General features: G+C 50.5%; 25 protein-coding genes, 1 long non-coding RNA gene and 3 other non-coding genes across 81 annotated transcripts; 13 read left to right on the forward strand and 16 right to left on the reverse strand.

Annotated features, from left to right (window-relative positions):
- Positions 1-6839: 6839 nt before the first annotated feature.
- Positions 6840-8972, reverse strand: LOC109260564 (uncharacterized). The gene is made up of 5 exons (XR_002077073.2): positions 8825-8972; positions 8597-8635; positions 8337-8376; positions 7240-7446; positions 6840-7062 (listed from the first exon to the last, which is right to left on the reverse strand). It is a non-coding gene; the product is annotated as an uncharacterized LOC109260564 (long non-coding RNA).
- LOC128777906 (small nucleolar RNA SNORD52) lies at positions 7543-7611 on the reverse strand. The gene has a single exon (XR_008423210.1). It is a non-coding gene; the product is annotated as a small nucleolar RNA SNORD52 (small nucleolar RNA).
- Positions 8481-8543, reverse strand: LOC128777909 (small nucleolar RNA SNORD48). Its single transcript, XR_008423213.1, has one exon. It is a non-coding gene; the product is annotated as a small nucleolar RNA SNORD48 (small nucleolar RNA).
- Positions 8973-14932: 5960 nt separating the features above from the next.
- Positions 14933-17431, reverse strand: LOC109261868 (heat shock 70 kDa protein 1). Its single transcript, XM_019440301.2, has one exon. The coding sequence runs from the start codon at positions 17216-17218 to the stop codon at positions 15293-15295; it is 1926 nt and encodes a 641-aa protein (XP_019295846.2). The 5' UTR covers positions 17219-17431; the 3' UTR covers positions 14933-15292.
- A 7919-nt stretch (positions 17432-25350) lies between these two features.
- Positions 25351-27792, reverse strand: LOC109260550 (heat shock 70 kDa protein 1). The gene has a single exon (XM_019438855.2). It carries the CDS (start codon positions 27577-27579, stop codon positions 25654-25656), a length of 1926 nt encoding a protein of 641 aa, XP_019294400.1. The 5' UTR covers positions 27580-27792; the 3' UTR covers positions 25351-25653.
- Positions 27793-28075: 283 nt separating this feature from the next.
- LOC109260541 (heat shock 70 kDa protein 1-like) lies at positions 28076-31936 on the forward strand. 2 transcript variants are annotated; one of them, XM_019438838.2, is made up of 2 exons: positions 28076-28152; positions 29694-31936. In XM_019438838.2, the coding sequence occupies exon 2, from the start codon at positions 29707-29709 to the stop codon at positions 31630-31632; it is 1926 nt and encodes a 641-aa protein (XP_019294383.2). In that variant the 5' UTR covers positions 28076-28152; positions 29694-29706; the 3' UTR covers positions 31633-31936. The 2 variants fall into 2 exon arrangements, with proteins under 2 accessions (XP_019294383.2, XP_019294382.2); XM_019438837.2 differs by lacking the exon at positions 28076-28152 and adding an exon at positions 28207-28304.
- A 1140-nt stretch (positions 31937-33076) lies between these two features.
- On the forward strand, positions 33077-39969 carry LSM2 (LSM2 homolog, U6 small nuclear RNA and mRNA degradation associated). The gene is made up of 6 exons (XM_053905343.1): positions 33077-33103; positions 33231-33551; positions 34188-34255; positions 39145-39175; positions 39293-39352; positions 39452-39969. The coding sequence occupies exons 1-6, from the start codon at positions 33077-33079 to the stop codon at positions 39575-39577; spliced, it is 633 nt and encodes a 210-aa protein (XP_053761318.1). The 3' UTR covers positions 39578-39969.
- A 768-nt stretch (positions 39970-40737) lies between these two features.
- On the forward strand, positions 40738-56303 carry VARS1 (valyl-tRNA synthetase 1). Of its 2 annotated transcripts, none has more exons than XM_019438822.2 (30): positions 40738-40991; positions 41261-41683; positions 42747-42881; positions 42977-43115; positions 43359-43483; positions 43569-43656; positions 43880-43980; positions 44117-44244; positions 49278-49442; positions 49665-49746; positions 50247-50366; positions 50452-50560; positions 50653-50747; positions 51025-51115; positions 51354-51478; positions 51564-51667; positions 51753-51911; positions 52042-52132; positions 52260-52365; positions 52456-52526; positions 52614-52739; positions 53099-53203; positions 53286-53354; positions 53441-53519; positions 53644-53771; positions 54140-54295; positions 54476-54682; positions 54755-54866; positions 54980-55305; positions 56156-56303. In XM_019438822.2, exons 2-30 carry the CDS (start codon positions 41297-41299, stop codon positions 56222-56224), a joined length of 3798 nt encoding a protein of 1265 aa, XP_019294367.2. In that variant the 5' UTR covers positions 40738-40991; positions 41261-41296; the 3' UTR covers positions 56225-56303. The 2 variants fall into 2 exon arrangements, with proteins under 2 accessions (XP_019294367.2, XP_019294368.2); XM_019438823.2 differs by having other exon boundaries at positions 40740-40991; positions 43572-43656.
- A 185-nt stretch (positions 56304-56488) lies between these two features.
- On the forward strand, positions 56489-66557 carry VWA7 (von Willebrand factor A domain containing 7). Of its 4 annotated transcripts, XM_019438824.2 has the most exons (17): positions 56491-56710; positions 57037-57288; positions 57618-57899; positions 58654-58750; positions 59315-59425; positions 59869-60064; positions 60183-60352; positions 61639-61751; positions 61984-62100; positions 62564-62749; positions 63233-63365; positions 63479-63631; positions 63746-63838; positions 64284-64585; positions 64667-64806; positions 65018-65192; positions 65299-66557. In XM_019438824.2, exons 2-17 carry the CDS (start codon positions 57052-57054, stop codon positions 65461-65463), a joined length of 2670 nt encoding a protein of 889 aa, XP_019294369.2. In that variant the 5' UTR covers positions 56491-56710; positions 57037-57051; the 3' UTR covers positions 65464-66557. The 4 variants fall into 4 exon arrangements, with proteins under 4 accessions (XP_019294372.2, XP_019294373.2, XP_019294371.2 ...); XM_019438827.2 differs by lacking the exon at positions 65299-66557 and having other exon boundaries at positions 56489-56710; positions 63715-63838; positions 65018-65129; XM_019438828.2 differs by lacking the exon at positions 65299-66557 and having other exon boundaries at positions 56489-56710; positions 63715-63838; positions 64942-65055.
- SAPCD1 (suppressor APC domain containing 1) lies at positions 66040-67663 on the reverse strand. 2 transcript variants are annotated; one of them, XM_019438840.2, is made up of 5 exons: positions 67510-67663; positions 67136-67271; positions 66546-66628; positions 66344-66433; positions 66040-66248 (listed from the first exon to the last, which is right to left on the reverse strand). In XM_019438840.2, the coding sequence occupies exons 1-5, from the start codon at positions 67621-67623 to the stop codon at positions 66156-66158; spliced, it is 516 nt and encodes a 171-aa protein (XP_019294385.2). In that variant the 5' UTR covers positions 67624-67663; the 3' UTR covers positions 66040-66155. The 2 variants fall into 2 exon arrangements, with proteins under 2 accessions (XP_019294385.2, XP_019294384.2); XM_019438839.2 differs by having other exon boundaries at positions 66546-66641; positions 67131-67271.
- Positions 67664-68119: 456 nt separating this feature from the next.
- On the reverse strand, positions 68120-92682 carry MSH5 (mutS homolog 5). 10 transcript variants are annotated; one of them, XM_019438830.2, is made up of 25 exons: positions 92423-92682; positions 91858-92014; positions 91460-91583; positions 90930-91010; positions 90684-90746; positions 89587-89708; positions 89303-89412; positions 88994-89029; positions 88374-88456; positions 87553-87598; positions 83421-83559; positions 83237-83299; positions 75931-76059; positions 75566-75638; positions 75293-75402; positions 74976-75056; positions 71672-71759; positions 71252-71441; positions 71009-71135; positions 70214-70363; positions 69537-69611; positions 69185-69328; positions 68837-69046; positions 68589-68662; positions 68120-68376 (listed from the first exon to the last, which is right to left on the reverse strand). In XM_019438830.2, exons 2-25 carry the CDS (start codon positions 91999-92001, stop codon positions 68265-68267), a joined length of 2574 nt encoding a protein of 857 aa, XP_019294375.1. In that variant the 5' UTR covers positions 92002-92014; positions 92423-92682; the 3' UTR covers positions 68120-68264. The 10 variants fall into 10 exon arrangements, with proteins under 10 accessions (XP_019294375.1, XP_019294376.1, XP_053761191.1 ...); XM_019438831.2 differs by having other exon boundaries at positions 91858-92131; XM_053905216.1 differs by lacking the exon at positions 92423-92682 and having other exon boundaries at positions 91858-92405.
- A 2788-nt stretch (positions 92683-95470) lies between these two features.
- On the forward strand, positions 95471-100713 carry CLIC1 (chloride intracellular channel 1). Its single transcript, XM_019438858.2, has 6 exons — positions 95471-95738; positions 97791-97900; positions 98117-98242; positions 98401-98507; positions 99129-99310; positions 100317-100713. Exons 1-6 carry the CDS (start codon positions 95700-95702, stop codon positions 100476-100478), a joined length of 726 nt encoding a protein of 241 aa, XP_019294403.1. The 5' UTR covers positions 95471-95699; the 3' UTR covers positions 100479-100713.
- Positions 100714-100825: 112 nt separating this feature from the next.
- DDAH2 (dimethylarginine dimethylaminohydrolase 2) lies at positions 100826-104296 on the forward strand. The gene is made up of 7 exons (XM_053905219.1): positions 100826-101260; positions 102095-102457; positions 102569-102668; positions 102792-102865; positions 103029-103148; positions 103632-103781; positions 103971-104296. Exons 2-7 carry the CDS (start codon positions 102161-102163, stop codon positions 104085-104087), a joined length of 858 nt encoding a protein of 285 aa, XP_053761194.1. The 5' UTR covers positions 100826-101260; positions 102095-102160; the 3' UTR covers positions 104088-104296.
- A 318-nt stretch (positions 104297-104614) lies between these two features.
- MPIG6B (megakaryocyte and platelet inhibitory receptor G6b) lies at positions 104615-107856 on the reverse strand. 6 transcript variants are annotated; one of them, XM_053905221.1, is made up of 6 exons: positions 107735-107856; positions 107185-107532; positions 106937-107027; positions 106569-106609; positions 106352-106431; positions 104615-106241 (listed from the first exon to the last, which is right to left on the reverse strand). In XM_053905221.1, the coding sequence occupies exons 1-6, from the start codon at positions 107793-107795 to the stop codon at positions 106137-106139; spliced, it is 726 nt and encodes a 241-aa protein (XP_053761196.1). In that variant the 5' UTR covers positions 107796-107856; the 3' UTR covers positions 104615-106136. The 6 variants fall into 6 exon arrangements, 5 of the variants coding, with proteins under 5 accessions (XP_053761196.1, XP_053761195.1, XP_053761198.1 ...); XM_053905220.1 differs by having other exon boundaries at positions 106352-106450; positions 106569-106686; XR_008423108.1 differs by having other exon boundaries at positions 106128-106241; positions 106569-106686.
- A 1414-nt stretch (positions 107857-109270) lies between these two features.
- On the forward strand, positions 109271-112149 carry LY6G6C (lymphocyte antigen 6 family member G6C). Its single transcript, XM_019438864.2, has 3 exons — positions 109271-109404; positions 110874-110984; positions 111464-112149. Exons 1-3 carry the CDS (start codon positions 109353-109355, stop codon positions 111676-111678), a joined length of 378 nt encoding a protein of 125 aa, XP_019294409.1. The 5' UTR covers positions 109271-109352; the 3' UTR covers positions 111679-112149.
- Positions 112150-112914: 765 nt separating this feature from the next.
- Positions 112915-115381, reverse strand: LY6G6D (lymphocyte antigen 6 family member G6D). Its single transcript, XM_019438863.2, has 3 exons — positions 115298-115381; positions 115072-115218; positions 112915-113245 (listed from the first exon to the last, which is right to left on the reverse strand). The coding sequence occupies exons 1-3, from the start codon at positions 115350-115352 to the stop codon at positions 113031-113033; spliced, it is 417 nt and encodes a 138-aa protein (XP_019294408.1). The 5' UTR covers positions 115353-115381; the 3' UTR covers positions 112915-113030.
- Positions 115382-116372: 991 nt separating this feature from the next.
- LOC109260553 (lymphocyte antigen 6G6e-like) lies at positions 116373-118475 on the forward strand. Of its 2 annotated transcripts, none has more exons than XM_019438860.2 (3): positions 116373-116936; positions 117492-117677; positions 117807-118475. In XM_019438860.2, exons 1-3 carry the CDS (start codon positions 116885-116887, stop codon positions 118028-118030), a joined length of 462 nt encoding a protein of 153 aa, XP_019294405.1. In that variant the 5' UTR covers positions 116373-116884; the 3' UTR covers positions 118031-118475. The 2 variants fall into 2 exon arrangements, with proteins under 2 accessions (XP_019294405.1, XP_019294406.1); XM_019438861.2 differs by having other exon boundaries at positions 116379-116936; positions 117552-117677.
- A 952-nt stretch (positions 118476-119427) lies between these two features.
- Positions 119428-122799, reverse strand: LY6G6F (lymphocyte antigen 6 family member G6F). 2 transcript variants are annotated; one of them, XM_053905225.1, is made up of 6 exons: positions 122643-122798; positions 121799-122140; positions 121454-121717; positions 120128-120283; positions 119901-119967; positions 119428-119767 (listed from the first exon to the last, which is right to left on the reverse strand). In XM_053905225.1, the coding sequence occupies exons 1-6, from the start codon at positions 122695-122697 to the stop codon at positions 119743-119745; spliced, it is 909 nt and encodes a 302-aa protein (XP_053761200.1). In that variant the 5' UTR covers positions 122698-122798; the 3' UTR covers positions 119428-119742. The 2 variants fall into 2 exon arrangements, with proteins under 2 accessions (XP_053761200.1, XP_053761201.1); XM_053905226.1 differs by lacking the exon at positions 120128-120283 and having other exon boundaries at positions 122643-122799.
- Positions 122800-124862: 2063 nt separating this feature from the next.
- ABHD16A (abhydrolase domain containing 16A, phospholipase) lies at positions 124863-139168 on the forward strand. Its single transcript, XM_053905227.1, has 20 exons — positions 124863-125068; positions 126053-126109; positions 126815-126881; positions 127091-127177; positions 130247-130332; positions 131998-132071; positions 132231-132353; positions 134504-134618; positions 134711-134812; positions 135740-135803; positions 136220-136269; positions 136592-136715; positions 137172-137276; positions 137508-137571; positions 137825-137881; positions 138028-138090; positions 138238-138314; positions 138399-138497; positions 138598-138644; positions 138837-139168. Exons 1-20 carry the CDS (start codon positions 124937-124939, stop codon positions 138918-138920), a joined length of 1677 nt encoding a protein of 558 aa, XP_053761202.1. The 5' UTR covers positions 124863-124936; the 3' UTR covers positions 138921-139168.
- Positions 139169-143439: 4271 nt separating this feature from the next.
- On the forward strand, positions 143440-148138 carry LY6G5C (lymphocyte antigen 6 family member G5C). Its single transcript, XM_053905344.1, has 3 exons — positions 143440-143524; positions 144595-144780; positions 147630-148138. The coding sequence occupies exons 1-3, from the start codon at positions 143440-143442 to the stop codon at positions 147791-147793; spliced, it is 435 nt and encodes a 144-aa protein (XP_053761319.1). The 3' UTR covers positions 147794-148138.
- A 2406-nt stretch (positions 148139-150544) lies between these two features.
- On the reverse strand, positions 150545-152971 carry LY6G5B (lymphocyte antigen 6 family member G5B). Its single transcript, XM_019438793.2, has 3 exons — positions 152190-152971; positions 151913-152041; positions 150545-151619 (listed from the first exon to the last, which is right to left on the reverse strand). The coding sequence occupies exons 1-3, from the start codon at positions 152308-152310 to the stop codon at positions 151219-151221; spliced, it is 651 nt and encodes a 216-aa protein (XP_019294338.1). The 5' UTR covers positions 152311-152971; the 3' UTR covers positions 150545-151218.
- A 122-nt stretch (positions 152972-153093) lies between these two features.
- Positions 153094-157164, reverse strand: CSNK2B (casein kinase 2 beta). The gene is made up of 7 exons (XM_019438794.2): positions 157032-157164; positions 156339-156421; positions 155520-155622; positions 154832-154947; positions 154310-154385; positions 153973-154162; positions 153094-153326 (listed from the first exon to the last, which is right to left on the reverse strand). Exons 2-7 carry the CDS (start codon positions 156408-156410, stop codon positions 153236-153238), a joined length of 648 nt encoding a protein of 215 aa, XP_019294339.1. The 5' UTR covers positions 156411-156421; positions 157032-157164; the 3' UTR covers positions 153094-153235.
- A 212-nt stretch (positions 157165-157376) lies between these two features.
- On the forward strand, positions 157377-160580 carry GPANK1 (G-patch domain and ankyrin repeats 1). 9 transcript variants are annotated; one of them, XM_019438784.2, is made up of 4 exons: positions 157377-157505; positions 158236-158455; positions 158709-159425; positions 159965-160580. In XM_019438784.2, the coding sequence occupies exons 3-4, from the start codon at positions 158815-158817 to the stop codon at positions 160407-160409; spliced, it is 1056 nt and encodes a 351-aa protein (XP_019294329.2). In that variant the 5' UTR covers positions 157377-157505; positions 158236-158455; positions 158709-158814; the 3' UTR covers positions 160410-160580. The 9 variants fall into 9 exon arrangements, with proteins under 9 accessions (XP_019294329.2, XP_019294328.2, XP_019294327.2 ...); XM_019438783.2 differs by having other exon boundaries at positions 157380-157681; XM_019438782.2 differs by having other exon boundaries at positions 157380-157625.
- Positions 160581-161606: 1026 nt separating this feature from the next.
- Positions 161607-164132, forward strand: CUNH6orf47 (chromosome unknown C6orf47 homolog). The gene is made up of 2 exons (XM_019438792.2): positions 161607-162061; positions 162250-164132. The coding sequence occupies exon 2, from the start codon at positions 162471-162473 to the stop codon at positions 163362-163364; it is 894 nt and encodes a 297-aa protein (XP_019294337.2). The 5' UTR covers positions 161607-162061; positions 162250-162470; the 3' UTR covers positions 163365-164132.
- Positions 164133-164257: 125 nt separating this feature from the next.
- On the reverse strand, positions 164258-166662 carry APOM (apolipoprotein M). Of its 2 annotated transcripts, XM_019438795.2 has the most exons (6): positions 166207-166431; positions 165659-165813; positions 165300-165373; positions 165103-165201; positions 164824-164922; positions 164258-164401 (listed from the first exon to the last, which is right to left on the reverse strand). In XM_019438795.2, the coding sequence occupies exons 1-6, from the start codon at positions 166318-166320 to the stop codon at positions 164376-164378; spliced, it is 567 nt and encodes a 188-aa protein (XP_019294340.1). In that variant the 5' UTR covers positions 166321-166431; the 3' UTR covers positions 164258-164375. The 2 variants fall into 2 exon arrangements, with proteins under 2 accessions (XP_019294340.1, XP_019294341.1); XM_019438796.2 differs by lacking the exon at positions 165103-165201 and having other exon boundaries at positions 166207-166662.
- Positions 166663-168545: 1883 nt separating this feature from the next.
- On the forward strand, positions 168546-181137 carry BAG6 (BAG cochaperone 6). 20 transcript variants are annotated; one of them, XM_053905232.1, is made up of 26 exons: positions 168547-168799; positions 169478-169604; positions 170697-170814; positions 170934-171130; positions 171366-171419; positions 171581-171655; positions 172265-172503; positions 173031-173160; positions 173621-173818; positions 174036-174288; positions 174643-174720; positions 174832-174939; positions 175062-175174; positions 175278-175365; positions 175567-175850; positions 176285-176576; positions 176734-176903; positions 177091-177144; positions 177273-177375; positions 177464-177588; positions 177760-177906; positions 178005-178064; positions 178174-178320; positions 178398-178505; positions 179034-179180; positions 179466-179645. In XM_053905232.1, the coding sequence occupies exons 2-26, from the start codon at positions 169491-169493 to the stop codon at positions 179559-179561; spliced, it is 3498 nt and encodes a 1165-aa protein (XP_053761207.1). In that variant the 5' UTR covers positions 168547-168799; positions 169478-169490; the 3' UTR covers positions 179562-179645. The 20 variants fall into 20 exon arrangements, with proteins under 20 accessions (XP_053761214.1, XP_053761216.1, XP_053761221.1 ...); XM_053905234.1 differs by having other exon boundaries at positions 175281-175365; XM_053905233.1 differs by lacking the exon at positions 168547-168799 and adding an exon at positions 168865-168987.
- A 90-nt stretch (positions 181138-181227) lies between these two features.
- On the reverse strand, positions 181228-196384 carry PRRC2A (proline rich coiled-coil 2A). 2 transcript variants are annotated; one of them, XM_053905230.1, is made up of 31 exons: positions 196216-196384; positions 194203-194377; positions 193523-193700; positions 193069-193168; positions 192901-192973; positions 192422-192565; positions 192110-192261; positions 191849-191928; positions 191331-191473; positions 190940-191030; positions 190630-190846; positions 189750-190224; positions 189182-189372; positions 188634-188931; positions 188023-188233; positions 185967-187832; positions 185327-185592; positions 184995-185125; positions 184636-184765; positions 184445-184530; positions 184017-184250; positions 183737-183877; positions 183549-183617; positions 183268-183435; positions 182995-183077; positions 182617-182827; positions 182427-182525; positions 182082-182294; positions 181873-181967; positions 181676-181766; positions 181228-181564 (listed from the first exon to the last, which is right to left on the reverse strand). In XM_053905230.1, exons 2-31 carry the CDS (start codon positions 194312-194314, stop codon positions 181424-181426), a joined length of 6489 nt encoding a protein of 2162 aa, XP_053761205.1. In that variant the 5' UTR covers positions 194315-194377; positions 196216-196384; the 3' UTR covers positions 181228-181423. The 2 variants fall into 2 exon arrangements, with proteins under 2 accessions (XP_053761205.1, XP_053761206.1); XM_053905231.1 differs by lacking the exon at positions 183549-183617.
- LOC128777912 (small nucleolar RNA SNORA38) lies at positions 193888-194018 on the reverse strand. Its single transcript, XR_008423216.1, has one exon. It is a non-coding gene; the product is annotated as a small nucleolar RNA SNORA38 (small nucleolar RNA).
- Positions 196385-201515: 5131 nt separating the features above from the next.
- On the reverse strand, positions 201516-203714 carry AIF1 (allograft inflammatory factor 1). Of its 2 annotated transcripts, XM_019438892.2 has the most exons (6): positions 203420-203706; positions 203182-203243; positions 203022-203088; positions 202613-202654; positions 202268-202430; positions 201516-201721 (listed from the first exon to the last, which is right to left on the reverse strand). In XM_019438892.2, the coding sequence occupies exons 1-6, from the start codon at positions 203442-203444 to the stop codon at positions 201637-201639; spliced, it is 444 nt and encodes a 147-aa protein (XP_019294437.1). In that variant the 5' UTR covers positions 203445-203706; the 3' UTR covers positions 201516-201636. The 2 variants fall into 2 exon arrangements, with proteins under 2 accessions (XP_019294437.1, XP_053761227.1); XM_053905252.1 differs by lacking the exon at positions 202613-202654 and having other exon boundaries at positions 203420-203714.
- Positions 203715-205288: the final 1574 nt, after the last annotated feature.

Below are 205288 nucleotides of genomic sequence, written 5' to 3' on the forward strand. Positions count from 1 at the left end.
GTGTCCCTGGAGAGTGACTTAGCTTTTGCCCTTGCTCAGCCCTTCAGGAGTCATAGGTCCCAAGCCGTGTTTTTAAGTTATTAATAATTCAGACATACAAAAATATGAAAAATTATACAATGAGCTCCCATGTACACCACTCTGACTGCATCACACTCTCTACTCACCCCCTTGTCACAGCCCAGGTAACTACTAGGTGGAATTTAGTATTTAGCAATCCTATGCATTTCTTTTACTATACTTTAAGCAATAGTTTAGCTGTAAACTTGTTTGTGTTTTAATTTTTTAATGTTTATTTATTTTTGAGACAGAGAGACACAGCTTGAGTAGCAAAGGGGCAGAGAGAGGGAGACCCAGAATTCCAAGCAGTCTCAAGGCTCTGAGCTGTCAGCACAGAGCCTGACATGGGGCTTGAACTCACAGCCGAGATCAAGACCTGAGCTGAGATGAAGAGCTGGACGCTTCACTCGCTGAGGCACCCAGGTGCCCCTAGCTGTAAATGTCTTTAAACATTACGTACTACAAATGTATTCTTTTGTGACTTGCCTTTTTTCCCTTCACATTAGTTTGTGAGAATAATCCACGCTACTATGTTAGTCATACCACTGCTGCATGTAACACATCACGCTCTGTGGTATATTGTATAAAAATACCACAATTATGGGGGCGCCTGGGTGGCGCAGTCGGTTAAGCGTCCGACTTCAGCTCAGGTCACGATCTCGCGGTCCGTGAGTTCGAGCCCCGCGTCAGGCTCTGGGCTGATGGCTCGGAGCCTGGAGCCTGCTTCCGATTCTGTGTCTCCCTCTCTCTCTGCCCCTCCCCCGTTCATGCTGTCTCTCTCTGTCCCAAAAATAAATAAAAAACGTTGAAAAAAAAAATTAAAAAAAAAAAAATACCACAATTATGTGCATTTTCCTGTTGGAGAACATTTAGGTTGTTTCCTCCCCCCACCCTGACAAACAATCACCCATTACCACCAAGGACTTTTGTGTACATAATCCTTCTATATGCATGTATGTTTTAGGGTGTATTACCAGAAGTGGAAACACTGGGTTGAAGTGAATGTGCATCATACTCAGTATGTATTGCCAAATTGTTTTCCAAATAGACTATATAAAGTCACGGTGCCACAATGTCCAAAACCGTTTTTAAGTTTCTTTCTCCGCTCTAGGATTTCCTCACAACCCAAATTATACCCACGAGCTCGTTTGGCACAAGTTTCAGTCTACCCCACAGACCAAGGCATGTGGTTGTTGACCCCAGCCAGCAAGCAAAATCTTTTCTCCCTGAACACTGACAGGAGAGTGCCCGCCACCTCCTGGCTTCATGCTATGTGGCTGGAGCAGAGTGGAGAGTAGGAAATGAGGTTAGAGACAACAGAGCTAGACTTGGGAAGACCTTGTTGGATGGTCCTTGCAAAGACTTTGGCTTTCACTCTCAGTGAAATGGGAGCCATTGCAGGATTCTGAGCAGCGGAGAGACGAGTCCCAAGTTATGGTTTGGAGGGAAACTTCTGGCTGACTGTAATGGGAAAAAATAAAATAAATAAAATTTAAAAAGGCTGTAACAGGGTAAAGGTGGAAGCCAGGAGACCAGTGAGGAAGCTGTGGCAATCATGTAGGTGAGCTGATGATAGCTCCTACCAGAGTGGAATGGTAATGGAGGTATGAGATGCAGTCAGATTTGGGTGTTATTTTTAAAGTAGTGCCAGCATGAGGTGCTGACAAATTGGATACAGCATGTAAGGATGGGAGACTATTCAAACTAACATGCATATATAAGATTAACGACACAAGTCGGTGGTGGGGGGGAGCTTGGCTGGCTCTGTCAGTAGCAACAGTAGCGTAACTAACATGCCAGCATGGGTTAATCTCACAAAGATAATGTGAAGAGAAAAGGCAAGTCACAGAATACATATACAGTATGTAATGTTTAAGACCATTTACAGCTAAACAACGTATCGTTTAGAATTATGCATAACATAAAGAAGTCAAGAGGACTCCAAGTGTTCTGGCCTGAGCAACTGGTAGGGAAGAGGTGTCACCTGGGTAGGCTAGCAGAATGGCCAGTGGCTGAGGACTCCAGAGATCAGAGGCCTGGAGAGGCTAGGCTCTGGAGGCTCACCGTCTGCAGTGGCCGAGAGAGGCCAGTCTCTGCTTAGAGTAACTGTAGAAAGCTGTGAGATCTTGCCAGTGGGTTAGGTGGAAGGACAGTTTACTTCTGAAGTTGCTTCACTTGTAGAGTAGGGTGAGGGCGAGATGAAGAAGAGTGTTTTGGGACAGAAGTCTTAACCAATCACCATCACTCCTGGAGGAACGCTGTGCGGCTCAAGGATATAGAAGGCTGGAACATGATTTCCATGACTGAAATAAAGTCGTATAACCATCTTCACCATGGCTATAGCTCCATCTTATACCCCAAACCTGGGGCTGGCACAGGAAGGAGGGTCCCAACACCCAGGGGAAGACTTGGATCACACAAATAAGGGCAAGAGGGCACTGGGTGGCTCAATCAGTTGAGCATTCGTCTCTTGATTTCAGCTCAGGTCATCTCATGCTTCTTGAGACTGAGCCCCTTGTTGGGCTTTGGGCTGACAGCATGGAGCCTGCTTGGGATGCTCTCTCCCCCTCTCTCAAAACAAACTTAAAAAAAAGATTCTTTCTCCCTGTCCCTCCCCTCCCCACCCCCTGGTTTTTAAGTTTTATAAACTTAAAAACAAGTAAGGGCAAGAGAATGTATTAGAGACCCTAGGGACAAGAAAGGAAATTGACCATCTACTTACTAGTGCCATCAGGGACTAAGGATGAGTGTGTGAGGTACCAACTAGGCTATGCACATTAATGATTAAGCTATTTCAAATAAAATTGTAGGTAATACCTAAATAAGGTTTAACATGTATGTGCCAGGCATGGTTTAAGTTCGTTTGCTTATATTTAAACCTAATAATTCTTGGGGCGACTGGGTGGCTCAGTCGGTTAAGTGCCAACTTCAGCTTAGGTTATGATCTCGTGGTTTGTGGGTTTGAGCCCCCACCCCGTGCTAACAGCTCAGAGCCTACAGCCTGTTTTGGATTTCGCGTCTCCCTCTCTCTCTGCCCCTACCTCACTTCCACTCTCTCAAAAACAGACATTTAAAAATTTTTAAATAAACCTAATAATTCTTTGTAAGGGTAGGTACTCCACTGACAAATGAGAAAATTGTGAGTGGATAAGTAACCCAGCCAAAGTTAATCAGTCTTGCTCCAGAATCTTAACCAGTCCCCTATACATCGTGATACTATTAACCTAACAAATGCACTTACAGGGGCGCCTGGGTGGTTCTGGCGGTTAAGCGGCCGACTTCGGCTCAGGTCATGATCTCGCGGTCCATGAGTTCGAGCCCCGTGTCGGGCTCTGTGCTGACAGCTCAGAGCCTGGAGCCTGTTTCAGATTCTGTGTCTCCCTCTCTCTGACCCTCCCCCGTTCATGCTCTGTCTCAAAAATAAATAAACGTCAAAAAAAAAAAAATTAAAAAAATGCACTTACAAACAGATGTCCTCATATAATACTACCAAAAACACCTGTCAACATAGTTTTTAGGGCTTTTTTTCCAAAATAAAAATGGACAGAAATGTGTATGGGAGGGTGGAATCTAAATTACAAGAAAACACATGAACAAAAAAATCAAGTTGCAGTAAAACTACATGAAGAATTATCCCATATTTATTAAGTTCAAAAAGATACAAAACCCAGTATGTCGTTTAGAGATACATTCAACGTAAAACTCTACATCAGGGAATGATACAGGCACAATTCAGCTGGGTAGTTTCCTGAGTGGCAGGGATTAAAAGCAAATTGAATCAAAGGCAGGTTTGCTTCAGTTACTGGTAATGTTCTAAAGCTGGGTGACCAGTGTAACAAACAAAGGAATTTGAATCCAGACCGATACTCTCTGGCCTTAAGCAAATTATCTAACATCCTGAGCCTTCCTTTCCTTGCCTGCGAAGTGGGGTAGATAACATCAAAGTTGCAAGGTTGAGTTTTAAGAATTCAATGAAGTGAAGCACATGAAAAGCTTAGCACACATCCAAACACTAAATATTTGCTGGCTGCGAAGATAAAACACGATGCCTGAGAGCCAAATACAATTATGTGCTTGGGACTGATCATAAAGCAGTGCATTCCTAGAGGTAATTATTCAGAAATCTGTAGAGAAAAAAGCCAAAGCCTCCTCGTACCCTCACCCCATCCCAGTCCCAATCCCCTCCACAAAAGTAACATTATCTGCTAGCAGGCTAGTTTGTTCTTGTCCTAAAAACAAAAGAGCCCAAGTGAAGGATTTTAAGAAACTTTAATCAAATATTCCCTACTTTAACCCAAGTTTTAGATAACAAGTCCCTGTTAAACAGGTCTAATCCTCAAATTCTGGGCCAAGCACCAAGGCCAAGGAACCCTTTGCCAGAGCATAGCAATGGGAGCTGCAGACTAAACTGTCCTCCAGAGAGGATCAACCAGGGCAATTTGGGGAAGAAAAAAAATAAAAATAAAGGTGATCAAGGAAAATAAAGGTTGGGAAAAACCTTTGCTAATTCCCAGGGGTGGAGGCCAAGCTGGAAACGTTCAGTAGGAAAATACAGAAGAAATGTAATTTTTTTTTATTATTATTACTTTTATTTTTGAGACAGAGAGAGATAGAGCATGAACAGGGGAAGGTCAGAGAGAGAGGGAGACACAGAATCCGAAACAGGCTCCAGGCTCTGAGCTGTCAGCACAGAGCCCGACACGGGGCTCGAACTCACAGACCGCGAGATCATGACCTGAGCGGAAGTCAGACGCCCAACCGACTGACCCACCCAGGCGCCCCTAAGAAATGTAATTTTTAAAAGATGGTTAATAGGTAGGGGCACCTAATACAGCATAAAACTCTTGATCTTGGGGTTGTGAATTCAAGCCCCACACTGGGGGTAGAGATTACTTAAAATAGTAAAAGTTAAGGTAGCAAATGTTTAAAAAAAATTTTTAACATTTATTCATTTTTGAGAGACAGAGAGAGAGCATGAGTGGGGAAGGGGCAGAGAGAGGGAGACACAGAATCCGAAGCAGGCTCCAGGCTGAGCCATCAGCCCAGAGCCCAACGCAGGGCTCGAACTCACGGACTGTGAGATCATGACCTGAGCTGGTCAGCCGCTTAACCGACTGAGCCACCCAGGCACCCCCCAATTTTTTTTTTTTTTTTTTAACATTTGTTTATTTTTGAGACAGAGAGAGACAGAGCATGAACGGGGAGGGGCAGAGAGAGAGGGAGACACAGAATCTGAAGCAGGCTCCAGGCTCTGAGCCATCAGCCCAGAGCCCGACGCGGGGCTCGAACTCATGGACCGCGAGATCGTGACCTGAGCTGGTTGGACGCTTAACTGACTGAGCCACCCAGGCGCCCCAGTAGCAAATGTTTTAAAGAGGAGTTGGGGACTCCTAGGTGGCTCAGTTGGTTAAGTGTCCGACTTTGGTACAGGTCATGATCTCGCAGTTTGCGTTTGAGCCCCACATGAGGCTCTGTGCTGACTGCTTAGAGCCTGGAGCCTGCTTCAGATTCTGTCTCCCTCTCTCTGTCCCTCACCTGCTCCCGTTCTCTCTCAAAAATAAACTTTAAACAAAAAAGAGATGCCCCTCCCTTACGCTCTCTCAAAATTAAAAAACAAAACAAAACAAAACAAAAGAATGAGGTAATAGATAGAACCAAACCCGTGCTAAAACTGTTACAACTGGGAGTAGTGATGATAGGTATAGGGTAGACAGGCAATCTTATGGACACTGAGGCCACAAGCATAAACTGGTATGAAATATACCATGCATTGTTTTGCTTATTAAACCCTTTCAAATTTTACTTTTGAAATGTATTATTCTACAACACAACTTCAAATGGGTACAAATAACAGGGTATATAGCATGACTAGAAACCTAAATGCCCTCCTCCTAGGAACTGGGTAATTTATAATATAATCTTAAAACAACACAAATTTGTACACGCTGGTGGGTAAGAAACCATCTTTGAAATAGTCCAAATATGGATCTGCTTTTTCCCCCAATTTTTACTGTGGTCGGCTACACATAAAACTTACCATCTTAACCATTTTTAAGCACACATTTCAGTAATACTAAGCAATCAACACCACCATCTACCTCCAGAATTCTTTATCTTGTAAACTGAAATTCTATATCCATTAAACTCCATTTACCCCTTTCCCCAGCCCCTGGCAACTAGCACAGGCATGGGTTTTTTTTTTTTTTTAATATTTATTTTGGAGACAGTGCAAGCAGGGGAGGGACAAAGAGAAGGGTCCAGAGGATCCAAAGTGGGCACCATGCTGACACCAGTGAGCTTGAACCCACGAACTATGAGATCATAACCCAAGGCAAAGTCAGGCACTAAACCCACTGAGCCACAGTGGTGACCATGTTTTGTTGTTTTTAACTTTAATACTTATTCTTGAAAGAGACAAAGTGGGGGGGAGGGGAGAGAGACACAGAATCTGAAGCAGGCTCCAGGTGCACAGCAAAAAGCCAGACGAAGGGTTCAAACTCACAAACTGGTGATCATGACCTGAGCTGAACGCAAGCTAAGTGCCTGTGTTAACATTTCGACATCCTAAAAATCTTCACTACTTGTTAAGTACATCTAACCCATTAGAATCCTATGGCAGACCACCTAGAAATGCTTAATGTTAGCGTCAACCTAGTTTTTTTATCTTGTATATAGCTGCGAAGAGACATAGCTAGAGGTCAACTGTGATGCTCATTCACAAAGTTACCTTTCACTTCCCTAAATCTTTTTGTACGACTTTGCTTATACAAAAACCAAACTTTTACTTTGCACTAAAGCATTTTATTAGAATCCTTTTGACAAGACCAAGTATTTGATTACAATGAAGCAAAGTGGTCTGAATGATATTTAAAGATCTCAAAACTTCTATGCAGTTTTTTTTCTCAAGTTCAAAGCTGCTCACAGGTTAATGCAGGACAGCTAGATGAAGTTCCTAGGATTTGCTCAACACCAAATAAGACACATCCTCTCGTTAGCAAAATCCTGAAATTCATAAAAGAACATCTATTAGAAACACGCACACAACTAGAATTAAAGCATGAACTTGGGTGGGTAGAGAAAGCAGGAGTGATTCGTGGTTTCAAATATCCTCAGAGAAATGTTAATGGTCCAAGAAAGTTACCATTACCATTCTGGGGCTGAAGAGAAACTGGTACTCACCATAGGAGCCAGGGAGAAAGGACATGGCTCTTCACTCCTCATTGCAGCCCAAAGATTCAAGTGGCAGGAGCCACTATCTAGGTGACCCAGAAGTCTCAACAGCACTTCTCCAAGAGGCTAAGTTCCCAACTTCAGCCCTTCAGTCACCAGATTAGACACTGATCTGTGAAAGGGCACTGCCCCAAGTAGGCTTCTAGAATAATCAGGCTAGAAAAGTAAAAAGACAACCATCGAGAAGCACAAGCAAATTTAAAGGCCCTCCTGTTGGCCCCTTCTCAGACCCAAGCATCCAGTTCTCCAAATGAGTCAGAACTTAATTTTTGACATCAAGCCCAGCATCAGAGACTCTAGTCTGAGACAATCATCATTCCCAATTTAGGGAGACCTGGATGAAGGCAGGCGATTCTGAGAAGCGATTTAATACACTGAAAGACAATGGTCTTTCATCCAATATAAATAAGGATGCAGCAAAAGAAGAGTGCAGAAATGGCAAGCGCAAAAGTTAAATTACAGTGAAAAAAAATCCAGGATTGTGTGTGTGCACACACACAGAACCAAAAAACCTCCACTGGGGAATACAGAATGTACAGTAAGGAAGCAGGTTTAACCACAATTAGGCAAATATATAAAAAGTTACCAAAATTTTTTTTTAAAAAGTTCAAGAGGGACATCTGGGTGGCTCAGTCTGGGTGGCATATCGGACTTTGGCTCAGGTCACGATCTCAGGGTTCGTGGGCTCAAGCCCCACATCAGATTCTGTGCTGGCAGCTCAGAGCCAGAAGCTTGTTTCAGATTCTGGGTCTCCCTCTCTTTCCCATCACACTCGTGCTCTCTTAAAAATTAATAAAACATTGGGATGCCTGGGTGGCTCAGTCGGTTAAGCACGGGACTTCGGCTCTGGTAGTGATCTCACAGCTCATGGGTTCGAGCTGGCCATCAATCAGGTTCTGCACCCCTTCATGCTGTCTCCCTCTCTCAGAAATAAACGTTAAAAAAAAAAAAAAAAAAAAAGACTTCACAGTGACCCCATGAAAAGAGTGTTCTGGGATCAAAACAGTCTGAGAAGCACGGAGAAGAATCTCACACCTAATACTCACCTTTATTCAAGGGTAACACATGGCGAGCACCTTAAAACACCTAGTGGAAAAATGAAACACAGAGATAGGCCACACTTGTGTTTTTTGGCCACGAGCTTCTCCCCAGCACAGGTACCAGGAAGACCCAGCCCGGGGGAGGGAGATGGTCAGCGCGCTGCGGTGACGGCGTCAGCGAGACACTCAGAATCACCTGGGTTCATCATCACCCCCGTCTTCCCCAAGGCCACCGCCAGCCATTCCATCTCGCACAATCCACTCACCCTCGTGGCGCTGCGAACCAGCCTGCGAAGACCAGGGCCCTGGGAAGAAACCCATGAGTCAGCAGGGGCCGGGGGCAACCCCAGCCGAGTACCCCCCCTGCCCTGGGCTGGGTCAGTTCCAAACGATGGCGTCACGTACACATCAGAAACTCTAGTCTGTAATGGCAGTTCATCCTGCTCAGCCCGAGGCTGCAGTCCCCTCACCCAACAGGAACCCGAGATACCTACACGAAGGAAGCTTGGCAGAGACAGCGCAGGTCGCCGGGGCCGCCGCCTCCCCCTGGCGTAGGGGATGGCGCCAGAGCAGCCCCCCCCGGCGCAACACAGCACGCGGACATTCTCCAAAAGCAAGTGCATCGCACAGAGAACTATAATGGCGGAGTCCCGGCTATTTATGGCGACGTGGGGTCGGGGGCCTGACGGGTATGGCTGTCTTCGTCGATGCCTGTTCGACCCACGGCATTTTCCCCTTCGTTCAAACAAGAATAAAGCAAGTGAAAGAGAGGCCAGGAGTGAATGTTTCACACTCTTCCGGGCAAATAATTCAGACCTATTTTGTTAATTTTGAAAAACAAAAGACAGATGACCGTCTCTCCATCGGCCGGGCCGGAGACAGTCCCTGGCGCGGCAGGAAGCCTGCGCAGCTGAAAGCCTGCGCAGCCGAGTGCTTTTCCTTATTAGCTTCCCGGGCTGACAAGTCCTCGCTGGAGTAACTCCTCCCTCGTCCTCACCAGTTCGGGGTCCTGGTCACGCTCAGAGACTGTCACCTGCTCTGTCTAGCCAGCGAAATCTGAATTCACCGCCCACTCCAGCCCGCAGACCTATCAGTCATATTAACCTTAGTGTCTTTTTTTTTTAACAGCTTTATTAAGATATAAATAACATACAATAAACAGTTTTTTAACATAGACCATTTGATAACTTAAAAAAAAAAATCTAACCTTTTAAGTGTACAGTTCAGTAGTGTTGAATGTATCACGTTGTTGTGCAACCTATCTGCAGAACTTTATCCTACTATACCCATGAAACTACTCCCAGTTCGTTTCCTGTCCTCTTTATGAGCAGTTCATGGACTGGGAGTTGGCCAGAAATGGTAGACGTGTTCAGTACACTCTAAATAGAACCATATATCTCAGGAGGGTTAGAAGCAAAACAAATAGGGGTGCTGTAGCAACAGCCAGGCCCTGTTCTCCCTTTGCTAGTTTTTCTCCCCCAGAAATCTGGTCATTTGCTCTTGGCCTCTATTAAGAGGCCATCAACTCATAAATTATCCCAAATCCCACCTTCCTGGATGGACCCTTCTATACCTCCTCATTTATAAATGTAGTTAGTATTTGGTGATGTATGTTGGCCTCTTCATCTTTTATGAGAAAGGAATATATGAGTTGGGGGTTCCACATCATACAAAATCATTTTTGTTTTTAGTAATCTCTATACCGAAGGTGGGGCTCGAACTCATGACCCCAAGATCAAGAGTCACATGCTCTACCCAGCCAGCCAGGCACTCCCAAAATCAGTCTTATTTTATTTTATTTGTATTTATTTTTGAGAGAGAGAGTGTGTCAGGGAGTAAGCAGGGAAGGGGCCTAGAGAGAGGGAAACACAGAATCTGAAGCAGGTTCCAGGCTCTGAGCTGCCGGCACAGAGTCCTACATGGGACTTGAACCCACGAACTGGGAGATCATGACCTGGCCAAAGCCAGAGGCTTAACCGACTGAGCCACCCGGGCGCCCCTTATCGTTATTTTTTTTTTTAATGTTTATTTATTTTGAGAGAGCGAGCGAGCAGGGAAGTATCAGAGACCGAGGGAGAGTGAGAATCCCAAGCAGGCTCTGCACTACCAGCGTAGAGTCTGCCATGCAGGGCTCAAACCCAGCAACTGTGAAATCACTACCTGAACTGAAAGCAAGAGTCAGATGTTTAACTGAGCCACCCAGGTGCCCCAGTCTTCTTCTTAAGTCCCATAATTAGGCACAGTGGACACAGATTAAAATGCAGAAGAAGGCCATTGTGGGTGCAGAAAATATATCCTCTTACTTCTGCAATAATCTTTCCATCTTGCCCCAAGGTTTCAGACTTCCATCAAAAAAATGTCTTCCCAGGAGCACCTGAGTGGCTCAGTCAGTTGAGTACTTCTGAGCTTTGATTTTGGCTCAGGCAGTGATCCTGGGATCGTGGTACTGAGTCCCGCATCTGGTTCCATGCTGAACGCTGAGCACGGGGTGTGCTTGAGAGTGTCTCTCTTCCTCCTTCTGTCTCTCTCCCCTGCTCACGAAAGCTCTCTCTCCTCTAACATAAAAAATACAACTGCTTAAAAAAAAAAAAAAATCTCTTCCCAGGGGCACCTGGCTGGCTCAGCTGGGAGAGCATGAGACTCTTGATCTTGGGGTCTTGAGTTTGATCTCCACATTGGCTATAAAGGGGCACCTGGGTGGCTCGGTCGGTTAAGCATCCGACTTCGACTCAGGTCATGATCTTACAGTCTGTGAGTTCGAGTCCTGCGTTCGACCCTGTGCTGACAGCCTGGAGCCTGCTTTGGATTCTGTGTCTCCCTCTCCCTCTGCTCCCCCCACCTCATGCTCTGTCTCTCTCTCTCAAAAATAAACATTTAAAAAAATTTTTTTAAATAATAAAAATAAAAAAGAAACAAAAAATCTCTTCCAAGAATCCTGCAGTATTCACTTGTTCACTTGATACATTTCTCAACTCTTAGGGGCTGAGTTTCGCCCACAGTTGATGCTGCAAAGTAGACTTTGCTTTAAGTTCCAAAATGTGTATGTGTACCAGTAGCTAATGAATTCTCATATTAAAAAAAAAAAAAAAAAAAAAAAAAAAAATTGGGGAGTCTCTTTTCTTTTTTTTAACATTTGTTTTTTAGGGGCACCTGGGTTGCTCAGTCGGTTAAGCGTCTGACTTCGGCTCAGGTCATGATCTCACACTTCGTGGGTTCAAGCCCCGCATCGGGCTCTGTGCTGACAGCTCAGAGCCTGGAGCCTGCTTCAGATTCTGTGTCTCCCTGTCTGTCTGCCCCTCCCCTGTTCACGCTCTGTCTCTGTCTCAAGAATAAATAAACATTAAAAAATTTTTGTTTTTTATTTTATTTTAGTAATTTCTACATCCAACATGGGGTTCAAACTTAGGACCCCAAGATCAAGAGTTAAATGTTCACCTTTTTATTTTTATTAAAAAAATTTTTTTTTAATGTTCATTTATTTTTGAGAGAGAGAAAGAATGCAAGTGGGGGAGGTACAGAGAGAGGGGAAAACACAGACTCTGAAGCAGGCTCCAGGCTCTGAGCTGTCAGTACAGAGCAGAGCCTGACCTCATGAACTGCGAGATCAGATGCTCAACCAACTGAGCCACCCAGCCACCCCAAGCATTACAAGCTCTCTGGACTGAGCCAGCCAGGTGCCCCTGAATTACCATATTCTGATGTTGCTTCCTAAAGAACCACTTCCCAGCCTCAGGGATTCTCTTTTTTGACCCATCAAGCTGTCCTTGGAGATTTCCCTAACCTCTATCACTGCTGCTGCCAGTGAATCAACACTTCTAGGCCTTTCAAGCCTCAGGCTCCCATTCACTGTAGAAAGCCCATTACCGCCAAGGGCTGTTCCCACTAGCAGACACCTTCCCCCCTCTTCCATGCCCCAGCCCTCTAAAAATGTAATCAGCAATAGCCTCTGATGTGATCATTTTTCTCCACTATTGGCTGCACATTAGAAACACTCAGACAGCTTTACTTCCATACAATGCCTTAGCCCACTCCCAAAGATTCTGACTCCTGGTGGAGGCCTGGCAGCAGTATTTTTTTTAGCTTCCCCCACTGATTTTAGTATACCACTAAGTTGGAGAAACATGTTTCCAATAGCTTGCAGCTACTTATTCCCTATCTTACCTGCCAGGTTACAGGAAAACAAAAAACAAACAAAAAAACCCTAACAAACCCAATTTCTGCTGCTGCTGCTGCTGCTGCTGCAGTTAAAACTACATTTACCATATTCTATGATAGGAAGCTACAGTGTTATAGTTCATCTATTTTTCTGAGTAAAACAAGCCTTTGAGAATTGGCCCAGGAACCAAAAGAACTTACTATATTCCATTTCCTTTACAAGCTTTCAAGGAGAGCTTCCTATATTTTGTAACTCCTAAAATGTTTGATTTTCCCAGAGGGTGCAGATTTATTGAAAAACAGAACTTGAGCTTCAATTTGTTTTTATTTTGGAGTAGTTATTTCCAGGCTCAGTTTTGGGGAGGTAGAGGTTGAGATTCTACCAGGCTAAAGAAAATGTTAAGGACATCTAACTGCTCTGGCAGGAAGAACCCCCTGGGGAAGAGCTTGTAATGGGAAGAAAGCCCATTTCCTTGATCTTCCCAGCTGTATCCTGTACCCAGCTTTCAGCTCCTTCTCCTTCTTAATTAAATTTGATCTTACTTTAAATTCCTCTGGTTTTGAGATTGTCCATAAAAAGGACAAAGAGGTTACTGATCGTTAAAACTGGGGTAAAACCATCACTTAGAACCGGACAGGAACCCAATGCCAATGGTGTTCAGGCAGTGTGGAAAAAAAACCAGCATTTGTTGCTAATTTTGCCCTGGATGTAGTTGAGGTGACCACTCTCACATGCTAATCTATGAAAAAACTTTAGGACACCTGATTTAGAAGATGGGGAGATAGAAATTACTGAAGATTACTGGGGGAAAGCACAGAAGTTGCCTCATTATAAAGTTATTTAGGGTGACCGTGGGGTGGTCTTGAGCCGACAACCAAGAAAGAATTCTTGAAGATGACTTTAGTGCAAAAAAGGTGATTTTATTAAACCATGCGGACAGGACCTATGGGCAGGAAGAGCTGCACTGGTGTCCTGACTGGTAACATTTTATATCCTCAGGTTGGGTGGGGGTCAGGGATAGAGCAAGTCTCTAAGAATTTTGGAAGCAAGGTTTCCAGTACCTTGAGGGACTAGCTGTTGCTAGGGAAACGCCATTTATTACCGCTTAATAAAACCCCAGTCAAGAGACCATTCAGATGTATATGGGGTGGGGGCATAAGCTTGGAATATGATTCCCAGCATATATCTTGGGGCAGTTAAGATAAAGGAAGTAGATTTACAGGATCCTTGAGGTTGGGATAATGTTAAGCTAGGGTTCTCTTTCGCCCCCAGCAAAGTGTTATCACTGAGGCAACGTAGTTCCTAGAGCCATGTCACTCTGCAAGTTCCAAGGACTTGTTAGTTTCCCACATTACCATGGCAAGCACTTTCCTTTGTTCTCAGGTATCCAGGAGTGAGGAGTATCACACGTATTCCACCTGGGGATGGAGTGTTGTGTGCCAGCCTGTATTTTGCCCTCAGTTTGCCCCAAGCTTCCTCATAAATTGTCATGCCTCCCAAATCCTCAGAATCTTGGTCTTCATGTGCTTGATAACTGCAGCAAGGGTGACCATGGCAAAAAATGTTACTGGTCTATGCCACGTTTCTGCTCAAAATGATTTAGATCTTTAAAAGTGAAGTTGTACTGGGGGTGCCTGGGTAGATCAGTCGGTTAAGTGACCGACTGCAGCTCAGGTCATGATCTCGAGGTCTGTGGGCTGGAGCCTCTCATCAGGCTCTGCACGGATAGCTCAGAGCCAGGATCCTGCTTCAGATTCTGTGTCTCCCTTTCTCTCTTTCCCTCCCCTGTTCGCACTCCATTGCTCTCTCAAAAACATTTAAGAAAAAATTTTAATTTAAAAAAAGGGAGGTCACATTAAGGAATCTACTGAAGTCATTGCTTCACTATATACTAATTTGGATGTAAATTTAAAAAAAAAGTTAAAAAAAGGGAGGTCATTCTGACAAAATATTTTAAAATGAGACGACCCAAATCGAGTTTAAATAATTTACACTTGGTCACCCAGCTGGCATTTACAACCCTAGAGTGTGAATCTGCATCTCATTTTTGCTGTTTTGCACACCTCTAAAATAATTTATAACTCAAATAAAAGACTAAGACTCACAGCTCAGAAGTGACAAATTAAGGGCTCTGCACACGTTAAGTGTGAGAGTAAAGAACCGTGAACATCTCTCAACACTGCCTTTAACCCAGAAGTTCTCCCCAAAACCATTTTTGCAGCTCCCATCCCCTTTTCCCCTAAAAAAAGTGTCACCCACAAAAATGGGCAGCTGAAATTTTGTTTTCTAGCACAGATATAATTTAAAACCTACAATTAAGTCTTAAAATAAATAGCCAAAGTCACAGCTCCTCATAGTGTACCTCTCTTCAGTACTGTATTTTTCAGCCTATGAAATTCAGACATTCCAAGAAAGGTCCGCTATCCCCCCTCAAATAAAAATAGACTTGTATTTGTAACATTTTATTTTTCATCATGAAGTATACAAATTGTTAAAAAAAAAAAAAAAAAAAGCCATTCCATGACTTCCGGTGTTTACAAAGCAAAATTGGACAGAGGGTGGCAGTGTTTGCTCATTTTACAGAGGAGGGAAAAAAAAGCACCAACTTACTTTCAAGGCAAAAACTCTACTAAAAACACTAGTATATCACAAGGAAATAATAAAGACAAACATTATCAGGTTACAACCTAACTTTAGAATAAATTGAAATAACAGAAAACTGGAAGTAGGAAAAAATACAGTGTGATAGCAAGGTCCTCAGGTCACCTCGACTTGGAAAGAAATACGAGTCAGGAAGGTAAGGATCCTAATCCACCTCCTCAATGGTGGGGCCTGACCCAGAGCCACCTCTGGGGGCCTGAGCCCCAAAGCCACCAGCCCCAGGGCCACCCGCCCCCTGGTACAGTCCGCTGATGATGGGGTTACACACCTGCTCCAGCTCCTTCCTCTTGTGCTCAAACTCGTCCTTCTCGGCCAAGGTGTTGGCGTCCAGCCAGGAAATGACCTCCTGGCACTTGTCCAGCACCTTCTTCTTGTCGGCCTCGCTGATCTTCCCCTTGAGACCCTCATCCTCCACGGCACTCTTCATGTTGAAGGCGTACGACTCCAGGGCGTTCTTGGCAGACACCCTCTCGCGCTGCACCTCGTCCTCGGCTTTGTACTTCTCCGCCTCCTGCACCATGCGCTCGATCTCCTCCTTGCTCAGCCGGCCCTTGTCGTTGGTGATGGTGATCTTGTTGGCTTTGCCCGTGCTCTTGTCCGTGGCCGTGACGTTCAGGATGCCATTGGCATCGATGTCGAAGGTCACCTCGATCTGGGGCACTCCGCGTGGGGCCGGGGGGATGCCGCTCAGCTCGAAGCGCCCCAGCAGGTTATTGTCCCGCGTCATGGCCCTCTCGCCCTCGTACACCTGGATCAGCACTCCGGGCTGGTTGTCCGAGTAGGTGGTGAAGATCTGCGTCTGCTTGGTGGGGATGGTGGAGTTGCGCTTGATCAGGGCAGTCATCACGCCGCCGGCCGTCTCCAGCCCCAGCGACAGGGGCGCCACGTCCAGCAGCAACAGGTCCTGCACGTTCTCAGACTTGTCCCCCATCAGGATGGCCGCCTGCACCGCCGCCCCGTAGGCCACTGCCTCGTCGGGGTTGATGCTCTTGTTGAGATCGCGCCCGTTGAAGAAGTCTTGCAGCAGCTTCTGCACCTTGGGGATGCGGGTGGAGCCCCCCACCAGGACCAGGTCGTGGATCTGGGCCTTGTCCAGCTTGGCGTCGCGCAGAGCCTTCTCCACCGGCTCCAGGGTGCTCCGGAACAGGTCGGAGCACAGCTCCTCGAACCGCGCCCTCGTGATGGACGTGTAGAAGTCGATGCCCTCGAACAGGGAGTCGATCTCCAGGCTGGCCTGGGTGCTGGACGACAGGGTCCTCTTGGCCCGCTCGCAGGCGGTGCGCAGCCGCCTCACGGCTCGCTTGTTCTGGCTGATGTCCTTCTTGTGCTTCCTCTTGAACTCCTCCACGAAGTGGTTCACCAGCCTGTTGTCAAAGTCCTCCCCACCCAGGTGGGTGTCCCCCGCCGTGGCCTTCACCTCGAAGATGCCGTCGTCGATCGTCAGGATGGACACGTCGAAGGTGCCCCCGCCCAGGTCAAAGATGAGCACGTTGCGCTCCCCCTTGCCCGTCCTGTCCAGGCCGTAGGCGATGGCGGCGGCCGTGGGCTCGTTGATGATCCGCAGCACGTTCAGCCCCGCGATCACCCCCGCGTCCTTGGTGGCCTGCCGCTGCGAGTCGTTGAAGTAGGCCGGCACGGTGATCACCGCGTTGGTCACCGGGTAGCCCAGGTACGCCTCGGCGATCTCCTTCATCTTGGTCAGCACCATGGACGAGATCTCCTCGGGGTAGAACGCCTTGGTCTCCCCCTTGTAGCTCACCTGCACCTTGGGCTTATCTCCGTCGTTGATCACCCGGAAAGGCCAGTGCTTCATATCCGACTGCACCACCGGGTCGCCGAACTTGCGGCCGATCAGCCGCTTCGCGTCGAACACGGTGTTCTGCGGGTTCAGCGCCACCTGGTTCTTGGCCGCATCCCCGATGAGCCGCTCGGTGTCCGTGAAGGCCACGTAGCTGGGGGTGGTGCGGTTGCCCTGGTCGTTGGCGATGATCTCTACCTTGCCGTGCTGGAACACCCCCACGCATGAGTAGGTGGTGCCCAGGTCGATGCCGATGGCTGCGGTTTTAGCCATGTCGGTGTCCTGCTCCCTTGCCCGGCGCTGAGGTTCAGCCTTTGTGAACGTCGGTCGGGATAGGCGACGAGGAACTCGGTCTGTTCCGAAGCTGCAAACTCGAACTTGCGGGGAGCCCGACTCAGCCGGTCTGCGGAAATTGCGCTAGCGGTCACCGCCTGAACCCCGAAGGTTTCTCTGCAGGCTTGCTGTTTTTCGGGACGGGGCGGCTCTGTGTTTATAACGCCTCATCGAGCCCCACCTTTTCTGTCCTCAGCCAATCACGGAGCTCTGCGGGGCTGCCAGGCCGGGAATATTCCAGCGGTTTCGCATCGCGTCCTGCCTCCAGGCTTTCTGGGACCAATCAGCGTTCTGGGTGCCGCCCCTCCCAGAACTCTCCAGACTCTTCTCGGATTCTTGGGAAGGGACCCGAGTCCTAAGGGGAGGGAGGAGAGGAGCTGGGAAGGGCGGTTGTTGGCTCCGCCCACCCAGTCTCGGTACCTCCCAGCGATGCTGTCCACCGACTTTGAAATTGACTAGAAAGACTAGCATTTATAATCGCAGGCCAGTGAGAGCCGCCTGGGGTTCAAACTAGTTTTGCGGTTTAAGATTAAGGTTAAGGAGTACACGACTCCCAGGGATACCCCAAATACGTAAAGTTCCCAAGTTTCTCGAAGTGGGTGGGGTATCGGCGGGTCAAAGAGACTCTGATTGGATTGTGGCGCTGACGGATAGGGTCGCGTTTAGGCCCGCTGGTGCATTGGTCCAAAGGCCTGAGCTGCCTGAGGATTGCCTTAGCCAGCCGTGGCGTTTTTCCCCACTTTCGATTTAAAGTAGAAATGAGAAGGAAAGAGATAATGCAATATAGTTTTGACATCGTCTCTAACCTACACGGTTGAAATACCTGGGGATGGGAGAATTTGAATTTTTAAAAGAAAAACACTTAAGTAAACAATTGGTTCTTAAACTGGAGAACGTCCCCAGTGCCCCAGAAGGAACGTGCTGGGTCAAGGGCGGGGGGGAGGGGGAAGGGTGGGGCAGGGGAAGGGGTAGGCTAGGGCTGGGATCCGCTGCTCCCCTTCGCTTTGGGCGGGGCTCGGGCCAGAGGAAGAAAAAACTTTCCGTGGGACTTCAGCTGTCTTTAAGACTTTGGGGCTTCTCCATTTCCCTCCTCTATCAAGCTGGGGGGGTCTGGGCCACCCCATTCCCAGAGGGTTTGCCTGTTAATTCCCGGTTCATACTCAGACCCCAGAATTCGATCTTCTGCCCTCTGTCCCCCGTAGGCTGGCCCTCCTTTTTAAATAAAATGCAGAGGGAGGTGAGTCGGCAAGGGAGAGGTGAGGATGTTTAGTCTTTAATAGTATAAGCCACAGCTGGTTGCAGGTGGTCCCTGTTAAGCACACTGGTCGGGATGATGCTGGAAGGTGGGAGGGGTTGGCCGGACCCAGGTTCTACTTACAGCTCCTTTAAAATTTAAGATTATTTGTCATGCATTTAATCCACCCACTTAGTTTTCTATCCTAGTTTCCAACTTTCTGCATGTTTTCCTCTCTCCTTTAAATACAAACACATTTGATCATTTTGGCCTTTAAAAAAAAGTTCTTGGGCACCTGGCTGGCTCAGTTGGTTAAACGTTGGACTTCAGCTCATGTCATGATCTTGTGGTCCTGATTTCCAGCCCCTAGTCAGGATCTGAGCTGTCAGCACAGAGCCCGGACCCTGCTTCAGATTCTGTGCCTTTCTGTCTCTACCCCTCTCCTGCTCACGCTCTCTCTCTCTCTCTCTCTCTCTCTCTCTCAAAAATGAATAAATCTTAAAAAAATAAAAATAAAAAATTCTTTGTGGATATGTAAGACCAGCAGTTGTTGGGCGCGTGAACTGGAAGTGACATTAAATAGTACCAGGTTCACAACCCACCAAAAATAGACACATTGCTGTACCCACATAGTTGAACACAGAAAACCTAACACAATGAGAGAAAACAGTGTTTGTTTATTTGTTTTTATATGAGAAGGCAGTTTTTGATGAAGTGAAGGAATCTTGCTTTTGAACATTTTTGCTCAATTGGAATTGCTTTCACAATCCTGTGTGTGTGTTTGTGCAGGCAAGTGATAACTTTTTTTACGTTCAGTTGTGGCTCCCTAATGAGTCATCTCCTAATCTGGTCAAACTGGTCAAACTTACGGAATTTTCCATTTCTTTATGCGATCTCTGGCAACTCCCCAAGCTTCCATTATAGGTGCCCAATGTGTCAACACTTCTAGGGGCCCTTAATCTCACCTCCTCCCTCTGGAAGCTTCCCTGCCATTACCTGCTACTAGCGGCAGTTCTGGATTTATTCCTTCCTTCTTTCCAGATCTGCAGTTTAAACTTTATTGGCTGGAAGCAAAGGACATCACTGTACCCACCGCCTGGCAGGTAGACATGGTGATAGGGGTTCAAATCTTGCTGCTGTTGGCACAGCAGAAAAAGATCCATTACAAATGCTGTTTTCCATGAATCAGAAACCTACACTCTATAGTTGACCTACCTTTTGAGTTAACTCTCTCTCTGTGGACTGGTCTGGAAACTGAAACATCTATATTCCTTTTCATTTCCTGGCAAGGAGAGTGTCTCCTGGATTTTGTCTTTTACACTGGATGCCTTCCAAGGCAAAAACCCAGTCACAGGTTTAACTGGTGTCTAAAGTGACTGTAAGAACCCCAAGAAATTTTCTAGAATTTTACTTTGACTAAGTTTGCAATTAGGTTTTATCGGGTTTGGCATTTGAAAGGATAGAGTATCAGGTTTCCTCAAGCTGGTGGAACTGTCAGGTACTTAACTAAGCGGGGAGTGGGGAGACAGGAGAGGGAGAGCCGAGAACGTTGACTGCTGGCGGCAGGAAGTATGGAGGAGGGGAGCCTTTATCACCCTGAAGCTGCTGCGGCTTCTTTTCTCTTCTCCTTTTTCCCTGCAGTTTCTCAAACTTTACTGTTTTCTCCTCAGTTCTTTCAGTTTTAAAAGATGGTATAATTCTAAGGTTAGCCAGAAAAAAACAAAAGAGGTAACTGCTAGGAAACCTAGAACCAGGCATTTTTAACAAGTCGGTGGCAAAAGCTGCAGTGACCTGGGAAAGCTGCAGATTTCCAGCAGCTTGGAAAAAACTGAGACATACCCAGGTTTGTATCTGACTCTATTTCCTTGTTCAGACTGTTTTGTTTTTTGGTTTTTGTTTGTTTGTTTGCTTCTTCCTCTTCTTCCTCCTTCTTCACAAGGAAATGCTTGTAAGTTACCTAAATTACAAAAGTCTCTATCTCTAAAATAGAATCAACAGAATCTATTTTATAGGATGGTAGGCATCAGTGATTAATAACATAATGCTTCTAAGGCCTTAGTTCTGTGCCTGTGACAGAGTAGTGCTCTGAAATTTGCTCCCTTCTCGCTTCTTAGCAGGGATCCCGTACTCAGGTCTGACATCTCAAGTCTTTCCTGTTGAGTTGCCTATGAGGTTGGGGACAACTGCCAGGACAATGGCATTACTTTCAGTTTGCTGGAGAAACTATCTTAAGATTTTCAGGCAGAGGCCATTCAGGCAAACCTTTTCATTTTCAGAGAGGAACACAAAGGATCAGTGGTTCACTGGCTTGGTCTGGTCACTCAGCTAATTATAGAACAGGGGATTGAACCTACAGGTCCTCATATTTCCCATTTTGAACTTCTCTCAGGGCTGGCACAGGCATCCTATCCCTTTCATTCTCTGAAGAGGAAAACAAATGGCCACAAAAGGGAGTGAAGTGAATGTCAGGGCTCTGACAGAGCACATTAGGGACACCACGGGGCTATGTGACCAGCCAGGGACTCCTCTCTCTGGGCTGCCACTTCTGACTCCTGACCATCCCAACCCCACCACCCACTCCTACCTTTCCCACCCTTCCAGCTCTCCCAGCCCTGCCTCCCCTTCCCTTCATAACAGAAGGTTCCCTCGCAAAGGGGAAAGCAGGGAGCCCTGTTACTATGGCTAGGCTGGGACAGAGTTCACAGAATTTTCTGGAAATTAAATATAGAGAGATGACTAAGCTTGATTTTCTAGGGCGGGAGTTAGCGGGGTTGAGGGTGTGGGGAGACTTGGATGAGGCAGTTTGTTGAAGAGTTTTCCTACGAGTCAGTCTCCGCCCTGGAACCCAGAAAACTCCAGAAAGTTCGGGACAGCGGTGAAAGAGAGCGTAGAGCGCCACCCGGAGAGGGCGGGGGCGCCAGCCGGCGGGGGCGGGGCCGCAGAGCGCGGAGGCCGCCGCTGGGGCCTAACTGGCGGGACTGGCCGCAGAATTGCCTGGCCGGTACCGGGGTTCTGTGATTGTTTTTTTCCAAAACGGGGTTAAAGGAGAAAAAAGGCGAGAGCTTCAGAGTATTTCTCACACTAGCTAATGTATGCGACGAAAACACTGGAAAGTCTCGTAACTCCTACGATTAGGCCGGACGAATTGGGTGGCCAGACGCCAGAAGAGAAGGTCCCCACACAGCCCGAGGCGAACGCACCCGGGGCCTGGCGAGGACGTGCGGCGGAGACGCACCCGGTGGCCTTGCCCTGTCGCCGCCTCACCTTCACCTCCTGGCTCTAGTTCCCCATTTAAAGGCCCTCGGAAGTGATTCTCGTCTTCTGGACACCTTCTTCCCCCTGCCTCAATGCTTCCCGGTTGTGCCCGATCTTCCGATCCTTGACTGGGCCCGACAGGGATGGTGGGGCGGGTTGGGTTCACCCCGATGTCCGGAATTCCCTGTGCGCCCCGACCCCTTAGGCTTTCTGTGAGCGGCTCGAGGAAAGAGGCGGGACTGGTGGTATTGATCTGTCCCAGTGCAGCGGATTCCCAAGAGGTGATCCAAGGGGACGTATTTAGGATTTCAATTAGACTGAAAGTTGATGTCAGTTACTGTTTCTTATCTCTACTATAAGGATCATCCTCTCACCTAAAATAACCCCATTTCTACCGAAAGCCCATGTTCCTGCCCGCTTCTCTCATATGTATAAAAGGTTTTTTTGTTGTTATTTTGGTATCTTTTTCATTTTTGATGACAGAATCCTGTTAAATACGAGAAATGACAGTATGTATGTTGCTAATAAAGCAGTCTTAGGCCCAAAGGTGTATTAGGGAAAGTACTAGATTTTTAAAATTCTTTCCTCACCCACAGTTCTTTTTCCTCAATGTACCTCCCCTACTCCCAAGTTTCCTCTGTTACCCAAAACACAAATTTCTTCAGCGATGACACTGCATTCTCTCTTTTTTTTTAAATTTTGAGAGAGCGAGAAAATCACCCTCCCCTCTGTCAGCCTGTCAGCACAGAGCCTGACTCTGGGCTCGAACCCAACAAACTGTGAGATCATGACCCGAGCTGAAATCAAGAGCCAGACGCTCAACCCACTAAGCCACCCAGGTGCTCTGACATTCTCTTTACTTTATTTAAATCTACAATTTCATTAGCCTTAACTCCTTGCCTTTACAAAGTGATTATTTCAGTCTGTGCAAAGGTATGCAGGCAACAACGTCTTATATTGATTTCTTAATAAAGCACCTACTTAGTAACTTGACTAGCCATAGGAACTTACTTTGTCCAGGGTTATTTCTAGAGACTTCCCTAAACTCTTATCAAAGTTGTTTGGTAGTTCCTTCCCAATCTCCACCCGTTTCCAATCTGCCCTGCCTATCCCCTGCACCTCTCCGCTAAATAGTGGTAGTGGTTGCTGAAGAGTCACTGTATTATCTGTAAATGACAGTCACAAATGCTACTGCAGCTCTAAGGGGCAGATGAGGTCCTGTAGCAAATGCGTATCCTCATCAAAATTGATTTACACTATGGCTAGAGTCCACAGCCCTACAGCTCAACTCTCCTGAAGGTTAAAAGTGCCTTTATAATATGGTCTAGAAGCCTAAGCATCTTGTAGATTTCCATTTCCATACTTCCAGGGCAAGGTCTACCATGTATGTGTCATTCTCATAACACTGATTTTCTTCAAAGGCTATTATTTACTAAAAGGTTTGATGGGCTTTGAAGAACACAGAAAATGCTTTTATGGGGTCACCTGGGTGGCTGTCTGTTAAGCATTCGACTGGATTTCGGCTCAGGTCATGATCTCAAGGTTCATGAGTTTAAGCCCCACATTGGGCTCCGACCTTATAGCAATGAGCTTGTTTGGGATTCTTTCTCTTCCTCTCTCTTGCTCTCATTCTCTCTCACTCAAAATAAATAAAACTTCAAAAAACAAAAAAGAAAATGCTTTTATGGAATGTGGAGTGAGACCTTTTCTTTGTTTTTTGTTGAAGTGAAATTCACAAACATAAAAACCATTTTAAAGTGCACAATTCAGGGGCACCTGGGTGGCTCAGTCAGTAGAATGTCCAACCTGAGCTTAGGTCATGATCTCACTGTGGGTTCAAGTTCCATGTCAGGCTTTCTGCTGACAGCTCAGAGCCTGCTTCATTCGGATTCTGTCTCAATTCTCTCTGCCCCTCCCCTGCTCACACACTCTCTCAAAAATAAACAAACACTGAAAAAAAGTTAAGTGCACAATTCAGGGGTGCTTGCAATTATCTCCACCTACCCCCTCTATCTTGTTCTAAAACAACTTTGTAACCCCCAGGTACAATCGATTTTTAAAAGGGTTCACTCATCAAGCCTGGAGAATTGTGGGCAGGCATTTTCTAACAAGGAAATTGTGGGGGAATTATTTCTAGAATGCTAGCAGTTGGGATATGAAGCATCTCAAAGGGAAGGTAGTGTGTGGGAAGGATGCCTGTAGTAAGTCTTCTTAGTACAGGGCTGCAGGGTCCTTCCTTTTCCAAGTTAACAAATACTAAACCTTTGTTATCAATCCTATTGTTTCTCTGATAGAATTGTTTAGAATTGCACAAAATAAAAGCAAATGGGTAGTGACTGAGAAACCTAGGTTAGAAATAACCCAGAACCAGCCATGTAAAAGACAAAAGCCCTGTGGACTTGGGACAGCCTGGCAACAACTAAGGAAACCAGAGGTGGAATCCAGGTTTAACACCTTTGCTGAACTGGAATTTTTTTTTTTTTTTTAATGTTTATTTTTGAGACAGAGACAGAGCATGAACAGGGGAGGGGCAGAGAGAGAGGGAGACACAGAATCTGAAACAGGCTCCAGGTTCTGAGCTGTCAGTACAGAGCCGATGAGGGGCTCCAACCCACAAACTGCGAGATCATGACTTGAGCCGAAGTCAGATGCTTAACCAACTGAGCCACCTAGGTGCCCCATAAACTGGAAATTTTTTTAACCAGTGAAGTAATTTCAGTTAAATCAGTAACTTTTAAATCTCCCTGTTATGTTCACCTGTGCAAGTCAAACACTACCTAAACTTGGTGTGGTGGAATGAGAATTAATAAACACATAGCCCCCAAAACGGTGCCTGGTACATAAGGGCACTGAACTACTGGGTCCTTCTCTTGGGGCACCAAACTCAAGGACAAACTGCTTGAAGATACCGGGTACTTAAAATGTAAATAACCAAAGCCAGAAATGTGACATTTCTATCTAAGTAACCTCTCGGAAATGAGAAGTAAAGGCTGAGGCACCAGGCAAAAACAAAAAACAAAAAACAAAAAAAAACAAAAAACCTTTCATTTTAACACATGAGAACTAGAGATCAGGGTGGCATATGCATAACTGGGCAAGCCAGTGCCTGAACTCACATTTCCTCACTACCGATTTAGGACTCACCTGTTCTTTCATGCTGAAACCAGATTATGTATCATTGCTCTGACATATCAGGTGTACTTACAGGAACAGGCAGGCATGGCCTTACTCCCTAACTGCCTCTCCTTTTTGTCAGCTTCTCCAGTAACATCCCCATTCCCCCCTCTTTTGAGGCCACCCTTACATAAGGTCAACCCCCTCACCAACTTGACACCACTATGTCAGTAGCCTGTAATTTTTTCTGCATCCACAGACCCAACCCACTCATACCAAGCACTTGTTTCAACTCTCCCAAGGATACCATTTGCTTGAAAGAAATAGATCACAAGGCAATATACAGACGTACTTCTCCAGATCCCTGACCTTTATCTAAGATACAAATTACCATTCAACTTTAGACTAACAGGACAACCTATGCAAATTCTTCTAACCTCAAAATAAAACACAGAAACAGTCAAGATAATCAAATTATTGAGTTTATTTACTCTACAGAAAACAGTTAAAACAACAAAACAAAAAGGCCCGAGTTTGGGATGAATATTACAAAAAAGAAAATGCACAAAAGATGGCAGTATAAATTCTTGCTAGGTTTAGACTCTACAAAAAAAAAAAAAGGAACTTTATCATTTCATCAAAGGAGACAGTCGAAACTTGGCAAACAAGTTGCAAAGTTGAGAGGTGATGAAATGCAGATATATAAGGCAATACAAAAGTCATGAATCCCAACCGTCTCCTCAACAAACACGAGCAATCTGGGGAAGAACTCCTAATCCACCTCCTCAATGGTGGGGCCTGACCCAGAGCCACCTCTGGGGGCCTGAGCCCCAAAGCCACCAGCCCCAGGGCCACCCGCCCCCTGGTACAGTCCGCTGATGATGGGGTTACACACCTGCTCCAGCTCCTTCCTCTTGTGCTCAAACTCGTCCTTCTCGGCCAAGGTGTTGGCGTCCAGCCAGGAAATGACCTCCTGGCACTTGTCCAGCACCTTCTTCTTGTCGGCCTCGCTGATCTTCCCCTTGAGACCCTCATCCTCCACGGCACTCTTCATGTTGAAGGCGTACGACTCCAGGGCGTTCTTGGCAGACACCCTCTCGCGCTGCACCTCGTCCTCGGCTTTGTACTTCTCCGCCTCCTGCACCATGCGCTCGATCTCCTCCTTGCTCAGCCGGCCCTTGTCGTTGGTGATGGTGATCTTGTTGGCTTTGCCCGTGCTCTTGTCCGTGGCCGTGACGTTCAGGATGCCATTGGCATCGATGTCGAAGGTCACCTCGATCTGGGGCACTCCGCGTGGGGCCGGGGGGATGCCGCTCAGCTCGAAGCGCCCCAGCAGGTTATTGTCCCGCGTCATGGCCCTCTCGCCCTCGTACACCTGGATCAGCACTCCGGGCTGGTTGTCCGAGTAGGTGGTGAAGATCTGCGTCTGCTTGGTGGGGATGGTGGAGTTGCGCTTGATCAGGGCAGTCATCACGCCGCCGGCCGTCTCCAGCCCCAGCGACAGGGGCGCCACGTCCAGCAGCAACAGGTCCTGCACGTTCTCAGACTTGTCCCCCATCAGGATGGCCGCCTGCACCGCCGCCCCGTAGGCCACTGCCTCGTCGGGGTTGATGCTCTTGTTGAGATCGCGCCCGTTGAAGAAGTCTTGCAGCAGCTTCTGCACCTTGGGGATGCGGGTGGAGCCCCCCACCAGGACCAGGTCGTGGATCTGGGCCTTGTCCAGCTTGGCGTCGCGCAGAGCCTTCTCCACCGGCTCCAGGGTGCTCCGGAACAGGTCCGAGCACAGCTCCTCGAACCGCGCCCTCGTGATGGACGTGTAGAAGTCGATGCCCTCGAACAGGGAGTCGATCTCCAGGCTGGCCTGGGTGCTGGACGACAGGGTCCTCTTGGCCCGCTCGCAGGCGGTGCGCAGCCGCCTCACGGCTCGCTTGTTCTGGCTGATGTCCTTCTTGTGCTTCCTCTTGAACTCCTCCACGAAGTGGTTCACCAGCCTGTTGTCAAAGTCCTCCCCACCCAGGTGGGTGTCCCCCGCCGTGGCCTTCACCTCGAAGATGCCGTCGTCGATCGTCAGGATGGACACGTCGAAGGTGCCCCCGCCCAGGTCAAAGATGAGCACGTTGCGCTCCCCCTTGCCCGTCCTGTCCAGGCCGTAGGCGATGGCGGCGGCCGTGGGCTCGTTGATGATCCGCAGCACGTTCAGCCCCGCGATCACCCCCGCGTCCTTGGTGGCCTGCCGCTGCGAGTCGTTGAAGTAGGCCGGCACGGTGATCACCGCGTTGGTCACCGGGTAGCCCAGGTACGCCTCGGCGATCTCCTTCATCTTGGTCAGCACCATGGACGAGATCTCCTCGGGGTAGAACGCCTTGGTCTCCCCCTTGTAGCTCACCTGCACCTTGGGCTTATCTCCGTCGTTGATCACCCGGAAAGGCCAGTGCTTCATATCCGACTGCACCACCGGGTCGCCGAACTTGCGGCCGATCAGCCGCTTCGCGTCGAACACGGTGTTCTGCGGGTTCAGCGCCACCTGGTTCTTGGCCGCATCCCCGATGAGCCGCTCGGTGTCCGTGAAGGCCACGTAGCTGGGGGTGGTGCGGTTGCCCTGGTCGTTGGCGATGATCTCTACCTTGCCGTGCTGGAACACCCCCACGCATGAGTAGGTGGTGCCCAGGTCGATGCCGATGGCTGCGGTTTTAGCCATGTCGGTGTCCTGCTCCCTTGCCCGGCGCTGAGGTTCAGCCTTTGTGAACGTCGGTCGGGATAGGCGACGAGGAACTCGGTCTGTTCCGAAGCTGCAAACTCGAACTTGCGGGGAGCCCGACTCAGCCGGTCTGCGGAAATTGCGCTAGCGGTCACCGCCTGAACCCCGAAGGTTTCTCTGCAGGCTTGCTGTTTTTCGGGACGGGGCGGCTCTGTGTTTATAACGCCTCATCGAGCCCCACCTTTTCTGTCCTCAGCCAATCACGGAGCTCTGCGGGGCTGCCAGGCCGGGAATATTCCAGCGGTTTCGCATCGCGTCCTGCCTCCAGGCTTTCTGGGACCAATCAGCGTTCTGGGTGCCGCCCCTCCCAGAACTCTCCAGACTCTTCTGGGGCTTGCTGGGCTTGCAAAGCTTCGAGGAGGGCGGGGGTGGGCGCGAGGAGGTGGGAGGGGCTGACAGGGCCGGAGGCAGGGCGGGGGCGGGAATGTTGACGCTGGCTCCCCAGACGCGTTACAATGGGGGGTGCTGCCTCTGACCTCATGAGCTATTTAGGAATCGGGATGGTAGGGGATGGTAGGTCCGGAGTCCGCTCAAAGTTGTAGGGCGGGGCGGGTGGGGGGTGGGGGAACACCGGCTGCGCCGTTTGGATGTTAAAGGAGCCCCCACGCACAGGGGCTCCGCAGTTGGAACATTATTAAACTGGATCGAAGGCGGCGGGACAATAGGTGAGCCAGGAGGGCTCTAATTGAAATGGAATGACAATAGGCAAGACTAGTAGATCCATGTTTGAGAAAGTGCTGGAAAGTTCTGTAGTTTCAATCTATGGGGTGCATTGACTAATCAGGGAAGGGGGAATCCTTTGGCAAGGAGCCAAGGTGGGTGGGATTTGTCAGAGCTGCTGGAAAGAAGTGGAGGAGCTGATCTGTTAGTGTCTTCAGATAGTTTTATTCCAGAGAAGATTGGAGAGATTGCTTGTCACGCTCTATCTCGTCTGAGAAAGTTTGTGAGGGGTAGATTAGGTTCCTAGTAGCCATTTTCAGACTAGCCCAATAGTATGCCAACTAATGCCTAATGGAGGGTAAAGGAGTTGTGGAAGGTAGCTAAACCGAAAGATAGAGATTAATGTCTGGTAAAGGGACCAGAACATAAAATAATCTTAGTTCAGCAGGAGACAGTTACAATCTCAGAATAAAATATCACAGATAAAGAAACAGGACAATGAAGTTACACTCTGTGAAAATTAAACAATATATGCCAACTGTCCTCCCACTTACTTCCAATTCGCTAAGAATACTTTAGTCCAAAAAGCACTCTCCGTGAGAGAAGAGACTGGAATACCTGTACACTAGCAAGAAACTTGTTCATGGAGTTTATGACAGCACTATTCACAATAGCCATAAGGTAGAAGCAGCCCAAGTGTCCAAGGAAGGAATGAATGTACAAAATGTGCCCCATATATAATGCCCCTATATATATATAATTAATATTATTCAGGGTTAAGTAAACTCTGACACATGCTGTAACACATACATGAACCTTTGAGGATATCTTGCTAAGTGAAAAAAAAAAACAGTTACAAAAAGAAATTACTGTATAATTGTATTATTATGAAGAACTAGAGTAATCAAATTCATAGAGACAGAAAATAGAATAGTTGTTGTCAGGGGCTGGAGAGAGAAGGGTAATGGAGGTTTGTTTAGTGAATATAGAATTTCAGTTTTGAAAGATAAAAAGATTTTTGGAGGTTGTTTGGCCAGCAATGTGAATGAACTTACTGCTAAACAGTACACTTAAAAAATGGTTAAGATGGTAAATTTCACATTATGTGTATTTTAGTACAATGGAAAGTAATAAGGGCGCCTGGATGGCTCACTCCGTTGAGCATCCAACTCTTTTTTCAGCTCAAGTCATGATCTCAGGATTGTGGGATCAATCCTGTGTTGAGTTCCATGCTGAACGTGAATCCTGTTTAAGATTCTCTCTCTGTTCCTCTGCCCCTCTCCCTTGCTCGTTCGTGTTCTCCATCTCTGTCTCTCTAAATTAAAAAAGTAATAAAGTAAAAAAAAAAAAAAAAAAGCACTCTGCCAAAACTTTATCTCATTTTTTTTTCTCAGGCCTCGGAAGACCATGGCTGCTGCTAAGGGAATGGCCATTGGCATCGACCTGGGCACCACCTACTCATGCGTGGGGGTGTTCCAGCACGGTAAGGTAGAGATCATTGCCAATGACCAGGGCAACCGCACCACCCCCAGCTATGTGGCCTTCACCGACACGGAACGGCTCATTGGGGATGCGGCCAAGAACCAGGTAGCCATGAATCCCCAGAACACTGTCTTTGATGCCAAACGTCTGATTGGCAGGAAATTTAATGATCCTGTAGTGCAGGCAGATATGAAACACTGGCCTTTTCAAGTAATCAATGAAGGAGGCAAGCCCAAGGTAACAGTGTCCTACAAAGGGGAGAAAAAAGCTTTCTATCCTGAGGAAATCTCTTCTATGGTACTGACAAAGATGAAGGAGACTGCTGAGGCCTTTTTGGGCCACCCTGTCACCAATGCTGTGATAACTGTGCCAGCTTATTTCAATGATTCTCAGCGTCAAGCCACCAAGGATGCAGGTGTGATTGCGGGTCTGAATGTGCTAAGAATTATCAATGAACCCACAGCTGCTGCCATTGCATATGGCTTAGATAAAGCAGGTCAGGGAGAGCGACATGTCTTGATCTTTGACCTGGGTGGAGGAACATTTGATGTGTCCATCCTGACCATAGATGATGGAATCTTTGAAGTAAAGGCCACAGCTGGGGACACCCACCTTGGTGGAGAGGACTTTGACAACAGGCTTGTGAGCCACTTTGTGGAGGAATTCAAGAGGAAGTACAAGAAGGACATCATCCAGAACAAGCGAGCCGTGAGGCGGCTGCGCACCGCCTGCGAGCGGGCCAAGAGGACCCTGTCGTCCAGCACCCAGGCCAACTTGGAAATTGATTCACTTTATGAAGGCGTCGACTTCTACACGTCCATCACCAGAGCCCGATTTGAAGAGTTGTGTGCAGACCTGTTTAGAGGCACGTTGGAACCTGTGGAGAAGGCTCTTCGGGATGCCAAGATGGATAAGGCTAAGATCCATGACATTGTTTTAGTAGGGGGCTCCACCCGCATCCCTAAGGTTCAGAGGCTGCTACAGGACTACTTTAATGGTCATGATCTCAATAAGAGCATCAATCCAGATGAGGCAGTGGCCTATGGGGCTGCTGTACAGGCAGCCATTTTGATGGGGGACAAATCTGAAAAGGTACAGGACCTGCTTTTGCTGGATGTGGCTCCCTTGTCCCTAGGGTTGGAAACAGCCGGGGGTGTGATGACTGTCCTGATCAAGCGCAACTCTACCATCCCCACCAAGCAGACGCAGATCTTCACCACCTATTCAGATAACCAGCCAGGGGTATTGATCCAGGTGTTTGAGGGCGAGAGGGCCATGACCCGAGACAACAACCTGCTGGGGCGCTTTGACCTGACTGGAATCCCTCCTGCACCCAGGGGAGTGCCTCAGATTGAAGTGACCTTTGACATCGATGCCAACGGTATTCTCAATGTAACAGCCATGGACAAGAGCACAGGCAAGGCCAACAAGATCACCATCACCAACGACAAGGGCCGGTTGAGCAAGGAGGAGATTGAACGCATGGTCCTGGATGCTGAGAAGTACAAAGCTGAGGATGAGGTCCAAAGAGAGAAAATCGCTGCAAAAAATGCCTTAGAATCTTATGCTTTTAACATGAAGAGTGCTGTGAGTGATGAGGGCTTGAAGGGCAAGATTAGTGAGTCTGATAAAAAGAAAATACTGGATAAATGCAATGAGGTCCTTTCGTGGCTGGAGGCCAACCAACTGGCTGAGAAAGAAGAGTTTGATCACAAGAGAAAGGAATTGGAGCAGGTGTGTAACCCAGTCATCACCAAACTCTACCAGGGAGGATGCGCTGGGCCTACCTGTGGGACAGGGTATACTCCTGGAAGGGCTGCCACAGGCCCCACCATCGAAGAAGTAGATTAATCTTATCTGGAGCTGGAGGGCTCTAGGGTGCCTCTAAGGTGATTTTGTTCCCCTCATCTTCAAACATTGTTATGATTCTTGAATTGACTGGACCTGAACCTGTTACCATCCCTTTCAGATTCTGACAAAAGAGTCTTGTATACCACCTTTTCACAATCCCTGTTTCTGACTCTTAGGAAAACTAGGCCCCTCTTTGAGCCATTTGATGAATTTGATGTCTGTTATTTATTTCCAACCTTCCCAACTTTCTTCTTCCTGTGTGGATGGTTATTTGTCATTCAGTAAATTTGTTCCTAAAACAAAATTTTTTTCTGGTATCTTTATTTTTTTATTTTTTTACCTTTTTAAAGTTTATTTTTATTTTTTAAAATATATTTAAGTGCATTTAGGTCATCTTTACCTCCAACGTGAAGCTTGAACTCATGACCCCAAGATGAAGAGTCACATGTTCTTCCTGCTGAGCTAGATAGGTGTCCCTCTTCTGGTATCTTTAGACTGTTACTGTACCTTGAAAATAGGAAAAGAAGAATCAATGAAGAGAGAGTGTGTGTGGTCTGATTGTGAGCTCATTGTGAATCATTAAACTGATAAGTGGAAAGTATTTGAATTTTCATGAGATAATTGTTTTAAGTGGGAAAATGGCTTTTTGTAAAGTTTATTTATTTATTCACTCTGAGAGTGAGCGACCACAGGGAGAGGCAGAGAGAGAGAGAAGAGAGAGAATCCCAAGTAGGCTCCACACTGTGCCATTAGCGCAGAGCCTTATGCAGGGTGCGAACCCAGGAACTGTGAGATCATGTCTTGAGCTGAAATCAAAAGTCAGATGCTTAACCAACTGAGACACCCAGGCGTCCCTGAAGCAGGAAAATAACTTTTGATCATCAGCCTCCTTTAGCTCCAGGTAGAGCAGTTGCTATGCTTGTACTCAGTGATAGAGTGGTTTAGGTGCTTAGGGTTCAGCTGGGGGGGGGGGGGGGGACACAAACTTCTGCTTGATGTCCTTATGATACTTATAGTGGGGTCAGAAGATCCAACATCTGTGTATTCAGAGTCGATTATTACATCTTTTACATGCAGAAAACATTTCTACAACGAAGTGCTGACAAATGGGTACTTTTGTGCAAGATGAGAAATGGAGGATTTGTAGTCTTATTAAAAAATATTTTCACCTATTGTGTCATATCCCATATTTATAAAACCCTTGGGGACAGGAGCATAGAAGTATGTGTAACAGCCCTTGTGTCCCTTTGTGTTTTAAGTGAAATGTTACAATGGGAATTTCTAGCCCTGAGCAAGTTTCTGTTTGGTTTTACTCAGTCCTTTACAGGCAAAAGGGTCTGAGAAATATGGACTGAGATTGGGTCCTTGGGAGAAATATGTTACTGGGAGCCTTTGATAGAATCAAAAGGAGTGCTCAGGCTCCTGATTTCGGGGATTCTGCACCATGTTATTTTCTAAAGTTTTTATCCAAGTGTGACAGATATAGAAAAGTGTACAAATCAGGAGTTTTCGCAAATTCCTCCACAGTTGTCAGCAGAATGTAAGGTGTGAGCAATCGTGCTGTGGATGGCACTGTCAGTGAAAAAAACCTCTAAGAGGCGGTGTACCTCTTCAAACAGCTGGGGCCCGCGCCTGCGTGTTTGGAAGCCCGCCACTCGGGAGGAAGTGGAAAGGCAGGAAGACCCGCCCCTTTCCCGGCTCAAGCGCCCCCTCGGCTCTCCCCTGCTAGCGCTCCCGGCGGTGCGACCCTGCCGCGTGCCGTAGTGCTTGCTCGGAGCTTCCTCCGAGCTTCTCGTGGCGCCTGCGCGACCCCGCCCATTCCCACGCGCGGGCTAGCGTCTCGGTTGCGGTCCGGCCCCAGTCCCGCGGTTCCCGGCTCTCGTTTTCCCGGCCCGGCCGGCAGCGGCTTGAGCACCATGGTAGGTACCGTGACGTCACAAGGGGCGCCCGGGCGGAGCGCGGGCGTGCCGGCGGATAGTAGTCGGGGTGGCGTCTAGGCTTTGACCGGCCGGGTCGGAGTTGGGCCCAGGGGTCTTGCCCCCATCCTTAGTTCTCACGCCTCAAATTCTGGGGTGCGGGGGAAGACACCTGGGAGCAAATGGGGATTTTCCTTCTTTTCTTTCTTTTTTTTTTTTAAACTTATGAGGGAAACAAAACAAACGCGGGAGAGAGTTGGAAACAAGGGGAGGGAAAAAGCGAGACCTCAGGAGGCTTTGGGAGGGTGCGAATGGGATACTTTGTACAATTCTGTTCACTGGGGCGAGTGGGCAGGGCCCCAGGAGAGGTGGGCGATTGAGAGACGCACCCGGAGAGCCCGAGGAGTGCAGGGCAGAGTGTCTCTCTGGGGCTTTCAGCCAGGGCCTCAGTGAAGGGTGCAGAATCTTTTGCGCTTCAGGCGGTCGTCCCTATCAGAGTATTCTTTCCCGTGAAGTTTTGAGAACTTGCCAGAGATGTGGTGGGGATCCCAATACCAGTATTTGGGGATACTGGCAAAGGAGCACTCTTCCCTACTGTGTGCCTTCCCATATGATGGTTTTCCCCCTCTCGCCCAATAGCTCTTCTATTCCTTTTTCAAGTCCCTCGTGGGCAAGGATGTGGTCGTGGAACTCAAGAATGACCTGAGGTAGGTACCCATTCTGTAGGGGGCGGAGATATGCAGGGCTCTGGAACCTCTTTGACAAGTATTTGAGGGCTGGGCACAGTGGGAGAGCTACAGAAGAAATAAATGACCAGTGCCTTAAGTTTAAAGTACTAGAAAGAGGGCAGCGCAGGCATCAATAACATTTTTTTCCTTCTTTGCGAAACGAACATAGTTTTGGTTTTTTCTGACTAAATCATAGACTCCTTTGACCCAGCTTACAGAAATGTACGAATCAGTGCCACAGGTAAAGATGTATGTGCAAAGAGGTTTGTGGTTTTACTTTCAATAGCCCCAAATTGGAAACAAATAGCTGTCTACCCGGAATGGGTTGATTGAGTTGTGGTACTTCCATACTATACAGCTGTCACAGAGGAATACGATGCATTGATATGGAGAGCTGTTGCAGAATAGTATATATGGCACAATCTTCCTTTTGTTAAAGAAAATGTAAAGGGTAAGCCAAAGACCAATGCAATCCCTTATGTCTTGCTGCTTTTACATCCTCTACCCCCTTGTATCATTAGTTCCTAATTACTGTTCAGGACTTGGAGTAAATGCTGTATCCTTGGAGACACTTTTTTCCTGGTCCGTCTAGCCATATAAAGTCTGTCATATAGTCTAATTTTCTTCCTAGTGGTGCTTCTCAAATTGTGGTTTCATCGAAATGTTTATGGTTTATGTCCTGTCCTTCCTACAGGGCCAGAACCTCAGCTCACCATTGTGTACCTAGCATAGGCCTGGTATATAGTAGGTGCTTAATAGGTGTGTGCCGAAAGAAAGAAAAATAGCTAACATTTGAGAACCTTCTATCAACTAAGCACTATTCTGAATATTCTGTATGTATGAATTTATTCTCATAACATGTCCATATGACATATACTATTGTTGCTGTCTTACACATGAGGAAACTGAAGCATAGACACACATGTTAAGAAACTTGCTCAAGTCTACACAGTTAGTGAATGACACAGTCAGAACTGAAGTCCAGTTCTGTCTGGTGTGTGCACACGTGCGTGCACGTTCCCTTAAATTAAAAACAGAGCAAGACAAATACCATATGATTTCACTCATATGTAGAATTTAAGAAACAAAACAAATGAACATAGGCGGTGGGAAAGAGGCAAACCAGAAAATAGATTCTTAACTATAGAGAATAAATTGAGGATCACTGGAGGGGAGGTGGGCAGGGAGTAGACTAGATGAGTGAGGGATATTAAGGAGGGCACTTGTGATGAACACTGTGCGTTGTATATAAGTGTTGAGCCACTAAATTCTACACCTGAAACTAATATTACACTATATGTTAACTAGAGTTTAAATAAAAACTTGAAAAAAAAAAATGGGGTCATATTCTTTATGCAGTTGTGAAACTTGCTTTTCATCTGACAGTATGTTGTGGATATTTTTCATGTCAATAAAGTTGATCTTTAACATTCTTAATGTCTGTATGGCATTTTTATTAGCTGGCTGGAACTACTTTAACCGACTTTGCTGTTGCACATTTAGGCTGTTTCCAGTCCCTTGTTTTTATTTATTTATTTATTTATTTATTTATTTATTTTTTTACCAGTTTTTTTTTTTTTTTAACATTTTTTATTTATTTTTGGGACAGAGAGAGACAGAGCATGAACGGGGGAGGGGCAGAGAGAGAGGGAGACACAGAATCAGAAACAGGCTCCAGGCTCCGAGCCATCAGCCCAGAGCCTGACGCGGGGCTCGAACTCACAGACCGCGAGATCGTGACCTGGCTGCAGTCGGCCGCTTAACCGACTGCGCCACCCAGGCGCCCCAGTCCCTTGTTTTTATAAATCATGCTGCCCTGGACATCCTCATGCATGCATCTTTGTTCCCATCTCTTTCTTTAGGAAAAAAAATCCTTTGAATGAAGTGTACATTTAAAGTATCATTACTTATTACCTGACTCTCCTTTAGAAACTTTATTTTTTTAACTTTATTTTCCAAGTTTTTATTTGAATTCCAGTTAACATACAGTGTAATATTCGCTTCAGGTGTAGAATTTAGTGATTCATCACTTAACATACAACCAGTGCTCATCACAAGTGCCCTCCTTAATACCCAACTTTTTTTTTTTTTAATACTTATTTATTTTGGGGAGAACACAAGCAGGGGAGGCACAGAGAGAGAGGGACAGAGGATCCAAAGCAGCCTCTGTGCTGACAGGCTGATAGCAGCAAGCCTGATGTGGGGCTTGAGCTCACAAACTGCGAGATCGTGACCTGAGCCGAAGTCAGACGTTCAACCAACTGAACACCCCAGGTTCCCCTCAAATTTTTTTAAGATTTTATTTTTAAGTGATCTCTACACCCAGTGTGGGACTCAACCCCACAACCCCAAGGTCAAGAGTCACACGCTCTACTGAAACAGCCAAGCGTCCCTCTTTTAGAAACTTTGAATCAGTGTATTCCCCACCCCCAACAATATCTTCCATGTTTCTTTGTGAGGTAATTTCTTAGTTGGGGAAACGTTGATGTAAGGAATGATGAAGAGAGGGACTTGCCTTTTATTTTATTTATTTTTAAGATTTTATTTTTTAAAGTAGTCTCTACACCCAATGTGGGGCTTGAATTCATAACGTCGAGATCAAGAGTTGCGTGCTCTTCCGATTGAGTGAGCTAGGCACCGTAGACTTGCCTTTTAGAGATTCCCATTTATGGCACTAGTGATGCATATGGTATTGATGGTATACAGATTGGGAACATATAGAGAGACAAGTGTGGAAGCCAAAACCACCCTAGGCAATTCTGTGAGATGATTTGTTTTTGGTTTTCCTCTTCTCTCCTTCCTGGGTCTTCTACATGGCAATAATAGCTTATGTCCCATGCCCTACAACAGGGACTTACAATATTTGAAAGTAGTCCATTGGGTTGGGGGAAGAGCTTGTTTCTCTCATGCTTGATGTCATACTATTTTTCTGCCAGATACTGTTAAAGGACTGAATGAAATGACACCACCTTACACAATTCCTGAAAGTTACTTCGCTGTTGCAGATGGTAGTAGGGTGCTCTCAAAGGCTTTTCAGCAGCCAGGGATGTGGGGAAGCCACCACTGAGGCAGTATGTCTCTGGATTTCAGAGACTTAGAATCTAACAAAAATTGGGGTCCACAGAGAACTGCCAATTTATTTTTGGCAAGGACATTTCTAAAATTACCATTTATTATAATCATTTTTATTAACAATTTCTGTTCATACCAGAAAGTAAGGGCAATTAAAGAGTTATTCTTAGGGAAGAATATTGGTAATCTTTAGCACACTACATACACACTCAACACACGCTATATTAACTTGTGTTTTGTTTTTAATGTTTATTTTTGAGAGAAAGGCAGAGCGTGAACAGGAGAGGGGCAGAGAGAGAGGGAGACACAGAATCTGAAGCAAGCTCCAGGCTTTGAGCTGTCAGCACAGAGCCTGACTCGGGGCTCGAACTCACAAGCAGTGAGATCGTGAGCTGAAGTCAGACACTTAACTGACTGAGCCACCCAGGCACCCCAACCTGTGTTTCTTTTGTCACAGACTTAAGAAACCTTTGAGCACACATCGGTGTTTGAGAACCACAGTCCTAAGGAACATAGAATTGTGATGACATGCAGGGCGGCCAGGATGGAAGCTGACCTGGATTGAAGTGTAATTAGACCTTGGTTTGTAGAAGTCAAATTGGAAAGAGAATTACGGAAATGTTAGAAAAATGTCATCAAATGATGGGGACATGGGTCATGGAGGATGGTGAAGTACTACTCAGGATTTGAGGTTGTAAGACTGTTGAAGCCATTGACAGAAATTAAAGAGGTTGGGAAAGAGAGGTAGCTCTCTTGGAGCTTGACTTGGAGTACTGGTGTTCTGATAGCATTCCTCATTCACATTTCAGAGGGCCCAGGGATTGAGGAAGGGACAGGACATCCCTGTGCCTGCATCAAGAACAATGTTAAGCTATTTTGTCTACTTTACCTATGGGGCTCTGGTTCCAAGGCAAGAAATGTTTGAAAATAGCTGATGGTTTGGGGAATCAGACCTGGACTCAAGTCCCTGTTTGTCCTAAACTTAGGCACGTTACACAGTCTCTGAGTCCCTAGAGGGTAATGGCTATCTTGCAAAGTGGCTAGAAAGACTGCAAATATGTGGAATACAGGTCTAGTGCATGACAGTTGTTTAATGGTAGCTGTTAAGAGTGAGTTGGTTTGGGGGTGCCTGGGTGGCTCAGTCGGTTAAGTGCCAACTTTGGCTCAGGTCATGATCTTGCAGTTTGTGAGTTCAAGCTCCATGTCGGGCTCTGTGCTGACAGCTTGGAGCCTAGACCCTTTTTCAGATTCTGTGTCTCCCTCTCTGTCTGCTCCTCCCCTGTTCACACTCTGTCTCTCTCTCTCAAAAATAAAAAAAAATTTTAAAAAGTGAGTTGGTTCTAGGAGAGGAGACATGAGATCTAAAATAACACATTGCATGGGTACCTGGGTGGCTCAGTTGATTAAGTGTCTGACTTTGGCTCAGGTTATGATTCCACAGTTCATGAGTTCAAGCCTCGAGTCAGGCTCTGTGCTGACAGCTCAAAGCCTGGAGCTTGCTTCAGATTATGTGTCTTCCTCTCTCTTTGCCCCTCCCCCGCTCATGTGCTCGCGCTCTCTCTCGCTCTGTCAAAAATAAATAAACATTTAAAAACTAAATAAGTAAAATAACATATTGCAGTAAAAGCATTGTCCTTCTTGCTCCTGGGTTTAGGAATGCCCCCTTTTGGTTCTACGTTTTCTGGCTTCCTTAAGTCCTTGACTTCCCCCAACCATGTTCTTATCCATGCTCTGAAGACATCTCTGTTTATTTTGGTTTAAACTGATTTGGTTCTCTCCTCCATCTCCCCCGACAGCATCTGTGGAACCCTCCATTCTGTGGATCAGGTGAGATATCGTAGGAGCCTAGAATCGGGTCTTGGGGAAGGAGAGGGGAGAGTTTCGGTGCTGGGTACTTGCATGTTTTCTCTAGAGCTGATGATGCTATTCATCTTCTTTTCTTAGTATCTCAACATCAAACTAACGGACATCAGTGTCACAGACCCTGAGAAATACCCTCACATGGTGAGTTGGTGATGGTGAAGAGGAAACAGAAGCAGGATGCTCCCGGGTGGATAGCAGATATTTTTAAGGGTGTTTTCACATTTGTCTATCTTGGTCTAGTTATCAGTGAAGAACTGCTTCATCCGGGGCTCAGTGGTCCGCTATGTGCAGTTGCCGGCAGATGAGGTCGACACACAGTTGCTACAGGACGCAGCAAGGAAGGAGGCCCTGCAGCAGAAACAGTGATGGTTCCTTCTCTTCCCTGTCCCTCTTCTATTGGTGACCTTTAACCGCAAGTCCCAGCCAGGACCCCTCCCTCCCCATATTGAGGATTTTTTGTCTTTTTTTTTTTAATAGTGGAGCCTTTTTTTTTTTCCTATTATTATTTCAGCGATGAGTGGATGAGAGGAAATAGTGTGGAGCAGCTCTCCTCTGTTGAGGAGGGGAGGATAAGTAGGCTGGGGAACTGCAAAGTCAGCCTTGTCCTCAGCATCTGTCCTTCTCACTCCTTCCCTGGAGTGGGAAGAATCTCCTAGATTCTGGTGGAAGAATCTCCTAGATTTCTCCAGGGCACCATGTGATTCGTTTTGGGGATGGAAGGAATCTGTCCCGCATCGGGAATAAACTTATGATGCACATTTGAGTTCTAGTTCTGTGTGTGTTTGGGGAAGGAGCCTGGAGGGTGGGAAAGGGATGTTGCATTCATCCAAGCCCTGCTACTCTCATCACCTCAGCCAAGAATCCAACCCAACTTCCCAGCATTGTCTGCCCCTCTTCTTGGTGTAAACCATGTAATACCTCACCTGGCTACACCATGTTTCTTGAACATGCCCCTGCCTACCGTGGTCTTCTGCTTATACCCACAACGAGTATTTGCTGCCCTTCCATCTCTGTCCTTCTGTTAACCTGACAGTAATGAGACACCAACATGCATTTGATGCTGCTCTATCATGCCGCCTCAACCCAGCCAAATCACTACACGCTTCCTGAATATCTATAGAGGTTTAACACAAGTGACAATTTTTATTGTGGAGAGTTGTAACTGGGAATTAACTGAATTCTTAACTGGCTCATTCAGCAAATAGGAGTTTTCTATACAGATGAGTTCTCAGCGCTAGAGGACCTTACGGGCCCTCCAGCTTGACTCCCTCTTCTTTGCGGAGGGAATGAGGCTCCGAGAAGAGGCGGGGCGCCCTCTCGGCCGCGGCCGGCAGGTTCCCGGACTGCCCGCTGGGCGCCGCCCTCCTCTGGCCCGCCCGAGGACCCGTGCAAGGTGCCCGCGGTGGCGCCTGACCGAAGAGCGGTTGCGGGGGCGTCCTCTGCTCCCGCGTCCGCGTCCCGCGCGGTCCCTCGTGAGCGCGGTCGGCGGCGGGTGGCGCGGCCCCGGGCCAGTGTCGGGCAGGGCCGCACCCGCACACGCAGGCGGAGCACGGCCGCCCGCGCCAGGACCCGCGGGCCCGGAAACGCTTGTTGTCACAAAGGGGGGGAACACGTGGGCACAGACGGCCCGGCGGCGGTCGCAGGGAGCTAGGATCGCCCGGAGAACCGCCCACCGTCCCTGCCCGCCGGACTTCTCGGCCCCGGCCTCCAGGCCGGTCCACCTTCGGCCGGCGCCCGGCCGTGAGGTGGCTGTCTGGCTGGGCCTGACCACCTCTCTCCAGTACGTACCGGCGGCCCGAGCCCGCGTCCTGCTGCTCGCCGAGGGGCTACCCCGAGCATCCCGCAGTCCCCGAGCACGCGCGATCCTGGGGAGTTTCCCACTGGCACTGCCACTCCGAGAGCCGGGCCCTTGGCTCTTAAGGCCCTATCAGACCTCCAGTCCTGGGGGTCTCGGGCACCTGCGGTACAGGAGTCCCCACGGGGGTACCCTCTCTCCTCCAGTAGGACGCCCCTGGGTTCCTCAGTCTTCCCGTCTTTCCTTCTCCTTAGGTTTTTATCCACCTCGTTCGGACCCCCTGCGTAACCATGTCCATCCTGTATGTCTCCCCTCATCCCGATGCCTTCCCCAGCCTCCGTGCCCTTATCGCTGCGCGTTATGGGGAGGCTGGGGAGGGACCGGGCTGGGGAGGAGCCCACCCCCGCGTCTGTCTCCAGCCACCCCCGACCAGCAGGACTCCCTTTCCCCCACCCCGCCTGCCCGCCCTGGAGCAGGGGCCCGGCGGGCTCTGGGTGTGGGGGGCCACCGCTGTGGCCCAGCTGCTGTGGCCAGCAGGCCTGGGGGGCCCTGGCGGTAGCCGGGCCGCCGTCCTGGTCCAACAGTGGGTCAGTTACGCCGACACGGAGCTAATACCAGCTGCCTGTGGAGCATCGCTGCCGGCCTTGGGACTCCGAAGCTCTGCCCAGGACCCCCAGGTGATTGGGGAGAAGAAGGGAAGAGGGAGAGGGGGAAATTTAGAAGAAAGAAGGTGGAATGGGTAGTGAAGATAGCATGTCAAATGTGGAGAAACACTGATCAAATCCCAGATTGCCCTCTGGTATGATAACCTTGGGCCGGTTTCTTAAACTCTGAAGCCTTGGTCTTCCCGTTGATGAAAAGAGAAGTTTTCATGTTGAGGAACTCGAGAAGATTAAAAGAAGTGTGCAGAGCAGTCTGGTGCCAGGTGTTTTAAAGTCTGGGCACAGAAGTTTGAGGAGTCTGAGGCTGATGAAGGCCGTGGTTACTGTGAGGTGTAGAAAATAAAGACTGGGTGAAGGAGAGATGAGAGGCAAGTGGGGTGCGAGAGGTGGCCCCTGCTGGAAGGAGATGAGGGAGAGGGAAATGAGGAAGGGCTGGGAGGGAGAGGAGAGAGAACTGTACCAGACTGTAGCCAGGAATTCTTCAAAGCAACCACCTCCTTGCAGAGTTTTGAGCACATGGTGGATACTTCGTATTTCTTGAATGAATGAATGAATGAATGAATATATGACTTAGACCCTGACTTGCTTCCTTATATCCTGCTTATTCTGTCTAAAATAGAGGTTCCCTCTCTGGAATTCCTTGTCCCCACTTCAGCCTGATTTATTTTTCTTTAGAGCACTTAGGAAGAAAAATAGGGTAATGTGTTATATATTTGCATATTTATTGTCTGTCTCCCCCACTAGAGTGTTAACTCCACCAGGCAGGGTCTGTTTTCATCTCCTCATTCTTAGAGAAGTGTCTGGCCTGTAGTAGGTACTTAATACTTCTTGAAGCAATTACTGTGCTGTCTCATGTAATCTTAACATTAACTTCTTGTGTTTGATATATTGCATCTGACACATAGTAAGTGTTCAGCAGGAATTCATTGAACAAATGGGAATATTTTTATGACCATTTGACCTCAGAGGTGGTGATTTGTGGAGTAGAAGGGGGTCACCTGGATTGGGTGGGGATAAGGGGTGGGATTGAGGTGGGCCAAGCCTTATCATATTCATAACCTCTTCCCTTTCCTGCTAGGCTGCCCTGGGGGCCCTGGGGAGGGCTCTGAGCCCCTTGGAAGAGTGGCTTCGGCTGCACACCTACCTGGCTGGGGAGGCTCCCACTCTGGCTGACCTGGCGGCTGTCACAGCCTTGCTGCTGCCTTTCCGTTACGTAAGTCACTGGGGCTTAGAGAAGAATGACGGAAGCTCCCCTCAGACCTCATTATAGGGTGACTAAGGCTATTTCATTTCTTGTCACCATCCCAGGTCCTGGACCCCTCTGCGCGCCGGATCTGGGGTAATGTGACACGCTGGTTTATCACCTGTGTCCAGCAGCCAGAATTCCGTGCAGTGCTGGGGGAGGTGGTTCTGTACTCAGGGGCCAGACTGCTCTCCCAACAGCCAGGTGAGGCAGGGTAGGGAGTAAAATGGGAGGGGTTCCTCTGGGCTTTCCGTGTAGCTCACTTTCTTTTTTTTTTTTTTTCTTATGAATGGTGGAATCACTGGGGAAGGGGCCTGAGGAAGGGTGAGATGGGAGACCAGCATGGAGGAGCACTTGGGCAGCTGGAATAGGCCATCTGAAACATAGTAGTAAGGTTCACAGAGGGTCCCCAATGGGCCAAGTTGGCATTTCTGTGCCTCTGCCTAGGCTCTGAGGTCCCTGCACCCCCAAAGACTGCTACGCAACTCAAGAAAGAGGCAAAGAAACGGGAGAAGCTAGAGAAATTCCAGCAGAAGCAGAAGAGCCAACAGCAGCAGCCACCCCCAGGGGAGGTGAGAAGCTAAGGGTAGGACTGGAAGAAAGCTGGTAGCACACATGGGTGGATGATATCTGTGCCTGTATCTCTTCCCTCCCAAGCAGAAGAAACCAAAACCAGAGAAGAGGGGAAAACGGGATCCTGGGGTCATTACCTACGACCTCCCAACCCCATCTGGGGAAAAGAAAGGTACTAGAAGGGGGTAGGGACCCCAGCGCTTCACCTCCACCCTCTTCAGCTGCTGCTGCGTGGTGTTACCCCTTCCTCCTCTGCCGTTGCTCCCACTGCTTGGCTTGTGAGGATTTGCACAGCCCCAGATCTCCCAATGCCTGTCCTGTGATGTGAGCACCAGAGGCCCATTGGCCCAGCTGCTCCCAGCCTCAGGCACTGACCCTCCCCTTCTCTCCCCCAGATGTCAGTGGCACCATGCCTGACTCCTACAGCCCTCAGTACGTGGAAGCTGCCTGGTACCCTTGGTGGGAGCAGCAGGGCTTCTTCAAGCCCGAGTATGGAGTGAGTGGGCTCCACTGCCCAGGCCTGGAGGAGATGTGGGAGGGGGACAGCAGGGCCAGAGGACAGGTTGCCTGGGAGGGGGCCGGGAGAGGTGACATGAGGCCTTAGCATGTGCCCGTCCTTCCTCCCCCATCAGCGTGCCAGCGTGTCAGCACCAAATCCCCGGGGAATCTTCATGATGTGCATCCCACCCCCCAATGTGACAGGCTCCCTGCACCTGGGCCACGCACTCACCAACGCCATCCAGGACTCCCTGACCCGATGGTGAGTTCCTGTCCTCTCCTTCAACGGGTTCCCTCTGCCTTCTCTGGCTTCTCACTCCTGTCCTCCCTTCTGTTCCCTGACAGGCCATCTGTCCTCCCTTCTTCCATATTGGCCCTCAGCTGTGCCCCCTGGTGGTGCTACACTTCTCTCGTAATCATTCCCATCGTCCTCTGCATGCTCCCCCAGTCAAGCAACCAACACCCCTCATTTGCAGATGCTGTTCTCTCCCTGCTCTTGCTATGGAAAATAACATTATTTTGAGTTAAACAAGAAATCTGTGAATATGTTTTTGTAAGAAATTTAAAGCTTCAAGTCTCTTTGCATCTCTCTAGACCTACTCCCTCCCGAAACATAGCCATTATTACCACTTTGATGTGTATCATTCCAGATCTTTCCTATCTACTTACAAATATGCATGCCCATAGAACTGTATAATTTTCCTTTTGAGTGGGTTTTTCTTTTTCTCTTCTTTAACATAAAGGGCTCACCCTAAACATGTTACTCTACGACTTTTTTTTTTTTTTACACTTAGCAATTTACTTTGGAGATCTTTCCTTGTTCTTATACATAGACTGATCTCATTCTCTTTCATTGCTCCATAGCATTCTATAATGTGGCTGTGCTGTAATAATCACTTTTTTTTTTTTAAATTTTATTTTAGAGTAAGTGCACAAGACGGGGAGAGGAGCAGAGGGGGAGAGAGAGAGAATCTTAAGCAGGCTCTTAAGAGTCAGTCATTCAACTGACTAAGCCACTTAGATGCCCTGGAATCACTTTTTTATTAATGGCTGTTTTTGATTTTTCTCTCTTGAAAACCTTGCTGGAATGCACATTCCTGTATATGCTTTCTCAAGTGCAAGTGGAAGGATTCTCTGGTATAATATCAGAAAGTGAAACTGCTGGGTCTGAGGGACATGCTTATATTAAGTTGCCCCCAAAGCAGCTTCAGTGATTTATACTTCTGTGAACTGCATGTGAGGGTATTCATTTCCCTGTTCCCTTTCCGGCCCTGGACATATCCGTGTTTGTTTGTGATTACTGAGTCTGTGCCTGTTCATGTTTGGCCGGTCAGGTTTCCTTTTATTTGAATCGTCTGTACCCATCTTTTGTCCATTTTTCTATTGATTCTTTGTTTTTTTTTTTTCTTTAATTGGTTTGTTGGAAGATTCTTTAATATTCAGATATTGATTTTTTTGGTTTGTTGTGTATGTTTTCTCCTGTTCTAGTACTTGTTCCTTCCTAATTTTTACTATTTTAATATTTTAATTAGTTAACAATTATATAATTTAATATTGCAGATGGCAAGTTTCTTTAAAAATGTACTTAATTCGGGGCGCCTGGGTGGCTCATTCGGCTAAGCATCCGACTTTGGCTCAGGTCACGATCTCACTGTCCGTGGGTTTGAGCCCCGCGTCGGGCTCTGTGCTGATGGCTCGGAGCCTGGAGCCTGTTTCGGATTCTGTGTCTCCCTCTCTCTGACCCTCCCCCGTTCATGCTCTGTCTCTTTCTGTCTCAAAAATAAATAAACGTTAAAAAAAATTTTTTTTTAAAATAAATAAAAATGTACTTAATTCAATTTATTTATTTACTTTTATTTTAGAGAGAGTGCTAGCAGGGAAGAGGGGCAGAAGGAGACAGAGAGAGAGAGAGAGAGAGAGAGAGAGAGAGAATTTTAAGCAGGCTCCACACTTAGCAAAGAGCCCAAAGCAGAGCTCGATTCCACAATCCTGGAATCATGACCTGAGTTGAAATCAAGAGTCAGATGCTCAACCGACTAAGCCACCCAGGTGCCCCTAGAAAAGTATTTTAAAACAACTTTTTATCTTTAGAAGCCAGGGTTTATTTAATTTTAATTTAAGTTCTGAGAAATTTTTCTGGAGTCTTATTTACTAACTTAATTTGGTTGGAAGTACTTATCAGGCATCACTATGTGCCGGCTGTGCTCTGGGCACTAGGGATACAACATCAGATTTAGAATTTTGTGAGGAATTGAAAGCTGAAAATACAGAGTTGTGTTAAATACATGTAACATACAACGGTCAACTTAGTAACACTAGAAAAGAATGAACACTTCTTAGAAAACTTTTTAAGGTGGGGCCCCTGGGTGGATCCAGCTCTGAGTCAGGCTCTACACTGACAGGGCAGAGCCTGCTTGGGATTCTCTCTCTGCTCCCCCGCTCACATTCTCTCTCTCTCTCAAAATAAATAAATGAACTTAAAAAAAAGAACTTTTAAGATAGCAGCCTTTTTTCTAATGAACATGGCCTAAATAAAATGTTAGAAACTCCCATTTACTTAAATGGAATAGATTTCTATCAACATTTTAGAATCAAAAATAACAGGGGTGCCTGGGTGGCTCGGTTGGTTAAGTGTCCGACTTCGGCTCAGGTCATGACCTTGTGGTTCATGGGTTTGAGCCCTGCATTGGGCTCTGTGCTGAATGCTTGCTTGCCTGGAGCCTGCTTCAGATTCTGTGTCTCCTCTCTCTGCCCCACCTCCACTCATGCTCTGTCGCATTCTGTCTCTCAAAAATAAATAAATGTAAATTAAAAAAAAATAACACGTGAAACACAACATTAAATATTTCCATCAACAAAACATTATTAATAAAAGTGAGTTGTATATCTATATTTTTTCTTTTTCTCCCCAGCAGAGAATAGGGTACTTTCATGCAAATACCTATGACATTTTACTGATTTTTTTTTTTTTTTGTCAACTTTATACAAACCCGGAGAAATGATTTTAGTAAAATATTCTTTGTGTTTTCTTTTTTTTAATGTTTATTTTATTTTTGACAGAGACAGAGCATGAACAGGGGAGGGGCAGAGAAAGAGGGAGACAGAGAATCCAAAGCAGGCTCCAGGCTCTGAGCTGTCAGCACAGAGCCCAGCATGGGGCTCGAACTCACAGACAGACCGCGAGATCATAACCTGAGCCGAGGTCGGGACGCTCAACCTACTGAGCCACCTAGGCGCCCCTGTTCTTTGTATTTTCATTTGTTATGCTTTACTTCTTTGGTAAAACCTAACAAACACCAGATTTCATAAAACATGTTTGTATCCAGTACATGTTTTTATTTTTGAGACAGAGACAGAGCATGAGCAGGAGAGGGGCAGAGAGAATGGGAGACACAGAATTTGAAGCAGGCTCCAGGCTCTGAGCTGTCAGCACAGAGCCCGATGCGGGGCTCAAACTCACAGACCGCGAGATCATGACCTGAGCTGAAGTCAGATGCTTAGCCGACTGAGCCAACCAGGCGCCCCCGTATCCAGTACATGTTTAACCAACACTTTGAGGATCGAAGAGCTCAGGAGAGTGGAGTCGCTTTAGTCCCTATTCCCAAGGACCCAAGGAGATCTAACTGTAGTGGGGATGATCAGATTATAAAGTAATGAATATAATATAGTTTGATGAGTCTTTTGAAAGTGATGTATATATAGTGTTTCTTTGTTATTTTTTTAATATCTTTATTTTATTTCATTATTATTTTTTTTTTCTTTTTTTTTTATTTTTTATTTTTATTTTAATTTTTTTTTTAAAATTTTTTTTTTTAACGTTTATTTATTTTTGAGACAGAGAGAGACAGAGCATGAACAGGGGAGGAGCAGAGAGAGAGGGAGACACAGAATCTGAAACAGGCCCCAGGCTCTGAGCTGTCAGCACAGAGCCCGACGTGGGGCTCGAACTCACGGACCGTGAGATCATGACCTGAGCCGAAGTCGGATGCCTAACCGACCGAGCCACCCAGGCGCCCCGTTTCATTATTATTTTTAAGGAGGCTCCAGGCCCAACGCAGGGCTTGAACCTGAGATCAAGAGTCAAAAGCTGAATGGGCTGAGCCACCCAGTTGCCTCTGTTTATATAATAATTTCCTCTCCCGGCTTTAATGTGCTTAGTTCGAAAAGGTCACAGAAAAGGTCATTGGAATTTAATGGCTTTATGTGCCACATCAGCAGAGAGCTTAAGCATAAGCTGCGCGAACTTGAACCAGAGCGTGGCAGATGTAGCCCTGCAATGCTACTCTATTTTCTCTAATTCACCTCCTGATTAGTTCCCTAATGTGTTACTAGCTTCTAGTCACTTCCCCCTAAGTGGCCTATCACTTGCTTTTTAACTTTACTTAGGGGTCTTATTCTGAGATTTTTACATTTTGGTCTAGTTGATTTGTCAGGGTTCTTCAGCTTTATCTTTGCGTCTCATTAACAAAGGCCTCTCTTACCTCAGAGTCACAGTCTCATCTGTGTCTTGGTCTTTTTTTTAGTTTGAAAAGTGTGTTACTTTTTTCTAATGCTTTTCTGATAGTGTTGAGTTCATCAGTCTGATTAGAATTTATCTTTGTGAGTGTTGCGAAGTAGGGAACTAATTAGCTAGCTGTCCTAAACAGACTTATTCAGTAGCTCATCCTTTCCCTACTGATAAGAAATGCGACTTTTGACAAATACTGAATGTGCTTGCATCTGTTTCTAGACAGGGTTTGGTTCCCTTTATCTGTAACTTTGTTTCTATGTAGTAACTTACTGTTTATTTTTATTTATTATTTTTTTTTTTTTAGTAACTTACCGTTTAATAATCATAACTTTCTCATACGTTTTGTTTTCTAGTTGGGCAAGAGCGTCTTTGTTTCTTTGTTCTTTTGCCAGATTGCTCTGGCTGTCCTTGCACATTGCTCCCTGACTAGAACATTTAAAAAAAAAATTTTTTTTTAACATTTATTTATTTTTGAGAGACAGAGACAGAGCATGAGTGGGGGAGGGGCAGAGAGGGAAACACAGAATCCGAAGCAGGCTCCAGGTTCTGAGTTGTCAGCATAGAGCCAAACATGGCGCTCGAACCCATGAACCATGAGATCATGACCTGAGCTGAAGTCGGACACCTAACTGACTGAGCCATCCAGGCGCCCCTCCCTGACTATAACTTTAGAATTGGGCCCCTTTCTTTCCTGAGTCCATTGACTCCTTTCCCAGGAGCCCCTTCTTCCTTTGATGCCAGGTCCACCAGCCCACTCCCCTTGGGTCCTCGTGTTTTTCCCATAGGCACCGCATGCGAGGGGAGACCACCCTGTGGAACCCTGGCTGTGACCACGCTGGCATTGCCACTCAGGTGGTCGTGGAGAAGAAACTCTGGCGCGAACGGGGGCTGAGCCGGCACCAGCTGGGCCGAGAGGCCTTCCTACGGGAGGTCTGGAAGTGGAAAGAGGAGTGAGTATGCAGCCCCCCGCACTTCTGTCCCCCTGTCCAGATAAGATCTCTGTAGCCTCCGGCCGTGGCTGCAGAGCCAGACCCTCACGGAGGCTGAGGGTCAGTGGGCTCTGGGGCCCAGGTCATTTTCAGAGGGACGGGTGAAAATACCCCATCAGCCGCTCAGTGTCTCTCTCTAGCCCAGGCCTGAGTGCTGATCCCGGCCTGTTTGTCCACTTCCAGGAAGGGTGACCGGATTTACCACCAGCTGAAGAAGCTTGGCAGCTCCTTGGACTGGAATCGAGCCTGTTTCACCATGGACCCTGTGAGTAGGAGGAGTCTTGGGGCTGAGGCAGGACAGGGAAGCTCCCTAGAGCACCCACAGAAGAGACCACCCTTCCCCTAGGAGGGGAGCCCACTGCTCATAGGAAACCACTAAGGGCTCAGCTGCAAATACCACCTCTCGCCCCTTATCATGGCCCTTTGTCACCCAGTCTGGGAGCTCACATTCTTTCAAGTGGCACACATTGGGGCCTCACTCTCCTCTGGAGCCTGAACTCCCAGGATTCTCTTCACCAGCACCTGTCCCTAGCTGAGTGGCTTCCCTGCCATCTTCAGAGTCTTCAGGCTTGTTGCCTGCCTTTGTGTTCCCATAGTTCTCTCTCCTCTTCAAGAAAAATACTTCTGCCCTCTAGCCCTCAAAGGGGTCTGTGTGCTGACAGTGGGACTCTGGACAGCCCAAGTCTCACCAGATCCCGCTGCTTTGGCAAGTCTGCCTGGGTCCCTAGGCACCTGGGCCCATGCGTGACTCCCCCTGCTCCCTAGAAACTCTCAGCAGCTGTGACAGAGGCCTTCGTCCGGCTCCATGAGGAAGGAGTCATCTACCGCAGCACCCGTCTCGTCAACTGGTCCTGCACCCTCAACTCTGCGATCTCTGACATCGAGGTGTGTCCCCACCCCCACCCCAGGCTCTCTCCATCTCCGCCCCCCCCCACTCCAGCTCCCTGGCTATTTAACACCCATCTCACAGGTGGATAAGAAGGAGCTGACAGGTCGCACTCTGCTCTCCGTGCCTGGCTACAAGGAGAAGGTGGAGTTTGGGGTCCTTGTCTCCTTTGCCTACAAGGTCCAAGGCTCAGGTAGGAGCCAGGGGCATCAGGGTCCCGGGCTGGGTGAGGTAGGAGGTGAGAAGGGGCCAGAGCTGAGACCACAAGTCCTCGTGTCACCCTAGACAGTGACGAGGAGGTGGTAGTGGCGACAACTCGGATTGAAACGATGTTGGGAGACGTGGCCGTAGCTGTGCACCCCAAAGACCCGAGATACCAGGTGTGGCAGGGGTGCTGCCCACAGCTGGGGAGGAGTGCTGGTCGGAAGGGGCTCCTACACTGTGAATGAGGGTGGGATGGGCGCTCAGCCTCTTGGCTGAGAGAAAATTGCATCAGAAACTCATTTTCAGCTCCTTTTTGGCCCTGGGTGTTGGGACAATCAGGGACCTGGGTAAGAGGAATTGGGTCCAGCCCGTTTTGAATTTTTTTTCATCTTTGAAATGATTTATTGTTTGCTTTTGCCTTCTTGAATTTTTGATGTCTCCCTCTGCCCCCAGCACCTGAAGGGGAGGAGCGTGATTCACCCATTCTCGTCTCAGAGCCTCCCCATCGTCTTTGACGATTTTGTGGACATGGAGTTTGGCACAGGTGAGCCGAGGGCTGCCTCTGGAGAGAGAAGGAGGCACCCTTTGGTCATTCATCTTCCCCCTGGAAGAAAAAGAACAAACTTTTCCTAAACCAGCAGGACTTGGACTGGGTTTCAGGGGGCTGTACTCAAGAGGTGGGAGACAAGGGTGGTCTGGGGGCCACATCTTTCAGCAAAAGAGGGTGTGTATAGAGACTCCACTGAGTCCTCGTGACCCTGGCACCCCCACGTACACCCCAGGTGCAGTGAAGATCACCCCCGCACATGACCAGAATGACTATGAAGTCGGGCAGCGGCACGGGCTGGAGGCCATCAGCATCATGGACTCCCGAGGGGCCCTCATCAACGTGCCCCCGCCTTTCCTGGTGAGACTACCTGGGGTGTGGTGGCCAGGTCGAGAGATGGTGGGGTACGTAGGCATGGCCGTGATGAGGCCTGTCTCCTACCCAGGGCCTACCGAGGTTTGAGGCCAGGAAGGCGGTGCTGGCGGCACTGAAGGAGCGGGGACTGTTCCGAGGCATTGAGGACAACCCCATGGTGGTGCCGCTTTGCAAGTGAGGACGGGGGCCTGGGAAGAGGGCAGGGGAGGGGCTCCTCAGGGTGCTCACCTCTTGATCTCCCACCCGTGTGTTCTCACAGCCGGTCCAAGGACGTGGTGGAGCCTCTCCTGCGGCCACAGTGGTACGTGCGCTGTGGGGAGATGGCCCAGGCCGCTAGTGCTGCTGTGACACGGGGTGACCTCCGCATCCTACCTGAGGCCCATCAACGGACATGGCACGCCTGGATGGACAACATCCGGTGCGTCAGGGCCCTTGATGTGGGAGGGTGATTGGGTGAGAGGCTAATCAGGGCACAGGCCGGGGCACCTCCCTCCCCTGCCTGATTCACGTCCCTTCCCCCTAATCCCCCTGCCCCCCACCATTTGCAGGGACTGGTGTATCTCCCGGCAGCTGTGGTGGGGCCATCGCATCCCAGCCTACTTCATCACAGTCAGTGACCCAGCTGTGCCTCCAGGGGAGGTGAGAACTGGGCCAGAGCTGGACACTGGCACATCTCAGGGAGTTGTGGGTCTGTGGGGTCCTTGCTGGGGGGAGGGGTCAGGGCAAGGCAGAGGGACCCCCTTGGCACTCACCCTACCTCTGGCAGGACCCTGATGGGCGGTACTGGGTGAGCGGGCGCAGCGAGGCCGAGGCCCGGGAGAAGGCAGCCAAGGAATTTGGAGTGTCCCCTGACAAGATCAGTCTCCAGCAAGGCAAGTCAGGGCCGTGGGGGTGAAGGGCAGAGCTGGGGTTCTGATCCTCATCTCTGTCCCCTCTGATCTCTGACCTTTGGCCTCCCTCAGATGAGGATGTGTTGGACACCTGGTTCTCCTCTGGCCTCTTCCCCTTCTCCATCCTGGGCTGGCCCAACCACGTATGTTCCTGGGGGACCAGCCCAGGGTGGGATGGCGGTCTTGGAGGTGGGTGCTTGGCTCCCCATCATGCCCTGCTCTGCCCCCAGTCAGAAGATCTGAATGTGTTCTACCCGGGGACGCTGCTGGAGACGGGCCATGACATCCTGTTCTTCTGGGTGGCCAGGATGGTCATGCTTGGCCTGAAGCTCACTGGCAAGCTGCCCTTCAGAGAGGTGATAAGACTGCCGAAACCCTTCCCACAGTCCCTACCATCACCCACCCTCCTGTGCCACAGCTCAGGCTCAGCACACATGGGGACACAGCACAGCCCACGGACAGCTGTGGGTGGGCCTAGCCAGGGAGGGCTTGTGGGGACTGAAAGCCAGCCCGGGTTCCACTCAGTGATTCTGTGCCATGGCTTCCTAGATGAGGGAGCGCCTCTAATTCCCATGGAGGTGCCAAATGTACTGGCAGGGGTACCGTGGGGGCCTGAGGTTCAGAATGGGGCAGACCGGATGCAGGGCCCCGGCAGGCATTGCTGCGTGGGTGAGGAGACACATTGTCATGGGCCTTCCCTGCCCTTGCTTGTCAGGTCTACCTCCACGCCATCGTGCGAGATGCCCACGGCCGAAAGATGAGCAAGTCTCTAGGCAACGTCATCGACCCCCTGGACGTCATCCACGGAGTCTCCCTGCAGGTGGGGCTGCGCCCTGGGCCGGGCCGGGAAGGGCTGTGGGGCTGTGGCCACGGCCCCCTGACTGCTCACACCTCACCCTCAGGGCCTCCACGACCAGTTACTGAACAGCAACCTGGATCCCAGTGAGGTGGAGAAGGCTAAAGAAGGGCAGGTACCGAGGACGGGCTCTGGGGCTACAGTGTGGGCTGAGGTAGGTGAAGCTGCCTCAGGACGCCCCCGACTGACTCCTCCCCACAGAAGGCAGACTTCCCGGCGGGGATTCCCGAGTGCGGCACCGATGCCCTCCGGTTTGGACTGTGTGCCTACACGTCCCAGGGTATGGCCTCCAAAACCTCTCCGCTGAGTCCCTCCTCCTTCCCTGAGCCCACCCTTCTCCTTCTTCGCCATGGGCACGAGTTGGGAGGGAGAATAGTGAGGAGTCACACTTCACACCCGCCCAGGTCGCGACATCAACCTGGATGTGAACCGGATATTGGGATACCGCCACTTCTGCAACAAGCTCTGGAACGCCACAAAGTTTGCCCTGCGTGGCCTTGGGAAGGGTTTTGTGCCGTCACCCACCTCTGAGGTGAGGGCCTGGTAGGCGGCAGGGTGGGCAGCACCCACACAGGCAGCTCGTCTGCCTCTCAGGCATCGAGCATGGTCCGTGCTGTGTCACGATTGTAGCCACTGAGTCAGGAGGCCCAGCACCTGCCCCGGAGGAGCCTTCCTGCAACAGGCGGGACAGATAGATACAGGGAAAGCCTGAGCATCGGGGTCCTCCGAGAAGAGGGTGGGGGTCCTTTTTCCTCCAGATGCTGGGCACATGGTGGTTGCTTCAGACGTATCAGGCTGCTGGAATGCCGATCTGCCTATGGTTCCTGCCGCCCATGGGCTTCTGCCTCCTTCCCCCTGAGCTTATGGTACTTCCTCGCTGATGTGTCCCTTCTTCCCAAGCCTGGAGGCCATGAGAGCCTAGTGGACCGCTGGATCCGCAGCCGGCTGACTGAGGCCGTGAGGCTCAGCAACCAGGGTTTCCAGGCCTATGATTTCCCGGCTGTCACCACTGCCCAGTACAGCTTCTGGCTCTATGAGCTCTGTGATGTCTACCTGGTGAGGAGGAGCTGAGAGACGGGTGGGGGGCGGCAGAGCCCTGGACCTCACGTTGCCAGTGGTTGGCCACGAGACCTGAGCCAACCTGTCCCCTTCCTGGTCCTCACAGGCACAGTGAGGGCTGCAGGCTAGGCCTTTTCCATCCCTGAGCCTCGTGCTCTGTGCTTCCTGGTCCCCTAGGAGTGCCTGAAGCCCGTGCTGAATGGGGTGGACCAGGTGGTGGCCGAGTGTGCTCGCCAGACCCTCTATACCTGCCTGGACGTTGGCCTGCGGCTGCTGTCACCCTTCATGCCCTTCGTGACCGAGGAGCTGTTCCAGAGGCTGCCCCGGCGGACACTACAAGCTCCGCCTAGCCTCTGTATTACCCCCTATCCGGAGCCCTCGGAGGTATGGGGTGTAGCCTAGAGGGGGGCTCTGGCCTGCCCCCCTGCGTCCCTCACCCCCTCTCCCATCCCACAGTGCTCCTGGAGGGACCCTGAGGCAGAAGCTGCCATGGAGCTGGCCCTAAGCATCACACGAGCTGTGCGCTCCCTGCGTGCCGACTACAACCTCACCCGGATCCGGCCTGACTGTGAGCCACCTCGTCCCACTGGCCCCTCAGTCCACTCTGGGACCCTTGTCCAACGTGGTTGCCTCCTCTCGCGTCTCCTGGGGGCCACATCTCACCTTCCTCCCTCCCCGCAGGTTTCCTAGAAGTGACTGATGAGGCCACGGGCGCTCTGGCGTCGGCTGTGTCAGGCTACGTGCAGGCGCTGGCCAGCGCGGGCGTGGTGGCTGTCCTGGCCCTGGGGGCTCCCGCGCCACAGGGCTGTGCTGTGGCCCTGGCCTCTGACCGCTGCTCCGTCCACCTGCAGCTGCAGGGACTGGTGGACCCGGCCCGAGAGCTGGGCAAGCTGCAGGCCAAGCGTGGTGAGGCACAGCGGCAGGCACAGCGTCTGCGGGAGCGCCGCGCTGCCTCAAGCTACCCTACGAAGGTGCCCCTTGACGTCCAGGAGGCAGACAAAGTCAAGGTGTGTGGTGTGGACGGGCATTCCTTCTCCACTGCCCACACCATCTGCTCCCTCCATCATCAGGCCCAGCCCTGGGCAGCCATGGGGGAGCAGGCCGCCCGGGCCCCTTGCATAGGCAGGGCCCACGTAATCCCTCCTCTGACATGAGAAACGGTCAGCAGCAGGGGCACAGCCCAAGGTCACACAAGCAAGGTGAAGACAGACCTAGAACCAGGTATCCTGCCTCCCAGCCAGAGCCCTCGTGCCCCACCCAGTGCCCGGAACACCCTGAGTGCCTGGTGCTGGTCTCAGGACCACTTACAGCCAGGAAGCCTGGCGGGCTCACCTGGGATCTCTCCAGGGAGAAGCAGTGGGGTGAACCACATGGACGCAGAGAGAAATGAGCAGAGGCTGCATTACGGAGCCTTGGTCGCTGAGCAGGGCTCAGTCCAATCTCCCGGAAACCTGCTCAGGGCAGGGGGTGTCCCCATTTCCATTTTACAAATGAAGGCCCAGTGCCTGCCTGGGAGGCTGCGTCCCTAACCCCTGTGTGCTGCCGTCCAGCTGGGGGTCGGGCTGCTGGCTAGGGCACATGGGCTCCTTCGTTTTGGGGGACTGACCACTCTGGCAAAAGGCAAGACCCGAGAGGCCAGTGATGATGGAGGGGAAGGTGGGTGCTGATGGGGAGGTTGGTGAGAATTCAGAGGGAACAGGCCAGCTGAGCTCACACAGTCCCCAGACTACTCCCTGCTGCGGTCCCCACCCATCTTTCCAACTGGGATCCCTCTGCCATCGCGAGCATTTGGAGGTCTCCTCTCTTGGGCCTGAATCCTCACCACCCACCACCCCCTCTCCCTTGTTCCACCCCCAGCTCCAGCAGACAGAAGCAGAGCTCAGGAAGGTGGACGAGGCCATCGCGCTATTTCAGAAGATGCTGTGATGCACCCCACTCTGACCCTCATAACCCCCAGCAGTCCGCCGTGGGGGTGGCAGCAATAAAATATTTTGCCACAAAATCATCTCTTGTCTGTGTGTGGTGGGGCCGGGGAGGGGCACTGAGGGCCCGTGCCTGGGAAGGTAGTGGAAGGGCGGCAGGCTGAGCAAGAGGCGCCGGGTGGGCAGAGAGGTGCGTCTGCCTGGGTCTGTCCCTGGCGCTGAGCCAGGCCTGAGTCATGTTGCTCACTCATTCCTCCTCCCAGCTCTTCTCCACTCACCTCTGCACTGCTGCTGAGGGAGCCCCGCCCTGGTGCCGGCTGCTGCTTGTGGCCTTGGGCGGGCACGAGTAGAGGGGCCAGGGGCTGTCTGGCCTGCCCCCATCCTGCCGGGGCCTCCCTCCCCCTCCACTCGTCCTGAGTTAATTATAACTCTGACCTAAGTGCCCTGTGACACCACGCCCCAGCGGCCCTGCGGGAGACCCAGCAACCAGGTAGGGGAGAGGCCTAGAGAGGAGACTCATCAGGTTTTCTGTGCTGGGTGTTTGGGAGTGTGGGTGTCGGTCTGGGGGTGGGGAAGGGGGTCTTGGGGAAGGAGCCTCAGTTCCTTCCTGCAGGTGTATGTCCCCATTAGCCCATTAAGGCCCTCAGGTTGTCTAGGCAACTGAGAGGGGAGGCCAGGCTGGGGTAGATCCAGGTGCTTCAGGCAAAGCAGAGGAAGGGCCCAAAGCAGGTGCCGGTGGAGACAAAGAGCTAAAGAGCTGGGCCTGCCCTGGACCCGCTGCTGCTTCCTGCTCTCGAGAGCCTTCTGTCCCCTCAGGTCCATGTCCCAGCCATGCTCCCTGCAGACGTGCCCGTGGCCCACTTGAATCCTTCACTGCTGCTGCTGCTGCTACTGCAACTGCTGCCCCCTGCATCCTCCTTCTTCCCCAACATCTGGAGCCTCCTGGCTGCCCCCGGGTCCGTCACCCACCAGGACCTGACCGAGGAGGCGGCACTCAATGTCACCCTGCAGCTCTTCCTGGAGCAGCCACCCCCGGGCCGTTCCCCGCTTCGTCTTGAGGATTTCCTGGTGAGCGTCCCCAGGTCCTGTCACATCCCAGCTGGACTCCCCAATTCCCTGGGACTTCTACTTCTTCAGGGCCCTGCTGGCCAAGAGGAGGGACATCCTTCTCTTCCTTGGCTCCTCACCTCTACCCCTTGCAGTAACAATACCCAAGTGTCCTGGTCCTAAAATCAGGAGTACCCCCCCTCCTCCTTAGAAAGGTCCAGAATTGCCCTTCCTTCATAGGGCCCAGGACCTTCAATTCCCTGCACACCCAACCTGAGTGCCAGTTGCTAAGAAAATGTGGGCAATGGTGCAACCCAAGGGTCCCCTGTCCCCTAACCCACTCTCTCCAGGGCCGCACCCTTCTTGCTGACGACCTCTTTGCTGCCTACTTTGGACCTGGGTCTCCTTCCCGGAGGTTCCGAGCAGCCTTAGGTGAGGTCTCCCGTGCCAACGCAGCCCAGGACTTTCTGCCAACATCCAGGAATGACCCTGACCTGCACTTTGATGCTGAGCGGCTGGGCCAGGGGCGCACACGCCTAGTGGGGGCTCTCCGGGAGGCCCTGGTGGCGGCCAGAGCTCTTGACCACACCCTGGCCCGCCAGCGCCTTGGGGCTGCACTTCATGCTTTGCAGGTGAGGACTGCGTAAAATGGGCAGGGGTTTCTTCACCCAGGGTCTTCCCGTCCCCCAGATACAGACTTCCTCCTGGTACCTCCTTCTCCTTCTCCTCCTCCTTCTTCTTCTTCTTCTTCTTCTTCTTCTTCTTCTTCTTCTTCTTCTTCTTCTTTTAATGTTTATTTATTTATTTTGAGAGAGACAGAAAGCAGGGGAGGGGCAGAGAGAGAGGGAGAGAGAGAATCCCAAATGGGCTTTGCACCATCAGCGCTTGATCTTACCAACCACAAGATCAGGACCTGAACAGATATCAAGAGTCTGACGCTTAACTGACTGAGCCACCCAGGCGCCCCCTCATGGTGCCTTCTTAATCACACCTCCCCCTACTCAAGAAGTGATGGGGCACTGCTTGCCAGTGCCCTGAGACTGGTCCCTAGTTCCCCCACCTCCAAACTGGCAGCTCTCCCTGTGGGAAGAGCCAGGAGGCCAGTGTGGCTGGAGAAAAGCGAGGAGGCGTGAGGTCGGGAGTGGGCCTTGAAGGCCACTGGAGGGCCTTTGGTTGGACTCTGAGTGGGATGGGAGGAAAAACCGGGAGGCTCCCACCTGGGGAGAGCTCTGTTCTGGGCGACAGGCAGAGGGTGTGGAGGGCACTTGGGGTATCTGACAGCAGCAGCGGGGGTAGGAGGAGGCTTTCCAGGAGAGAGAATAAGCGCTGGAGATTGTGAGAATGGTCAGACAGCGCCTCATTCCCCTTCGCCCTCCCTCCCCCCAGGATTTCTACAGTCACAGCAACTGGGTGGAAATGGGACAGCAGCAGCCACACCCTCACCTCCTCTGGCCTAGGCAGGAGCTCCGGAGCCTGGCACAAGGTACGGCCATGACCCCGGGGGCTGGGGGAAGCCCACTAAAGCCATGTCCTCTCAGCCTCCCCAGACACTGTGTCACATCCTCAGGTCACATAGGATGTGACATGGCTTCTTCTCTGGAACGACCTGTGAGGTCCCCCAGTCCAGCCAAAGGCCAGGTCAGTTAGATAGCTTCCCCAAGGTCACAGGGGTGGACAGAGCCAGGACCAAGGTCTGCAGACCTCAGCTGAGTTCTCTCTCGTGTGGCTTCCTCCCCCAACATGGGATGGAACATACAGGGCTGTTCTTCACAGTCCCCTCATCCTTCCACCTGAGCTATGACGCGGCCTCCTGTCCATTACAAGTTCACTTCCTGTCCACAGCTCACGCTTCTGGGTTTCCTAGCACAGTCCCGGTCTCACATATTCAGTCTCATCACTAGATGATCTCTAGGTTTTTGTTCAGAAATCCTAGAAGGGTACATTTGGGCTTTTGCCAGCTCAGGGAAAAGCCAAAGTTTGGATGGATGGGGATAAAGGTCAGTGGTGGCAGGACCTTGGGATCTAGACCCCTGTCCTCTCTTCCCAGTGGACGATCCTACCTGCTCTGATTGCGAGGAGTTGAGCTGCCCCGGGAATTTGCTGGGCTTTACACTCCTCACCTCTGGCTACTTTGGAACTCATCCCTCCAAACCTCCAGGTACCAGGCAGAAGTAAAGGGAGAAAGTCACTTCCTTTCCCCTGACCCTCTCCCTAGGGATCTCAGAACTGTAGGCCCTTGTCCCATTTCCTATGGCATCACTTCTGGAAGGAGTGGATGCTGGGGATGGGGTAGATGGATGGAGACCCACTGAGGCGGCCATGATTGTTGGGTGGGGGAATAGCTTCTTATTCAACCAGTAAGACTTCTCCATTACCCAAGGGTAGTTTTGGGGGATGGACTGGAGGGATTAGGGGATCCACCATGTACTGTGATGACTGGCCCCTCTAGATTTACTCCAGATTGGCCCTCCACAAATGTCATCTTTCTTGCTGATCCTTTGCTGAAGAGTGAGAGGTCAGGCCAGGTCAAAAAGGGCCTCATTTTCTTAGGAGGCAGTGGGTTTTTTACCTCCACCCTCCAGATCTCTTTCCCCAAACCAGGGAAATGTAGCCATGGGGGCCGTTTTGACCAGAGCAGCTCCCAGCCACCACGGGGAGGCATCAACAAGGATAGCACATCCCCAGGCTTCTCTCCCCATCACATGCTGCACCTCCAGGCAGCAGAACTGGCCCTTCTGGCCTCCATCCAGGCCCTCAGTCTCCTGCGAAACCGGCTGGGAGACAGGGGTTTCTCCAGGTGAGTGGCCTCTGGGCGATGTGCTCCTTAATGCGCATGTGCTCCTAGGGGAGCTGAGTAAATGGGGGCTGGGGACAAATGTGCAGACTCCTCACCGTATCTCTGGCCTGCTCCCCAGGCTGCTGGACATCAGCCCAGCCTCCAGTCTGAGCTTCGTCCTAGACACCACAGGCAGTATGGGTGAGGAGATCAATGCTGCCAAAATCCAGGCTCGCCACATTGTGGAACAGCGACAGGGCAGCCCCATGGAGCCTGTCCACTACATCCTGGTCCCTTTCCATGATCCAGGTAACTGTGGTCTGGCGAGGATAGAGGAAGGAAGGAAAGTCTAGGGCAAGGGGTAAATGCCACTGGTGGGGGAAAGGGCCTCATGGCTCCACTTCCTTAAAATGGTGATGTTTCCTATGGTTGAGCATTTACTGGTACCTCTGTGTGTACGATTGGCCACTTCTTCCTCTGTTTCCAAAATGGCAGCACTTTCCATATGAGGTTAATCATGATCTGTGCTTAGCCAGGGGCCTCTGCTTTCTTAGGCTTCCATGTTAATCAGTGATTTTCAATTCTCCCCATTTTCTGTACACAGAGGTTGGGATGAGGATGGGTCCAGGGCTCTGTGAAGCCTCTAGACAGATTGGAAGTTAGACCGACTGACCCGGGTTGACCAGTCACTGTGCATGCTTAGGCTGATCATTTAGACTTTTTTTTGCCTCAGTTTCATCATCAATAAAATGAGTCAGTACTTGACCCATATTATCTGATGGCCATTTCAACCCTAGAAGATAGGCAGGATTTTCTAGGGTTGAAATGGCCATCAAATAAGATAGCTACAAGCACTGAGAATTCCCTAAAGGCAAGCGTTGAGTCTGATTTACCTGCATAAATCTCATAGTAGCTGGAATTTAACGGGGATTTATCACATATTATTTTTAATTTTTTTAATGTTTATTTATTTTTGAGTCAGAGAGAGACAGCATGAACAGGGGAGGGTCAGAGAGAGGGAGACACAGAATCTGAAGCAGGCTCCAGGTTCCAAGCCGTTAGCACAGAGCCTGACGTGGGGCTCGAACTCACAGAGTGTGAGATCATGACCTGAGCCGAAGTCAGATGCTTAACTGACTGAGCCACCCAGGCGCCCTGGTTTATCACATATTTGATGAAGCTTTGAGTTTAGCATTAATTATGTGTCAAGTCACTATTCTAAGGTTTACAAAATCAACTCATTTAGTCCTTCTAATGACACTCTGAGGTAGGTACCATTATTTCTCTGGTTTTTCTGGTGAGGAATCTGAGGCCCCAGGTGTTTTTTTATACTTACGCACATATCCAATAAACGCCCTCTCAGGACCACAGGAAATGCTACCATTTTGTTAAGGAAATGAGGTCCACTTCCCCGCAAAGGTAATTAGCCCTTACCCTGCCCTGCCTATAGAAGTATCGGAGAATATTGTTATTTCAATACTTGTTCACCCCAGGAGCACAGCGAGGCCTCTTGACTGGGGGGTGAGAGGTGGCCCTGGGTAGGGATGAGGGGAGCCCTCTCATCACTCATCTCAACCTTCTTTCTTCCTCCCCAGGGTTTGGCCCTGTCTTTACCACCAGTGACCCTGACAGCTTCTGGCAACAACTCAATGAGATCCATGCCTTGGGGGGTGGAGATGAGCCCGAGATGTGTCTGTCAGCCCTGGAGGTCTGCCCTCCCCCTCCCCCTTCCCTTCTTTCCCCTTCCTTTCCAGTTCCCACCACCAAGGGGAACTAGAGGCTTCCTGGGACCTCCACCCTCCACCCCGCCTTCAGAGCCTAGTTCCACTAGCTTCACTCCAGGGTTCCAGGGCCATATTTCCTTCTATTCTGCCCTCCCTTACTCTACCCATTCCTCTGCTGCTGCCATTTTTAACACGAGCACTTTCCCTCTCTGCCAGCTGGCTCTGCTGCACACACCTCCACTCTCAGACATCTTTGTCTTCACCGACGCCTCCCCCAAGGATGCCTTTCTCACCAACCGGGTGGAGTCCCTGACTCAGGAGCGGCGCTGCAGAGTGAGCACAGCTGATGGGACATCCGATGTTAGCCACCCAGAGATATGGGGTTTCCCATACCTTGTTGACAACTATCTCGTAACAAGGATCACACCACACTCTGGTGGTTGAACCAGCCTTGGCATGGGGTGGGAGAAGCAGACAATGAGTATAACACATCCTGATCCCTTACATGATGCTGAATGCATATTTGAACTGGTCTCCAATAAACCATTTGAAGAACTGGAGATCTAGTTGCCAGCAATCCGCTGTGGATGACATATGGAGACAGTTACAAGGGAGTGGCAACTACTAACTGAAGGCCTGGGGCTGTGTCATTGGGAGACCCTGCAGGAGCAGTCAGAGGGTAGACCAAGATCTTACTCCTCCTCATCAGCTCCGCAGAACACTTGAGCACAGATCCTCATTGACAATGGTAGACAGCACTTGGATTACTCAGTACTGGCCTCTTTTCTGGGCACAGGTAACATTCCTAGTGACCGAGGACCCATCGAGGGTTCAGGGCCGAGCTCGGCGTGAGGTCTTGTCGCCTCTGCGTTTTGAGCCCTATGAAGCAGTGGCCTTGGCCTCAGGAGGAGAGGTAATCTTCACCAAAGACCAGCACATTCAGGATGTGGCAGCCGTTGTTGGGGACAGCATGGCTGACCTGGTAAGTATGAGGGCCGGAGGGACTAATGCTTTTGGCTCAGAACTGAGGGTACAGGTAACACGGCACTGCTCTTTCTCATAGGTTAATAGTTTAACACTGCTTGCTGTGTTGCCACTGCAGTCAGAAGGGTGGGGAAGGAAGTTTCTCTCTCTTTCTGAGATCCATGGCTACCCAACTTCCACGTTGCTCCTTCCCCATTAGTACCGCCCCCTGTCCCCCAGTCTTGGCCTCCAGTAGTCTGTCCTCGGAAGTCCTGCCATCTTTTAAGGAGGGACAAGAAGCAATCACCTCACCCTCAATCCCTTGCCTCCAATTTGTTGTTGACCGTAACTTCATCCCTGGTCCTGGGCCCCTCTTTCACTGGTATCCCTTCTCCATGTGTGACTTAGTTTCTTTCTGTCTCCACCTTTCTCCTGTCTTTGTTCCCACTTCATTCAATGCCTCATCTTCTCCCCTATTTTTTGGCTCTGCCCATCCCTCTAGGTTACCCTTCCCCTGGAACCTCCTGTTGTGGTGTCTGGAAGGCCACTTGTGTTCAGCGTGGATGCACTGCTCCAGAGGGTCACAGTCCGGATCCATGGGGAGGTCAGCAGCTTCTGGATCAGGAACCCTGCAGGTATTTCCACATGTGTGTCTCAAGGCAGAGGGAAGAATGGAGAATGAAGGGTGACATCCTAAGGGACAGGAGCTAGCTCATGTGCCAATCTCTTGCTCCCCCACCCCCACCAGGGGTCTCCCAGGGCCAGGAGGAAGGCGAGGGACCTCTAGGTCACACTCGCCGCTTTGGGCAGTTCTGGATAGTTACCATCAGTGACCCCCCACAGACAGGGACCTGGGAGATCCTGGTCACAGCCGAGAGCACACCCCGGGTGAGAGTGCAAGGTAAGGAGGGAGATATTCCTGGGAAGGGAAGGGACGGGAAGGCTGCAGAGCTCAGAGAGCGGTATCAATCACATTCATCTCAGGAAGGTCTCTGATTGCCTTGGTCCTCCTCAGCCCAGACATCCCTGGACTTCCTCTTCTACTTTGGGATCCCCGTGGAAGATGGCCCCCACCCTGGCCTCTACCCCCTGACTCAGCCAGTTGCAGGTACGTCTACCCCCCCCCCCCCCCAACTTGTCCATTAATATATATACATGTATATATTGTATATGTATATGTCTATATACATATGTGTATTGTGTATTGTGTATGTATATTATGTGTATATATATATATATATATATATATATATATATCTCCTTTTATTGAGTTATAACTTGCATATAATGAAGTGCACTAAACTTAAGTATACAGCTGGGTGGATTTCATATAATGCACTCATGTAACCATCACTCGACTCAAGATTTAGAACATTTTCAGCATCCCAGAATCTTTCCTGACCCTGCCCAACAATAGCCCTCAGAGGTAACCCCTTTTCTCCATTCATACTCATCCCCAGAGGTAACCCCTATTCCAAAAGCCGATCATTCCTTTCTCCCTGTCTCTGAATCTCATGTGGACCAGTGTTCTCCCCTCCCCTCCCCTGTCCCAGGCCTCCAGACCCAGCTGCTGGTAGAGGTGACAGGGCTGGGCTCCAGAAGCAACCCTGGAGCTCCTCTGCCGCATTTCTCTCACGTCGTCCTACGAGGGGTCCCGGAAGGTGCCGAGCTGGGCCGGGTGCCTTTGGAGCCCACGGGACCGCCGGAGCGAGGTTTCCTCGCGGCCTCGCTACCGTCCGCACTTCTGTCCACTGTGGGACCTTTCTCTCTGGAGTTGATTGGCCGGGACGGAGAGGGGCAGAGCCTGCACCGAGCTGCTCCCCAGCCCTGCACCGTGGTCCCTGTCCTTCTGGAGGTGAGACGCAGGAGGAAGGTGCAGGTAGGGCTGGAGAGAGCTGCAGCGGCTCCTCCTCGCCTGATCTGCCCTCCTCCGTAGCTCAGCGGCTCCCCGGGATTCCTGGCTCCAGGCAGCAAGGCCCCGCTCAGCCTCCGCATCGCCAGCTTCTCAGGCCCTCAGGATCTCGATCTTAAGACATCTGTCAAGCCCAGCTTCGCTCTCACCTCCAACCTCTCCAGGTATTGCCCCTGAACTCTCCGGTTCAGTTCCGGCCCACATTTCGGTTCCCCTGGCGTGGGAGCTGGTACTTTAAGCCCCGCCCACAGCAGCCACTTTCGCTTGGCCCTCAGATTCTCGCCTCCCCTCCCCTCCAGCTTTGGGCGCGAACCCTGGGCTCTCAACTCTTCAAGAGCTTGGGCCTTCAGCCCGGCGTCCGTCCGTACTCGACAGGGTTCGCCTGGAACCAAATGAGTCCGCCTGGGGGCGCCTGTGGTTGGAGATCCCGGACTCAGCGGCTCCAGACTCCGTGGTGATGGTGACTGTGACTGCGACAGGTCCAGAAGCCAGCCCAGTGCCCCCGACCCATGCCTTCCTCCGGCTCCTGGTGCTGGCCCCCATCCCGCAGGTGAGGCACCCCCACTTTCCATCGCAGGATAAGCAGTGTAAGGGGTGGTAGATGAGGGCTTAATCTGGGTGCAGACACGCTGACGGGCTCTCCCTCTTCTCCCTAGGACCCGCTGGCTGCCCCTGCCCACTCATCTGGCCCTATCCTCGCCTCCACCAGCCCTGCCTCCACCTCGGTGACTCGGGGAAGGGCTGGGGGAGGGCTGGTGGGCAACCCCTGGTGGGGCACAGTTGGAGGGGTGCTGCTTTTGCTAGGCCTGGCCTCCTGGTGACACCAGAACCCCTAGAGGGATGTGCCTGCAGCGCTATTTTCAGTCTGGCCCCACTGGTGAGAAGGCAACCGGGCCTTGGGACCCGACCTCTCCCAGCTGGGATGGAGGTTTTCCTTCTCACACACTTGTCCCTCCCTTTCTTTGTGAGATTGGGATAGAGGGCAATGGACTTTCACACAATGCACTTTCCCCAACCCTGCTGGGAACCAAAGCAAATACTCCTTTTTGGAGAAAATTGGCCTCTATTTCTCTGTAGCAAAATCTCTTTACTCCACTATTTATTCATGCTTTCCTAAGCTCAGGTAGAAGGAAAGATATATGGGGAGGAGACTAAAGTTGAGAGTGGGGGTTTTATTTATAGAATTGTTCTTACTTGAAATTCTGAGGAAGCTCCTATTTTATTTTTGTATTTAAAGCTGAAGGACAGTTTCAATAAACATGTCTTCTCTAGAGAGGGATTTCAAAGAAAGATCATTTATGCAGATCACTTAAGGGCGAGTGAGGGCATAAGACACCAAGCAGATGAAATGAAGTTTTCGGTTGTGGAGAAGAAACTTTACACCAAGATGTTAGGACTTCAGTTGGCCCACCACCTGGAGCCATTTATCTGTTAAGTCAAGAAGCAGGATAAGGAGACTGGGAGTTCTGACTCAGCCTCTCCTGTCACCAACTGAGGAAATCGAGAGGAGGCTTCACACACGGGTGGGGCCCCTCTGCATATTGGGGAAGCCCAGCTGAGCAGTCTCCCCTTTGGGCTGAGTGCCTCCTTTCTGCTGCCTTGACAACTGGAGAGGAGGAGAGAACCGGTGTGGGCATTTGTGCTCCTCCCCGCCTGCGGGGCCACGGCTTCCGCCCTGCCCCCCACTTCCCTACAGTTTACCTGCTGCTGCCATGCTGTCTGCTTCCTTGGCCTTCCCTTCCAGTCCTGGGTGGCACAGGAACTAGCCTGATTCGAGGGATGTGGGGAGAACTGGGAGGGAGAGGAGGCTGGGATTTGCTTTTCTCTGTTAAAACAGTGCTGACCCCAAGTCCCCTCTCTACCCCCACTTCCCGAGAGTACAAACCAAAAACAATAAACTCACCTTCTCCTGAATCAGATTCTGCAAACAGATGTTCATATTTTGAATCTGGGCTAACTGGGGGCCACCAGGCTCTGAGTGTAAATCTGATAGAAAATTCTAAAGGAGGAGTTAGAGGCTGACAACATGGTGAAACCTCGAGGTCCATCTGCTGCTCTTCTGTCACCACAGGCCATTACCTCTCCAGCTGGATCCCCTCACCACCCCCCCCCCCCCCCAGACAGGTAGAAAAATCCAGTACTCTCCCTACCATCTCTTTAACAGTCCCGTTTCAACATCCCCCTCAGGTGGGATAGTACCCCTTTCCCTGTTCTTTATGGATCCTCCCTGTTCAGTCCTGACCCATTGGAATAATCCAGGCCACTCCCCCATCTCAATGGAGTGATCCAAATCAGGTCCCTCTGAATGGAATGCAGACCGGCCTCCTCCAATCCCAACAATGAACACCAACCTGCACTTGGTGGCATCCAGTCATTACAATTCATGATCCCTGCCCATTAACTCTTGCCTTTCCAGGGTGGTGTCAGGCTGTGTCCACATGTCCCCCGTGCCCCCAGAGCCCCCCTGCGCCACACAGAAGCCCCGTACCTCACCAAGAGCCCCCAGATGCAGCTGTTGTTGCTGTGCCTCCCTCAGACGGCCCTCAAACCAGGCCTGGCCGTGCTCCAGCAGCTCCAGCCCCTGCCACAGGGCGTCCTGCTCCCTCTCCAGAGCCTGCATCTTCTGCAGCTGGAAAGGCCAGAAGCAGAGGCTGACTTGCTCCCCAGCAGGGCTCTGAGCCCCGGCCGTTTCTCTCAACCCTTGGTTGGGTTCACTGGTCACTGAGTGTGAGCCCAGACTGACCACTGAGCTGGAGGGCAAGGGGAAGCAGGGGAGAAGACTTACAGGTCCTGAAAATTGAGTGGAAATGTAGGGGCAGATCCAGGAAGTAGGCTTCCCTTGGACCTCTTGCTGGGCTAATACTCACCCAGAGGAAGAAGCTCCGGGCCCCTGGGTCTTGGCGGCTTGTCCCTAATGGCAGCAGCAGAACTGTGTAGGGGGCCTGTACCAGGGGCAGCCCTCCGGGCCCCTGGCTCCCCATGGCTCGGAGGTGGGAAGGGTGGAGCCACGCCCACTGGTGCTCAGGGTGGGTCCCTCCCCTTCCCCCTGCCTGGTGCCCATCCCACCTTTTCAGCCTCTCAGGCTTTCCTGCAGTGTCTCTGAGGCTGGGGTGTTCCTACTTAAGGGGAAAAGACCATCTCCATTGGGTTTCTCTGTCTTCCTTCTCATCTGCTTTTGTAGGGTCTGTTGAAAGAGCTGGTTCTCATGAAGTCCCCTGGGTAGAACCCAAGGGTCCCCCTACAGCAGTGTCACTGTGTTGTTGTTTTAAGCTTGTTTTTTAAAAGTAATCTCTACACCCAACATGGAGTTCCAACCCACCACCCCGAGATTGAGAGGCACACGCTCCTCTGAGCCAGCCAGGTGCCCCAGTGTCACTGTGTTCTTAATGAGGCAGGGCAGACCCTTCTGTGGACTTCTGCTTGGTGCTTCATGTCTTTCCTATTGTTTTGTGATGGCTGCTCTAAAGAAACAATACCTTGGTCTGAAATAAACTTTATTCCTAACGTGAAACAGAATTTCCAGGAAAATTGAGAATTTTGGGCCTGAGGGAGACCAGGAAAGAGACAGGGCATGGCAGCTTGCTGGGGTCTTGGGAAGTGGAGGAAAGCCAAGGAAGGACTCTCAAAGGATGCCAGTGGCAGCCGGCAGCACTTCCTGACTCATGAAAATGTCCAGGTCCAAGTTGGGATCTTCCAAATCCAGTTTCAGAAATTTATCTACCAACGTCTGGCAACTAATGGGAGAGAGAAAAATGGGATTTATGGGAGAAGAGATAACTGAGTCCCCAGGCAGAGGAGAGAGGCTGTGGCACAGGGAGCCCAGGAAAATTTAGAGATTTCAGGATAAATCGTGGGTCTCTGAAGGACAAAGAGGCTGAGTCCCTGAAAGGGGGAGAAGAGCTGCAGACATGCTAGAGAGAGCCGGGACACTGGGCCACACACTCACTTTTCCATTTGCTTCTCCTTTAGCAACTCCTTGACAGGCTTGATGGGTTTCCCACTGCGGATCAAGTCTGAGACCTAGGAACCAGAAGGAGGGTGGGGGTGGGGGTGGAGGTGGGACGTGGAGGTGGGGGATAGAGGAGGGGGAGTTGGGTAAGAGAACTGGAACTAAGGGTCAGAAATCCCATGGACCCAGAAAGCCAGGCTAACGGAAGGGAGCCCTGATGGAGGTACTTGACGTTTGGATCTCACCTCCTTGCCACGGGCAATGAGATTGCCGGGAAGCCCAGCCTGGGCAGCTGTGTAGGACGCATGGCTGGCATTGGCAATACCTTCACAAACCTGATAGAAGAAGACTAGGTCGTCCCCATCCTCACAGGTCTCCATGGTCTTAAAAGAGATACAAGGGGACAGTGTGTCATCAATCTCTCTGCTTCCTGCCCTGAAACCCTTGGCCAACCCCTGTGGGGAGTGAGAAATGGGAAGGGACATGGTTCCTGTGCTCAGGGAGCCCCTGTCGTACCTGAAGAGCCTGTCCTCACTCAGTTCTGGTAACTGCTCATCCTATGGATCCCTAGAGGGCTAGATGGGTTTCCTTACCAAATACTGCACAAGGGGCCCCTGTGGCAGCAGCTGTAGCTGAACAAGGCTCAGAAAGTTGGTGGCCACAAAGATGTGAGGGCACATGGGTCCAAGTGCCAGCCAGTGTCGTAGCACAGCAGCTAGAAGCGCAAGCCCATCCACCTGCGCAGAGGGCAGGGGTGAGGGTACTGAACCAGAGGTGCCCTGTGTACACTTCTCCACCTGCCCTGGCCTGCCCCATCTTGCACTTTTCTGTTTCTTTCTGGCCCCATGCACCCCTGTTCCTTTCCCGAGGCACAGCGTCACCCTCGTGCTCCTTTGTCTTCCCCCGCCTTCCCCTCCTCAGTTTCTCATCCTTTTGTCTCCTCACCGTGTTGGTTCCCTTTCCAAATTCATCAATGAGGACCAGAGACTGCTTGGTGGCATTGTTCACTGCTTTCGCCACCTGCTGGGTACCAGGCGGACAAGGGAGGATTTCATTGGCATTCAAGCCTGTAATGCACTGACCACAGTCTGCCTGTGAATAAAGCTGCTTATATATGTGTCCACCCTACTGGACTGCAGGTTCTTCAGTGGTAAGACACACATTTCATTCATCCTTTCATTGCCAACAGTGTCTCATGCAAATCAAAGGTTCAGTAAAAGTTCATGGTATTGATTCTCCCAGTCTCTGAATTTGGTGCTTCCTGCCCCTAATACAGAAGGCATGCTGCAGAATGAAGATTTTTCTTGTTCTGATCATTTTTCTTTTTAGATTTTTTTTTTCATTTAGAGAGAAAGCATGGGGGGGGGTGTGTGTGTGAAGGGGCAGAGGAAGAGAGAGGGAGAGAGAGAGAGAGAGAAGAGAATCTTAAGCAGGTTCCGTGCTCAGCATGGAGCCCACACGTGGCTTGATCCCACAACCCTGGGATCATGACCTGAGCTAAAATCAAGAGTCAGACGCCCACCCAACTGAGCCACTCAGGTGCCCCTGATTATTTTTCAAGAGTAGAGTTCCTTCCTTACTAATTCCCTCCCACAATCCCACCCCCCTTTGCTCCCTTTGACCTGGTTAAGGTCGATCATGAAGGTGGAGAGGCCCAAGGAGATGGATTCGCAGCTATGAATCCGGGTGAAGATGGCATCCACTGCCCCAATTTCGGCTTCCTCTGCTGGCACAAAGCTGCCCACCAGGGCCATGAATGTGATCAAGCCTACCTAGAAACGGAGGAGACAGGGCCTGGGGCCTGATGGTGTGGGCTGGGGTAAAGGTGAGTCAAGGCTGAGGGGTGAATTATAGATCAAAGAGGGATGGACACAGTTTAATAGAAGAGTAGAGCCCCTTCAGCTTTCTTTAGAATCAGGAAAAAGGAAGGGGGGAGGGGGCAGAGGCACACCGGGGAATGGCATGGATCTATTCAGAGATGGGGGAGAGGATTTCAGGGCACAGAAAGATCTGTTAGAGCATGGCTCTCCCTCAAGTACAGAATGGGAACATGTGAGGTAGAGGAGCAGGGAGTGTGCACTACAGACTTTTGATGACAGATCGAGTCAGAACACAGGGGAAGAGCTGTAGGGACCCATGTTTGCAGGCAGGTGGGAGATGGAGACAATGAAAAAGATGCCAGAGGCCCAGTGTGCAGGGATTCTCCTCACTTGTTTTTTTTTTTTTTTTAATGTTTTATTTGGGGGAGAGTAGAAGTGGGGGAGGAGCAGACAGAGGGGGACAGAGGATCTAAAGCAGGCTCTGTGCTGACAGCAGCGAGCCCGATGTGGGGCTTGAACACATGAACTGTCAGATCATGACCTGAGCTGAAGTTGGGTGCTCACCTGACTGAGCTACCCATGTGCCGCTCTCCTCACCTGTTTGAGGTATATGCTCTTCCCTGAGGAGTTGGGTCCGGTGATGACTTTGATCCTCCCTTTGTCCCTGCCACACTCTGCAGAGTTGGGCACGAAGGTTCGGGCACAGAGTTCCATCAGAGGATGTCTGCAGTGGGTAGAGAGTTACCTCGCACATGGCCTGTGAATCCAGATAAATGAAGGCAGCAGAGATGGGGCCTTTGGGCCCCTTGTGTCTATGCCTCCAGCCCCTTCTGTTCTCACCTGCCATTCAGGATTCGGACCCCAAGGAGCTGGGGGGAGTAACGGGGCCTTGAGTAGCCGTAGTCCCGGGCAGCACTGGCAAGAGCCAGCAGGACGTCCAGGCGGGAGGCAAGGTCCAACACACGGGTCAAGACAGCTGCCCGTGCCAGCACCTGACACTGCAGCTGGTACATCAACAGGGTCTCCTGGTCTAGAGGTAGGGGAGGAAGGGGGCTGGACATTAGCTCCAGGAGAAAATGAAGAAGAGACAAAGAAGCCAGCAGAAAGACCTGGAAATAGGCTTGCAGAGAAAGAGTCTGAGACACCCCGAGACATTGAGAGGAAAAGGTACAAAGTCAGAGTGAGAGAGCAGGAAGAAAGGAGCCTGTTAGAATATCCTCCAAGCTGCCCGCTCCCCTCCAGCCTTTTGCTTCTCCTCACCCCGGATATCACAGTGCAGGTCCCCCAGCAATGCATCCAGCTCCTTGGTTCGAGCACTACGATAGTGCAGCTTCTCCTCTGACAGAAACTGGGTGCAAGGGTTCAAAGCTGTGGGCCTTGCATTCTTGGTCTCCATCTTCTCTAACATCACCTCCAGCCCCACCCCAACTTTTTTTTTAACTTTATATTTATTTAAAAAAATTTTTTTAATGTTTTTATTTATTTTTGCAACAGAGAGAGACAGAGCATGAGCAGGGGAGGGGCAGAGAGAGAGGGAGACACAGAATCAGAAGCAGGCTCCAGGTTCTGAGCTGTCAGCACAGAGCCCGATGCGGAGCTCGAACCCACAGACCGTGAGATCATGACCTGAGCCGGTCAGACGTTTAACTGACTGAGCCACCCAGGCGCCCCGTTAACTTTATATTTTAAAATAAAACAGGGCGCCTGGGTGGCTCGGTTAAGCATCTGACTTCCACTGAGGTTGTAATCTCATGGTTCCTGACTTCGAGCCCCACGTCAGGCTCTGTGCTGACAGCTCCGAGCCTGGAGCCTGCTTCGGATTCTGTGTCTCCCTCTCTCTCTGCCCCTCCCCCGCTCACAGTCTGTCTCAAAAATAAACATTGAAAGAAAAAAAAACTGAATTAAACAAATGTGTAGAAGAATTATTATGAGGCAAATACCCTTGTGACTAACCATGTAGGTTACAAATTGAGTTAAGAAATTAAAATTTTGCCAGCTACCCCAGAGAGCCATCCTATCACAACCTTCTCCAGCTCCTCAAAAGTAACCTCTATTCTGACCTTTCTGGGAATCAATTCTTTATTTTCTTTGTAAGTTTATCACCCAAATATTCATTCTTAAACACTAGTTTAGTTATGCCTCTCCTTGATAATTTCTGATATATATATTTTTAATTCTAGTATAATTAACATACGGTGTTATGTTAGTTTCAGGTGTACATATAGTGATTCAATACTTCTATGTATACTGTTCAGTGCTTATTAAGTGTACTCTTTTTATTTTTAACGTTTATTTTTGAGAGAGAGAGAGTGTGAGTGGGGAAGGGGCACAGAGAGAGGGAGACATAGAATCTGAAGCAGGCTCCAGGCTCTGAGCTGTCAGCACAGAGCCCAATGTGCGGCTCAAACTCACAAACCCTGAGATCATGACCTGAGCCAAAGTTGGATGCTTAACTGCCTGAGACACCCAGGTGCCCCAAGATAAATGTACTCTTAATCCACTTCACCTGTTTCACCCATCCCCCCACCCACTTGCCCTCTGGTAACCATCAGTTTGTTCTCTATAGTCAGGAGTCTGTTTTTTGGTTTTGTCTTTTTTCTTTGTTCATTTTTGCTTCTTAAATTCCACATGAGTGAAATGATATGGAATTTATCTTTTTCTGACTTATCTTACTTAGCATAATACTCTGTAGATCCTTCCATGCCATTGCAAATGGTAAGATCGCATTCTTTTTTTATGGCTGAGTAATATTCCATTGTGTGTACCACATCTTCTTTATTCATTCACCTATCAGTGGACACTTGGGCTGCTTGCATAGTTTGGCTATTGTAGATAATGCTGCTATAAACATAGGGGAGCATGTATCCCTTTGAATTAGTGTTTTTGTATTCTTTGGGTAGTCAGCAGTGTGATTCCTGGATCATAGGGTAATTCTATTTTTAATTTTCTTTGGAACTTCCATACTGTTTTACACAGTGATGGCACCAGTTTTTGTCCCCACCAACAGTGCAGGAAGGTTCCTTTTTCTCTACATCCTTGCCAACACTTGTTGTTTCCTGAGTTTTTGATTTTAGCTATTCTGACTAAAGTGTGGCTTTAGGTGTGAGGTGATATCTCATTGTGGTTTTGATTTGTATTTCCCTGACAGTGAGTGATGTTCAGCATCTTTTCATGTGTCTGTTGGCCATCTAGATGTCTTCTTTGGAGAAATGTCTGTTCATGTCTTCTGCCCATTTTTTAATTGGATTATTTGTTTTTTCTTTTTATTGAGTAATATAAGTTCTTTTTTTTTTTAATTTTATTTATTTAAGTAATCTTGGGGCCCCTGGGTGGCTTGGTCGGGCAAGGGTTTGACTTCAGCTCAGATGGCGATCTCACCATTGGTGAGTCTGAGCCCCGCGTTGGGCTCTGGGCTGACAGCTCGGAGCCTGGAGCCTGCTTCAGATTCTGTGTCTCCCTCTCTCTCCCTGCTCCTCCCCACCCTCTCAAAAATAACTATTTAAAAAATTTTTTAAAGTAATCTCTACACTCAACATGGAGCTCAAACTTACAACCGTGAAATCAAGAGTCGCATGCCAAACGCCCCTATAAGTTCTTTACATATTTTGAATACTAACCCTTTATCATATATGTCATTTGCAAATATCTTCTCCCATTCCACAGTTGCCTTTTAGTTTTTTTGGTTGTTTCCTTTGCTATGCAGAAGGTTCTTATTTTGATGTAGCTCCAATAGTTTATTTTCACTTTTGTTTCCCTTGCCTCAGGAGAGGTATCTAGAAAGATGTTGCTACAACCAATGTCAGATAAATTACTGCCTGTGCTCTCTTTCTAGGATTTTTATGGTTTCCTGTATCACATTTAGGTCCTTAATCCATTTTGAGTTTATTAAGTAGGCTTCATGCCTGGCATGGAGCCCAATGCAAGGCTTGATTCACGACCTTGAGATTAAGACCTGAGCTGAGACCAAGAGTCAGACTGACTGACTGAGCCACCCAGGTGCCCCTCTCTATTGCATATTCTGGGCTTTCTATTCTGTCCTATTGATCTATGTGTGTATTTTTGTGCTAGTGCTATATTGTTTTGATTACTACAGCTTTGTAATAAAACTAGAAGTCTGGAATTGTGATACCTCCAGTTTTTTGTTTTTCAAGATTGCTTTGGCTATTCAGGGTCTTTGAAGTTCCATACAAATTTTAGGATTGTTTGTTCTAGTTCTGTGAAAAATACTGTTAGTATATTGATAGGGATGGCATTAAATCTGTAAACTGTAGTATCAACATTTTAACAACAATTGTTCTTCCACTTCCAGAGCATGGAATGTCTTTCCATTTCTTTATGTCATCTTCAATTTCTTTCATCATTTTGTAGTTTTCAGGGTACAGGTCTTTTATCTCTTTCTCACCTGACTTCTTTCTCTTTTATTTCAGAGCTGGTAAAGATCAAAGTAAAACTGTAGAAGAGACATCCCATATTGGGCAGTGCTAATGGGGGAAGGCCCTCCCTCAGCTGCTGACTCATTTCCCTCATCACCCTCCCCCCCCCCCATAGAAGTCAAGGGCCTTACCATGAAGTCCAGTCCTTCAATCTCAAAGTCACTAGCCTCTACCATGAAAGGCAGGCGGGGAATACAAAGAAGAAAGCCAATCTGGGGAGAGTGCAGAGGAGTTAAAACAGGGAGTAAAGTACTGGGCACCTTATCTCCCCAGAGGATGCCAGAGATCCCAGTATTCTCCAGTGCTTCTCTCAAGGGCCTAAAACCACCACCGTGTTCATATTCTTCACACTTCCCCAGGGGTTTTCTTATCCAGCAGTGTGTCCTTCATAAACCTAATATCTCCCATAAAAGACCCCTGGAGGCTACACCCGTCCTCCTGCCCTCACCAGAGGGATGTAGATGACACTGCATGAAGGAATACGGGAGTCCAGATTCTCTAGCTCCTTTCGGGCAACCTCAGTGAGGAAACTGGGAAGTCCCATCAGCCTTCGTTTTTCTAGGAGGGTGGAAGACATATGAGTATCGAAAGTAAGGTTCCTGCCCTGTTTGCCATGGTTAGTTAGCCCCAGTTGTAGTGGCCACCTACTGATGATGGTACCCCATCACTGGGCAGGCTCGTGTTTGGGGCCCATAGGCCCCACTGCACACCCAACACTCACTCTCATCAATTTCAGGATCTATGTTGGGGAGGACTGTGAAACGATTTTCAGCAAGACTGCCCTCAAAATCCACCTGAGGAGATAAAAAGTCCAGTTGCTCATCACCCAGAACCATCTCCCAATCCTGCTCCTCACCTCTACTCGGGTCCCAATCCTCCCTGCAGTTTCTGCTTTAACCCTAACCCTCCAAGCAGGTCTCTGACATTCTGACACTTCCTCTCACCATCTCATTCTTTGGTCATCCAACTGACTTTGATGTCTCTCATCTTCCATAGCACATTCCCCAGAGCACAGTCCTTCTGTGTCCTCCAATCCCACCTCTCTTCCCTAGGTCCCCAGGGGTTCTGCCTCTGTCTTCCACTCACCACTTTCCCAATGAGGCTGGCAATATGGTGCAGGTCATCAGAGAACTCTTGGGCAATGTCCTGAAAGAGCTGGATGGACTGGGGGAGGGAGCGGCAGGCATCCCTCAAGCCCAGGGCACTATACACAGTCTGTAGCAGAAATGGACAGAAGATGGGCTGAGGTGAGGGGACAGGGATGGACTGAGAAGAACAGAGAGCAGCAGGGGGAAACACAATATAAAAGACAGAAGATCTCAAAGGCAAAAAAGAAACAGTAAGTGAGGAAAATGGCATCTGTAAAATTCTGTGTCAGGCACTACACTAAATAGTGAGACTACAAAGAACTAAAATGGGCCCTGTCCCAGATGAGCTCTTGGTCAAACGAGGAAGACAGAAATACACCCAGAAGATTTAAAAATAGGGGCACCTGGGTGGCTCAGTTGTTTTAGTGTCCGATTCTTGGTTTGGGTTCAGGTCATGATCTCACAGTTCTTGGCTTCGAGCCCTCTTGGGTTCTGCACCGACAGGGTGGAGCCTGCTTGGGATTCTCTCTCTCCCTCTCTCTGCCCCTCCCCTGCTCGTGCTCTCTCTCTCTCTCAAGAAAAATAAATAAACTTAAAAAATAAATAAATAGGGACACCTGGGTGGCTCCGTTAGTTGGGCCTCTGACTTCAGCTCAGGTCATGATCTCACAGTTCGTGAGTTTGAGCCCCGCGTCGGGCTCTGTGCTGGCAGCTCAGAGCCTGGAGCCTGCTTCAGATTCTGTGTCTCCCTCTCTCTCTGACCCTCCCTGGCTCATACTCTGTCTCTTTCTCTCTCAAAAATAAATAAACATTAAAAAAATAATAGTAAATAAATAAATAAGTAAAAATAAAGTGGTAGGTGCTTCAGTAGAGGAAAGGATCTTTTAAACTTTTTATTTATTTTTAGTGTTTACTTATTTTTGAGAGAGAGAGGGAGAGAGAGCGCACATGTGCACGCACACAACAGGGGAGGGGCAGAGAGACAGGAAGAGAATCCAAAGAAGGCTCTGAGCTGTCAGCACAAAGCCTGACACAGGGCTCGAACCCATGAACCACAAGATCATGACTTGAGCCAAAGCTGGATGATCAACCAACTGATCCACCCAGGTGCCCCTAAGAGGAAAGGATTTTACACTGAGGAAGGAGAAAGAGAAGTAGAGATATGGAAGGCAGAACAGTAAATAAGCAGAAGGAGCAAGATAGCACTGGGGAAAGACAGCAAGAAGAGAGAAAGGGTGAGAGTCACTGACAGTTAATTACCCAGGGTGAAGCTCAGGGCCCTGAGGTGGCTGCCAAGGTTAGACTGAGCGGACAGACCAAATCCATAGGGCATCTACTGAGCCTTACTTGGTGGTAGAAGATATATGAAGTAAATAAATCAAAGGGTTTATACTCTAGCCATGATGGAAATAAACAAGCAGCAAAAATAATGACTACCCACAAAACAGATTGACCAAGTTATGGAACTGATTAAAATTATGAAATAAGTTCAGAGAATAAGACTAATATGGACTAGGGTGCCTGGGTGGCTCAGTCGGTTGAGCATCTGACTTCGGCTCAGGTTATGATCTCGCGGTCTGTGAGTTCGAGCCCCACGTTGGGCTCTGTGCTGACAGCTCAGAGCCTGGAGCCTGCTTCTGATTCTGTGTCTCCCTCTCTCTCTGCCCCTTCCCCGCTCATGCTCTGTCTGTCAAAAATAAACATTTAAAAAAATTTTAAAAAAAAGACTAATATGGGCTATCTTTACAGAGAAAAGGAAATGAACTTGGTTGTGAATAAGGCTATTCAAAAGGAAGGAGAGTATTCTGTTTGAAAGCAAGAGCATGAGTAAATGAATAGAGGTAGGAGTAAGAGCCAACACTTATTGAATGCTTACTAGGTGACAGGCAATGTTCTAAACTCTTCACATATGTTAATTTCATTCATCCTCAAAATAATCTTTGGAGATAGGAATTATCTCCATTTCACAGAGGAGCAACTGGAAGCACAAAGAAATAACATAATTTGCTCAAAGTCTCACAGAGTAAATAAAAGAGCTGGGATTTGAACCCAGGTGTCTGGCTTTTAACCACCCTGCTACATTGAGAACACAGTGTGCAGAGCCCCTGAATGCATAGCCTGGCCTGGCTGATGAATGTTCAGTAGTGGGAATGGAAGATACAAATAGTTCCACATATCTGTTCATGTTAAAAGAAACCTGCTGAAGATAATAAGAAGCAGGTTTCTCACTGGCAGAGAAAGAAGTTACAAATGAGGAAAGGAGGAAGTCTGGAGTGAACTCTGTGGTATTGACTGTGGTATAGAGTGAACTCTGTGGTATCAGAGGTATGAGTATGAACTCATGGATTCTTATATAGATAGATCGATTCAGGAATACAGATGTATATGCATGCGTTAGCATACTACATTAATTTCTTTAGCTCTGTCTGTGGTGAAAAGAAGTGACAGATACCCCAGTAGCAATAACCACATCTAGTGTCCAGATCTTGGTTTCTAATACTATTCTCCAAAGAATGTAACCAGGACTCCTTGGAGAAATGGTTGATTCTAGGGCTTAGGCAAGGAAAATATAAGATGACTCTGGAGCATCTTGTAGTGGTAAAAAGTTAGGAAGTGCTCAAAAATGGACTGGGGGCCATGTCAGAAGAGCATATCAAAAGCCTACCTGAATCTGAAAAGCCAATCTAAAAGCTAAATGGGCATATTAAAAATACACTTTAAAAAACTATTTAAAAAGGGGTGGGGGGTATGCGCCTGGGTGCCTCAGTCGGTTAAATGTCGGACTCTTGACTTCAGCTCAGGTCATGATCTCATGCTCATGAGTTCAAGCTCCACATCAAGATCTGTGCTGGGTGCTGGCAGCACAGAGCCTGCTTGGGATTCTGTCTCCCTCTCTCTGTTCCCCCCCTGCTTGCTCTCTAGCTCTCTCTCAAATAAAAATACACTTTAAAAAACTATTAAAAAATAAATAAATGGGTATATTAAAAGTCAATCTGAAAAGAACTCTTAAGGAACTAAACTAGAAAAATTTGAGTAAAATAAAAATACAACACTGAATTATAACTCATAAAAGATTTCTGACATAACTGTACTATGGTTATGTCAACATTGTTTTGGTAATATGTTAACATTAAGGGAAACTGGATGAAGGATATGTGAGAACACCATGTACAATTTTTGCAACTTTTCTTTACATCTTAATTATTAAAAAAAAAAAAAGAATTTAAAACAAAGCAACAGAAGGATAAATCTTAAAAATTTTAAAAAGAAAATGTTATCTATAGGTGGGGGGGTGGATAGAAACTAGAATTAGTTGACTACATAATAGTTTGGAATTACATAAATATTTTATGTAATTATAAAAAATGAAATTTTAAAAATTCTTAAAAATCAAAAATAGAATGAAACAAATGAACATAAATGTATGTCCAGATAGTGACATAACTACACAGAGAGGAACTATTCCAAGTGACTAAAACAGTAATTTGACTGTATGTCCTTAGTAGGGACAAAAAGAACTTCCCTCCTCCTCCCCAAAAATCTTAAATTATTTTCAATAATATCATTGATAGTAGTGCTAGAAGTGTTATACTAAGATCGTTGTGGATGTAATGTAGGAAAAGGCAAATGAATGATATTCTAATCTTCTCATTGCTAGTGTTATTGAGAACCAGAATTTTCAGTATGAAGAAGAAATACTGAAGAAGATAAGTAAAGGAATATATAAGGTAAGGATGCTGTGCTTCTGAATTTAAATTGGTGGTATCAGTACCAATTTTATCATGCATGTATTTTACTTTTTAAACGTTCCTATATATGTCCACAGAAAAGTCTTAAAAACAATAAGTAAAACATGCTGGGACATGTTTCAGCATTCAGACTGAGACAGCCTGTGATACAATTTTTCACTAAAAGGAACCAGGGCTCCTTGGAGAAATGTCTCATCCTGGGTCAGAACCAGGAGATATGAGATGTAGGGGCACCTGGCTGGCTCAGTCAGAAGAGCATGTGACTCTTGATCTTGGAGTCAAAATTCAAGTCCCACTTTGGGTGCAGAGATGACATAAAAAATAATAACATAAAAAAAATAAAATAAAATAAAAATAAAATAAAATAAAACCAGGAAATGTGAATGATATTTTTGTTAGATCCCATCAAATCAGAGAGCAGGAGGGAAGCTGCCAAGTGGGAAAGTCTACTGGGGTCATGTTTAAAGGACTCAGAAGCCAACATGAAGAGGCTCCCATTGGCCAAAGATGGAATAATCTGAACATGTAGAAAGACTAAAATTGCAGAGGACTGAAACACACGCATAAATCTGAGTTCATGATGATACACAACAACAAAAAACACACTGGCTACCTTGGAGGATGTTAGGGAACCAATTTCCTATATGCTGATAGCTGATAAATAAAAGCAGGGGGAGGGAAATCAAGCAATTTCTATGATATGAAATATATCACTAGGAAACCAAAAAGCAGATGAGAGGGTTTCTCTTTACAGAAATGTTCTGGCTAATAAATGAAGAAAGGATGACAGAATAATACTACTTTGCAATCCATAAGGAAATAATGGACTTAGGTATTAAACATCAAAAGCTGCTAACATCACAAAAGGAGAGACAGACATATGAGACATTATATTCCTCCACTTATAAAACAGTATTGAAAAAAATCTAACTTGGATTTGATCGATCTTCTAGGTTCAACTATTTACTTACAGAAATTCTAGAAGAGCGTAAAACATGTCAAAAACACCTACTGATTACATTCAGCAAAATCCAGGCTAAGGGAAATTCTGTCGGACAAACAATATAACTTCTTCAACAAATAATTTGCAAGGGGAAAAAGAGAGATAAAGATTGAGATAGAGATGGAGGGAGAACTGTGAAAGGCAAAAGGAACCCACAAAGGAGACTTCAAGAGACATCAAACCATTGCCATATGTTGAACATATTTGCATCCTGATTAAACAAAATGTAATGTTTCAAAAATCATGACATTTATGAGAGGATTAGAAATGTGAACATCAGGAGGGCCTGCGTGGCTCAAGTCAGTTGGGCATCCTACTCTTTTTTTTTTTGAGATACAGAGCAAGAGCAGGGAAATAGCAGAGAGAGGAAGACACAGAATCTGAAGCAGGCTCCAGGTTCTGAGCTGTCAGCATAGAGCCCCACGTAGGGTTCGAACTCATGTACCACGAGATCATGACCTGAGCCAAAGTTGTATGCTTAACCGACTGAGCCACCCAGGCGCCCCATCTGACTTTGATTTTGGCTCAAGTCATGATCCCATGGTTCATGAGTTCGAGCCCCAGTTGAGGCTCTATGCTGACAGCATGGAGCCTGTTTGGGACTCTCTCTCTCTCTCTCTCTCTCTCTCTCTCTCTCTCAAAATAAATAAATAAACATTAAAAAAAAATGCAGGGCACCTGGGTGGCTCAGTCAGTTAAGCTTCCAACTTTGGCTCAGGTCATGATCTCATGGTTCATGAGTTGGAGCCCCGTGTCAGGCTCTGTGCTGACAGCCTGGAGCCTGCTTTAGATTCTGTGTCTCCCTCTTTCTGCCCCTCCCCCACTTGCACTTGCTCTCTCTCTCTCTCTCTCTCTCTGTCAAAAGTAAAACATTACAAAAAATTTTTAAAAACCTGCTTTTAAAAAGAAGAGAAATGTGAACATCGGACAATTTGTAATATTCAAGAATTATGCTGTTAGTAAGATAATGATATTGTTATTCCTTTTTATGTTTTTTTAAGTTTTTATTTATATTTATTGTGAGAGAGACAGCACCCACATAAGTGGGGGAGAGGGACAGAAAGAAAGGGAGAGAGAGAATCCCAAGCAGGCTCCAAAGCATGGCTCAATCCCACAAATGGTGAGATCATACTTGAGCAGAAACCAAGAGTCTAATGCTTAACTGACTGAGCCACCCAAGCACCCCCATTATTCCTTTTTAAAAGTAGTTTTGGGGGGCACCTCTCTCTCGGCCCCTCTCATGTTCATGCTCTATCTCTGTCTCTCAATAATAAATAAACATTAAAAAAATTGTTTAAAGTAATTTTTGGGGCACCTGGGTGGCTCAGTCAGTTGAGCATCTGACTTCAGCTCAGGGCATGATCTCATGGTTCATGAGTTCAAGCCCCACATTGGGCTAGCTGCTATCAGTGCAGAGCCACTTCTGATACTCTGTCTCCCTCTCTCTCTGCCCCTCTCATGCTCATACTCTTTCTCTCAAAAATAAATAAGCATTAAAAAAAATTTTTTTAATGTTTATTTATGAGAGAGACAGAGACAGAGTGTGAGTGAAGGAGGGGCAGAGAGAGAGAGGGAGACAAAGAATCCAAAGCAGGCTCCAGGCTCTGAGCTGTCAGCACAGAGCCTGATGCGAGGCTTGAATCTGCGAACCGCAAGATCATGACCTGAGCTGAAGTCAGACGCTTAACCGACTGAACCACTCAGGTGCCCCCAAAATAAATAAGCATTTAAAAAAAAGAGAAATTTTCTTTTAGAAATCATATTAACATATTTATGGGTGAAATTATATGATGGCTGGAATTTGCTTCAAAATAATCCAGGAAGGGGAAAGCAAGGAGAAGATATACATGAAACAAGATTGGCATGAGTCCAAGTGTCAAAGCTGCATGGCGGGTACATGGAGGCTCATTATATTACTCTAAATTTTTTTTTTTTCACAACTTCTACAATACAAAGTTTTTTTCTTGGTTTTTTTAAGTGTTGGGATAGGGTGCCTGGGTGGCTCAGTCGAGCATCCAACTCTTGATTTCAGCTCAAGTCATGATCCCAGGGTCAGGGGGATCGAGCCCCGAGTCGTGCTCTGAGCTGAGCATGGAGCCTGCTTAAGATTCTCTCTCTCTCTCGGGGTGCCTGGGTGGCTCTGTCGGTTAAGCATCCGACTTCAGCTCAGGTCATGATCTCACGGTCTATGAGTTCAAGCCCCGCGTCGGGCTCTGTGCTGACAACTCAGAGCCTGGAGCCTGTTTCAGGTTCTGTGTCTCCCTCTCTCTGACCCTCCCCGGTTCATGCTCTCTCTCTCTGTGTCTCAAAAATAAATAAATGTTAAAAAAAAAAAAAAAGATTCTCTCTCTCTCTCCCCCTCTTTTTCTGCCCCCCCCCCCCCCCCCCGGGCTCATGCTTGCTCTCTCACTCGTGCGCTCTCTCTCAAAATAAATAAATTAAAAAAAAAGTGTCAGGATAAAGTTGGAGAGGGTGACCAGAGTACAGAAGGTCTGGATCACATGCTGAGGGACTTAACTTGGATTTCTGGGATTCAAGAAGGAAGATCTTACCTTGTACAGAACTTGCCAGTCGCTGACCTTGGTGTGGGACAGCTTCATGCGTTTCAAAATCAGCTACAGTCAAAGGGACAGCCATTGTTTTCCCTCTCCCACTCTAATGCTCCTCAAAAAGCCGCATGTCCAATATTGACCCTCAAACTCCTTCCCCACCTCCCGGCCCCCACCCCTGGCTCACAGGCACATTCTTGATATGACCCAGCAACCGATGCAGCATTTGAGCCATGTCCAGATTCTGGGGTAGTAGGAAAAACTGAATGACATCCAACCGAGAATTTAGCTCTCCCAGGTCGTGAGTCGGACGTGTGAACCATAGCCTGGAAGCGAGGCATGACACGGGGGGTGGGGACAGAAATTACATCTGTTCTCATTATTGTCTTGATCCCAGCTTGTGAAAATGTGTGTCTGGAGGTCCCTGGGGATTGTGGTAATCAGTATCTGTACTGGCAAGTACAGTGTCCTATCTATGCAGGCGTGTTCACACAGATCTACTAAAAATCTCTGCATGTGAGCACGACTCTGTTTATCATGGTTTTGATGGATGTAACCATGTGTCATTCCATGTGGATATGTAATGGAGCTTGTCAATATTTAGAGGGAGTGTAGCGTATTGAGGTATTTGTGTGCCAACACTCTAGTTCTCTCTGCAGCTGAGTAGGAGACGGTGAGTCAGCGTGAGTTTATCTGCATTTAGCTGTGAAAGTGTCTCTGGGTGTAATTGCACACACGTTCATCTTTTCTTGTTGTTCTGTAAAAGTATATAACCATTCCATGTGGAATGATAATCCTCAATTCATGATAATGGTCATCTCTGCAGAGAAGGATTGGGAAGGATACTGAAAAGGCTTCAATGACATTGTCTTTTTTTTTTTTTTTTTTAAAGTAAGTTCTATACCCACTCTGGGACTCAAGCTCATGACCCCAAGATCAAGAGTCATATGCTTGGGGTGCATGGGTGTCTCAGTCGGTTGAGCGTCCGACTTCAGCTCAGGTCATGATCTCGCAGTCTGTGAGTTCAAGCCCTGCGTCGGGCTCTGTGCTGACAGCTCAGAGCCTGGAGCTTGCTTTGGCTTCTGTGTCTCCCTCTCTCTCTGCCCCTCCCCTGCTCATGCTCTGTCTCTCTCTGTCAAAAACATTAAAAAAAAAATGTTTTAAAGAAAGAGTCATATGCTCTACCAACTGATCCAGCCAGGCGCCCCTTCAAAAACATTGCCTTATTCTTAAATTTGTTCGTGCAAACATAGACGTTTGTATTATTATTACTTCCACATTTTGTGTGCCTGAGATATTTCCTAATAAATTAGTATACGGTAATAAATGTTTCTTCTGTGTTTGTCTAATTCTGGGTGCCCCTATCTTCTCTATGGCTATGAAGAGTGTGAGACTCTGCAAGGACCTGTGAGCCCATGAATTCTTTTCTGTATCAGAGCAAGCCATTAGGCATGTTATTTTACTTATTTTTTTAATGTTTATTTATTTTGGGGGGGAGGGGCAGAGAGGGAGGGAGACAGAGGATCTAAAGAAGGCTCTGAGCTCTCAGCACAAAGCCCGATGCAGGGTTCAAATCCCCAAACTGTGAGATGATGACCTGAGCCAAAGTCAACAGACTGAGCCACCCAGGCACCCCAGGCATGCTACTTCATATAAAGAACCAACCTATGGAGACACTATGGCCGGAGGATATGTATCTCACACTATATAGTCTATGGCCAGTTACCCTGGGTTAGAACACCCCAGGTTAGAGTAAAATGGAGAATTAGGTTGGATTCGAGGGTAGGTTTTAGGCACCTCTGCTCCTTAGCCACAGAGAGCTCCACCAGCAGCTGTGTAGGTCAGTCTGTGAATACCCTTCCCCACCTTGGAGAGTACAAGCAGACTTTCTTGTAAAATACCTAGGTTTTTCAGGGCGCCTGGGTGGCTCAGTCAGTTAAGCATCCGACTTTGGTTCAGGTCATGATGTTGCGGCTTGCAAGTTTGAGCCCTGAATGGGACTCTCTGCTGTCAGCACAGAACCCACTTTGGATTCTCTGCCCCTCCTCCACTTGTGCTCACACTAGTGCTCTCTCTCTCTCGCTCTCTCTCTCATAAATAAGCATTAAAAAAAATACTTAGGTTTTTCTGACTCACGTACTGCTAGTGCCAGGAGAAATCTTAGTCAAGCTAAACCTCCTAATTCTACAGCTGAGGAAATGAAGCCCTTAGACAAGCAGCTTGTCCAAAATCTAGAGCTGGGTCTCAAACTCAGGTCTCCAGACTGTGAGCACAGTGCTCTTTAGAGCATACTGTGACATTCAGTCACCTTCCTGGTGCCCTGTCCAGTTGGAGGCCAACTGGGTCCTTAGTTCATGATTCAGGTTGTGATTCCATGCCCTGCTGGATCCTACCTGGGGGGATCTGCATTCCTCCCCTCCCCTTTAACTCTGATCTCTTCTCCCCTGAGAATTCCTTCTCTCTCATCCCTGGTTGAGATTAGAGATCTGCACCTGTAGAATGCGTGGGTAATGAAGGCACCCCAATTACCTGGAGATGACCTCAGATTATCTAAATTAACCTCTAAAAGACACACAGTGCAGGGCAGGTGAGGTGGGTAAAGGATTGTGCACCTGTAGGCTAGCAAAGGTTTCAGCTCTGAGTTTGTACAGATGACGTGACCAATGTGTTTGCATTTGTGTACCTACTCACTCGGTGCTACTACATACAAGGCCATGTGCCAGGCACTGAGGTAACAGGAATGACCGTTGTATGGAGCTCACAGCTATGAGAACAAGCAGATTCACCGACCGCTAACTCCAACCTGATGTGACAGTACAACTAGAAAACAAACAGGCAACGTGTGAGCAAACAGGAAGGTGTGTGTCAGTCTCCTTATGGGTGCCTGTGAAAGTTTCACCACGAAGGTGATAGTTGGCTTGTACCTTGAAGAAGATGTAAGATTCTGACAGGTAAAGAACAAGGGAAAAACTTTCCAGAAGGAAGTGCATAAACATGGGCATGGTGTATTTCCATGATGGAAAGTGGCCCAAATGACTGGACTATAGGGCAGATCCAGTAAGGATGGATTTAGGAAGGGCTCTGGAAGATAATCATGGAAGTTTAAATTGGGGTGAATGGGAGGGGTCCTGAACATCATACTGCTAAATATGCTAATCTCCAACCCATGGAGAATGGGGAAGTCTGAGGCTTATGTTATTTTGTTTTTACTTAAGGTTTAGAAAAAAAAAAAAGTGGAGTGATATGCTCAGATCTCTGTTGTGGAATGACAAGTATTTTTGAACGAAGGACAGATTGGAAAAAGAAGAGATTCAAAGCACAGAGACCAATCTGAAGGTGAATACAATGCCCAAGGTTAGAAATGATTACAGCCAGAGTTAGAGCAGTGGAAAGAGGGAGAGAGATGTCTGAGAAAGACATTTCAGGGTACAATCAATAGGTCTTAGTGAATAATTGAATATGAAGGGTGAAGGAGAAGCATCAATCCAAGGTTGAGAAGCAGTACTGCCAGCGATGCCATTATGCAGATAAAAAAGGATGCAGGAAGACGAACAGGTCCAGTGGGCATCAGTTTAGATGCTCTGAGCTTGAACTGCCTATAGAAATTGCAACTGGTGATGACGTGCGGTGAGCATTCCACATATACAGCTCAGAAATAGAGACACAATTTTGAAAGTCAACAGACAATAGCTCAAATGTGAAGTGTGATTTTTATAATTAAAGATAGTACCATGTGGGGCCTGGCATGTGACTCTTGATCCTGGGGTCATGAGTCTGAGCGCCACGTTGGGGAGTTGATTGTACTTAAAATAAAATTTAAAAATCTTAAAAAAAGTAAAGATAGTATCATATGAGGTCAAAACTTCCAGTTATTAAAAAAAAGACACAATGTATAGCATAAGGAATATAGTTAATAATACTGTGTTAACTTTGCATGGTGACAGATGGTAGCTAGAGTTATCATGGTGATCACTTCGAAACGTATATAAACACTGAATCACTATATTGTATACCTGAAACTAATATAATATTGCAATCAACTACACTTCAATAAAAAAAGATATTACCATGTGTGCATTAGTATTTTGTGATTGTTTCTGCTGCTTGCATGTGTGCCAGTCTGTACCATCAATGGGCATACGTATATCTGTGCTGACAACATAAAATGAGGATACTAGCTACCACACGGGATTGGTGTGAGGATTAAATGCGTTTAGCCAGCATTTGGGAAATGGCAGTTCTCAGCACTATGAGATGGGGTGGTTTGTGTGAGTCTGTAGAATGAATACATTAACCTGCAGCACATGTGTGAGACTTACCTGAGCAGCTTCTGTCCCCACTTACAGTGGCATCTATTGAGGATTCCTGTGGGGAGCAGGGGCAGGCAGTGAGCTTGTTACAAGGCAGGGGCAGAAAAAGGAATGTGTGGGTGTGTCTAAACTGAGGCATCCGGGCCAGAGGTTCGGTTAGGACAGAGTTTGGACAGGCTGGCCTGGGGGCGTCCTGCAGATACAGAACACAAAGGCAGCTAAAGCCAGCAACTGGCCACAAGTCTGAGCCAGGATTACCGTCCAAGGGCTTAGGGAGGGATAGCCACTCACAGGAACAGTTGGCCAGAAAAATACACAGAGCAGCTGTGGTTGGATTCACAAAGAGGCCAACACATATATGTAAACATTAGACACAATCCACTGAGGTATGCACAGTAAAACCATGCGGCTACTTGGGGAGATGTCCCCACTACACCCTAAAGCCAGAGACAGCTGACAAAGACTCAATGCAAATAAGTTATGCATAAGTTATGGACAGTTATGCAGTTATATAACTCTCCTCTAAACATAGGGACTCCCAAAGTCCCTAAACAGGTGCACAACCAGCAGAAACATCCATAGAAACCCAAGGAAGGAACATGGAATTGGTAAAGTAAGAGATGATATGCAAATGACACTGGACAACTATGGATGGGGGGGGCCCAAGCTCAGGGAGGGTACAAGGAGCATAAGAAAGCTGGACTGGAGTGGAAGAGACATCTGGCAACAGGAGTGAAGTGGGAGGGAAGAGGGACTGGGACACATGTTGGGAGGCAGCTGCTTTTCTGGCAGCATTTTGTAGTGTGGGATGAGGGAAGGGGCATACCTACCAAACAGGCTGAGCCCCTCCTTCAGTCCACTGGCCACTTTGTACACTGAAGGGTGAGACTCACTCTTAAATATCTGCAGAACACTGTAAGGGAGAAGTGAAGGAGCTTGCGGTAACTTGGATTTAAAAAAAATTTTTTTTTAAGTTTATTTTTGAGAGAGAGAGCAGGGGAGAGGCGGAGGGGGGTGGGGGGAGAGAGAAAGAATCCCAGGCAGGCTCTGCACTGTCAGCATGGAGCCTGACACGGGGCTTGAACCCTGAACCATGAGATCATGACCTGAGCTGAAACCAAGAGTCGGACACTTAACTGACTGAGCCACCCAGGAGCCCCAAGGTAACTTGGATTTTTTAAAGGGAATTGAGAAGATGGAAGGGAGATTGGGAACATCCTCCTGAGATCAAATTTGGTTGTAAGGTCTGTCCCTCACTTCTGTATCAGTTTTTCTCTTTAGAAAAGGAGGGTGATACCTTTGGGCTTTTCTCCCTCTCTTCCCTTTTCTTCAAGGAGAGAGACCTTAATAACCCCTGGATTAAAGAAACTGGAGCCTCACTGGGATTATTAGAGTATTAAACTTAATCCTTCTCTCTCCCCAGAGACGCAGCCTGCCTCCATCTCCTTACCTGTAAGTGTCTTGATCTATGCTCACCAGATGGGTCCTGAGGACAGAAAACAAGAAGAAAGAAACGTGGCTGGGGTAGGAGCGGTGTGAGTTCATTCTTAGGTTCCACCCCCTAGATCTCCCTCCTGGAATACTGTCTCAGTCATCTCCCCGGAGCTCCACACCCCCTTCAGGTGCTCCTATGTGTCCTAGAGCACTTTACCTGATGGGTCACTGCCCACTCCTCCCACCCCACCCCCCCCACCTTGTCTTGCTGTTAAGACCTCCCAATCCCACCTTACTTTGCTTGAGGTTAGGGTAAATCACCTACAACACAAATTTCTTAAAGCCCAGGATGGGGACGCTGACGTTATAATCTTCCAGTTCAACCCCAATTCTTCTTCGACCCAGGAACTTGAGCAGCCCTCCAAGTGCTCGAACCTGGGAGGAAATCAGTAATGGAGTTGAGGTAAATCCCAATGTCCTGGAGGCTGGACAACACCAGAGAAAACTATTATTTTCCAGGATTGGACTAGTACCTCCCAGGACTCAACCCTAGGAATGGGTATTGGTCCCTTTCTCCAACCAGCCCTCATCTCCCAGGACCCTTCCTACCGTGAGGAGGCAGTCAAAGGGAATAATAGAGGAGAGGAAGAGGATTTTCTCAGTGGTAGTCATGGAGTCTGGGATGAAGGAGTAGTTTCCAGCAAGAAGGCGCTGTTTGCTTATCTCCAGACCTATTTTGGGGGAAGCATGAGAGGAAAAGGAAAGGTCTTGTAGCCCAATTTTCACCCCATTTTAAGAATGAAATGATAGAAGCAAGAGAGAGGATGTGACTTGCCAAGTTATACAGGCAGTTAATGGAAAGCTGAAACAAGAATCAAATCTTCAGGGGCGACTGGGTGGCTCAGTTGGTTAAGCTTCTGACTCTTGGTTTCAGCTCAAATCATGATCTCATGGTTCAGAGCTCGAGTTTGAGCCCTGCATCTGTGCTGTCAGCGTGGAGCCTGCTTGGGATTCTCTCTCTCCTTCTCTGCCCCTCCCTTGCTCACACACTCTCTCAAAATAAAATGATGATGATGATGATGATGATACTAATAATAATGTACCAAATTTTCAGACTTAGTCTAATTATCTCTTTATTTTACCTAGAATATAAAGATCTTTGGTTGAGAGCACAACCTGAGAAAGACAAGTGATTCAGAATATCTATTCCTAAGGTATCTATTTGGAATTTGGGATTTGGGGTCAAAGGATCATATTAATAGAGGAATGAATAACACTAATGTCTTAATATCTAAGTAGAATAGAACATTCCTTACCTTTTTTACAAACCTGGGAAGGTTTTGTAAAACTTTTTACAAACCTGGGAAGGTTTTGTCTATTTTTTTTTTTTTTTTTTAAGGGACAAATGGCTTTGGCTTAAAGGTAAAAATCCCAACAATCAAAGCTATCCACAAAGTGCCACCACTTCCTCTTCTCTGGGAAGGCCCTCATCCCTAGACACGCCTATGTGGAAACTTCACAAGGTTTCAGGTTATTAAAGGGTAAGGAGCAGGACAGATCTTGAGGAGACTGCTTATGGGACCTGGAGAACACAAAGGGTTAGGATAAGATAAGGCTGAGGAGAGACTTCTGATGGAGCTCAAGTAGAGTAAGGAGAAAGGGGTAGGAAAAATGGGATGAGGAATTGGGCAAAGGAAAGGAAGTACCAAAATCCACACTTGGCAAAAATACAATTTCAGGTCTCTTAGGCTCTCTGTGTTCCTGGGAGGCTGTGGGGGAAGCAGAGAAAGGGCCATGAGTCTGAACATCTCAGTCCTCTGCCTCTGTCCCACCTTCCCTCTCACCCAATTCTGGCCTCCTGGCTGTTGCTCCTTCAAGACCCTTTAGTCTCCTGGAATATTCCACAGTTCACTCCTTTCCCATTTTTGCTTTTCCCCTTACCCAGTCCTTACCAAGCTTTCCTAGAAACCGAGTCATATTCTCATCCTGTTTGGCACTCGTAACAACAGACCGGGGATTGATTTCATCCAACACTTGGAAGAAGAATGGAGACCAAATGAGTAAAAGGATCCTCTAAGGGGGTATCCATAGGCCTCCCCTTGCTATTTCCTTCTACTCCCTCCAAAACAAACAAACAAACGCACCCTCATTTCCTCCCTCTAAAAGTAAGAGGTGCTCTGCACATTGGGAGCATAGGTAGGAGTCAGGCATGAGATTGAGGAATGAGAAGACTGGCAGGGTGGCAGGAGGGAAGAGTGACCTGGAGATTGTCACTAGACTCCAAAGCCCTGCAGGACGGACATGACTGATTTGCCCAGCACCTGATACATTATAAACAATAAGTGTTGAATAATGAAATGAATTCCTATAAACAACAGGGGGAAATTCTGGGAGTCAATAAAATAAATTGAGACAGGTAAGGATAGAAGAGTGAAATACACTTCCAGTCTCATAGTAGAGGAATCCATGGTTCTGCTCCCACCTCTCTGGAGAAGCTTGAGACTCTCATGGTCTGGGGCATCTGGCATGAAGTGGATGGTAGAGTCACTAGTGTCATAGTAGGCGATGCCCAAGTATCCTGAAGTCCACAGCGCACACAGATAGATCTATCCCAGGAAGAAGAAAGGAAACCGACAGGAAAGGAAACTGCTGGTAAGTGTAGGGTTATGCCATGTCCTACTTAATTTTAATCATTTTATCAAATCCCTTGAGATAAGTATCATCGTCCCCATTCAGTCAGTGTCAAACAGAGCAGAGGCAAGTGACCTGCCAGCTATTCCAAGCCCACTGATTCTAACATCCCGAAGTTCCAACCAGCTCCCTGCTCTCAGGATCCAAGCGCCTGCTCCACCAGACATCAGCTATCGCCGCCCCAGAGACCTCCGCCGGCTCTTGCTCGTTGTCCTCCTCCTCCTCAGCCTCCCCACGGCCCGACACTGGGGCCAGGCTGGGAAAGCTGGCCGAAGCTGCCCCCGGCTCCGGGCTCTGCGGCGTCCCGCCTGGGATCGTTCCTACGGAGAACATGGCCTTGGACGCTCTGGGGGCGCAGAAAAAGAAGACGGTTCAGGAGCGGGATTTCACCGCCAGGAGGCTGGGATAGGGGGTGCGTAGACACGCAAATCCACCCGAACTGGGAGAGGGCTGAGGCGCAGGGCTGCAAGGGCCGGGGAGAGCTGCGGTAACGTTTTGTTTTTAACATCTGCAGGCATTTTGACAGGCGACTTCTTAGGTATATCACCAAAGTCCAGACTGCAAAACCCCACGTGCCCCACCCACATTCCGGTCACCAGGAGCTTGTACTTTGGCTGGAGGGCCCTGAGGGCCGAGTCTGCACGTCTCCTCTCCCCGCCTCTGCCAACCACGCCCCCACTATCGCAGCCCTAAACTTCTCGACTTCCTACCCCAGTTGCGGACACTCGCGGCACTTTCCCGCGTTTTCAGTCACCTGGGTAGCTACGTGCGCGAAACCGCGTCACTAAGAGCCGCGCTCCCGCAAGAGAGGCACACCTGAGTGGGGGCGGGGTGCGCGCGCACACGCCCCGCCCCTCTAAGCCGCTATTGGCCGGAGAGATCCGGATCCTGCTTAAGACTTCGACAGGACTGGAGGGAGGAGAGGATCGCTGTTGCTAAGACGGCTGGACGCTGATTGGTCTATTCGCATATGGGGCGGTGTCCGAACGTTCAAACTTCCCGCCGCCAGTGCCGTTGCTTAGCACTCGGGCCTTAGGCCTGCCGGGTTTGGGCTTTGATTAACGCGGGGTGGAGCCTGTGAAAGTCGGAAGCGGAGCTTGAGTCAGAGCCTACGGAACTAACTGGTCTAGGCGGGTTGGGGGGAGCAGCCTAAAGGGGCAGAAGCGAATTGCATTTTTTTTTTCCGGAGAGGGAAGATAAGCACATTATTAAACCTGTACCAACAACTCTAAATTAATATTTGTACCCACTGAACTAGTATTTATGAACAGCTTAGAATTGTGCCTGGTAAACTTAGTAAAAGCCACGTGTTTTAAATAAATAAGCAGAAATAAGCAAGACTCCTATCCTAGTCCTCTTTTGCTTATATCCTTGGTTCAGGGTATTACCACCCCAACGAGGGAATTACTGGGTCTCAATTATAATTTTTGTCTCCCACAAGGAAGTGGAAGCATTCGAATTACACCAAAGTCTGGTGGAGAGAATTAGACCTGATAAGAACAGCTACACTCCTGCTGAGACATGTCTGTACCCCTCCTACAGATGCACACACACCCACATCCGTAAGTACAGAGGGGTGTTATTCATTCACTCAGCAACTATTTAGTGCCTACTCTGGGTCAGGTGGTAGACCCAAAGTACTGAACATTAATTAAGTATGGGCTTCATGAAACTTTTTAGTGTGTGTGACGGGAGGGTAAGCGAGGAGATTGTGAGGGGGACAGAAATAAACAAGTATATACTTTAAAAAATACATCCTCCTCCCCAACTTTGTCCAGGGTACCCTGAGATGGGGAGATCCCATGCAAGAGGTTAGAGAAGATGGCGGGATAATCTGGCTCTGCTAAACAATGATTGGAAAATCCCCTCTAGGAAGAAAGCTGGGGAGTGAGTTAAGGGCTAGGTTAATGGTTACCCCTGGCAAACGGTTGAGCAATGGAGCTATGGAAACCTGGAAGAGACTGTCATAACTCTAAGGCGTGTCAGAGAGGGACACACCTTCCAATCTGGGGTGAAAAGAGATTAGGGACTGGTTTACCAAGCCAAGGAAGGCGAGGGAGTGAAAAAAGAAACCACCTTTCAAAGGAAAGGATAGATATTAAGATAGAAGAAAAGCAGAGGTAAGGAGATGAGACCAGAGGGACACTTCTCTGATGCAGGATTTGAGGCTGCAGCCCCTGGTTTCAAATCCAGGGGGCTCTGCTGAATAGTACCGGGAGAGGGCAGCATTACCTGTCATCTGGGAAATTAAGGCAAAATACCTTTTGGGTAGCCAAGCCAGCCAGCCAAAGTCAATATTGATAATCAAGCCAGCTCTAGCTATAAAGCTGTAGGAGAGAAAAGAGAGGCAGAGAAGAAGCTGCCAAAACCTGTTTCAGCTCAGGGCTGGCCCTATTTGCCTGAGGCGTCTCCCAGAAGGGAGATCTTTGTGGGGCATATTCTCTGATGGACATTGACCAGCTGAAATAGAAGAGGACCCTAGGAATAGGGCTGCTTTGACCTCCTTTCCTCAGATGGAAGGGGTCCTGTGTACAGAATTTGAGGATCACCCATGGAGAAGACTCCCCCCACCCCCACACACACACATACACACTCATGGAATCATTCTACAACCTTATAGGATCTTACTATTCAAGGAAGCAAACACAATATATCTCCTCTCTGGGGAGGAGAGAGATAGGCCTTCCCCCAGAGAGGAGAAAACCCACAGAAAAGGAAGCAGGAGAGGAAACCACTAACTGTTAGTTTCCAGCAGCATGTTTCTCACTCTGCCCCAGTCCTCCCCCAAGTCTCTCCCTTTCTTTAAGTGTCAAGGCCTGTTTTGCTCCTATGTGCTTGCACTCCACCATGTTTTTCTGGAACTGTAGGTCTCTTGTGAGCAAGGGGTGAGGAAGAAAGAGAAGGTATGGTAGGGTAGGAGGGAGATTCAGGATATGGAGGCTGGAATATATCCAGTTTGGAGGATGTATTATTAAGCCATTTTTCAGCAGATCATAAAGAGTTTGACAGAACCTCGAAAATCAAGCTACTCTTCCTCTGCCTCCCTACTTATTTGTGTCCCCAAGGACTCCACTTACATTATTCCATCTGATCTTTGCTTTTTTTCTTCCATAATAGGACCAGCTACCATCCCCTCCAGGATCAGTGCAGCTCTATTCTGTGGCCATAAAAATCCCACCCTTCCCCGCTTCTCCCATCTTCAATCAATCAGTCAGAGAAGGACAAGGGGCACAGGAAGGGGCCCAGAATGGGGGCAGAAGTGGAAGTATTAAAGCTGACCAGGCTACTGAGGAGGAGCAGACCTCCCCCAGTGATGAGGCCCCTTGGCTCAGCTTCTTGTTTCCCTAGCACAAGTCCTGGTTGTCTCCCTTCCCATCCCCTGCCCTACCTTTCACCACTCTCTTCCCCCAATCTCAGTGTCCATTTCCAGGTCCCTGGAGTCTGGAAGGAATATGGAAAAAGGAATAAACGACCACCTTCACATTCTAAAATTCCCTCCCTAGACCCTCATGAGCTTGACCAAGCTGCTGATGTCGTTTCTTGTGTGAGGGAGGAGTGAGAGTGTCCTCTGATTAATGCAGCAGGGAAACTGAGGCAGGAAAAAAAATCCTGTGTTCAAAGAGACTGGCGGAGAAACGAGGAGGTTCCCAGGATTCCCTCTCTTTAACACCCCCATCCCTTATCCTCGAAGAGACCTGAGGATCTCCCCTCTGGACCTACTCCCTAGATCGTCGAGTCCCGCCCCCTCTAGTCCCCTCCCCAGGTTCAGGGCGGGGCGGGCCCGGCCCGTGAGTCAGCGGCTCCCCGATCTAGCCCGGGAGGGGATAGAGCTGGAGGAGCGGGGTGCGGGGTACGTTGGGCTGGTGGGGAGGTCGCGTCTCGTGTGAGCGGGTCTGATCCGGCTTGTGCTGAGCCGAAGGGACAGCCCTAGGTCTGGGGGGAGAGAATCCCTGCCTGTGAGACCCGCCTTCCCTGGCCCGGGCCCCTCCCAGTTCCCCAGCGCCGACCGCTTCCTGGTCCCCGTCGCAACTATGGCTGAAGAACAACCGCAGGTCGAATTGTTCGTGAAGGTAGGAGCACCTTCTCCCTCCTAGGCCAGCTTCCCAATTCCTGGAAGACAACTCTCACCTTTACCCCGCTCCAGCCTTAACTCCCCAATCTCTTCCCTCCTTGACCCCCTCCCCAACCCCACGTGCAATCTTTGGGGTGTGTGTGTGTGTGTGTGTGTGTGTGTGTGTGTGTGTTGGGGGGGGGTGGCTTTGGAAAGGGAAGACAATTGTCGTGTGTGTGTTTGTGTGTGTGTGGGGGGGGGGGGGTGGTAATGAGAATTCTATGCCCAATCCTGAAAAGTTTGTAGAAGTTTCCAGCAGCCTTAGGAGGGTTCCCAGGAGTTGAGAATATTGACGAGGCTGGGGGAAGGGTCGGATAGGAAAGACTGGGGGAGAATGGTGCAGTGGGACCCAACAGGGTTTGGAGGGTCAGAGGGAAACATCAGGACAGGTGGTCCTATGAGAAGACCAGAGTGAGGAGTGTCTTGGGGGGAGACTTGGAGAAATGTGCAAGTGTGTGTGTGGCAAGGTAGGTTTCAAGGGAGAGGGTGTGGTAAGGGAGGCCGAGAGGGGATCCATGGGGAAGGACTGGTAGGTGGAAGGAAGTGAGAGAGTGGAAGTGGAGTTATAGCAGCGGGGCTGGAGATGGGGTGGGTCCGGAAGGGTTCCAGGGACTTGCAGAAGCCAGAAAAAGGGAGGTCGCTAGATGCGAGTTTAGCTGGGGCTCCCACAAGGATAGGTGGAGAGAGGTATCAGAAGGAGGGGGAAGCCTGGGTTAGGGCATTCACGGTTTGGGGCTTTTAGAAACAGGAGAAAAAGAGTCGCCCCAACTCTCTCCTCTCTCTGTGGGTGTGGATGAAGAGTGGTGGTCCTTTGGCCTTTGAGAATATGAAAACACAGACCGCAGACTCCACTGTTGCTGCTCTGCTCCCCTCCCCACTCCAGGGCATTCTTACCCAATCCTGGACCTCATCTCTGCACCTCCCTCTCCATCTGTGTCTCCTTGTTTTCACATTCTCCCCACCCTTCACTTTCCTGCCGCCTTTCTCTCTACTTCCCCTTCTTTGTTCGTCCTTCTTTGTGCGTCCTGCCGCTTTCCCCCTTCTTTATGCTTGGGGCTTCTGGGGAAGCCATTCCCTCTCCCTGTGCCCAGCTGTGCCTGGGCCCGCCCCCCTTAGGTGTGGTCCCCACCTCACTCATACTCGCCTCAAGGGCTATTTTTATTCCTGGGTGAGGCTGCTCTACAGAGCCCTGGGTCCTGTGTGAGGACAGTTATCTGGAGCTACGGGCCATGTGCTGGGAGATCCCGCAAGTAGTGTGTGGGGAAGAGGGAGGTGGCCCTCCGCTGCCCAGGCCTCAGCCTCACAGGTCCCTGCCCCCACTCCTTGCCAGGAAGGAAGCTGCTAAGGCCGGAGACACAGTGAGATGAATCACCCTCAGCCTAGGGGGAGGTCCCTTGGGGGATGAGGTCACCACTTGCCAATTAGAGGGCAGCCCCCCTCTGTAAAGCCCTCTACATCTTTAGGGTGAGGCTCTGGGCCCCTTGACTCCCCTACCTGGCTGCCAGAAACAGCTTGGTGGAGACATAAAGAACCAGAACCCTGGCTTCCAAACCCTGCTGCACCTTGCCAATCTGCAGACTCTACTCCGTTCAGGAATCCAGGCCTCTAACCTACCAAGTCCCTCTCTATGGATGTGAGGATTAAATAAGTGTTTGTATGTAAAGTGCTGAGAATAGCATATAGAAAACTGCATTACTGTTTAGTCTTCCCTCTCTATGGTCCAGATCCTCCAAGTTCTCCAAAACCCCATCCCTCTGCCTCATTCCCACCTGTCCTGACCCCTCTGGGGAACCAGAAGTTGCCCTTTGCAGAAAATGTTCCCAGTGATCTGCGCTAGGTTTGCTCTACCTCCAGAGTGGAGAGCCCACTTCTTGGGGGAGCTTTAACTGGTGAGACTGAATGTTATGACAAGGCAGAAAACAGCTAGATCTGGGAGTAGGAGGTTCAGAGAATGGCCTGGGGTTGGGTGGGGTGTACCAGGCCTAACTTTGGGGTGGGGGTTGCTTTTCAGGCTGGCAGTGATGGGGCCAAGATTGGGAACTGCCCCTTCTCCCAGAGACTGTTCATGGTACTCTGGCTCAAGGGAGTCACCTTCAACGTCACCACTGTTGACACCAAGAGGTGGGCCAATTTCTGTTCCTCTAAACACCCCTGGTGCACACATATGTGCACACATATATGCACACACATACACTCACCTAATCCTAGCCCTTCATCCTGCACTTTTCCCCGCCCCCCTCCACCCAGAGCTCCTTTTTCTTCCCACATCCCTCCATCTCCCCTTTCTGGTTCTCCCTGACCCCCTTTTCCTGTCCTGATGCCTGGCCTCTTCTCCAGGCGGACTGAGACAGTACAGAAGCTGTGCCCAGGAGGGCAGCTCCCATTCCTGCTGTATGGCACTGAAGTGCACACAGACACCAACAAGATTGAGGAGTTTCTGGAGGCTGTGCTGTGCCCTCCCAGGTATAAGGGCACTTGGAAAGGAGGGAGTGGGTAGCTGGGAGACTCTAGGAAAAAGAGGTGTTGAAGAAGTGGAAAATGGGAATGGTGATGGGCTAGAGCAGGGGAGCTGAGGCTCCTTCCGGAAGATAACTTATCCTGTTTCTTCCATTGGCTTTCAGGTACCCCAAGTTGGCAGCTCTGAACCCTGAATCCAACACGGCTGGGCTGGACATATTTGCCAAATTTTCTGCTTACATCAAGAATTCCAACCCAGCTCTCAATGACAGTGAGTTTCAAGGGTTGGAGGCCAGGGTCCTAGGAGTAATGGAGAACATCTAGGGATTGGGAAACATTAGGAGCACCTGGAAATTCAGCTGTCAGGGAGGTGGAGCAGATGTTGGCAAACCTTCACTGCCTCTCGCCCCAGCCACCTTACTTTTACTTCAGCCCCATATTTCTTCGTATTTATGATGGCTGTGACTTTAAGCTTCTCTCATTTGTTACCTAGTCTCTCCAGCCCCACTGAGGACATTAGTTGGGTTAGCTGCTGGTCTGTTTTCTGGCAGAATAGGTTGTGCTTAAGAACAGTAACTCTAGATCCAGACTACCTGAGTACAAACACTACTAGCTGTGTGACTTTGAGCAATTCATTTAATTTCTCTGTAAATCCATTTCCAGATCTATAAAATGAGGATAACAATACCTATTTCATGGGTTTATGTGAGAATTAGATGAGTTGTTGTGTGTAAAGTGCTTAGAATAATAACACATGGAAAACTACGTTCGTGTTAGATATTATTCTCTTGGACTGGCCTCACCATTAGTATTCATTCACCCTCCACTCCCTAGGTCCTCCCGGACTATGCTGATCTTTTGATGTTCTTACCAATTCCCCTTTCTTGCACAGATCTGGAGAAGGGGCTCCTGAAAGCCCTGAAAGTTTTAGACAATTACTTGACATCCCCCCTCCCCGAAGAAGTGGATGAGACCAGTGCTGAGGATGAGGGTATCTCTCAGAGGAAGTTTCTGGATGGCAATGAGCTCACTCTGGCTGACTGCAACCTGTTGCCAAAGCTCCACATAGTGCAGGTGGGTGGTCATTGTAGGAGTAGAAGGTGGCCACTGGATGGCTCTTTAAGAAGCTCCCACACAGGTTTCCCATGACAACCACTCCTAAGGTGGTTTCTTTCTTGGGATGGTTTCTGTGGATTGCTACCAATAGCAGATACTACCCCATTCCTTCTCGGCAGCCATTGCTGCAGACCAGGGCTTGAGAGAATTACATTCCGTGACATAGGCTGTGGGTGCAGCAGATTGGCCGAGAGTAACATATCCCAGTATTGCTATCAAGAGTGTTCTTCCTATCTCTGTCACTGCCAAATCCCCAGATAAGACAAAGCAGGCTTTTCCTAAAATCAGAGCTTTAACTCTTTTTATAGCATCAGTCTCCACTTCCTCTTGTGATGAAAGATGAAAACTGCTGGTTCCCATGTTTTTGTCTTAGCCTTAAAGCTATGGTTTAGTTTGTGAAACATGGGCCTAATGTCAGTCTGCTACAGACCTCTGTATTGAAAACTGTATACTGGACGCTGAAAGACACAAAGATGTACGATGATTGGTTCTTGCTCTCAAAGGATTTGAAATCTAGCTGGGAAGATAAAACATTCACATGAAAGTGAATTAATAATACATGATAAAAGCCAAATGAAAAATAGGGGCAAAAGTTTTTGTGGAAATTCAAGAGGAGAATTTTATGATTTGTGAATTATATCTCAATATAATCAAGGAGAGAAGTGGCACCATGGAATGGGGTGGTCTGAAAAGGAGCAGGTTATAAATGACCAGGATTTCAGTAAATGGAGAGGAAGGGTGAAGACAATAGGAGAAAGCGAGGAGTTAGAAAGCCCATTGGAGAAAATGATTCATATGGGAGATAAGAATTACAGGAAGAGAAGCCAGATAGTAGAGGTTCTTGAATGCCTGGACAGGAAGGCTAGATTTTATCATGTAAGCCTTGGGAGAAGGGAAAGACCAAGAGCCATTGTGGCTTCCCCTGAGGCTAACATGTTGGTCCCTCTCCTCTCCGCACCCCCAGGTGGTATGTAAGAAGTACAGGGGATTCTCCATCCCAGAGGTGTTCCGCGGAGTGCATCGATACTTGCGCAATGCCTATGCTCGGGAAGAGTTTGCCTCCACCTGTCCAGATGACGAGGAGATCGAGCTGGCTTATGAGCAAGTGGCCAAGGCCCTCAAATAAGCCCCTCCTGGGGCTCTGTGCCCCCCCTCTATTTTCTCCACAAAGGCACCAGGTGGTTTCCACGTGGCTACCCAATGGACACACTCCAAAATGGCCAGTGGGCAGAGAATCCTGGAGCACTTGTGTAGGGCTGACTGGGGGGCTGAGGGGAAAGATGGGGAATCTAGGTAAGATTTTTATTGTGTGGGGGTGTGGGTAGGACAATGTATTTCAGTAATAAAATACAGAATGAAAATGTAGTGTCGTTTTGCACAAAGGGGGCTGCAGTGTGGGTAACACAGAATGAAAGGTGGGTCAGTGACCTTGAGCTCAGGGCAGAAGCCAGGAATTTAGAAGAGGGGTATTTGTGGTCAGGCTTCCATTTTTCGTGCCGGTCCACCATAACGCTGTCTTGCGGTCCAGGTCCATGTCGCATTTGCTGCCCAGCCGACAGGGCCCTCCATATCTGGGTGGGCCTGGGCAGCACTCACGGGGCGGGGCCGAGTTCAGAGAAGGGGAGCGCAGTCCCTGTGGAGTGGGCGCGGCGTAGCAGGGCGGAATGGGCGTGGCCTCGAGGAGCCCCGCCCCGTCCCGCTTAGACAATGCCCCGGAGCCGCCAGACAGTCGCGCCCCCGCCCCACCGTAGTTCTTGAGCTCGCCTTACCCAGGGACCCCTCAAAAGCCAAGAGCTCCAGCCCCCGAGGCTTGAAGACTAGGACTCCCTTCTCCAACCAACTCTGTCCTCAGGGGGTGGGGCCCCAGCCAAGAACACAAGAGCGCTGGAGTCTGGGTGGCCGCTAGAGGTAAGTCTAGGGGTTGGAGATGTCCCCCGGACCGTGTGCGGGCCAGAGTTTGAGGTTGCCGGGCCCGTGCTCAATACCCGACAGAGTGCAGGAGGCCGCAATTTGTGTGCGGAGCTGAGCTGGGTAGACTTTGGGGGAGATGGACGGGGAAACGGTCCTGGAGCCGGGAGTGGTGCCCGCTCCCTGGGACCACGCCCCCGGTTTCCCCGCCCCTTGGATTTCGTTTTAGACCTCTCCCAGTCCTCCGGGACTCGGTCTGGTTTCTACTGGGTTGTGCTAGGGGTAGCACGACCGACAGGGGTGGAGAGAAGATATTTAACTCCTTAGGCTCTAATTCCTCCCTCGTTGCCCCTCTCTCCCTTTCTTGTTGGGCATTCAGGACTTCCATCTCCCAGGCCCTGACTATCTCCCCAGCTGTCTCCTCCTGTCCCATAACCCCTTTGGGTCCCTTGCCTCACTTCGGGTCCCTATGGCAGCGAGCAGCTGAGGGTTAAGGGGGCGGGGCCGTTGCATTTTTGGGGAGTGAGCGCATCCTAGCGGCTGCCAAGAGGGGCGCCTAGCAGGGACCTCGCGAAGCCCCCGAACAGGGGCAACAGGTGTTTTAGAGATTAGGGGTCCCGGTCTTGTTCCTCGGACTCCCTCCAAAGAAGCAGACCCCGAAGGGTGCGGGGTGGAATGGAGTTGGCGGGAGGGGAACTTCTGGAGGGGGTGGGGTGAAGTGGGAGGGGCGCCCGGAGATGGCAGAAGGAAGACCCGGGCGCTCTTAACCACCCCCTACGCCCTTCTGTGCATGTCTCTTTCTTTGCCCTCCTCCCTTTCTGTCTCTTCTCCCAGACAGGTGAAGTAAAAAGAGAAAACTAAGAAATCAGCGCGGCCGGAGGGGGAGACTGTGTGGATGGGATGGGGACGCCGGGGGAGGGGCTGGGCCGCTGCTCCCATGCCCTGATCCGGGGGGTCCCAGAGAGCCTGGCTTCGGGGGAGGGTGCGGGAGCTGGCCTCCCGGCTCTGGACCTGGCTAAAGCCCAGAGGGAGCACGGGGTACTGGGGGGTAAACTGAGGCAGCGGTTGGGGCTGCAGCTGCTAGAACTGCCTCCTGAAGAGTCGCTGCCGCTGGGACCGCTGCTCGGTGACACCGCCGTGATCCAAGGGGACACGGCCCTAATCACGCGGCCCTGGAGCCCCGCCCGCAGGCCGGAGGTGAGCGCCAGGGTGCGGGTGGGTAAGAGGAGAGGGGTAGCTGGCCGTACGGGGTTTTAAGAATTGCAGGTGGGAATGTCTCTGCCCCGCGCCCTCTTTTCCTGCCCTAAGGTCGATGGAGTCCGCAAAGCCCTTCAGGACCTTGGGCTCCGGATTGTGGAGATGGGAGATGAGAACGCGACGCTGGATGGCACTGATGTTCTCTTTACCGGTGAGGCTGAGGTGCCTGCATTCCTGGGCTTTGCACTGGGAAGCAGAGTTGAGACTGGGCCACGTCGGGCCTTGTTTCCAACTCACTCTCTCTCTTAAACCCCCGCGGCCTCCCTGGGCTCAGGCCGGGAGTTTTTCGTAGGTCTCTCCAAGTGGACCAATCACCGAGGAGCTGAGATCGTGGCGGACACGTTTCGGGTGAGGAGCAGGACCAGCTTCGTGCTGGGGGAGCCAGGAGCTGATGGGGTAGGAAGGGCGTGGGGTGGGACGCGGCGTAGGGAGGAGCCAAAAGCAGCTTGTGTTTTAGGGAATCCTCTCACTCCTCCCACTTCCCCTGAATTCTTTCCCTTGTTGCCCCTAGGACTTCGCTGTCTCCACAGTGCCAGTCTCGAGCCCCTCCCACCTGCGCGGCCTCTGCGGCATGGGGGGACCCCGCACTGTGGTAGCGGGTAGCAGCGAAGCCGCCCAAAAGGCTGTCAGGGTGAGAGGCGGGGCAGGGGTGGGGCAGGTTGGGGTTCGGCCACAAAAGTGGGTGTGGCTCCCGGCCCTAGAGGCTGAAAGCAGGGAGGTTCAGAGAATTAACTCCAAACCCTGCCCTCATGGGGCGGACTATCTAGTGTGAAAACCTGTGAGAAAGCAAGTTGTTATACTAGCAGGACAAGGACAGGGAACACAGCAGATTCACATCATCTTCCCGAGTTTCAAGTAACTCCCAAAAGATGGCAACTAAGCTATGACTTGAAGGATGTATGAAATTGACTGGGAGGGGCTGGAGAGGGGGAGAAGAGGGTTGGAGGTAGAAGGAAGTGCATGTGAGTATGAGGTGGAACAGAGGTAACTAAATCACTTAGAACACTGCCTGACACATACTAAGGGCTAAGTGCTTGCTAGCATTATTGTACAGCAAATGTAACTGTGTCCTCAGCCCTCTGAGCTTCAGCACTTCCTCTTTCCTCTCCCTCAGGCGATGGCAGTGTTGACGGACCACCCCTATGCGTCCCTGACGCTCCCAGATGACGCAGCTGCTGACTGTCTCTTTCTGCGTCCTGGGTTGCCTGGTGTGCCCCCTTTTCTCCTGCACCGTGGAGGCGGGGACCTGCCTAATAGCCAGGAGGTGAGGGAAGGCAGCAGCTCCACCACTGCCACCAACCAGAGAAAGGGGTCTCAGGCCTTCTTAGTGGGAGGAAGAAGGGGTACCGTCTCTGGAAGCATGGGTGGTGCCACCCTGAGCTGGCTAGAAGAAGGGCCTGGCTGTGGCCTCAGGATCTTACTCCCCTCTCCTCACTTTATATCCTCCCTGCAGGCACTGCAGAAGCTCTCTGATGTCACGCTGGTACCTGTGTCCTGCTCAGAACTGGAGAAGGCAGGCGCTGGGCTCAGCTCCCTCTGCCTGGTGCTCAGCACACGCCCCCACAGCTGAGGGCCTGGCCTTGGGGTCCTGGCTGGCCAGGGGTAGGGCAGCATTGGGATCAGAAGGGGAAGGAGGCTTAGATAGAGGACAGTGAATAGGTAGTAGTGGGGAGAGGGCCCCAAGATGGGGGGGGGGGAGGGCTTAGTGTGGGAAAAAGGATAGAGTCCACTGGGTGAGTCATCTTCCTCAGAGCTAATAAACAGAACCAACCTTTTAGACTGGGTTGTGGCTTGTGTCTTATTGGGGCAGAGGGGTAGGGGCAGGGCTGAAATCTGGGGTTAGTGCTGGGAAGGAGGCCTCCTTCATTCATCAAACCCTCATTAGGCACTTACTGACTCATTGCCCAGCCCTATCATAGGTGTTTGGGCACAAGATGGACAGGATAGAATTTCTATTGTGGGCAGCACATATGAGGGAGAGAAGAAAGAGTATGGGTGGATCACTCAATTTATCCAAATGTCAGATGATTCAGAAACTGGTAGATTACCAACTCACTCCTAGATGATAGAGAGGAAGAAGTGACACTTCCAGGGACATTCATTTTCATTCACTCATTTACTGAGGCTTAGCAGTAAAATTAAAAAGGGTCAGTCTCCTGATATCAGGGAACTCACAGTATATGAAATTGAAATACAGGTTGTGATGGAACAATTCACAGGATGTTGTTGCTATGAGATAAATAAGGAGACTGCCTAAGGCATCAAGATGTACACAGAGGTAGGCAAAGAGGGTCAGGAATGGCTTCCCAGGAAAGGCTACATTTCAACTGAGGATAAAGAAGAATTAGCCAGGAAGGTGGTGGGGAGGAGGAGGAAGAGTGATCCAGGAAGAAGGACTTGAATTGTGCAAAGGCATATTTGGAGGCTGGGGAGAATCTCTCCAAGGCTGGCACATTGTGTGCATGTGGAGTGACAGGGACAAGCCTGGAGAGTAGGCAGAGTGCTGCAGCACCTTGTACCCAAAGCCAAGGCCCATGGCTCCAGAGCTGAAGGTTATGGAAAGAAATACTGCAATTCTGGAATATAGGCCATGAGGAGTAGGTTACCATTTGGGGAGGACCCCTCTGGCTTGAGGGAGGAAGACAAGGACAAGAGGATGAGGTGGGGCTATGGGTGACCAGGGAAGAAATGAGAGTACATTCGGGTGGTAGCCCTGGGCGTGAAGAAGGGTAGGATTTCACAGTGACATTAAAATAGGACTTGGTTCATTGTGTGGGAGTGAGCAGAAGAAGGTCTGCATGACTCCCAGTTTCTGGCTTAGGCAACTGGGTTGATCAATAGAGAATGCAGACAAGTATTAAGTGACAATGAGTTGGGTTTTGGGTATGCTGTGTGCAAAATGCCTACGGCCAACCAGACAGAGATGTCTCAGGGATAGTTGGGAGATCCCATTCCCGGAAATGTGAGCTGGAGAGAGTTCTGAGTTGTTTGCAGAGGTGAGGGCTGAGAACTGGCTGCGGATGGCAGATTCCCAAAGAGGGAAGTCCGATAAAGAAAGGACAAACCTAGAATGGTGGGGAATACCATGGGGGTAGGGAGCAAGGAAAAAGAGTCCAAAAGGAAGACACCAGCATTAAAGAAAAACAGAGCTTAAAGAAGGGAGTGATCAAAGACCAAGCCAGATGAATGCTAAAAAATCTACTGGGTGTGGCCATCAGGACCTCACTGGCAACCTCATGGAGAGCAGATGAGCAGTGGGGGTGGAGTAAAGGAGAAGAAAATATGGGTGTAGGCCCCTGGTTCAAAGAGCTGGACTGTGGGGGGAAGGGAAGAGTAGGACAACTATCTAGGAGTTGTTGATGTCTTAAGATAGGGAGACAGGGCTTGATCAGGTTTAGAGAGAGCACCAATGGTGAAGTTATGAGATGGGGTAGCTGAAGGAGCAAGATCAGTGGCAGAGATAGCCTGGAACCCAGGGCTCCTGACTCTCAGGCTAGTGCTCGATTCTATCCCATGGTGGATTCCTTTTCCAAGTGAGTAGCCAAGGAGGGGCCAAAAGTTGTGGAGAGCTGAGAACCCCCAGCTTGCGAGGTTCGAGGTTTGGAATAAGGACTTCCCTTCAAACTACAACCGCATAGATGGTGGAGGCATCAGCAGGGACCACTGGGGTTAACCGGAGGGGCCTTCTGAGGGCCAGATGATCCAGGTCTGCATAGAGCAGGCTCTGAAAGGTGGGCAGGAAAGCAGAAGGGTCTCAGAGATCTGACTCCCTGGGGGATACAGGCTTTTCCTCGGGGATTCTGGCCAGCCCTCTTCCAATCCCCAGGCCCTTACCGGCTCCTGGTCCAGGTCCCCTGTGATCTTAGGCTCCTCCTCCTTTGCTGGCCTCTGGGTCTCTACTTTCACCAGTGGATCTATATGGGGGGGACAGAGCTGAAGAATTGAGAGAAAGTGACCAACTTGTCTGCTCCCAGGAAGGGCTCAGACTCAGGAATTGAGAAATGGGAAGTGCGGGAGCAGTAGAAGGAAAATGAGGTGGAATTAGTCTCACCAAATCTGGGGAGTGGTTGAGGCGGGTGCGGGGGTGATCGCCTGTAACGGATGTGTAGGAGTCTTTGAGTGCCATCAGTTTTGTCTCGTTCTCCTCGGGACCAACAGCAACCCAGCAACTCGTAAGGGTCAGACCCACAAACAATTTGGGCTCCACTCCCACCGATAATTCTGCCCATGCTCTGATCCTGCTCCAGCTCTATCTTCACCTTCCAAGCCAGGGCTCCACCCACCAGTCTGTGGCCTCGGCCCAAGTTGTGACCTCCCCCATTTTTCTCTAAACCACATGCCCCAGCTCTAGATCTAGCTAAAGTCTGCGAAGGTTCTAGTCCTGCCCTTCCCGACTCAAGCCTCACCCATTGTGCTCACCTGCGCCACCACCAGACCACGCCCAACGCCCCGAGTCCCAGCACTAGTCCAGCGCCCAGCAGTGGGATCAGGAGCTGGGGATACATGGACCCTGGGGAAACGGAGGAGGGGATGGCGGTGGATGCCGAGGTCAGGGGTGCGAGAACAGAGAACTAGCTCTCCAGGTCAAGAACGTCCAGCCAAGGCCTCTCTCCCTCCCCAGGGTCTGTGTTCGAGTTAAGCCCCCGTGCGCAAAGACCTGGACCTACCGTGGGCAGGCCCCGGAGCCCTGCAGTCAGCCCCGTCCCCTAGCACATGCAGCACAGTACGGCTCTCCTCCTCGCGGCGGCCCCTGCAGAAAAAGGTGCCTGAGTCCCCCGCGCTCAGGAGCAGCTCCAGCCGCAGGATACTAGGGTCCAGGGCACGTAGGCGACCAGCAAAGGGCTGGACGGGAGACACAGTGGGGGTCCCGCTGGATGAGGCCCACAGGATTGGGCGGCGTCCTTTGGACAGGCCCCTGCAGGCCGGGAAGCTAGGCGCCCAGGCCCAGCGGATGGGATGCGAGACCCCTACGCAGGAGAAATTCACCCGGTCTCCAGGGCGGCCGTCCAGTGAAGCTGGGTTTGGAGGGGACAGTGGTTAGGGCAAGTCCACAGTTAGAGACGAATCCCACTCCCGTCTCCTCTCTCTCCCCTCTCCTCTGCTCTCCTGCGCTCCTCATCTTTCCACACACACCACCCTCCCCTCCCCCACCCCCGCGCCGCCCCCTGCCTCGGTCTTTCCTTGCACCTATCCTAACTTTCCTGGGGCATGGCTTACCCCCGGGGTCTCCCTGGGCCCTCGCCAACAGCACAGGCAGCAGTTGCAGAACCAGGGCCATGACTGGGATGTGGTGGGGAGAGGAGGGAGTGGATCAGCAGAGGAGACCAGAGGGAAACCAAGGGGTTGGCGGGGGGGGGGGGGGGGGGGGGGGGGGGGGGGTCGCGGGTCTGGGCGCTCCGATAAAAGGAGGGCGGGGCTACCAGCTGGGATCCCTCTGGGAGCCCTTCACAGCTCTCAAACAATACTCGGTTAAAAGTGGTGCTCGGGCTGGTTACAGAACACTTTCGCAAAACTTTAACTCCTGCAGTTAGCAGGGGCCCAGAGCGTCCGGGCTGGCTGGCTGAGTTCAAATCCTGACTTCACGTGCGGGCAAGTCGCTTAACTTCTCTGGGCCTGTTCGCTCATCTGTAAAACAGGGATAAAAGCACCTACCTCATAGAGGATTGAGAAAGAAAAAGAGTAATACATGTAAAACACCTAGCACAATGGCTGACACATAGGAGCACTAAGTGCTCACTATTACTATTACTATTATTATTATTATTATTTCTATTCTTATTTTAGCTTCTACTTCACCTCTGTGCCCACGCTGTCCCTCCCAGCCAGTGGTGCCCCACCCAGACTGGCAGGTTTTGATTTGAGAGACACTTTGGAGCAGGTGCACATGCCCCACACCTGGACTTCATTGGCCCTCACTGAACTAGAACAACCCAGGCCAGACCAAGCCCTAGTTTAGCCAGGGCAAGTTCTGAGAACCTTCTAAGGGCCTGAGGCAGCACCTCCCTAGCAGGCAGCCCCAGCCTATGCCTCTGTTCTTGTGACATCATGGAAGCCCCTGGTGACATCGCAAACCCTTCATCCTTTGTCCTGTGGCTAAGCAGGGATTGGGAAGATCAAGTCAGGGCTGAATCAAGATTAAGTTGGCCTCTTCCATCCTTAATTTCTTTTTTCTTTTTTCTTTTAGAGAGAGAGCACACAAGCAGGGGAGAGGGGCAGAGGGAGAGAGAATTTTAGGCAGGCTCCATGCTCAGCAGTGGAGCCCAATGCGGGGCTCAGTCCCACAGACCCTGAGATCATGACCTGAAATCAAGAGTCAGATGCTCACCTGACTGAGCCACCCAGGAGCCTCTCCATCCTCAGTTTCTGCTCACCTGCCCCTACCAGTTCCCCCCAGGGACCCAAATTTGGCAGTTAATGTAGCCCACATCCCACTGTCCATTTCCCAGGAAGCAGCAGGCACCGCCACCACAGCCACTGTACTATCACAGGGGCCTTTGGTGATGCCTCTTCAGAGGACTGGGCAGGCAGGGCTGTCAGCTGGGAACCAGGAGGGGTGTCTTGACCTGAAATCAAGAACCAAAATGGAGTTGGCCACTAGTTCACCTATCCTCCGCTACCTCTCTCTCCCATCCCCACTCCTTCACCCAGTTCTGCTTAGTACCTCCCCATCCCTGGTCAGCTGTGTGTAAATAGAGAAGGAGGGGCCACCAGAGGCAGGGAAGGGAGGGGACCATTGGGATTATAAATTCCAAAAAGGCCACTCAACTCCCAGAGCCGGATCCCTGAAAATCTACTGTCAGCTGCGGTACTTGCTACCATTCTCAGGATCCTCATCATGAAAGGTCTTCTGCTGCTCACCCTGTCTGCTCTGCTCTGCTGGGTCTCAGGTGAGCATCTAGGGGCCCCAAGGACTTCTACAGCTTGCCCCACCCACCACCCTCCATTGCCCACTGCTCAGGATCCCAAGTGCCCCAACTGGTGGCTCAGTTCTCCTGTGCCTCCAGAACCAGGCTTCCCTGTCACAGGGTCTTTGCTCCATTTCTCAAGGATTCCTGGCTCCTTCACACTTCTCCCCACCTCCAAGACCTGCCAGGGCTCCAGGTCCCCTCTCCCCTACTCCACTACCAAACTCTCTGGGACCCAGCTTACTGCTTTCTCCTCTTACCATCTGCACTCAGCAGAGTCCTCCCAGAAACCTAGGCATCCAGTCTGGGACTTCTTGTGCATCCTACCCTCCCCATCTACTCCATCAGATTTTGTTCTCAGTCATTCTGAGAGGCAGTGGCCTTTTCTAGTGCACCCTTGGGCTTCCCTGGGGAGCATACCCCCAGGGATACAAGCCTTCTGGAGGGTCCCAGGGATTTCTTAGAATCTCCTGGGAAACTGGGGAGATATCCCAGCCTCCCAGGGAGAGAATGCCAAGGCTGCTCATGCCCAGGGTGAAATGGATTTGTTGCACAGAGGTGCAGTCACCGGACCCCTCTACTCTTGGACTGAACCCCTCCTTCGCCACACTTGGCTCACCCAAACCTGCAATTAGCTGAGGTGGGAACTTGGAGGGTGACACTTTCTGCTTCCATTCTCTCCCTTTTGGTAAGGTGCTCAGGTGGAATCTGATGATCTGGTTCCCAGATATTTTTCTTTTCTTCCTCAAAGCCGCCAGGATGACAGGATCCCACACTTACGGCAGTCCCAGGTGGTGAGAGTAAATTGCTAAAGCTGACCACAGGGGCACCTGGCTGGCTCAGTCAGTTAAGCGTCCAACTCTTGGTTTGGCTCAGGTCATGATCTCACCGTGAGTTCGAGCCCCGCATTTGGCTCTACACTGACAGCGCAGCCTCTCTCAAAAATAAATGAGCTTAAAAAAAATAAAAATAAAAATAAAAATAAAAGCTGGCCGTAGGTGGCTTTCTTGCCAGCCTCAAGTTACAAGCCATTTATGCAAGTGTTGCAACCATCATTCTTATTTGTAATATTTCTTCCAATTTTAAGTCTCCATCTGTGACGTCTTCTGAATTCCTTTATCTTTTCCCCCACCTCCTCCATTCCTTGCCCACGGTATTCTCACATTCCATCTATCCCCAGCCCTGTGTTTTTGTTGGTAGCTCTACCCCTCTTGACTCATCCCCCATGGGGTGGGGTGAAGGACAGTGTTTAGTGTGTGGGCATTCACAGAGCAGTGCTCCACCCTCCCCCACCTCCACTGTTGCTGCTTTACTCACCTCCTCTGTCACTACCAAACCAAACAGGTTAGAACACCTACTTGATTGGCTCTTCTCCACCCTACCCCACAGCTCTGCTGGTCCCCAGGTGAGTCAGACACCCCATCACCTCAGCCTGACTTGTGTCTTCCCAGCTGACATTCGCTGTCACTCCTGCTACAAGGTCCCTGTGCTGGGCTGTGTGGACCGGCAGTCCTGCCGCCTAGAACCAGGACAGCAGTGCCTGACAACAAATGTGTACCTCGGTAACATCCCCCTCTTTAGGGGGGAGAGGGGACCGGTGGGAGACTCTATTGGTGAGGGCTGAGGCCCAACTGTAGCTCAGACTGAGGTGGAACAGACAATCACAGGAATGATGATATTTGGCCAAGGGTTCTTAGATACCAGGCACCATTCTCTGACTTTACATGGATTGTTTGAGTTCATGTTCAAGAATCCTATGATGTGGGTGCTCTCCTTACACTGAGGAGACAGCCTCAGAAAGAGACACTGACAAGTCCAAGGCCTCACAGCCAACAAGTGATAGGACCAAGACTGGGGTGAGGGGGCAGGGGAAGGAAGTGAAGGAGGACAGTCAGACTTACTGAGAAGAGATAAAGAGGGGAGGGCCAGGGGCAGAGTAGGGAAGGAAGGAAGGGAAGGAAGCCTGGGTGGGGAGGGGAGGTGGACACAGGCATGCCAGGTGCCCATCCTAGCTGACCCCACTGTCCACTCCTACCCTCAGGTAAGATGTGGGTTTTCTCCAACCTTCGATGTGGCACACCTGAAGAGCCTTGTCGGGAGACCTTCAACCAAACCAACCACAAGCTGGGTCTGACCTATAACACTACCTGCTGCAGCAAGGACAACTGTAACAGCCCAGCCCCTCGGCCCACCCCGGCCCTGGCCCTTATCCTCCTGACTTCTTTGGCTGGCCTTGGCCTCTGGCTGCTGCACTGAGACTCACTCCATAGCTGCCCCTCCTCCCACTTGCCTTAACTTGAGCTGAGCCCTGTGTCCCCTGGCTCCCTACAATGGCCTCTCCTTAGCTCCCTTTGCTCAGAAAAACATTTCTCCAGACTCTTCACATTTCTTTAATTAGACAATTGTCTCTCTACCCATCCTGCCACTTTACATCCTCCACTCTGCTTCTCCTGAGTCCCTGCCCATATCCCTCTAGACCATTCCAAATCTTCCCCAATAGAACTCCTCACTCTATTTTTCCTCCTGCACTCTACCGTGCCCTACTCCGGGAGCGATGGGGACCTGGGCCTGAAATTGTCTTCTGTCCTGTCCCCAGTGAAGGCTCCTAGGAAGGACCTGATGACCTCACTGTCTGGGGTTGATTCCCCAAACCCTGGCCCCCCTACATACCCCATTCCCATGATCACCTCTTTCCATTTTGAGTAATAAATGTCTATGTCTGATAAATTGTGTGTTTATTGTCAACAGACCTCTTGTCAGAGGCCCCCTCTCGGGAAATGATGTTTTCAGCTCCCTCCCTCCCCCAAGAATCCTTCAGGGGTTTCCCTGAGAGGCTGGGCTGGGGCAAATGGAGAAATGGGTTTTTCAGGCCTCTATCCTTCCTTCCTGTGCCTGAAGTTGGCACACAGGTCTCAGTGTTTGGAGCGGTGATTCTTATCCCAAATTTAGGCCACACCTCTGGTGTACTGCCAAGAAGGAGGTGCAGCCTGGCTTCAGGGCTCACCAAAAAGGGTAGGAGAGTTGCATGGGGATGGAATCCAGGACCCTCTTAACAGGCCTCAGTCCCTCAGGTTAGAGTCAAGGGCCTCACTTGGCCAGGCTACTAAGCAGGGCACCAAGCAACCCTCCTAGCATGGTGCTTACGTTTCCTTTCTCAATCCTATAGAGTCATGTTGGGAACCAAGTGGCAAATGGGAGAAAGGGGAACAAACCCAAACAGTTTCTTTGATTTCTGATGACCCCCACTTAGCCCAGAGACCACTCCCCTCATGCCCTCATGGTCCTCACTGCCGGGGAAGACTCTCCCTAGCAATAGGACCAGAAGTCACTTAGAGCAGATTCTCCATTGTCCCTTGGGGTTTCATTGGTTAAGGAGTACACCATTATAACTAAGTCCACTGATGCTTGATAACCCCTAAACTAGAACATGGACGCCCCCATAATACTCCTGCAATTCTCCCATCAAAAAAGATAGAATTTTCCAGTCAGCTCTAGGGTGGTGGATAGATTTTAATGGCTCACAGAGGGCTGTTTGTCTTCTCACCTTGAATCTCCTTTGTTCCCTCGCTCCCTTGTGCCCTTCCCTTCCCTTGAGCCTACTACCCTCTTTACAGTGCTGGCAAGAGCCAGGCCAGTGTGGTGGCTGTTGCAGCCAGGAGGCATGGCAGGGCTACAGTGTTCGTGACGGCGCTGTTGCACAGGTCTCCGACGCAGCAGTCTCTGTGGGTTGTGTAAGTCACATCTCCCACCAACTCTGTTTCCACTTGATTGCAACGATGGGCTGCCACGCAGGCTGGATAGTGATGAATCAAGGTCACTGAGGCTGAGGAGAGAACGAGACTGGGGTGTCGGACTCTTCGCATGAGGACTTGCCTTCTAGGGCAGAGTGGATGTGACTTCAAGGAGCCCAAAGGGATTCTCTGCCCCCCTCAAAAAAACAGCTCCATGAAACCAAATGACCAAAATCCACACACTGACACTGTGAACCCTCTAATTCAATGCACTGAAATGGACCAACATCACTTCTGTGCTGTTCTTGCCCAAAACTCATGACTGCAATCTAGAAATCATGAGAAAATATTAGATAAATCTAAATTGAGAGACAGTCTATAAAATAACTTATCAGGACTCTTCAAAAGTGTCAAGGTCATGGAAGACAAAGACTCAGAATTGTCACAGATCAGAGGAGACTAAGAAGACTCGAGAGCTAAAATGCAATGTGGGATCCTGGTCTGGGTCCTGGACCGTCAGTTCAGATGCAGAAATGAACACTACAGGTCCTATCAGCCCCAGGCACAGCCGGGCTGGCCAAAGGAACACGTAGCCTAGGCTCAAGGGATAGGAATGCTTGCTTCTCACTCAAAGGAACCTGTAAGGCAAGTAATTAAAATCAGCACTATCCTAAAGATATGATCATTAGATGTACCTAATGAAATCTCTAACATAAAGAATAAAGATATTTTTGGGGCGCCTGGGTGGCGCAGTCGGTTGGGCGTCCGACTTCAGCCAGGTCACGATCTCGCGGTCCCTGAGTTCGAGCCCCGCGTCAGGCTCTGAGCTGATGGCTCAGAGCCTGGAGCCTGTTTCCGATTCTGTGTCTCCCTCTCTCTCTGTCCCTCCCCCGTTCATGCTCTGTCTCTCTCTGTCCCAAAAATAAACGTTGAAAAAAAAAAATTAAAAAAAAAATTAAAAAAAAAAAAAAGAATAAAGATATTTTTGAGATTCCAAGTCACTTGAGATGGAAAAGATGTCCGAGGACCAGACGAAGTAGCACTAGAACACCTGCTAGCATGACCTCACGGACTTCAGTCAACAGTGTCCACTTCCTCAGAAGAACCCTATCCCCACTTTTGTCCTCAAAAACCCTCATGGGCAAGCAGTTGGGGAGGGGGTGGGACTTTGGAGCATCAGCTCCCCCATTATCTTGGATGACACCACACCAATAAATGGCCTATCTTTCTTCTCTGCCAAAGCTCGGTGCCTGTTTTTATTGGCTTGTTGTGCAGCAAGTGGATGAACTCTCGTTCGGTTTGGCTCTAGTACAGGACCCCAAAAAAAGACATGCGTAGAACAACTGGCTAAACTGAATAAGGTCTGGAGATGAGTTGGTAGTACCAGTGTTATTGTTATTTTCTGATTTTGATAATAGTACTGTGGTTATATAAAATGTTAACATTAGAGGAAGGAAGGTGAAGGATATACAGGAACTCTCTGTACTATTTTTACTAAATAGTAAACTCTCTATACTATTTCTACTAAATAATTTTCAAAAATTATTTCAAAATTACACACACACACACACACACACACACACACACACACACACACATCCCTGGTCCTTATCTAATGTCTGCAAGTTTGGTTTGCTATTTTGGTCCCTGACCTCAAGGGACAGAACTTTTTCAACCATTTGTGAGTGAATGGGCCTATGAGACTCTGGAGAGTTAAGAGGGGGAAGTAGGAACATAGGGACAGTGGGCTGCTGAGGGGCTGTGCCAGAGCCAGAGGGCTCTAAGACTGCTCTACTCTGCCATGGCACCATCTGCCCAGAGCCAGACTGAGCCTAGAAGGTTCTGGAAACCAGAAGGATCGAAGTAGGAGCTGGAGGCAGGGAAAGGCTGGGGGAAGAGGGAGAAACTGAGGACTCACGGTTTCCAGATAGCTTGTTCGGTCCCAGGCCTGGCTGGGGTTTGCGCTCCAGGAAGCCACAGCGTTCTCCCTCCCTGCAGGTGGCCACGGTTTCTTTGCAGGAGCTGCTGGGGCCTCCTTTGCAGTCAAAGCACCTCATTTGGTTTCCTGGCAGGAAAGAAGAGGTGCTTGACCCGGGCTGACTGAGGAGCCAGTGTGGGTAGAGGGGGATGGGCTGCCTCCTTACCCAAGGCAGTCCCCAGCAGGGTGCCAAGCAGGACCCCGACAACTGGGGAGTTCATTGTGTCTGCCTGTGTCAGGATCACCTCTCTCTCCCACCCCCCCCTCCCTGGCCCTGCTCTGCCAGCCTTATATCCCCCTTGCCTTGGGCTTTATAGGGCAATAAAAAGGGAGGAAAGAATCTCCCCCAGCAGGCACTGGGGCCCCATTGGGGACAGGGAGGGGCCCCCATGGCAGGAAGAGCCCTCAGCATCCTCTGGAGTCCCCAGATTCTTCCTTCCTCAGCAGCTGTTCTAAAGCTGTGGCCCCTGAATTCCTGGCCGTAAGACCCTTTTGGAAGGTCCTCAGTGTTTTCCTTTTCCAACTTCATACCTACGTGAGGTCAGATTTTCTTTGTATACTTCGACCAAAACAACATATCCCAATAGACTTTGTGCAGAAGAAGATGTGAAAACCTGGCCATCTTCTCTTAAGCCTTTTATGTAATTCCCCAAAGTGTGGAGGGATACTACTTTTCTATGTTGTTGGGAAAGAAGTTACTTTTCACAAAACTATGTTTTGTTAACATGTAATAGGTTTATTATTTTTATTTTTAAATAAACCTATTTAAACTGCTCTGTTTTGATTTCTAATATAGTAAATACCAATATTAACTCCCACAAAGAAAAACTCTGCTCTGTCTTCAGTAATTTTTAAGAGGTGAAGAGGTCCTGAGATTAAAAAAAAAAAATGTTTTGGAGATCTGTCTCCTCTGCCTTCCCTCCTCTATCTTACTCCTGGCGCATCCCTGTTCTGATGCCTCAGATCAGGCTCTCCTCCCCAATGTCTTAAACCCAGTTTTCCAGAATCTACCACCACCTTCTAAATCTTATCCCCACATTCCTTCCAAGTCTTTCTGAGCCACACACCCCCCCAGTGGAAACACATCTGTCCCTCTGGCCCCACCCATGATTAATTCCTCCCTCGTGGTAGTAAAGCTGGGAGGGATAATTATAGGGTACAAATGTTGAGGCTTGGGGGGATCAAAGGGATCTGAAGCTGGGTGGGGTCCCACTTAGACAGCTGAGCTTTGTGTGGAGGGGCAGGTGGAAGAGGGTAGTGTTCATTTCACATTCAAACACCACACTGGAGCCATTCTGGGTCAGGGCTTCCAGGAGGGTGACCTTGAGAGACTCAAATGCTTGGAGAGGGGAAAAATGGAGCAAACAAAGACAGGGAGCTGAGTTGACAGAGCGGAGAACAGCTTGAGAGGAGGGGAGGGAGGGAGGAGTGAGGGGGAAGGTGACAGACATAACTCTGGAGCGGCAGACGCAGCCAAGAGTAACAAACACAGAATGGAGAAGACCCTGAAGACTGGAGCAGACTAAAGTAGGGGGCAGAGAGGATGTGAGAGATGTGAGACGCAAGAGCAGAGGCCCAGGACCCTCCCACGTCAGGCTGGTGGATCTGGTCCTGGTTCCACCCCCGCCCCCCAGATTCACTCCCTAGGTGTGTTTGTTTACTTGTCCCTCCCTGTCTCACTCAGATGCTCCAACTCTCGGGACCTCGGGGTGCAGATCACATTCTCCCAGACTCCTGAGCCCTGGGTCCAGCCATGGGCACCTCCAGCATCTGTCTGTGCCTCCTGTTCCTCTGTGGGGCACTGGGTAAGGGTGGGCCGGTGGGGAGAAGCGGGGAAGACTGGAGAAGAGAGTTGTAAGGGCTTTAGAAGGAAGAGCTACCGGGAATGGCCTCAGGCCAGGCGAAGGTGGAACAAGAAGTTTCTTTCCGAAGACATTTGAGAATAACTATCTCTTCCTTGCAGCATCTCTTGGACATGCCTCTGACCTCTGTCTCCCCTGTCCTTTATCTTATCTTTTGCTTCTTTACTGGGTCCCTTGGTCAGTGTCAGTGTCGGTTCTTAATTCGCTCTTGTCTGTGGCACCATTCACTTAACCTCTTTACCGCCACCCTGCCTTCCCCGGTCTGGCATTTTGTGTCACTCTCCACGTTCATCTCTGACTCTCGTGGCTTCTGTCATGTCTGTGCACTTCTCACAACCTCTGTATCCCTCTGGTTTCTGTGTCTTTCTCTTTTCCTGAGTTGTCCCCCCACCCTCCTCTGTGTCTTTTTTTCTACTTCTGCCTACCCTCCTCCCTCCCTTTCACCACTTCCCTCTCCCCACTTTGTGTGTCACATCTCTCTGTGAATCCCTGTCGCAGGTCTGGGCTCGAGCCTCTCACTGGCCTGTTTGCCTGTCTTGATCTCTGCTGACCCCCCAGGTCTCACCACGTCCCCCACCCGGGGACGGCTCCGCTGTTACACCTGCAGCTTCAGCAAACCCTGCTATCCTGTTCTCACCGAGTGTCAGGATGACGAAGTTTGTGGCATCAGTATCGGCACCTCAGGTAGGACTCTGGTCCCATGGCTCTACTCCAGGCCCATCTCCATCCATCCATCCTACTTTTCCTGCTGCCCCCCACACAGTCTTTGCCTCCTTCCTGCCCGGGCCTCAGCATTCCCTCTTTGTCCCACAGAGCAGAGTGAGATCATCGAGCGGAAAGGCTGCCTCCCAAGGGCCCAGTGCCCTCTGCAGGGCCATGCCACCTACTGGTCACGCTCCTATGCTCTGCGGCACCACTGCTGTGAGCAGAACCTGTGCAACACAGCCACAGTGCTGCAGCGGCTCCCCAGCCCCCTCCTCATCACCCTGCTCCTCCTCGTGGCCAGCTTCATGTGGGGAGCCCACCTCCTCCACTAGCCTCAAACCAGGACTCCTCCACCATCACCACCACCCTGGAAACACCTCATCTGAGATATGCCCAAGAACCTGATTCTGAAGAGACCTCAGGTCTCTGGCCCAATACCTTCCCAGACCCTTCCCAAGGCCTGATTCCTACGGGCACTGCTCTAACCCCTATAGGTACCTGCCCAGAGCCCAGCCTCGTAAAGAACACCTGTTCTATGCCTTTTGTCTTTTCTAGTTGCCCGATGTTGATGCTCTATCTTAGCTCCAGGTCTTGGGCAAGGCAGGTGTTTTGATGGAGCTGTGGGTCCCAGGCATGGGGATTGAAGGGGCACCAGGTATGGTGAGGAGGACAGTCTTGCTAGGAAAGATTAATTTGGCAGGTTAGGAACTCAGGAAGGAGGTTCTTGGGGAACTATGAAGAGTAAATTTAATAAAAGTGCTATTTGTGAGTCTAGGACACTGCTCTGTGTGGTGTGTATGTGCGTGTGCTCTCTAAAAGCAAACTATAGCTGCTTGGTGGGTTTGGTTGGGGTGCTGGGACTAGAACCCTAACTTTCACCTCACTCACCATCTGTGTCATTCCCGTCCTCCTCCTTGCTAACACGTCAGCTTAAGCTGCTGTAGCATGAAGGCTTTTGGTGACACTCCTGTGAAAGCTTTTCTCCACTGAGGTCCAAGCTTGAGCACACAAAAGGATGTGGCTGGGAGTCCAGCTCCTTTCTGCCTGAGACCGGGGAGTGGACCAGTTGGGAGCACCAATGCCCTTCCCTGCTTGGCCAGCCCAGACTTGTCCAGGGTTCACTGACAGCCCAGCACACAGGGCCCAATTACACACCCCACCAGCGAATCCACCCGCCCACCCTTGCGGACACTCCCTCTCCCCAGGGAGATACCATGGGACTCTTGGAGCTCCCAGGATGTCAGGATGTTGATAAGCCTCTGCCACTCTGGATGCCACAATGAAGTGCTAGGATAAGGAGGGTGGCTCAGGGTGGGGGCCCAGCACAGCCACCCCTCATCCTGACTCAGTGCCCTCCCCTTCCATGCAAGGAAGTCTGGGGTCTGATTAAAGGTGCCTGTTCTCCCTCAACTTCTTTGGGAAAATGAGACTGAGCAGGGATGAGGGACTGGAGGTGGGGGGTGGTCTGACTTAATTTAGAGGCCACCTGAATCTTCTTCCCATTCTCTCTGTCATTCCATCCTCCTACTTGATGCTTCCATTTGTTTCTTTCTGTCCATCTCTTCCTCTTACTTGAGTCCTTGCCTTCTCTCTTCTTCACTTTCCTCCATTTATCCTTTGGTTTCCCCAAGACTGATACTCCACCATTGCTCAAGTCTCTGGATTCTTCTGACTCCTCTCTGTCCATCCCCACCCCTCCACACCCCCTGCCCCCTACCCCAGGCTCCCCTCAATCCCATGGGACTGGGCACTTAGGGTCACCCCTTCACTGGCTATTATAAAACAGGAGACCACACTTTCTCATAGGTGACGTCACAAGATAATGCTTCTCCTTTCCTTCAGCAACCCCCACCCCCAACACACAAGCGTGCGCGCGCGCACACACACACACACACACACACACAGCTTGACTGCTGGAGACCAGCTGGACTGTAAAGTAGCACTCTCAGCCCCTCCCCCCTTGCCAGGGTTTTCAGGCGAATCTTTCAGGTGCCAGATGGCTGGAGAGACAGCAGGTCACACTTCCCAGCAGATGTCATTGAGATCATCTGATCTTGTGGGCAGGTGGGCTGTGGGTTTTGTGAAGCAGAAAGATAGATTAAGGATACTTCCATACTCCACCTCCTCAGAATTAGGATTCCACACCCATCCCAACCCCAGTCTCCTCTGGGATTTAAGCCTGTACCCCCTAGTGTTTCTCACCTGAGACGGGCCACATGGATGTTCTCATAGACCTGGATTTCAGGTTTGAAATGAGGAATCGAGGCATCTAAGAAGAAGGAGCCATATGGGGTGCAGCAGAGAAATTATCAGATAATTCAGAGCTATATTCCTTACTGCCCTCCTCCCCTAGAGAAATAGGGTATAGAGGCAACCCTCTGCCTCACACCCACATGCTCTCTTCTTTCCTCTGGGAGGGAGGGACTCACCTCTGCACTGAGCCCTCTGGACCCTCTGTCTCCAGAGCATGATGCTGAGGGCCAGGATGGTGAACCCTTGACCTGCTGCAAGCAACAGCATCAGGATCCAGGATACATCCCAGCCCGTGGCAGGGGCACAGAGGGCAGGGGAGGCATCCATGGAGGCTACAGTAGGGGCAAGACAATAGGGATAAGGAGGCAGGTGGTGAGGGGTCTGTTCCCATACCCCAAAGAAAGGCCTCTCCCCATAGTCTGGTGGGCTCTTCCCACCAGAAGACCTCATATGCATCTTTGCCCCCAGTTTCCACCAACCCACTCTGCCCATTTTCAAGCCTCTCATCCTGAGCCTCTGAACCAATAGCAATACACCCCCTCCCATAATCTTTCCTCATATCCTTAATAGTAATCCAAAGTTTCAAGAGAAAGTAAAGTGCCTTCCATTCATTCATTCTTTCATTCATTCACTCCATAAGCATTCACTGAGTGCCCACCAAATGCCAGGCGCCACATTAGGTGCTGTAGATGTAGAGAGAAATAAGACCCAGGCACTTCTCATTAACTGGCCTTTGCCTTCCAAACTAATGGCAATTTTCTCCTCCCTCCTGCCTTGTAAATGGGTTATTCTATATCCAATGGCATTCTGTCTGTGTATAATGGATTTTTAATTGTAAAACAATGATACATTTTTTTCTCCTTCTCCTTTCACTCTCAGTAGGCCATTATAACATCAGTGCATATATCTTTTCTTCAAAAGACAACTCCCGGGGTGCCTGGGTGGCTCAGTCGGTTAAGTGTCTGACTTCGGCTCAGGTCGTGATCTCACGGTTCGTGGGTTCGAGCCCCGCATCGGGCTCTGTGCTGAACGCTTGCTCAGAGCCTGGAGCCTGTTTCGGATTCTGTGTCTCCTTTTCTCTGCCCCTCCTCCACTCTCACTCTGTCTCTCAAAAATAAATAAATGTAAAACATTTTTTAAAAATTAAAAAAAAGACAACTCCCCCATCAATAATTCTTATTTACTTCCTCTCTGAAATGGGATAGCCCACACAAATCCTAGGTTACCCTATTTCTGAATAATGGCATATCCCACTGGAATCCTTCTTGTCCTTCATGGCCAATGGTCTATTCCACCAGAAAGGTGGCTTAATCAACCCCCTTCTCTGTTATAGAGTTGGCCAATGAGAAAAAAGCCCTCTCCCTACAGGTGATGGTCTGCTCCACCGGAAATCACCCCCAACCCAAATCTGGCCAATTACAAAGTCACGTCCTCCTCCCCTGGCCAGCAGGTGCAGAATGTGCCAGAGACAACATCCTCTCCCATATCCTCCTTCAGTTTACCTGCCAGGCTAAAGCTGACCCCTTTGTTATGAGGCATGAGGCAGCTGATGATTCTTGGTCTATGTTCCCTGGACTCAGAGAGCTGTTCCCCAGGACACACCAAGAGCAGGGCAGCCCCATCGCCCCAAAATGACTGTACATGGCCCCTCACAGGACCCCTTCCCTCTAGCCAGGTCACAGAGTCTAGGCGTCTGGCAGGGGCCACAGAGCATAAAAGGACGGAGCAGGGGGATCCATCCGCAGCCCTCGCGGATAGCTGGGATCCTGTGGGGAGAGAGGGACCACTTAGTTTTTTGCTGGGCTTCCTGGCCCCCGGTGGCCCCCCATCTGCATGCCTCCACTCACCTCTGAGCACGGAGACATCATACACCCTCCAGTTCTGGTACTTGTGGTGCTGACCCAGAACAGCACACCAGTACCGACCGGCGTCTCCCTCTTTGGACTTTTCCAGCCACAAAGAGTAGTTCCCCAGCAGTTTGAGCCTGGATGCCCTTACAGACTTCCCAGGCTCTGGGGAAGGCCCCCTCCCAAGCCTGGCCACTTGGACTTGGGCCACCAGGGCAGTGGAGGAGCCTGCTGCAGGGCTGCGGAACCAGGACAGGAGTTCGTCTCCACTCAGAGTGGGTGGTGCGGGACATGGCAGCTCCATTGGCTCCCCCAAGGCTACATAGATGGTCTGGATATTGTCTGTGGAGAGGGGGTTTTATGGTGCTAGAAACCTCCATCAGATCAACAGCTCCCACTTGACCTCTAACTCCTGGCTTCTGCTCCTTCTGGGGTCTCCCAGCATGGGTCTTGCTATGAACACAATTCTCAAGTGACAGCTATAAAAGAAGTTGAGGAGGGGAGAAGAGGGTAGGGCTTTCTTCCTCTCTCCTCCAGTGGGTGAGAGAATCTGAAGGCAAGAGAGAAAAGGCTGGAATAGTTGGCATATACCCTTCTCTCTTCCTCTCATTTCTCCTTTTCTAGAAGCACTTATGTGTCTATTCTTATTTTCTAAGGGAAATTGTCCATGATCTGGACCCTCATTTTCTCTGGATCTTCCCCAGAATTAGAGGTAGGGGGAAGTCAGTTGGGGTAAATCTATCTTCTTGAGTCACATGCCATCTGCAGGCCCCTAAGGAGAAACAGCAATAGTTCCTCACGACCTTGCAAATAGCTGAAGAATCCCCCACCTCCCGCTCCTTACCTGCAGCAGCCTGCGGGGGGCCACATAGGAACAGAAGGAGGAATAAGACCGCCATGGGGAGAGCCTGCCAAGTTCTCTTGCCCAGGACCTGGTGCCCCACGGAGGAAACAGAACCCAGATAAAGACTCACACTCCCCGGTCTGGAGTGACACGGTCCTCTTGAGGGGATGGGAATGCTGGGGAGATAAAGCCCAGCTTCCTGTCTACTGGGGAAAAAGTGACCACCACCTTCCAGTCCCAAGGGGGAAAAGACCCAGTCCAGTCTGTTCTGAAGATGATCTCCTCACACTTCTGACTGTACATCAGCTGAAGGACACAGATTAAAGACTCTTCATGCTAAAAAGCCTGCACAGAAGGGAGCACAGCTGTTCACCTCCATTCAGTCTGGAAGTACATTCTGTGCTCTCTCCTTCACCCTAAGAGATGCCACATAAATGCAGAAGCTGAATCTTCACGTTGGTCTCCACAGAACTCAGTACAAGACTGCACACCCAGCCAATACCCTATAAATAATTTAGAATGATTTTCCGTGTGGCTTATGGCACACCACACATCTCTTCTGAACCCCTGATGAGTATATTACGTTACTATTAAAGGAAGAGAATAACAAGTGTTTGCAGAATTCACCAATTCACCTCTCTACCCCAGGTAGGATAGGATTCTCAAAACAGATCTTCATATAGCTCTAAGAGGTTTTTTTTTTTTTTTTTTTTTAGAGAGAGAGAGAGCACAAGTGAGTGAGGGGTAGGGAAAGAGAATCACAGGAGGAGCAGAGAGAGAGAGAGAAAGAAAGAGAAACAGGGAAGCAGCGTTCCCCCAAAGCAGGGCTTGTGCTTACCTGATGTGGGACTCAAACTCACAAACCACGACATCATGACATCATGACTTGAGCTGAAGTCAGATGCTTAACAACTGAGCCACCCAGGCACCCTAGCTCTAATAGTTCTTAATGTGTTATTTACTTTTAAAGGTTATTTACTTTTAAAGTAGTATATATGGCATATATATTTTTATATTTTTATTTTTTACTGAGAGAAGAGAGAGAGCACGTGAACAGGGGAGGGATGGGGGGTGTGGGGGGGTTACAGAGAATCAGAAGCTGGCTCTGCACTGACAGCAGCGAGTCCGATGTGGGGCTCGAACTTGTGAACTGTGAGGTCATGACCTGAGCCAAAGTTGTACGGTCAACTGACTGAGCCACCCAGGAGCCACTTTAATGTTTTTTTATTTTAATTCCAGTTGGTTGACATACAGTGTTATAATAGTTTCAGGTGTACAATATACTGATTCAACATTTCCATGCATCACAGGGTACTCATCCCAACAAGTGCATGCCTTAATCCCCATCACCTATTTAATCCATGTCCCCCCTGCCCCCGGTATTAGCTGGATGCTGATTACATCGATATACTCAAATGGTGCACTTTTATGTATATATGCTTAGTGCAATAAAAAGCTAAAGAATTTACATATAATGTAGGTGTAACGTACAAAGAAAAGACAAACCTGTCTATTTAATAACAGTATTACCATTTCAAAGATCCTCTATGCTGTGTTACACTATTCTAAATTTGCTCTTTATCTTGCACTTACTTGACCATTAAATTTTCTTTTTGAAACGGGGGTGTCAGGTTGTATGTAATCTATGGCTTTCTTTTTTCCAGTCAGTACTACGGTTTTGAGGTTCATCTACGCTTAAGAACGATAATGTATCCTTTATTTTTTAAACCAGTATTTCACACACGTTAACAATACTGAGTCCTCCTATCCATATCCATGACTGCGCAGTATTTCACACACGTTAACAATACTGAGTCCTCCTATCCATATCCATGACTGCGACGTAGCTCTCCACTTACTCAAGCCTTCAGTTTACCTCTTTCAAAAACTTCTGTAATTCTTTTCATAAAATCTTGCATTTCTTTGATTTGATGTATTCCTAGACACCTTTTCTTTTCCGTTGCTCTGGTCAAGTGCTCCTAATCCTGCCTCTCGTTCCCACTTCGCTCGAGAGTCTGCCAATATTAAGGGACAGAAATAAGTGACTGGACTACACCTGATAAAGTTGTAACTCTCCGCGTTCCAAACGCCTCCAACTAATTTCTGACCATCGCTCTACCCGTAGGTCCAATTGCCCGAAGCCCGTCTCAGGCAGCGCGGAAAATGTCTCCGCTCCGCACGAGGCGGAGCCGGTACGTGCTGACGTCAAGGGCACGCAATACCTTAGAGGCCGGGGAAGGGCGGGGCCAGCAGGGGGACCTGCTGCTGGGAGAGCAGCGGCCCGAGCGGGGGCCATGGCGAAGCTGCTGAGCTGCGTCCTAGGCCCCCGGCTCTACAAAATCTACCGGGAAAGAGACTCGGAAAGGGCCCCGTCCGGCGTCCCCGAGACTCCAACTTCAGTCACTACCCCCCCTTCCAGCTCCTGGGTGAGTCGAGTTCTCCCCTGGTCAAAAACATGGTACGGCCCAAACCCCTTTGCGGCCTTTGCTCCCCAGAAGCGCCCATTATTGGAAATCGGGGGAGCCTGGTTGTCAAGCCAGTTGTCTGCGAAGTGCTCTTTGTGCTTCCTGGGTTAAAGTCACGCCTGCGGACTGGCTGCCTCCTTTATCGTGGTTTGCCACCGCTTTCTCATTCCGACTACCACTCCTTGCTTTTTCCTCTCGCGGCCCCCCACCCTGTCTGTCGTGGTTCGTGCTGGTCCCATTTGACTCTATGTCCTGGAAGAGACCCTGCGCGGATTCGAGAGCTGGATGATTTTGCCGTCAAACTCTCGATTTCTTCCTGCTAGGTGCCTTCCCTGGTTCTGTTTTATCTTCCCTTTACCCTGGCCTTGAATTTCAACATGACTTGAATATGTCACGGACCCGCTGCCCCCCACCCAACCGCCCAACCTACTTTGGAGACCCCAGGGTCCTTGCATTCGTGAAAGCTGAGGGTGGTGGTAGGTTGTGCCCCTACACGGTCTCCACCTTTTTATTGGTAGTCTCAGATTATGTTTACTGTCCTACAAACCGTCCACCCTCAGCCACATTCTCTTCTTTAATCACCCCACTGTTATTTTTGTTCTTTCCCTCTTAAAGTTGTTATGGTGCCTTTCCTTTCTGCTGCTCTAACCCCTCTCCCCATATGCACATGCCCACAACCCATCTGAAACTGGGAGCAGAAATCATCCAGTGATGTTTTCACTTTTGCTCCCAAGTCCAGCCCCGTATGTTCTCACCGTCTGGGGTAGGAAATGAGGTTTGGAGTGGGGGTGGGGGTGGGAAGAGGGGCTTCTGTGGGAGACAGGGATGTACCAGGAGGGATAGCTTTGAAGGCTAGAACCAGAGGACACGAATCAGGGCTTTCAAAAGAGAAGGGAAGGACTTGTCAATGGACACGGCCCTTGACACAGCCATCTGCTTTGGCAGGATACATACTATCAACCCCGTGCCCTGGAGAAGCATGCGGACAGCATCCTGGCACTGGTACGTCTGCCCTGCCATCTGGGACTACTGCATCTTTTCCGACCCACTTGCCCTCCCGAATTTTCTCACCCGCAGCTTGGGAGAAGGCAGTGCCCCTGGGGGTGGGGGATGTTCTGGGCTCTGCAAGAGACTTCAACACACACACGGACGGACGTGCTGTCAAGTGCACACACTTGGCAGTCCCCTTTGGTGTGTGCATTTTTTTTCTCTGGGGCAACCTGAGCCCTGAGGAAACTGTGCTTACTTTCGGGACCATCTGCAGGTGCTGAGTCCTGTGGTCCCCAGTGACCTGTCCTCCCTGGCAACTAACCCCTTTGGCTGCAAAGACAGCTGTTTTCTCTGGCAGGGTTCCTATGGTGACGTTTGTGCATCTCTTAGGGACCAGGCCAAGCGCTGTCCTGAGTGGGCTGAGTGAAAAGGCTTGATTAACTTGAGTAGAAAGAGAAACTGGCCTTTCAATGTGATGAAATTATGTCTGGAGATGAGGAAGAAAACAGAACCCGTACCTAATTTTACCAGCCTCTGTTATGCTCTGATACATTGCCTTTCAACAAATATTAAGCACCTACTGTGTCATGCACAGAATAGGTACTTGATATGATCTCCCTCAGGTTATCCACTTTGCTCAGAGGTTAGGCCTGGAAATGGCAGACCTGTGTGTGTGTGTGTGTGTATTGATTGCTTGTCCCCATCTCTCTGCTGCAGGCTTCAGTCTTCTGGTCCATCTCTTATTACTCCTCTCCCTTCGCCTTCTTCTACTTATACAGGAAAGGTCAGTGTGGTTTCAAAGGTGGTGGGCAGGTTGTTGGCAGCTGAGCTGACCCCCCCTAAAGAGGAGAGGGGAACTGAGAGGATGGCTTGGCTTCCCTCTTCCATCAGGCGTCTTCTTCCTCAGAGGGCATGGCTGTCCCAAAGAGAGGGTATGGGGTGGGGGTTGGGGCAGTGGGGAGAGCTTCTCATGTGATGCCTCTCCCCTCCCAGGTTACTTGAGCTTGTCCAAAGTGGTGCCGTTTTCTCACTATGCGGGGACACTGCTGCTACTCCTGGCAGGAGTGGCCTGCCTCCGAGGTAGGTTGAGAGGGAGCCTGGTTTGGATCTATCCCTCACTGGGTAAATATTTATGAAGTCACTTCTGCAGATACAGTTTTGTGTTGGGCCCTGAGGGGGAATAATTGGGAATGTTGAAGGCATGATCTTTTTCTTAAAGGGCGTGGTTGTAAGTAGGAAAAGCTAATTGGCAGAACACTTTGCTATTATCTAGAAGAGATGCATATACCCTACAATAATTCCACATATGTCCGTATATATGTTTGTAATAATCCAAAACTGGAAACAAGTCCATGGCCACAAATAGTAGGATGGCAGGGAGTCTCGTTCTAGGGCAGAACACAATACAGCAATGCAAATGAACAAATTGAAGCTACATTCAGCAACACAGATGAGTCTCACAATTGTAATGTTGAATGCAAGAAGAAGACTACCAAGGGGCGCCTGGGTGGCTGACTCGGTTAAACGTCCAACTTTGGCTCAGGTCATGATCTCGCGGTCCATGAGTTCGAACCCTGCGTCGGCTCTATGCTGACAGCTTAGAGCCTGGAGCCTGTTTCAGATTCTGTATCTCCCTCTCTCTCTGACCCTAGCCCATTCATGCTCTGTCTCTCTCTCTCTGTCAAAAATAAATAAGCATTAAAAAAAATTTTTTTTAAAAGAAGAAGACTAACAAATGATGTATGCAGTGTGTTTCTACTTATGTAAAGTTCAAGAGGGACGCATATAGAAGTGGCAAAACACAGGCATGCTTATCTTGAAAGTCAGGAGAGTGATTACCTGGGAGAGGGAGGGAACAGGATAGGGAGGGCTCCTGGAGGGACGTGACTTTGTTCTCTTCCTTGACTAGGGTGATGGTCACAGGAATGTTTGCTTCGTATTTTTTAAACTGGATATATATTGGACACACGTATGTTATATCTCACAACTTAAAAATACAGTCCAAATCATTGCCCCTCGGCAGATGCATGTGAAGAAAACTGGGTGAGGGGATGCTTGGAGAGAGGTGGTAGGCTAGGAGCTGCATGGCTGCAGTCATATCCAGCCTGGGGCGGGGACCTTCTGCCTTCGATGTCCTGCCTCCTGATCTCCATTGGGGTGGGCTCCCTCATCAGAGAGGCGTTCCCTGACCACCTCTCCTAAAAGTAGCTTCCAGTCCTGGGTTTTGTCTTATTTTTAAATTTTACATATTTATTTAAGTTTTGGGTTTTTTTTGTTTTTTGTTTTTTTTTTTGAGAGGGAGAGAGAGAGAATGAGTGGGAGAGGGGCAGAGAGAGGGAGACCAAGGATCTCGAAGTGGGCTCTGTGCTGACAGCAGAGAGCCTGATGTGGGGCTTGAACTCAAGAACTATGAGATCATGAGTTGGATGCCTAACCAACTGAGCCACCCAGGCAGCCCAAATTTTATTTATTCTTAATTTGGGTACATAAATTAAATATAGAGAAGTCCAGAGAACAAAGTGTCATGAACTAAAATGCTTATATTCTGTCATGTAGCTTCACATACTTTTTGTCAATAAAGTTCTTTTTTTTTTTTTTTTTTTTTAATTTTTTAACGTTTATTTATTTTTGAGACAGAGAGAGACAGAGCATGAATGGGGGAGGGTCAGAGAGAGAGGGAGACACAGAATCTGAAACAGGCTCCAGGCTCTGAGCGGTCAGCACAGAGCCCGACGCGGGGCTCGAACTCACGGACCGCAAGATCATGACCTGAGCTGAAGTCAGACACTTAACCGCCTGAGCCACCCAGGCGCCCCTTGTCAATAAAGTTCTGAAGCATTGCATTCAGAGTTGGCATTTCTGTTGGAATCTTCCCCACTTCTGTGTTCCTCTTTCCCCAGAGGTAACCATTGTCACTTGGTGTGGTTTCTTTCCTGGTCCACATTTTTATCCTTTTATGAAAGATATACCTCATTTGATCAAATCTAAGCTGTTAGGAATTGTAAAATACATTCCAATTTCAGTTTTCAAATGTGAAAAACAATGCATTTTAGAATCTATGAAATATGGTAAGCATAAACCATATATAGCCATTCATTTGTGCATTTTGCCTTTTTGACACAAATGGCATCACATTATACAAATCATTCTGCACCTTCCTTCATTCTTAGTATTGTCTGGGGTCTCTACCCTTGATAATAATAGCATTCTAGTTGATTCTGGTTTTCTTCTTTATATCACTTAATCCTCTCTGAAATGTTCTTGTTTGCTTGCTTATTGTCTTTCTCCAGCCCCACCCCACCCCCAGCCAAAGTACTAGCTCTCCGGGCTGGGACCTGTGTGTCTTGTTTCCTGCTATCTCCCATGTCAGGACAGGGCCTGGCATATGACACCTTTCGGGTCAACGGAAGCAGAGAAGTCAGGGTTTGAGACTCCTTGGCAGTGAAGGGAGAGCAGATGTGATCGCCAAAGGGCCAGGTGAAGAGAGGAATGAGTGCAGTGTTGAGGATGGCTCTTATTTCAGAGAGGGAAGTAGAATGGAGGCAGGGGAGGAGTGGTCCAGGATTCAGAAGGTGGCAAAGATGGGCCCAGGAAGCAGAGGAGAAGGAGTCTCAGGGGACAGGAATAGTGCAGAGAGGCATAGTTGCAAGAGAGTGGGGATGGAGGAAGGAGACTTCGGATTCGGTGAGGAAGTGATTACGGGGCAAGAGCAGGAGCCATGAGGCCAGATGACAGGGAGTTAGACTATACAGAAGAGAGATGGAAAGCAAGCAGTGAAGAAGGGTGGCAGGGAAAAAAGAGACCAGTGTTCACAAGGGTGAACAGTAAGGTTGCATGACGGTGTGTTGCATGCAACAGTAAGGTTGCATGACTAGCAAAGTGAACATTCTGGAATGTTGAGGGTTGCCAACCTATAAAGAAACAAACTGAAGAAGCTGGGTAGCAGAACACTGAAGCCAGTTGCTAGATATGGAGGAAGGGGGTCAGCTCAACTCTCCTATTTCCCCAGACCCTGGGCCACCTGTTCCTTTCCCTCCCACTTCCCTTTCCAGGGCCTTCTCCGTGCCCATCTCCAATCCTCTTCCTGAAACTTACTCAGCTTGCTCTTCCCAGTTTTCCTAACACTGTCTCCTATCCTCTCTCTACCAGGCATCGGCCGCTGGACCAACCCCCAGTACCGGCAGTTCATCACCATCTTGGAGGCAACACATAGGAACCACTCTGCAGAAAACAAGGTAAGGGGTCCCAGGAAAGGTGCCAGACAGGTGCCCTGGCAGCAGCTTTCTCAGCTGCCTCTCCAGAGCACTGGGTACCAGCTTCTGTCAGGGCGAGTTGTGTTGCCATCTATGGCAGTAGGTTTTTGCTTGCACATTGCTATAGCCCTTCTCCCCTGTGCAAGTGAACTGTCCACCCAGAGAATTTTCCTCCCTACCACTTCTAACGGGATGTTCCACTAGAACAATCCTCTACCCTTCTCCCCTCCATCTGTAAGAATTGTCTAGATGTGGAAATATTCCACATCTTAGAAGGGGGTCTTCTCTCTGTCACAGCAGCTCGGTTCTGTAAGAGTTGTTTATTTTGGCTGTGTGCATTGAACACCATGCTAGTTTTGTTCAGGGATGGGTCAAGATGGACAGGTGTGTCCACTGTTGTGCCCAGAAGCACAGCGTGGCGCCAGGAGGGAGAAAAGCCAGGGCATAGTGTCCTTGGAGTTGTGCCAGCCCAGCTGGTGCTGGAGTGTGATTATCTTTGAGAAGGGGCTTTGGGGCCCTATAAAGCTCTTCCCTGTTAGGGATTCCTGGGATCAAAGAGCTGTGACCCTACCATCACTGTGTTACTGGTTGTTCCACGCCGCCGTTTACAGAGCTATGTAATGATGCTCTACCACGCCGCTGTCTGAGGCATTTTGCGTACGCCCTTCCCAATCCTCACAATAGCCACACGAGGTGGCATTATTATACCTCTGAGGAAACAGGAAAAAAGAGGTTAAGTGACAAGCAGAGTCACAGAGCAAAGGAAGGGGCTGGGTCTGGATTTGAGGCCTGGTCTGAGCAAAGCCTGCTTGAAATTTGCTTTTCTTCCATTTTGTTTTGTTTTGCCATTTACATTTTTTTACAGTGTTTCTGTTGTTCTTCCTTAGTCAAGTTATTTTTGAAAATGTCAAAAAAATTTCCTGTGACAGAAAATAAAAAGAGCTCTCAAAATAGAGCACTGGGGAGCGCTTAGGGTGAGGGAGGGGGTACAGCAGAGAGTCAGACACAGCTCCCGCCACCCTCAGAGAGCGCGTGGACAGACTTCGTGGGGTGACTGGAGGCATCGATAGCCTGGCTGGCATCACCAGCCCATGGCTGCCGAAGGTGAGAGAAGGCAGGTGGCTGTGAGGATGGAGCAGAGAGGGCTTCGTTCAGGAGGTGATTCCAATGCAAAGGAACCACTCACTGTAGACATTACTTTCCCTTGTTCCCTCTCACCCAACCTTAGGACAGTCATTTTGATCCTCTAGGGCAACATCATGTAAAGGACCCGGTGGGGGAAAGGGGTATGACCAGCCAACAGACCCCGCCCCCACTTCCTCCCTCAAAAGCACCAGCACCTCCAGCCACCCCTTCTTGGGGTGGGTCAGTTTTATATTTTGGAAAAGCAAAGAGTGTTGAGTAGTTCTTCTGGAAGCAGACAGGCCAGTTTTGATACCTGATAGGGTATCCTCTCTTGCCTGATTTTTCTGGCTGTGACAGAGCTTACCCTCTATGAACTAGGAGTGTGTTGACCTCGACTTGTCTCCCTATGATGTGTGGGGGCCAGTCCTGTGGATGAGGGTGCCAAGGGTGGGTAGGTGGGCCTGCCCCAATTTCTTAGTTTCCCTTTTCCTCCCCTCCTCTTTCTCTCCCTGCCCACCACAGAGGCAGCTCGCCAACTACAACTTTGACTTCAAGAGCTGGCCAGTGGACTTCCACTGGGAAGAGCCCAGCAGCCGGTGAGGCCCCAGTTCTTTCACTCCATCCTGCTCTGTCCTGTCCCACACCTCCGTCCCCATCTTGGGCCCCAGGGCCTCCTTTCCAGTGCCATCTCCTAATTCCTGGACCTCAGCTTGCTGCTTCTGACTCCAACCTCCCCTACATCTTTCCATCCTCAGGAAGGAGTCTCGAGGGGGCCCTTCCCGCCAGGGCGTGGCCCTGCTTCGCCCAGAGCCCCTGCATCGGGGGACAGCAGACACTCTCCTCAACCGGGTCAAGAAGCTGCCTTGTCAGATCACCAGGTGAGAAGCAGCAGGGAAGAGAGGCCATCTGGGGTGGAGGGGACATCGGGTGAGGACTCCAGGACTGGGTGCTATGGATAAAATAGCTGCCATTTATTGGGCCTAGTGCTATGTATTTTGTATTATTTGTGATGGTTTTTAATCTACATTTATATGTGAAGAAAAGAGGCTCAGGGAGGTGTAGTCTCACAGATGGTGAATGAAGGGTTGGGATATTAATAATTCTGTCTGACACAAAAGCTCTTTTATTTTATTATTATTATTTTTAATTAATTAATTTACTTGTTTATAAATGTTTATTTATTTTTGAGAGAGAGAGCTGGGGAGGGGCAGAGAGAGGAAAAGACAGAGGTCCCAAAGTGGGCTCAGTGCTTACAGCAGAGAGCCCAGTGTGGGGCTCGAACCCGCGAATGGCAAGATCATGGCCTGAGCCAAAGACAGACGCTTAACTGACTGAGACATCCAGGTGCTGCTAAAACTTATTTAAGTAAGCTCTACACCCAACATGGGCCTTGAACTCACAACCCCAAGAGCAAGAGCCACATGCTTTACCGACTAAGCCAGTCAGACACCCCACAAAAGCCCTTCTAACGAGGCTGAGAGAGAACAATGAGGTTGAGAGTGTGGTGGAGACACATAGCCTTAGCTGGAGTGGCATCTGGTGACAGCTGTGCCCCTGACCTGGCCTCTCTACTCCTAGATTCTTCTGCCTTAAGCAAGCTACAATTTCTGCATCCATGAATAACGCACTTTATAGGATTGGTATATTAAGTAGAGTAACATATTCAGAAGGGTTACTACTTTGCCTGGGTACTTGACAGCAAAGCCCAAGTTGTGGCTACTGATGATGTCAGAAGTGACAACAGTAAGCCTTCCTCCCTTACAGTAGAGCAGATGCTGTGGCAATTTTCTATTGTTGGGGGCTGGGAGGCAGTTCCAAGATACCAAGGAAAGGGATGGATTTAGTGATCAGTGTTGCCTGGGTGACGATTGGTCAGAGGGACAAACCAAATTTGCGGTTTTGAGGGGATGCTGGACAGGGTGGTACATACCTGTTTTTTTCTGGGGACAAATCCTATTTCAGGATTAACTGGAAATGGTTAATTGTCTTTTTCAGATACCTACCACAGCTTATCTGTCTAGATTAGTGCATTTGTTCAGTAAATATTTATTAAGCCCCTCTTTGTCAGGCTCTAGCCACCTGCTACGTGGCAGAATAGGGCATATTGCAGAACAGAACAGTCAGGTCTCTGCCCTGGTGGAGTCTGCAGTCTAGTGTGGTGTATTTCAAACTACCGTCCATTCATGAATCTTGAAATCGAGTGAATTACAGCTGTCATTTTTTAAAGTATTACAGGGGGCCTTTAAATAAGTTGCATTTATACATTAACAGAATCATAGTTAATAATAACTTTGCTTTGGGGTCCGTGTGTGGCTCAGTTGGCTGAGTATCTGACTCTTGATTTTGGCTCAGGTCATGATCTCACAGTCGTGAGATCAAGCCCCGTGTCAGGCTCCACGCTGAGTGTGGAGCCTGCTTGCGATTCTCTCTCTCCCTGTCTCTCTCTCTCTCTCTCTCTCTCTCTGCTTCTCTCTCTCTCTCTCTCTCTCTCTCTCTCCCCCACCTGTGCACGCACTCTCTCTAAATAAATAAATAAACATTTAAAAATTAAAAAGAATAGGGACGCTGGGTGGCTCAGTTGGTTAAGCGGCTGACTTTGGCTCAGGTCATGATCTCGCGGTCTGTGAGTTCCAGCCCCACGTTAGGCTCTGTCCTGACAGCTCCCGGCCTGGAGCCTGCTTCCGATTCTGTATCTCCCTCTCTTTTAATTAATAAGAATTATTTATCGCATATAGAAAATATTATCTCCTAAAATTTTCAATATTATAAATATAGATGTGTGTACTGGGCCACAATATAAAATGTGCATATTATAAAGGTTGTAGTAAAAAAATTTTTGAAGAACACCAGCCTGGTACATATATTACTTCATTATGTCCTGAAAGAGGAGAACAAAGCTGTAAAGGTCAAGAAACAAAACTGTAAAGGTCAGGGGTGAAGCAGGCCCCAGAGTCTCTGAGTGCTAGGGCTAGGATAATCCCTGGGTCCTACTGAGGTCAAGGGTTTGTTAACCCCATGTTCCCCACAGCTACTTGGTGGCGCACACTCTGGGGCGCCGGATGCTATATCCAGGCTCAGTGTACCTGCTCCAGAAGGCCCTCATGCCCATGCTGCTGCAGGGCCAGGCCCGGCTGGTGGAAGAGGTGAGGCCCCTGCCCCCACCCCACCCCCGATGGTCCTTCTCCCCCTACCAGGGATGTGACCTCCTGCCCCTCACAACATCTCCCCCACTCAGTGCAACGGGCGCCGGGCAAAGCTGCTGGCCTGCGATGGCAACGAGATTGACACCATGTTTGTGGACCGGCGGGGGACGGCTGAGCCTCAGGGACAGAAGCTGGTGAGAGGGAGCAGGGAGCCCAGCCCAAAAGTGGTGTGGGGAGAGCAGTGGAGGTTCTGGGGACCTCAGTTCTACAGCAGCCCTAAGAAGTACATCTGGGGATAATCCCATCTCCCACCCCACCCTCAAGACATGTTGCCATAGGAAAACCCTACCACAGGGAAATAGATGAAGTAGGAGTTGACATTCAAGGACCAAAAAGTAATCTTGTAATAGTCACCACTTAGCATTTATCACATAGAAGGCATATATTTAATCCTCAAAACAACCCTGTAGAAGAGGTACTATTTTTAGGAGAGCCCATTTTACAGATGATGAAACTGAGCCTGGGATAATTTTCCCAGACCACACAGTAAGTGAGAGAGCTGGGATTTGAACCCAGGTAGCCTGGCCTCCAGTATATCCTGCCTCCATGAGGGAGCCATGGAAAGAGCACTGAGTCAGCAGTCCAGGGAGCTGACTCCTGGTTCCGGCACTGCCCAGCTGCTATGAGAATCCATGCAAGCTCCACCATCTCTGAGTTTGGGCTCGGGGCCCCATGAAATTAAAGTTTATCTGACTCTAAGTCTGGGGCCCAGAGATGGAAAGTGATTGGCATGCCACACAAAAGAAACAGTCATGAAAAAAATAGACCCAAAAACTAGAAAGGAAAAAAATATCCATAGCCCCATTTCTGAGAGCTGTCCCCCGGTGGTCTTCCAAGGAAAACGACACTGCTGAGTGGTCGAGCAGTTCGTCTTCCTCAGTTTGCTAAGCTTTTGCATCCACTCTGCCTCTCATGCACCTTGTAAAATTAGAAGTTTCTTTTCCCGTTGAAGACAACAGACCCTTTCCTCTTCCCTGTAAAGCTCCCACGTCCTGCCACACGGGGGATTTTCAGTCCCAGCTTGGCTCCTTCACAGCCCTCCTTCCTGCTTCCTTCCGTAGGTGATCTGCTGTGAGGGGAACGCAGGCTTCTATGAGGTGGGCTGCATTTCTACACCTCTGGAAGGTAGGCCCAGGGCACAATACTCGTCTCTGCCCTTCGGAATGGAATGTCCCCACCTTCCCACACCAGTATAACTTCCCTGGGCCAGATCACCTTATCTGAGTGAGGTTTGAAATTCTCACATTTGGGGGGGAGTTTACTCCCCATTCGCTTTGCCAACCTTACATTCCCTCCCTTTGGGCTGTGTCCCTAACATTATGGCCTTCATTCTGTCCCCATGACATAATCACATCTCTCCCTTCTGCTGCCTCAGAACCTCTGGTGTCATCTCCCCATTCTGAGAAAGCTTGGAGTTACTCACCTCTAAATTTGGGGTTGTTTAGAGCTTCCATGTTGTGTTGGTCTTTCCCCCCGGGGCTGGAGGTGGGGGAGGTGTGGGCCACAAGGTCATAGCCCCTCCTCCTCCTCCTGTGTTGCAGCTGGATATTCTGTCCTGGGCTGGAATCATCCAGGCTTTGCTGGAAGCACGGTGAGACACTCTGAAATCCCTTTCTTTTCCTGAATTTATGGTTATGGTCTGTCTCCCTCTGGTCAGCCACTGGAATTAGGAAAAGGGGCGTATATTTCTCTGGTGGCTCTCACTCATCTGTCACCTGGGTGCCAAGGGCAGGGAACCATGACGCCACCCCACAGTGAGAAGTGGCATTTCTGGAGAGTGCGGGCCCTCTCGCCACCCTTCTCTTCTGCACCCTCTGTCTCTTGTAGGGTAGCTCTGTGCTGGAAGCGTGCAAGTGGCCCATGAACCAGCCTCTGGTGCTAATCCATTCCTGCGTTTGCCCTTCTTCCTGCAGGGGGTGCCATTTCCTCAGAATGAGGCCAATGCCATGGATGTGGTGGTCCAGTTTGCCATCCACCGCCTGGGCTTCCAGCCCCAGGACATCATCATCTATGCCTGGTCCATCGGTGGCTTCACTGGTACCAGCCTACCCCGACCCTGGGCAAATTATGCCACCCCCAGCCCCTCAAAGAGCAGTAGGGAAATGCCCTGAGGGCCCAGCAGTGGGGTAGAGGCTTAAGGGAGGAGAGGACGGAGGAGGGATATCTGCGTGTGTCTGGAAGATGGTATCCTATTTGTATACGTTCACATTTCCTTCTACCTTATGCCCATTATGAAAAGAAGCAGACCAGGGTCCTGGAGGGGGGAGATCAGGGAAGTGAAGTTTTCCTCTGCACGTGGTCTTCGATGCACTTTGATATTCTCTCTCCGTCTTCTCCATACAGTGCCCTGGCCAAGTGAAGTGAGGGGTTAAGGGGGACCTGGGGCTAACCTAGTAGAGATGATTGTGTCAGCCTGTAGGGTCAATGGGACAAAGATGGGGTGGTGGGCAGGAGCCCCTCGGTCCTCACCTTTCTTCCTTGTTCTGGTACCAGCCACATGGGCAGCCATGTCCTACCCAGACATTAGTGCCGTGATCCTGGATGCCTCCTTTGATGACTTGGTGCCCTTGGCCTTGAAGGTTATGCCAGATAGCTGGAGTGAGTGCAGCTCCCAGGCCTGCCTTTCCAGGGAAGGGGTGGGCTGGAACTGGGAACTATTGTAACTGGAGATGGTTCCTTTTTATGTAGGTGGGGAGTGGGTCACCCAACGGGATGAAAAGCAGGAGGGCTCCCCTGTCTGGGGCCTTAGTTTTCTTTGTGAACAGTGGGGAACTATATGTTGTGCAAGGGCTTTGTCTCTGCCATCCCGTCACTCTGATCCCACTCTAGGGGGCCTTGTGACCAGGACCGTGAGGCAGCATCTCAATCTGAACAACGCAGAACAGCTGTGCAGGTGAGGGCAGGCCAGTAACCGGCGTGTAACTCCCTTCCCCACTTCCCCACTGTACAGGCTTTGCTGGGTATTCAAGCAGATCTCCCAGTAAGGCCAGAATGTGGGCCATGCCTGTTCTTAAATATTTTCTCACCCCTGAGTGAAGGGCTAGCCTGTGGGGCCCTGCTATAGTAGGGGGTTAGGCTGCAGCCAGTGCAAGGGTGGGGTGGCCACTTGTCCCCTCTCCCTCTGAGCACCACACTGTCCTCTGAAGGTACCAGGGCCCTGTGTTGCTGATCCGCAGAACCAAGGATGAGATCATCACCACCACGTGAGTGCCTGGGAGCCTCTGCCCTCCTAGATCCCAGATGTAGCTAGGAAGTTGCCCTTCCCACCTCTGCCCACCAGAAACCTAGGTATCCAGACCCTTCCTCCCCAACCTCCAGCCCCTCCAGTGTACACTGTTCTCACCCCCAGGGTTCCTGAGGACATCATGTCCAACCGAGGCAATGACCTCCTGCTGAAGCTCCTACAGTATCGGTAAGCGGGAGTGTATGTGCGTGCGTGTGTGTGTGTGTGCATGTGTTTACTGACACTGGCGTGGCAAGGGAGGGAGGGAAGAGGGTTTAGGGATGAGGAGTGAAGAGAATTGGGTCCTGACCTCTGGTCCTGGTGCTCCCTCTGTAGGTATCCCCGTGTAATGGCAGAGGAGGGTCTTCGAGTGGTGAGGCAGTGGCTGGAAGCCTCCTCACAGCTGGAGGAAGGTGCAGGGGGACGCGGTGAGGCCTTTGGGTGGGGGCCTGGCCGGGCCAGGTCACTGACAAGCCCTCCTTTCTCTCCCTGAGCAGCCTCGATTTATAGCCGTTGGGAGGTAGAGGAGGACTGGTGCCTGTCCGTCCTCCGCTCCTACCAGGCAGAGCACGGGCCTGACTTCCCCTGGAGTGTGGGTAAGGACGTCCTGTGGCAGGAGGGGGTGTTGGGAAGAAGCCAGGAAGGAGGATGAATACCCAGATGTATGGCTCATGTGTGAACGGCTCTTCTCCACAGGGGAGGACATGAGTGCAGACGGAAGGCGGCAGCTGGCCTTGTTTCTGGTGAGCTGAGGGGTGGCGGACAGGAAGGGGGTGCCGGGATGGCCAGGGGGCTTGGAGACAGGGGATACCATGTAAGCATTGGAAGTGGCAGCTTGTAGGGTATGGGAGGTGGTTTCAGAGGCTGTGGAGGTGTTTGGGGGTGCTGTATACTGCGGTGCTCTGCACCCCACCTGTCCTGCCCTCTTCCTTCAGGCTCAGAAGTATCTGCACAACTTCGAGGCCACGCACTGCACCCCGCTCCCGGCCCCGAACTTCCAGATGCCCTGGCACCTCTAGGGACCACAGTGGGACTCATTCTGAAAGAGTGGGATAGGAGGAGACATGAGGAAGGCTCTTCTTATTTGTGATTCTCTGTGTTCACGTTGCTATTTATAGTTTGTGGAAAGTGGGGGGCTGTCCCCCTTCTCACTGCCCTATTGCACGTTTCCCCTCATCCATCTGGCAGTACCTAACCTTCCCCAACATATACCCCGCATTCAGTGAATGGATTATTCCTAATAATTAATAAAAAGGTATTTTTTCTACAGGCTGGCTAATTGTGTGACTTTCCAAGTGTCCAGGAGCCTGGGGCCGGTAGTGGGGACAGCTGAAGCTGCAAAGAGCTGGGCTTTGGGGAACCCGACTCCAGCCGGCCAACTTAACCCTCCCCATCCCTGCTGTTCTCCCAGGCCTCCAGCCCCCAACCTGAGCTGTCCTCATGCCGTGGGTCCCCAAGCCTCCCCATTGGCTAGTGTGTCTAGTAGTATCACATGTGCAGCCTCCCCAGCCCGCGCCCCAGTCCTTCCTGCATAACCCTGCAGCCACTGTAGGAGCTCACGGTTGCCCCCTCTTTGCTAAGAGCTCCAGAGCTTTCACTTACAAAGTGTTTTCTAGTACCTGATTTCCCCTACTTGGCTCTTCTACAGATTTCCAGCTCCAACCTGCATGGCTTCACCTTAAGTATCACCAGTTTTCCTTACTCAGCTCTTGCTGTTCCAAGGGGGAGTGAGGAACAGCCCACTCCCCATGTCTTCTGCGGCAAACCCTGCACACCTCTTCACCGTGCCTTTGTCACTCTCACGCATCTGTTGCAGTTCAGTGACAGGGCCTGCCAGGGACTGAGGCTTCCCAGAGCCACACTTCACCTTTCTGGACGCTATTAGAAGAAAATCCCTAAGTTGAACCCGAGGAAATTGGCTTCCTGTAACTTCTGTCCTATTTCCAATCCTCAGACTTCATGGAACAGAATGAGTTTTCCTCCCACCTGTCAGTTTGTTGCCTGGCCACCTTCTTCTTGGGAAACCTCTTTTAGCTGAAACGTTCCCAGGGTTACCCTCCTTGGTCCTCTGTTTTGAACAAGCTCAACGTGGGCAAGCAACAATGTTCTGATATCCTAGATAGCTTCTGGCTAATATCAGTGTCTCCTGGAACCCCAGGGCATGAAGCTCCTCCTCAGTCTCTGGGCAGGGGCTGTCTGCCCTCACCAGCTCACCAGCTCCTTCAGTGGGGGCATACTGAGTCTCCACTGGAAGGGTGATCTGAGACTTGTCAGGTGATATACCTGATAATTGGGGTCAAAAGAGAAGAGGTGGCCACAGCTCCAGAATGCTCCACCTTTAGCAAACACTGGAGAGTTGATACTGGCACTCTGTTCCTCTGTCCCATCCCAGGGGGCAAACAGGGTGGGGAGTGTGGAGCATGCTCCAGCTGGATGGTTCTGAACCTCACCTTCCAGGATCCACTAGGACAGTTAGTCTCCTGGAAAACAAGTCTGTTCAGTTAAGGTAACAACCTCCTTGAATGCAAATAGGGGGCACTTAGCCCCACCTCCCACACCCTGGAGACAAAGGACTCCCCCTTCCTGGCCAAGGCCACTAGGGACTCTGTTGACTGGCCTCTACCACCACTTCCCCCTTCCCCTTCTTCCTGCATAAAGAACAGTGGATGCCATGAAGAGCCCTCAGATAACTGAAGTGGGTGGGGAGAGGGGAGGCTTAACATTTGAATTCTGGACCACCGAACCCCAGGGGCCTCAGTCTACTTCCTTAGATTACTCCCCACGTGATAAAGCTCACATCAGCTTTGTTTTTAGAACCACCACCACACACCACCCCCTGCCCCCGGTTGGACCAGCTCCCTGTCCACTCCTCACCCTATATAGCAGGGTTCCAACAGTCCCAGGAGAAGAACAGCCGAGATGCAGACCCCACATCTGCTGGAACTCTGGACCTTGCCTTACTGGGCACCAGGCAAGGTCTGGACGCCCAGGCGCCCCCGAGGAGCTGGGTACACGGGGAGAGAGGATGGAGGCTGGGACAAAGAAGGATTAACACCTGGGCAGGAAACCTGGGAAGGAGAGGTGGGCCCTGGGCTGGGCCCGGGCTCGCCCTGCGCTGCTTTCAGTGTGAGTTGCGGGAGTAGGCTCAGGGCTCGGTGATTGGGCTGAGGATTTGCTCGACTCCCCCGAGAGGGTCAGGTGTTTCCCTCCCAGCTGTCACAAGTGAGTGAGGGCCAGGTACTTATCCGTTCATTCATCCATCCAACAAGCCATCCCAACTCCCTCAGGAACCGAGTCTTTTTTTTTTTTCTTTCATTCATTTATATGCGGGTTAAAGATCGCCGCTCTCTAGTTCCACTCCAGACCGCCTGGTCCAGCTGCTCAGCGAACAGAACTTGGCTCCCCGCCCCCTTGTTTGCCCCGCCCATAGCCCTGACTGTAGCATTCTCTCCTCGGGCCCCACCTCCTTTGTTTCGTCACTCGGCTGCTTACCCCCACCGGTAACCCGCGTCCCCAAGGCACTCCGCGCAGAAACTGTCCTCGGCTGCTATCACCACGGCGACTACAGCAGCGCCCCGCCTCTTCACCCCTGGAAAGCCTCCACCAAGCCCATCACCGTGGCAACGAACTCACCAGGCTCGGCAGGCGCACTGGCCGCGCCCGGCCGTTTAGACTGAGGAGTAGCAAAATGAAACTGGGACTGGATTAATGGCCCTGAGGCCACGCCCCTTCCGTGGAACCACTCTCCCAGCTCGCACCGAACCCAGCCTCGAAATACCGCCCCTATCTTCCCTCTGGCTATTCGGAGGCCGGGTTCGGAGGACGCTGTGAAATTCCCTTCTAACTCCTTTCTGCCCCGTTCGCTTCAAGAGGAGCCTCCGCTCTCTGATTCTCTTTGTCTACCACTCTGTCGCTCATTCAGCAGACATTTATGCAGGTGCCAGGCGCTCCCCCCCAAATCTTCATTACTCCGACTATTCAATAATACAATTGTCTGGTTTCATTTATCCCAAGGCTCTTGGGCGCGCAGTGGCGTGCGTTTTCCTTTCGTATTCCTTCTTTCCTGTCCGTCTTTCTTGGCTCAAATCTGAGTCCATTTCTTCCCATCTTCCCCATCAGCGCCCCGAGGCCAAATGATTCTCGGATGGTCTGGGACTGTAAGCAGGGAGCCCTCCCTCAGGGCCGCACCCCAAACCTCCAGACCAGAAACTGGAGCAGGTGGTTCGCTCCTGTACGCCGAGCTCTTCCTACAGCACCCCCGACCCTTAAAGTGAAAACCCTGAGTCTCTCAGAGACCCTGACCTGGCGAGGTGCGTGCTGAGCTGGTCGCTTGAAGGAGCTCAGCGGGCGAACCCCCAAGTAAAGGCGGCCCCCAGCAAAGGACGTGGGCGGGGCTCCTGGGACGCCCACCTCCGCTCTTTGGTTGCGGCGTAGCCTCCCGCCCAGTGGGTTGGTGGTGCCACAGCACCTCCTTCCGGGGAAGCCGCGTGGTGCTCTGGGCGTCTGTTAGGGGCGGAAGGCTAGGTCTGACGCCAGGCATGTTTTCCCAGGTTTCATTGCCAGCCAGCACCCCCCCCCCCCCCCCCCCCCCCCGGGCAGAGAACTGCGCGTGGCCAGAGGGCCGCCCCCGCTTCCTCCTAGGAGCCCTGAAGTGCAGTCAGGCTCGGAGAGTGAGAGCCCGGCGCCAGAGCGTTGTGGGCGCCGGAGATCAGAGTCACTGACCTGCAGCGGAGCTTAGGCGGGGTGGGGTAAAAGGGGGCGTAAGGAAAGGTGCTGGCTAGTTACCTCGAACCCACAGGGGCCACTGGGCTGAATAGGTCAGTCGGGACTCAGGTGTCCTCGCTTCTAGATTTCTGACAGTTCCACGTTGTTCCCATCTTGAAAAATGGTACCACCAATCACCTCCTTGGGCAAGCCTATCCCCCACTTTTCCTCTTTCCATATTCAGTCTAACTGCAAATCTGTCCAGTCTTCCTTCTAAATAAATGTCAGATTCATTCGTCTTTTCCTTGCCTCTCTTCTGCCAGACCAGGCCGCCATCTTGTGACTGGACTCAGGAATAGCTTCCTAACTGGTTTCCCGGCCTCGGCAATCTTTTACAAACAGAACTCTGATCTTGTTGCTCCTTTGGTCAGTGCTCAGGACTGCCCAGGTGCTCCCGGGAAGTACTCATCCTTCCCCCTCCCTCCCCCCATCATTGTTTGTTGTCTCCCCCACTAGACAGCTCTGTGGGGCAGGGATTTTGTGTAATGTTGTATCCCCAACACCTGATACAGTGATTCAGTAAACTTCTGTAGAATAAATATGAAAAAAAAGTTTCCCTCTCATTCCCCTTTTGTCTGGGTCCTGTCCCCAAGCCAGGATGTTAGGTCTTAGAGTGGCCGTGGGGGAGGACACTCTGTTTCTCTGGCTGTTCTGGCACTGATTTCCACCCCAAATGGGTGTTGCCTCTCTCTTTCCTCTTGGCCAACTTCTCTTTCACCAATATAAGCCCCAACTGGAGGGTAGTAGGCAGCAGGCCCTGCAGGTAGCCGGAGTATGGAGCCCATTGGCCTTCATAGCACCTCCCAAGCCCTGTACATGGTCCTTTTAATAGTGCTGGTCATGAGGAGCTTGGTGTTTGGTAAGTGGCTCTAAGGGGTCAGAAGGGTCTCCTGGTCTGCTGGATAGAGAGACCCACAGATACCAGGTGTCTGTTTGGGCACATCTTCCCAGGATGCTCAGGTAAAACCAAGCAGAGAGAAAGATGGGATGGATGGACTTGGTGAGATAATGCCTAGGGACTGGTAATGGACTGCTGTTCACTCTGAGGGAGATCTCTAGTTATTACCCCAGGGCTGTCTCAACAGCAGTGACCTAAATGGAGATATTGAAAGGACTCCATTTAAATTTGGGGCAGTACAGAATAGGGAGGATTCCGTGAACATGCTAGATAACAGAACCGGGATCCACCCAGTAGAACAAGGCTGAATCTAGCCTGATAACCTCCTCAACATGGCTGCAAAACACCGTCTATATAGAAACAGGATTCAAAGTGTTTGTTCAGTATCTGCCTCACACTAAGTGTTCTGCTGGGTCTGGGGACTCACTGACATGTGATCTGGGCCTGGAACAAGAGGAAGAGGAAGCATATATACATGTAGGTGGGGAAGGCTTTGGTGGACAAAGTTTAATATGGGTCTTTCCAGTGATTAGACCACCAAACAGATAATGTGATGGGGGGCCACTCGAAGTCTCCTGTCCACACAAAGCATAGATTCCTCTTGTCCTGTGGTGATGCACTCTTGTTTTCACTGAACATTACAGATTAAGAAAGTATATTCAAAAGGGGGTCCATAGGGGTGGGGGGACTGTGAAACCAAGTCCCAGAAGAAGAACTGTCCTCACAGAACTGCCCAGAGCTGGAATTAATTGCCTCTGCTTAGTCTTTGAACGTAGGAGCTTGCCGAGTGCTGGGCACATGGTAGTACCTCAAAATACATGTTGAATGAGTAAATGAATTCCTTAATGAGTTCCTTATTTCAGGAGGTATAAGAGCAGAGAATGGAGGTTTTAACATTGACGAAAACCTCTGATAGAGGATTAAGCCAGATGGTTTTAAAGAACTGGTGATTTCATGGTTTTCTGAGACGGGAAGCTGGGGAGGGAAGAATGGGCTTGACCAGCCTGGAAATTAGGTGGGGTTGGAGTCAGTGTTGCTCTGTGTTCTAGGTAATTTTGATCCTGTCAATCCGGAACCCCCTCATCCAGCTCAGTTCTCCAAATATCTGCGCTGCTATCGATGCCTCTTGGAGACCAAGGAGTTGGGATGCCTTCTGGGATCTGACATCTGCCTTGCCCCCCCTGACAGCAGCTGCATGACTCTGCTCATAAAGAACAGTGAGCTGCTTGTCCTTGGCCCGGCCCATTCCTGAGCTGCACCTCTCAGCTGTACCCCACAGTCTGGTTCCTACAACCCCTACCTAGATAGTGCTCCGTCATGCTCTCTCCTTCCTCACCTTCAGAGCCATTCTCTGTCTCCACTTCCACCCCTCCTGTTCCCTCATGGGGCTGGCTGGTGTCCACGTTTCTTTTTTTAATGTTTTTATTTATTTTTGAGACACAGAGAGAGACAGAGCAGAGCAGGAGAGGGGCAGAGAGAGAGGGAGACACAGAATCCGAAGCAGGTTCCAGGCTCTGAGCTGTCCGCACAGAGCCCGACGCGGGGCTCGAACTCACGGACCGTGAGATCATGACCTGAGCTGAAGTCGGACGCCCAACCGACTGAGCCACCCAGGCGCCCCATGGTGTATGCGTTTCTTACAGCACCCGGCCTTGTGGGGGAGGCTTGTGATCACTAGATCCCCTGGCTTCTCCTCAGGCTGCCTTCTCTCTGTCTGTTCAGGGAGACCCCTAATGGTTCATGTTCACCAAAATTTAGGCATTAGCTGTCTTCCCACTTCACTCTCCCCAGAGGATTTGCTCTGCTTCCTTATGAATTTGAATGTTAGGCCAAATTGTCATGTGAAATTGCCCTCTGGACGGCTCCACCTCAGTTTCAACTTCCTGAAACTGCAGTCCCTGTTTCTCATGCCTGCTCTTCCACACGATCCCTCACTCCCCGCCCTCCACCCCTGCTTTTTTTAGTGGGCTCAATGCCCAACATGGGGCTTGAACTCACAACTCCTAGATCAAGGAGTCCTATGCTCTACTGACTGAGCAGCTGGGGGCCCCTCCTCCGCTCTTTTTAACAAACACAGAACACATTATGTGCCAGCACTGTTCTAAGCACTTACCACCCTCTCAGACAGGTTTTTTATTATTGTTATCCCCATTTTACCGATGAGGAAACAGATGCCCAGAAAGGTCAAAATCTTGCCCAACTCTCCTAGAAGCTGAACCACAATTTGTGGTGATTCCGGAGATGGTGCTCTTAACAACCACTGCATAAACTTGCCTTCAAATTAAAATTCAAGTCCTTTCATTATGCTTTTGGTTCAGTATCAGAGTACTCAACCGCATCAAAGAGAAGTCTCCCTCCCACTCCTGGCACAAGCCACCCAGCTCTCATGCACAAACAACACAAAACTAATCTTCCTATTCTCTTTTTTTTCCTAAAGATTTTTTTTTTCATTTTTAAGTAATCCCTACACCCAACGTGGGGCTCGAACTTACAACCCTGAGATCAAGAGTCACATGCTCTACTGACTGAGCGAGCCAGATGCCCCACATCTTTCCACATTCTTGATATCCTTTCTGTGATCTTTTGTGTACATCTCACTCTATGCAAATGTTGTTTCACCTCTTTTTCTTTCCTCCATAAACAGTAGCATACCACTGTAAACACTGGTGTGCACTTGCTTTTTATACATTTTTATTAATTTTTTATTAAAAACTTTTTAAAATGTTTATTTAGAGGGGGGGCGGAGAAAGAGACAGAGAGAGAGAGAGAATCTGAAGCAGGTTCCAGGCTCTGAGCTGTCAGCACAGAGCCCAATGCAGGGCTTGAACTCACAAACCACGAGATCATGGCCGGAGCTGAAATCAGATGCTTAACTGACTGAGCCACCCAGGTGCCTCTATCTATCTATCTATCTATCTATCTATCTATCTATCTATCTATCATCTATTTATTTATTTTTGAGAGAGAGAGGTAGAGACAGAGGGAGTGAGGGAGGAAGAGAGTGGGGGGGGGTGGAGAGAGAGAAAGAGAGAGAGAGAGAGAGAGAGAGAGAGAGAGAATCTTAAGTAGGCCCCACACTCAGCACAGAGACCAACGTGGGCCTCGATCCCATGACCCCAGGATCACGATCTGAGCCAAAATCAAGCGTCAGATGCTCAACTGACTCAGCCACCCTGGCACCCTGCACTTGGTTTTTTAAAATGAACAGTCATGGGAATTTTAAGTTTCCATATCAGTTTGTAAACAGCTTCCCTGTTCTTCTGACCTGCTGCATGGTTCTCCATGGCACGGGCATAGCAGAGTTTGACAATCCCATTATTGACGGATCTGTAGGTTGCTTCTAATTTTTTCCTCTCTCAAGCAGGGCAGGAATGAATGTCCCTGTGAACACATTTTTCCCCCCTCTAATATATATATAATAGCAAGAGATACCATCTTCTCTTACTTTTGTTCCATAAAATGATGATAAACACCTTTTCTTTGCAATCTGACCTCCAATACATCTCCCAACTTTTTTTTATATGGTCCCAGCTGAAGTGCTGGTTCTCCCCCAGCAAGACCCAACTCAGCCCCCTCCAACCATCACTGTATTTTTAAAAACTTTTTAACATTTATTTATTTTTGAGAGAGAGAGACAGAGAGAGCACAAGTGGGAGAGGGGCAGAGAGAGGGAGATACAGAATCTGAAGCAGGCTCCAGGCTCTGAGCTGTCAGCACAGCGCCAGATGCAGGGCTTGAACTCACGAACTGTGAGACCATGGCCTGAGCCAAAGTCGGATGCTTAACCAACCGAGCCACCCAGGTGCCCCGCATCACTTTATTTTGAATGGCTCTTTCCCACCAACCTTCCACGGGATCCATAGCTGGTGACTCCCTGGCATTCCCTGCCCCTGTCCAGTTCCAGGAATCTTGGCATTTGGCGGGGGGGGGGGGGGGGGGGGGGGGGTCAGGGAAGGGTGTGGGATCAGTGATGGTAAGTCCATGTGGAGGGAGGGGATGGAAGAGTCTGGGATTGTGCCTGGGACCTGAGATGTCTGTATCACTGGTGGCTGCCATCCTTCCCCAGGCAGTGGTTCTGACATCATGGTGAGTGACTGCCGCCGCAAGGAGCAGATGAGTGATTGTTCGTATACCCGCTCTTCTCCAGTGTTTGGCTTCTGGATATTTTCTCGATGCTGCTTCCTGGAGTTCTGCAATAACCCTCAGAACAGAGTGTTCTATATTCCTTAGAACTTCTGCAGAGACTTTTAGAATAAAACCCTGCTAGTTGCCATCCATCTTCCTGATTTCCATCTGGGTGGCAGAGCCAGAACAACTTCTAGTCCCTTTTACCGGCCCTATCGGCCTCCTAGCTGACACCCAACACCCCTCTTCCCACTCAGCCCCTCCCCCAGGTCCCCTCTCCAGAATTCTCTGAGTTTTCCCTTCAAGTCCTCACGGTTTGGTGGCTTTACTCTTCTCTCCTCCCATCTCTCAGCTGCTTCTTGGCCTTGCTTTGCCCCTTCTCCCACCATGGGCCTCTCTAGCCTCAAGTCCCCAGGTGTTCCTCCCAAATAAATTGGTGTACAAACTGTAGAGCTCGTCTCTCTCTTCTGATAGTGGTGGAGGCTGAGGAAAGCTGAGGTCCCACCTGACTGCCCCACCTCGGGGCTCCCAGCTCTGTTGAGCTCTGCTTCTGCCCGGCCTCCATGTCTTGGATTCAGCTCTAGGAACAAAAGGTGAAGAACTGGAAGCCTTTCTGTGGTGAAGGGCAAAAGGGAAGTGGGCACCCTTGGCAGTGCTATGTGGGGCCTGGGTGGGGGGAGGTCCACGACGTGGGAGGTGAGGGCTGGCGGGAGTGGAGCTATGAGGCCTGGGACCAGGCCCAGGGGGGGGGGGGGGGGCGGGAAGCACCCTGTGGAAGAGCCGCTAGATCTAGTGGAGCCCTGGCTGGAACCCAGGCTCAGCTTCCCTCAAGGACCATGTGGGAAGTTACTGCCGAATCTTGGGCCTTGGGTTCCTCAGCCTCTGAGACCATCCTCTAGTTTGACTTGCTAGAGCTGTATAAACCTAGACTTCAAGTCAGAGATGATGGGGGGAAAGTGGGCCCAGACAGGGGGGCACACTGAAGGTTTGTACTTATTTTTGTACACCGCCCCCCCCCCCCACTGCTCTCTGACCTACCAATTAATATTGGGGTTTCCTGCCAGAGCATAGGCTATTTAAAGGGCCAGGGATCTCTGCTAACATATGTGCAAAATGTTGTGTAAGAGTATATGCTGCATGATGCCCTTTGTACCAAGCACACAGACAAAATTCCTCTAAGCAGCTACAACTCAGGACAGTGGCTACCCAAGTTAGAAGTGCCTGGGAGGGTGCACGAAGGTTGCTTTGGGTGCTGATATAGGCCTTTATAGTGACTTGAGGACTGGTAATCCGGGTGTGAAGTTTAGAAAAACCCACATTATGGTATGTGTAAGCTTTGGTATGTTTTAGCAGAGGCTTAAAAATAGGCCAGGGGTGTCTGGCTGGCTCAGTTGGTAGAGCATGTGACTCTTGAACTCGGGGTAGTGAGTCAAGCCCCACATTGGGGATAGAGATTACTTTAAAAAGTAGTGGGGCACCTAGGTGGCTCAGTTGGTTAAGCGTCTGACTCTTGGTTTTGGCTCAGGTCATGATCTCGTGGTGTGAGTTTGAGCCCTGCCATTGGGCTCTGTGCTGCCAACACAGAGCCTACTTGGGATTCTCTCTCTGTCAAAATGAATAAAAGTATTATTTTATTTTTTAACTTTATGGATTTGAGAGGTGAGGGGAGAGAATGAGTGGGGGAGGGGCAGAGAGAGACACGGAGAATCCCAAGCAGGCTCCATGCTGTCAGCAGAGCCGACGTGGGGCTCAATCTCACGAACTGTGAGATCATGACCTGGGCTGAAACCAAGAGTCGGATGTTTAACCAACTGAGTCATCCAGGCGCCAGTATAAACAAACATTTTTTTTTAAGTAGTAGTAATACATATATACATAAATGCTACAATCTGTAGGTACCTTTGTCCCATGTGTCTATTTTTGAGGCTTTAATTTTCACCTGTGCACACACACATGCATTCTCTCAATCCTAGGAGGTACTATCCCTCCTTGACAGGTGACCAAGGTGAGACAGAAACCAACTTACCCAAGTGGCAGAGGAGCTGGAATTGGGCCCCCCAACCACAAAGTGCACACTGCTTTTTAGAAAAAGGTTTCACAACCCCAGCACTGGGTTGTGAGATTCAGAAGGGTGGGCACCCGGCTGTACTCAATAACACCACACCCAGAACAGTGTGTTTAACTGCATGTATGAAAAAAGTTATGAATATGCACTACTGTTTTCTGTAGGCTTGTAGTTTTCCAAAAATAAAACATTAAAATCAAAGACCTAAACTGCAGCCTCACCTGTATAATTTCTGAACATCCCCAACCCCCAAACCTAGCTCCCTAAAGAGGTGGTCCTGGGTGCCAGGATCCTAAAAGAACAGGCAAGAACCCAGGTTCCTCAGCACCAGGGGACTCTCAGATACAGGCCTGGATTCTTTGGTTTGCTCCTGAGTTTTTCTGGTTTAAAGGAGAGTTTTTCCTCCTCTGTTAGATGGAAAAGCCAATGTAACCAGGGTTTAATTCTCTAGGTTTTGTAGGGCAAAGTTTTTTGGTTTTGTTTTGTTAAAGATTTTAAGTAATCTCTACACCCAATGTGGAGTCCAAACTTATAACCCCAAGATTGAGTCACATGCTCTACTGACTGAGCCAGACAGGTGCCCCTGTGGAGTAAGTTAAAGGCTGGGAGAAGTCCTAGCTAATCAGAAGGTGGATGGATACAAGCCCTCTGGGGGCAGGCCATGAGAAAGCCACAAAGGCCAAGTGGAGTGGGCCAGGCTGTAAACTGTTTGCTCCCCATGCCCAATTAACTTTAACAGGTCTACACTTGTCCATATCTGAGCCTGACCCCATCAACAGTGTGACACAGACTTAGCCCAGTCCATTTATTGTGGAGGTTCTGGAGAGTAAGCGGGAGATATAGTGCAGAGCAGGGCAGACCCTCGCCTCTCCTCTCCCCTGGAACCTATGGAAGTGGGTGTCAGGACTCAGTGATGTGAAGTGGGGCTGAGGAGGCCAGAGACGGTGGCAAAAGGAGAGAAGCAGGAAACCAGGGCAGGAGTAGAGGTGGAGGCAGTGAAGTAGGCACACCAGAGTGTCTAGTCAGGAAATCTGCACAGATGTCTACGCTTCATTCTTCTTGCTACAACTTCAGTCTGGGTCTTAAGATAGGCATGGGCTGCAATCTACAACCAGACCTGAATGGAGATAGCAGGTGGCCGGACTGACAGGGGATTGGAAAGATGAGGGGGCTGATGGACTCAGAAGATGGGAAAGGCACGAGGAAACCACTGTGCCTTCCCTAGGTCAACCTGGGCAGAAAGTGAACTTGGTATTTTCTAGGAGAAAGAAGAGTACTGGTGCAGGGCCACAGCGGTTTCTGGGAAGGAAATGAGACCAAAGCCATACAGATGCTGGAAGCACAGAGGAAGGGAGGCCTGAAAAATCACAGACCAGAGAATGTGGGTGTTCTAGGAGGGCAGCACTAGGTGCTGGGGTGTTAGGAGAGAGATGCTGGAAGAGTAAAATCCAAGAAGGGTAAGGCATCAGGGCCCAGCCCAGGGAAGAACCAAAAGTCCTGAGCTGTTGAGAGATAAGTATATGTGGCGCAGGTCAGTGATGGACAAGCTCAGGTTCAGGGGCAGGGTGGCTAGGGGGTCGAGGCCTTCCGGCTCCTTCCCAGCACGGAAGGTGGGTAGGGGCAGTGAGAGGTTCAGAGCCTTGTAGAACCACTGGATTTGGGACTCCGACAGGGGTAGGGCCAAGGCCCCAGCAGGGGGATCAGGCAGGGAGCTCTGGAGCTGGGGGCTGGACCAGGAGTTGCAGTAATCGTACTGGCAGCACTGGGCCTGGTACCAGTACTCCGAGAAGTAGGTATTGCGTTTTTCGTGGCAGCGGTAAGAATTGTACTGTCCACAGCCTCGGATGAAGAAACGTATCTTGGTATCTGGAGAAGAGGGAACAGCTAATACCCCTGCTGCCTCCCATGGTCCCCAAACCTGGTATCCTCACCGTAGACTCCCCCCATCCCTCACCCAGACCTGACTTCTAGCCCAGACTCCTTCAGAATGGGCCAGAAAAACTGGCTTAGCTGACCCCCGAGAACCCCAGACTCCTCTTTTCAGGATCCTCCTGTCTTCTTCTTGCACCCCAGGCCCTAAGCAGCCCTCATCTATGAGAGGAGAGGAGACCAAGCCACGGGCTATCCCACCAGCAGCTCCCTCCTGGGACTTGACTCACCATAATAGATGGTTATCACCATGCATGGCGACGAGCTACTGATGGTGCACTTCTCTGAGCCTGAAATGCACCCTGTAGAAGGGTCTTCTAAGAGGCAGAGGTGACAGGTCCGGACTTCAGAAACAGGAGCTGGGGAAGCAGAAAACAGGAAGGATGGGAATGTTGGCTCATTCCAAGTTCTCTGCCTTGCAGGGAGCCTGTGAACCGAGGGCTACAGCACCCCCCGCCCTTCCTGGACTCAGTCACCCCCCCCTCCTTGCCCCTGGGCCCCACTTACCCTTTCCCACTGCGAAGCCCACCATGACCAGCACACCTACAAGTACATGGAACTTCATGATGGAATTCTGAGAAGGGCAGTCCCTGAGGGGTATCCTGAAATCCCACCTTCCTGTGACCATGTTCCTTGCAGGGTGATTTTGATAGTTTGAGCAGGAGCTGCTGTAGACGCAGAGCTATATTCCTTGGCTGGGGGAGGAAGTTATTAACTTGGCTGGAGGGACGGCATGTCCTCACCCACAAGGTCAGGTTCCTGGACGTGGGAACAGTGGCCTACACAAGAACAACACCTGGGCCTTTATCCAGTTGTCTGTCTCTCTCATGCCCTGAAAAGATCTATTCCCACACCTCAACGGTCCATGGACCAGTGTCTGTCTCTGGTACCACCTGCTGTCCTCCCCACACATACAGCGAGTCCCTACTGTGCTGGGAAACCTTGGGCCAGGCGCCCAGGGTCCCTGTCCTTCTGAGATGAGCGTGTCAGCTCCCCCAGCAGGGGGCGCACAGACACCACCCAGCAGCAACTCTGGACCTTGTCCCTCTTTCCACCCCTTACCGTTCTATTTATTTCAGGACCACTTTCCCTGTAAAATCAAAACCGAAATATTTTGTTTATTATACTCCTTACAGTATAAATGTACAGCCATAGGTGGCCAAAAAAGAACGAATTATGTCTCCAGTCTTTGAAAGTGGATTTTCCCCTAGGTCTTTTCCATGTGACCTTGCACATCTCCGCATCCACTACTAGAAGTTCTGCTCTACTGCTAAAAACATCACCCAAATCCACTGGGCACAAATCTGTGCTGGTTTTCAACTTGAGGGTGGGCTGGGCCATGAGGGCCCCTGGGATCAAGCACAGCACTACCCTCCCATCCCCCATCCCCAAGCACCAGCAGACCAGCTCATGGCCTTTTCTTCCACTTTATTTCATATTCCCACCACAATAATGACTCCTTTAATTTAAACTAAAAACCATAGAGGGTTCCTGAAAGGGTGGCAGCAAAGGAATAGAGGTGTTAAAGGCAAAGGGACAGGTTGGGTGGGGAATCAGCGAATCGTCTTGACTGGGCTCTTGAAGTTGCTGGCGGCTTGGAGCTGCAGCTGGTAGGCCATTGGATGGATCTTGAAACCGTAGAGCCTGGGCCAGGGCACAGATGAGAGGCAGTAGGGTCAGCCCCACTCTGGCCCTGCCAGTGGCCTGCACTTCCCCCTCCCCGCCCCAACTTCTCCATGGGTCTGTCTGCTAAGTGCTTAAGGACAGTGGTTCCCAAACATCTTCCCTCCAGAATACTGGGAAATATACCTTAAATAGCCATTAAAACTCTTACTCTAGGATATACGTAAACATACACACACATACAGGAACGTGACTGCTTGCTTCTGTGTGCACTTGTTTCAACAGAACACCAAACTGTTCTTCCCAGTACACATGATGTTCCAGAAAGATAAACCACACTTTCTCCTGGCAAAAGGCTGAGCGCCCGAGATGATGGCAAAAAGTTATCGTTTAAATGGTACTTCCACTGCCAAATATTATTCAAAACAACTCATTATTTAAATATACTCTGTCAGGTATATTTAAATACACTCCATCGGGCAGGTACTGTCATCACCCCCGTTTCATGGATAAGGGAACTGAAGCACAGGCAATCAAATACCTTCCCCAAGGTCACTCGCTGTGGGAGAAGCAAACCTCAAGAAAGGACCATGCCCTGTCCTCCCTTCTCTCTGGGGAATCCCGAACCTTTCCTTCGACCCGTGGTGACTCTAGCCCTGCTCCCCACCTGGGCACAAACTGGTTGGCGGGCCGTTTGGGCCGGTACTCAGGGTGCACCATGAAGAGCATGTGAGGGAAACCGGTGCCGAAGTAGGCGCCGTCCGTGTGATGGTGCCTCGATGACTTGGGTGTGTACACGTCCATGCACTTGGGGCAGTAGAGCTTCACCATGGCCTCACCTGGGATGTCCGAAAGGCCTGGGAGACAGCCAGACTCAGCAGGCCGGGCATCCCCAACCCTGCCCAACCTCCCTCCCACACAGAGGCCCCGACTTGCTGAACCCCAACTCCTTCCCAGAGGACCTGCCATTTGATGTGGCCTCCTTCCCCTTCTCTAACACTCACCGATGGGAAGCATTGGCTGATTCTCACAGTACACACGGGGACAGTAGCCAAAGTCTCCTTGCTGGTACTTTTCCAACTGAGGTGAATAAAATGAAAGGGGTTGGTGGGTAGGTTCGAAGAGAAGAGGCAATCCCCTCCTCAGCCCAAGCCACGTCACTCTGTCCCCAACTCCTGCCTCTGTCCAGAGACCCCTTCTAAGCAGGCCCAGAGAGGCCCTCATACTCCCCTGCTTCCTTTCCTCCAGTTAGGCAGGGTACAGACCATCAGAGCCATTTGCTGTTTGTTCCCTAAGGAAAAGGCAGACTGCAACAACTCCCTGTCCAAGGTCATGTCTCCCTCCCCAAAAACACCTCAATCAGCACAAACCCCAATTAGGATTTAATTCCCAGGGCCAGGTTGTGGGGTTCTTCCCCTCTTCTCGGCTACATTCCTTGACAAGGTTGAAACGTTTGACTCCTGTGCTGCAGGAACCTCTGTTTCCCTTATTGCCTCAGAGGAGTCAAGTGGGAGCAGAGGCCTCACCATCTGGGCGATGCCACGGTTGGTGAGGATATAGCGGGCGTGGATCAATCCATAAAGCATCTCGGCTGCCTGCTCAATCAGGTCGCTCTGGTTGGGGTTGTCTTCCAGCTCTTCATCTGAAACATAGCCCCGGCCAATTGCAACCACTTGTCTTACAGCTTTCTTAGATGCCCCACCCACTGCCAGGGATTGCCAGCTACTCAGTGCGTCCCGCACCCATCTTTAAGTCACCCATCACCTGAGCATTTGACCCAGAAACCTGGGCCTCTGACCCTTCCACCAACCCAAGGCAGCTCTGCCTTCTTTCCACATCTCTTCAGCCTCTGCTCTCTCTCCCTTCCAACCCCGCCTCAACACATAAATGCAAAGATGTCAACGCAGAAGATGAAACTGAAAGGTCCAAGGCAAAAAAAAAAAAAAAGCAGGAAAGGTGACCCAAGGAGAAACTAGCATTAGGAGACAGAGCCAAGTTACAGGACCAGAGTGTGGGAACAGGAGGTGTAAGTCACAAAACTGGGCAAGACTCAGATGGGAGACCAAAATGACGTAGGGGACTTTGGATAAAGACAGAGAACCGAAAGGAAATATGGAAATCCAAGAAGCAGATAAACAGGAACACGAAAAAAACAAAAAATAAAAAACAAAACCACGAACATATACACACTAAACAACACTGAGGGTGCCTCACCAGGCTCCAGGTCCAAGATCATATCTAGAGCTTGTCGATAGTGAGGCACCTGCTCATTGAGTCCAGTGAGGTTGAATTTGTCCTGGATGTAGTCTTCATCCACCTGTCAGGATGTAGAAGTCAAGATGAAACCCACAGCAGAATCCTCAGCTTTGACTTGGGCACGTTGCTCTAACCGGTGCCTTATTCTTAACACAACTGCTTTGGTTTCCCCTTATTCCTCAACCCCAACTCAGCAGAAGTACTTGAGTCTCTCTCCCCAGTTCAGATACATAGCCTTCCCATAAAAGCTTTGGCTTTTCTTTTCTACAGATAAGCAGCTACAACAATCTCCTACTTAAAGACACATTCCTTTCAAAAGCCCTGTTCCTACTCCTGCCCTCATCCCTAGGAACCAATTTTGTCCTCTCCTTAAGAGCAGCTAGGTCTCTAAGGAAAGTGGAGACTCAACAGCTTCAGTCCTGTGGATAGTTATGACCCTTTATATTATCAGTAGACAATTTTCCACATTACAAAGCATTTTCACATGTGACATTTTAATTCTAATAGACCCCAAAGGGAAGCACTCCCAGTACCAGTCTAATAATAACTTTAATAACAATAAAAGGGTTGACTTGTCCCATGTTACAGAGGGTAACAGGTTTGGGACCTGGGAAGTCTTGCCACTTCACAAATTAGTGAGGGGAGTTACTGACGGGACTCTTCCTTGACAGGAAAAGTTTCTATGGAAGCCTGTAAGAGAAGAGTGTGGAAGCTAAATATGTGGGAAAATATAATGCCAAACTTTGTGTAGAGACAGCTGGGAGACTGAGATCTCACTTCACAGAAGAATTCATTGCCACGGAGCCCACAGAACCAGGAAATCCAGGACACCTCCTCTGAGCTGCTCATCTTCACGTCAGCTGGGAAAAAAGAGAGTGTAAGTTAAGTCCAAGCTCTCCCACCCTGCCTCTGGTATCCTCCCTCCTCCCACACTTAGATCTCTAACCATGGAAGAATTTGGGGCAACCTTTTCTTAAAGGATCCCAGACTCTAGAGCACCTCTCTCCGGCCCCTCTTATTCACATCTCAGCCCCTTTTCTCTGAGATCAGAGATTCTTTGGAGTCCCACCGCTTTCAAGAAACCGACAAGTCTTGACCCACCAGTCCTACCCACATCCCTATCGCTCCAGAAGACCAGCCCACTCTCCCTTCCTGTCAACTCCAGCAGAGCCCCAGGCTCGAGCTCCCTACCCCGACGGTCTCTGCATGTCCCTGGCGCCTTTCCCAAGGGTCCCGAAGTTTATCCTTTCCGTGCAAGAGCTGGGACCCTTTTTCTCTCATGGCCTGGGGGTGGCCGTGAAGTCCCTTTCACAGGAGTCCCCACATGCCACCTCCGCCCCTCAGGCCATCCCTCTCTCCCCCGGTTCCGGACCGGGTCACTTCCTTCCCCACCCCCACATCAAGGCGCGGAGACCCCATGTGCCGCGCCTAAGGGCAGGGGGCCAAGCGCGGCGACTACCTCAGACTCACCGGCTGGACGGGGACCGGGACCAGGGTGGGGGAGGGGAGTTGCCGCTTCCAAGAAACCGCGACGGCTACAACGCAGGCCGCGGACCCAACCGCGGCAGGCGAAGTGGGGTGGGGGGAGTGGAAATCGGGGAGGGTGGGGAGAGGGCAACGCGCAAGCGCCAAGGGTCGGGCGCCGCAGCGAACGCCGGGAGATGGAGTCCCCGGTAAAAAGAAACTGGCGAAGCGAGGGAGAGGTGAACTACGAATCCCAGAAGGACCCACGCACGACCCTTGTGTCGCGAGGCCCCTGAGCCAGACGCTCGGGGGCGAGCGCAGCGGGGTGCCACCGGAAGCGGAAGTCCAGTACCCGTTCTGGGCCGGGGCGCTTGGGAAATATAGTCGTAGGATCCCGCGACTGAGGGGCCGTGAGGGGGCGGGGAAGTGAACGAGGCTGGCTGGCTGGTTGGTTTCCGGCAGCTCCCCTCACGCAGCGAGGTTGTGTCCCAGGCGCTCCTCTCCTACTCAGGGGACTGACCTCATCCCCGGCTAACCGGCCGGTCCTTATTGCCTATCGAGCTCCTCGCCCGAGTCAGGCCAGCCACTGGAGGCTTCGCGGTGGCGGGGGGGGGACGCTGTGTTTCACTCCGGGGTCTGGTCTCCTCGGGCGGGAGGTGAGGCCGGGCTCCCTGCTGAGGGACGTCGGTAGGGTGGGCTCTGCTGAGGTGAGCGATGTGAGAACCGGGACGGCCCCGTGCTCTAACCTGAGGTGGCGCCAGCCATTCTGTTGCTTGTCCCCTTGCACTTCTCCATTTCCTCTTAGGGCTTGAAGGGGGCCTTATGCTGCGGGCACTAAGTATGACCTTCGAACCCTGGTCAGAATAATGGTGAGGGGCAGGGTGATGTCATTTCATTTCACAGCTTCTGTGCATTCCACAGGTTTCCTTCCGCCAACTCAGAGCCTTTCTTAACTCAGAGAGTGGTTTCCCAGTTCCAAAAAATGAGCTCGGAGAGGGGGCCACATTCAGGGAGGCGAGAGGCATTGTGGGGGCGTTATGTAAAAGTAGGACCCCAACCGACAGACTCTGTCCTCGCGTTACTTAAGCACGTGGCATTTTGAGCGGTTGCTCTAGAAAAGGTCCCAGGGTGGGGAAGCTGAACCTGGCGCTTAGCACAGGCCTGCGTCCTCAAGTAATGTTTTGTGTTGTTTTGTTTTTTTATTTTCCAGTCCCGCATGCGTGTTAGGGGTCGTGTGGCTATTTGATCGTCAGCTCCTTTGCTTAAAGTAGTGCTATTTGCTGTACGGAGACTACCAAGACTGGAGCTTCTCCCTTAAATCAGCTCCTTGCTTCCTGTAGAAGTGTTAAAGTCTGTTCTTGTTTGGGAAGAATACCCCGACCATAGGATCAAGGAAGATTTAAAGGGCCAGGCTGATTGTTTCCTTAATGGTATGTCTTAACTGGTGGTCAAATAGTTTTAGATAGAAGCTGTTTTTATTTATTGTTGTTGAGGATGGGGTTGGTGGCAACTCTCACTGAGTCTTTGTTAAATTAACCTTTAGTAAGGGGCATGGGCTGTTATTGTAGGGTTCTGTTTTTCCACATGACCTATGGTCCTTAGGCCCTGCAGGGTCCTAGGTTGTGGGCTTACTTAGGGAGTGAGAGGGTTTTTTGACTTTAAGAGTATTTTTCCTCATCCCAGCAGGTCTCCGGAGGTGGCTCTGGTCAATGCAGAGCCACGAAGCGATTGGCTTGCTTGTCTCAGCCTCCCTTTGTCTAGTCTCATCCTCCCAGTTTACCCAAGAGCCATGTCCAGGCCCTCCCTCATCACCTTCACCCCGGCCACCAGTGCCAGTGACCTCTGGAAAGATGGGCAGCAGCAGTCACAGCCTGAAGAGCTGGAGCCCACCCTGGATGGGGCTGCAGCCCGGGCGTTCTATGAGGCCCTGATTGGCGACGAAAGCAGCGCCCCTGAATCCCAGAGATCTCAGCCTGAACCTGCCAGTAAGAGAAAGAGAAAGAAGAGAAGAATAATGAGGGAAGCTGCTGCAGGAACCTCAGGAGGACACGGACAAAGGAGATCCCTTGAGGCGGAGGACAAAATGACCCAGTGGATACTGAGGGCAGCCCAAGAGGGTGACCTGGCAGAACTAAGAAGGCTGTTGGATCCCCGTGAGGCAGGGGGAGCTGGGGGCAACATCAATGCTCGGGATGCCTTCTGGTGGACCCCCTTGATGTGTGCTGCTCGAGCAGGCCAGGGAGCTGCTGTGCGCTATCTCCTGGGCCGTGGAGCTGCCTGGGTAGGGGTCTGTGAGCTGGGTGGCAAGGATGCTGCTCAGCTGGCTGAAGAAGCAGGCTTCCCTGAGGTGGCCCGCATGGTCAGAGAGAGCCATGGAGAGACAAGGAGTCAAGAGAACCGGTGAGGGGAAGCCTTAGCCCATGCCTCTTTCAGTGTGTTCTGTCTTTCCTAGCCCCTCTATACCAGAGGGTCCAGAACAGAGCTGAAGGGTTCTCTCCCCAGTCCCCCAGTGTAGGCTGATAAGGCAGTGTAGTAGAGTAGTAATGAACATGAGCTCCCTGGGTCCAAATTCTGACTACTTACTTGGGCAATTAATCTAACTTTTATGTCCCTCATTTTCTTTATCTGAGAAATGGGGGCAATAAGATCACTTTTGTTGTAGGGTTGTTAGGATTTAATGGGCCAATGTATGTAAAGTACTAGAACGATGCTTCCCGTGTAATAAGTGCCTTATAAATAATTATGCTTTGCCAAGAGCTTGTGAAGCCTGGTTGCTATTTCTTCTCCTAGCTGTTCCCCTCTGGGTCCCTCATTGCTAAGTGGATTGGAAGGCAGTTTGTTTTTTAACAGAAAGACTAGAAGGACTTCCCACCTTGCCACCCCCCTCTGAGGCCTCAACCCTTCCCCTGCCCTCAACTCTTTCTCTTTTTTCTCTCCAGGTCACAATCACCCTGCCCCCGGTACTGTGAGACCTGCGATGCCCACTTCCAAGACTCTAACCATTGTACATCCACTGCTCACCTGCTGTCACTGTCCCGCGATATCAGGTCCCCCAACCTGACCCTTGGGGTGCCCACCTCCAGCCCAGGCTTCAAGCTGCTGCTGAGGGGAGGCTGGGAGCCTGGAATGGGGCTGGGACCCCGGGGTGAGGGCCGCACCAACCCCATCCCCACTGTCCTCAAGAGGGACCAAGAAGGACTAGGCTACAGATCAGTGCCCCAACCCCGAGTCACACACTTCCTGGCTCGGGATACTCGGGCTGTGGCTGGGAGGGAGAGAACCCCTCGGGTGACCACACTGAGCCGCAGGGAGGAAAGAAAGCAGGAGGAGAAGGACAGGGCCTGGGAGCGGGACCTAAGGACATACATGAACCTTGAGTTGTGACCTTGGTAAGGTCTGATCATGGTCTATTGCTAAGTCTGAACTTGGACATACGTACTTTGGCTTTTACTTCCTGGGGTCTGCCCAGTTTCTAGATCCTCAGGTTTTGTTTAGTGGGCTCTGCCTTTGGGAGAGAGGGGCTGAGCATTGAAAAATAAATCAATCTTCTTCCTCTTTTGTGTTTTATTCACTTTTCTGGAAGCTATTGTGGGAAAACCAAACAAGCCTAGGGGCCACACGCAAGTCCCACCTCAGCCAGGTGGCGTAAATAGGGTCACCTCCTTGCCAGTCTGGTTCACTTCTACGTCCTAGCTCCTGCCTGGAATGCCCCACCTATTCTTTGAGTCCCCTGAACCAGGAATGGCCCAAGTTCTATGCAAGTCTCACCTACCCCAGGAAGGATCTCCTGACTACTCTAGCCAATTCAATCATTGTTTTTATTCAATCACTGATTTTAAACAAGTTCGTATACTACGTGCTAAGAAGAGTAATAAAAAAAATTCCCAACCTGCTCATAGAGGAGGAGGTGGCTATGTGATCAATATAAAATGCATGGTGTTAGGGGAAACCTGGGAAGGCCGACAGAGGTCATGAGAATAGGTAGGATCTTGCAGGAAGAGGCCAATGGGTGGGAGGGCCTAGGACTATACAGCCTCTACTATGTTAGCTAACCTAGAGCCAGAACTCTGGCCTCCCAAATGTAACCTTTAAGTCAAGGTTCTTCATTTTACTATCTGAAAACAGGGCAAGCAGCACATTCTGTTTGCACTTGTCTTTCCCTCCCTCTTCCCCCTCCTTCCCGCTGCTCATGCCAGGTGCCAGGCACATGGAGAGCTCACTGTTGTCAGATCCAGGAAGTAAAATCTGCGTAGAACGGCAGGGAAGAGCTACACGAGTCCCAGAAAAGCACCTTTCTTTTTCGGAAAACCCTTCCATGAAGTCCTGGACATGAGGAGTGGTGGTGGTGGGGGGTGTTGCAGGGAAGAACCAAAGGGCAGGGTACTAAAGGGAGCGGGCGAGTTTAGGGGAGCACCTGTGGGCGACGAAAATGGGGGGCTAGGTTTACACTCAGGCCCTGGCCCTGCCTGATCTCCACTCGCGCCCTGCGGAGTGGCGCGTACTAAAGGCGCGGGGGCGCGGGGGGCGGTGGATCCGCAGGGTCCGCCCCGCGAGCTTCGGGCTCCGCCCCCGTCTGTCCCTCCAGCCCCGGTGCAGCTGCTTCCGGGCTCTGCGGCTCCAGAAGGCTTGGTGAGGCCGCGGCCCCGACGCCGGGCCCGGGAGGGGTCGCAGCGCACAGCTCCCGGACGCCTAGATCCCCAGGCAGGCCCGCGCTTGGCCTCGAGACGAGGATCTCCCAAGATATTTCTGGCCTGACCTTGCGGAGGCCGCGTCTCAGCTGCGTGCTTGGGTCCCGGTCGGGCCGCTTTGTAGGATTCATAGGTCTCTAAATCAAAGGAAGAACGCTGCTGAGTGGAGTTTGCTCAACACCTCTCTCCTAACCCCCCAATAGGAGACTGCCTATTCTTGAGCTCCCTTAGGTCAGCAGTTCAGGACTCTCCAGATTGGGAGCAACTGAGAACCCAGGGCCACCTTCCTTCCTTCTTGGATGGAGCACCGCCTCCCCAGTTTCTGGGGCACCTTGGGGCGTGGCCTTGGTGAGTGAAACTTGGGGTGCTGCCTGCAGAAAAGGAAACCCGGAAACGCAGGGAGGTCACTGTGGGGGTGACCCAGGCCTTGTCAGATCCTGAGATTCTTGTTCTGAATCTTGTGTGGTGGGGTGGGGGGGGGTGGTGGTGGTGGTGGTGGTGAATGAATTTGGATGTGCCTCCCTTCTTTACCTCAGAACTGAAAAGGAAACAAGCTGCTTGTCACACTTGAAGCTGCACGACCGTTCAGGAAAGTGTGGAGCCACTTCTGATTTCAGAGTAGGAATCACCAAAAAGATAACAGTTCTTCTGAGCTTGAACAGATCCTGGCTTTTGAGGAGACAGCCCCTAAACCTGAGAATCTAAGCAGTGCTAGGAAGCAGCTGCAGAATTTGGGGGCTCATTACACATCCCAGCCATGTTCCTGCGACGACTTGGTGGCTGGCTACCTCGCCCCTGGGGCCGCCGGAAACCAATGAAACCTGACCTGCCTGCCCCAGAACCCAGACCAGTGGACAGCTCCTCTGAGAATTCAGGGAGTGACTGGGATAGTGCCCCAGAAACCATGGGAGATGTGGGGCCTCCCAAGGCCAAAGACCCAGGGGTACGGAGGAGCTGTGGGGCTCCTCCACAGCCAAGCAGGGAGTCCCAAGATGAGCAACTGGGGAGCAAAAGAATGGATTCCCTCAAGTGGGACAAGACTATCTCTAACACTCAAGAGTCTGGGAGACTGGAGACTGGAGGGACCATTCCCAAACTTGGACGGGATCCTGTGGACTCAAGTGGCACCAGGAGATCTGGAGTGTCCCCTGAAGGGGGACTGAGCCCCACCGGGCCTGAAGTCCCAGTGGAGAAGCCAGGGCGGCATCAGAAACTGCTGGGCTGGCTACGGGGGGATCCAGATGGGGGAGCAGGGGCTCCCTTGCAGTACCTGGGGGGCCCAGAGGAGTGTCTGCAGATCTCAACCAACTTGACTCTGCACCTGCTGGAGCTGCTGGCCTCAGCACTGCTGGGGCTGTGCTCAAGGCCTCTGAGGGCAGCTTTGGACGCATTGGGCCTGCGTGGACCCCTGGGCCTCTGGCTGCATGGGCTGCTGTGCTTCCTGGCTGCCCTGCATGGGCTCCATGCTGTGTTGAGCCTACTTACTGCTCACCCCCTGCACTTTGCCTGCCTCTTTGGTCTCCTACAGGCCCTAGTGCTGGTTGTCAGCCTCCGGGAGCCCAGTGGGGATGAGGAGGCCACTGACTTGGAGGGCGAGAAGTTGGAGAGGGAGGGTGAGGAGTGGAGGGGAGATCCAGGAAAGGGGCTGTGACTGCGGGATAGGGGGTGACCGTAGTGCCCCCACCCTGAATGGGGTGGGAGCAAGGGTGAAGATAGTGTGGCCTTTAGGAGAAGAGTGGGGGCCATGACCCAGATTGTAAGCACAGGGACCTCAGGGATGGGGAATAAACCCCAGGGTATGAGGGCACAGGGCCCCCCCTTCACACACAGGGGAGAATAGAGCCGTTTAGGGTATCTGTTTATGGACAATGGGGATATTGCCCTTGAATTCACCAGCTGTTGTTACTTTTTGCTTTTACGTTTCCCCCACTTTCGTTTTTTTTCTTTCCACCTCTACTTTTTAAAAGAAAAAAAAAAAGTGTGGTGGTAACAAATAAAGACTAAAGGGTCCTCTTTACCTTTCAAAACTACCCAGGGCTGGAGGAGACCAGAGGCAGGACAGACAGACTTCTGACTAGGGTTAGAGGGTGGTTGGAGCCCCAAGGGATCCCCTTAGATCTTGGGATCTGAGCCATCTAGAGGAGAATGGGACTGTTCTGTGGGTGGATTGGGGGTGTGGATAGGGACCCCAGGTGACAGGGAGCCTGCAGGGAGGGTCTGGGTGTTCCCAGGAGCCAGGGGAAGTGGGAATGGTGCAGGCAGTATTGGAAGGAGGGCCAGTTCAGAGGGACTGGCAGCTGAGACAGGCAGTATGGGGAAGCATTGGAGCTTGCAGTCTCCACTCTGGGGTTAGGGGTTTGCACACTCAGCAATAAATAACTGTGTCACACCAAATCCTAAATATATCACTACAAAGTGAGACATACCGCCACTCAGTGTCCTTCCTGACGCCGTCCAGCTGGGGGTTTAGGTGGCAGAAGACCCAGGGGGAGTACTGAAATGGAGGTAGTGGGATTGATGTCTGGGGACAAACCCAAAATGAGATGAGGATTGAAAAACCATCTTTATTACTCTTGAAAGGGAGCTGGGAGTCTCCAGCTTCTCCCTGCAGCACAACTGCAGCTCCCACCATATCCATCTGGGGCACAGATGAAGCCACAGGTCAGTCACTGGACAGCGCACAGACCTCTGGTGGGAGGACGGAGAAAAGAAGAGGATGAAAAGGAAGGAAATCCAGGAAGAAAGGCAACACTGGTGGTAACAGGGTAGAGGAGAATGCATTCCTGCTTTTCCCCACATCTAAGAAGGGGTCTCTGAGGCCTTTCCCCCTACATCTCTGCCCCTCTGCCCCATTTATACACCACAAACTCTGAAACCTCTCCTTTGAGTAGCCCAGAGCCCATCCTGGCTCCCTTGGGAGACATCATAGCTCTTGGCCACATCCTTCTGATGTCATCACAGCCTATGACACAAACGGAGGTGTCAACACCGCCATTCTAATGATGTCAGCCTTTGGCCATGTCCTCTGGTGACATCACTTGAGTCCCTTTCATCTGGCACATAAGACTTGGTGAGTCCTAGTCCTCTTCTGTGGGACTTTACCCCCTCACCTTGATTCCTGGGAGTCAGTAAGAAGGCTTTGGAGTCCAAACAAGAGGTCAGGGACTGAAATTCCTCCACACATTTCTCAGGAGGGTGTGGTGAGCGATCTGGAAGAGCAAGGCAGAACCAGGCAGGCCTATCAAAGTCCCTGCTTCTTAGCACCACCCTGGTGAGGACCTCATGGAGGCACCCAGCCCTTCCTAGGATGATATCATAGGACCCAGAGTGAGAGGCTCCTGCCCTCCAAGTGTTTCCTCCAACCCTTCCTGCCTGGCATCTCCACTCACTGTAGAGAAGGAAGCGCTGATAACCCTGGCCTGACTCTTTCAGCATGATTCCACCTGGGCATGAGCTGGAGAAGAGCTTGGTCTTCATGTCTGGGCGCCCTGTTTGGGACAGGGAGGTGGGGAGAGTGTCAGGGCAGAGATGCAAAACCAAGCAAGCCCAGGGGACTTGGGGAGCATGAGGGCTGGAGAGAACCAACCTTCAGTTCTGAGATCTGTGCTCCCCTCAGTCAGGTGGTAGATCCATTTCCGGGGCACACAGAGCCCATTTTTCCTGCAGAAGTGGTGACAAGGAGGAAGGGCTGAGTGGCACCCCAACCACACAATACCAACCTCTATTTATCTTACTTCTTTTTGAAGCCTGGATCCCCTTGGTAGTATCAAGCTACCAAGGTATGGTTGGTTAGGCCCATCTCTCTTCAGAAGGAAACTAATAGAACTGTTGACTCAGTGGGCCAAGAATAGCAGATATCCCAAAGAGCCCAGTTCTTTGTGGGTGGGTGCTCATATTCTGAACAGAGACTGCACCTACTGGTGCCTCTGCCTCCTCACCACTCACGTGCGGATGGTAGCACGAAGCTGGAGCTGTGTGGGGGCAGAGCCTGAAGCCATGTTGAAAACAATGTTGTCCACAGGGTCAAAAGTCGCCAATTCCTCCTTGGTGGGAGCTGCCCCTGCGATAAAGTACCACCGGCCCAGGTGTGGCTCTGGGAACTGCAGAGAACCAGGTGGGGGGGAGGGGATCAGAAAAGGGTGGGTCCCCACTACGAGATCCATTCAGCCTCTTCATCATCACTCTTAAGGCGGCAAGACTTAGGAGTGGAGTGGTGGCTGTTTTTTTCCAACTAAGGTTTGGGTTATGACAGGGAGCCATTAAGTGAGTTTTCCTTTGTCTCCTCTCAATCACCTTGAGTAACCACCCGCCCCCAATTCTACCATGTCTCCACATTGATGGCCATACTACTATTTTTTTTTTACTTGTTCTTGCATTCATTGTCACAAACACACACGCCCTTTCTCCCTTTCCCAGTGTGGCTTCCGGTCACTCAAGGCCACCACCCAAATCCTTCAGAACCCCCACCATAAGCTCCCCCCATTCGTCCATACCTCTTTCCCATCCACTCCCTGAGTTGTCAGTTGACTGAACTCAGGGCACTGGTAGATGGAGTTAAGGAGAATACCATAGAGGTAGAATAGAGCTGCCCATATTTGGTAGAACATCTTCAGGCAGGAGGGAGCTGGTGCTCTTCGTGAAGTGGCTGGTGCCTTAACTGCTCTCTCCCCCTGCTAGTTACTCAGTCCACTCAGCTTCCAGCCCCCTTGCCTTGACCCTTGACCCTTTCACCTGCTAATGAGTAACTTCAACCTTGTTTTCCAACCCAAGCCTGGATTACTTACAGTGTTTGGGCCTTCCTCCCCCTCTTCTAGATGCCAGTACTCCAGAATACACCCTGACATGTCCAAGGGTCTCTCAAGAATTAGGAAAGCTGAGCCCTCTTAAGTAGAAGCCTGTGGCCTTTCAACCTATATCTGAGCTGGTTTTCTGCTGTGTTGTGCAGCACTGAAGGGAGGTGGACTGATTCATTCATTCACTTAGCAAACTGTTTTGAGTCCCAGCTGTTTGTCAGCTAAGCCCTAGGGACATAAAAATGAATGACATAGTCCCTGGCCTTGAAGCAGTAAAAGGAAAACTAGCTATGTAAACAAAAATCATTGCAATACAACCTGGTAAGTTCTTTAGAACAGGTATGAACTAGGCGCTGGGGCCTGGTGGATGGAAAACTTTCCCTCTGAAGTTTATAATTGGGGAAACAATATGTACACCCCTGAGAAAGTTCGTGGACATGAGTCTATTTGTTCAACATTTATTACTACAAGAGGCTACATAATCTAACGGGTAGAGGATAGGTGCTGGTGTTAGAGAGGGTGCAAACCCTAACTCCACTATTTGTTAGATCTTGGACAATTTTATGAATCTCTATGTCTGTTTTTTATTTGTAAAATGACCAAATCATCAATCTGCTAGGATTAAAAGAGACAATGCACATAAAGTCCTTAACAAAGGCCTGCACATAGTTAAGTCCAAAGTAAATATTCGCCATAACTAATGCTTGTAAAAGCACTTACTACAGTTTCTGGTGGGTTTTAGGTTCTCAAATAATAGTAAGGAGAGCCAAGTGGGTGGAGCAGTTAATGCAATGAAAGATGGCTTCCTTAATAGATTATGTATAACCCACAGACTGCCAAAAAATTTGTTCTGAGAGGTGAGGTTGCTATGCGCTTGCGATTTAATGAAAAGAACAAAATTTGGGTGATGGGTATATGAGGGCTCATTATTACTATTTACGGGTAATGTTTGTTACTTTTTATCATAAAAAACAAATACATATAAAATACAACAACTTATTGGTAGAAGTGCTCTACCCGGGGTCTGGTAGGTCTGGATTTGTCAGTTCTGCCACTTACTTTCGCCTAGGTATAGTCATCTATAAATTGTAAGTAGCAACTATCCTAGGTGTTGAAAGGCTTTTAAGGACAGTACGCAAAACCCTTAGTAAAGTGGCTGACACAAACCAAGAGCTCTCTAAACAGGTGTTTATTAGAACTCTTAACCGAAATGGTCCTTGGGACCTGGGTAGAAACTACGAATCCCAGAAAGGCTATGGACACCGCAGCCAGGCACACCGGCAGCAACCGGCCTGGCTGGGAAAGTTGCAGCGCCAGGGGGCCAAGGCCCTGGCCCGAGGGCAGCGGGTGGGCTAGAGGGCTTAGGCAGCGAACACCGTCCCGCCTGCCCGCGGACCCGGGGCTTGCGGAAGCCCTTCAACACCCCCTTCAAAACCCCAGGGTCAGATTCTTATGTTTCGGTCCAATCTGAGTCCATTTGCTCCTAATTCCCAAACTCTGAGGTCCCCTTTTTGACGAAAGTCCTAAAAAACAGTAAATCCTAGTTTCTCCAAAACATGGCGCGTCCCCTTGGCCGCACATCGCCGGCGAGGAACATGGCGCCCACAGCCCGCCAAACGCCCACCGAGCAGAACCGAGGTCAGCCCCAACGACGCGACGGCACGCCCAGCTCGCGAACCACCTCCAACCGTCTAAGGAAAGGATGACTTCCGGAGGCGCCGAAGGAGTAGAGAGCCTCGAGGGCCAGAGTGACAAGACAGAATTTTAGGAGGCCAGGACAGTGCCGCCTTAAATTCTCTGCCGGCCACGACTTTAATAACATGGATTGATGAGGCGCAATCCCCAGTCCCCAAACTCCAAGTTGCATACAACTGTCCAAAGCTTCTCGAGGCGTAGAGTCTCATCTAGTAATTTTTTTCAGGCATTTATAGTAGCCACCTCAACCTCCCACAGCTCAAGCGCGTGCACAGAAGAAATGAACAGCGTCAGCGGGGGTGGGCGGTGCCCAAGAGTGTACGCATGCGTAGAGCGACGCACGCAGGCGCAGTACGGTCCCCCGGGCGACGGTGGCCGCGGCTCCTCGGGGTGCTCGGCTCCCTCCCATCCAGGCCGGCCCCGGCCCGTCTCGCCCCAAGGAACTCATTGTTGGGGGCCGCGAACTTCCTCATCGTGCCCCACAAAAGTAAATCTTGGGGACCTGGGGGAGCCGGAAGTACCGCCTTGCGATCCCCAAATACTATCGGGGAAACGGAAGTGGCCATCGGTGGCAAGTTGGGGGAGACCGGAAGTGACGGTACCTTGGGGAAGTCGGGGGCGGAGTCCGGGGTGGTGGTAGTGTGTGTGGGTGTGTGTGTGGGTGTGTGTGTGTGTGTGTGTGTGTGTGTGTGTGTGTGTGTTTGGTGTGTGTTGGTTCCGGCGCTCTGCTGGAGCGTCGAGGGAAGGTGGAAGAGGGGGGCAGTCAGCTAGCCAGTCTGGCCCCCCGTGAGTGTCCGTCATCTCGGGTCTGTCGTGACTTAGGCGGGTTCGATGGGCGTGGCGCGCGTGCGCGAAACCACTGTCTCCGCAGAGTCTGGCGCGACCCCCCCCCACCCCCCCAGCTCTCGCGTGTCCCCCAGGGTTTGCCGAACTTTGAGGCCTTTGTCGTATCGCGACTGATGATGACACTGGTCTCCTTTTCTTATCTTTCCTGCTTCCTAGCCTGAGTGGCCCTCCCTTATTGTGATTGGCACTGTGGAGCCCCTCCCATCTCTCCCTGTCTTCTAGCTCTCTGTGCCGTCGATCTCCTGCCCTTTGTGTTTCTCTCCCTGTGCCCCGGAATCAGAAGGGGGATGGGGGCGGGGGTGTGTGTGTGTGTGCTTGTGTGGGAGAAACTCTTTAGGTATTAGGGCGGAGACTCAGGCTGGGAAGGCTTCCGGGTGTATAAAATCTGCTTTGGGCGACAGCAGGCCTCCCTCCCTCCATTCTTCCTTAGAGAGCTGTCGGCCATGGAGCCCAGTGATACTACCAGTACCACTACCAGTATGGAGGAGCCTGACAGCCTGGAGGTGCTGGTGAAGACCTTGGACTCTCAGACTCGGACCTTTATTGTGGGGGCCCAGGTGAGACCCCAGTATTTCTGGAAGACCCCCATTCACCCTTCCTCTTGTAGTCCCCTTATTCTGAGAGAAGAGCCTGGTTTTTTTTGGGGGGGGTCCTCAAATCTTTCATCGGTTCCTTTGTTCATGATCTAGACAGGATACTTTCTGGTGTTGCTTGTTGAGTGGGAAGGTATGGATGAGGCAGATTTCATTCTGCCTTTTTCCACTGTGATAGAACTCATGCAGAGGGAAATATGGAGGAAGGGGGAAATCTGTGCCATCATCATGAGGGAACCCCAGCCCAAAGGGACAGACCTAGCTCTTGCTTTTGGGAAGGGAAACAGAATGGAGATCCAAAACACAAGTCTTAAAAGCAAAAATTGGTCAAATCTGTACTCTGTTTTTAAAGGCTGGAAATCAGAGCCCATAGTGCAGGTAGAGCCCTAATAGGCTATTGAGTGGATTTTCTAGTATTTGTGGCATAATTTGAGTCTTGATTGTAATGCCACAGACACAGCTGTTTATGCCATTAATTCCTCTAATACTTGGAGAGAAAATCATGAGGTCTGTAGTTTTTAAAACACATACAAGAAGACCATGTAGACTTTTGTGATTAGATGTATGTAAACATTCTGGTACTTCCCAAGAGTATGTTGTCCAGTTAGGAAAGTGTTTGCTCTTTTCTCTTTTTCTACTTAGTTGAGTTTTCTGGCTTGATTTTCCACCCCACCTTCCTTATCATTGCGTTTATTTTGGGGATTGCAGAGTTGTATCATTTTGTGTTTGGGGAGGGGTCATTGGTATCTTTAGACACACATTCCTTTGGGAGCCAGGGAGAGAAGTGAAGGTCAGTTAGCTTTTCTGTATCCAGCTATGTGATTTTCTTCTGGGCATATAACCTGAACTTTGTTAACATTTATTGTCTGTTTTGACAGGTGTTAACACGTCTTAGTTTGGGGCTTTGCACAATAATTACCTCACAATCAAGACAAATGGGTAGTGATTTTATGATTGGGTGATTTTTACCCCTCATGCCCAAAAGTCGGTTGTCCGCCTTCTGTCCTTTCCCTTTCCTACATTAGCTGATAGTTTTTTATTTCTGTTACCTTGCAGATGAATGTAAAGGAATTTAAGGAGCACATCGCTGCCTCTGTCAGCATTCCCTCTGAGAAACAACGGCTCATCTATCAGGGACGAGTTCTGCAGGATGATAAGAAGCTCCAGGAATACAGTAAGAGTTTGGGGGAGGCAGTTTAGAGGTTGAGGCAGCTGTCTAGAGGGATGAACTGAGGCCTTGAGCTTACCTGATCATATAATGCTTTGGTGTGTATCTTTTTTTTTTCCCTGCAGATGTTGGGGGAAAGGTTATTCACCTGGTGGAACGGGCTCCTCCTCAGACGCAGCTCCCTTCTGGGGCATCTTCTGGGATAGGGTCTGCCTCAGCCACCCATGGTGGGGGACCCCCGCCTGGTACTCGGGGGCCTGGGGCCTCTGTTCATGACCGGAATGCCAACAGCTATGTCATGGTTGGAACCTTCAATCTTCCTGTAAGCTTGTGTTCCACATAGGATGGTTTTTGTGGGGAAGGGTGGTTTGGTTGTGGTAATGGCAGAGAGCTTATAAGACAGGTGTCTTGGTCTTTAGATTGGGTTTCCAGGGCCCTGAGGTCTGATATGACCTCAGTCTTTGAGAAAAAGAGTGGGGCTGTAGAGAATGAGTTGAAGGTGTGGGGGCCTTAGTATTTGGCTTCTCCCAGAGCAACTTCCCTTACCCTTTTCTCAGAGTGACGGCTCTGCTGTGGATGTTCACATCAACATGGAACAGGCCCCGATTCAGGTATCACGGGCCTGGGAGGGTCAGGGAAGGGGATCTGGGAGAAGGAGGCCATGAGGTGGGGGGTGAACCTGGCCAAGGAGATGGCTGGGACCTGCTTCAGTGGGTGGTAGAGTTCATGGCTTCATCTCAGGTGTACCCTGATTTTCCCTCTCTTATCGTAGAGTGAGCCCCGAGTACGGCTGGTGATGGCTCAGCACATGATCAGAGATATACAGACCTTACTTTCTCGGATGGAGGTCAGTGGACAAGGCTGTCTAGGGTCTGTCTGTCTCTTCATTCTCCCTTACCCCTCTTGTCTCCGCCTGGTGGTGAAGGCATGACTGGCCATATCAGTTGGATTGTCCTTGTCTAATCTGGTCTCTTCTCTGCAGTCTTCAGTCTTTGGGGCAGGAAAAAGTATCTTTGTCAGCCTATCTTGTTCCTGCCAATTCTCTGGGTGCCTGGTATCCGGGAAGTTTGTTTCAAACTTGTCAGATAATTCTCACGGCTGCTTCTTTCAATTATAGAAGCAGTTCATGCTTTTTTAGTTTCTAAATTGCTATAGTTGATACTATTTCCATTAGTTTGTGTCGTGGCTGTAGCTTGTGACCTTTCTTTCTTTTTTTGTGGGGATTTAGCGAACCATACTTTTTGTATTTTGCTAGTAATTTGCAAGTAAAACAGCTATTTGTTGTGCCTCTTATTTAAGTTTTACGTTGGTGGCTAGGGAATCAAAGAGGCCAATGCAAAGCCCTGCCTTCAGGGAGCCCAGCTAGAGCTCCTTCTCCACTCAGTCTCCTTTGTCCTGGGTAATTCTCTGCAGCAGTCTCACCCTGCCTTTGGTATCCTGAATCCCTCCCCTTTAGTGTCGAGGGGGACCCCAAGCACAGCACAGTCAGCCGCCCCCACAGACGCCAACCGTGGCCCCGGAGTCTGTAGCCTTGAGTTCTCAAACATCAGAACCAGTTGAAAGTGAAGTGCCTCCTCGGGAGCCCATGGAGGCCGAAGAAGTGGAGGAGCGTGCCCCAGCCCAGAGCCCGGAGCTCACCCCTTCCGGCCCAGCTCCAGCGGGCCCAACACCTGCCCCAGAGACCAATGCACCCAAGTGAGAAACAGAGGGACCCTTTGGGAGGGGGTTTGGGGATCCCAAGTGAAGTGTGAGAGCCAAGAAGGATATGATGGGAGAAGACGGCTGCTTGACAGTCTCTCCTATAGGGCTAGTGTCGGGGGTGGGGGGGTGGGCAGGGAGAGGCTCTGGACCGGCTGATGAGGTTAGAGTTGGCATCTGAGCCAGAAGCACTGCTGTCCCTGGGGCAAGAAAGTCCAGATGGTGTTTCCTGAGCCTGATTAAGATTCTCTCTCTTGAGTTCTCACAGGCCACGCCTCTTTCTTCAGAGTTAGTTTCTTGTCATCACAGGTATAGAATCATGTGGTGGGAAAGGGAGAAGCAGTGTATTTTCTCTTGTCTTCCCGTGGGTACAGGTAAAGCACAGATGCTCTGCTTGTCCTAGAGGGGATTGGGCCAGGGGTCCGGGAGGCTGCGGACAGACAGGGCAGGTGTAGTGTGTGTCAACTTTGAGGTTAGGGGTCTGAGGAGAGCCTTGGCTCACTGCCTCTCGGGGTTGCCCACAGCCATCCTTCCCCTGCGGAGTATGTTGAAGTGCTCCAGGAGCTACAGCGGCTTGAGAGCCGCCTCCAGCCCTTCCTGCAGCGCTACTATGAGGTTCTGGGCGCTGCCGCCACCACGGACTACAACAACAACGTGAGCCCCGCCTACCCCCTCACCCCCATTTGTCCCAAATGGAATAGGCCGAAATACAGCTAATCCTTTCCCCAGAAAAAGACATTGTCTGCAACAGAATGATTCCTCTTTAGACTCGTAAGTGATGTTTTCCTTGTTTATAGGGAGGGTCATCATCTCTGTGATACCTACTGTCTTTGTACCTTTTCATACCTTGGGTTAATTAGGAAACTTAGGCAGAGTAAGGAAATTTAGCAGATGATGCTGTACTGATTTGCCGTAGGGTTTGTTGTAATAGGAAACTTTCCGTGTGCACGAAGTAGAATTTATTTATAGAGGTTGGGTCTACTTGAAAGCTTCCGAGGCTACGCCTGGGGGTGTAGAGAATGTGGTGTCATTCAAAGGTGTTACTGCTTTTGTTATTGACGTTCGTCCCAGCCTAATATTTTTGGCCTTTCTATGCTTGACCCTGGGGATATAGCAAGAGGGCCGCGAAGAGGACCAGCGCTTGATCAACTTGGTGGGGGAGAGCCTACGGCTGCTGGGCAACACTTTTGTGGCGCTGTCTGACCTGCGCTGCAACCTGGCCTGTGCGCCCCCACGACACCTGCATGTGGTCCGGCCCATGTCTCACTACACCACCCCCATGGTGCTCCAGCAGGCAGCCATTCCCATCCAGGTGGGTCTGAGGGGAGGAGCCTGGTGTGAGGGAGACCGCATGGCTGGTGGTGGCATGACCCAGGGTAGCTACCAGGTTTGACAGTAGTGAGAAGAGGTGGGGACTTTAGAAATATGTAGTGACGGAGAATGGGGGAGACTTCGGAAGTATATCACGGAGTGCCATGGGTTAGGCTCTTGTTTTACTCACTTTTGTGTCATTCATCTGTCTCCTCCAGATCAACGTGGGAACCACCGTGACCATGACGGGGAATGGGACTCGGCCCCCCCCGACTTCTAATGCGGAGGCAGCTCCCCCTGGTCCTGGGCAGGCCTCATCCCTGGCTCCCACTTCTACCACTGTCGAGTCCTCAACCGAGGGTGTTCCCCCGCCAGGGCCGGCTCCCCCCCCGACCACCAGCCACCCAAGGGTCATCCGGATTTCCCACCAGAGCGTGGAACCTGTAGTTATGATGCACATGAACATCCAAGGTGAGTTAGGATTGGTTGTTGGTAGAGAAGAGCAACGTGGCTTGGGAGGGGGCTTTGTAGCGAGGTGTGAGAGAGGGAGGGTGGGGAAGGGAGAAGTCAGGGGTGATGGAGGTAGCAGGGTTAACCAGACTAGAAACTTTTCAGTTGGCATGCGTGGGGAGGGGCAGGAGTGACTGCTTGTCCTTGCAGTTTTGTTTGCATGGTGAAGGGAGTGCCGCCTTCCTGTCTAGATGGAGGGAGAGGCAGGCTTTTTGGTGGGGGGAGTAGCGGCCTGAAGGACGCCAGTCTCAGGAGGATATAGTTAGGCTTTGGCCTCGCCTGTCTCAGGGCTACTCTCTCTGTCTCCTTACCCAGATTCTGGCACACAGCCCGGTGGAGTTCCGAGTGCTCCCACTGGCCCCCTAGGACCCCCTGGTCATGGCCAAACCCTGGGTAAGAGTGAGGGCATCAGAGCAGGCAGAGCTCTGGGTAGAGAAGGGGTAGGGCCGAATGGGTGGGCTGAAGGGGGTCCAGGTTCAAGGTTACATCAGACCCGCCCCCCAGGCTCCACCCTCATCCAGCTGCCCTCCCTGCCCCCTGAGTTCATGCACGCCGTCGCCCACCAGATCACTCATCAGGCCATGGTGGCAGCTGTTGCCTCCGCGGCCGCAGGTAATAACCTGGAAGGGGAAGTTTGGGAGGCGGGGCACGGTCCACGGTGGTGGGTGCCGTTGGCTGGCAGTCAGGGGCCCAGCCTTCAGCCCTCTCCGGTCTCTCCCCTCTGCCACCCACAGGACAGCAGGTGCCGGGTTTCCCGACAGCTCCGACCCGGGTGGTGATTGCTCGGCCTACCCCTCCACAGGCTCGGCCTTCCCATCCTGGGGGGCCCCCAATCTCGGGTACTCTAGTGAGTAAGGGTGGAGGGGTTCTGGTGGGGAAGTTCGGGGAGAGAATCCTGTGGTGGGGAATGAAAAGGGCAGGACTGAAAGCCCCCTTTGTTCTCCCTTCAGCAGAGCGCTGGACTAGGTACCAATGCCTCTTTGGCCCAGATGGTGAGCGGCCTCGTGGGGCAGCTTCTTATGCAGCCCGTTCTTGTGGGTGAGTCCTCGTTCTTCCCTGTCTCCAGCTGTAGTCACTCCCATGGCCCTGCAGGCTGATGCTCCTTAATCTCCTTACTGGTGCTTCCCAGTTCTCTCCATAGGTCCTTCGTTCTTGCTTTTTTGCTGGGAAGATCAGAATGGAAATGCTGTGGGGTCTCGTTTCTCTGGATTTCATCTTATTTTCTTTTGGCCTCTGTAGCTCAGGGGACCCCAGGAATGGCACCACCTCCAGCCCCTGCCACTGCTTCAGCCAGTGCAGGCACCACCAACACAGCAACCACAGCTGGTCCTGCCCCCGGGGGACCCGCCCAGCCTCCACCCCCTCAACCCTCAGCGGCTGATCTTCAGTTCTCACAGCTCCTAGGGAACCTGCTGGGTCCTGCGGGGCCAGGGGCCGGAGGGCCTGGCATGGCTTCTCCCACCATCACCGTGGCGATGCCTGGTGTCCCTGCCTTTCTCCAGGGCATGACCGACTTTCTGCAGGTAAGTGCCTAGCTTGCTCATCACTTCACCCTTTCCCTTGGCTAGGCCAGGCGCTGGTGCCTTGTTGCTGTGGTATTGCTGCTGGGCTACAGTCTCTGGTGGCATGTCGGTGGGAGGGAGCCTTGGGAATTTGTGGACTCGGATTCCCACCCACCCCTGCCCCGATTTGGAGATGAGGAAATTGAGGCTGTGAAAGCGAAGTAATTGGTGTTGCTGCTTTGTAACCTACCCCATCGAGAGGGAGAGAGGGTCGGTGCTCTGCCCCATCCTGCCGCTGTGTAACTATGTGTGCGCATTGTGCTTTGGGGAGTAAAGAGCAGATTACAGCTCTCCATCTTCCACGGCCCTCTTGGTTTGTGCCTTTCTGGTGTTGTTTTACATCCTTGTCTCCGTGTTCACCTTGTGTTCTGTTGTTTGTTCCTTCTCTTTGCCAGGCGACACAGACGGCCCCTCCGCCCCCCCCGCCACCCCCACCCCCACCCCCGGCCCCAGAGCAGCAGACCATGCCCCCACCAGGGTCCCCTTCTGGTGGCGCAGGGAGTCCTGGAGGCCTGGGTCTTGAGAGCCTTTCACCGGAGTTTTTTACCTCCGTGGTGCAGGGCGTGCTGAACTCCCTGCTGGGCTCCCTGGGGGCTCGGGCTGGCAGTAGTGAAAGTATTGCTGCTTTCATACAGCGCCTCAGTGGATCAAGCAACATCTTTGAGCCTGGGGCTGATGGGGCCCTCGGTGAGCAAATTGGGAGTGCCTTGGCCTTCTACAGGGAGGGATAGGTCGATGGTCTCTGTTGAGGGGTATTGCCGAGGTGGGATGAGGCCAATGGGCTTGTGGTGGGTGGGCAGGCCAGGTGGTAGAGGCCGCTGCTGACTTCTGTCCCTGTCTCTAGGATTCTTTGGGGCCCTACTCTCTCTGCTGTGCCAGAACTTTTCCATGGTGGATGTGGTGATGCTTCTTCATGGGCATTTCCAGCCACTGCAGCGGCTCCAGCCCCAGCTGCGATCCTTTTTCCACCAGCACTACCTGGGTGGCCAAGAGCCCACACCTGGTAACATACGGGTAAATGAAGATCTTGGACCCCAGAGCTCTCTTTCTCGTCACTTTCTGTTCTTTATTCCTGACTCTTTATCTGTCATCTAAAGCTATGATTGCTCCAGCTCAAGCCCTGGACTTACTGGAGGTAGAGGGGAGGGCAGTGTCTTGAGGGCTGGGGCTTGGATCTAAACTTGCACTGTTTCCCCCATAGACGGCAACCCACACGTTGATCACAGGGCTGGAAGAGTACGTGCGGGAGAGTTTTGTGAGTACCCCTCACATTCCCTCTTCTCCTGGGTCCCGTCAGGGTAGCTCCTGTTCCTGCTATCGCTTTTGGTTCCTGGTCTCCCAGGGTTCCTGATTCGGAGGGTCTTTGTGTGTGTTGTTTCTCAGTCTTTGGTGCAGGTTCAGCCAGGGGTGGACATCATCCGGACAAACCTGGAATTTCTCCAAGAGCAGTTCAATAGCATCGCTGCTCATGTGCTGCACTGCACAGGTCAGGGGCAGCGGGGCTGGGGGGGCGGGGGTGTTAGATGTGCAGAGCTGTCGGGTGCCAGCATCTCCTCCTTGTGTCTTGCCCACAGACAGTGGATTTGGGGCCCGCCTGCTTGAGTTGTGTAACCAGGGCCTGTTTGAATGCCTGGCCCTCAACCTGCACTGCTTGGGGGGACAGCAGATGGAGCTTGCCGCGGTCATCAATGGCCGAATTGTAAGCACAACCTCCGCCCCAGAGCCCCAGCCTTCTGTTTCCTTGGGTTTCCATTCTCTCTGGTATCCTGCGGTTTTTATTTTTTCTCCCCCAACTGCTGTCCTTTACTCTTTGACACTTCTCAAGAGCTCGTTGAAGATGCTGTGTTCTAAGGCTGCTTTCTGCCCTCAGCGTCGCATGTCTCGTGGGGTGAACCCGTCCTTGGTGAGCTGGCTGACCACTATGATGGGACTGAGGCTTCAGGTGGTTCTGGAGCACATGCCCGTAGGCCCTGATGCCATTCTCAGATATGTTCGCAGGGTTGGTGATCCCCCCCAGGTAAGGGACCCAGATGGGCTCTGGGGTCAGGGGACTTGAGGGAACTGGAGAGGCCTGAGACGGCTTTCTGTGTTCTCCTTCTCTGTCCAATTTTATAGCCACTTCCTGAGGAGCCAATGGAAGTTCAGGGATCAGAGAGAACTTCCCCTGAGCCTCAGGTACCAGGGAGAGTTGAGGGGCCAGGTGATGTGGAGTGGGGGACCGGGGGCGGGAGGGCTGGAGCTGGGCGTGCTGAAGCCCGTGTCTTCCCACGTGTCTGGCTCCCAGCGGGAGAATGCTTCCCCAGCCCCTGGAACAACAGCAGAAGAGGCCATGTCCCGAGGTCCGCCTCCTGCTCCTGAGGGCGGCGGCTCCCGTGACGAACAGGATGGAGCTTCAGCTGAGACAGAACCTTGGGCGGCCGCAGTCCCCCCAGTAAGTGTCGGGAGGTGGGCCGGTGGGCCAAGGCAGCTGAAAGTTGTGCCAGTTACTCATCCCCTTTTCATCCCCAGGAGTGGGTTCCGATTATCCAGCAGGACATTCAGAGCCAGCGGAAGGTGAAGCCGCAGCCTCCCCTGAGCGATGCCTACCTCAGTGGTATGCCTGCCAAGAGACGCAAGGTTGGTCTGCTTCTTCCCTGAGGATCTCTCTTTATCCAAATTCCCCTGTCGTGCTTAGAATCCAATTATTCAGAGTCAAGGAATTCTTCCTAGTTTAGTCCCGTCATTTAATGGCTGAGGACACCTTCCCGGGGATTGACTTGCTCACGGTCGCTGCAGCACACCTTCATGTTAGCATTTGCCAGCAGTCCTGTCCTCCCTCAGCTGCCTGGTGGCTAGGAATGTGACTAGGGCCTATTTTCCTTAAGGTGGGCTTCCTCTTGTGGACTAGCCAGCTCAGAATGCTGGCTGGCCTGACTCATCCTGCCCCTCTTATTTTGAAGAGTGAGTCCACACACTCAAATGCCATGTTTCGGCCAGAGCCGAATAAAACTAGGAAGGTATCTCTGCTGTCAAAACCGCCTGGACTAGTCCCCTTCTCTCCACTAGCATAGGAACTCAGTGGTTGATTCCTGGAAAGGGTGAGCTGGGTGGTGGCACTGGATCTGACGTTGATCCTCTTTTCCCTCCCGACCCCCTGTCCCCCAGACGATGCAGGGTGAGGGCCCCCAGCTGCTTCTCTCAGAGGCCGTGAGCCGGGCAGCTAAGGCAGCCGGAGCTCGGCCCCTGACGAGCCCTGAGAGCCTGAGCCGGGACCTGGAGGCACCAGAGGTTCAGGAGAGCTACAGGCAGCAGGTGCCCCCACCTTGAAGCAGGATAGGGATGGTCTAGTGGGAGGGGTTGGGCTAGGGCCCCTCTTTTCTGATCTTTTCAGAGATGAACTGGTCAGTCTGGGGCTACCATGTGATTTTTTTAAAGAGTTTTTCCCTAGTGGCATCTGGGAAGGCTCGGCGATACCATATTGGGCTGACAGTGTGGCTGGTGGGGAAGTGTTAGCTTCTAAGGGATGGCCTTGCGTGCTTGCTGGGATCCTAGGGGCCTGGCCGCTGCCCCTCCGACCTGCTTGCTCTCTCTCTCTAGCTCCGGGCTGATATACAAAAGCGACTGCAGGAAGACCCCAACTACAGCCCCCAGCGCTTCCCTAATGCCCACCGGGCCTTTGCTGATGATCCCTAGTTCTTGTGGCCCTCCCTCATCAGGGGACCATTTCCCCCATCTTCCTTCACAGTATTTAAGAAATAAAAGTCAGATTTTCCTGGCTCTTTGGTCTCTAAATTGTCTTCCTTAAATAGCCTAAGTACTTCAGGGGCGTCTGACTCCAGCTCCAGTCATGATCTCAGGGTTCAGGAGTTTTGAGCCCCCATCTGGCTCTCTGCTCTCAGCCTAGAGCCTGCTTCAGAAACTGTTCCCCCTTGCTCTCTGCCCCTCCCCCACTCACACATGCCCTCTCAAAAATGAAAACAGTACATTGTCTTCTCTGAACTTGTTTAAAATTAAGAATTTCTAGGAACCTAGCTGTGTAAGACCACTTTTAACCTTTCCCTGGGAGATGTGCACTACCATGGTTTACTGTTCATGTAGCACAACACTAAAATGAGCCTGTTGACAGCGACAGCCCTTTACAGGGAACATTTTCTTTTTTTTTTTTAATTTTTTTTTTTTCAACGTTTTTTATTTATTTTTGGGACAGAGAGAGACAGAGCATGAACGGGGGAGGGGCAGAGAGAGAGGGAGACACAGAATCGGAAACAGGCTCCAGGCTCCGAGCCGTCAGCCCAGAGCCCGATGCGGGGCTCGAACTCACGGACCGTGAGATCGTGACCTGGCCGAAGTCGGACGCTTAACCGACTGCGCCACCCAGGCGCCCCTACAGGGAACATTTTCATGCAGGAGCATTTTTTTTTTTTTTAAATTTAGAGTGAGGGCCTATGCGTGCGAGTTGGGGATGGGCAGAGAGGGAGAGAGAATCCCAAGCAGGTTACCGGTTGTCCTCGCCAGAGTTCCACTATTTGGGGCTTGAGCTCACAAACTGAGATCCTGACCTTTAACCGCCTGAGCCACCCAGGCACCCCAAAAGCATTTTACATGTGAATAAAAGAATTCAGAGAGGACAAAACTTACTCCAGGCTAGCATAGGGCTGTCAGACTATCCAGTAAAAAGCCTTTTAATTTCCAAGCAGCTGCAGACCTCAATACACTCTTAGCAGGCCTAGCCAAGTTTGACAATGGTGGAACTCCTCTACCTGGTCCAAGGAGCCTACTGTTCATGCTTAAATGGAGTCCATGACAACTTTAAAGGCATGTCCTCTCAAGTTTGTGGCCAGGACCAAAACGACACAAGGATGCCAATCCTTTGCTACTCCCTTTGAGATGCAGTTGTGGTCCCCTCCCTGTTTGTTAGCTCCGTGCTGGACCAACTGGATGTGGCAGAAGAGCCCTGCTAAGGCCAGGTCCTACACTTTACAGCAGCCACCAGGACCTCTTTGAGCACTAGCTCAAGGACATAATTGGCCTGATGTCCTAGTGACAGTCCAGTGGGATTCTACCTTCCAGGTGTGCCACCAAAGCCCCAGACACCTGAGGGTAGCCCTATGTGACCAGCCCAACCATCAGCTGCAGACTGGTAACCAACAGACCTCACTCACTGGCACAAGAAACCGATCGCCCAGTGGAAGCCAGCTCTAATTCCCAATCCATAAGACTTCAATATACAATAAAATGGTCAAATTTTGACATAGCTCGTTACAACAGATCACTGAGGTAAGTAAATTCTGTAAAACCACTTCACTGGGGACTGTACTATGCTACAAAAAGATTGCAAACAACCAACCCATCCCCAAAATCATTTCAGAAAAATTTTTTAATCCTTTTATTACTCTTTTTTAACAAACGGCCCCAGGGATAGGGGACCAGGGGAGGGGGGTGGAGGGGAAGTGAGGCCCCAGCCCCACAACCCCTCCCCACCCACCCCTTTCCCCCTTATATATTTATAATCTATATACAAGCCCCGGGGGGGGGGGGGGGCAAGGGGAACTCCCTCAGCGGGGTGGGGGCAACCCAGGATCCTTGTCCCCTCGAGACCCAGGCTCCTCTGCCCGTCGGGAAGGCCCCTCTCGAGAAGGTGGCCCTGTCCGCTCCCAAGGCTTCGGCATCCAGCGCAGGGCATCCGGTGGGGAGGCCTAGGATATAGGTATACAGAGGTCATACTGGGAAGTCAGGGATGGAAAAGACAGGAACTCAGATGGTAACTCTTGGATTCAGACTTGGGGCCACAGGGGTCTCCCCTTCACCTGCTGGTAGAGGTCGATGCGCTGGGTGCGGAAGACTCCACTATAGGTAGATGGTGGGGCCTTGAGACGGGAATTGAGGCCAGAGAATGACCTAAAGGAAAAAGAGTGTTTAAGGCAAGCCTGACCCCTGTTCCCTGGCCCCTTAGTAAGAAAGCCCTTAAGGGTGAGCAGTCTGCATCCCCACTCCCTCCTCTTGCCTTCCAGCTGGGGGAGTACGTGACGACCCAGGTCCCCCAAGGTTGCCGCTCAGTTTCCGATAATCCTGGAAGGGCTTTAGTTCCACTGGGTGCAGCTGAAGGAAAAAAATTCATGAGCCTCCTGCCTCCCAACCCAATTCACCTGGAGATTCTGAATCCCTACCCCTAGCTCTTAGGAGTTCCCTCACACTTCAGTTCCTATACCTTACCTCGGCTCGCCCCAAGCTAGGGGGAAAGGGTCTGGCAGGTGAAGGCAGCACCCGAGTAGCAGGAGCAGGTGGGGGCCGCACAGCCAGGCTGGGGGGCTGCAGAGCAGGGCCCACAGGTAACAGAGAAAGGGGCGGTGGGGCAGGAGGTGGCGCTGGTGGCAGGGAGCCAAAGTTCACCACAGGCAGCTGTGAGTCCACCATGGGTAGAAGCATCTGTAGTTAAGAAATAATGTCGGGGGGAGGGTATTAAGGGCAGGGAGGAAGGTCATAAAACCAGAAACAGAGTCAGACAAAAAAGCTGGAAATTGGGCAGAGAAACAATGAGGGACAAGTAACAAAAGGTACCTGTTGGGCAGGGGCCCCTGAGGGGAGGAAGCCACTTTGGCCACCAGGTTGCAGAGGAGTAGAATAAAAATCTGAGGGGGATGGCAGATCCTGGCGCACCTGTTGGGAGACAACAGGGAGAAATGTCAACTCCCAAAAGCATTCTCCCCCATCCCTAACTCCCGAAGCCCAGCACCTGCCCACCTCTCACCTGAAGCAAGGGTGGGTCGGGCAAAGGGCTGGGGCAGAAAGCTGGAGAGTAGAGGAAGGAAGGTGGAGGGTAGAGGATTCCCCCAGCTGGCAGCTTCCCCAGCTCTGTTGCTTGCAGTGCAGAGAAATCCAAAAACTGGCCCTTGACAGCTACCCCAGAAAGCAGTGCCGAGGGGGGCGCTGGGCCCGGGGGGAGGTACAGGGGCTGTGATCTGGAGGGGGGGAAAAAGTCAGGTGGGGAGAAGGAGTCAGGAAACCAGAATCATTTGTTCCAAGTTAAGTCTACTAGTGTTTCATACCCCAGAAACAGGTCTTCCCCTTCCCTCCCACTGAGACACAGTTGCGTGTCCTTCTGAGATCAACAGTCATTGAGTCTCACCTGTAAGGGTGAAGTGAGGGTGTCCCAGGGCGGAAGCCTCCATTGTTGGGATGTAACTGAGAGTCTATGGCTCCCCCTGAGACCTGAGGGAGAGCAAGGCTGGAATAGCTCATTTTTCTGGTCAAGAAAAGATCTCCCACCCCACCTACTACAGTAAAAGCCAAGGAGAAAAATGAAATAACAAAATGGCATTTTACAACTACACAAATCAGAAAGACAGACACTAAGGGGCAGCAAGCAGAAAGGAGTCATGGAACAGGAAATAGGACCTACCTGAGAATTGGGAGGCCCAGGGCTGCCATAGAAGACCTCAGGGTACAAACGCTGGCCTGAGGAACTGGGCTCTGGGCCACAGTGCCCAGGACCCAGGTTCTTGGATTGTGGCTCAGCTGAGGCAGAAGCACTGGGGAGTAACTCCCAATCTCGGGATACAGGGATGGCCTATGAGGAAAAAGCCTTGTCAGAAGCAATGTTTGGGCTTCCTGGATTCCAGGTCACACCCATTTTTTTCCAGAAACCGAAGGCCTTTCCACCAAACTCATTCTCCCACTCACCTCAGTGACTGATGCTAACTCCTTCTCTGCTTTTAAACTGTCTCCTACCACTAGGCGCAAGTCCGAGTCCTGTGGTAGTGATGCAAGGGGGATTGTCCCATGACTCAAGACCTGTATCCTCCACATCCCACCTCCAGATTTTCCCCTCTTCACCCAACCCAAGGTACTCAGATCCTGCCCAAGCAGACCTGGTCACTGGTGCCAAACTGGACCGGGGGCCCAGATCGATGGGACGGCCGGAGGGAGCCGGGCTCTGGGCCTCGGTCTGAACGCTGCAACCGTTCTGTGCCAATGGGGCCAGGGGGCAAAGGCTGCTCCCGGGGCAGCTCCTACGTTGGGGAAGTCAAGGAAGTCAAGTCACGTCTCCCAAATGAAAGAATCCCCAAAACACAGAAGCACAGAGGAGACGACAAATGTAGGGCCAAAGTCAGAGGCCCAGAAACATTCCTCTTGTTTTTGGTCTTTTACCTTTCTGTCCCCATCAAGGGGAGCAGGCGGCCGTCTCCTAGGAGGTTCAGAGGATTCAGAGCCAGGTGAACCCTCACCAGGAACAGCATTCAGGGGTGAGGGGTCTCCAGGCCGCTTGGGAGGCCCCTCTGATGCCCCCTTGAGTCCTCCATCAGGGGAACTTCGCTGGCTGCAGGGACCTGATGACACCTGAGAATCCCCACTCAGGTCCACCCCACTGTCAGACTGACTCATCTGAGAGGAGTGGAAAAAAAGTTAGTTAAATCAAAATAAGTCATCAATCAGTACCCAATGTTTACAAATACAAACTGAAGAAAAGGGAGAAATTATGTGAGCAAATAGCCCTGGACAACCCAGACCAGGTGGAGAAGCACTACCAGTGCTCAAGAGAATCCCAGCTCAGACACTCCCTTCCCATCGTCACTTACCTCTGTTCCAGCAACATCCTCAAAAGGGCTCAAGGGTTCCATCCAGGGCTCCATGGAGCCAGGCCGGTAACTCTTCCGGCTAGCGGCTGGGTAGAGCACCAGACAGCAGAGATGAGAGGCAGTCCAGAGGCCACCTTGCCCTCTTGGCTCTCTGACATTGCCCTTTTCAACCACTGCTCACTTGTACTCACCAGTATGTAAACGGTTCCAGATGTGAGGAGTCAGGGCCTCTGTCCCTGCCTCTCTGCACTCTCCCTGAGGGCCTGGGCCCTCAGGCTTGGGGCCCAAAAATCCAGAACTATGAGACTGCGGCAAAGATTCCTAAAGGTGAGAAAGGCCAGAAACAAAACATAAGTGAGGTGGGAACTGGGGAGTGGAAGTGGCTGGGCCAGAATGAGGTGTGGGACAAAAAGGGAGACAAGAAGTGACTAATAACGGAGAATCTGGGAGTAAGGACGCAATGACAAGAACAGGAAAAAGTGGAGAAAACATAAGTGAGAACCTTCAGGAGTAAGAGCAGTGAAACACAATCTCAAGCTCCATCCCTCACCTCCTGCAGCAGCTCCGGTTTTCTGGGAGGCCGCTCCCGCCGTTTCGGGGGGAAGGGATTAACCCCGGCAGAGTCCCGGGGAGTTCCGCCCACCCCCCTCACCATCAGCCCTGGCTCCTCGAAGTGGGGGTCTGGGGAAAAGGGGAAATCCGTCAGCATCTGCCTTGGTCTACATCTGATCCTAGTTTTTCCTGTTAGCCCCCTCCCAAGCCTTCCACCTTTGGTCAGTGCAGACACCCATCATCAAGGTCCCCAGGGCAGACTCTGCCCCCTTTAGCACCTGACCTTTTCTGGGGATGGAGACATTCCCACCCTTAGCCCCTCCAGCTTACCCGAACCGACGCTGTTGTTGGCCCTCTGAGGGTCATATCGAGTTGGGGGCCGAGGGGAGGGGCCCTGGGGGGTTTGGGGAGGCCCAGGCTTGGGCCTTGGGTGCCCCCCTGGTGCAGCTGCACTCCCTTGGCGGCTGCTGAGTTGGGCCAGAGCCTGTTGGATGCCAGCAGGGTTGCTGTGGATAACTTGGTCCAGGCGGAAGACAGCCGAGCTGCTGGGAGGCGGGGGAGGCAGAGGAAGCCCTGGGGGACGCTCCTCAGGTCGGCTGAAGAGAACAGAGCATCAACTCTAATATTCATGGAATTGTTAACTCTTTCCCTACCAGTCAAGTCTTCCAACCTCTCCCACCTCCCTGTTAAAATCCAGGTGTTTCTAAGCACATCTAACAAATCCTAGGTGTATGGCATGGGTCTACAGAATGGAGCAAAGAACAGAGAATATGCATACAATACACACACGCTCCAGACTCAATCAATTGCTTTCCAACTATTTTCCCTACGTGTGGGTGTTCCAGCGCCCAGCAGCCCATGTGCCCTTAGATCTCAGAGTCCATGGTGCCCAACTTCCCTTTCCTTCAGATTCTCTCCCTTCCCCCTCAGTCTAGCCTTAGAATAAACTTAATAGCCTGTCCCTACCCACCTCCGGTTCTTGGGAGAGGGCCAGCTCCTCTTGTCTCCTCGCCCTGGGCCAGTCCTCCCTCCAGGTCCCCCACCTCCTCCACTGCTGCTGCCACCGCTGCCAGCCTTGCTGCCAGGGCCTGGGCGCCGGTTCTGCCTTTCCATGCCAGGCCGCTGACTTGAGAAGCTCCGCTTGCTCAAATCCTTGGCTCTCTGGCTTAAATCTCCACGGGACATGGTTGAAATGCCTGGTCCGGTTCCGCCTCCACTGCCCCCGGGAGTTCCCACAGCTTTGGGGGCCAGCAATGCTGGCGGGGGAGCCTCCTTGTCCCCCCTGCGCTCACTGGCAAAGTCGCTGCTCTCTGATGCAGTCTCCCATTCCTCGTTGGCTTGATCGGAGTTCTGGTTTGACAGATCAGGAGACTTGGCAGCTGCCCGGCGCGGGGGTGGGGGCATGGAAACTGTCGTGAGTGTCTCCTCCACTCCAGAGGCAGGGGCTGGAAGGGCTAGGGAAGAGGGCTTGCCCTCAGTCCCTCTGGCCGCATTCTCCCGTTCCTGTTTCAGCCTCCTGAACCGAGGCGGTTTGTCCTGCTGCTGAGCCCTCCCGTGCCTCCTCCGTCGCGGCCGCTCCCCATCTTCCACACCCATGCCCACGTTGCTGCCTCCACTGCTGCCTCCCCGGGCTATGGGGGATAGAGGCCCTGTGATCAGCTTCTCTTTCAAAGGCTCCTTACTCGGTGGCAAAGGAGCTGTCGGAGGCTTCTTGGGGGCCAGGGACTTGGTCGGAGGGCTCCAGCCTGGACAAATGGGCGGAGGGGGCCGCCCTCCTCCTCGACCCCGGCGTGACGGCACTCCCCTGGGAGTGAAGACGCGCCCACCACGAGCGGTGGAAAATCGGGCTGGGGCTGGTGAAGGAGGGGCTCCCGATGGTGGAGGAGCAAGAGGAACCTGGGTGAGCACTCCTTCCTTGGGTGGAGGAGCCTCCTTGTCTGAGGGGGCCAGATCGCTCTCATGGGTCTCACTACCCGTTTCTGAGCCCCGCTGCCGGCGCCGTTTGGGGATTTCTTCATACTCTGAACCCTCACTTCTCGTCTCGCTGGCAGTGCGGCCTCGGGGAGCAGGGGGATGGCTGGGTCCACCTGCACTACCTCCACGCCCGTCATCTCCTCGGAACTCTCGGTAACTGCGGAACTCTCGGCTTCGAGCTCCCCGCCCCCGGCCCCCATAGGTGCCCCGAAAACCCCTCCCTCTGGCAAAATACTCGCCTCGGCCCCGGCCCCGGCAAGAGGTAGGACCCACTCTTTCATAGGAGTAGTCCCTCCGAAGCCTTGGGGCAGGGGAAAGATTCCCACTGGGTGGGGTCTCCTTGGGGACCCCTATCTTCCCCTTTGCCATCTTGAGGAGGTCTGGCTTTGGAACCTTGGGGCTTTCATCACACTGTTCCAGGGGTTTGGGAGGGAGCTCTTCAGCTTTCGTAGGTGGCAGGGGTTTCTTTATAGGCCCAGCACGGCGGGGAGGGGCCCCTGGTTCCTCTGGAGGGATCCCACGACGACTACTGCCTGGGCGAGGACCCCAGCGGGTCTCAGTGCGGCTCTCTCTGCGAGGTGGAGGGGGGCCTTGGCCTCCAACTCCTCGGGTAGGCTTTCGGTTGGCTTCTGGCCCCGTCAGTTGTGGAGTCTCCTCCTTGGGGGTTTCCTTCTTCGGTGGGGGAGCTTGTATTTTGGTGGCTTCATCATTGCCTGGGGGCCAAGGGAGTGGACGGGGCCCTGCAGGAGCTGGTTCATCCAGAGGGAAGCGAGGGATCGGGGGCCCAGTGGCTCCATTCTCAGGAAAGCCTGGATAACTGGCCAAATAGGGTGGTGGGGGAGGTACTGGAGGGGTCTCACTCCTAAAAGGGCAACAAAATAGTGGAAATTAGAATGAAAAAAACTGCAACTAGGTGGAGAAAGAGAACACTTTATTACCACCCAGACGCTCTTCTCACACTTATTCCTGTCACTGCACCAATAATCCAAAGGACCTTTTTTCCTAGCCCAGACCCTTTCAGTGGCAATGCACTCATTTCACTACAGACTCACCTCATCCCCTTGTCATCCTCATCAGCCGCCTGGCGCAGCGGGGAGGTGAGCGGGCGGGGGTCAGTGGGCGTGGTGGTGAAGACATCTCCTACCCAGGCCAACTTTGGATCCACTGGTGGGGTGCCCCGATCCCGCAACAGGGGAGGTGCATGGCGCTCGAACGGCTCTGAGCTTGAACCCCCACTGTCTGAGCGCTCCCGGGGAACTAAGCCTAAGAAAACAAGAGGGATGAGAAAGCTAACCCTCTCTTGCATGACAGGCCCTGCAGCTCAAAAAGCATCTCCCCAATCTGCTTCTGTCAGTCACATCAATGTTAACTCCTCTCTTATACCTGCCAAGTCTGGGCCTGATGCACACTCCTGAAAGAGTTACCCTATCCACTCAGTTTCCCCAGACTAAATTAATGAATCCCCCCAAGTAAATCCTGGCCAATGAAAGACCACCGTTTCTTTCCCAAAGATGGTCCTGAAACAAAGAGCCACCTCAGCAATACAACCACATACCTGCCCCAACCTCCTTCACCGGTGACCCTTTATTCCCACAGCAAGATGCCGATACCCACTTCCTGGGACTGAAGTGTCCCCTACCCACTCCCATGCAAGGGCCCTTACCAGTGGGATGCACACCAGGAGGGTAGAAGTCCAGAGGGGGCCGGCCCTGGAGGAGCCGGGGGTCCACATAAGGAGGAATCATCATCCACCGGGGATCAAAGTTCATTGGGGGCATGGGTGGGGGCCGGCCCAGAGCACCTGGGTACAGGGCCTTGGGGGGTGGGGGCGGAGCCTGTGGAGCTGGCACAGCCCCCATGGTCACAGGCTGGGGCGGTGATGGTGGTACCGGAGCGGGTGGGGCGGAGCCCTGTTGATGCTGCTGCCACTGCTGCTGTTGCTGTTGCTTCAAAAGCTGCTCCTGGGCAAGGACAGAAGAGGGGACGAGAGAGACCTCAAAACCCCCACACCACTCTCAACAGAAAAAGAGAAACACACATCAAGGCAAAGTTAATACACAGATGTGATCAACACTTGGACGACACGGAAACCAAAGAGACACAAGAGAGACAAGAGGTAGTAGAGGGACCCGGAAGGCAACTTACAAACAGGATAAACATCAAAGCCAGGGACAGAAACAGCTCTTAATGGGGGAAATAACTTGATCTCACCTGCTGCTGCCGCTGGAAACGAGGTGGCAATGACTTCTGATATTTGGGGTAGCCCAAGCCCTGGCTGGGGGGCTGTCGGCTGGGACCAACCCCATCACCCTTGGGTTCCACCTTCGGGGCAGGGGTTGTGGCAGGAGAAGGAACCTCTTCTGGTTGTTCAGAACCCTCTTTTGAGGACAGCTGGGGTTCCACTGCGTTGATAAAAAAGATAATCATCAGTGGCCCAGTACACCAACAGGTATGCCACGAATACCCATCACCTCAGCTCTCACCTCCCTCTCTCAAGATAAGCACTTACTTTCAAGAACAATGACGGTGGCATTAAATTCCCACGAAACCACCAAAACGACAGACGCCTTCTACCCCTTGCTCCAGACTGAGCTTATACGAAGTGGTTTTAGGTCACTACGTATCCAGGAATTCAAATATCCACACGAGCAAAGAGCTTTCTTCATCTGCCACAGTCCAATAAACCAACTTCATTTCCTCCCACCCATACCACCTGTACCCTCAGCCCAAACACTGAAGAGCTGGGACACCTGGTAGTACCCTAGCCCCATCTCCATACCTGGGCTGGCTTCGAAGCTGCCACTGCTGGTGCTACTGGTACTGCCACCACCACTCACCAGGGTGGGAGCTGGAACCACACCTGTAGTGGGGGTTGACTGGGCAGGAGGGGCCTGGGCCGGCTCTTCTGGTTCTTTTTCTGGTGTTGGGGCTGGTGCTGGTGGAGGAACTGGAGGTGCAGAGAGTTCTTTGGGGACTGCAGGTGGTGGAGCTGGGGCAGGAGGGGCAGCAGGTGGGACAGCAGGCTCTGCTTTGAGCCGCTTGTCGGGCGCCCCAAACTTCTCATCAAGTCGCTTGAGCTTTTCAGCACAGGCTGCCCTGCGTTCCTCCTGCATGCGGCGCTCTTCCTCTTCTCGGCGTCGCCGGGCCCGCTCCACAGCCAAGGAGATCTCAGATGAAGATTGTTTTCGCCGCTGCCGCCAGGCTTCATCCTCGTCTTCGGGTGCTGGGGGCTTGCAGGGAGGCCCCCCCCGATCCTGTCAATGGGCAGATCCGGCAAGGCCAGACGTGTCAGTCGTCAGGTTTTTGATCTTTGCACAGATTGATCAACTGTCTCTACCTGCGGGTGCAGGCACCGGCCTTGGGTTGGTGGCCTCTCTGGGTAGGGGCAAACTCATCCTAATCTTGTTTCTTCTCTCCTTTCAGAGACACCCAGGTCTCCTTGTTCTTCCTCACTAGCATCCCAATTTCCTTTTACAACCCAGACTCCCTGAACACCAAAGATGTTCCAGACCTTTGCAGAGATACTCTACCAATCTACACGTCCTGTAGCCCATTCTTGGCCCTCCCTCCAGTTTCCTCTATTACTACTGCTTCAACTTCTCAGCCAACACTCATCTCCCACAACTGACCCTTCTTGACCCCTCATTGTAGACACTCACTGGGTAGTCCCCAGGGGGGCCCCAGTTCCCGGCGGGGCCCCGGTGAGGTGGGGGTGGGGGAGGCTTTGGGGCAGGAGGCCCCGGCTCTGTCTCTGGAGGCCGAGAGGTCTCTGCCCAGGCCGTCTTGGGAGGGGGCGGTTCGCTGCCGGGGGAGTTGCCCTTTTTGCCATCTGCTTCAGGGGGCCGTTCCTCACCAGCAGCTGATTGGGACTCCTTGCTGTGAGCAGACCAACAGTGGAATTAAAATCAGCTGTAAAACAGCTCACTTAAGAGTTTATTACTTCAAGAAAAACTGAGCCTCTGAACTCACTGGCCCTCAGCTCCCTCCTCATCAGAGTCTCGCCCATCTTCCTCATCACTGAATTTGAGCTTTTCAGTGTAGTCAACCTCTTCATGGGCCCCTGAGGGAAAAGTGAAAAGCAATAACCCAAGTGTTCTCTCCAATCTCAGGTAACTTTCAAAGGGGTCTAGAACTACGTAACAGGATGCAGTACTGGAAACGCCAACCCCCCTCTGAGTGAAGTGAATGCCACTGTGAGTCTTGGCATTCCCACACCTCCCAGTTCTTTACCAGGACTTGGCTTTCCCCCCTGTGTCTGCCCTACCCTTTGGTGTCTCCTTTTCTCCCAACACAACCCCCTATTTATTCAGGGGATTTTGCCTTTTGAGACCAAAACACTTCATCGTTCATACCCACTAACCTGCCCAACCATCATCGTTCTCCTGGTCCAACTGGTCAAACTCTTTGAGATTATCCTCTTTAAGAATCGAAGGCCGACCCACAGGTTCTACAAGGCGCATCGGCGGCCCTGAGCCCCGAGGGCCCGCCACACGAGGGAAACGGCTGCATATGAAAAGACAAACGGGAGAGAGTGTAAAAGACAGCATGTTACAGAACCACATACAAGAGGTGCCTGGGTGGCTCAGCCGGTTAAGTGTCCAACTCTTGATTTCACTCAGCTCATGACCTCACGGTTTGTCAGTTCTTGTGAGTTTGAGCCCCATATTAGGCTCTGCACTGACAGTGTGGAGCCTGCTTGGATTCTCTGTCTCCCTCTCTCTCAGCCCCTTGCCCGCTTGCTCCCCCTCTCATAAATGTCAAAAACAAAAGAAAACAAAACCAAAAAAATACACATAGAAGACTCTGGGCCTTGAAGATCATCTCCCTTCCTAGTAGGCTTCCCGTCCCCAATCACAAACCCAGAGCTGGGTTACTCACCTGGGCCCATCAGGAGTAGGATATCGGTAAGGCCCCTGGGGTCCATAGGGCGGAGGGAACGGGAGATACGGGGGATACATCTGCAAAACGTCCCAACAGCAGCTGCTTAGAGGGACAAAGAGCCAACCAGCTCCCTAAACCTATTGTCCTCCCCTGTCATAGGCCCCTGCTTTCTCTCTGCCCCCCTCCAAAAACTAAGTGCTAATTGCTAAATCTCAAGCTTCAAGCACAACCACTCTAAAACTAGATGTGCAAACTCACAAAGGGCGGCATCATTCCGCGGTATGGAGGGAACTGGGGTGGGCCTGAAGGCTGCAGCGCCCCCCGGGGATCATGGCTGTGATGAAGTTTGGAGTCTGGGCCCTCCAGCTCATCAGGGCCACGCCCACCTCCGTCCCTCCAAGTTGTAGAATCTTTATTTTGGAAAAAGCAAAAAAGGAACATAGCTTTAAAATGATGGAGAAGAAGGTGAATAAGCCAACACTTGGCTCTGAGATAGAATAAGGTGTTGCTCTGGGCAAAAAATAACCAACCACTCACAACCTACTCAACTCACAAATGGCAACCACTCACTTTGGGGGCGGAGGCTTGGTCCGGGCCCAGACGACTGTTCGGCAGACTCCCTTTCCTTGGCAGCCTTGTCCTGGTCGCCAGCCGCCTGCAGGGTCGGAAATTCCTCGCGAGAGAATCGTGACAGTAGGCTTGATGCCCTTCCACCTGTTGGGGTTGGGGTGCACAGAAGACAGAAGCATATTTACCATGAAACAACGTACCATGAAAATGGAAGGCTCTGATAGGCACCAGATCATCAAGTTCCTGTCTTAAAATTCACCCCCTACGTACTGCATACCCATTCCCCAAGAAACAAGGTCAGCTCTGGAACCACTTCACCCTCCAGTAAGACACATGAATTTGCTTATGTGGCCCATGAAACTGAATACGGGGCCCAAAATTTAGCCAGAGGACTGAGAACACTTTGCTGAAGGTATAGTGCAGGGCTCCTACCTACCACAAGAGCACTGAGCAAGCTCCCCAAGCAGCCCTGCACTCACCATCTCCATGTGCTCCATGGGTGACGCTGGCTTGTGCCCAGGACTTTACCCCGCTTGGAACCGAAGGAGCGTTCTGGGGAAGCAGAAAAATAAATGATGATGGTGGGTGGTGGAGCTACAAACCATTCTTGCCTCCAGCCCTTCAGTAACATCCAGTTCTTCACATACCTCGGGGGCTGCTGGGGGTCGTTTCTGTTGGTTGGAGGCAGGCGTCTGTGAAGCCGGCAGTGGCTGCGATTCCGGCGGCTGAGCGGTTGAGGCATCGGAACTAAAGGGATGGTAGGACAGGAAAGTTATCCAGAATCTGCGATGCCCTCCCCTACTTCTCCGATTCATGGAGGATAAGTGAACCCAGGCCCATTTGTTACTGTTCACAAGTATTTACGACAAAATACTATAACCTAGTTACCCTGTGTAGGCTGTCTGTTGATGCCTTCCTGCCACCTGACAGAAAGCTCAAAGTGTCATTTTTTAGTCCTCTAACCGGAGTCCTGGAATAGCCAAGAAAGGGGCTTCCCTCTGTCTCTGGATCTTATGTGGCTGGGCTAGACCAAGCCCCAACTCATCCTTAAGTTCAAAGTTAAAATACTCATCACTCTAGATCCCCCAGGCCTCTGTCTACCTCTTGGGGTCGGACTGCTCCTGTTTGCTTGCCCATCCTGTTCCGTCTTTCGGCACTAGTGAGACGTTGGGGTCATTGCCTTTGTTCTCGGCTTTCAGGCTTGGAAGGTTGGCTGGGGGTGGCATACGCCGGGCAATGGCAACTTTCCCGAGACTCTGTAGGCCATGGCGAGGGGCAACTGGAGAAAAGATGAGAGGGTGAAAAAACATCCCACACGGGTGATCTGACAACTTTCTCTCTTAAGTCCCATTTATACGCCCTTAATGTCTTATAGCCAAACTCCTTTTAGAAACCACTCCTTTCTTTGCCTTCAGCAATCCCTGAAATTCCACTGGAAAAACTAAGATGCATTACACTTGATGCTTCTCTGTTGGATGGTTGATCTTGAGCCTGCAGGAAGCAAGCTGGCCCCAGACTTCTCCAAATCCACGTTTCTCTTCCTCCGATTCTTACGTGTCCAAAGACAGGGAACTACAGACACGCCTTTGTAGGAGGGTAAATGGTGTTCATCCAAAGACCAACGTCCCCTATGGGACCTAAAATAAAACTTGGAAGTCTCTAGTGTTTCTCTAGTCTTTTGATATTTGCACTATAACCGTTTCCCTTCAAAGAGCTTTAAAATGTATGCCCCATTCATGCCCAGCCTCTAGGAATTAGGAACATCTTCGCAGGACCCTCACCAGCGGGTTTCTGGATCTCTAAGGACTTGCCCTTATACGTATCAAACAGGTTGAGCGAGGAATACTTCTTTCCATCCTTCCCCTTGGCAGTCGGCCCCGAGCGATCGGACATTGCGCTGGAAGCTCATTGAGTACGTTGGGTCCTGCAGGCACCTCCCCCAAAACGTGCCGGAGCCTGTGGGCCAGACACCAAGTGTTTCAGTCTCTGCTCCCTTTACTAACTCCAAAAGAAACCTAGATGGTCCTTTTTGTTCTCATTAGGGACCCAGATATGTGGCCCTCTGGTGTCTTTGCCTCCAGCCTATTCAAAGTCCCCAGTCCCTTAAACTCCCACAGAGCCCAAATGCCATGGTGCCTCTTTCCCCCAGACACCTCTTGCCAAGCAAATCCAGATAAAAAATTTAGTATCCTCCTAGTAGTAAACACACTCTTCCTTTTGTGCCAGGCTATAAAGGGTAGCGGCTACTTCATTATCTCTTCATAATCTCTTCTCCCCCCACAGAAATCATTCCAGATATGTACAATAAAACATGACAAGTCCCAGCCTTAGACAAAAGCAGAAAAAGGCATAAAGCTCCATTCTGCAAGTAACAGAACTTCAGATCCCCCACTTATTAGACCACCAACTCCCTAACTGCGCCCCAGGTTCCTTTCCCAGAAGCCTCACTCCCATCTGGGGAGGTTTGCACGAAGGTATGCTGGGAGTTTAACAATTTTACGAGCTTGCTCAGCCAGACTGAGGGCTGGTGCCAGGTAATTCCTTATGGAACAACTGGGGCTCTACATACTCCCAAGCTACAGAACCCCAAGTATTTGGAACATTCACCCCATCATTTCCTGCACTTGCCCCTATCCCAGCTCCTGGAAAAAAATCTTGTGTCAAGATGAAATGAACACTGCTGGGCTCTGACTAACCCTATGTAGATGTGAGAAAAACAACATTATGGAGCTACCTCAAGCACACTCCATAATCATAGGGCCAAAACCAGAACCAACTTCATTTTCCTACCCTCAGGAAGAATGTCCATCAGCAGTCATTTCTTTCCCCAATATCCCTTCCTCCCTAAGCAGGCCAAACTCTGCATCATCAGTCAGTTCCTGAGTGACCAGGCATTCATTTATAGGAAAGAATGGCGTACAGGAAAGAGATGGAAGGTGGTGGGAAATCCAGGCAAACACAGGGCAAAAAGTGGGTAAAATCAGGATAAAAATCAGGGAGAACTTTAAGACAGGTAAAATGAGGGAATGGGGGTTGCTCTGTAGGTGTTTAAAGACTCCGAATGTTTGAAAATAAATATATGAAAGAAAAGGACACAGAAGAATAGTGGAATAACACTAATAAAGAAGGATCAAAACGAAAGCAGGTGGAAAATAATACACTTAAGCAGAAACGGTAAAGACAGAACAAAGTAAAAGGGCAACGTCAAGACACCCAAGAAGAAAACGGGGGTTGAATCACAGAGGGGAAAACACACAGGAAAAACTAAAAAGCAGAGGAAGACTGAGGAACGTAAAAACCAAGGATGCAGGATAAAAACAGGGTTCCAGGGTGGGAGTGACTCGACGCGAACACGGGGGTCAAGAATGGGGAACCCAAGCACTGGTTGATGGTGGAGGGGGTCCAATATGGAGGAAAGGAGACACTCCGAGGATCGTCGGGCGCGGCCCACCCCAGAGTGGCGGTAGCGAAGGGGACCCACAGATTGGGGTGAAGAGGCCAAGAGCGCAACGGATGGTGTGGAGTTACCGGCCCAAGAAAGGGGTCACTCCAAGAAACCAGGACAGTGGGTGATTAGGGGCAGGGCATACACTCTGTGTGAGGGGTTGGAGGTGCGGGTACCAAGCTGGGGGTATCGAAGGGGGAGGGGCAGGCAAGCCCCAGCAGCAGGAGGACAAAATGGCGGCGGCTAATGGCAGCTTCTCCTCCCCCCGGCCCGCCACTGCCGCCGCCGCCGCCGCCACCACCGCTCCCGCGCCGGAAAAGGGCGTTAGCACTCGGCTCCCCAGACTCACCTGGCCGGGTGCGCGGGGGTCCGGGACCGGGGCCTAGGGGCTCCCCGAGGTGGGATGGCGGTGGGGCGGGGGCGGATGGCGGCGGATGGCGCCGGGTTCGGCTCCTCCCGTCTCCCTCGCTCACTCCGCGGCTGGGCTCCGACTAACGGCCCATCCGGGCAACCGCCGCCCCCGGGAGCACCCCCCCCCCACCTCCCGCCTCCCTCAGCGCACGACACGCCCCTTGATTTGCATAAAGGGCGGGGCACTTCCCACCCTATCCTTCTTTACTTCGAGGGCTGTCCCTATTTAAAAAAAAAAAAAAAGCAGGGCTTGCGGAGCAGGCACAGGTTATTTGCATAAAGAGGAGGGACTTACAGGCGCTAGGACGCCGGTTGGCTAAAGAGACGCGCCCCCGGCGTCGGCCGTTAAGACGCGTAGAGGGGGCGGGAATACAGCGTCTGTCGGCCGGGCGGTTGGGGCGCAGAATTTGCACGACGAATAGGGGCGGGGGGTGGGGGGGGAGGGAGGAGAGGCGGAGCGTGCGTCGTGCGTTCGTGGAAAGATGGGAGCGGTGAGACGTAGGGATGCGAAGATGAAGGAAACGATGCAAGGCTGATAGTGCTTTCAGTGGGGGAGACCGAGCGAACGCAGGGGACAGAAAGGATTAGCTGCCGGAGGGCGGAGCCTAGATAATAGGGAAGAGTCCCCGACACACGCGTCCATTTGTAAGGGGCGAAAGCTCCAGAGGGGTGGGGCCTTCTAGTTATTAAATCACGTCATGCAAATGAAGTGGATAGACAGGCCAATCCTGAGGTCCAGGGGAGTGTATCGTTGGCACCGTGCACAGTAGGCATTCTTTCGATAGTTCTGTTTATTTGCATAATACATGCAAATCATTTGAACAAAGATAGGGTAGGAATGACCTCTTCATTAGCATATCAGCAACCAATGACTAAGACATTTAATTTTATAACAATTTTCATGAATGTATTTATATATCTGATACTATTGGCAGTTTGTATTCTCTTCACAATGGGTTTTATTCTACGAAATGCGGTACTAGTTTCCTCCTTTGTCTTCTATCACTGTGCTCCAATCAGACCTACTAACCGTTCAGTAAATCCTTCGACAACTGTTATGAAGCCGCCGGAGACATCCACAATACATTCTGGAAGTAGAGGAATACAATCAGATCCTGCCTGGGGAGGTTCAGAAATGCTTCTAGAAAAACTTGACTCTTATTAAAAAATGTGAAGAACTAGTTAGGATTTAGCCAAGTTTGAGGAAAGGGTGCACAGCTCAGGCCCAGTGAACTGATGAGCAGAGGCATGGTTTTAGGGATCTGTGCCTCAGCTGATGTGACTAAATTAAGAGACTGCCTCTCTAGTATGGAAAATTAGAGCAGAAAAATTAGCAAGAACCAGGTAAGAATTTTATCCTGAGCTTCAGTACAATAGTTGAGATGAATTCAGTTCTTAAACATTCAAAATGATTCTCTTATCCCCTCTTCCAGGTCTCCTACCACAGCAAATTTTTTTGGAAGAGTTATCCATACTTACAGTCAGATTTCCTTCCTGCCATTCATTCTTTTTTCTTTTCTTTTTTTTTTTTTTTTGAGCGAGATAGGGAGAGCGTGCAAGTGAGCAAGGGGCAGAGAGAGAGAGAGAGAGTATCCCAGGAGGGGCAGAGAGAGAAGGGGGGGCTTACCCTAAGTGGGGTTCATGTTCACCCAAAGTGGGGCTCATGCTCACGAAATGTGAGATTATGACCTGAACAGAAGTCATATACTTAACATATTGAGCCACCCAGGCCCCCTCCTGTCATGCATTCTTAAATTGACTCCAGTCAAGCCTTCACCCCAGCCCTTTACCCAACCTGCGTGTGTCATGAACATCAATCTCCTGACTTGAAATAGCATTTTTGTGCTGATGACTCCCAAATGCATATCTTCATCGCAGACCTCTCTCCCAAACTCCAGACTTGAAGACACATATATGTCCTTGACATCTCCTATTGGGTATCTAATCATTTCTTTTTTTTTTTTTAGTGTTTTATTTTTTAGTTTTGAGAAAGAGAGAGAGAGAGTGCACATGCCTGGGGAAGGGGCAGAAAGAGAATCCAAAGAAGGCTCCAGGCTCTGAGCTGTCAGCACAGAGCCCGAACTTACAAACCACGAGATCATGACCTGAGCTGAAGTTGGACTGAGCCACCCAGGTGCCCCTCTAAAAGAACATTTCAAAGTCAGTAGGTCCAACACTGAATATTTGATCTCCGGAACCTCAAAACCTGTCCTCTCCACATCTCAGCTGATGGAAATTAAAAATTACAGTTAAGCCAAAAACCCTGGAATCCTCATTGACTCCCTTCTTTATTTCACTCCCCACTTTCAATTAGACAGGAACTCCTGTCTTGAGAAAATACCCGGAATCCAGCCTTTTCACATACACTGCTTCTACCTTGATCTGAGCCACTGTCAATTTTCACCTGGGTTATAGCAACAGCCTCCTCACTTGTTCCTACCCCTGTCCCTACAGTCTGTCCTCTACACTGCACTCAGGGTGGACCTTTCCTCAAAGGAAGCCTCAAAGGACTCCCTTGCTCAAAGTCCTATAATGCCTCTGTTTCTCTCAAAGTCCTTGGAGTAGCCCGCAAGACCCTAAATGACTTGCCCCCTGATTTTATTACTCTCCCTACCTCTACCAGGCATGTCTCACCTTGGGACCCTTTTGCTTCTCTTTCCTCTGCCAAGTTGGTTCTTCCCCCAGAAACCCACATGCCTCGCTCCTTTACCTCCATGAGGTCTTGTTCAGTGTTAGTCATCTTCTCAGTGAGGCCTACCCTGATCACCCATTCAAAATTTTCATCTTCCCTGACCATCCTGCTACATGTATTAGTTTTACCCGATTTTGTACTGTATCCACATAGAACTGTACAGTAAGGGTTCTTTTGCATCTGTCTTCTTTTGCTTAACATTATGTTAATGAAATTCTTCCACATTGTTGATGTAGTTGTACTTTGTTCATTCTTGTTGCTGCATAATAATAGTCTGAGGTATGAATATAACCCAATTTATTTATCCTGGGTGAACGAATTATTTAAGCTCTAGATCCTTTGTATCCTCCCTAGTATCACCAGGGTTGTTGCAAAGATTAAGAGAATTAATATATGGAAAGCATTTAGGCTGGTATCTCACATATAGTAGGTGCTCAATAAAGCTTAGCTATTGATTTCATTATATTCGGATATGTTATTCAACTTGAAATGACCTCTTCCTCATCTGAAGTCCCATACAGTTGTTACTGTAGTGCTCTTTAGGAGGCCAACCTGGCTTCACCATTGGGAAGAGCCAACAGTCTGTCCTCAGTACCTGAAACGAGCTGGGCTAATTGGATTACCTCTTCCCAGAAAGTCAGGAAATCAGAAGTAGTAGCCAGTAACTGGGAGTTGCTAAGTTAACTCATCTGGACACGTTGTGTTACACAAACTGGTCTGGATCACCTGGCAGAAGAATCAAGCGGCACTCGGAGATCTTAGAAGGAAGGAGGCTTATTTACAACGGTGGAATCAGAGGAGATCATTCTCCAGAGGTCTGAGCACAGAACATTAACAGAGGGGACAATTTATAGTCTGTTACTTCCGCGTTCCTCATTATTAGTAATTTGGCGCCTGAGGCAAGCAGGGTGGGAAGAAGAACCCGGAAGGGAAGTCTTCAGGCAGGGACTGAAATTCCCTGATCAGTCCTGTCAGCCATCATATAACAGATTTTTCCCTATCAGTTGGAGGAAAGGTCCAGTGATAGCCTCACTGAAGGCTCAGGAACTCTGAGGTTCCTGCCTTTCTTGGGACTGGCTTTTTAATCCTTTCTGCTACCCAGGGATTCAGTATCCCCTGTATCTGTTCTCAATAACCTCCTAATAGAAGCCCCCTTTCCCTTCATTAAACTTAGTTTCTGCAGGTTGTTCCCCAAAAGGACCTCAGTGACTAATTTAACATTTAAATTATCAGTTGGTTAAACCTCTGACTTTGGCTCAGGTCATGATCTCACAGTTTGTGGGTTTGAGCCCCATGTAGGGCTCTGTGCTGACAGGTCACAGCCTGGAGCCTGCTTCACATTCTGTGTCTCCCTCTCTCTCTGCAACAACCCCCCCCCCCCCCAACTCATGCTCTCTCTCTGTCTCCCTCTCTCAAAAATAAAGAAACATTTTTTAAAAATTTACAAAGACTAGTAATGGAGAATATCAGTTCAAGGTAATGGTTGCTCGAGATGACTGCTGGCTCAGTCAATAGAGAATGTGACTCTTGATCTCAGGGTTGTGAGTTGGAGCCCTATGTTGGGTGTAGAAGTTACTTAAAAAAAAATAAAATCTTAGGGGCGCCTGGGTGGCTCAGTCAGTTGGGCGGCCGACTTCGGCTCGGGTCATGATCTCGCGGTCCGTGAGTTCGAGCCCCGCGTCGGGCTCTGTGCTGACAGCTCAGAGCCTGGAGCCTGTTTCAGATTCTGTGTCTCCCTCTCTCTGACCCTCCCCTGTTCATGCTCTGTCTCTCCCTGTCTCAAAAATAAATAAAATGTTAAAAAAAATAAAAAATAAATAAAATAAAATCTTAAAAAAAAAAAAAAAGATAATCCTTGCTCTTCCTTGTGGACCTGAGTGATTTTTTTTTTGTTTGTTTGCACATGTCTTTTTGTTCCATCTAAATTCCTTGAGATCAGGGCTATCATATATCTGGAATCTCCCTTGGAGTACAAAACCATCTGCTGTGGTTGACACTTTACAAAATTAGTGGAAGGAGGGGCCCCTAGGTGGCTGGGTCAGTTAAGCCTCTGACTTGGGCTCAGGTCATCATCTCATTGTTTGTGAGTTTGAGCCCTGTGTGAGGCTCTGCACTGACAGCTTCAGATTCTCTGTCCTCCTATCTCTCTCTGCCCCTCCCCCCCTCAAAAATAAATAAACATTTAAAACAAAATCATGGGGGCGCCTGGGTGGCTCAGTCGGTGGAGCGGGTTGAGCGTCCGACTTCAGCTCAGGTCACGATCTCACGTTCCGTGAGTTCGAGCCCCGCGTCGGGCTCTGGGCTGATGGCTCAGAGCCTGGAGCCTGCTTCCAGTTCTGTGTCTCCCTCTCTCTCTGCCCCTCCCCCGTTCATGCTCTGTCCCTCTCTGTCTCAAAATAAATAAACGTTAAAAAAAAAAAATTTAAAACAAAATCATGGATGGATTGTTCATTTGAGCAAATCCTCGCTGCCCTTCCCTCAAAGGGCCTCACTTCTCCCTAAACCCAGGATAAAATTCCCCCCAAACGGAGACCGAGCTGACTTGATCTGGAGAAGGAAGATAGTTTATTTAATTTAGTGTAACTGTGGCTCACAATTCTGTGTTCTTTTTCCATGCTGGGGTGATTAGGAACCCCATCAATCCCACCACATCTCCCCTACCATAAATCAGGGCAATTCAGAGATATTTCTCTTGGCTGGGGGACCTGCTGGCTTCTCCTGTTCTCTTGCTTTCTCCTCGTACATCAGGATCCTGGTTGAGATGGGAAAAGACAGAGGGATCAGGAGATAGCCTTCTCAAGAGAATATGTTTTAGGCTACTGTGAAAGTCTGGAAGGGGCGCCTGGGTGTCTCAGTCAGTTGGGCAGCCAACTTTGGCTCAGGTCATGATCTCACAGCTCATGAGTTTGAGCCCCACATAGGGCTCTGTGCTGACAGCTCAGAGCCTGGAGCCTGTTTCAGATTCTGTCTCCATCTCTCTGCCCCTCCCCTGCTTGAGCTCTATCTGTCTCTCTCTCTTTCTCAAATATAAAAAATAAAAAACATTAAAAAAAAAAACCTTTTAAGAAAGTCTGGAAGAGGATGGGGGTTGTTATGGTGGGAGGAAGAGGAAGGAAAGCGGAGATGGGAGAGCTTGGGGCTGTGGGGACTAGAACAATGGGTAGGGATAGGAACTTGGAAGGATCCCTCAAAGAAGGGAAGAAATGGATGCTGAGTAATGTGTAGGTGAGCCTGGGGACAGGGATAGGGGTGAGGGGAAAACAGGTAAGTATAGGAGAGGTTGGAACTGGACCCTCACATTTTTAGGATGGCAGATCTCTTTCCCAACATCATCTTGAGAAAGTCAGAGTAGCTGAAAGTCTCCCCAGAGCCGCTGGACACCTCCCTGATTAGTTTCTTCAGCTCCAGGTGGGTCTTGGGGACCCCGAGTTTTTCCAGCATTCGCTTCAGGGACATGATATCTAGAGGCAGCGGATGGGGGTGAGAGGAGAGGAGCCTCTGTCTCTCTCTGTCCTCACCTTCACATTCCCATTCTCCTCCCTCCTACTCTGGTAGCTGGGCCCTCTCCCAAACCACTAAGAACTGCAGGAGACACCTCCCTCTTCCTGGGTCTGCACACTTCCCCAGATCACTCTTTTCTCACCGATATCTCCGTTTCCATTCAGGTCAAACTCCATGTATTTCTCTGGGTGAGGGGAGAAAGCAGATAGGGTCAGCGCTGGCTGGAGGGTCCTTGGGAAGGGGCACGGCAGGGGATTGAGAAAGGAGTTGCTAACCAAGCCCTAGGTGGGGAAGATGTGAAAGGAGGAGGTAGGGCAGCCTGAGGAAGTGTGGGTCGGGTAGAGGGGCCCTGTTAAAGTGTAGGGAAACAGAGAGGGTGCTGGGCAGGGCAGCCCAAGGAAAGGGACGGCAACTAGGGGGGCAATAGGGGCAGCCTCCCTTCTTCCCACCATAAATGTAGATTTTGTGTCTCTGCTGTCCCTTCTCTGTCCTTGGGGAAATCCTGCCCTCCTCACTCCTCCCCTCCCTCCCCCCTACAGTTTTCCCCTCACTCTTGAAGGCTTCCAGTTTGGAGAGCAGATCCTCATCACTGCTATATTTGGGATCATCCAGGAATTGCTGTTGGGGGGGGGGGGGAACAAGAGGCAGGATAGGTCCCCTGGTCCAGGGTTCCCTTCCCACAGGCCCTGCCCCCTTAGATCTTCCTTTTACCTTGTTGATTTCATCCAGTCTATCTTCCTGCTGGGCCTTCAGCAGCCCGAAGGCTTTTCCTCCTGAGGGGGCACAAAGGTTAATGCTTCCTTACCTCCCATTCCTCTTCTTACCCCCACACCCGCCCAGGGCCATCACATTTCTGCCTTCCTAGGCCTGCTCACCACCCCCAGCCCCTGCCCAGATCTGTCCATCTCTTTACTCTCATTTTAGGCTCTGCCGATTCTACCTTCCCTACCTTGTAAATCTCTGGTGTGGCTCATAGCTCAGCAGCTGCTGGAGAGGCTGGTGGACTGGTGGGTACAGACCAAGCTGGCGCCCTCTGTCTCCTCTCCCATCAGCCTCTTCTGAGGCCTCCCTCCCAGACTTCCCCTTTCCCCTTATTCGCTTTTCCTCTAGTCCCAGGCTTCACTTCCCCATCAGCTTTTGCTGACAAGAGCACCCCAGAAGGAAGGGGGGGGGGGTGGCTGCAGGATGGAGAAGAGAAAATAGCATTCTCCCAAATTCCTCTTAAGGAGAGCCCAGTGTGTGCATGAAAGAAAGAAGCCTTGGGGGCGCCTGGGTGGCTCAATCAGTTAACTCTCGGACTTTGGCTCCGGTCATGGTCTCCCAGGTTCGTGAGTACAGCCCTGCATCGGGCTCTGTGCTGATAGCTTGGAGCCTGGAGCCTGCTTCAGATTCTCTCTCTCTCTCTCTCTCTCTCTCTCTCTCTCTGACCACCAACGCTCATACTCTTTCTCTCTCTCAAAAATAAACCTTAAAAAAGAAGAATAAGAAAGGAAAGAAGCCACTGGAAGTATGGCGGTAGGGGGGGACGGAGGAGTATTTATTCTCAGGAACAAATAGTCTTTGAACAGGTCCAGAGGGTCAGGTAACCCTCAAGGCTTGCATTTTCTCAGGTTTCATGATTCTGGGTATGCAGGTTTGGATAGACAGCTGAGGAAGGGCTGACTGAATTTTTCTAGGCCATGAATGGGAGAAAAATCTGAAGTCCACTGGCACATCTGGGAGGAATGCAAGATGTGAGGGATCAGAAAGGGAGAGAAGCTTCACTCTCTGGTCTGGCAGTTCCACGGAAGCACTTGGAAATGTGGAAATGTCTAACAAACGAGTTTTTTTTTTTAATCTTTACCATTTATTTTTGAAAGACAGAGACAGACAGACAGACAGACAGACAGACAAAGCTTGAGTGGAGGAATGTCAGAGAGAGAGGGAGACACAGAATCTGAAATAGACTCCAGGCTCCGAGCTGTCAGCACAGAGCCCCACGCGGGGCTTGAACCCACAGACCACAAGATCATGACCTGAGCCGAAGTTGGACGCTTAACTGACTGACCCACCCAGGTGCCCCCAAATGAGTTTTATTTGTTCACTTTAGGATGTGCAATGTAACCCACTCATCTTATCTCCTTTGAAATATTTAGTGAAATCTACAGAGCTCAGGAATTCGAGAATTTAAGTGGATTCTTTGGAGGAACTGAAAGTGTTACTGAGAGAGACAGCATTTGTAGACACAAGAGCCAGGAGGTGAAACCAACATTAGGGATGTGTGTGTGCATGTGGGGGGATGCCAGCCACCGTGGGTTCAAGAGAGTGGATAAGTAACCTCTAATAAATGTCTTCACTACATATATAGGCTTTCCTTTTTTTGCTGTATGGGTAGTTGCTTCTAGGGGAGGGGAGGATAACGCATTCCCCTCACTGAGACATTTTGTTCAAACTCCCCACCCAGAGCTCTACCCACCCTGCCCCAGCATTGATGGAGACACCTTTCCTTCTCCTCTTCCTTCCACCTTATTTCCCCTTCTGCAGCCGGGAGTATTTACTTCTCACTGCCCTCTCCCTGACCCATGCAGGTCAGGGGAGATGCTGGGGTGAACTCTGACTTTTTGACTTCCCTTTATTGCACCTGCCTCTAACCCTTCAGAGAAAGCTGCAACCCTGCACTCAGGTCTCATCGCCTAGTGGGAGGAATTCATTTCCTTATTCATACATTTATTCAACAAATATTTATCAAGTACTTACTATATGCTAGCTCAGTGAACCAAACAAATGTCAGTTCTTGTCCTCATGGACAGTGTAATTGCGGCAGACAGACAATAAAAAT

This window comes from Panthera pardus, unplaced genomic scaffold, assembly GCF_024362965.1.
Source record: "Panthera pardus isolate Hobbes unplaced genomic scaffold, ASM2436296v1 HiC_scaffold_17, whole genome shotgun sequence".
Lineage (NCBI taxonomy): Eukaryota > Metazoa > Chordata > Mammalia > Carnivora > Felidae > Panthera > Panthera pardus.

Excerpts from the sequence above, each read along its gene's own strand:
- LY6G6C (XM_019438864.2), top strand. The coding sequence starts at position 109,353 with ATGAAAGGTCTTCTGCTGCTCACCCTGTCTGCTCTGCTCTGCTGGGTC. Across the intron at positions 109,405-110,873 it reads TCTGCTCTGCTGGGTCTCAG|CTGACATTCGCTGTCACTCC; the intron begins GTGAGCATCTAG and ends GTGTCTTCCCAG. Across the intron at positions 110,985-111,463 it reads GACAACAAATGTGTACCTCG|GTAAGATGTGGGTTTTCTCC; the intron begins GTAACATCCCCC and ends TCCTACCCTCAG.
- BAG6 (XM_053905232.1), top strand. The coding sequence starts at position 169,491 with ATGGAGCCCAGTGATACTACCAGTACCACTACCAGTATGGAGGAGCCT. Across the intron at positions 171,420-171,580 it reads TGGAACAGGCCCCGATTCAG|AGTGAGCCCCGAGTACGGCT; the intron begins GTATCACGGGCC and ends CTCTTATCGTAG. Across the intron at positions 177,907-178,004 it reads GGGTTGGTGATCCCCCCCAG|CCACTTCCTGAGGAGCCAAT; the intron begins GTAAGGGACCCA and ends CCAATTTTATAG.
- LOC109260553 (XM_019438860.2), top strand. The coding sequence starts at position 116,885 with ATGGGCACCTCCAGCATCTGTCTGTGCCTCCTGTTCCTCTGTGGGGCA. Across the intron at positions 116,937-117,491 it reads GTTCCTCTGTGGGGCACTGG|GTCTGGGCTCGAGCCTCTCA; the intron begins GTAAGGGTGGGC and ends TCCCTGTCGCAG. Across the intron at positions 117,678-117,806 it reads CATCAGTATCGGCACCTCAG|AGCAGAGTGAGATCATCGAG; the intron begins GTAGGACTCTGG and ends TTTGTCCCACAG.
- PRRC2A (XM_053905230.1), bottom strand. The coding sequence starts at position 194,314 with ATGTCCGATCGCTCGGGGCCGACTGCCAAGGGGAAGGATGGAAAGAAG. Across the intron at positions 191,929-192,109 it reads GCGGAATGATGCCGCCCTTT|ATGTATCCCCCGTATCTCCC; the intron begins GTGAGTTTGCAC and ends GACGTTTTGCAG. Across the intron at positions 181,565-181,675 it reads GCATCGACCTCTACCAGCAG|GCCTCCCCACCGGATGCCCT; the intron begins GTGAAGGGGAGA and ends CCTATATCCTAG.
- CSNK2B (XM_019438794.2), bottom strand. The coding sequence starts at position 156,410 with ATGAGCAGCTCAGAGGAGGTGTCCTGGATTTCCTGGTTCTGTGGGCTC. Across the intron at positions 155,623-156,338 it reads GCAATGAATTCTTCTGTGAA|GTGGATGAAGACTACATCCA; the intron begins GTGAGATCTCAG and ends ACATCCTGACAG. Across the intron at positions 154,948-155,519 it reads GATCTTGGACCTGGAGCCTG|ATGAAGAGCTGGAAGACAAC; the intron begins GTGAGGCACCCT and ends GCTATGTTTCAG.
- VARS1 (XM_019438822.2), top strand. The coding sequence starts at position 41,297 with ATGTCCATCCTGTATGTCTCCCCTCATCCCGATGCCTTCCCCAGCCTC. Across the intron at positions 51,479-51,563 it reads ACGTGCCCCCGCCTTTCCTG|GGCCTACCGAGGTTTGAGGC; the intron begins GTGAGACTACCT and ends TCTCCTACCCAG. Across the intron at positions 54,867-54,979 it reads CACCCGGATCCGGCCTGACT|GTTTCCTAGAAGTGACTGAT; the intron begins GTGAGCCACCTC and ends CCCTCCCCGCAG.
- LOC109261868 (XM_019440301.2), bottom strand. The coding sequence starts at position 17,218 with ATGGCTAAAACCGCAGCCATCGGCATCGACCTGGGCACCACCTACTCA.
- LSM2 (XM_053905343.1), top strand. The coding sequence starts at position 33,077 with ATGTTATTTTCTAAAGTTTTTATCCAA. Across the intron at positions 33,552-34,187 it reads GCAGCGGCTTGAGCACCATG|CTCTTCTATTCCTTTTTCAA; the intron begins GTAGGTACCGTG and ends CTCGCCCAATAG. Across the intron at positions 39,176-39,292 it reads CCCTCCATTCTGTGGATCAG|TATCTCAACATCAAACTAAC; the intron begins GTGAGATATCGT and ends TTCTTTTCTTAG.
- GPANK1 (XM_019438784.2), top strand. The coding sequence starts at position 158,815 with ATGTCCAGGCCCTCCCTCATCACCTTCACCCCGGCCACCAGTGCCAGT. Across the intron at positions 159,426-159,964 it reads ACAAGGAGTCAAGAGAACCG|GTCACAATCACCCTGCCCCC; the intron begins GTGAGGGGAAGC and ends TTTTCTCTCCAG.
- APOM (XM_019438795.2), bottom strand. The coding sequence starts at position 166,320 with ATGTTCTACCAAATATGGGCAGCTCTATTCTACCTCTATGGTATTCTC. Across the intron at positions 165,814-166,206 it reads AGGGAGTGGATGGGAAAGAG|TTCCCAGAGCCACACCTGGG; the intron begins GTATGGACGAAT and ends GGTTCTCTGCAG. Across the intron at positions 165,202-165,299 it reads CACAGATCTCAGAACTGAAG|GGCGCCCAGACATGAAGACC; the intron begins GTTGGTTCTCTC and ends TGTCCCAAACAG.
- LOC109260550 (XM_019438855.2), bottom strand. The coding sequence starts at position 27,579 with ATGGCTAAAACCGCAGCCATCGGCATCGACCTGGGCACCACCTACTCA.
- VWA7 (XM_019438824.2), top strand. The coding sequence starts at position 57,052 with ATGCTCCCTGCAGACGTGCCCGTGGCCCACTTGAATCCTTCACTGCTG. Across the intron at positions 57,289-57,617 it reads TTCGTCTTGAGGATTTCCTG|GGCCGCACCCTTCTTGCTGA; the intron begins GTGAGCGTCCCC and ends CACTCTCTCCAG. Across the intron at positions 59,426-59,868 it reads TCATCCCTCCAAACCTCCAG|GGAAATGTAGCCATGGGGGC; the intron begins GTACCAGGCAGA and ends TCCCCAAACCAG.
- MPIG6B (XM_053905220.1), bottom strand. The coding sequence starts at position 107,795 with ATGGCCCTGGTTCTGCAACTGCTGCCTGTGCTGTTGGCGAGGGCCCAG. Across the intron at positions 106,451-106,568 it reads TCAACCACTCCCCAGATTTG|CTCTGTCCCCCCCATATAGA; the intron begins GTGAGACTAATT and ends TCAATTCTTCAG. Across the intron at positions 106,242-106,351 it reads GGGACCTGGACCAGGAGCCG|AGCCTGCTCTATGCAGACCT; the intron begins GTAAGGGCCTGG and ends CCCACCTTTCAG.
- DDAH2 (XM_053905219.1), top strand. The coding sequence starts at position 102,161 with ATGGGGACGCCGGGGGAGGGGCTGGGCCGCTGCTCCCATGCCCTGATC. Across the intron at positions 102,669-102,791 it reads CACTGATGTTCTCTTTACCG|GCCGGGAGTTTTTCGTAGGT; the intron begins GTGAGGCTGAGG and ends CCCTGGGCTCAG. Across the intron at positions 103,149-103,631 it reads CCGCCCAAAAGGCTGTCAGG|GCGATGGCAGTGTTGACGGA; the intron begins GTGAGAGGCGGG and ends CCTCTCCCTCAG.
- SAPCD1 (XM_019438839.2), bottom strand. The coding sequence starts at position 67,623 with ATGGGGAGCCAGGGGCCCGGAGGGCTGCCCCTGGTACAGGCCCCCTAC. Across the intron at positions 66,642-67,130 it reads ATCTGGGGGCTCTTGGTGAG|AATTTTCTATCAGATTTACA; the intron begins GTACGGGGCTTC and ends CTCCTCCTTTAG. Across the intron at positions 66,249-66,343 it reads AGACAGCATGGCAGCAGCAG|TTGTCAAGGCAGCAGAAAGG; the intron begins GTAAACTGTAGG and ends CCTCCTCTCCAG.
- MSH5 (XM_019438830.2), bottom strand. The coding sequence starts at position 92,001 with ATGTTCTCCGTAGGAACGATCCCAGGCGGGACGCCGCAGAGCCCGGAG. Across the intron at positions 89,413-89,586 it reads CCTTTGACTGCCTCCTCACG|GTTCGAGCACTTGGAGGGCT; the intron begins GTAGGAAGGGTC and ends ATTTCCTCCCAG. Across the intron at positions 75,639-75,930 it reads CCAGCCTCATTGGGAAAGTG|GTGGATTTTGAGGGCAGTCT; the intron begins GTGAGTGGAAGA and ends TTATCTCCTCAG.
- AIF1 (XM_019438892.2), bottom strand. The coding sequence starts at position 203,444 with ATGAGCCACACCAGAGATTTACAAG. Across the intron at positions 202,431-202,612 it reads GAATGGAAACGGAGATATCG|ATATCATGTCCCTGAAGCGA; the intron begins GTGAGAAAAGAG and ends CGCTGCCTCTAG. Across the intron at positions 201,722-202,267 it reads AGATCTGCCATCCTAAAAAT|GATCCTGATGTACGAGGAGA; the intron begins GTGAGGGTCCAG and ends CATCTCAACCAG.
- LY6G6D (XM_019438863.2), bottom strand. The coding sequence starts at position 115,352 with ATGAACTCCCCAGTTGTCGGGGTCCTGCTTGGCACCCTGCTGGGGACT. Across the intron at positions 115,219-115,297 it reads CCTGCTGGGGACTGCCTTGG|GAAACCAAATGAGGTGCTTT; the intron begins GTAAGGAGGCAG and ends CTTTCCTGCCAG. Across the intron at positions 113,246-115,071 it reads GAACAAGCTATCTGGAAACC|CCTCAGTGACCTTGATTCAT; the intron begins GTGAGTCCTCAG and ends TTCTCTCCTCAG.
- LY6G5B (XM_019438793.2), bottom strand. The coding sequence starts at position 152,310 with ATGGTCACAGGAAGGTGGGATTTCAGGATACCCCTCAGGGACTGCCCT. Across the intron at positions 152,042-152,189 it reads GGGCTTCGCAGTGGGAAAGG|CTCCTGTTTCTGAAGTCCGG; the intron begins GTAAGTGGGGCC and ends CTGCTTCCCCAG. Across the intron at positions 151,620-151,912 it reads GGTGATAACCATCTATTATG|ATACCAAGATACGTTTCTTC; the intron begins GTGAGTCAAGTC and ends CCTCTTCTCCAG.
- LOC109260541 (XM_019438838.2), top strand. The coding sequence starts at position 29,707 with ATGGCTGCTGCTAAGGGAATGGCCATTGGCATCGACCTGGGCACCACC.
- LY6G6F (XM_053905225.1), bottom strand. The coding sequence starts at position 122,697 with ATGGCGGTCTTATTCCTCCTTCTGTTCCTATGTGGCCCCCCGCAGGCT. Across the intron at positions 120,284-121,453 it reads GGTCAGCTTTAGCCTGGCAG|CCTCCATGGATGCCTCCCCT; the intron begins GTAAACTGAAGG and ends CCCCTACTGTAG. Across the intron at positions 119,968-120,127 it reads CCAGAGGGCTCAGTGCAGAG|ATGCCTCGATTCCTCATTTC; the intron begins GTGAGTCCCTCC and ends CCTTCTTCTTAG.
- CUNH6orf47 (XM_019438792.2), top strand. The coding sequence starts at position 162,471 with ATGTTCCTGCGACGACTTGGTGGCTGGCTACCTCGCCCCTGGGGCCGC.
- LY6G5C (XM_053905344.1), top strand. The coding sequence starts at position 143,440 with ATGGAGCCCATTGGCCTTCATAGCACCTCCCAAGCCCTGTACATGGTC. Across the intron at positions 143,525-144,594 it reads CATGAGGAGCTTGGTGTTTG|TGTTGCTCTGTGTTCTAGGT; the intron begins GTAAGTGGCTCT and ends GGTTGGAGTCAG. Across the intron at positions 144,781-147,629 it reads GACTCTGCTCATAAAGAACA|GCAGTGGTTCTGACATCATG; the intron begins GTGAGCTGCTTG and ends ATCCTTCCCCAG.
- ABHD16A (XM_053905227.1), top strand. The coding sequence starts at position 124,937 with ATGGCGAAGCTGCTGAGCTGCGTCCTAGGCCCCCGGCTCTACAAAATC. Across the intron at positions 132,072-132,230 it reads TGGGAAGAGCCCAGCAGCCG|GAAGGAGTCTCGAGGGGGCC; the intron begins GTGAGGCCCCAG and ends TTCCATCCTCAG. Across the intron at positions 138,091-138,237 it reads CTGAAGCTCCTACAGTATCG|GTATCCCCGTGTAATGGCAG; the intron begins GTAAGCGGGAGT and ends CTCCCTCTGTAG.
- CLIC1 (XM_019438858.2), top strand. The coding sequence starts at position 95,700 with ATGGCTGAAGAACAACCGCAGGTCGAATTGTTCGTGAAG. Across the intron at positions 95,739-97,790 it reads AGGTCGAATTGTTCGTGAAG|GCTGGCAGTGATGGGGCCAA; the intron begins GTAGGAGCACCT and ends GTTGCTTTTCAG. Across the intron at positions 98,508-99,128 it reads CAACCCAGCTCTCAATGACA|ATCTGGAGAAGGGGCTCCTG; the intron begins GTGAGTTTCAAG and ends TTTCTTGCACAG.